General features: G+C 42.0%; 14 protein-coding genes across 20 annotated transcripts; 6 read left to right on the forward strand and 8 right to left on the reverse strand.

Moving 5' to 3' along the window:
• Window positions 1-5,849: 5,849 nt before the first annotated feature.
• LOC306922563 (uncharacterized protein) lies at window positions 5,850-15,676 on the forward strand. The gene is made up of 12 exons (XM_079500249.1): window positions 5,850-5,940; window positions 7,707-7,793; window positions 8,751-8,894; window positions 9,088-9,171; window positions 9,396-11,250; window positions 11,596-11,649; window positions 11,787-12,639; window positions 12,861-13,046; window positions 13,926-14,007; window positions 14,201-14,322; window positions 14,627-14,778; window positions 15,270-15,676. The coding sequence occupies exons 1-12, from the start codon at window positions 5,860-5,862 to the stop codon at window positions 15,368-15,370; spliced, it is 3,801 nt and encodes a 1,266-aa protein (XP_079356375.1). The 5' UTR covers window positions 5,850-5,859; the 3' UTR covers window positions 15,371-15,676.
• A 1,080-nt stretch (window positions 15,677-16,756) lies between these two features.
• Window positions 16,757-29,807, forward strand: ogal (O-GlcNAcase like). Of its 2 annotated transcripts, none has more exons than XM_079500197.1 (17): window positions 16,757-17,151; window positions 17,973-18,024; window positions 19,096-19,193; window positions 20,155-20,285; window positions 20,644-20,815; window positions 20,912-21,010; window positions 21,717-21,856; window positions 22,015-22,159; window positions 22,647-22,745; window positions 23,478-23,716; window positions 24,784-24,958; window positions 25,938-26,041; window positions 26,432-26,524; window positions 27,602-27,684; window positions 27,950-28,070; window positions 28,209-28,338; window positions 28,437-29,807. In XM_079500197.1, the coding sequence occupies exons 1-17, from the start codon at window positions 17,106-17,108 to the stop codon at window positions 28,571-28,573; spliced, it is 2,064 nt and encodes a 687-aa protein (XP_079356323.1). In that variant the 5' UTR covers window positions 16,757-17,105; the 3' UTR covers window positions 28,574-29,807. The 2 variants fall into 2 exon arrangements, with proteins under 2 accessions (XP_079356323.1, XP_079356324.1); XM_079500198.1 differs by having other exon boundaries at window positions 25,956-26,041.
• Window positions 29,276-38,584, reverse strand: cant1b (calcium activated nucleotidase 1b). Of its 4 annotated transcripts, none has more exons than XR_013789937.1 (7): window positions 38,574-38,584; window positions 37,080-37,288; window positions 34,137-34,736; window positions 33,363-33,503; window positions 32,881-33,084; window positions 31,694-32,496; window positions 29,276-31,650 (listed from the first exon to the last, which is right to left on the reverse strand). XR_013789937.1 is itself a non-coding variant. In XM_079500200.1 (6 exons), the coding sequence occupies exons 3-6, from the start codon at window positions 34,669-34,671 to the stop codon at window positions 32,126-32,128; spliced, it is 1,251 nt and encodes a 416-aa protein (XP_079356326.1). In that variant the 5' UTR covers window positions 34,672-34,726; window positions 37,080-37,288; window positions 38,574-38,584; the 3' UTR covers window positions 29,276-32,125. The 4 variants fall into 4 exon arrangements, 2 of the variants coding, with proteins under 2 accessions (XP_079356326.1, XP_079356325.1); XR_013789938.1 differs by having other exon boundaries at window positions 29,276-30,589; window positions 30,720-32,496; XM_079500200.1 differs by having other exon boundaries at window positions 29,276-32,496; window positions 34,137-34,726.
• On the reverse strand, window positions 38,482-45,678 carry afmid (arylformamidase). 2 transcript variants are annotated; one of them, XM_079500201.1, is made up of 11 exons: window positions 45,478-45,678; window positions 44,762-44,852; window positions 43,606-43,710; window positions 42,768-42,816; window positions 42,564-42,649; window positions 42,398-42,470; window positions 42,121-42,218; window positions 41,583-41,661; window positions 41,093-41,228; window positions 38,962-39,066; window positions 38,482-38,678 (listed from the first exon to the last, which is right to left on the reverse strand). In XM_079500201.1, the coding sequence occupies exons 1-11, from the start codon at window positions 45,487-45,489 to the stop codon at window positions 38,649-38,651; spliced, it is 864 nt and encodes a 287-aa protein (XP_079356327.1). In that variant the 5' UTR covers window positions 45,490-45,678; the 3' UTR covers window positions 38,482-38,648. The 2 variants fall into 2 exon arrangements, with proteins under 2 accessions (XP_079356327.1, XP_079356328.1); XM_079500202.1 differs by having other exon boundaries at window positions 44,762-44,904.
• Window positions 45,679-45,835: 157 nt separating this feature from the next.
• On the forward strand, window positions 45,836-52,008 carry tk1 (thymidine kinase 1, soluble). Its single transcript, XM_079500203.1, has 7 exons — window positions 45,836-46,040; window positions 46,203-46,234; window positions 47,468-47,581; window positions 47,740-47,833; window positions 47,936-48,025; window positions 50,199-50,318; window positions 51,210-52,008. The coding sequence occupies exons 1-7, from the start codon at window positions 45,975-45,977 to the stop codon at window positions 51,387-51,389; spliced, it is 696 nt and encodes a 231-aa protein (XP_079356329.1). The 5' UTR covers window positions 45,836-45,974; the 3' UTR covers window positions 51,390-52,008.
• A 3,094-nt stretch (window positions 52,009-55,102) lies between these two features.
• On the reverse strand, window positions 55,103-63,607 carry syngr2b (synaptogyrin 2b). The gene is made up of 5 exons (XM_079498189.1): window positions 63,304-63,607; window positions 58,407-58,644; window positions 57,434-57,570; window positions 55,883-56,751; window positions 55,103-55,836 (listed from the first exon to the last, which is right to left on the reverse strand). Exons 1-4 carry the CDS (start codon window positions 63,412-63,414, stop codon window positions 56,479-56,481), a joined length of 759 nt encoding a protein of 252 aa, XP_079354315.1. The 5' UTR covers window positions 63,415-63,607; the 3' UTR covers window positions 55,103-55,836; window positions 55,883-56,478.
• Window positions 63,608-66,694: 3,087 nt separating this feature from the next.
• On the reverse strand, window positions 66,695-72,539 carry LOC306922021 (uncharacterized protein). Its single transcript, XM_079499378.1, has 13 exons — window positions 72,399-72,539; window positions 72,274-72,297; window positions 71,910-72,033; window positions 71,022-71,197; window positions 70,666-70,849; window positions 70,416-70,522; window positions 69,882-70,154; window positions 69,020-69,325; window positions 68,180-68,281; window positions 68,040-68,067; window positions 67,824-67,869; window positions 67,168-67,233; window positions 66,695-66,829 (listed from the first exon to the last, which is right to left on the reverse strand). Exons 1-13 carry the CDS (start codon window positions 72,427-72,429, stop codon window positions 66,773-66,775), a joined length of 1,524 nt encoding a protein of 507 aa, XP_079355504.1. The 5' UTR covers window positions 72,430-72,539; the 3' UTR covers window positions 66,695-66,772.
• Window positions 72,540-73,340: 801 nt separating this feature from the next.
• Window positions 73,341-83,533, reverse strand: LOC306922339 (Fc receptor-like protein 5). Its single transcript, XM_079499868.1, has 9 exons — window positions 83,519-83,533; window positions 82,681-82,965; window positions 79,076-79,378; window positions 78,100-78,372; window positions 76,021-76,359; window positions 74,957-75,109; window positions 74,492-74,519; window positions 74,085-74,181; window positions 73,341-73,920 (listed from the first exon to the last, which is right to left on the reverse strand). The coding sequence occupies exons 2-9, from the start codon at window positions 82,919-82,921 to the stop codon at window positions 73,900-73,902; spliced, it is 1,455 nt and encodes a 484-aa protein (XP_079355994.1). The 5' UTR covers window positions 82,922-82,965; window positions 83,519-83,533; the 3' UTR covers window positions 73,341-73,899.
• LOC306922095 (uncharacterized protein) lies at window positions 79,783-81,889 on the forward strand (the record flags this gene model as incomplete). The annotated part of the gene is made up of 3 exons (XM_079499488.1): window positions 79,783-79,893; window positions 80,437-81,581; window positions 81,837-81,889. The coding sequence occupies exons 2-3, from the start codon at window positions 80,729-80,731 to the stop codon at window positions 81,887-81,889; spliced, it is 906 nt and encodes a 301-aa protein (XP_079355614.1). The 5' UTR covers window positions 79,783-79,893; window positions 80,437-80,728.
• A 656-nt stretch (window positions 83,534-84,189) lies between the features above and the next one.
• tmc8 (transmembrane channel-like 8) lies at window positions 84,190-93,288 on the reverse strand. Its single transcript, XM_079499119.1, has 14 exons — window positions 93,164-93,288; window positions 92,846-92,980; window positions 92,326-92,378; window positions 91,678-91,817; window positions 91,045-91,192; window positions 90,567-90,737; window positions 89,734-89,882; window positions 88,577-88,649; window positions 87,782-87,879; window positions 87,296-87,482; window positions 86,957-87,087; window positions 86,260-86,421; window positions 85,880-85,958; window positions 84,190-85,558 (listed from the first exon to the last, which is right to left on the reverse strand). Exons 1-14 carry the CDS (start codon window positions 93,219-93,221, stop codon window positions 85,463-85,465), a joined length of 1,680 nt encoding a protein of 559 aa, XP_079355245.1. The 5' UTR covers window positions 93,222-93,288; the 3' UTR covers window positions 84,190-85,462.
• A 4,161-nt stretch (window positions 93,289-97,449) lies between these two features.
• Window positions 97,450-126,641, forward strand: tmc6b (transmembrane channel-like 6b). Of its 2 annotated transcripts, none has more exons than XM_079499641.1 (21): window positions 97,450-97,573; window positions 108,104-108,282; window positions 109,632-109,735; window positions 109,826-110,008; window positions 112,778-112,939; window positions 113,088-113,196; window positions 113,315-113,399; window positions 114,485-114,748; window positions 115,785-115,996; window positions 116,212-116,356; window positions 117,471-117,626; window positions 118,580-118,758; window positions 119,000-119,090; window positions 119,291-119,388; window positions 119,558-119,653; window positions 120,267-120,342; window positions 120,471-120,604; window positions 121,932-122,108; window positions 122,589-122,667; window positions 122,929-123,018; window positions 124,938-126,641. In XM_079499641.1, exons 2-21 carry the CDS (start codon window positions 108,233-108,235, stop codon window positions 124,950-124,952), a joined length of 2,505 nt encoding a protein of 834 aa, XP_079355767.1. In that variant the 5' UTR covers window positions 97,450-97,573; window positions 108,104-108,232; the 3' UTR covers window positions 124,953-126,641. The 2 variants fall into 2 exon arrangements, with proteins under 2 accessions (XP_079355767.1, XP_079355766.1); XM_079499640.1 differs by lacking the exon at window positions 97,450-97,573 and adding an exon at window positions 98,078-98,203.
• On the reverse strand, window positions 123,406-124,145 carry LOC306921623 (elongation factor 1-beta-like; the record flags this gene model as incomplete). Its single annotated transcript, XM_079498841.1, has 1 exon — window positions 123,406-124,145. The coding sequence occupies exon 1, from the start codon at window positions 124,066-124,068 to the stop codon at window positions 123,406-123,408; it is 663 nt and encodes a 220-aa protein (XP_079354967.1). The 5' UTR covers window positions 124,069-124,145.
• Window positions 126,642-126,906: 265 nt separating the features above from the next.
• On the reverse strand, window positions 126,907-134,881 carry notum1b (notum, palmitoleoyl-protein carboxylesterase b). Its single transcript, XM_079499642.1, has 11 exons — window positions 134,086-134,881; window positions 132,016-132,068; window positions 131,593-131,688; window positions 131,319-131,379; window positions 131,115-131,173; window positions 130,354-130,456; window positions 129,787-129,978; window positions 129,492-129,589; window positions 129,233-129,380; window positions 128,932-128,979; window positions 126,907-128,787 (listed from the first exon to the last, which is right to left on the reverse strand). The coding sequence occupies exons 1-11, from the start codon at window positions 134,448-134,450 to the stop codon at window positions 128,424-128,426; spliced, it is 1,587 nt and encodes a 528-aa protein (XP_079355768.1). The 5' UTR covers window positions 134,451-134,881; the 3' UTR covers window positions 126,907-128,423.
• A 4,642-nt stretch (window positions 134,882-139,523) lies between these two features.
• aspscr1 (ASPSCR1 tether for SLC2A4, UBX domain containing) lies at window positions 139,524-161,290 on the forward strand. The gene is made up of 17 exons (XM_079499815.1): window positions 139,524-139,678; window positions 139,913-139,968; window positions 142,325-142,439; window positions 142,985-143,085; window positions 144,511-144,568; window positions 144,669-144,742; window positions 146,121-146,679; window positions 147,191-147,256; window positions 147,972-148,114; window positions 149,605-149,686; window positions 149,898-149,964; window positions 150,349-150,411; window positions 152,707-152,759; window positions 155,441-155,492; window positions 157,177-157,246; window positions 160,182-160,381; window positions 161,009-161,290. Exons 1-17 carry the CDS (start codon window positions 139,589-139,591, stop codon window positions 161,017-161,019), a joined length of 1,860 nt encoding a protein of 619 aa, XP_079355941.1. The 5' UTR covers window positions 139,524-139,588; the 3' UTR covers window positions 161,020-161,290.
• Window positions 161,291-202,795: the final 41,505 nt, after the last annotated feature.

Consider the following 202,795-nt stretch of genomic DNA (forward strand, 5'->3'; position numbering starts at 1 on the left):
GTGTGTGCACGTGTTAAGACTAATACTTGAAAACATGTGTCACAGCAAGTGTCTGATACTGTAGGGATAGATATTTTTATTTATGTGTCTGCTTGTACTGCTATCTTTGTAAGAACCTCGCAAGGATAGCAGAATTATAGAAAGTGAAGACATTTTGGTCCTCAATTATCAAGGGGCTTGGGGTTAGGATGTAGGATTAGAATTAGTGTTAGGTTAAGGCTATAGGGTAAAGGTTAGGCATGTAGTGGTGATGGTTAAGGTTATAGTCAAAGGTAACCAGTCAAAAGTCCAAGTATTGCAATACAAGAATGTGCATGTGCGTCTGCAGTCCTTACAGCCCAAGTGTGACATGACAGAGTGTTATAAAAAGGCCAAGAAAGCATGACCTTTAACCTGACACCTCTGAAAGAACAGTGTGTGTGCATGCTCGTGAAAGAACAGTGTGTGCACGCTGACACGCACGCACGCATGCACGTCACACGCACGCATAGACAAACAGACAGACAGACAGACAGACCATCTGTGAAGAAATGTTGCTGTGGACTTGGACTTCACCAAAAAAAGATCTAGTTCAGATGTATTGTTGTGGGTAAGGGGGGTGGAAAAAATCCCCTTGAGGGCATTGTTTTGTTGCCATTCCCGTCGTCTGTTTTCTTTTTACTTCATCTGCTTCCCTCCATTCCCTCACAGAGCAGAGAGAAGGAATGCCCTCCTGCACAGAGGAAAGAACATCTGTTACTGAGAACCTGGGGGGGCATTCATACATAACATGAGAGAGAGAAAGTGAGGAAGGAGAAGACTAGAGATGAAGGGGGACATTATAACAATGAAAGAGAAACAGAAGGGAAGGGGGTGAAGGAAGGGCTAGAAGAGATGAATGCTCAACTACAGAACCAGAGAGTGCCAAGCAATATCCTCAGTGTTCGTTAACGGCAATTTAAAGATAATTTTAAATGCTGGATATTCAAATAATGTGAAAACGCAGTAGTCGGCATTCTCAGAATTGTTCTGTGATGTCAGGAGTGGAAGAGGTCCAACTTGGTCAACTCAGCTAAACTCCCTATAAACAAATACTGTACAAGATCAATATACATTTAATCTAAAATTATATAGTAGAGAAGCTTCAAGAGCAATGCAAATATATCAGATTTGTAATGCTTGACATTTACAGGGCAGCCAATATTATACTGGAAGTACTGACAAGACAGCGTACTGTACATAGAAGCTTCCTCCACTCATGATGTCATCACTGAACAATTCCATTCTACCTATCTGTCACCTTTTCAAAACTTTCAAAAATCATTTCCCTATAATTATATGAAAAAAGTACCCACACATCAACATGACATGGCTGAGCAACAAAGAGGAGCTAGGGCAAGATACACACATACACTAGCTAGCTGCTGATGCACAGCAGCACAGGAGGCAGAGAGAGAGAGAGAGAGAGAGAGAGAGAGAGAGAGAGAGTCGATCGAGAGAGAGAGAGAGTCGATCGAGAGAGAGAGAGAGTCGATCGAGAGAGAGAGAGAGAGAGAGGAGGAAGAGAAGAGTCAGAGGAAGAAATGAACAGAATGGAGTGAAAGAGACTTCCTAACGCTCTCTTTTCCTTTCTTTTCCCAGGAACGAGAGTAAAAGCCGATCGAAACATGTCGGTTCAATAAAGTTTTCCTCCTTTTTAACTATTAAGTGTGCCCGGATCTCCGCTTTTTTCTATGGTCAGGCTAGTACTTGGCCTTATTCCCAGAACCCACCTCACCCCTACCCATTTTGATAGGTTGGAATGGCTTAGGGTTGATGACAGCAACTTGCAATGGGCCTGGTCTACAAGATTCGCTACACAAACCAAAACCAAAGGCCTGAATGGAAAAGGGGGCAGTGTGAGGAGGGAGGGAGGGGACATGTCAGTGTCTACAATATGTGCGTGTGTACGTGTGTCAATGTTGTGACGCAACACAGAGGCTGGATGCTGTAGTAAGGTGACCCATTTACACAGAACCCCTGCAACCACACACACAGTCTGGCACCAGGATGCTTTGGCCCCATTTCAGGCAGTATATGTTTCAGAGATGTGGCAGATAAGAGACAGATAGGCTACGGGAAAAAATAGAGAGAAAAAAAACATGCGCATTATAGAGATAGCATAAGAGAGTTAGAGAGATAAATTAACTAATAGAAGAAGTGGAAAGAGTGCAGGAATAAGACAGCTAGTAAGAGGATGGCAAAGCTGGTCCTGGTAAGAAGAGTGTCAAGTTAGCGGCGGGCTTGTTACCAACTGTTACATCTGTTACATACATGTGACATTAGGATTAGAGCATTATGAGCATACTGTATTATTTCAAGAATAGAATCTAAACCACATGAACAATCTGGAAATTGTAATTGTCTCATCTCTCCTGAAAGGGAAGAGAGAGGAGTATGCCTTTCCATGCCATTCTGTATGTCTTCATACTTGATATGCATGAAATAAACAAATACATGTATGAATGTAATACTGTATGTATATTACTGTACTGTATGTAACTGAAATGTATTTTTAAGTGGTGCAACCACTTCATTAAGTAGCTTTGTGTGTCCGTGGGTGGCTGGGTGGGTGGCTGGCTGGCTGGCTGGGTCTGTCCGAGCACGAAAATAGAGTTTGGTTGGTTTTCACAACCAAGTGTCACTGTTGCGCAGCCTAACACACACACACACACACACACACACACACACACACACACACACACACACACACACACATATTAACTGTATATATGATGATTTTGGGTGTGACAGTACAGTACAGTACAGTACAGTACAGTACAGTACAGTACAGTACAGTACAGTACAGTACAGTACAGTACAGTACAGTACAGTACAGAGACCATTTCTCAACCGTTTCGGACGCGGGGCGGCTCGCTGGAACCGGCCCTCTCCCCTGGGCGCGTTCCTAGGGGTCTGGATGTTCCGGGGACCCCCCGGCGACCCCCACACGGTAACTCTGTCATTTCTCGACCGTTTGGGACGCGGGACGGCTCGCTGGAACCGGCCCTCTCCCCTCCCCGTGTTCCTGTGGGTCTGGAAGTTTCGGGGAACCCCCGGGGACGCCCACACGGAGTTGCACCACTTACTTCACACAGGTGTGATTTTGATGGAGAGTTACCAAACTTCTAGTCAAAGTTATTTCTAAATCGAGGATAATTGGGTAAACTAGATAGTACCAGTAAGACGCCTGAGGGCGAGAAGAAGGTGAGGTTGTGTGCACACATCCGCCTGGGTGACAGCAGACTGCTGGGCGAGCGCTGGCCCTTTGGCATGGGGGGTCAGATCAACATATGGAATGAATTCTGTACTGGCCATATATGGACCGTGTCTTGAGTGTACAGGGTTTGATGTGGTCAGATCAACATATGGAATGTCAGAACAGGTCAGCTCCATATATGGAGATCTAAGGGTGGCAGCAGGGGCAGTGTCTTGAGTGTACAGGGTTTGATGAGGGCCCAGGTAGGGCCGGGCCTTAATTTTCGGGCCTGTAGAGAACTCTAGTTTTCACTGGCTTCCAGGCGCGGCTGCACTAATAACTTTGGGGGAGGCCCGTCTAGATATTGATGACATCAGGGATCTCCATATATGGGATCTCCATATATGGGAATTCCCAATTAATATTGATGACATCATGATGTCACGAGGCCTGGGGTGACCAACTAAACAACTGACTGACTTGACTGACTGACAGGAAATGCACAATTTCATAGTAAATGCAAACTGCAGTCGCAGTAATTACTATATGAAATCTGTTTATTTGATGCACACATCAAGTAGGCCTATGAAGAATATTATACGCCATGTTTTGCTATAATTTGTATAGTTGGTCTTAAATGGCCTGGGTGTCAAAAGACAGTGATGCTATGAAACTAGTGTGACCAGCAGCGGTGTGTGTCATAAGCAGGTTGTACCCTTCCCCTCTGACACAGTAACTGATGTTGACATTCAAGTGAAAGGTCAACTGTGTGCTGGTATGAATGGGCAAGATAACAGGGTCACAAACACAACAGAGTGATGAACACAAACTGATTCAGGATGATTTCTTTAGAGCAAAATGAAGTGATGTGTTACCGCCTTTCTTTACACAAAACTGAAAGATGAAACACCAGTAAGACGAGCTTAGACAACCTGAGGGGGGGAAGCGACCTCGCCCTCACGTGCACGCGCCTGGATGACGGCAGACTGCTGGGCGAGCGCTGGCGCTTTGGCATGGGGTCAGATCAACATATGGAATTAATTCTGTACTGGCCATATATGGAGCGTGTCTTGACAGGGTTTGATGAGGTCAGATCAACAATTCAACAAATGGAATGTCAGAACAGGTCAGCTCCATATATGGAAATATAAGGGTAGCAGCAGGGGCAGTGTCTTGAGTGTACAGGGTTTGATGAGGTCAGATGTATAGTCAATGATTGAAACACATAGCACCAGCTAGTGGTCAAAATTACTTGCAATGACTTGCTGGATGATCTTATTTGAAATATAAGAAACTTAAAATACTGTAGGCCTACTGTATGCTCAGTGCATTAGCTAGATCATAATAGTTAAGGATACAGGCACGGTTAAACCTAAGACTTGAACTATTAAACCACACCTCACACTCACAGCCAACTCACAGTTTCCTTTCTGTCAACATAATAGCTCCGTTTGGAACTCATCTACACTTAAGCTCAGAGAAGAGAATCCGAGAATCAATTCTAGGTATATGCTATAAATTACAGCAGGACCAATACTTTCACTTTAGCTTGTTAGAACATATTTAGAAGATTTATGAATAAAACATTTGAATAAAATGACATGTCACATTTTGCAGTGCCCAGAATCTCAACACTCACCACATCAACACAAAATATAACAGATTGATAGTCCATGAATATGGAATATGGTTGGATAAGATTTTGTCCACAATCCATGCTGTATTGATGGCCAACATCAATACAGCATGAGATAACAGGCAAAATAAAAAATAACAATTATTTTACATTCTCTAATTGTGTAGACTTCTTGTAAATTAAGTAATGCAGATGTTTAACAATAATGTAACTCATGAGAGTGTAAAATTAAACCAAATGTCACCCGTAAGGGTCCATTTGGTTTAATTTAACACTCGCAAGAGTTAAAGATCTATAAGGGTCCATTTGGTTACCAACCAATGGTGAAAACCACGGGGCTATTCAATAGAAAAGCCTCATATTATGTTGAAAAAATAAAAATGTGATTGAAATATACATTGAATTGTGATTGAACAGTTGTGAAATCTCAGAGCCTCAATAAAAATACATTGAAAAGAAAAAGAAAAAAGAAAAGCCTCATATTAAGGGCTTCATTCTGTGCGTTATTTGGACACTAGATGTCGCCTTTAAGCTGAAGAAAAGGGAATCAGATGCAAACAGAAACAGTAACAGAAAATGAAATGCCTGCGGTCTCCGAGGCTAACAGGCTCCGAGAACTAACTACCATACCACCCCCCCCCCCCCCCCCCCCCCCCCCCATCGCCATTAGCGGTTCGCCTCATTTCACCCTAGTGACCTACTGTACTAGTGTGATACTTATTGCTCTAACGTTTTACTTTGTCCGGTTGTCTTATTCAATACGAGTCCCATATATAACAGGTTAAGTATATTATATTCTTCTATGCAAAAATTAACCACTGATGATGAACAGATGTATCGCACACGTCACATATACACCACTGACCTTGGATCGGATTCCACCTCGCCCGGTTGCATTGATGTAGCGAAACACAGGGATGACAAACTGATCCCAGTTCTGTAGTGTGCTCTGCGTCGGCGGCCACGTGTCTCTGCCCCGCCAGCGCACCATGTGCAGAACTGCAAGATGGCGACGCAACGGAGAGGAAAAGAGAAGCATTTAAATGCCGGCAACACCGACTTTCTTGACAAAGACATCCTCAAAGAGGTACCGGTGCATTACGCATGGCAATGTTACGTTAAAATGAATGACAAGCGCTTGATTTGGACTGCGTCGGGGCCGTTATGACACGTTGTAACTGCCACAAGCCACATGTACCGCAGTTCAACACGTGGCTAGCAGGGCTAGCTAGTAGTACTAGTGTAGTAGTAGTGTAGTACGACTGTAATAGCAATGAGTTGCTTCCGTTGCTTCTACTGTGTGTGACATTTTTTCGTAATGTTTATTGTGAATACCTCTTACGAACTTAGTTGTAATGTGTTATGTGTGGATCTTTTAAAATCATAGTTAGGTCAGAAATCTGGAACATGATGTTCTGGATAGAAACCGACACGGTGATATAGACTGTGTTGCTGACAACCACCACGTTAAGTTGTTACCATTTGTAAGCAAACTAATACAACTTAATTTGTAACGCTATAATGTGTTCGTTCATTGTGAGAAGAGAACACAACAGTTCAAATCAGGTCGTAATGGTACAGTAGTCGCCTTGCTTGACGCACTGCCACTGTCACTTTATATGGGATCGACCCGTTCAGTTAGGAGAATTTTCATTGGTTCCCACAACTTCCCAGAGACGTTCATCAAAGCAAGCTAGGCCCTGCCTCCCCAGTTTGTGTCTACAATGTAGCCTTAAAAACAATATAATAATGATCTATCCTCTCATCCTAAAAATTCTCCTGCTTAATTAATTGTTTTCTTAATTCCATTTCATTTTAAACTCAGGGTTGTTAAAACAAAAGATTCCTACCTTTTTATTAGTCTTCTTGACTCTTCCCGAAACACATAATTTAAGTCCCGCTGGGACTCATTAAATCCCAATTCTTTACAGACTAAGGTTCAAATCAGTATTTATGTGGGACTCTGTGATTTTACCCCAATCCAAAGTTAACCATGCAGGATCTAACTATTTCCATAGACAACGCCTTGGTAACTTCGGATCCAAGTTCCAACAGCCAAGAACCTGGCTGGACAGTCAGCTCTCATTCAAAGCACACATTGCAGCGGTCACTCGATCCTGTAGGTTTACACTCTATAACATTTGATGAATTAGACCCTTCTACACCCAGGAGTCAGCCCAGCTCCTTATACAGACATCATCAGTCATATCAAACTTGACTATTGTAACTCTCTCCTTAGTGGGCCTACCTGCATGCACACTTAAGCCTCTCCAATTGATCCAGAATTGATGCTGAGTGCAAAGCAGGAAGGGACAGGGTCCCATTTTGACCGGGGATTGAACCCTGACCTCCCAGTCTCAGGACAGAAACTCTTAACCACAAGGCCACTGGGGTGGTAAATCATAATGTACACAATATACATACGATTTGATGTACAACAAACTAATGCATGAGTCCAAAATTAATACTTACGTAAAATCATAATGCATCTACTTAATCTTTTTTTTGTCTGTCACCATCATGACGTTTTAGACATTTTATTTTACTTGATGATTAATTGTCATACAAATAATTGCGATTATCTCAAATAATTGTGATTAGGTGATTATGTAATGATTGTGTGTAAAATTGAGCTGATATGATACTTAATATTAGACCTAAGGTCTCATTCAAGTATACCTTTCAGCTTTCAACCTTTTCAACATATTGATTTTGGGCATGTCATTATAGCCAAACCTTTTCAAAAATCTAATGAAATTTCAGGGAAAAACAAATTGTCTCATTGTGTAAATGAGATCAACATCTAAATGTGCTTTTTCACCCCCCCCCCCCCCCCCCCCCCCCCCCTCGTAGGTGGCCCTGAGTAAAAGAGAAGTGGAAGTTATGGAAGTGGACCACTCCATCCTGGCCATCTTTGAAGACTCCACAACTCCTTCAGAGGTCAGAGTGACCAATTGCTAATGTAGCATTTTAATAGTAACAGTACGTTTTAACAGCGGGCTTACAGCGGGAACACGATGGCACAGTCAGCAGTGCTGTCCTGGGTTCGATTCCCGCTCGGGACACTGTGGGCGCTGGCGGCGTATACTCTCCTCTGAATCATTGGTGCCCATACCCGAGGCGGGGTTGGCAAAAGTTTGCATGTTCTCCCTGTGTCCCCTAGGGTAGGTAGTAGGTAACCTCACAAAAACATGCAGTAATCCTGGTCTCTGAACTGCCTCCCCCTGGCCACCCGGGGCGCCTGATGGAGGGGAAAGGAACTGGTTGGAATAACGTGTTCCACTTCCTTCCACGCGCTACGTCCAACCGGGGAAACTCCCCCCTGTCAGGTGTAAAGGAGCGACTTGGACACTCATGCATGAAGGAAGCATGAGTTCAAGTCCGTTGCTCTCCCCAGGTTGGCGGAGGGTGTGTAGAGCCCAGGATCACATTAGATAATTGACACAGGGGTGTAAAATGGGTTACAAAATCGTGGGATAAAAATTAAAAAAAAAAAAAAAAAAAAACAGTGGGCGACAGCCAGACGAATTTTCCAGGAGGTGCATTATTTGTCTATGGGACCCGGCGACTAATAGCGATAGCAGGCGAACGGGCGATGGTCGAAAAGTGGGCGGGGCAACGTTGTCCGAAAAGATACAAATAATTAATATTTTCGGGCGATGACGGGCGATGTGTCGGCCGATGCTCGACAAGCGTCAGGATAAAAGGGCCCAAATATTATTCCTGGTGTTGAGAGTTTAGGGAACAGCAAAGGGATTGGTTCAGGAAAAGAAAACAGAGCCCAGACAAAACTGATAACATGGCCTTGAGTCTTTCATGCACATACACATTGAATGTGTTTTTATTACGTCAGGTAATAGGTTAGTGACAGTCGTTCTGTTGGTTATCTCTGTCCAGGAGAAGAGTAGAGTGGAGGAGGAAAACGAGTCCAGTCTGCTGACAGCCCTGACAGAGATGCTAGACAGTGTGGGAGATGAGGAAGGGTCCATGTCTCCCTTTGATACCCTGCCAGACCCTGAAAAACACAGAGACAACTCTCCAGTGAGTATAAGCATGCAATGATGCATTAGTCTGTTCTATGCTTTATTAGAATTACAAAGTGCGTTAAATATTTATATTTTAGCTTCAATATTAATAAGCCCATGATTAATTTAGAATGCTAATATTTTGATATAATGCATAACGTATTTTTGTTCACTCTCATTGATGAGGTGTCACTCCTGTGTTGTTTCAGTTAAGGAGGCTTTTGAGTCTGGCTGTTGTTCCTCCTACCAGAGAGCCTGGACATCATCCAACCAAGTCCACCTCTTCAGTCATGGTAAGAACCTCATTCTTTTCTTGTTTGGTATTTGTTATAATGAGGTCACAGAAGTAATTCATTTTAATATGAATTAATGTTATGTTGTTACAATATGAAAATTGCCAAGCCATGACACTTGCTTGAGATTGTGCAGTTATCTGTTGTCAACGTTATATATATATATATATAATATATTATATAACCAATATCTTATTGATTCTTTCTGTCCTCTATAACTGTAGGAAGAATCCATTGCTGACAGACTGAGAAAGCCGAGGTTCAGATCCCCCAATGTCATCACACAACAGAGCAATGGGGCGGAGGAAGACAGAAATAAAGAAGAAATCACCAGCCCATCACAGGGCCTCAAACAGCCGAGTCTGAATCACACAACCAGCACAGCTAAGACTTGTGATCACAAACCAGAGAGTGAAATTGAGGTCTTCACCTCCATGTCTCTGGTGAACCTGGTCAAACTCATGCACCCGTACTGTTTGAGACTGTGTGTGGAGGAAGAGGGGGAAGCTTGGGTGAGTGAGCCCAGGCAAAATGTTGTGGCATTGGGTAAACTGGACCAGTCACTGTCCCTACAGGGAGAAATCTGGAGGTACGAGAAACCATCTGGAGACAGCGATGAAGAGATCAACGTCGACATGTCTGATGATGAGACACTACCGAAAGAGACACTGAAAGAATGCAGAGGTGAGGAGAGATTACTAAAGAGTGCACTTGTAGATCGAGAGGTGTCCATATCTCAGGCACTCAAGGAGAAGAAAAGGGTGAGCTTCGGTCCTGTTAAGGTGATAGCCTTTGATGTATCTGTGGAGGAAGAGGATGATCTCAACCAGGCATTTGCAGGTAATCTGACAAGTAAAATAACTACCTCAGCTCCTCTTGCCTGTATGGAAACACCTGATACTCATGCATGTATATCAGCAGAACCGCCAACAACACCGTTGACTACAGAGGTCAACAGTGACCAGGCTGAAGTTACTCAGGCTCCATTGGCTCTACCTCCACATCTAGAGGTCAAGCCCAAACCTCTCAGTCTTCAGCAGTACAGAGAGCTGCGCCTGCAGAGACAACCCCTAGGGGAGAAACAGGGGAACTACACCACCAAGTGGCCCACCTTACCAGAGCCCCCAAAGGAGTTGTCTCCAATACTCTGTCCTTCACAGGGACACAGACATAACACCAAAGGGGAACCGATGACAAGACACAAACATGATGCGAATGGAGAAATGAAAGCATTTGGTATCAAGATTGGTTCGTCCTGTCCATCCTCAAAGCCCATTCCAGACTCAATGGAGACAAAACCCAATTATGGACGTCTTTGTAGGTTGAAGCGCCTGAGGGCTGAATCCAAAGTCATCTCACCAGCTAGTCCCTCTGCAGTGTCAATTTCTGATTGTACTTTAAAGAAGACAAGTCTAGGGAAGAAGCCAACATTTGTGAATAGTGATCCTCCTAACCCTGTGCTTCTCCCCATGCCTGTTGACCATCCATCCAAGGAAAAGACTAGCAGCCAACCAGCGTCGATGCTCTTCACCCAGTCCGCCATGAAATCCAAGCTCAAAACAGTCTTCAGCAACAGTCTCCTTGGAGAGCTGCAGAAGACATGCGCCAAGCAGTCTTCTGAAAGAGAGCCGTCCACAGTAGAGACAAATCTCGAAGTGTTGATGCCTGACCACGATCCAAACTCAGACAGCACCAAAGCCACTTACTTCATTCAGGAAACCCAGCGTACATTTTCAAGACCATCTCAGGCCGAAGAGCACCTCTCCTCTGCACATAACCATAATATGGTGCACACCAAACCTCTTTCAAAATGCAACAAACCTCAGCAAAAACAATGCATTTTAAGTCCATTCTCGGAAAGCAAAGCCTTACCAAAGACTTCACAGTTGTGCACTTCAGTTCTGATTTCACAACCCAAGTGTCCTTTGTCCTCGCCGTGCTCTACTCAGCCTCTTAGTGCAGTTCACGCTCCTGTCATGGTGAAGGAGTCGACAGGAGCAGCCCTCTGTATTTTACCTCCTGAGCAACTAGAACCCCCTGCTGAGATTAGCTGCAGTGTCCACACCCCATGTGACTCAGGTAAGCTGCTAAACCATTGCTGTATAATTGATTAGTTTGGTTTTAAAAACACATAAGTCAGTAATGTTGTCAAATTAGTCAAATGTCAAATTCAGAATAAGAGGTATTTTAGGAATACTGGAAATGACTTCTCCCTTGCCTCATTTTAACATCTTCAAAGGGTTGAAATCTCTTTGCAAAAAATAACCAATCTACAGTACAAGCTCAGTCAGTGCTGATCTGTGTCGCATCTTGAGCTTATAGATTGGCTATTTTGGCAGAATGTTTGTTCGCCTATCATGACATGCCCAGAATAAGGATGCTAGGATTCATGTGATTAATGTCTGTCTTTTTGTTAATTTTAAGGCATTGAAGCCAGTGATTTGACCAGCCTATTGGAGCAGTTCGAGGAAACACAAGGTGAATAATGAGATAGTACAAGTTTGCCAACACATGAACACATCTAATTACTTAGTCAGGTGTTAAATATTGACTCATGCACAAGACTGAGGCATTCTATTACACACATTTCATATTTATCATGTTTTTCCTTTCAGAATTACCGGGTTTACTGATTAAAGAAAACCAATTCTGTCCACCACGAACTGTTGAACCCCTCGGGGTGGTAAAGACTCAACCACAAACGTTAGAGTCTCTGGACATTCCAGAACCTCTGGGCACCGATATAGTTCTGTCAACAGCCCAATCCAAACCTTCTCCAGCCAAGACCATTCAGATCATTGACCCCCGTCCCTTACCATCCAAGAAGACACACACCATTTCCTCAATGTCTCCTGCTTCCCAAATCCAAACACCTTCTCCTCCGGTAACATCACCTGTGTCTGTGTACTTAGACCATGACTACTGTGTCATTGGGGATAGGCCAGTTACTGGTACTCCCCCTTTCAGAAAACATCAGATTCCCATCCCTTCTAAAAACTTGATTAATCTTCCGAATGGAACACAATTAACAATACTTGACCCAGGCACCAGCTCTCCATACAAAAGACACAGCACAAACTGTGAAAGTAACACTAATCCAGGACCTGGGACAAATGTGGATAGATGTGTGAAGGAGACTGCCTCCGGGCAGACGAGAATGAGTGCAGAGGCAGGGCTTCCCATAGAAGCTATGCTGCCATATTCAGACAGTGCCACCCTTAAGATGGAGTCCAGTAATGCAATCAATATGAGGGAAGACAGGGAGAAGGCCAGCTGTCTCCCCACACCTCCACCAAGCCCTCCTGGCAGAGGAAGACAGGAGACGAGGGTGACAAGGAGATATCGGAGAACGTCCCCATATTCAGACTCAAGCTCCAGTTCTACTTCCTCATCCTCCTGTTCATCCCTTTCCTCTTCCTCATCCTCCTCTCGCTCCAGATCTCGCTCTCCAAAGAGAAAGAGGTTCAGGTAGCCGTCTCTTAAACTGTCATCTTTTTCTTGTTTTCTGTGGCGTAATGTTGTCCCATAAGCATGATGCAAGCTACAAATGTAGCATTTTAAGGCAAGCTGCTTTAGATATAGCTACTGTATGTCATGTTATGGTATGTCTGTTACTGACTTGTTTCTGTACTCTAATTCTATCTCGCCCACTGTATCTCTCTCTTATTGCCTCTCTGTCCATCTCTCAGATACTGTCACAGGCGTTCAGAGAGTAGCTCAAGTTCATCCTCTCGTTCTGCTTCCCGCTCTCCGCCCCGACACTACAGTTTCTCATGCCCAAGGTCTAGTCGCTCAAAATCCAAATCTTGGTCTCGGTCAAGGTCTAGGTCGTTGTCGCCTCAAACTTGTGGCAGAGGGTGGAGGGATGTTTACAGGTAAGTGGCCAATGGAAGTGTTCTCCGGAACATTTGTGAGTGTGAGTCATTTAGCTTAAGTTAATTTACTCTAGGTTAGTTTAGTGTGAAATGTTGTATTACAGTATTGCAGTGAGAATAACAAAGTCACATAAAAACATACTAGGGGCCTTATGTGGGCCGCGACCCCTCGCCGGGTTGCCAAATTATTTCAGATTATTTTCCAAAGGGATTTTTTTTTACTTTTACTTTATACTGAATGGCTAGAAAATGGAAATTAAGAGTTTACATAGTACACATAGTACAGGCATAAACTTTCCTTAATAATTATATCTGGTTTCAGTATTTATTTATGATGTATTTTCTCTTATTAAGGTTATTGTAGTGGTCAATTTGTATTGGGAGTGGGGAGGGCGGCGGGGCAGGGGTCGTGAGGCATGGCCAAAGCATTTCCAGGGATCCCCAGCCAAAACGTTGAGAATCTCTGATTTTGACAATCTATGGCTCAAGGTAGCACATGGTTACTCATGACAAATCGAATGATGATTTGGTTTTGCATTCCCTATCACTGTTTTGTATTTTCCTTTTTAAAAGATTAACTCCTTTTGTTTGATAGACGGTGAATAATGTGTACAGTATGCTTTTGTGTTGAAATGGAAAAAGATACAGGAAAATGGGATTTAAATGTATGTTCTACCTTTTGTCTTTTCATGCCTCCACTGAGTCTTCAAATGTAAATAATATATTTAGTTAAAGCCTTTATTTCTCCCAAATGGGAAATTTGGTTGCAGTGATGCATAAAACACGTAACAAAGAGAGTGGTTCCCTGTTTCACCATAAAGGGTGAGTAGAGTAGTCTATAATGCTGTATTTATGTTATTCATTCCCCCCTATATTCAGCCCAGTGTACCATCGCAGCAGCACAGAACACAGAAGGCGTAGAAGGCAACAACAGATCAGACTTCAGAAACTGAAAGCCATAGTGAGTATGAGATTAATGCCACCACAGTGGCAATCCATTTGTTAGTGTAATTACCTTTTTGCAAAAGAAAAGAAAGCTGGTAATTTAACTTTTGTTACATGGAGAGTCACCGTGTATACCTGATTTTATTAAGCTATATTGTTATCCTTCATTTAGCACTAGTAAACATCTTTTGTAACAACTTGTCCAACAGGATGAGCGGAGGGTGGTGTATGTGGGTCGGCTTCGGCGGAACATGACCCACGATGAGCTGAGAGAACGCTTCTCTATGTTTGGAGAAGTTGAATGTGTTTCACTGCACTTCAGAGACAGAGGGTAAGTAACACAGAGAGACACTCTTAAAAGTAGCTTCATGGTTGCACAAATGCATCTTGTAGAAGTTGAACAGTATTTCAGTATTTTTATGCTGCAACTGACATAATATGAAATCAGTAGCGATAAAGCTGTATGTTATTTTTATTTAACAAAATGCACAAGTACATTTATTCATAGTGTTGTAACCTACCACCCATGTATGAGCACATACTGTAAGTCACATTCTCCAATAAAACTGATGGCAATAAAAGCAAGTATAATTAGACTGTCAATGATTACTCAAAATGTTAACTTGCTCCCATAGAGACAACTACGGGTTTGTGACATTCTACAACATGGAGTCTGCGTTTTCAGCTATCGAGAACGGCAGTAAGTTGAGAAAGCCTGACGAGCTGCCGTTTGACATTTGCTTCGGGGGGAGGAGACAGTTCTGCAAGTCCAACTACGCTGACCTGGGTACGTGTCTCAAACAGGTCAAAGTTGACTTGTTGAGATTGTTAATTCCTGCGATCAAACATTGTAATTTTCCACACGTGACAAAATGACACTTTAACCCATTTAGACCTGAGGCCGATTCTAAAAACAACAAAACAAAAGTTTTCTGAAAAACATATTTTCAGAAACATATTTTCAAAAACATAAATTCCATTTCAGAAATAGCAAACGTAGCAGATCTACAAGCTCAAAACGGGTTGCTTCACGGTGCGTTTTGAGCTGGCAGATCTGATACTTTGTATGCTATTGTGTGACCCTGTAGTTAGTGTGACCAAGCAGGCCTAGTAGGGAGTTAATTTACAGAATAAAACACACACAAAAAATTTAACTATGGAGATAAGGTTTGCCCAAAGGTTTCTGACAGAAAGGATAGTTTACATTTAGCAAAATCTAAAATGACACAGATGCTTTCCCCGATTGAACAATGAACCTGTGAATTTACTTCCCCTCAGATTCTAACAGAGATGTGGACCCTATTCCAGAGATGAGCCAGAATGAAGAGCTGGATTTTGACTCACTACTGAAACAAGCCCAGAGAGGGTTAAAGAGTTAGCAGCCCTCAGCGGAAAACAGAAGGACACTATGAACCTCAGAGCTTCATGCTCTCTCTTTTATAGCACTATACATGCAATCTTTTGTAGCACTATATTTACGTACTTACCTTTTTTCATGTTGCTATGCATGAACATTTATTTTAATTTGTTATTTTAGCATGTAGCATAATGAATTACTCATGACAAATCGAATGATGATTTGGTAAAAAAAAAAAAAAGAAAAAACTTTTTTGTTTTGCATTCCCTATCACTGTTTTGTATTTTCCTTTTTAAAAGATTAAAGTGAAGTATTGTCTTGCTATCGAGTTGATAAGATCTCATAATATGGTCCAGTAAGTGCATTTACATAATATAAATTCAAAGGAGAATATTGGGCACATCCAGTTGTCGCTGGTGCAAGACAGGATAAGCAACAGTTTAGCAGCTTAGCTTTGACACATTGTATATGCAGTCAGTACATCACAAGGGACAACAATTTGGCCTTCCTCACCTTTTGAAGTTCAGCTGTTTAATAGCTTCGATTTTTGTTTTTGCTACTGCACATTGAATGTTAAACTAAAGAACTAATAGCATTAATTCTTAGAAGAAATTGTTGGAAGCAACTTACATGAATTACATGATTGAATGTTAATTCACCTAAGGGACACAAGTTCCAATGGTCATGGGGGCTGTGTGCTGAGGGTAGTTTAATGAGAAGGAGCCTAAAGAGGAGGACATGGATACTGGTACTGGTACAATCTATACATAATATGCCAATGGACTGAGCGTGGTCCTCACTGGCAAGCTGCTACCCGCATTGGAGTTCCATCCAGCCAACAGCTGTCCATAGTGTACAGTTATCGGCCTTGATAAAGTACTCACTGAACGATTAAAAGTAGGCTATGCATGTCATGGTTTGTGACCAATATGATCTGGAAAAAACCCTGATTGCATTTTTACCAGTTGGAAAAAGTCAAGGTCCCACAACAAGAGTACAACAGTACAGTAGGCAAGCTTGTAACACAAACACACAACATATTAATATTGTGTGGTTGGTTATAATTAACATCAAACGAGCTATAACTGGGTAATAGTTTAAAGTCTTAAAAAAGCTGTAAACAACCATAGACTGTAAAAATCAGTCATTAAACAACAACATTAAAATTTGGATTGTTCTCTAAACATTTTCAGAGCATTAATTTGCAGTAATTTCCACTAGCAATTCGTTTTATCTGTTGGTTGAGTAAGCATAAAGCATTCACTTGTCCGGCCGAAAAGTGTTCTACCATTGAAGCCCTGATTTATTATAACATTATTTGTCCAACAGATGGCAATATGTCTCAAAGGAATGGTCACTGTCTCTTTAAGACGCTACCCCGGTAGGAAGACACGCAAACACAGTGGGCATGCACCTTTCACTGTAAACCAATGGTTTCTTTAATTCGTTGAATCGTTCTTTATATAGATGCACTATTGTGTTTATATGGAATAATATTGCGCATGTGCAGGCACGGGACGGTGCAACACAGTGCACTAAATGAAGACTTGTAATCAGTCTGCTGCTTGTAATGTCAAACTGTATGACTTGTCTTGACATAATTCGCCACAGCCACTGTTAACTTATTTAGGATCTGTGCTAGTGGCGCTACAGACTACAGTAGTAGTAGTATTAGTAGTAGTAGTAGTAGTACATAAAATCAAAAGAGTCGAGGCTTAGAAATAACTTATTGGAAGTGGAACCACCAATACCATACCATGCCGAACACTAGAACGAAGCGCTTCATCAGCGGAGTCGTGGAAGGTGAGTTAGTAGTTACTGTCACTGTCCAGTGTCCACTTCTCATGTCTCAGGTCAGGTGGTCACAACAGGGTATAGCCTATCTCAGTAAATCTCACTCTGACGACACATGTTTTGTTATTCCGTTTTTGTAGTTATTTTACATTAGGTAGGTACATTGAACACATTTTATAATTCAAACTGTGTATATTTCATAATGTAATGTAATTCACACTGTAACATTCTGTCACACATTATTATTCTACAACAGCGTCATCTTAACTCCATGATTGTAAAACAAAACATACCAGTACGACTTGGGATCTGAAACAGGTGCAGCAGCATGATGCTGACCGAAAAAACTATCACCTCTTTGGAGGTTTTGGGTGATATTGTAGCGACCGGTTTTGGGGTCTATTAGGTCTATTATTATTATTATTATTATTATTATTATTATTATTATCATTATTATTATTATTATTATTATTATTATTATTATTATTATTATTATTATTATTATTAATGCTATGCTATAGTGTCTGGGGAACTAGAACAAAAATAATTGTACTCTAAAAATGTAGAGATAAAGAAACCTTCCACCTTTATTATAGTCAATATTTGGGAACCTAGTATAGTTAATTTGCATTGGTCAGTGCTTCTCTGCCCTACAAAGGCATGATTATAACACATTTTGTTTGACATGACAAACAATATCTGGTTGGATATGGACCAGAGCTATGTTGGACAGAAGAACCAAACAATTACTGCTCTTTGAACTTTGAAGGTCAGCTCGGTCTATTTATTGAGACCCATTGGGTTTATAATGCAACCTTTGTTTGATGCAGGTTTTTACGGGCGGCCATGGACTATGGAGCAAAGAACAGACCTTTTCAAGAGGTAATTGACACAGTTATTAGCTTCCTAGTGTCTAGTCCATGTAATGATCATTACTGAAACTAACCCAGGCAGCAAGCTTTTAAATATCCCTCTTCTGCTCTCCATAGTGGGTATCTTCTCCTGTGCTCTTTTACAAGATCCCTTTGGGATCAAGGGACATATTGTCTGGGCTATCATTAACATAGCAAGAAAGCAAGACTAATGTAAATACATTGGTCGCAGCCATGATACCCAGAGGACAGGTTTAGGAGGATAATGCACTCTCATGAACGGATCAAATAAGACAAGATGAAAGGAAGTATCTCACTTTCAGAGCTTTTCAGCATCTCTTTTACCCTGACCCTGTTACACCTCACCACATTGTAGAATAAACAACTCAAATGACACCCTGGTTATCTTATCTGCTCAATGACTTTATTGGCAGATTGAAGAAAAAAAAAACACCCATCATTATTGGGTATGATTTATATACTCATAAATCTTATGAAACACCTGGCCAGGTATTATGTGAGTGAGGCTTGCAAATTGAAACACCTGAATCCTGGTGTAATATTATATTTATATATTAAAAATGATTATTATTTTCTTTTTAACACACGCGCACACACACACACACACACACACACACACACACACACACACACACACACACACTACAAGCTCACAACGTGTCGATGTAGATTGGCTATTTTAACTATACAAAAATGTTTTTCAAAATTGTAAAAACAAAAAGCGATAAAGGGTTTAGCATGGACGAAAATATAGCCCCTTGTGTCTACAGTCTTTAGATCTAAAAAGAACGAAGAAGGGCGACTGTGGCTCAGGAGGTAGAGCAGGTCATCCAACGATCCATGGGTCGGCGGTTCGAATCCCGGCTCCTCCTGTCTACATGTCGAAGTGTCCTTGGGCAAGACACTGAACCCCAAATTGCTCCCGATGTGCCTTGGATAAAGGCGCTATATAAATGCACCATTTACCATTTAACAAAAAAAAAACATGGTTGTTTTTTGCAAGTCATATAATAGATATTTTTTTTGTTGATCTACTCCTTGCTATTCTTAAAATTGCTAGGGAACAGAAGTGGGGTTTGAACACATACCTTTACGCTCCTAAGGATGACTACAAACACAGGATGTACTGGAGAGACTTGTACTGTGACAAGGAGGCAGGTGAGTCTCCACTCAGTCAGTGATGGATGCCCCATAAAAGAGCAGAAATACGCCCAATTACTACATAATAATAAAATTGATCAAAATTATTTGAGATAATCGCAATTATTTTTGCGTAATTGTCAGAATCATTTCCATTCATCTGTATAAATTTGCTAAATAAATAGAAAAAAGGTGATCTATCATCTCTTTTTCCTTTTTATTAAATGCATGGCCATTATTATTGTGACTGTTGGTTCGGGCATTGTCAGTTATTTCCGTTTATACTGTATTTACTTGTCATACTGTATCTGCCCTGTGCAGTTTTTCTTTACAAAGCCTAAAAGGCAAACAGAATTGTGATTCAAGTGTTCCAATGTTCAATGACAAAAACACAGCTAAATTGCTAATCACAATTATTTGTATAATTAATTGGCAACTACAATTGCATGAATGTGACAGCCATAAGCAGAATATAAACTGTATGAATGAATGTAGGATTGACTATAGAATAACCTTTGGCATATTGGCATACATGGGGATAAAAATACTTTGATCATAAAATGAATATAACCATCCTTATAGCTGTTATTTAGATAACATGTTGTTAAAAGTTAAGACAGATGCTAGCTTTTATGTTTACTTGGTATCCTAGTTACTTTGAAGAGCTAAATTGTTTTCCATTGCACTCCACTTGCACACTGATCTCACACTTTTAAGTCTCTCTGGATAAGAGTGTCTGCTAAATGCCTAGCCTGAGTTTAAACTGTGTGGATTACTGCACTAAACTACACTTTACTGTACAAGGTTCAGGTCTGTGTATTTAAACTATTTTAAACCCTGGTTAAATGTCTCTCAGATATGAATCCATCGGGGCCCTGAATAATTAACTGGATATAGTCAAGTAGAGTACTAGAGTAGTATGCATCTAGTCATTAACCTGTTTTTGTATCTGTATTGTTGTGCTTCATTGCTTTTCTAGAACAACTGAAGGCTCTGATATCAGCGGCCCAACGGCACAATGTGGAGTTTGTCTATGCCATCTCCCCTGGTCTGGACATCACCTTTTCTAATCCCAAAGAAGTTGCTGCACTCCAAAGAAAATTTGACCAGGTAAGATACGATTCTTTTAAATGATTTGGTTAAATTTGTTTTGGACATTATGGTAGTATCTACAGATATAAAAAAATAATATACAAAAACAGCCACATACGTAAGATAAGAACATGTCATAAACATAAAGATAAGAATGCATCATGAAGTCATCATGTGTATAATGTTTATAATATAGCTTGGACTATAAAGCACAAGTGGAGTTCAGGTATTAGGACAATCAAGATAAGAACTTCATCTGAACTTGATTAATCTTTATTGTTTTTCTGGGATTTGCCATGCCTACCACACCTTTACATATGATTTGACATTTCATATTACCACATCTGAATACAGACTTTCCCCTTTGCTCCTGCAGGTAAAGGGGTTTGGCTGCAGGTCTTTCTCTCTGCTGTTTGATGACATTGAGAGAGATATGTGTCCTGCTGACAAGCAGGCCTTCAGCACCTTTGCCCACGCACAGGTGACCATCACTAACCAAGTGTACCTGCACCTGGGAGAACCAGAGATCTTCCTCTTCTGTCCCACCGGTACAAAAACAACTGAAGTAGAACTAACGTATAAACATTTTTCTTTTATTTTTATTTTTGAAATCACTGAATAAACATTTGTTCTTGATCCTGCAGATTACTGTGCCGCGTTCTCTACTCCCAATGTGTCTCAGTCTTCCTACCTCCACACTGTAGGAGAGAACCTGCTACCTGGTGTAGACATCCTCTGGACTGGTAAGGATACAATGCATGTTTTAGTTATTTTTGGTGGCTTTTTTGATGGTCACAAGTGTAAAGAGACAGAAAACATGAAGAGAGTAGGGGAGTGAGCCGAGTGACATGCACCAAATGGTACGCCCGTTCGGAAATTTAACCAGACATTAGAGGCCATGTGGTATGCGCCCTAACCACTAGGCTATCGAGTTGGCCCATGATAGCCTAACTGTAACTCAACAATCTGAATCGGTTGGTAACAAAATATTGGAACTCATTCTTAGTGTGTGACAGTTGTAGTAGAGACTACATTTTAAAGAGAGAAAGTCTACATTTTAAAGAGAAAGAAAGAAATCTTTGTCCCTTGTATTATTATTTTTTAAATAATTTTTTTTTATTGTTTTTTTACTTTACTTTATGTTTTCACATAAAGATGAATCGTAAATGTATACAGATAAAGTGAGACAAACTAGAAAGGTATAAGCCAGGCAGCAGGAAAGCTGAGAGGGAGTAGTGTTGCCTCTGGTAGGTTTTTAAATTACTGTAGGCCAGTAGGAATATACATGGTTCAAAAGGGATTTATGAATGTGACTGTGAATCCAATGGGCATGTAAAACATCTCACTTCAGATAAATAGAAACTTCTCCACTGTTACTTGACTGTGTCAAGTATTACTAGTATTAGACAGTTCCATGACTGTGACTGTTGGGTCAATTGTGTTTTCCAGGTCCTAAGGTGGTGTCCCACCATATCACAGTGGAGTCTATAGAGGAGGTATCATGTGTCCTGAAGAGGGCACCAGTCATCTGGGACAACATCCATGCCAACGACTATGATCCACAGAGAGTCTACATGGGACCATTCAAGGTCGGTTATCTTTCATCATCATTTATTTTATACCTACGTCATGTATATTATGATGTTTATAGTGGAAATAAATAGTCAGCATTTAGCATTATTTAACGTTATTTATTTTATAGTATAGATTCTTTTATTAGGCTTAACTAATACATTTCCTCTGCTAGGACCGTCCCACAGAGCTGATCCCCAAACTGAGTGGTATTCTTACGAATCCAAACTGTGAATTTTACCCCAACTTTGTGGCCATTCACACCCTTGCTACCTGGTGCAAGTCTGGGGCTGATGGCGGGCAGAGGGACATAGAGATGAGTGAGTGTCATTTATGTAAAGATGTTGCCTTGCACATTTGTTATTGTAATTTTAGCAGTGTGTTTAGCCATCAAATTGTATTAGTTTCAGTTGGTTTTAGGGTTATCGGTTCTTACTTACTCTCTCATTGTGCTCTACAGACCATTTATGCATTGAACACAAAGCAACTCACCACCATAAATGAAATGAAATGAAATGATTACTATATTTACCCAGGGTATCTGGGCTAAGCTCAAGAACTTGTTTCCAGCCAGGCCCTGCTCATAGAACATTTTATCGTAGTGGTTCAATGCCTTGTTCAAGGGCACTTCAGCGGTGGTAATTTTAACGTGTCGGACCGCTGATTCGAACTGGCGACCTTCCGGTATCAAGACCGCTCCGCAATCCGTTCGGCCACCGCTGCCACATACACACAACACTCCCTATTCTGCAATTCATCTAGCTATTGCCTGCTTAAACACTGTTTGTAACCCACCACTATCTCCAGGTGAAGAGGAGCAGGACCCAAACTACAGCCCCCAGAAGGCACTGCGTATGGCCCTCACTGACTGGCTGCAGGAGTTCCTCATCACAGACCAGCCTGGAGGTACCTGTGTCCTCCTTAGCGCAAACCCTAAACCTGAGTTATAATTTAGTTAAAGCAAAAGGGAGTTCCAACCGCGCCTCAAGCCTGTGGCAGGCTAGTCTGGTGCATCTCCGAGGCAGGACAGGTAGCAGGAGGAAGGAAGGCACTGGAGCAACTCAGACAGTTCAAGCCCTTCATTTATTTGTATCGGTTCACATCCTCCTTATAATTTAGTTAGTTGAATGCAGGTGTTGTGCACTGAAAATAGCCGATCTATAAGTTCACAATGTGTTGCAGTGTGGCGCATTGTGAGCTTGTAGATCGGCTATATTCAGTGTGCGACTCCGGCGAGCAATGGAGTATGAATCAATCATAACCCTGACCTGATTTTCCTTTCCTGTTCATGCCATGTCTGCCAGGCCTTACATGATCCATTTAGAGTCAAAAGAATATATTTTAGATTAGATTAGATTCAATTTATTGTCACTGCACATAGTATACAAATACTTTGACAATTAAATTAATTAATGAATATGATCTTGTTACTCTTGATAGTCCTTGCTGTTGGTTAATGGTTACTATCTAGAAACTGATGCTTTGCCGGAGTAAGTTATGTATGTATGTAGTCTATGTTAAGGGTCAGCTAGACATATTCCAATAGTCTGTGTCACGTACAATAATTATGATTATCGCCCATGATAAAAGAATCAGATAAATATCTGAAATGTAAAAAGGTTGATTCTCTCCTTTGAGGCCCTCGTCAGACGGACGAGCCCATGCAGACGGACGGGGGAGAACTCGCTTACGTTCCGGGTCCTGGTGAGAACCCTCTGTTCACGGCCGAACCTCTGACCCTGGATGACTTGAACCTGCTGTCGGAACTGTTCTATCTGCCATATGAATACGGCCCCACCGCCAGAACCATGCTGCACGAACTGGACTGGCTCAAGAGCCACAGGGGAGTAGTGACTACAGCAACTGTGACTGACAAGGTATCACAACTTCTGTGTTTCAACATGTTCTGTTCTTTTTTTCTTTCTTTTTTTGATTGATGGATGACACAAAAAAGCTAGAGAGCTTTTTTCCATTGTTGTCTTAACAACTTTTATGTATTGAAATTCAACCCATGTTTCTCTTCACGTATTCAACTTTTTTGTTTCTCTTTACTTTTAGTTTCAGTTTTTCTATCACCTTTAATTTATCAGAGAAATGTTTTTTGTTTTACTGTGATGGTGCTGCCAACTCAGCTAAATAATAGGATACTAATACTAATACTTGGATTCCATCCAAGTACATACTGTACTAAAATGTTAAGGTGCCCTTTTTCCTTGTTATCGTGTCCCATCTTAATAACATCCCCTTCCTCTCTCAGTTCAATTCCCGGCCGGGCCGACCATTCCAAATTCCATATTCATGTCAATACTGTACCACATGGCAGTATATAAAAATTAATATTGAGCCAGAATGAAGATGCACAGAAGCAATATTCCCCAGAGAATATTTTCAACTGCAGAAGAATGGATTTATCATGATAAAAACTAAAGCTAAAAGGGGGAGCTATCACAGAATATAATTTCATTTTCTTGATTCAAACCATTTGGAATAACTCACTTAATGGTTGTCTATGTTGCCTCCCCTTCTTGGAGTCAACATGCTCTATATCTACAGTATTTACCTCAAAGAGGAGACACTGTGCGGCGCTTCTGCAAAATGCACAGCTACTACTGGCCAGGGTTGATGCTTCTTGCTTCTGTATTCTGCAATTCTGGCCTCGAGAGATCTAGTCATCTTCCCTATAGGCGAGAGACCACAGAGGCATACAATTACATAATTACATTATTTTGGTTACACGTAATAAAATCACCTATTTTTATATTCCCTGTCTGTAGGTGATTATATGATCAGGTAAAATCTGAAAAAAAACATGTTTCTTACATTATTAAATCTATGCTATGCTTTGTAAAATGGTTAGTAATGTCAGGTGTATATGACAATGTGTCAGGTGTACATTTCGCTGATATGGTCTTAAGTCATGCTTTGTCTTTTCATACCTTTCCAGACGGCTGAATGGCATTCGAGAGCCCAGCAGTTTGACAACATGTGTGAAGCAGTGGTTCAGATGTTCAACCGCCTGAGCAACGCCCCCAACCGCCGCATCCTCTATGACCTCTATGACTACATCTGTGACATTAAGAGTGGTGTGGGCCTGGCACGAGCCTATGTCAAAACCATGGGTACGAAAAACAGGACCTACAGCCATATACCATGGCTCGGTTTCACATAAGGTTGTCAGAACCTAATTTGGGCCCTGCTTAGGAGGTAGTACTAACTCTGAGTTCTCAGAACTTGTACTTTCAAATATTTTCAAAAATAGCAAAGAAAAGCTGATATACAAGGTCACAGAGCGTCACATCTTACTATTATTAAGTAACTCCCTGGTTCAGTGGTTCTGGTTATAATGGAATCATAAACGCATCAAAAACCTCACAGTGACAGAACTTCATGAGTTCAGGAAAGTTTCAGGTTATGGGAAGTTCTGTGTTATATAGGCCGGCAGCTGACAGGCTTCTTTTGTTTAAAGTGGGAAATTTGGTATATAGTCTTTTTTATTGGCCTAAAATATTGTCTATATACATACATTCATGAATCCACTTGCTGACCGGCTGTCGCCATTGAGCAATTCTTTTAATAGGGGATTATATGTGACCATACCATTAACATCCTATATATGGCAAGATTTTCAAATTTTCATTATGCTTTATGTAGCATGTGACATGTCAAACTAGGGGATTTTCATGATTCTGAATCCATTTCAAGCATTCGTTTTTCATAAAAAACACTCCTTGGGATAAAAACGGCCATAGCCACTTGCCCAAATGTGCTTATATTGTGCAAAACTAATGCTTGGAATGGATTCAGAATCATGAAACCCCCCCCCCCCCGTTCAGCAAGTGGATTCATGAATGTGTGTATATAGACAATATTTTAGGCCAATACAAAAAACTATATACCAAATTTCCCACCCCACAACCCTGGCTGCCGGACTAATAAGATATGATTGGCGGTTGAGTTAGCCCCTGTTAACTTGGGATGTAGTAGGGGCCAGGGTTAGGTTGAGAATTTGGGAGGTTATAGACGAATCCACAGAGGGGAGCCATAGCTGACACCGCAGCACTGATTAGCTAGCCTAGACCTGACCATATTAAGTTATAGTGTGTTTTCTGTCCACAGGGGGGCGTGGTGGACCCTCAGCCCAGTTGATGAACGATGATCCCGAACCATGGGGCTTCAGAGGAGGTCTGTCTGGAGAGTTCCAGGTAATGTGCACCCTGAACAGTTTATCATGAGAAAGACTGCAGCACATGTGTTGATCTACTACGAGCAATGTGTATTTTATGTGTTGTTTTTTAAGTTACTGAAACCTCTGCTGCTGCTTTGGATATTGGTGTCAACTGTACACCCTATCCACTTAAGTCATATTTAAAAAATCGTAACACGTTGTGAGCTTGTAGATCTACTATTTTCACTAGTTTTGAACAATCTTCAGAAAATGAACATCTTTGAAATCTTTTGCCAATTTAGTATTCTGTGTGTGAAGATTTTCACCTATGATGATGACATGCTCGCCTCTCACGCCATCCATCAATCAGAAAATAGGACAATACTTAAGAGTGAAAAAAGTATCCGTTTATTATTGTTTTTTGTAGAGGATGCTACCTTGCCATGGGAACAGGGACTTATTCCGACACCCTCCGATGACAACTGTGTACTCTATACGTCCATACTGCCCAGAGGACAAGGTAACATCCACAAACGTTTGATTTGTTGCTGTTCTTTGTTGAATACTCGATTCTGATTGATCAATCAAGGATTCTGTGTCTTATTTATCAATAACAGACCACTAGTCTGCTTCTGTCTAATTGCATTGGAAGCAGAAACTTGGAAGTCAAATATATATATATTTTTCAATGCAATGATGCGATGAGAGTGCGGATTAGCCAACACCAACTAGGGACTCCTGCACACCTTTCTGTCTAGAAACGAAGGAAGGAAATTTATTAAACAGGGTAATCTGAGTTCCCAGAAGTTCTGGCATAAAAACAGGAGGGGCGAATTAGCAGGGTATTGTACAGTGAACCATTATTGGAAAATGAAACACAACAGGATGAAGTAGAATCAACACTAAGCGGCTTACACACATTATTCCTTAAATGTTGTTGGTGTCAGGTGGAAACTATGAAAGTATGTCCAAAACCGTTACTTTTCAGGTGTTTCGAAGGATGTAGTTATTATTTAGTGACAAGCTCTTATTCATACTTTTCATTGGTTAAATATGTATAAACCCCACAGACACAGTTAACCATTTTAATAGCTGATCTACAAGCTCACAACACATTCATTTATAGGAAAACATACATTGAATTATGGAGATAAAACGTTTCTGCTCAACAGCGACACTGTTACTTTTGAGCGGTGCCTCAGCTCCATTACGGAGCTACTGTAGTACTGCCAGTACAGTACAGCACAGAGTAAAGTGGCACACAGAGTACACTACAGTACGAGCCCTGGGCCGTTCCTGGGGCTCTGGATGTTCCGGGGACCCCCACATGGTAACTCTGTCATTTCTCGACCGTTTTGGACGTGCGGCAGCTCACTGGACCGGCTCCCTGCGCGCGTTCATGGTGGTCTGGATGTTCCGGGGACCCCCGCACAGTACACTACAATACAATACAGAGCACAGTAACTATAACAATAAATGTATAGTTTCACCGCTCAGTTCACACAGTTGTGATTTTTTATTTTGCATGCCAATCAGAATTGGCTTTATGAGCTGTGTGAAGGACCAATACATCTTCACACTACTTTTCCTGTCCTAGGTCGACATACAGAAGATTTTCAGTGACATGCGGAGAGAGGAAGAAGGGACCATGACAACACAAGATTCACTTATTAGTTACAGGTAGGAGAGAGTGTGAGTGCTAGTACCTGTAATTTAGGAGCCTGCCATTAGTCAAGATGTCACAGATTTGACCACCAGACCATGTGTGGACTGGATTACTTCTAATCTACACTAAACATCCTTCGTTCATATTCCCCTATCCCACCCTAATAGCTCATTATTATTCATGCTTTTCCCTCCTACTGTTCAGTGCCACAACACACTCCTCCACTTATTTCCTACCTCTATCCTAATCCTAACTGTCCTTGTCCTTAAATTACTCCAGCCTTGCAGTAGGTGATCTGCCTCCGTCGCCTCAGTGCGCTCTTGTCCTGGAGGATGAGTTGGGTCTGTGTGGTTACGCCCTGGGATTTACTGAAGTCAAACTAGCTGCAGCCAAGTTTCAGGTGAGAATCTTGGTCCAGATGTTAATTAAGCCAATTTAGCTAATTTTATGCAACATTGCACAAAAATACACAGCTGGTACCATCCCTACACCAGTCATGTCATGGTGTCTGTTCTTCTCTCCATTCTTCCAAATCTAGAGGTTCCTGTGTGATTCTGTGCTGGAGGACTTCCCCTCACTGATCACCATGCAACTTCTTCCACGGGTCATTGACCCCACCCCTGCCAACCGCATGATTGCCAGCTTGCTCTCATCCATCAAGGCCACTGGTGAGTGTAGTTCTGAGATTGTGCTCTGTACAGGTCTCCAAAGGATGTCATTTCTGTCCCATTTAAAAACATAAAAACTTGCCTCTTCTCACATTCAGGTTCCAAAGGAGCTTTCTGTGAGTTGAGGCAGAATGACTGCAGGATGCTGGATTTCTACAATAAACTAGGCTCCTTCAAAGCCATCAAAATGTCCACATTGCCTCAAGAAATCATCATAATGGGAATAAGTCTGTGAACAAACATATCACCTCAAAGATTAGTAAGGCTGTTGTTAAAGTAGTTGTCTATCCATCTACAACGGCTACTTTAGTGTTTGCTGCATCCATACAGCATTGCATTTGTCCATTTCAAGTAGTGTCGAGTGTGTCTAGTCCATGCCCAGTGACAGCCTCTGTGATCCAAGCAGATCAAAGCCAGCAGCTACACCCGGCAAGACCACACCGACACAGGCAGAAGTACACAGACACTCGATTCTCATCTCTGGCAGTTTAGACATTTGAGGCATTACATATGCTATGCAGTTGATCAATCTTGATTAATTCCACACAACTTGCTATGCTTTTGTTGTTGAGTATCCCCCAAAAAAAAAAAAACGCATTGATTCAGCATTATGGAGGACATTGGTATTGGGCCTCTTTTGTTTTAAAGGTCATGCCTCATCATGACTAGGGGCCTAATGGGCCATACTTCTTCTTTGTGGTTCAGTAATTGCCTTCCACTCTCAGTGGAAAAGCAAAACATCCCCACTGTCAGATTTCTTTACATTTTATTTGTATTACATTTTTATTAGTTGATCTCAGCTAGAATTGTAGAATGTTAAAAAGATAACATCAAGATGTGTTTTCAGAAACTGAAATGAGTGACAATCTTCCAGCATTTCACTGGTGTGTGTATTATATTAATAGAATATTGAAACAAAAACTTAAGACACAAGAAAGACCAATAAAACACATTTTAATATCTTTGCGCAATGCATTTGAGTAACTTGTAGGAATACATGTTGACCGTTTAAGGTCAAGTTTTCTGACCTTAGAGGGACACAATTAGCAAAATTGTTGCTATATTGTATACTGTCATACTTTGACACACTGTCAAATACAATATAGGGACAATATTTAAAATAAAGAGTATAACGATCAACAATTAACTGAAATGCACATCAACACCATGACCCTTTAAGGATTAAAACAATCAATGAATTAATTAAGCAGTCAGAATTTGTTCATTTCACTGAAAACTTTAGATGTATATAATAATCTCACACAAACTGCAAATCTAAGCAGTTTTGCATGCATTAATTTGCCAATGACTGAATTTGACCTTCAAGTAATGTTATTAGATGGTTACCCATTCCTTATGTTCAATAAAGCGAAGTGAAAACATGAGAACTGAACATGGCTAAAGCCTCATGGACCAATACGGCTGGGAACATGTACGTTTCAAATTATGAATAAACTTGTTACAGTACATTGACAGCCTTTATGAATGAAATGTATTACAACCAAATAATCTAGTAATCTGCAGAATGTAGTGAAATGTAGTGTGTCAGAGAATCAGTTACACATACAGTAAGGCTCGGACAAGATTCACATATATTATAGGATGAAATGCGCCTTTAGCCTGGGGACCAGGCTAGAAAGCATTACTGCCACCTTCCAAAACAAACCTTACCAAACTATGACTGACATAGCTGCCACATTATTTTACATCTAGTGTAAATGAGAAGAATATTCCTGCATAATTAGTGAATGTAAAACTAAAATACCCAAGAGTATTGTCTTTGTTCGGCATATGACAGTGATACAGTAGATACAAGGTGCAGTTGTGTTCCATTGGTAAAACTGAAGTAGTCATTGTCACTGTAGAGAGCATCTTCAACTTCAACAGTATAACATTTATAGAATTGTTATCAACACATGTGTACTTTTTACCTCAATGTAGAGTACACACATGATGTTCAAGGCACATATAATAAAACCATAAAATAAGTTAAAAACAAAAAAAGATGAATGTAGTTGTAATATTACATACATATTTTCTTTTAGATCATTCCTGCTTATATACCCAAATGCTCTGGATGTTGCTGTTTTTTTTTTTTTAACTCACCGAGTCTCTGACCAGCACAATTTGAATTTAGTTTCAGGCTAGAAGATGATACGTAACCTCGTGTCACCAGGCTTTCCACCTCGGAGGTAAGCCTGGTCTGTGTTACAAAACTGCCGTGTGAACGGGTCTGGAGCGGATGATATCGCTAGGTCATGTTGTAGTATTGTTTTGTAGTCATCAGGCAGGAACCATCATCTGGAACTTCACCTGATGACTACAAAACAATACTACAACATGGCGTAGCGATATCATCCGCTTCCGACCGGATCATAAACCCCGAACAGGAATGCTGCCCAGGCTAGATGATACCTCACCTCGGTACTCAGGCTTTTATGTTTGTTCGCATTTGTCTCAAAAAGAAAAGCCTGGGGAAACCCATTGGAAAATCTGGCATAGGAAGTGAGAGTCAACTTGTATTTCGCTAACCAATAACAGTGCGCCGCTCCAAATTTGGTGACATCAGTGTTCTCCACTGTTTTCTACCGGGGAGGGGAGGAGGGGGGCGGTGCTCAGATCGGTGAACCAATAGGATCCACCGCCTGTTTTCGACCAGCACCCGCCCCTCTAAACCAGAAATCACACAGGCTGGGGCAGGGTAGATGATACCAAACATTATGCCAACTTTGCCAAGTGCAGATAGTTTGCAGACAGTTCTGCTCTTCAAAGACAAACAGCAAGTTTTTCTTTGTGTCATAAAGGTTTCACAGACCAAAATAATATAACTAAATGTTACTCAACGATAAGAAATGTACGTCTACTCTCTCTACTAATACTTTGGCAGAACAGATGCGCTTATTCTTTGGCTTTGTAGCGTAGAACTGTATGTTAAGTGTGACTGTCTCCTAATTCTCCTCTCATTCATCTAACTCTTTTCCTCTCCTCACTAAGTCTCTCTTCTTTAAAGATTGTTAATTGTTGCTGCAATGCAGCCATCGTAACATTTTACCTTAATAGAGCACACTTTCTTACTCAGGGGAGAAATTGAATCTTGACGTTCAGGCACTGGCAGTACCACTTGTCAACCAGTATTGGTCCACGTCCAAGTGACCCTTAGTAACAGTGTAGTTTTATGTTTTAATACAATATAACTTCCACAGTGGCATCCCAACTCGTCCTCTGAAAGGTTTCAACCCCAGTGTCAAATAAAGTTAGTTGCTTAGTAGAAGCAAAGGGTCATAATTCTGACATCTTGGCTGTATTCGGACACTGTTAACAATTTCCTTTCTGTTGGGAGTGGGACACAACAGACGTACAGATGATCGTAGCTTTAAGGCATTTCTGCTATGGTTTAGAGGAGAGATAACCAAGAGAGGGTAGAGAGTCTGTGTGACACGTGACAATAATGCTTGTCACTGTTATTAGATATGTGTGAAATTATGTGGAAGGGATTGCGATGTTGGCTGAAGGTACTGTATGCCCAAATAAGGTAGCCTTTAGCTAATTCCCTTTTGTTTGTTTTTTTTACAAATTAAAAGGCCGCTTTAGAAGATTTTGCATGACAATTGGATGGAAACATAACTAATATAGCTGGCTCTGCTTACAGCACTAATTTCTACATCAGGGGTAGACAACCATGTCTTTAAGATCAACTGGTCGATCCCGAGCTGCTTTTTGGTCAATTGCAGAGCAATTTGAAAACCCATATGGTCCGCTGTTCAATCAAGTTTGCTGATTCTAGAATCTAGATGAACTCCAAACCTTCATACTTGACATCTCCTATTTTAGTCTCAGGCAACAGCATGTGGCCATCCAACGTGAAGGCCAGGATGTAAGTGGCGATTTTCCCAGCATCTTCCTCTGACTTGAGCGCCACAATGATGTTGTCACCTGTGCCCGGGACGAATTTGAATGAGGAGAAGCCGTGAGTCGGGTTTAGGGGTCCGACATGCCTTACGTCGATGGGGCTGAAGTCACCGGGACAAGAGAGGAGCAGGTTGGTAGCTCGACGCTCATCGGCTGTCTCCTCATAGCGCTGGTGACTTGCACGGCGTGGCAGGAAGAACCAGCGCTGGAGATGATTGCTCCATGCTGCTGACTCATGAATGAGGTAACCTGGGGAGAGAGGAGAAAGAGACATTGGATTTTATTATGAGATTGTACTGATATAAACTGGAGAACTTGATACAGAAATGATATGTTGTGTCCAAATACTGTAATTAGGGGTATGATGGTGATAATTGGTGATATTCAGACGGCTTGGCCAAGTTGTACAAAGACACAGGTGATTGTAAAAACTACTGAGGAATTCCAGAGGAATCAAGTGTTGAGGCATACAGTCTGAAACACTTGAGTATTTCTAAGTTAGAAGTTTATTAAATGATATCATGAGAGAAGCACTCCCATGATATCGACACTTTGCACGCTTGTAGATTTGCTATTTTTTTAATGTTTGAATAGGGCTTGATGCTGTGTTCACACTAGCAGCTAAATCAGTACCTGGGGAATGTATTCCCGCCGCACTCCGCAGGGCATTGTAGCGCCACACCCAGTTCTCGTGCTCCACGTCTCCATGGGAACCGACGACCTTGACCCACTCAGGGTTGTTATTGACGACCTCTCCGGAAGTGGTGGTCCACTCCTTCCCTAGTCCACCCACATAGAGGTGTTCGTCCTTCACTGCCAACCACTCTGCCTTGAATCCTACCAGTGTCAGGTTGTGGGTCGGGGGGGGGGGGGGGGGGGGGGGGGGGTGTCAGGGGGCCAGCGTTCAGTGTTATGACATGTTGGTTATGAGACAGTTGTGATTATTTCTAGGCCACCCCACATAACCAGTATGGCTATAATACGTTAGAATACATTTCCATGGTGGCTTTCCAGCAATATCTGGTATTAGCTGTTTTTGACCTTGTACAACAATACAGCAGTAACAATTTAGAGATTACCTGAGGAAAAGCTAAGAGGTTCAAGTTCAAACTGACCTTTGGAGACTGATCCATCTCCATCAGGCAGGATAACCCAGGGAATGGCCTGCTGTCCCTCTATTCTGTACACCACTCCTGTACGGTCGTCTACACTATATAGGTGCCCATTATACACCACCAGCTCTGACAACTCCATACCTGGGACAGACAGACAGTGAGACATATAGGTTATATATTGGCCAATAAGGAATAAACACAAGACAGGGAGAGACAGAGCAAGACAGAGCAGACAGGTCCATAAGTGCATAACTTTAGCTAGAGGACAAGGAGGCAGTCTGTTATTAGTTTGGTAGAAACTGAATGGACGCTTAAAGGTCCATTGGTTCCATTTGTAAACTCTCAGAGTTATGGAGGACTGTTGGCCTAATCAGCTTTCAAGGATCAAACTGGAGGTCCGAAATTAAAATGTTTGAGGACCCAGCCTAATCTCACAGAAAATAGTATATGAACGAAATTGCAATTCCGTAGATAAACGACTAAAAGAACCAAAAGTCTGTTCATATAGTGTTTGACGGAGTGGCTTTCACAAACACGGAAGTGCAATTTTACCATGGCTGGTTCGGGTTGGGTGTGTTCGGGTTTTATATTATTTACTATTCATATAAATGACATAGGATAGATATAGGATAAGGAACTATACTACTGTATCCCTGTACTAACAATGATGAAGTAACTTATTTTCACATGAGAAGCAATAACATTTAACTTATAATGGCATTTGTAATGGCACTAGTTTACTGTGTTACTGATATGAGTACCCAAAAACTGTACCTCGTCCCTTTTCAGCCAGGTGTCCCTCCACGGTCACCATCTCAGCATCCCACTCCACATCCAGCCTGTCTGACACAGTCAGGTGACCTTTCCTCATGTAGCTGAACCAGGTGGCCTCCTTGGCAACGGAGCGCGAGGCCGTATCTAGGTCCGCGATCACGGCAATTCGGAACCGGACACCATGCTCTGTCCTCTCCGGCGGGCTGAGCGGGTATGTGCCATTATAACGTTGACGTTTCGCCACTTCGCGAAATGTTCCATCAGAAACGGCAAGACTTTGTTGACTGGTGAGGATGTCATCCTCACTAACTCCACGCTGTGATTTCCAGTCTTGGAGCCTGTTGCTATTGGAACCTGTAGTGATGATGCTGTCATCGCCATCGTCCGACGGGCCGTGCACGAGCAACAGGAGGGCGACGGCCAGCAGCGCTACCACGGTGATGGCCCGCCATCTGAGGTGGAAGCGAGGGTCGGAGGTCGCAGCAGCCAGGAGGACCTGGTGGAGGCCTCGCACCATCAGACCAAATGAGATCATAGAAGCACCGCTATCATCATCATCATCATCAGCTGGAGGGGAGAGGGACAGACAGCTGAAATGCCCTGGAAGGAAGAGAGAGAGAGAGAGAGAGAGAGAGAGAGAGCAGGAGGAGAAAGAGAGAGAGAGAGAGAGAGAGGAGGAGGAAGAGGAGGAGGAGGGGGAGAGAGAAAGATAAACCAAAGGATGTAGAGTGTGAGAGAGAGAGTGATGGAGAGAGGTAAGGAAATAGCTCAAATCAGTAATTTTGAATTAAGAAATTGCAGTACGAAATACGAAAAACTAATTTATAAAGAATGACACAAATTTAGCCAAGTGGGAAGGGAAAGAGAGATGGAGATCTTGGAAAAATAGGCCACGTTCTTATTGTTCATTGTTTATTCATTGCAGGCCATTGTGTATTGTTTGTGGGGAGTGTGTGAATAGGCATACTAACTAGCCAGTAGGCACCTCCTACATCCTCTGGCCTGAGGAAACTTCAGTGTATGATACAGTGATCTGCTCTGAAGAAAATTACATTATTTCACATCTGTGTTCCATGTGAAGTTCAAATAAAAATATCCATGTCTTTGTATATACCATGAAAATATAGTTGGCATAGTTTTGCATTCATTTACACCGTTAATCATTGGCAGTAACGGCAGTTATATAACTTCTATGCAATTATTGAAACATTAACATTCCATTTAGACAACTTGCTGGAGTTGAAAACGGTACATTATATAAGAAAGAAAGAATACCTCAGTAGTCTCCTTAACAGGGTATTGTGGTGTACAGAATTATCCCTTCCCTATCCTTAAACCATCAGTGGCAGAGAAATAATACTCAGCTACACAACAATTCATATCATAATGCCTTTTCCAGTAACAACAGGCTCTGGAAACAGCTAAAGCACATTGTAGGTGGGGGTACAACAGTAGTAACCTGCTATACCTGCTGCAGGCACACCAAGGACAAGCTGTGACCTGTCCCATAGTTCCGATTATATAATCAATCAGTGTTGTCAACGGCAACCAACAGACCCGTGGAGGACACCTGTCATCTATTCATATACCGTAGTCACCTACGGACGGCTGCAATTCGAAACTGGCCCCAGTAAAATCTGAATCCCCCCCACCCCTTTTTCCCCTGAATGTATATGCTTCTTTTCCCTTTTTACCTCCTTTATGATGAATTCCTGTTCTGTTCTTTGACTATATAGAAGTGTCTATTTGTACGTCTCTAAATGTTTTGATGAATTGAACAAGGTGGACCCTCTTGTAAACAAGTGTAATGCTTAATTGGGTCGTCCACTCACAGTTAACAGTCTTTGTATTGAGTTTGTGCTTGAAATGTACTGTAATTCTGCAAACTGTAAATAAATATTTCAATCAATCAATCGTGATTGTCCAGAATCACCTGTATACTGCAATGGAGCTGCACACAGCAGCAAACACATGCATTGCACATGCACACTGAAACGTATTCACCATTTTTGCCCCCATGAGCATTCTGACACCAGTAGTATGCTGCTTCCCTTCGCACGCAACCCATAAAAAACATGACACTGTCAATGTCCTCTGTACCTCTGGCTTATTTTTATCTGCCAATTTTACTTTCTGTCTCTCCTCACTACTAATGTGTTTGCAATAGGTTTATCTTTCTGCATATTAGCCATGTTTGCATTGTTTCATGCCTATACAGTATGTATATAACCTGAAGACAGATCCTTATAATAGTTCCTGCAACTGCACCCCCCAGATTATTGCTTTAGAAAAATGATGTGTTCGTAGTTAAAGCTCCTGTCCAGTGACATCCCCTAATACAGCAATAAACTATTCTCTAATTCTCTTATGCATTACTAGTTATAACATGGTGATGTACTAGTTATAACATGGTGATGGTGTGACTAAATACCATGCCTAATGCCCTAATGATAGTGAAGTCGTGTGTGGTCACTGTGGTGTGGTTCTCACACACACACACACACACACACACACAGTGTGCCACAGCCACAAAGACACACTGGTCAACTTCGGCTGTTCGGCAGCTACTACTACGAACCCCTCAACGGCCTCAAGTGTCCAAGTGTGTAAAAGAGAGAGTTAGTATACCTCAGGAAAGCTTATAGCCATTTGCCACGAAGCACGTCATCAACTTTAAGTGTTCCAGTAGTAAAAGCACTAGACATAAAGTAATAATACCGTTAGGTTACAACTTCTACGTTAGTTACACTAGCTATTCTGGCTAATGCCACTAGCTAACAACTTCAACCAACTGGCTTTCATTTACCTTTACCAGGGTAGGCTGTGTCAAATCGATTATTCGCTTTTCTTTCACGTTGTCGAACCAAATGTGTGTCTCAAAAGTTCTGTACGGTACCTACCCGATTATGAGTAGCCTGAGGCCCTGGGCCAGAAAGTACTTACCGGTAGTACACTGATCATCGGTCGGACCTCGTCGTTCGGAGAGGAAGGGACTTTTGTGCGGTGGTGCTCCTCCGTGGCTCCGTCCTTATCGCCGCTCCATCGCTTGTTGCACACAGCGGTCCGTCCGGGAGTCAGTCAGTCACTACAGTCAGCCAGCACTTCCTGATGCAGACGCTTCCAATCCAACAGCGGCCGAACTGTGATCATATCTAATGTTATGTTACCTAACCATACTGTACTGTAGCTCAGACAGTGAATGTTTAACATTGAGATACGATCATGTAACGCACTGCCACTGCCCCCATCTGCTCACATGATGACATAGCACTGATATATGCCCCCCCCCCCCCCCCCCCCCCACCCCCACACACACACACCTGATGAAGATCAAATTTAGGTCGAAACGTTGTCAGATTTCTCAATAAAGAAAGTATTTTTGTACCTGTGGTGTGCAGACTCCATCCATCATCAACATAATCTAATGCCATTCCATGTTTAACTCGATCATGAGCACATTTATTTAAACCAGCAAGCTACTGTAATGCAAAAACAGTGGTGGAAAGTTTTCCTCAACTTAGTAATAATACATGAATGTGTTCACTGTTCATCACTTTAATGATGCAGCTGCTAAAGGGTGGGGCTATGAATTACTTTGTGCTATCCTTTAATTAATGATTTTCTCTATTAAGTCTATGCATCTGCAAAGTAACTAGTAGGCCTAACTAAACTGTCAAATAATTGTGGGCTAAAAAAATACAATATTTGCTGCTGAGATGTAGTGGAGTTGTGGAACTATATGAAGTATCAAAAGTAGGAAATTATACTCAAGTAAAGGTAAAGTATCTAAACATTGTACTAAAGTACAGTTGAGTGAATGCACTTCCACCACTGTGCCTGACGCCACTTGGAAAATGCACTACTTGCACTGTCTAATGTCCACTTGCTCCAGGCTGAAATGAGGTGTTGTTTGTCCATCTGTTCACAATGATAACACACATTTCCTAATCTTTTCAGCAATGTCATGAGAAACCATTACCCCATATGCTTAATGTCTGTGAGATAAAGTCTTGCTTACTGATGTCACAGTTGCACAAGAGCCCATCTTTTGGGAGGGGACCAGCGATAAATTACAATGTACCATTTAATTTGTTACCCACATAAACAGGCTTATTGCGAAACTTAAATATCACCAATATACACATTATATTTGATCAAACATCATTAGACTGTCTTAAATAGACATTTATTTACATTTTATGTTTTTCATAATCCTACAGTATACAGTGAACACAACAATCATGTAACACCAGTTATTTTAAGATGATTGATTGTGGACTGCAAGTAACACCACAAAGTGCATCTTTATAATGTTTTTCCCTACAAATGAGATGTTGTATGTATATTTGTTTTTAACAGATGTTAGCCAAGTGTGGATGACAGTTTGTGTGATGTGCTGTATTGTGATATTTGCAATACAAAGCACTCTCTACATACTCAACAGGTTGACTTGACAAGTAGACATTAGGCTTCATATTATCCTAACTCCTAACAAAAGGAGAATGTATCTTCTCAGCCTTTCCCCATCATTTTCAACAGGAGCTAGGAATGAAGTTAAGAAGATGGGGAGGGATGGAAAGAAGAACATTATGGAGGAAATAGCAGAGAAAAGGTAGGAAAGCAGAAAGAAAAAAACGCAAACACTGATTAATGCCATGTGCTATAAAATTGCTGAACAGTAACAGATATTTGCACAACTTTTCTTTTAATAATAATTATAATAATACGGTAATAATATTACCGAAAAACAAACAAAAAAACATCATGATTACACTAGACTGTATTCCCTGTCTAATTAAGTGGGCTTGGTGTGTGTTGCAAATACCATTGTTAAGTGATAGTCCCCATCCACCAGTTGTTCTATGATATTGAAGTGGTCTGTGTTGGGCACATCCTCCATGGTCACATTTACTCCCGAAGCTGCCAACGCCTTTAAAGGTCAGGGAAGCGAAGATAAGAAAATGGTTGAACGGGCATAATGAAAAACATACTTCTGTGTTGTCACTGTTATCAGTCAGGCCAGTCAGGCTAGTATCAGTCATCATATTAGATGATGAACTTGCCACATTGGTGGCCTGCTAACCTACACAGAGACCCCCTTTCCACCGGTTGGTTCCCAATGGGAACCGGTTCAGTTCTTTTTGGTTCTTAGTCCATGAGCCAGAGCTCCAAAATTGGTGGGAAAAATTAGACCTATATTAAATTGTTTATAGGATCAAAATGAATAAATTAATACATGATAACCCTTCCACAGTAGTAGCTTTTTCATATTTTCTATTATTTTGCATATTTTCCTACATAAAGCCTCATTTGCATATTTATCAAATGTAAAATTTGTAATACAATAAATCGTTGTCTTCGTGTAAGTAATCAACTGGGGAAGTTTCATGGTGATAACAATCTAATATAGGTATAGTTTTGCGCACTCAATTCATAATTAACGTTCCAATTTTGGAGCTCTGGCTCATGGACTAAGAACCAAAAAGAACTGAACTGGTTCCCATTGGGAACCATGGAAAAGGGGCCACAGAGACCAATAAAAGAGTATTTCTGCCACCTGCTGGTAGGTGATCATTTAAGTAGATGGCCGGGTTTCCCAATGAGAACGTGCACATGTAGTTCTTACATGCTGTTTTCCACGATATGTCCCTTACATTGCAGGTGCTTCTGAAAGGCACGCGTAAGCGCCTCTGTCAGTCTCAATGTGAGAGAACATGGTTGAGTGACTATCAGTTTCTATTGAGAAGGAGAGCAGATGTGCCGATTATAACCTATTTAATAGGCCTATTAACCCATAATTGAATGTTATACTATTTAATTTACCTTCATAATTGGGACACTAGTGTTTTCATATAGGCCTACATATACATTTATTGCCGACATGAGACATCACGACTCTATATTTAATTCATGAATCCAAACGTTGGTCTGCTTGCATGTCATGTGCATCTGACCATAGGCTATCTATGCCACCTTCAGTCTGTCTGTGCTGTGCTCGCCTGTGTAACATGGCGAGCACAACATTGTGGGGACTTAAATCTTTAAAATATATATTTTTTAAAAATCACACTTGTGTGAAGTGAGGGGCGCTCTTATCATCGTACATCATGACCTAAAATAGACAAGACACTATGCCTATTTGCTCAGACACTATGACGTAAAATTGTCCATTCATTGTCAATGGGAATTGAATGTTTGTGTAGGACAAAAATAGACACTAGGCCGATTTGCTCAGACACTATTACGTAAAATTGTCCATTCATTGTCAATTTAATGTTGGTGTGGACAAAAATAGACACTAAGCCGATTTGCTCAGACACAATACGTAAAATTGTCCATTCATTGTCAATGGGAATTCAATGTTTGTGTAGGACGAAAATAGCTGACACATACAGTATGATGTAAATTCTCCGTTCATTGTCAATGGGAATTTAATGTTTGTGTAAGACGAGAATCTACACAAATAGCTGAATATAGGAGTTCTCTAGTCTAGACGAAGCTGAGATAAAAAAATATTAATTTAATTTTGACGTTTATATATTTAAATGAGATGAAGAAAGTCACCACTCACCACACACATATCACTGCAAAGGGTGGTACGACCGCCCCAGGTCACTCTTTCAAACTGCTGTGTAAGACATGTGTGTGTAGGCTACAAAGGCTTTCAGGAAACGGGTTTGCTTCTAAATTAATTTGTGCATAAGGCTGTGCTCTAGAGAATCTATGCATGCAGTGTTTCCCAAAGCCAGTTAGGTCGCACGTAATGCTAAATTGGCTGCACCATGCGTAGCCAACAAAGTCTTTCAGGAAACAGGTTACCTGTGGCCATCTGGGCATGTGCGCATGCGCTGCACACCTGTGCAAGCTACGAACGACCCAAAATCTTTGGGAAACCTGGCCCATGTCATTAACTGGTAGACAGACAGTTCTGGTGCTCTATTCAAGGGAACACTAACTTTGTAGTAATCTTCGGATTGCTTGCGGAACTCTGGGGAGTCGTTCTTTGCCATGGCAACCACAATGTGACAGCTGGAGGAAGAAAGTTTGAGCTGAGGGACCAGTTTACTGGGGCTATTCTGCACTGCTACTTCCCTGTAAAGAACATAGGAAACAAACACTGAGATATAGAGTATACAATGGACACACATGTTTTGAACAAGACAAGGACATAGGCATGTTCTGAGATAGTAGATTACACGAACACAAATATTTACACCAAAACAGACACACAGACAAAGACCTACACATATACTGTGCTACATTCACACAAAAAAACAAGAAAGAAAATGTAACTTTATAACGTGTTGCAGTGTGATGCGTGGTGAGCTTGTAGAAACAAAAACAAAGCCTGAGTTATACCGGTACTTAAATAATAAATCAGGCAGAAACTGAGAGTAGTGTGTACTACAAGTCTACAACATGTAGTGTACTACAACATGTACATACTCTGTCATCTTGAGAGGCTCGTTGACATAGGTGGAGAGAATAGGTAGGAGGTCGTAGATACCACTGACCAGGAAGGCACCTGAAGGGTGTAAGGGTAGACGGGAAACCTGTGGCTGTTAGGGTTGAGGCATTTGGGATGTTCATAAACCTGTGGCTGTTAGGGTTGAGGCATTTGGGATGTTCATTTAAGGGTAGACAGGAAACCTGTGGCTGTTAGGGTTGAGGCATTTGGGATGTTAGGGTTGAGGCATTTGGGATGTTAGGGTTGAGGCATTTGGGATGAGGCATTTGGGATGTTAGGGTTGAGGCATTTGGGATGTTAGGGTTGAGGCATTTGGGATGTTCATTTTTGTGAGTGAGTGAGTGAGTGACTCAGAGAGAGAACTAAAACAAGATGTGAGGGAAGGGAAGCAGTGGAATGAGAGAGAAAGGCACTACTTATACCTACCTGCCTGCTCACTCATCTATGCTGCTCTCGATAACAGTTAACAGTGTCTGTAAACACTCATTCCTGCCCTCTCCTCTCACCAGGCCTCACCTTTGATCTGAGGGGTGATGTCGTATTGTGACCAATCAGTGGACAGGACCATGGCAGCCAGGTGAGCACCAGCAGAGTGACCACACAGGTACAGGCCACTGAGGAAGAGATTTGTTGGATCTCAGAAGAAGAAAATATTTTCACCACTCATACAGCAGGTAAGAGGAAAAGAAGGGCTGATGAATCAGTTAGTAGCAGCCAAGATAAACACATCACATAAAGATTATCTTGAAAAGAGTTGCCAGTGAAGCTAGGAAGAACAAGCAATGTGCAGTACCTGATGTGACTGTACTGCTGAATGACAGACACCACACTCTTACGCACCTGGGACACCATCAGGTCCATATTGCCTGAGAAGTAAGTGATGAACAGAAAAGGTATTTCAGTATGTCAGTATTTCTACTACACTGCAGTTATTATGGCACAAAAAAGCAACCCTTTACCTTTGGGAGCGATGTCATATCCAACAGCAACAACCACCACACCTTTTTGGACCAGTGGGACTGCCATAAAGCCTGATTCCTCCTTACTGTATGTGGAGAGAGACAGTCAGTGAGATTTTCATTTCAAGTAACTCTCCGATGCATAAGCGACGCGTCAATACCTTGGTGAATACTGTGCAGCCCTTTCATAATAAAGATTATTACCTGAAGAACTGCCAGTAGCCTCCATGTATGTAGATAACCAGGGGCATGTCTAAAACAAAGGGATACCAATTAGTTAGGACATGATAGAACAGAGGACAACAACACACACAGAAAATAAGCAAAACAGAACAGAACAGAACAGAACAGTACAGGGAAATAATTCAGTATCACTGAAGGGATAAAACATCTTTCATGCATTGTTATTATACTGAACGGAATAGAGTCTACAAAGTATTGTTGGAACTAAGTGAGACGTAGTATAGACATCCATGATATATGTGGAAACAAAGTTTCATTGAGCAAGGCGCTGAACCCTAAAACTTCTCCAGGAGTAGCCTAAGATTTAGACTCTCGTAGATGTATTTATCAATTCTGACATTTTCAATCTACGACAGTCTAATCTAGATGGATGCTAGATCCATTTGGTTCACTTTTTTATTGAAAACTATGGACCAACAGGTTTTAAACGCTATGCGCAAGGTAACCAGACAAGTGGGGCAGCAGCGTAAGCACCTTAGATTTCGCATTTGTACATGTTCAGAGCCATTCAAGGGCAGGGGGTTTTGGGCGAAGGACCAAGGGGTGAGTTCGCTTAGACTCTTGTAGATTGAAAATGTCAGAAACAATAAATACTGTACATCTACAAGAGTCTAAATCTTAGGCTACTCCAGGAGCACCATATTGAAGGCAACCCCCTACTTGCCTACTACCTCTCTTTCGAAACAAAAGTATGAGTACAAGTATGTTTACAGAAACCATGTGGCAGGCAGAGTACATCTGAAGTGCGATGTGCACAAACAACCATATTTATGTACAATAAAGGGATGACTTAACTCACCCAGTGAATTGGTACTGGGTATGTAAACATCCAGTTTCTCTCCTTCTCCCTCTCCATAGGGTACATTCAACAAGGTCTGGGCCAAGCCACGAGCGCGCTCAGTACCTGAATAATGTTACAAACAAACACACAAAAACGCTCATAGCCTCATACTGACATTTAGACACTTAAAAGGTAGTACAGGTGATTGACTTTTGTTAAATAGTGAAAGCTCTATATGCTGGGTTCTCTCCCTGTCTGTATAGCTTATTCAGAGAGTATCCATTTATCATCTTCAATGTTATGTTCCAATTTTGTCTGCTCACTTCTTTGTGTCATCATCATCACTTCAAATTCCACTTGTTCATCCTGTATGAGTTATCTCCTGGTTAAATATAATTGGTGTCCCGAGGCCGACCTAAATATGCGTTCTGTAATCTGTTGATTCTGTTTACAAAAGAGCTGGACAGACAGTTACTGTCCAGCTCTGAACACCACTCTGATTGCTCATTTGCTATCAGATTATAAAGCAATTTAATTAACACTTATTTTAACTGACACTTTTATTGGTCTATTTACAACCAACACTACAACTACAATTGCAACCCAATAACAAGCACTTCATCCCTTCTATTAAAAGTGCGTCAGTAGCAGCAGAATGGGATACACGGACAACAAGTCTAACCAGTCCGTAGGCTACACCATAGATCTATGGGATACACACACAGTGGCAGCGGTGGCCGAACGGATAGCGGCGCGGTCTAGATACCGGAAGGTTCCCAGTTCGAACCAGCCGTCCGACACGTTAAAAAATTACCACCGCTGAAATGCCCTTGAACAAGGCATCAACCACTACGATGAAATGTGTTCTATGAGCAGGGCCTGGCTGGAAACAAGTTCTTGAGCTTAGCCCAGATACCCTGGGTAAATATAGATTTCATTTCATTTCACACCCTGACATATCTCAGCAGTAGGCAGTAACGCTAGACTCCTGCCGGCCACTGCCAGTTCAAATTAAATATCTGGTGACTGATCATGAATTAAATTTAGCCCAAACATTTAGACTCTCGTAGAGGTTTTTTTCGATTCTGACGAATCTCTCAACGAGAGATTCGTCGAAAAAAACCTCTACGAGAGTCTAAATGTTTGGGCTAAATTAAATTATTGTAAGACCAACCTTCTTTGAGCGCCGCGACGTGCGCTTTGATCACGTCGTCTGCAGACATTCTGTGTGACCACCGACTTGGGGAGTATTGCCTCTCGAGCTCCTGTCCGACGGGGACGAGAGGCAGAGAGTCCTTCTTTTACCCATGTATTTCACTGAAGCCAATTTCAACAGTCAAATGCCAAAGAATCCAAACAAGGCAAATAAATAACATGTGTAGGCGAGCCGCTGCAGCTGCTGTCACAGATCTGTGTCAAACAGTGCTGTGGTGAACAGCGCTCTCTGGCGTTCAAATCGTAAAATTACAGCTCAAAATTCCACAAAACAGATAGCAACTTGCAAGAGTTTCTGTTCAATATATTTTGTGTGTAATCCTTCCTTGAGTTGAGGAAGTAAATAAGTAATATAATCTTATGCTGTACTAGCACGTGACCATTTACCCTGTTGACTCTAGAGTAGAGTTCATGCCAATTATTTTGATTCTGAGTGATTTTTGATGAATTGAACAAGGTGGACCTTCTTGTAAACAAGTGTAATGCTTTATTGGGTCGTCCACTCACAGTTAACAGTCTTTGTATCGAGTTGTGCTGGAAATGTACTGTAATTCTGCAAACTGTTAATACATATTTCAATCAATCTCTTGCATAAATGCGACGCCGAAGTCGGCGTCGTTCTATATTACATACATGTGAAGATTTCTTCCAATATAAGGACACATTTGTACTTACATCCTTCTCCATGTCTTCCAAAGCTGTAATGTTTTACTTTTCCCCACTACTGTTTTAGCTGGATGAGTCCGACGTGCAGCAGAGACAAAATGTCCACAACATGGCACACACACTGACGACTGACTGAGGCTGAACTTTAGAACATTGGCATGTGTGTGAATCAGTAGCCACTAGCGGCTAGCCAATGTCAGCACATTCCATCTGCTACTTTGACCCCATTCCAGCTGCTGCCTTTTTTATGCCACTCGGGCCTCGGCCCACTTGTGTCCCGCGCCTAACTCGAGTATGTTCTGATTGGTTGTTGATCAGAGTACCACCTCATTGGTTGCGATTGTCACGTGGCTCCGTGACGATTGGACAAAGCTATTTCCTGTAAATGTCCAGTTGCGAGCTTCGGCGCGGATTTTCAGTTGTGTTAAGTACAGTTAGTTGTGTTATTATTATTAGCTTGTTTTATTTATTTTTTGATCGAGTTTTATTAAACTGTTCTATCTAATATGGACTTTTTGGGTGTCCCAAGAATTCTACCGAATTCCCCACAGAAAGCCAGAGGACAAATTCAGGTTTGTAAACTTGTTAAAGTTGATGATGTGGACAATGATTCATTGTCTCGCGGCAATTATGTGTTAATAACCATGCTATGTGATACGGTACGCTTGAATAATATGTTACAACAATGGCTAAACAAAAACATACTATTTTATTGACCGTTTCCTATTTTGCAGGTTATCTTTGGACCGATGTTTTCTGGGAAAAGGTGTGTTATTTGTTTCTTTATCTCATTACCGATGTAAGCTGCATAACTACCGTATCTGTTAAGTTTCTTAACTGTTTGTAATGTGCAACCAATATCGGACAAAGCGCAGATCTAGCTATGGTCTTTAGTTTACAGTAGCAGCAGATGTCGCGCCAAATATGATTGAAGCAGTCTGCTTCACTGTAGGCGCCGCTTCACTGAGCTCTTTTACTGGTTCAGAAACACAATGAAGCAGTACTACTCTATTCTCTAACCTATGTGGCGTTCACTTACAGAGTTCGATATTAGCCAAGTGTGTTTTTACTATCAATTTAGCTTGCTAAAACTGTCCCAGAAAACGAGACTTGCTTCCTCCTAGCCCTAGAATGTCTGTGATAGCCTACAATTCATTGGAATACATGAAATGTATGTAAGATCAGACATTCTAGGCTCTAGGGCTAGATTCCTCCCAGAGTTGAGTTTTATTATCATCACAATCTGTCTGGAGTTCATATCACACATCCTGTTATTATCAGTTAGCTTATGGTGTTGTTGATAAACTCGTGTTTTTACTGGTCAGACTCCTACTTGGCCTCACCCCCCGAACCCACCTCACCCCTGCCCACTTTGACAGGCTGGAATGGCTTAGGGTCGATGACAGAGTACAGCATCTTGCAATGGGTCTGGTCCACAAGATTCGATACACCACCAAGATACCCATGTACCTGTCTAGATACTTCCTTAATGTTAACGAAGTCCACACCCACAACACCAGAGGGAGTGCAACGAACCATGTACAACCCAGATTCGGCACAAACAAGGGACTAAATTATTTTCGCTCCTATGCCACCAAAATGTGGAACGCCCTACCAACAGTCATTAAGACATGCGAATCCCTTGACTCCTTCAAAACCGCTCTCAAAGGGCACCTACGGATGGCTGCAATTCGAAACTGGCCCCCGTAAAATCTGAATACCGCCCCCCACCCCCTTTTTCCCTCACTGTATATTTTCTTTTCCCTTTTTACCTCCATTATGATGAATTCCTGTTCTGTTCTTTGTCTATATAGAAGTGTCTATTTGTACGTCTCTAAATGTTTTGATGAATTGAACATGGTGGACCCTCTTGTAAACAAGTGTAATGCTTAATTGGGTCGTCCACTCACAGCCTTTGTATTGAGTTTGTGCTTGAAATGTACTGTAATTCTGCAAACTGTTAATAAATATTTCAATCAATCAATGTATTTTTATTTAGCACTGAACTGATGAGGAGAGTGCGTCGATTCCAAGTTGCTCAATATAACTGCCTTGTGATAAAGTATGCCAAAGACACACGCTATTCTGAGAAAGGCATGGCCACACATGACAAGTAAGTTGGGTCTGGGACTCTGGGTACTAACGGCATGTGTTCTCTTTTTTCATTTTAGGTTTAAAAGTAAAACATGTGATTTTCTTGTTTTTCTCAATTTTATTTTGATGAGTGAGTGTGTGTTACAAAATGTTTTTAAATTAGCTCTTTTGGTTCAGAAACACAATGGAAGCAGTACCTGCTAACTGCCTGGGAGATTTGCGCTCTCTGGCGTTGAAATTCTGCGTCATTGGAATTGATGAAGGCCAGTTTGTGAGTATAACTTTTAGTCATTGGTTAATCCATAGAAATACATGTACAGACCTACTAAACATTTATTCACTGAACAATATCCATCTAATGTTATATTTATAGTTCCCTGACACAGTGGAGTTCTGTGAAGAGATGGCTAACATGGGAAAGACCATCATTGTAGCTGCCTTGGATGCAACCTTCCAAAGAAAGGTAGGGGTGTGTTTTGTCAATGAGAGGCAAAAATGTGATAGTCTACTTGTTATCTATTCACTATTCAGATTCACAAACGGCTACTGTTTGAGCAGACAGAGTGCCACTGTGGGTATAGCTAAAAACAAGACGCCGCGTATGGGAAGTAAACACTGTTCGGAGAAGGATAGGTGACTGTGGGGGCAGTACGTAATGTCACTAAACAAAAACCATAGTTGGATGTAAAACAGCCAGTTCATTGTCTATTATTTTAGGACCTATTGTATGCTGTTCAGTCTCAGTAATGGGGAGTTGTGCTCTGGACTTGTGTATTGTTTAGTAACCTCGGCTCACTCCACTATACAGGAAATTAAAGACTTTAAACTAAAAGTCTCTTCACAGCATGACATGTCAGAGGTGATGGGTTTAATGGTGACTGGAGGTCCATGTACAGTACAGTACTTTTGTTGGTCAATGAACAACTTTTTATTTGGACTCCAAATAAATAAAATAAAAACACATAGGCCTACAACAGTGAAAAGAAACAAAAGAAAAACATTACAAAATGCAGCTGTGCCGATGTCTCAACTGGAATGACTGGTATCGCACAACACGATTTGTCAGCAGCATGAATATGGCATTCTGGGAATCATTCAGATACATTTGTACATCAGGTTACCCATTAGAGCCTGAAAAGTGTTTACTCCTCACTCCTGCATTACAGAACATACAGCCATTACTCCTTATTGGCAACATGAAGCTTATGAATGCTTGCCTTTTTAACTTGGCCCACAAAGGGCCAGTAAGAAGAGTGCAGATTCAATGCTATGCTTTAAAGAGTGTTATCTCAAAATGCCAACACGTCATATCAGACATCATCAGACATTTGATCTGAAAGATGGTCTCGAAAGTTGAGGGCATTCCCCTTTTGTCATGACAACACTCTTCTAGTTCTTACTTCTTAGCATTATACTAGGGTAGGGATGCCGATATGGAAATTCTTGGCCGATACTGATGTTTAAAATATAAATTTAGCCGATACTGATATGTGTTTATTTCGTTTTGGGTGTTATTTCCCCTTTTGATTTAACTCCAAATGTGGACGACAAGAAATCAAAAATGATTGCTCCAGTGATTAGAAATTGATAATTCAAAATATGCTCCTCATTGGCTTACATTGTACGCTAAAACAGCTCAAAGTCACTCTTTTAGTACGTTAAGTAACAAACACAATATGGAACATCACCAAAACTGTACTGTTTTGGCACTGAAAAAAAAAAAGGTTAACTTCCCATTGAAGAAAATCCGTACTGGATCCGGAACCATATCTTCAAATAGTAAAATCAACAGAAAGTTAACATTTTTATAAAATAAATAATAAATAAATAAATGAAAAACTGTATGAGTTTTGGTGATGTTCTATATTGTCTGAATCAACTTTGTGTTTGTGTTTGTTTACGGCACTAAAATAATGACTTTGAGAGCATTTATTAGAGCGTTTCAGCATACAATGTAAGTCAATGGCGAGCATATTTTGAATTATCAATTTCTAATCACTGGAGCAATTATTTTTGATTTCTTGTCTACATTTAGAGTTACATCATGGCAAGGTAACTACACAACCCAAACCTTTATACCAAAGTGGTCTTGCACTTTAACAAGTGTCAATGAGCGTCATTTGGACAGTGACACAAACCTCAGCTGTGCTGAACTGATTTAGTAAAAAAAAGCTCTTGAATATGATTATGTGTACTGTTATGTAAGCTACATTTCATATTATATCACAAACACCATAGTGTAAAACCTCCTGAAACTTTAACCAGGAAAAATAAATAGCCAAATCATCTGCACACATAGATGGTGTTAATAATAATCATACAACCAGTTCACAGCCTCTTAGTAGTACAAATGATACATCTTAGGCTTGTGGTTTAGTAGCCCTAACTATCATAATCCATTACCAGTGCCAAAGGATAGGGGAACTGATAGATTGAATACTTTAATTTGCAAAAAGTACAGAGGTACAGTTATACAATAATGCTGACGCAAAATGCCATGAGAGCTTGTTTCAATTTCATTTCAATTTAAATTCTTATGATGTCAGGCATGCAAAAAAACTTAAACTACTTGTGAAATGTAATTCTGGCACCTAGCTTGCATGTAGCCTAACCTTATTCTTTTTGTCCTTCCTCAGCCATTTGGCAATATCCTGAGCCTGGTTCCTCTGGCTGAGAGCGTGGTGAAGCTTAATGCTGTCTGTATGCAGTGTTTCAAAGAGGCTTCCTACACAAAGAGACTGGGAGCTGAGCAGGAGGTGAGTGGAGTGAAGCTTGAGAAGGAGTGGGGTGAATGAGATGATGGAGGAGGCAGAGAGGGCGTGATGATGAACTAAAGTTCTGTAGTACTTTAGTGTGTGTTGTTAAAATCAGGTCAATTGGAACAGGTTTCATGTAATATGAAGGACAAACTAGTCTATGGACTCAATATGAGTATTATGAGCTTTTTGTTTCGCTTTTATTTAGCTCATTTTAATATTTCATAATTTGTGTCAGTCAGCCGGCAATGTGCAGGTGAGTTTATAAACAGTCAATGGCTGGTGTCACTTTTCTGCATTCTGCAAATGGCAAACATAAAACGGTGACTGATATAGATTGTTTCTGTATGGTACAACTTAAGGTAAGGGTTTAGGGACCCAATAGGGCCATGCTAGGGAGTTTTGTGAGATGAAAAATGTACGGTGATTTCTTTATATTTACTATAGTTCTACTAGACCCCAGGAACTTACATCTGGCCACAAAAGATCACAGGATCTATTGAATGTGAAGGGGGAGGTACTAGGGGCCGTAGAAGTCCATTGAAATTCAACTGTAGTTAGCCTACTTTTAAAATAATACGAAATGAACTGAAGACTACCGATATTGATTTGAATAAAATTATGTTTCCAAATGTATGAAGTGTCTTTGTCAACATATATTGTTGTTTTCTCAATAGAGAATGTATTTCACATTTAATTTACCACTTGAATGAGTTACCCATAATGTTAACAGAGTAGAGGGGAGACGGCAGACAGAGAACCTGTCACTTTTAAGGGACGTCACTGCCTTTACGAGGCTACGAGCGCCGACTTTGAAGAGTGTGTGAGTGTGTGTGTGTGTGTGTGTGTGTGTGTGTAATTTTCAACATGGTTTTATTACTGTTGTCATAGGTAGAGGTGATCGGTGGAGCAGATAAGTACCAGGCAGTATGTCGGAAGTGTTACGGAGGGCTGATGAACAAAGAGAACTGTTCCCCCATGAAGGAGGAGACTCCACCACAAGCACTCACAACAACAAAACAGCTAGACTCTGGTGTTCCCAGGAGGCTCTTCTCCACCCTACAGCTCTGAACGGACTGATGCAGTCAAAGATTTGATTTGGGCAATTGAGGACAGTCATCTAGTGTATATACAGTAGACATTTGTGTAATGTATTGTGTGTAATGTATTGTGGTTACTTAACACAAGCTATGGAGCTATGGGGTAATTCTTACAATAGAAAATGACTGTCGGTAGAAGCCATTCTGGTATAGAAACATTCTATACCTAGACAGTTTAACCACACAAAGGAAAAGAACAAGGCAGTGTAAAGTTTACACTAAATGTAGAGAGACGTATGTGTGTTGTTTATGTCACCATTTTATTTAGGCATTTGACTTGACAGGTTTTGGCTGCAGTTGGAATTGGCAGCCATTACTACTAGACCTCTCTAAGCTATGGGTATAATTGTAATCCTGGTTTTATGAAACCTGGGCCTTTGTTATTTACCTATGCTTAAAATGTAATGACATTGGTGAAACTTGTACCACCCAATTGCAGAGACAAATACAGGCAGTGATATCCATCAGATTTAATATTTGTTTTATCGGCAACGGCAATTTTATTTTGTTCTTAAAATGTGATTCCTTTAATGTTCTGTTTACTTTAAAATTATGTAATTATGACCTGTAAATAAATAATTTTATGAGAATTGTGTGTGTGTGTGTGTGTGTGTGTGTGTGTCCAAAGCAGCATAAGAATACCATGTTTGTAATGTATGCTTCATTCATCCTTGTATGCAATGTCAGTGTTTGCGTCATGTAATTCAATGCAGCCAGTCACATTGGAGGACCAAGATGGCCTGTTTAATGACAGACCAGTTCTACAGCTAATTTTAAAGCCTGGTTTGTTCTTTTGATTGTTTACTTACTTTGGTGAGCAACATTTCAATGTGATGAAGCATAAATTGGGCCTAAACACATATAATATTATATATTTACCATATACCACTTCTGTAGCTATGTACACATGTAGCCCCAATATGTTCCCTCAGTCCCTAGCTCGGAGCTACAGAACATATAGGGAACATATTGGGGCTATGTACACATGTAGCCCTTGTGCTATGTACTGTAGGATAAGCAGCAGTGCTGAAACTTGGTTTCTATGTTTAAGCAAAAGTTTGGCAGTAGGTAATAGGTATGTTATTGGGTTTCAAGTTGGCACATTACTATCAAGAGTGCTCATGGCTTCTCCTTTTCTATTGTCTCTAGTGTGTGCATAAAGGGTATTTGTAGTTATCCCTAAGAGGAAAATACATATCTGCATTTATATTAGAAACGGCGAGCTGGTCCAAGTAAGTGCAAACAGCAATGTGGGGCTCGGGGACTTGCTCATGGACTTCAATACGAAGCCTTGTAGAGACAGGGATTGAACCGGCCTTCAGTTCAGATTCCAAGATGGCAATTCTACCTCCTGAGCAACAGCTGGTTGATCTCACTTATTGTCTCCACCAGGCCGAAGGCATGGGGAAAGAGTATGTTTTGCACTCCGTCCGTCCGTCCGTCTACAGCTAATCTCCGGCACCGTTAACCCAGTCGATGCCAAACTTTGCACACACACTCCCTAGATAGAACCTCTGCCTCAAAATTTCCAGAGCGGCCTGTTATAGCGCCACCAGGAGGCCGACTTTTGTAAAAAAACAAAAAATGATATTACGCCTCCATATTTTGTCCAAACATCCTGCAAATCGTTACACAGTATCTCTATAGTCATGTACTCAAGACAGATCTGTCCGATATTTCATATTCCATCCTGATTGGCTAACATTGGCTTTCAAAGTTTACAGGATTGGCCCAGTTTGAACAAAAAGCCTCAAATCATGAACGCGTGCAATTTACATGAAATCTTTCACAGACGTTCCTACTAGGCTGAGGAATATATCCCACCCTTTTCACATTGGCCTGTTATAGCGCCACCAACAGGTGGATTTTTGCAAAACACATTTTGGGAACAAAATGCCTCAAATCATCCAATTGCCATCCAAGGCATAAGAAATGGCACCCTTTTCACATTGGCTTATTATAGCGCCACCAGGAGGCCACAACCTGACCTGCCCTGGTGAAGAGTAGACCTGTCCCCCGACTCGAGGGGCACTTTTTCTAGTCAATAAGACTAAGACTATTCTGTGTATACTTTTATTCCATGACTCAAGGACAGGGCTGTTAAAATGGGTGTTATTGTGCTATTCACAATCAATGACATGGAATGGCAACTCACAAAATGGTATAACATCACAACTTTCCATCAAAGCACTGTAATGGTACCGTATGCACTTGATGAAACAGATTTTTGTGCATGTAGACATCAGTTACAGAACACAATAAGTGCAATTCCACTCATTTTGAGTCAAATCTATGCAGATACCACCCTTTTAAATTAAAACATTCACTGTACAAATCCTGTCTGATTCACAACGCTCAGATCTGCAGCGAGAGCCTGAATTAAATAAATGCAATTCAAGTTAAAAATTCATAAATACAACAGGCAAAATCGAGATCAAACAAAAATCGACAAGACTCAAATGTACTGATTTACTACGCAATCGTACGCAACATCAATCACAATCAGCAAATCTCATTTTCACCACTTGCTCCATTTACAGTAGTAAGCAAAAAATTACATTACGTTACATTTTAGGTATTTAGCCAATGCGCTTCACTAGATCAACTTATGGGTAAGGGCTGTGCTTTACTGATGGACAAGACAAGAGGGTAGTTGATGATGCATACTAAGGGAATTAAACCAAGCCTGTGGCCTAACAGCACACCTCAAACTATAGCACCACCCAAATCCTTAACGCAACACATTAAAGTTTTGTTGTTGTAACAAATTGATGATATTGAGGGCATATTAGATAGAATACAACATTTGGCTAAATGGAAACCATTGCTGATGGAAAAAATGGCTCAAATAATATGGCACAATAGGCAGTACATACGGTATCAAAATGTATACGAGTCAAAAAGGCAAGCTACGATTCAACCGTGACAAACATCATGACTATTGATCCTATGTCGCCAAACACCATATCTTTAAATGCCCCAAAATGTTATGCTATCTGCACCAATATTATGGGAAAAAGAGAAGTAATCTCTTTTTAACTTTATTCCTTATTAGTGCACTTTGCCCATGTACAGACCACCCCATTCGACCGTTATCTCTTCATTGAAATCCGCTGTACAGACAGTGAATACAACCTACACAGAGAACAGGTTTTTATCCTGATCATACTAAATGGCTACGGTGTTTAAGCCATCTGCCATTGGCATATATACACATTGTCTAAATTACATTTCCATTAAAGGTATTTGGCCGACATCCTTATACAGTGTATAATGGTCAGGCTACTGCATACACCTGCGATTCTAAAATGATCAGTTTTTAAACAAATATATATATATATATATATATATATATATATAGATATCTGGACCAAATTAACAAGACAGTCAGCAGAAATTGTGTGGCCCTGGGACTGAGGGCCACACAACTTGTGGCCTTTCTTATACAGGACAATCTATCCGTTATCCATGAAGTTACTGTTTAGTATGAGGGGCAAACCTGGTGGGCCACAGCATGAAGTCAATCAATTACTAACTACACTTATCTAAATAGCACTAAATACCTCTACCTCCAGTATTGTCAGGACTTTGTAGGTTCAAACATGCCATTACTTATCGTCAGTTCCCCGAGTACTGGATATTGCAATATCTGGGCAAAAAGCTTTATCAAAAGGAGAGTAGGTGGACTTTGCTGGGTTTTTATTTTATTGAGAAAAACATACCCAATAATAAAATCTGCTATGAGGGTGAACAACTTACTTTCTGTGTATTATCTTTCTTCTTACCCTATAGGTATCAGGTAATCTGAGAAATTGAGCTAAGAAATGAAATTTCTACAGATAACATGTAAGGCCACAAACACTTCCTCAAACTGAGAGTGTCTATGTGTAGGAGGGCATTAGGCTGGTTTCATAGTTTGCTGTTCCTAGTAGTCTCACAGTCAAGTGTCTCAAGGTATTGCTGCATTAAATAAAAATCATATTCACTCTAATAAGCATTGTGCTCATAAGTTCTCTTAAACACAAAGAACATAAAACAAAGAACACAAACTAAAAAAAAATAAACACAGGCACATGGAACCATTAAAAATGGTAGCTTTGCATAGTGAACATCTATGTACAGATACACATTCTTCTTCTGCAACAAAGGCACCAGAGTTCAATGTCCAGAACGGAGAATAAAGGAACACAAATTAAGTGCTGGCCACTTCCACAAGAGCACTTATTGACTGATACTTTCAGTGATCTCACATTGCGGGACCTTTGACCGCCGACATTCTGTTTATGTCTTCCCAATTAGTATGTTTGAGGTAATTTTTTTAATTTGACACACACTAATTTCAGATTTACAAATCTTCCAACACTGATCTCAACCATCAGGCTGATGTGTTCAAGATCAGAAATGATATACGTGACCCCCTTGACAGTGTTGTCAAGGGGGTCACGTATATCATTTCTGTTAAACTGTTAAACCTTAACTGTTTAACAATTTAATACCGGTTTTCCAAGTCTCACTGATCACACTCAGATCTCACAACTGAATCAAGGCTGCACCACTTTGGCTACTGATTATCATTGATAATCACTTGATTATGAGTTATCTATACTGTATATTACAATAATAGTGATAAATAATAATAATATAATAAATAATTGCAGTTACTAACTTGCTAATGAACATTTTCACCATTATTGCAAAATGAATAAACTGGATTAATTTAGTCAAATACCACATTAAGTCTTAGTCATGATTTATCATTAGACTTTAGACTAGTGAGGGAAATTATTTTGTAGGGCATTTTTGTATTTTATCTAAACATGCAATTGTCATCCTCAGTGGCCATTCTAAATTAAATAAATATATTGCAAATATGCCCAATGTTATGAATCTTTTGTCAAAACTCAGAATCATGATATACAACTAAACTCCACAAATTGTGTGGTCCTGACCTGGATGAGCATACACATCCACTCTGTCATTGTGTGCCAAGCAGTTGCAGTGACTATCAACAGGTGACTTGGAACACCTAATCAGTGACCCCTCCACCCAGTCCCACGGACTCAATAGCTGGGGGGCTGGTAGCCTCCATCTCCCAGGGGTTGAGGGTTTGAGGTGAAGGGAGGTTGTTGGTAGACATCTGGCCCACCGCTGGACGGGTAGGCTGAGTAAGTGGTGGGAGTGTAGGGGGTTGGGGGGGTGTAGGAGGTGGGGGCATAGGTTGCGGGGTATGGGGTATGGAGGTGATCTGGTTGTGGGGGCTCGGCGAAGGTTGGCACAGCAACCTCATCCATACCTCGACGATACCGTCCCAAAGCGAAGTAGGTCAGGATTCCCTGGATACAGGAGAGTAAGAAGAGGCAAATCAGCAAAAACGCAAAGATGATGGGTTTTCTGCTTTTTGAATTTTGATTTACTGAACAATTCAGTGGTGAAACGAGACAGGTACATCTGTATCTATTTATCCGTTCATTGAGGAAGTACACTAACTGGCTGCTGTACGTCTTGTTGCACTGAAAACGTCCCATTCATTACAGTTAATGGTCGAAATGGCATTAAACGTAGTAGCACAAGACCTACTTACAAGGTCAAAACCAGTTCATGACTTGCCAACTGCGCTCTCTGTAACTTCTAGTAAAAAAGTTTAAATGATACAAATAAAACAAATCACACCCGCGTGAAGTGAGGGCGCTCTTGTCATCGTACATCATCATGCATCATCTCATACTGGCCAATCAGTAGAGCTTTGATATCTTCTGGCCAAGCGCTTAAGCACCCTTATTGGCCAAGCGCTCCCACCGACATGTGATTGGTTCGCCGATTTGCTCGTCTACATATGAGATGACGTAAATGTTCCCTTCAATGGCGTTTAATGTTTTGTCTCTAATTTCTCCTTTCATTGTCAATGGCAAATATTGAGAGGTGTGAGGACAAAAGCTGTATATAGGAGGGGCTAGAACCCCTCAAAAAGGAGCTGTTGAATGGGTCAGTGTAGGGTGTAGTAGCTGTCCTCCTCACCCAGGTGGCGATAGAGAAGAATGAGAATGCCACGGTGGCCCGTGCAGCATCCTCTGGGATTCCTCTGACGTCATGCGTTCGCCCCCACATGGTGGCCAACAGACAGAAACAGACAAACCATAGGAAGGTCCACACCCCTAGAACACACACAGGTTTCATTCATAGATCAAATTACAGCCAACTGCTAGAAAAACAGGTTCAAAGCCATACTGCCACAATAATGGCACGTACAGACACATGCACGCAGTATCAACGGACATAATACAGGACGACATCTGTTTGTCCCTCCCTTCCCTACGATACCATGGCCAACACTTGAAGTGATAGTGCTAACATAGCCATCTGTTGAATAGTAGTCACATACAAGTGCCTCCCCATGCTCCACCCCTCAGACCAACTAATGTCTGAATAATGTGGAATATGAATTACACGTGTTACTGTATAGCAGTCAAATGACACATCTGTCTGCATTCAACTGCGCTAGCCTGGGAGCCTCTGTATGTAAACTCGGTCCTGTGGACTTGCGTATGAATATATAGTTATAATAAGGAAAATCGAAATCATTTTTTATCTCATTAAGCCTCCCTAAGTCGATGGGTAAAGTGATCTCTACACGGAAATGTTAGGAACAAATTTGCAGGTATACATCATGATGACGCATACCTCTAACCACATTCAATTTTGAATAGAAAAACTGATTCCCCACATTTGTTTATTGTGTTTTTATCAGACACCCTCTGCCTCTGCTTTTTACTGCTGGAGTTCCTTTGTAAAGACTGGACTGACAATACAGTGAGCTGACTGAGCTCATTTCACTCTGACGGTTAGACGATTCTATAAATACAAGAGAGACCCCATTTATGTTTTGCCACTTGGATTAACACGGACAGTTTCAATTCACTATTCTACAGCAGACATAAGTAAAAGACCTATCACTGTCATTTTGTTGGTTGAAATACCCGTTTGAGCTCACCTGAGAAGCCCAAGTCAGCCATGACTGCATACTTCCTCTCTTGTGCATTGCTCATCAGTGGGAGGTAAGCATCCAGCAGCAGGAACCCCACACAGGCCAGAAAGGCAATGACTCCAATGCCCACTGCATAGTGGCACGCAGAGTCATTCTGGTTAAAGATACACTTGGCCTGGGCACTGGTAATTGGGTTCACATAGCCCTCTGTGGTTATGGAGGCAAACACTACGATGGAAAAGATCTAAAGGAGAAAGAAGAGGGCAAGATGTAAGTTGTAAGTTGACAAGAAACAAACTTTATTAAAGAAATGTTGAGCTTTGGTAGAACCCTGGGATGTCATTGTTAATCATCTTTATAGTTGCTTCTGCGAGTAGGAAACCAGAAGTAGTGATTACATTCACTCACTGCATGGAAAAATACATCTCAAATGTACACTTTTAGCACATAAAACAACTAGCCCAATAGCAAAAAGAACACAAGTGTATGTTTTTATTCTAATTAGATAGACTGCTAGATACAGTCTTTAAAATACGGTTGGGCAATTATGGACAAAAATAAATCACCATATTTTGGACCAAATTCCTTGATATCGATATTGTAATGATCATATTGTATGAGTATTGTATTGTGGGGATTTTATTATAATTTCCAAAACATTTCTAAAATGATTGTGATTAAAACCAAGACAAGACAATACTAATTTTACGTTATCCAAAATTCCAGCAATAACTTGTCTCGTATCACGATGTTTATGTTGATGTGATATCAATATATTTCCCAGCCCTAATTTAAAGGGTATGTTGTCATTTGAAATACATGACGAGCTGGGTATTGGGTAATACTTTTTTTCTCAGTCTGATATTGAGGTGTGAAGAGCTACTGTTGGCCTGCCTGTGGTGTGTCTGTCTGCACTGCTTCCCTACTAAACCATGTGACCTAGTTCTCAGTGCAGCTGCCTGCCATGTGACAAGAGAAAGACGCCACCAGCTCTCCAAACTACATTCATTATGACACTACTGGTTAGTGAGAGAGGAGAAAAAGGGTGGGTATGCAGGGGGTGGAGGGGAAAGAAGAGGGATTAGCGGCAGGAGAGAAAGAAAGCAGTAGAAAGAGAGTGGAATTGCCAGGGAGAGGAGGGATGTGGGGCGAGAGAGGACAGAGGAACAGATAGGCCTTTTAATTCCACCTATATGAAGACAGAGGCGAGGGAGGATTGTCTGAGAGCTGAGAAATGGAGAAAAACCATGTCATTGACAATCATGAATATCTCCTTGATAGATAGAGAGGGAGGGGGGGGGGGGGGAGAGAGAGAGAGACCATTGTGGGGTCCGAATGGGGGGGATTTCTAGATTTTCTGTTGACAAGATGGAAAGTAGAGAGGGGGTAGGGGGGGAAAAAACAATTCATGGAAATACAGAGAGTGTGAGTGTGGAAAACTGCAAAAACGATAAGTGAAATTCTTCTGCCAGGAACAATGATTGTGCTATGCAAGTCGTGTGGATTTGACTGCTGTTGCCACACTAATGGCTCTAGATAAATAGATGCACGAGGGATCATGGCCCATGTATTGTTACGCTTCAGTTATTTTGCTGCTGCTCTATCAGGAGCCACTTGCAATGAGTCAGCAGGTATGGATTTTCATTATGGGACAGTTACTCCAACAACCAATTACCAAATTCCGCTTTCCAAAGCATTGACAGCTGTTTGGTTTGGTAAATGTTTATTTTTTTATTTTTCCGCGTAAGGTTTATAGTTAGTATACTGTTATTGTGCAAAGTGGTTGACACTGTGTGGTAAACTGATGAAACACTCTCCTAGATTGAAATACACAAATTTAATTGAAAGGGAAAAGTGTGTCTGCCAGCAGTGCCACAGCACATAACCAGTATTTGTATGGTCCTTATAGGGTGCTAAAATGACAATAAAGTACAATATAATCTCATCTGAGTTATTAGGTCAACAGTTGGCTACAGTACTGGGTGATTCTTAAAGGAAAAGTGTGGAAAAAATACCACATGTCACCTGTGTATTTCTCCTCAAAATGTTAATATCACAAAACTAGGTCATCCAAAACATGTAGTTTCACATTAACCAGCATACGTAATGCATATAATCTGCAAAGTTTTCCTTTAAGCACAAATTAGTTAGTTGAGGGAAGGTTAGGCTACTGTATATTTGAATAGCCATTTGATTAATTTCCAGAAACAAAAATATATAGCCGAACAAATGCCTTCTGCTATTGTGCTGGGGTTCCAATTTCAAATCAAAAAGACTTATAGAAATCACACATTTAATTTGTGTATGAAAAACTTTTCATAATGGAATAATAACACCAACAATATTGATACTTTGATATTATTCAAGCTTCACGGTGCCTCCCATTCAAAGCTATGAACAAATCCTTCTTGTTTGCCACCAGTTGAGGTAAACTGCCCCACATGGTGGGCATATATAGTGTCACACATTCACCAGCTGGGCAAAGCAGTGGGACAACAGGTATCATTTTACTTTCCCATCATCCCCTGCCCCATTTACTACTGACACTCATTCTTGTATGCGCTCACGCACACACATGCACTATGGCAACCAAGGTCAGATTATGTCCAGGGTGCTCTCCTCTCTCTCTAGTATTTACATGTTAACCCATTTTGGGCGGGAACCTCTTTTGGTGTTTTAAGTATTATGTTATACTTTAGCTATTGAAAAATAGCAGATCTACAAGCTCATAGCGCGGCACCGAGTGCCACACTTAGGTTATTCTGGCATAATGTAATTCTGTATTTACAAACTATAAGGCCAGAGATCCTGGACATATTCTTTCTTATGAAACAGATGGTGTATATTAATTGTTTAAAAATACTGCATAAATGTTAAATTCTACATTAATGTACTGAAATGTTTTTTGTTTACAAATGTGTTGATGAAAGCATGAATCAATTGAGTAGTTCATGAATGTAAGAATAAGCCCATATTGATACAAAAAGTGTGATCTGTGCCAAGTGTGATCCAGACTCTAATCACATTTGTTTTGTTTTGTCTACCACATTTTATCAAACATGTACGGAGCCACATGTGGCCATTGAGAGAGATTTTGTTTTTGTTTTTAATTATTAACTTGAGCGCTCATGTTAGTATCTGGAGTGCTTAAGTTAGTAACTTACTAACTAGCACTCATTATTATATAACTTGAGCGCTCAATATACTAATTTGAGCGCCCAAGTTAACAATTTATTTCTCTCTCAATGGCCACTCTGACGCTCTGTAAACAACATGCAGTATAGTCTACTCTGTATGAAGACATGCTCTGAAATGTCTGTCATGCACTGTCAGTAGTCCTACGTACATGTTGATCCTTTAAGGTTGGGCAATCCCTGCATCACAGGTCTTAGAAAACCTTCTCCTGCATGTACTTTATACTTGCCAATAGTGTATTCTGATATGGTCTTCTGATGTAAAGCACTTTGGAAACGCTGCTTTTAACTGTTATAACATACAGATGTATAGAGGGTATGCACATGCATAAAGTGAGTGGCAAAGTGAGTTTAATGTTGTTTAATGCAATCAGATACTGTATGACTTTTCTGTGTGGATGTATGGGCTGTCAAGGCCAGAAACTATTTTTTGCCACTCAGTAGGCTTTCCTGCATAACTTCTGGGTGTGATGATGTCACATGCATACCCTCTATTGTTACCTCTATTGTAATTGTTATTATTCACATTCTACACAGCAACATCATTTGTGTTAATTGATCTGTGAAAGTGTAAAAATTCACATGTACTTTCAGAGTTAAATACTTCCCAGATACAAATCTGTCCTATAATAAATCTGACCTGCCTAGCAACAACTGACAACACCCAAGACTTTCACTGCAATATGCAGTACCTTTTCAATCTAGATAAGAATATACTAACTAACACACACACACACACACACACACACACACACACACATACATACGTGGGTGGGTCACGGATGGTGGGTGGTTGTAATTCTTGCCTCAACTCTACTATTTGTTCAAATTGTTAATGGACACTGTCTGTAGCTCCCCGAGTCGTTAGACAAACGACAGTAGCCTAGCCTACAGAGTTTGGCGTTTTAAAGGTCATATTCATATCATCACTCATACCATGTTATCATAGCAGAACGTTTGTTAGTTTTTTGAGCCGTAGCGAACGAAAATAAAATCCTTTGTATCGAGCCTAGTCACTGTAATCAGACTGTAATCGAGCCAATTATGATTAAATCTTACGAGTCAGATAACTAAGTCTGTAGTCATTTATTTCCAGTTTCAGAGTTAATGCAGCAGTAGTTATTGGCTAAGGCTACTCATTCTCTGGTTGTGTGGCGGTGTGTGTAGTGTGTTGTGCCGTGCTGTGCTGTCACTGCAGCCTGCATGGTGACACGCCAGCTGCACGCAACACGACACCGCGGGGGTGAAATATTAGCAGCCCGTTACTCAATATAAAAACATTGCGGAACAGGACTAGTTGTTTGTGTACTGAATAAAATACTACAGAATATGACGAATTGGTTAGCAGCCTCTTAATGAATAAAAACATGATGGTTAATAAGACCCTGGCCTGCTAACTAAATAAAAACATAACAGAACAGGAATTGTTGGTAAAATACAGCCGATAAACACGAGATTCCGGAGTCTGCGTTTCACTTTCAACAAGTCTGTGCCTGTGCGCGCACCACCTGTTGATTTAAGACCAACTCGCGTGCAGCGCGTCTGTTCCCTAACATGTTTCTAAAAAGTACCGGCTATCTATCTATGTTGTGACTTTATCTTTCATGTCGACGTTTGTTAAAACAAATACGGATCAGTGCGTGGTCCCTTCAAACTTTGACCAGTATAATATTGTGTAATTGACGCTCCTTCATGACTCGTCAACTCACCCAGCTCAGCAGCCGAACGATGGTTTGCGGTTGTCGGATAAACTTATGCAGGTCAAAGCCTCCTCCTGCGAGCGACGCACCGTAAGCACTCGCACCGCCCGTCTCCTCCATGTCTCTCCGAGAAGTTTATTTATTCACTATACACCCGTCCGTTCCTCTGCGGTAGCCACGCATCCACCGGTTTTACTTTTAATATGACTTGCTTTCCCCAGCGAGCCTCCGCGACTGCGAAGGCGAGGCGAGGAGGTGCTGCTGGTGCACCCGTGAATGAAAACGCCTCTGTAAAACAGCCTACTCGAGTCGAAACGTGAAAACAACCACGATACAAAAAAAGAAAGCTTCCGGCAATGGATGTCAAAATAAAACTCATTTCCACGAAGTGTTTAATACAAATATATATCTGTATCACTCACCCAAGACAGTAAAATGTATACACAGATGTTTTTATTACACACATTATTAAACAAAAACATTAAACAGTGCCATTTTTTTTATACAATTCCTCATCTCTACCATTGACTTACCCAAAGAAACAAACTGGTAGCATGCCATGCTTATATTTTGCAGATTTTTCCGGTCTCGTTCTGATAGTCACGGTTCACCCTCTGGGTTCACGGTTCAAGGCTCTGAGTTCACCCAGGGCCGTATATGACAAAGTTGCCATTTGAAAGTTTACGAATACGGTACGTCGTACGTATGAATCTTGCAGAGCTGTGTTGTGTTCTTTCTTGCTACTGTGCTATTCGTTCGTATTAAGCGATGCGTGAGCGTGCACGATTAACATTTATTTTAAATAGAAACGGAAATAATACCGGTACTAATGCGAGGGACCACCAGGTGGAAGCACAGGGCGGAACAACATAGCCTAAATTTGTCTCTAACTCTCTCTCACTCACTCACACGCACGCGCACACACACACACACACACGCGCGCGCGCGCACGCACACGCACACACACACGCGCGCACACACACACACACAACACAGAGAGTAGAGAGAGACAGGCTGATTTCACTCCCTAGGCCAGTCAATCTAAGCTAAAAAAAAAAAGGGGGCGTTTTTTATGATCCTTCGGTCAGGGGTTCCCAAACTTTTTTGGCCCAGGTACCCCTTGGGTGGAAGAATTGTTTCCATGTACCCCCTCATCCTCGCAACAATATTTGCAGTAAGCATATCTGCAACCTTAAATTTAGATGCCATTGGAACTATTTGTATTAAAACTTTTCAAACACATTTTCACAACATTTATTTAAGATGCTATCTTAGAATAGATTTAGACCTATTTGACAATGCAGAAACATAATTGCCTTCCTTGACCTTGATGCATCAATAGCGTCAACAATTTACAATTTAGGCATTTAGCAGATGCTCTTAATCCAGAGCGATTTACATTAAGCAATAACAAAAGCATGGCATACATCACATATATAAAAAGTAGTTATCATGAATCATGCGTAAACTAAGAACGTAACAGTGGAGTATCTATGTAAACTATACATACTATACTATATAATATATTATACATGTGTACTATAAAGTGCTATGACTACATAAAGTGCAATTCTAGAGCTGTCTACGTAACACGCTATAAGTCTGTTTAAAATACTATCTAAGTCTACATAATGTGCTATCTAAGGGGCTAGGCTAGGGCAAGTGCTACGGGCCATGGTGGAGTCTGAAGAGGTGGGTTTTCAGACTACGGCGGAAGATTGGGAGTGAGGCTGCAGTTCTGACTGTGATGGGAAGTGCATTCCATAGTTTTGGAGCCAGAAGGGAGAAGAGTTTGGGACGTGTGGAGCGTTGTCCCGGCGTTTTTAGTGAAGGTACCTCCAGCTTCCCTGCGTTGGCTGATCTGAGTGCGCGGGAGGGTTTGTAGGGTACGATCATACTTGTGAGATATGGGGGGGCCATGCCTTTGGTTGCTTTGAATGCCAGCATCAGAGTTTTGTATTCTGTGCGGGCAGCGACCGGGAGCCAATGGAGGGAGCGGAGAAGGGGGGTGACGTGTGAGAATTTTGGCTGGTTGAAGACCAAGCGGGCTGCGGCATTTTGGATCAGTTGGAGGGGCTTAAGTGCACATGCCGGTAGGCCAGTAAACGACCATCAGCTGGTCACAGTCACAGACACGGTGCGTTTTAACAGCGGGCGAGCATCGGCCGACATAGCCCAATCGCCCGTTATCGCCCGAAAATATGAATTATTTTTATCTTTTCGGGCGACGTTCCTCCGCCAACTTTTCGGCGATCTCTATCCAAAGGCCCTTGAACGATGGAATATGATTAAAAGTGCCAGGGGGTGGACACCAGTTTCGGTCCTGGGTGCCACTGTCCCCATGTAAGAGTGCCGAGCGGCCTAGGCGATAAATGAGTAGCGACCAGTCCAGGGCACCTTCAATAAGGCTTTATTTCTTCCATTTTTCTCAATCACTTTGACAGTCAAATACAATGCAACCTGTCATCATCTGGGTTAGAAACAACTGACTCCCTTTTATAGGGTGGGGACCCATTACCTGGTTGGTCCATACCATTCCCCAGGTAACAATAACAATATTCCCCACTCTAGAATCACACAATGCCATTTTACATAAACCTACTACATATATATGCACCCTCAATACCTATTCACAGTTAGCATTTAGCATAGAAATATATACACAACCCATACATGATTACATTCATTATAGTCCCTCCCAGTCTCCCCTTCTATCCATCTCCCACTTGGTGTCACCCTCCCGGAACTATAAAAGGGGTGCCTGTACCCAGAGGGAACCCATTTGCCCGAACACCACCCTGAAAGGAGGATGAGAATAAACAGAGGTAAGTTTAGACATCAGAGATTTACACATTCCTTCTTCACTAGTCTTCTCATTATACTGGTCAATTAGAAAGTATGCTGTCTTATTTATTCCTAAACTAATGTGCCTCTATCTGTTCATTTGTAGGTGTATGATGAGATCGGCACGTCCGCCCCTTCAAGAATCACAGACAACTCAGTGTCCCCCCTGCATAACCCTGAGCTGCCCACACCCCCCCTTAGCTTCAATAAATGCATTTGTTACAATTTGTGTCCTTATTTACATTATACCATACATGTAGAATTGGGTTAGCATATGCATTAGGTATAGTAACGGCGTCCGCCGTTACACCCCATTATAAATAAAATAAAGAAAATGTAATTCTATTGTGCATGTCATGTGCATGTCATCACCTGCACACCAGATTAGAGGAATTTTCAAAATATGGGAAGAAAAAAAAGAAGAAATTAGGTCAAATGTCCGGCAAATATGATGAATATAAATTTGTGAAAATGCACACGAGTGTGATTTTTTTAATATAGTCATAAGTATGACTATAGTGACTCAATGCAAGATTGTCAAAAGCTCTTGTCCATCTTCAACCGCTTATCCGGAATCGGGTCGCAGGGGCAACAGTTCCTTAGGAACTATTCATCTGGTTTGAAGATCCTCTAGTCAATGCTTACTGAAGCTCTGAAATGGTTGCATGGCATCTATGGATGATATAGATCCCTACAGAGAAAACAACACAAGAAAGATTGTTTATTTGTTTATTTTAGATCCCCATTAGTCACTGCCTCAGTAGCCTGGGGTCCACCTATGTATTCTATGGCATAGGCAGCTCCCGGCAGGATCCGCCGGGAGAATCTAGACGCAGCTGCGCAACACGTCTGGGTTTCCGGGGCTACTGCCCTAGACTATTCTTCCTGGGGTCAAATTACTAGATAGTGAAACGAATTGAGTTCGACTGCTACTTTGAATAAATGAATAAGTAGTTGGATGGACAGACAGACAGACAGGCAGCTTGATTGATTGATTGATTGATTGATTGATTGATTGATCAATCTTACCTGATAATTGTCATCTATTCTTGTGGCTTCAAACAGATCTGTATCGTCTCTGTACTCATCCACATCCTAATAAAGAAATTGGCATTTCAATACACCATGTGTACAGTAGCCTAATAAATTGTAGTAGTTGTGTGTGTGTGTGTGTGTGTGTGTGTGTGTGTGTGTGTGTGTGTGTGTGTGTGTGTGTGTGTGTGTGTGTGTGTGTGTGTGTGTGTGTGTGTGTGTGTGTGTTTTTAACTTGTGCACTCAAAGTTAAAAAAAGGAAAGCCTTTATTTAATTTACTTCATCAGGGCGATGATGAAGACCAGTTAAGGTCGAAACATGTTGGCTGCCTTTTAATTAAATAAAGGCTTTCCTCTTTTTTAACTTTGAGTGCCCGGATCGTCTCTCTTTTTCTATTAAAATGTATAACACGTTTAAATTTTAGGTAGATAGACCATTCATATACCAATGAATCTACCCGTTTCTAAAGCTAATGGTAAGGTCCCAGAATGCAGCTGTGCACAAAAAGATCTCTGACTTTTGGATACATTTTGTGTAACATAAGGTTCAGGGCCATAATTATTTTTAAGCATTTAAACCTATCCACTTGCCCACAGACAAAAAAGTGCATCAGCAAAAAAAGAGGAATATTGTTATGACAATACAGACTCACCAGTTCATCCTCAGAAAAGAACATGTTCTCCATCTCCCCATCCCATCTGACAGAGAAGAACACAATTGATAACAATGTCACATATGGTAATACTGTAAATTTCTGAGTGTTAATTTAACTCTGAGAGTGTACAAATAGATAAATGAACACATGAAGGATTTTATTGTGTTGTGGCCAAGAAACACGACAGAGATGTAGCCATGGGATTTAACTTACAGCAATTTCTCTCCGTAGAAATTTCGCCCTGAAAGACAAAACAGCATTGTAAGTGGTATAAAGGTTTTGAGACATGCAATAGTAACAGGAAGAGAGTGAATGGATACATAATTTGACACATAATAAAGAAATTAACTTACTGTAGACAACGCTAACACAACAACATGTTGAGACCAAGGCCACTAGAAAGATGAAACAGCTAAAGACCACAACTACCACAGAGACAGGTAGACGGTTGAGCACTATATGGAGGGAGGAAGAAGAAGACGAGCAGAGAAGAGAAGGAGGAAGACGATAAAGAAGAGGAGAGAGAAGATAAAACCAAAGAAAAATGACATATTGTAATATTATATCTTGGTATATGAACCTTGATAAAAGTGTCATACTCTTCAACACATTTTGCACAAACTTGTCCATGAATACATGGGTACATCTCTCACTCTGCAATGTGCTCTTTCTTATCTTATCTTTGACCTTGACCTAGCATCAGTACCTACCAATTATAAAATGATTACATTGTGCTGAGTACAACTCCATGCAAAACTGTTGCTGCCCAATTTCAGTTCAAATAATAAAATACAATACAGTGAAAATACAATGAAAAGCATTGATAAACCTAACATTGAGCTGTAACAATATCTTAACTGCAGTAGTTTAAAACTTTAAACATATTAGATTATCCAGTGTTATTATATTATCCAGTGTAACAAACCTGTATTCCAGATTCTGTAATATACAATTGCATTTACCTTTAATTCCACATGACTGTTGATGGTGCTAATTTTCACTGTTGATTTGTAGTACATAAAATACCACCAGTAATATAACTATCCTGAAAATGTTACTGGATTTCAGGATAATTCTATGTTAATTGTGACTTAACTTAATATTTAGTAGTTTTACAAATTACAATTCCTTTTTATAAAATGCCACAATTCACATCCTGGGTTCAACAATACTATAAAATCTATTATTATTACCTTCTTTATCAATATACAGCTTCTCGCTCCTTATTGTGGTGGTATTATCAAAGCTGTGTGACACTTCACAGTGGTATGTTCCTGCACTACTCTTTCTCAATGCCAGGAAGAGAATGGATCGCTCTGGAGGTTGGTGGTCCACCCTGTAGAAGTTTCCTTGTCCCTCCAGGAGAGATCCATCGAGGAACCATTGGTACTGCAGGTGGGTTCCCTTGGCTACCTTGCAGTACAACCTCAGTCCGTTTATTATAAAGTTTTCTCCAACATCATAGTCATAATGCATCAGCACAGGACCACTTACTGACACTGTTAGGAGGAAATTATATTTTGATTACATTGAATATAATTGAAAATAGAGAAAATGTCAAAATAAATAAGACCTAATATTACAATACACTAAACAAACCCGTGTGAAGTGAGTATCATCGTACATTATCATACATCATCTCATTCCAGCCAATTAATGTTTGTGTTAGGGAATTTGTCATCATGACGTAAAATATTTGCTCAGACCCTATGACATAAAATTCTCCATTCATTGTCAATGGGAATTTAATGTTTGTGTTTAGGACAAAGTTTGTGGACACACACCAAAAGATAGGAGGAGGGGCTAGCTCCCCTCAATAAAAACTTAAATGCATAAAGTGAGTGGCAAATCTAGTGAAAGTGAGTTTAACGTCATTTAATGCAATCAGATAGGACTTTTCTGTTTGGATGTATGGGCTATCAAAGCCAGAAAGTAGTTTTTGCCACTCAGTAGGCGTTACCGCATAACGCCTACATAGGGTATTATATCACGCACATACCCTCTATAAAATAATGATAACAGATTTTATTAATACAGAAACAAAAGTCTACATACCGACTTCCAGGTCTAACCATTGACTTCTGGTCAGGTTTGCGCCATTATTTGCCTGGCATTCTAGAAGGCCCATGTGCCTGTCCAAAATCACAGGAACTGGGAACGTAGTGATTCGATCCATTACTGTGTCACTGCTGATGAGTTCCGTCCTGTTGTAGAGCGAAAAGGTGATGGGCGGAGTCCCTCGGGTTGACTGACAGGTGACCATGGCTGAGATGTTGAGTAATTGATGTTTGACCACAGTGAAGGAGATTTCAGGTTCTGATACTAACTCTGCAGGTAAGCAAGCAGATGATAGAGATGATGGTGAGCTGATGAAATGGCTCAAGTTTTGGTCTGGTTTATTCAAACCCCATCACCAAAGTGGGTATATTTCAACCAATGTCATCACACAAAAAAATCAGCGTAATTTACCTTAAAGTGTTCATTATACAAACCGTTACAATTTGTTGACAACATGATATAATGAACACTTTAAGCAAATGCACTTCAGGTCACAGTTTTGTAATAAAAAGAGTCAAGTTTGGATCTGACCTTTGACAGTGATGATGACTTCACTGCTGTTTGAGTTGTAGTCCTGTGTCTCACTGAACCGATTGGAAGCCATACACATGTAGGATCCACTGTCTCTAGGAGTGCTCCTGAGATGTACAGCATTACAGGAACATTACCATAATTTTTCCAGGGGGTTCCAACGGGCACCGCTCTAGTAAATCATAACAGATGGACTAATGAACAGATGGACGGATGGAAGGATTGTACCTCCCACAGAACATCCACTGACCTGTATATGTAGAGCAAGTCCAGGTGTGGTTTGTGGCGTTGAGTCTTTGGGACCGGCTGTCCATTGACCAACCAGCTGTAGGAGATGTAGTTTCCTGCGGTGATGCAGCGCAGAATCAGAGTCTTCCCCTCAAAGAACTCTGCTGAGCCTGACTGGATCACAAGCTCCGACACCTTCACTGGCTCTGTGGAGTATTTGGTATTGTATTATTATCTTTTGTGGTACCATTTTGTCTGGTTGCTTGGCTTTACTTCAACACTTTGCTACATTGTTTTCAAATTTCATATTCCATTTATGGAAAACCCATGACTTAAATCAAGTCTACAATCATAATAAACGACATGGCTGCCACTTACCGAGAACCTTAAAGTAGTGTCTGTTGCTGAACGTAGGCTCAATCAGAGAATCGTTTTGGACAGTAGCCCTACAGAACATGTACCCGTCATTGGCTGTTTTGACAACCAGGAGGAAGTTTGCGGGCTGTCCATCATTGGACGTGTATTCACCCAAAGGCTTGGATTGGTCTTCCTCCCTGGAGAATATGGACATTAATATTTATAATCTTTATTGTCCCGAAGGATATTCGTCTGTTCAAACACCCACATCAAAAACAACACATAGCACATAACACCAAGACAATACAAAAACATGAGGTCCCCACTGTATACTGAACCATCCAATCAGCGGGGCATTTTGTTTGAGGGAACGAAACTCCTACTAAAACAGACCATTGGAATATGGATTTTGATTTGATTTGCAGGTATTAAAGGAGTAGTTCACCCCAAAAATGATGAACTTTCTCTTAATTACACACGGTAACACACCCCATGAAGCCTTGAATTCATGGAGATGTTTTTGTTTGTCGCATTCCTACGGCAATAATTTGATGACCAGCGGAGTCTCCAGTAGGAAACCAGCCACCCTGTCATCAAATTGTTGGCTGAGGAATTCGACAATAACAAAAAACGAAGTAATTTTTTGGGTGAACTACTCCTTTAAATAAGCCCATATGGGAACATCTAGCAAAGGGAAAAAAAAGCAGATACGCTTTTATCTGGAGTTCCTTCATGAAACAGAACATATTATAGTACATGGCCCACAAGAAAATCCAAATCCCAACCCTGACAGTATTACCGGTAGTATATGACCATATATTTGAAAACCCTGTTCTAGCATGACTGCTGCTCACACGTTGATACATGCTTAGCTTTTTCCACTAAGATTTCAGTTGAAACTACACCTACTTGTACAGCTGCAGCAGAATGGGTTCATCCTCGTACTCCTGTACCTCACAATGGAACTCTACAATAGCACCACTCATGGCTATATCAGGACCAGATATAGTTGGAACACTCAGAGATGAGGCACCTAGAAAAAACAATGCAGACTTATTACTGGAAATCTCTCTCTTTCTTTCGCTCTCTCTCTCTCTCTCTCACACACGCACGCACGCACGCACGCACGCACGCACGCACGCACGCACGCACGCACACACACACACACACACACACACACACACACACACACAGCAGAGGACATCAACTGCACATGTATGCTACAGTATGTACAATTAACACACAAACACACAGCAGTGCACAAATAACTTACTGGTCTCCTTGCTGCAGCACAGGCCTAACATGAGGGGGAAATGTAAAATGTTTTAAAATATAACATAAAACTGTTAGCTTGTAAGTTGTAATTTACTTTAGCTATTTCCAAAGATAATATCTTACCCAGGATGACCAAAATTATACGAGAGGACATTCTCTAAGCTTATCCAAATAGTCCTGCCCAGAAGAGCATTGAAAAAATATAATCTTCCTTAATGAGACACAAACGTTTGGCATAAAAAATTGATAATTAACGATGGTAGTCTGGACTCTGTAGGCATGGCAGTAGGCATGGCAGTTTTGAATGGTATAGGACAAACTATGAGGGTAAAACGGTTGATGCTGACGCACAGAGACATGCACTTTAAAACGTGCAAATGACTGATAGTGTTGGCCTACTGTTAGACCACCCCATCATAGACCCTCCCACGTTCTTCAGCTCAATGCAGTCAATTTGACTGCAGTCAACGTTTTTATGTTTTTTAAATATATTCTAATATGGAACACATTCAATTAAAACCAATGAGAAAATTAAGATTTTAAATTTTATTTATACATAACACAAAAGCAGAATTTACAAAATTAAAAAGAAACAAAAAGATCTTAAAATAAAGGACGGTGTCAAAAGTAAGTGAGTAACAGAAAAAAAGAAAAGAAGAAGCGCTACGTGGGTCCTTTATATGTAGAGAAAACTGTAGACAGGTACTCTTTGGAGAGGGTTTCATATAACAAAGCACAAGAGTTCTTAAAAAGCTCTATACCTTGAGTCAATGTCACTGTGGAAGGAGGTATAAGGTGGCGAACTTAAAAGAGGGTCCAAGGCAGCTCTGTCCAGTTGAAGTAGAAAAAATCCTTTATTTCATTTAAATATTAAAAACAAGGGTTAAAAACACGACCAACGCGTTTCGGCCTGCATGGGCCTTCATCAGGGTCAACTGAGTAAGTGAGTAACACTTTTAAATGTAAGCATTTCTTGTCCTTTTATATCCACAGTATAATAGAGAGAGAGGAAGACATGCAAAAGTTCTCAAGTTGGAATGGAAGGGGACATCATTCAGTCAGATATCGATGCATCTCTATACTCTACTCTACTCTACTGGACTAGTAGGTATTTAAAAGGACTTGAAAGTCCTTCAATTGTCACTTAACTGTCATCTGGGGAGTGCAGGGTTCCCCCCTAAATCATGTGGGGACTGGGGGTCCCGAGTCCGACACACAGGTTGGGAGCTACTGCTCTACTCTACTCTACTACAGCACTGGTTCTCAAAGTGGGGTCTGGGAACCCCCAGGGGTCCTTGAAGGGGTTCCAGAGGGTACCCAGCAAAATTAGTTAATACAACAAGATCACCATGCTTCTTGATGTGACATGTGAGCTTGTAGTTCTGAAAACTTTGAACACATTTGATTATTATTATTACACAAATATTCTCTTATGGAGGTCACTGGCCACATTCATTTGGGGGTCCTCAACCACTGTTTTGGCTCAATTTATTTTGGATAAGCCCCTTGAGTTGCAGCCCTTGTTTTCGAGGGGGTCCTCAAAAACGAGATATTGATGGTGAGACGAGATAAGAGCAGGAGGAGGGGATGTCTGTGTTCCATGGCTCATAATGATGACATCACATCATACAGTGATGTCTATGGTCTGAAACAGGAAAATAGAGAGAGCAGAGCAGTCATTATTTGTTCTTGTACAGAGAATCAAATATTAGTTCAGATTGTACATGTTTCAGATTGAAACTGACTGTAGGTGTTAGGGTCATGAACATGAACCCTGCCCAAAGGTTGAGAACCACTGTCGTACTGTACCTGGTTGTGCACATTAGTGTCCATGCTGGAGCGGTCTCTGCATGTTTCCTGCACAGACCTGGAAGTGACGTCAGACAGAGGAGATGATGCTTCTGAGCTGCATGGGAAAGAAGAGAGACGTGGGTCGTCAAACCACTGTCACATATCATAATAATATAGCTGATATACAGTATCGTTGCAGGGTTCAGGTTCAATTTGCTAAGTAACAGGTAACAGGAAGCAGGTAACAGAACTCTTTAGAGACACCCAATGTTACTGTATGTAACGTAATGTTATGATTGAGACGGCCGGTTGAGAGGAGCGTTCGTTACTAAATAAAGAAACCAGCGCTTCTTTCACCTGACAAATATCACTATGTGATCATTTCTTGTTTTTTATGGATCGGACGACGAGAAGACAGAGCTTACTTTGTGGCTGCATTCATGGCACCATTAGCTGTGAAAAAGGTAGATGGTACAGAAATAAGAATTTCAATTTAAATGTAAATTTACTAAATCTTATCACACATTGTCACAAACTGAGGCACACAGTCACACAAAAACATGTAAAGATGTAATGTAACTAAGTACATCATTTTCTGTACTTTTACTTCTACTCCACTACAACACAGAGACAAATATTGTTTGATAACTAGAGTTACTAGTTACTTTGTAGACTTTGATTATTATAACAAAATGTGCATTAACCACTTCAGCCATATATACATTTCAGCCAAAGCTTGTAGATCTGCTATTTTCAAAAGAATTGAATTCCGTACTATTACTTGTAACAGAGTATTTCTACATTGCAGTATCGACACTTTTACTTAGCCTAAGTAAAAACAAAAGGAAAAAAAAGCGTGAGTAATTTTACCACCACTGCACAAAACATACCTTTCTTGTGGTCAAACATCCTCATCACAAAGGCAACGGCCACTGCTAGAGTCAACAGCAGGAAGCAGCAGAAGGCTATAGCGAAGACCTCTATGGGTGTCATGGTACCCACTGTATGAGACAATGCACAGCTTGGTGAACGCTGTGTGCCCACTTTGAAAGAAAAGAAAATTACAAAAATCAACCTAATCCCAGCGTCAGAAATGTAAACATTTTGTGCCTGAGTTGTAATCAATATTTCTCTGCATTAGCAGAGAAATATAATGACATAACTAATATCAGATTAGCTTGACATTTAGCTTCGCTCCGCCAGAAGCTCTAAGTGTGTTAACCATGTTGGAACTGACCTAGTAAACCTAAAAATCTACCAATCTGGCCATTCTTTCTCAACTTTCATGAAAATGGGAGACTTTTCTTTTTTAAACAGAAGACCCTATACAATAAATGGCACTTGAAATGCAGCAGGCGAACAGGGACATTTTCCATTGTTTTATTTATGTCTAGGTAGTCAACATTCATTTCAATGGAAATCTTATAAATATAATATAATATAATATAATATAATATAATATAATATAATATAATATAATATAATATAATATAATATAATATAATATAATATAATATAATATAATATAATATAATATAATATAATATAATATAATATAATATGGGCATTCGTCATTGCCCCATTGCCCCAAGCTTAGTTAGTCAAGGGTAAGTCTGCCGCCTGCCGGCCGGGTGATCATTTCTTCATCACAATTATTCACAAAGACAACGAGGAAAATAGAAAAAGAATCTACGATAGTGGGAGGGAGTTGGCTGATGATGTATAATGTATAATATATTCCCTAGGGAAGATATGGCAGCTGACCAATGAGCGCAAGCTTATCACACGTGTATGTGTGTGTGTGTGTGTGTATGTGTGTGTGTGTGTGTGTGTGTGTGTGTGTGTGTGTGTGTGTGTGTGTGTTTACATTTCAGACAGACAGTTAAAACTTTGTAGTTGAATGGAGAACCTAGCCAAAGGCTCTCATCGGAAACCAAAGCGCTGCCCATCTCACCAGTCACGTTGATGAGCACTGGTTGGCTTTCCACCCAGGGGGAGGAGTTGTCGTAGCTGTCTCTCGCCCTGCAGCGATAATACCCAGAGTTCTCTGGGCCCCACTGAAGGAGGATGAGTGTTCGGCCATGGTCATGGAAGGTGTAGTGAGGTGCGGAGGTTGGGTGGAGACGAGGGAGTGTGTTGTGGGTCTCGGTGGGAAGAAGAGAATTGTTCAAGAGCCACGAGAAGGATGGGAAGGTTCCTCTGCTCAGGTGACAGTGCAGCATGATGGTAGACCTTTCTGAATCAGCTCTGTAGAGTTGCTCCACCTCCACCTTAGCATGGCCACTCACTGGGGCTGGAGGATGGAAGGAAGAGACTGAGAGACAGAGAGAGATGACACACAGACACCCTAGTGCGCACATGTTTGTCTATTCAGTGTTTTTCTTCTATAGTGTGCAGACTTTACATGTTTTTATTCTAGTGTGCCAATTGCAGACTTCACTATATTAAGTGTTTTTATCATTGCTATTGGAGCATTTCCTAGTGTGCATATATTTTGTGAGCGTCCATAGCTGAATGGTTAGAGAGCCTGCTAGGGAAGCCAAAGATCCTAGGTTTGATTACAGACTTCAGTAATGTGTCAAAGTGTCTCTGAGCAAGACATTTAACCCCTAACTGCTCCCTGAGCACTACAACTAACGGCTGCTCACTGCTCCTACAGTAGTTATAGGATGGTTAAAATGCAGAAGACAGCATCAAATGGTTTAAAGACATGTTTATAGAGGGGAGCTTTGCATCCTTTGATCAAATTTCAAAGAAATATAGTCTACCTAGACCACACTTCTACAGATTTTTGCAGGCCCGACATTATGTGAGCTCTATACTACCTGACTTCCCTAATAAGCCTAATGCTAACCCTATTGATGAATTTCTGTCTTTTGACCCGACGATTAAGGGCGCCATTTCAATATTATATGATATCATTTCAAATTCGAGGCCAGCGCCCTTAGATAAGATAAAGGCTGACTGGGAACATGATCTGGGCCTCACACTGTCTGATGAAGTTTGGGATTCTATTTTTTCTTCTATACATAAGTCTTCTCTTTGTGCACGACATTGCTTAGTGCAGTTTAAAATAGTCCATAGAGCTCATATGTCTAAGGCTAGACTGGCTAGTATTTATCCTGACGTAACTCCTACCTGTGACAAGTGCAAGAGCGGTGATGCAACTTTGATCCATCGGTATTGGATGTGTCCTAAATTACAACCATTTTGGGGGAATGTGTTCAATACTCTATCCAACATTCTACATCAAAATCTAGACCCAGATCCCTTAGTGGCTCTCCTTGGCACTGCTGGAAGGGATGACCTTCCTCTAACACGCATAGAGTGTCGTATGGTCGACTTTGCCTTATTGCTCGCTAGGCGTGCCATTCTGCTCAAATGGAAGGATGCTGCCCCGCCCGTGCTCCGTCAGTGGCTTCGTGATATAATGTCCTGTCTCGAGTTGGAGATGTTAAGGTTTTCAATTGCCGGCTCTGAGAAAAAGTTTTACAAGACCTGGGGCCCATTTATGACATTCTACCACAACACACAAACTGCATAGTGTGCCGTGCCTATGCCTCGGCCAACGCCAAACCACAACAGAAACAAAATCTGCTCTATGAAAAATCTGCTTTTTTTATTTTATTATATTTTTATTTTTTGTAATTATGTATGCATGTATTTTGTGTATGTGTGTATATATATATATTTATTTTATTTCCTCCAGACTGTTCTGACTATCCTTGGGATTGTGGGTGGGGGGAGGGTGGGATAGGGGATTGAGTTTTATTTTTATATTTTATATGTCTGTCTAATACTTGCCCCTGGGCTACTGTTGAAAAACCTGAATAAAAAGATTTTGAAAAGAAAAGAAAATGCAGAAGACAAATTTCACTTGTGTGAAAATATACAGTGACAAAAGATAACACCCCAAGTAGTGGGAACCAAATAATGTCTATAGTGTTTTTTGGTCCAGCACCTATTATTCGTCATTTGGATAATACATGCATGTTTCTACATTATCTTTGTTAGAACACACACACATTCGTACCAACTTCCAAAGTGAGAGTTTTGCTCATTGACTGCTGCACCTCACTCTTCAACCTGCACTGGGCCGTGCCAAAGTCTCGTCCGGGTACCATAGCAACAGGGAACGAGGCAACCAGGGGCCCGGTCGCTTCAACGGAGCCCTCTTCTCTGTTGTCCAGCAAAAACTGAAAGGTCACAGGGGGGCTCCCCTTCGAAGACCAGCAGGTAACGTTACCATGGTAATCGAAACCCTCCTTGGAGATAGAGAAAGCGATCCTGGGTGTCGAGAAGTACACTAGGGAAGGGAGGAAGGGGGAGGTGAAGGAAGATGTAAAAGCAGGGATGAATGGAGGAGAGGAAGTAGAGGGGGAGAGGGAGAAAGATGGAGCGAGGGACAGATAAATAGAGAGGTAGAGATCATTAGTTCCATTCTCAGTACTATCCTATACTTCCTTACTATAAGCTTATTCTCCACATTCATTTGCTGTGTTATTTACACTGCACCAAATAGTTAGTCTCTGTTCACTGTGCTTTCTATTAATAATATAGAAGTTATTAGTACCAGTATTACCTTTTGCCATTTTCACACATACGACTATACTGCTCAAGTGTTCTTGAATTATGCTCAACTACAATTCTCACTTTAGTATTTCATGTGACCCCACCCTGCTTGCAGTAAAACAAGGTATCTTCCTGGTGTACCTGTGCCATGTCAGCACGTGCTATAAGGTCATGTGGTTCAAAATGATCCTATACAAATGTCATCAAGACAAAGGTAAACAGTAACTTTTGTGCTTTAAAGATCATACGTCATGATAAAGAAGGTACACAGTAAAGATCCTGCTCATTTAACAGAATGAATATTTGTTTAAATGTGTACACTCTCAGAGTTACAAATGTATACATTAACACTGACGATGTTACTGTGTAGATTTCACATCAACAAAAAAAGTTACTCTAATTGTTGTTACTATGTCCTAACTATTGTCATCCTTTACCTTTGACTATCACTTGGACCACATCACTACTGGAGAATCTACTGGCACCCCCCACCATAGTCAGTGTTTTTGCCATGCAAGAATAATTCCCAGCATGCTTTGGGGTCACCCTCTCCACCAGAAGCTTGTTTCCTGCTGGACGGAGCCAAAGTGGGGTTGATGATGTCAGCTCCTGCCTGTTGCAGAACCAGGTGTATGACAGGTGGGATCCCCTGGTGACATCACAGCTGAGGAGGAGCCGTGACCCCTCAAACAGGATGGGCGGTGAAGGGTCAGACGTGACTCTGGTTCCTGAGACGGGAGCTGAAAAAGGTGTGATGGGGAGTTTCTTAGACTGAATAACTATAACAACTGACTTACTGCCCAATGAATTGTTAGGATATTTGTGTAAAAACGATAGAGGATGGAGACCACTGTATAATGCAAAATAATTGTTTTAATGACTCTAGTAGTAAGAAACACGTTTTGAGTATAAGAAGTTTTGCTCAGGCTGCCTGCATGAATTGTTTGTTCTTTTGCCAAAACAAAAGTTGTAAAAACAAAACAAAAAACATGTGCTGTTTGAAAGTGTCAAAAGGCTCATGGAGAGTAACTCCCACACAATCGATCCAATCAAGCCTGAGTGAGTGGCAGCTTGTCCATTGGCCACGCACAGGTGTTGGAGGCTATATAAGTAGACCTGTCCTGCACTCATTCCCTCATGCTCATATATCCTCTCCAACATGCTACCTGCTGCCTCCTCACTTCCCACCTCCTGACACTACAACCACCATTCTCTACTTCTCCGCTTGTGTGCGTCTACAGTTGACCCTGCCAACGTAAGTCCCAAAAGACACTTTGATGTATACGCTTTGCCGCGGACCGTCAACTGTTTGTTCATTGCCATCATCACCTCATCACCCATCATGGACTCACTGCACTGCCCATGTGCTTTGTGTTGAATGTTTGCTCCTGTTTATTACAAGATGACCGGCAGTTATTTGTGTTATTTTTCCTTTGGTTTATTGGAGCTAGAATGTGGACTAATTAGTTAGCGTCTAATTTTGGACAGCTTAAAAAACTGTGCATATGTTTGAAATATGTTTATATGTACAGTATGTATATATATTTGATATATATGTGTGTATTATATTTATGCATATGTATTTGATATTATACCGGTGTGTATATATACTTGAACTTGATGCTTTAACTATATCTATTCGGCCTACATTATTATTGATTACTTATTTATATTAATTATTCCATGATATGAATATGATTTATTATTAGATTGAACAAACTGCGATTTATGATTTGTTTATTGGAAATGTTTATTATATTAATTATTATTGACACGGATGTATTTCTTTCATGTACAGCACACACACCATTAAAACGGAGAACAGAATCCTCTGCCTCTGCCTTTTCTATGGTCAGCCTGCCCGGTGGCCTTGCCTGTTCCCCACATTGTCAGTCACAAACCTGAACTATCCTATAGACATTCTTTCAATGGTCCTTTGAGCCGGATGTGATTGAACCGATGGCAGGTAGAGAGGAAGGCAGAAGGCTGGAAGAGGATGAAGAGGAGAAGCTGGATAAAGAGGTAGAAGAAAGGTCATGAAGCTGCTCCAGGGAGCCCCGGTTTCAATTTAAGGGTTGCCTCACCACCAAATGAGACGACCACCGCCCAGTGCAATATTCAAGCCACCAGAACCAGGCCAGCCCACAGAAGAACCACCTGCATCGTCCATACAGACAGGTGGTCAGTGGGAAGGCACGTCCAGCCAGTCAGGCCCTGTCCACCACTCCAGAGCGTCGACCCAGGCAGGCTCCAGCCACCACTCCAGAGTGCCCAACCAAGCAGGTTCTGCTCACCATTCCAGAGCTGCCAGCCAGGCAGTTCCTGGACAGGGCGACTCCAAAGCTTCCAGCCGGAGAAGCCAAGACAGCGGTCACTCAATAGTCCTGCATGAGACCCAAATTGCCGCCCTCACCGAGAGGAAGAGAGCCATGGCTTTACAGGAGATTGAACAGCAGATTTCAGAGGACAGAGTTGCAGACGAGCGATGTCGGATCCTGGAGGAGCGGACTCGACGGGACCTGCAGGAGAAGGAGTACATCACCAAGCACATGGTGCAACAGCGGCGGCTGAGACAGGCCAGGCAGAAATTGGAGGAGGCCAAGATAGTCTCGTCCTTCCTTGAGCAGAACGAGCAAGCAGATGTGGGCACAGAGAGCGTCCACCCACCAGAGTCCGTCCACCCACCAGAGTCCGTCCAGCCGGCAGAGTCCGTCCACCCACCAGAGGGCGTCCACCCACCAGAGGGCGCAGCCCAGCAGGTCTCCCTTGACCGCCCTGCATATGCAGCCTTCCAGGGCAGACAGAGTGCAGCACTGGGCCCTGTTGCATTCAATGCAGAGTCGTCACGGGAGGATGGGAGAGGGCTGCTGCACCAAACTTTCGGCTCTGTGATTGAAAGGACTTTGAACTTTGTGCTGCACTCTGTCTTCCCTGGAAGGCTGCGTATGCAGGGTGGTCAAGGGAGACCTGCTGGGCTGCGCCCTCTGGATCCGAGTGCTTCTTGGCTTACGAGTGCTTCTTGTACTTACCATTGGCACTTTAATCTTCAAGGATTTGTCTGCTTTAAATAATCCACTGCATGTTTCATGCTGGTCTTTGGTGCCTTCAACGAAACTACGTTTATGCTTTTCAGCAGGAATGGTGGGGGAACCAAGGATAGTAGACACGTCGGGGGCAGTTGCATGTTCATGTTTTCAGCGTGGCTCAAGTTCAACAAGGTGGAGTTGACAGGGAGACCTGTGATGAACTGAGGCACGCACGTCACTGATTCGCCATCATCCTTGTTGAGGAGGATCTCAGGGGAGGGCAAGGTGTCAGAGGAGTCCAGGCTGTCAGAGGAGGCCGGGTGGCTGGACGATGGACACACTGAAGAACTTGTGTCTTCATCAGTAACTGAAGAACTTGAGTCTTCATCAGGAACTGAAGAACTTGAGTCTTCATCAGGAACGGAAGAACTTGAGTCTTCATCAGTAACTGAGGAACTTGAGTCTTCATTGTCATTGGAGCTGGTATAAGCGCTTGGACAATATCCGGCCACCTTGGCATTTCCAGTGGTCGCTCGTGTTTTTCCAGAACCTTCATATTCTTCTTCTGTGTGGTCGTCCCTGGGGTAGCCATGGCCTGGTTGGCTGGCTCACACAGTGGGACCAGGTCTCCAGCGTTCCGGTTGGTCAGTTGGCCTGGGGTAGCCATCGCCTGGTTGGCTGGCTCACACAGTGGGACGTTCCGGTTGGTCACTTGGCCTGTTCTCCTTTGTAAAGGACTGATGAACTAGTATTGACACGGATGTATTTCTTTCAGGTACAGCACACACACCATTAAAACGGAAAACAGAATCCTCTGCCTCTGCCAGGTCAGCCTGGCCCGTGGCCTTGCCTGTTCCCCACATTGTCAGTCACAAACCGGAACTATCCTATAGACATTCTTTCAGAAGGCATTAAAACTATTCTTTTGCATTGTACTGTACATGCAGTGGTCTCTCTTTTGTTTTTGCATTGGAAACCCTAGGACTCTTGTTTTCTAGCTCCTATATATTACTCACTTACTACCATCAGTCGGATGCTGTTGCTCACTGCTGTGCCCCGCTTTGTCGTCGCCTTGCAGTGGTATGACCCATCCGTCCCCATGGCAACCTTCAAGAAGAACGTTGCATTTTGGTCACTTTGGAGACCATTCATTGTAGCGACCAGGTGATCTGTGTCCTTCACCAGCTGGTAGGTGATTGGTGTAGAGGAGTCATGTGACATACATTGGAATGCCACTTTCGAGCCCAGGTAGGCCATCTCTGGGCCAGTCAGCACTGTGTGTGGAGAAAGCGATCCACCTGCTAACAGAGAGTAGACACAGTACAGGAAGAATGACCTAAATGACCTAAGCTTAAAAAAATATATAAACCTAATGCTTAGGGAACTCAATAAGAGTGACATTTATCCTCAGTGATTGGAAAAAAGGCAGTTTATTTTATCTTTAATGATGATGACAAAGATTCCCAGGCAGCTACTCCTCCTACAGAGAACTATGTGCATGCCCCTTCATAAAGTGCTATTGTTCCTTTTATGCTCCAACCCAAGAACATAAAGTCAAATTGTTTTTTGTAGAAGATGCTGTGATAACTGGATGGATAGGACTCATTGAGTTTTGTTAAAATGTATCGTTTGTTTTCAACTGTCTGCAGGCTAGACAAAATGTTCACTTTTAGCTTCCACTGTTTGTGGAGCATAACAATATTATGGACAGACTAATGTGGTCACACAATGTATCAACCTACAGTATGCAATGCCATCACAATACATATACAGTATAGTGTAGTAAGATATAGTATTTGACTATTAGTGTAGTAACAAAAAAAGAAAGATAGATTACTGGTTTTATAAACTTACTTATCTGGGGGACAAAACTTGCCAAAACTGTAAAAGAAAAAGACAAATATAAATATTTTTTTCTTCATATATTAGTCTATTAAAATGTCTTCTTCAACAATCTTTTAACTCACCCAAAACTGGCAAGAGATAAAGTGCCTCTAGATTCGTCATTCCAGTGGTCTATCAATTTTGGCCATGTTTTTGTTAACTAGGTTGAGTGTGTGTGTGTGTGTGTGTGTGTGTGTGCGCGCGCCTGTGAGCATGTGTGTATGTATGTACGTGTGTGCCTGCATGGACACGCGCGCACACACACACACACACACACACACACACACACACACACACACACACTTGTGTGTAAAAGATAGGCGTGTTGCACATTCTGTATGCTACAGAGAGATAACATAGCATGTGCTGTACGTTTGCCGTAACTTGCATAACGATCTATGAAGTTCGGTTACATTTCAACTCCGCAAGGTACAAATACAACAAAAGCCACAAAAGTGTATTGCTTACCACCTTTGTGAAATTAAATAATTATACAAACTTTGGATCATGAAAACCCATGCAGAATAATGGGGTCATTTTTTTATTTTATTTTTTTAAACAATATATTTATTGACATTCATTTTCATTTATAAAAAACATTACAGTTATAGCTCTTTTGTTAAATAAAATGTCCAGAAAAAACAAACATAACACAATACAATACAATACAATACAATACAATACAAATACAATGACAACAAATAAATAAAAAATACAATCATAAACAACTCGACAATAAAAAACAAAAACATATATGGTCCCCATTTTCCTCCCCACATTACTGTGGATTATCTAATACCGGTCCTAATGGATTGCTGTTCATAAAATGCATGTACTGTCCCCATATTTCTTGAAAGTCATCAGATTTCCCTTTAATGGCTAAAGTCAATTTTTCTAGTGCAAGAATGGGGTCATTTTTACATTATTCAGTCATGTTTCTGTGTTTGAGCATTATACTGTACTACTGTATACTGTATATATACAGTATACAGTATACAGTATATAGTATAGAGTATACAGTAGCTTTCCGTTGAAGGATATATCCTTCAACGGAAAGCTGAGTAGCCTTTGATTTATCTCTCCCCAGACAGGATGTAGTTAGGCGAGAGTGGTGGAAAAAGTACTACATTTCTTTACTTCAATACTAACTATTAATACTGCAATGTAGAAACACTGTTACAAGTAAAGGTTTGGCAATCCAAATTTACTGGATTAAAAGTACAGAACTATTGGCATCAAAACAGTGCTTGAGTAAATGAACTTGGGCTAGTTAAAGTACTTTCCACCACTGGATGAGATGATGACGATCATGATGTTGATTTTCATATATGATTTTGATATACTGTATGAGAGATTTTCTTCACAGGAGGGCTGGGGCTTCTGGGTGCAAACTCTACTCAGAATCCTCTAGCCATCTAGCCATGGCTTATGTGTTTGACACAGGAAATTGTGTACATTCTGTTCACTCTGGTATTTCCTATAAAGCTACTTAGGTTTTCCTTAAGAATGGGTGTGAGCCAACAGACTGATAGACCAGGGACATCCATCACACATGTCCAGAGTATAATACTGAAACTGCTGTTACAGCACAAATAATTAAAATTTTGAAACTGGTAAAGTTCCCATTCAGTCCTTTATGTTATTATGGGGAATATTGTACATTTTGTGTGTTTCATGTTACTGTATTGCTTATTGCTGCTGTTGTCCTGGACAGCTAGGTCTTCTTTGTGAAAAAAGGAGTTCAACACAGCTTTAGATGGACTTAAAATCTCTTGTTTTGCCTTCCTGTATGGATGGGTGTTGTAGTAGAGTAGAATACATCTCTGTTCCTTCCTTTGGTGAAATACACATTTCCATCTTGAATCTTTTTTTCTGTATGGAGAGGGGTATTCCTCCTCGGTTGAAATGGCTGTCCTACTCAGTGTCTGCATAGATCGTTTTTGGGGTCTTCCTCGGTTGTCTGAGCAGTGTGGTGTGTTGTTTCACCAGGAAACGCTTGTCTGAACTGGCCTGTGTAGAGAATGACGTGCATGTTTAGGAAAATGATGAGCAGTTCAAACACTTCAACCCTACAGTATGTGTAATCTTGAATGGAGTCCCCCAGAGGTCTACTATATATATCTAAGCCCCCTCCCTTTTCACTCCCTGTCTTTCCTGAAAATAGCAAAATAAAATAAAATAAAATAGCTCACAGAGATTAGCAATGTAACGAGTTGTGAGCTCGTAGATAACTTTTTTGACACAATGTTTGCCCCATGTTGATGTTTGCACATCATACATACAGCTGCACTGCATGCACCATACACACAAACGGATAATGTCTTACAGTACCATTACTAACATGTCCTTCAGTCGGTCTATTGTCTTCTGATTGGCTTGTCCCCTCGAGACATAGGAAGTCAGAATCACTCTGAGAAAGGAAAATAAGGAAACAAGATAATTCATGTGGGTTTTTGTCTAATTCTAAACGAACAAAAACACTTCCCTTAAAATTGTTTAAAGTGGGGCAATAGAAACGACTTTCCATCCAGGCCTGTAGCTAGAGAGAGAAACACTGACAGAAACACTGAGAGAGACAAAGACATCAAGAGAGAGAGAGACAGAAAGAGAGAGAAGGGGGGGAGAGAGAGAGAGAGAGAGAGAGGGGAGAGAGAGACCAACCATGGGGAGAGAGAGAAAGTGAGGAACTGACAGTCACAGACAGAACTCACATCTCAGCCAGGATGAGTGTCATGGCGAAAGCCTCCGAGAACAGGTACCGCAGGACCTTCTGGGCAGGGCGAGGTAAGCTGTCCACACAAACCCCTGTCACATTATACACACTGGACCCGCCCCCAAATGGTCCACGACCACAAGTAGATGACAGAGAAAACCTCAGGGGGAAGAGATTAAAACAGGGAGAAATTAGACTTTTTATTGCACCTGCAATGACAATAAAGGAATTTAACTGAAACATGACATTTTCAGGACACAATATCAAATATCAAGGGAAGGCTATTCATTGTCTGGAGTTCTGTCAGAACATCTCACAAACCAATATTACTTCCAAACTTTTGGGCTGAGAAACACTGGCCTAGAACAAAAGGGGGACAAATGGGTAGGCATATCATCAAAAGGTTGCTGGTTTCTGTGCCTATTATAAAATCAGACCCGTCTGAAGTGAGTGTTGCTGTACTGTACTGTACTGTACTGTACTGTACTGTACTGTACTGTACTGTACTGTACTGTACTGTACTGTACTGTACTGTACTGTACTGTACTGTACTGGCTGCACCACTCAAAAACAGTGTTCCACTGGGAGTGGTGGAGTGTGTGTTGTATTTCAACTTGAACGTGAATTCACATCAAGGACATTGAATAGGGTTTCATGAGCAGACACAGTGGGTGAATGTTCCATCAGTTTCTTACTGGTGGAGGGCAAATCCCAGAGAGGCAGCAGCCAGGGTGAGGCCCAACAGTAACATGAAGTGGAACAGGACGGAGGAACTGGAGGCTCGGAACACTTTCTGCTTTGGAACACAGCACCGGAGAACACAGAACTGTGGTGGAGCAAATGAGACACAAGCACATGGAAACAGAGGTGCGGGAACAACAAGAAAGAAAAGTAGAGAGATTGAAGGAGAGAGTTAGAGAATGAGTTACAAATGTATACAGACAAAGGGGAATATCTACTGTTTATATAGAGAACATACAGAGATAGAGAGGGGGAGAGAGAGAGATGAAAACTATTAACATCAATCAACCAACCTTCTTCATGTAGAATGTAGCCGCCAGTTTGACTGTACCAAAAAATGGCAAGAGGGGGCAGTAGTACACACCAACCCATAAAAGTGTCTGATTCGACACCTGATCCAGGACATTGTGGGTGATCGGGAAGTAATTTTTTCTTGCCAGCTGTCCCAGACAGGATTCAGGGTACCTCTTCTGCAGCATCCTATGTGAAAGAGTAATGAAAAGTAGCTTGGGACAATGAATAAAAAATATAAATAATAATTAGTACAGTTAGCCTTGCCCTTTATATCGCAATCGTGTAAGTTTGGGTCCTCTCCTGTCCAATACAAAACATATATATACTTTTTTTAAATTGATTAATAATGAATTTGATCATCTTTGTGGTCACAAATATACACACAAAATGACAAACCTACACAAACATACAACAGCCTGGAGTTTGAAACGACATTCCATTCCAGATAAGATAAGGAGAGGTTGATTTGTTTTATTCAAACTTACATCCTTGGCAGATTCACAAGAAAGGTCTCGCAGAAACAGGTCAAGAAGTCAAACACCATGAATTTGTAGATCTCTTTACCAAACTGGTTCTCCGGGCACTATAGGCACACACAAAACTCCATTTATATTGCAAATTGCATACGTACAAATCTCTAAACGATTCACACCAGTGTACAGCACTGGTTCCCAAACACTGGGTCGGGACCCATTTGTGGGTCGCGGACACATTTTTATGGCTCCCCTTATTTTTTTTGTTTCCTACATTTTGTATTTAATTATTATTATTTCAAAACATTTCCAAACAAAATTAAAATGTAATTAAAAACGAATTCAATAATTCAATGGTCTCAGTAATTCCATGAAGAAATAAAAGAAAACTCCTCAAATGTTTAATTAGTAGTGAAAATAGCCTATCTACAAGTGCACAACATGGCACAAAACGGCATGTTGTGAGCTTATAGATCTTCTATTTTCACTAGTTTGGGTCACAGGCTAAAACATTTGGGAACCACTGGTGTACAGTATGCTGTATTATACAATATTCAAAAACAAAGTAAATTCCCTGCACACAAAACTTTTATATACACATTTTGGGACAAAATGTAATATGTGTGTGCATGCGCACCAGCGCCACATGTAAACAGTAAAAACACACATGGAAATCCACCAAGAGTATATAAGAAAACCAGAACACCAGGCTTTTTTAAATTTAATAATCCCTGATTATCAACACTATACAGTTTTGAGTGTTTTGTTTTGTTGTCATGTTTTGTTGTTCAATCCAGTTTAACTGACCTTATGTTGTAGACAGGTGGAGAACAGGGAGAACATATAGATGCCCAGAGAAGCCAACTTCAAGAAGATACTCCTGGAAACAAAGACATGGTGACTCGCTAACCTAATGTTTGCAATATAGCAGCATGGCCTATTGACCAGTGTTGATTTCGTCGACTAAAACTATGACGAAAAATGTTCGTCGACTACCTTTTTCCACTGACGAAAACTAAATGGAAACTAAATGAAAACTAAGCTATGATGACTAAAACTAAGACTAAATATACTGACAATCCAGTGGACAAGAGATCCAGTATAAGTCATTTTAAACTTGGTTGCATGCTGAAAATAGCCAATCTACAAGCTCACATTGAGCGTTGCATTGTGTGAAAACTAGACTAACACTAAAACATTCCAGGTGACTAAAAATGTGACTAAAACTAAATGAAAACTATTCAAGAGACTATGACTAAAACTAAAATCTTAATTTGCTGCCAAAAACAACACTGCTATATTGACCTATACCAGAAGGCCTCCTAGTATCCACCATCCACGATCCATCCTCCTATCCTCCTGTTATCCAGAGGTCACAGGTTTGATTCCTGCCACAGCTCAACTTAAACTTCAACACACAGGTTGTAAAACAGTGGGTCAAATTATTTCTTTGGTACATGCTCCCTTAATTTGTAATTTCAGAAGAGGGAACAAGAATATAATATAAGGAAAGAACAAGATTCTATTGTGGCAGAGTCTCCTGACTTGAACTACATAGAAAATCTCTGGTAGAATTTGAGGAAGACAGTTGCAAAACGCAAACCCAAGAACATCAGCGAAGGCCATATTTCCCACGAGAAACACGCTAAGAGGTACATTGCTAGAAGTTGGTGTCTGGTTTCCAGCAGGTCTAATAAGCACTAGACACTCACACTTGTCATGAAGGGTCTGAATAATTTGCAGCTATCATTGAAATTGGCCGTTTGTGGTGAATTTGGATAAACCACGTTTGGTTGTTCTGCATGAGCTATATCAATTATTCTTGTTTAATTTGTTTATTGCAAATAGCTGACATATCAAAATGTGGTATTGAGACCGCATTCTAGAGTATTAGAGCCTTAGCAAAACAATATAAAAGTCATGATTATTTTTACAATACTGTATGTTCCCCTATCCTTCCATACCTGAACAAGGTGATGTTAATCTGCATGGTGAGGGAGTAGTCTTCAGAAATTGAAATCCTTCTGAAGATGTGAGGTAAGATGAGATTGACCAGTGTGAAAACCATGGCAGGGAGGTACTCAACAATCAGTCTGACCAACCAATTATGTCGCTGAGAGAGAGATACACACGCACACACGCACGCACGCACGCACGCACACACACACACACACACACACACCAAATACATGTCAAATATTCACTATTTCTATCCATTTGCCTGTTTTCCCACAATATATATTAATACACTCTGGCATGACATGATGACCATACATGATTATGATATCATATCAAAGTATACTGAAATTAAATGAAATAAAAAAGTCAGAGAAGAGAACCACCAGTGACATGGAGAGAGTTAGAGAAATGGAAAGGGAAAGAGCTATATTAATGGAGAGAAGGATGGAGAGATCGGATACAGGTAGATGTGGAAACATTGGGGCCCTATTTTGCGAGTCTTATAATTACCAGGTCTTCTTATGTCTTAATTTAAGACCTGGAGGTGTGGCCATGCTGTTTTGCTATTTTGAGGTCATGGCACCATGGTGTGGCTAATTCCGGGCTGACCATCCTCAAAATAGCTAAATAGCATTGGCCACGACCCAAGGTCAAGACATAAGACCTGGTAATTAAGACATGTAAAATAGGACTCTCTTATTCATATTGTCTCGGTACATCATAATAAAAACAATACCACAAGTTGAAGAGACAAGCACCCCAAAACTATACCAAAAATATACTGTATAATGTAGAATGCCGATGTCGACACCATTGTGTGATGAAGTATGCTGGTCACCTGTTGCTCCTCCCTCTGTAATGTGACCATGGAATAGATCAAGTAAAATGCTCCAGCCAGCAGAGTGAGCACCAGCAGGTTTAAGACCACCCTCAGCAGGTAGAGACGCACCCACTGTCCCGTCGTCCTCCCTGCCTCACGCTGGCAGAAACTCTGCTCCTCTAGGTACAGCTGTGGAGTGTGGAGACATCAGCGTCAACTCTGTGTGTGTGTGTGTGAGTGAGTGAGTGAGTGAGTGAGTGAGTGAGTGAGTGAGTGAGTGAGTGAGTGAGTGAGCGAGCGAGCGTGCGTGCGTGCGTGGGTGCGTGCGTGCGTGCGTGCGTGCGTGCGTGCGTGCGTGCGTGCGTGCGTGCGTGCGTGCGTGGGTGCGTGCATGCGTGTGTGCGTGCGTGCGTGCAGGAACGTGTGTATGTGTATACGTGTGTGCATGCATGCACGTGCTGTGTGCACTCCACGTGCGTTTGTGTTATCTGTTCACCTTGAGGTCATTTCTGATGATGCCTTTTTTGATCCGTGCCCCATCAGGGTCATGTATGTTGAAGTCCCATCCACAAAACACCTTGTAGCTCACAATGTCATGGAAACTGTTCCCCAGCAACCGATTGTGTTTGTAACCAACTACCATTCTGTCACACAAGAGTACAGCAACAGCATCTCAGAACAGCTCGCATAGAATACTACTGTACTGAGAATTAGGTCAGCGATTCCCAACCTATGGGACCCAAAGGGTGGGTCATCAGGATATTGCAAGTGGGCCCCCAAATCTATGTAATAAAAAAAACTTGATAGGCCTACCGATTCGATCGATTGGTTATTACATTTTTAAGTGGGCACAGATCCAAAAACGTTTGGGAGCCGCTGACCAATAAGCAATTTGCCGTTTTTTACTTTTTTTATTGATAGGTTACAGTAATTAGACAAGAAAGGGGGAGAGAGATGGGGGGAAGACATGCGGCAAAGGCCGACAGGCTCAGGACTCGAACCCGCGACACACCATCAGGCTGGATTACCAGCCTATAGGTGCCTGGACCGCTCAGCCGCGGCCCCGTTTTTTTAAGTACTTTTCAATACTTCTACCAATATTGTTACTAGTATGTTGTTTGGGACTGACCTGCGGACCACCAGGATGAGACTGAGGAAGAGCAGGGTGAGGATTCCACTGAGGTACAGGAGAGCTGTGTTCAAGCATGGCAGCTTCAGGGAACCTCGTGTGTAGAAACTGTAGAAGACCGGAGAACGTTGCAGAATGCCCTGAAGAACAGAGAGAAAACGGGACAGTGATGTCTAGATCCCACTGTTTAAATGGTAAATGGTGCATCTATATAGCGCATTACATTCACCCATTCACACACACATTCATACACAGATGGCAGTGGAAACCATGCAAGGCACCAACCAGCACATCAGGAGCAATTAGGGGTTCAGTGTCTTGCTCAAGGACACTTCGACACTAACTCTGGGGGAGCCCGGGTTCGAACTCGCAACCTTGCGGTTACCATCCGGCAACTCTACCCCTGAGCCACCGCCACACCTGTAAACCTGTGATGTGACAATAAAACTGATTCTGAGTCAGGCATGCACGCATGTGCGCGTACACACACGCACACATGCACACACACACACACACACACACACACACACACACACACACACACACACACACACACACACACACACACGCACACATGCACACACACACACACACACACACACACACACACACACACACACACACACACACACACACACACACACTCACTGTTCCCAGGAAGAAGTCAAGAACTGAGTCATTGACATTGAAGTTCAGTGATTCTAGAGGTGAAACAAATCAAGAAGGAAACAGTTTACTTTAATAATATATACTGTATACAGTTCTAATAAAAAATACTTGATGTATAGATGGATATGTTCTATAAATCTGTAAATGTACTGATGTATAGATGTAATATACCTTCTACAATTCCAATTCCGACTAAATTATGCCCCCCTCTTATTTATTGTTTTGCACATCCTCATTGCTGATGTGTTTTTTTACGGTCAGAATGTGTGCCCCCAGCCTTTTTTCACCTTTTACCTTGGCTTTTATATATTGTTCTTAGCTTGTTCTTTCATTACAATTCAGTATTAGCTCTATTACGGCTAGCATATTTTATAACTGTAATCATTAGACTAAACCTGCATGTGGGTGCATGTATGAAAATGAAAGTCAGACTCATTAATAACTGTATTCTTATTCTTATAACCAAATCATTTATTTTAGTGCTGGTAGCATGACTCACCAGAGCTGTTGCCCCTGCCATAAAATGTGGTTGGTCCTAAAATGAATGCTGATATGATGACACAGTGGAGGAGGTTCAAACAAAGCAGATACCTCAGGAACACAAAGTAGGCATTGACGCCTACACCAAATCTACCTGGAAAACAACAAGAGGAGACGATTTCATGGTGGCTCGTCTTGTTGTAACATTTGTAGGCCTATACTCTCAGAGTGAAATTAGCATTTAAGATTTTACTGTGGATAAGCTCAAGGGTGCCACAACCCCTAGGTCAAATGATATTATAGAGCCCAAAGGATGATCTGGTGAAGTCTCTCTCACTTTCAATGGTGTGGAGAACATTTCTCCATGGCAACAGGTTCAGCAAAGCCTCTCCCATATTTGCCCACACTCTCTTCCTGTTGATACTCTGGCTCCGCCTCCAAGATTCCCAATAGCCAATTGTTCTTCTCTCTCGTTCATACTCCAGCTTCCTTCACTCCCTCATTGGCAGATGAACCCAAATGGAAAGAAATTAGGGGGAGTGTGTGGGGGGGTGTGCTGCGTTTAAATTGTACTATGTGTTGTGTTATATATCATAATAGGTTAGATTGGGTATATTCAGCTGAGCTGACACTCTTACAAAGAACAACTTCAACAGTAGAAAATGTTTCAATTCAGGACCAACTGTCCCAAACAACCAATCGTACTAGTAAGTATTAGCTACTAACTTGCTAAGTAGTAACTATAGTACCGTAGTCATTATTCTAACAAGACAAGAGCTAAGAAACAACATAGACAGATGTCCTTCTCTCGTGATGGCCATACTTCATCATTTTAAGCGTGACTTAAATTAGTTTTGAATCTCTCACCAGGCTTCTCTCCTCTCCTGCATAGGCACAGCCAGGTTCTTGGGAGGTTGCATGTATTTGTCCCTGGCTCCACCAGAAAAGGGACCGTGGCTGAACTTTTCCCCAGCATTGGGCCTTTCCTCTGGGCCCTTGCAGGCTCCCTGTTCCCCTGATCTTGCCTGGTGGGGCCGAGCAGCCTGGGAGCTTGGCAGCTGGTCGAAGATCTCAGTGTGATGGTAGACATAGTCATCAGACACGCTGGACATAATGCTAGAGCGAACACTCTCCTCTTTGGAAACAAAGAAGGTGCACATTAGGAAAATGGCGTGAGAGATTAGTAATAATAACTTTAACAACTTTTTATAGCAGTGCTAGCAGTGCAAGGAAATGGAGGACAGTCATATTCGACTAGAAAAGGAAGATGTAAGGTTTAACTGAACAGGAAGTAGCTCAACCACCATGACGAAACAGACAGATGTTCGTTAGAGGAAGATTATTCTTCACTTTATTTAGGAGAGATTTGAGAACCAAAAAGTGAATGGTATACTGTAATAAATGTAACAAAGTATATGCAACCTGAATATATTCCTGAATATGAATGTGAATATTTATAATTTACTCTCTTACTATGACTCTCTCTTTCTGTATCGCTCTCTCTCTCTGTCTGTCTTTCTCTCTCTCTCACACACACACACACACACACACACACACACACACACACACACACACACACACACACACACACACACTCTCTCTCTCGCTCTCTGTGTCTCTCTCTCTCTATCCCTCTCTGCACACATAAAACACAACAGAAGATATTATGCCGCCTACCTGAGAGGATCCTTGAGTTTACAGTTGTATGTGCGTCCATGTTATTGTCCCAGCATCCCCCAAACATTTAATCTACACAAACACACCTCCTGAAGTGCGTAGAAGATATGTAGACATCAACATCCACTAACCCACCGCCCACATTACAGCTGCTTACACAATTGCACAAACACTTAGGTTCTGGTGGCAATTGTATGAAACAAACAAACCCTCAGTTGGGTATGTTTCTGTGCATTACACAGCACACATTAAGGCAGTAGAATATTGATCTGGGGTCAGTGCTGTTGTACTGATCCGCCTGGTAAGATTTAAATTCTGGCAGATGGGCGCTACATCAGTCATAAAAAACAGGAAGTCATGTTACAGGATGTAGCATGCGTGGTAACTTTGGTGGCTGAAACAAAAAATCTGAAAAATCACAAGCACATAGACAGACACGACTGAAACACACACACACGCACGCACGCACGCACGCACGCACGCACGCACGCACACACACACACACACACACACACACACACACGCGCGCGCGCACACACACAAACACACACACACACACACACACACACACACACACACACACACACACACACACTCCGAGAACAACAACTGCCAGGCTCTCTAAATAGCCTGAGAGAACTAACCTTTAGAATCCAAAGGTTTTTCTCAGGTTATACTGTGTGCAATTTAACAGCGGCACACAACTTATCTTGCCTTTAGATTTCTATCATAGGCCTATTATGAGATACAGAAAAAAGAGTCAGAAAGTTAGACATAAAGACAGTGAGTGTGAGACCGACATCAATTTCAATAACCATGCCAGTGATATACTAGCATAGCATAGTAATACAATGTATTTGTACAGCATAATTTATCAAGAATAATTATACCATTCTTCAAAGTAATAAAGAGACAGAAAATAACATGGTGGCCACATCCATTGAGTTCAAGGGAGAAGTGGCGCCCTATTCGGTTCTTCAAGCCTAAAGACTAAGAGAAACCCAGGAGTGATCCAAAATGCTGCAGCTCGCTTGGTCTTCAACCAGCTAAAATTCTCACGTCTCCCCCCTTCTCCGCTCCCTCCATTGGCTCCCGGTCGCTGCCCGCACAGAATACAAAACTCTGATGCTGGCATTCAAAGCAACCAAAGGTATGGCTCCCCCATATCTTGCAAGTATGATTGAACCCTACAAACCCTCCCTCCAATCTTCTGCCGTGGCGCCGTAGTCTGAAAACCCACCTCTTCAGACTCCATCATGGCCAGTAGCACTTGCCTTAGCCTGACGACCTTACAAGCGTATGCAAAGGCTCGACTTATGTAACTTAGATAGCATTTTATGTAGACTTAGTTAGCATTTTATGTAGACTTATAGCATTTTCTATTATATATAGTATATATATTATATTATATATAGTATATATATATAGTACTATATAGTATATAGCCTATGCATAGTTTCATTACTGGTATATAGATATACCACTTTTACGTTCTTAGCTTACGTATGATTCATGATAACTACTTTTTTATGTATATGATGTATTGCCAATGCATTTTGTTCTTGCTTAATGTAAATCGCTCTGGATTAAGAGCATCTGATAAATGCCTGAATTGTAAATTGTAGAAAACACTCCAGACTACAGTTAGTTAACAAGACTAAACTATATTAATGCCTTGTTGCCTTTTCAGTGTAATGGAATCAGGTGACCACTTTTAAACTTTATTACTGCAATCCTGTTTACTCATCAGCCAACATGCCTTTCATGTGAACTGCATGGAACATATAGCAGAGTTCCAGTGAAATTTGAAGCAATACAATGTGGTCGCTAAATCTTAAAGACCAATCAGGAGCCAGGCTGTTACCACCGACTCCACCACCGAGTCAGACACATCATGGGGCATCCGTCATCTGAACATCAGCATTTACATACTGAAGTAAATTCCCGTAAGCACTGACTGTATGATTTCAACATACATTGTACAGCATTTTGTAACATACCCCCCCCCCCCCCCTCTCTGTTTACTGACAGACAGTACTGAAAGGTTTACTGACACAGGCAGTGGGAAAGCTGAAAGGGATTGATACAATATTGGTGGCCGGGTCACCTACAGTAATGAAGGTTCTGTGATAGTGGTTGGAGACAAGGAAGGGGCACATGTGGGTCCAGAGAGATTGGGTCTTATGCCACACCACCATCCCTTGAAACAGTATGGTGTCTGGACTCTGGGTTAGGAAAAAATATATATATTATAGCCACCCAGCATACTTAGCCAGAATGGCAATAACTAGTTCATGAAGGCCAAAAGTTTCATAGTAAATTATTTGAGGTTGAGAATATTACATGAATCATGATAAATATGGCTTGTCTTATATTCTGTACGTGCTGACTCCTGTCCTGATACATTACAGCTCTATAGCCTAGCCCTAGAAGCCTACTGAAGAGTGGTAAAGTGTTCTAATGATGTGATCTTAGGACATATGGTTCTTTGTTTGGCTCAGTTGGCTTGATTGACCCCCTAGGAGGGAAATAACTTACACACATAGAACTCTGCAAATTGGCCTGAAAACTCAGCTGAGACCAAATGGGGAGGTAATTAATTTTCCCTTCTCTTTTGTGCAGTCCCCATCACTTTTTGGTGTTTAAGCTGTTTTACTGTAGGCTACCACTTAGCTGTTTACTTTTTGGTATTTAAACTGTCTTACTGTACCACTGCTGTTTACATTTCTGACTAATAAAGTGTGTGCATTAGCATATGCAGCCATTTGAAAAGAGAGATTAGCCTATAATTAGGAAGTGCTTTGTGGAAACAACCATGTTTGTCAGTTCTGAAGACCAGCATCAGTCATCATAGCATAAGTATTCCATCATCCCATGCATGTTTATTCTCCATTTGAAGGTGTGGCCAGATACCCAGGTAGCTAGCTATCCGTTAAGAGTATAGACCGACAAGAGAGGGGAACCGTCCAGAACCACCACTACTGCTACTACTGGGCCTACTACTACTAGTCTACAACATACAATAATATAACTTTTCTTGATGACATGTCACCTAACTAGCCATACAAAGGTAGGCCCATTTTACTTCTTCTTTCGTAGTCCGGGTAGTCGTTTAATGTTTTTTCTTAGCGGCACATTGCGCAATAGTTGGCCTACACATGGCAGTGTGAAGGTTTATAATAATACCATGTCTACACCCAGCAATATTGCTGTTTCGTGTGGTTACTTTGACGTATACTATTAATGTAATGTAATATATATTGGTCTGAGACCCACAAACGATAGTGGGCACTGGGCAGCAACACCGACACTACAGTACTGAGTACAAATTGCGGTACCAGGTCGAGGGCAGAGATTTCAACAGTGCAACAGGACCGAACCATTTGCGGAAACATTTCTTCAAAGTTAATTTGCACGCATTCATAGGTGGGTATCACCGTATCAGGCTAACCGTAATATTATTGGAGGTAAACGAACGGGCTGATTTTGCCTAGGTTTAAGGTTTCTCTTCTCAGACAGTTTGTAAACAAACTTTAGACTAGGATTATAGTGTATCCACCCCAAGGAAAATGGTTGCGCCTGGTTACACACGCCGACGGGGTTCTATTGTGACTGACTGACTGACGGGCTGCGCTGCAGCGCAGATTAACATTGGAAACAACCGGTTGGACAAGTTTAGTTTGCAGACTTTTCACACTGGGTGAGTGAACTGAAACTAGCCGTTTGTTTACTTTATTATTGCTTGTTTACAAACACCTCGTCATAGTAATTGTATGGGTGATATGGCGTTATTGGCGTAAAGTAGGCATGTTGCTGTTTCGGGAGCATTTGACAGGTTGTAAACACAGGGAGCAATGCTAACGTATAGTTGTATACTGAATACCACAGGACGGTAGTTTTTGATTGACTGTCGATGTTTTCCAGTGGAAGGTGTCCGGCGAAATGTGTACATTTACATTTATTTTATCAGCGCCTTGCCCAGATGTGGTCACCAGTGCACCAACTTCGTTGAATACTATAGCTCTGGTCCATAGCTCAGGACCTTAGAACTATATGCCCTCAGAGCTAGTTGAATATAATTCACTGTGTGTGTGTGTGTGTGTGTGTGTGTGTGTGTGAGAGAGAGAAAAAAATGCTAGACTTTGGTTGACTATCCTTTGAGTTTAAGGAGTTTATAATAGCTAGTGAGTGCAGTGACAGACCTCTGACAGAGTTAGAGATATTTCCACGATTGTCACTTAAACGCACTTGTTTTGTAGAAAACTGCTGTGACATCATATCCTACATGTACAAATGATCATTGTGCCAATACAGTTAGGCTATTTTGATGAATTTAAAAGAGAGAAACTTTTGCATACATGAACTGAGACAACTATGTCATGCAATTTGGTAAAATAATTTGCAGTTGAACATGTACTATTATACAGGACATGTATATTTTCATAAGAAGACTTACAGTACCAATAGTATTGCATATTTTAATGCACAATACTGGGAGATTTGTTGTAATTTAATCTTGTGTTTAATTGATCGTGCTAGTTATTATTGGCACACTGTAGCCAAAAGGCAAATGTCCACATCTGTGTATAATGTTTCCTCCTCTTGCAGAGCATAGGAAAACCTCCCACATACAGTATTGCTCTGCTCCAGGGAGTACTGGCTCTGGTTAGGAGTTTCCAGTCTCTGTGATCTAGCCAGTGGAGACTCGAGAGCCTGTAACTTTGTTGTGAATGAAGTGGGAAAGGGTGTGTGTGTGTGTGCTTGCTTGCTCAACTCTAATAGCAAATTGAACATTCTAATCTATAGTATATACTTTACTGTTCTGGCCCCTATCCCCTCTGTCAGCCACACTACTATCTCTCCATTCTCTCTCCTTCCTGTGTTTTCCAGTATACTCTTTGTGAAGTCCTTTATCTGGACATGGGCTTTCTCAAAGTTCCTTCCCTCACAATCCAGTACGAAAATAGTCAACAGTAACACCACAATGCCTGTGTACCAAAATAGGTCTGAGCTCAATAAATTCCCTGTAGTTGTTTGTTGTCAAAACAGCAAATCTGAAGCTTTTTGTGATAGACAATCAATGGATTTGATCATTTATTCGCTTTGCTGCTTGACTGTTTACAAGCTGGTCATTGATGACATCATGTGGGTGTGAGTCACTGTTTCAACTTATATGACATGCTGTAAACAGCATGCAGTGCTTCATCCACATTGTTGCCCCCACCCTTTCATATGACGTACAGTAAATGGCTAATTGAAAACATCAGGGACAACCCCTGTAGCTGAGCACTTCTCCTTCCCCCTGTTGGACTTTTGTTGGAACTCTGGAAAGTTAATTGACCCTTAGTTTGTCAAGACAAAAACATAGACTTCGCCTCCCAGGCTGTGTGTGACCCATTAATGGTTTATTCATAACCATCTCTTTGCGGTCATATAATTTCTACTTAACATTCTCGTTGCCACTACATTCATGTTTTGTAGTTTACTTTCTTCCTTCCTCTAATCGACACTAAAGACACTCTGTAAACTGAGAAGCAGTACATCTGAGCTCCATCATATCCTACAGTCTTTCCCACTGTGTTTTGTTTGGCCCTAGTACAGTTTAACTGTGACCTCTGTCAGACTGAGTTCATGCAGTGACTCCCCCACCCCCCACACCAAGCCCTTCGCTTCCTTCACCCCCACAGTGTCCTAGGACATTTGTGATGGTTATTGTGCACGGAACACACACACACACACACACACACACACACACACACACACACACACACACACACACACACACACACACACACACACACACACACACACACACACACACACACACACACACACACACACACACACACACACACACACACACACACATACATACATACATACATACATACACTTCATGGCCATGCTGGTCACACATTTGGAAGAGTGACAGTGATGGGATGGAGAGAATGACTAGCTAAACCAGCAATGCTGAAGACATCTGTTTCACTCCAGCACTGTGTCTATTGTCTGTCTTTGGATTTGCTGAAGCAGAGACTGACATGAACTAATAGGGATTGTGGAAGCAGGAAAAACGGACAGAACACAATACAATGGAATGGAGACAGAATACAAACAACAATGTTCATTTTTGTTGGCACAGCACTTTTGTCTGGATACTAAGCAGTAAGCACTGCCAACAGAGCAAAACTAACAGTCATTGAATGAATAGTAAAATAGTACAAAAGATTTCTTCAAAGTGAATTGACCTCGCTCCTTATGCTACTTAAATTTCACAGTAACATCCTCAGTGATAATTTAACTCATGTAGGCTAAATACCTGCCACTTCTTTACTGTTGCATACTTTCATTTTTCTTCGCTCTCCCTCTCCCTGTCCCGCCTGAAAAACAACAAGATGATGGAGCTTGCTTAGTGCATACAGTATGCATCGCAAGGGACCACAATGTAAATATTAAGCCTTCAGGCGTTGTTTTTGATCATGCATTGTATATGCCATTATTCTACAATGAATGAATTCAATCAATCAATCAATCAATCAATCAATCAATCAATCTCAATCTTGTGTGACCAAATGTGCCTAATTGTAGGATACTCATACTTTGTAATCTATGTATTGGAGCTTTATACCGTTAGATTCTTACATTGTGGATAAGCCTGTCAGCTACAGTAAATATAATCTACAGTATAATGTCATGTAAAATTGACTGGAAAATGACTGGAATATATATATTTTTAAATCACACCCATGCGAAGTGAGGGGCGCTCTTATCATCATACATCATAATACATCAACTCATTCCGGCCAATTAGAATTTGCATCCTCACCTTCGTCTTCAAGGTTTGTGTTAATACACAAACACTAAAAACTGGCCATTCATTATCAATGGCATGTCAATCAATGTCAATTTAAGGACAAAGTTTGTGTTCACACTAAAAGCTGGACATAGGAGGGGCTAGTGCCCCTCAAAAGCTGAAATAGCCAGAAAAGTATGTTTGTAGAGCGGCGAACAGAGCTGTTCAGTCAAACGTTCTCATTGTTGCTGAGTGAATAAATGCATTGAAAGGAGATTAAATGTCTCACTTTGATGTTACAGGACAATAACTGGGAAAAAACCCTCATCCTTCAACTACTCCATCCTTCCCTTTGATTTCTCACTGGGCAACAGTGTAACTTCATAAGTCTGTCCTTGAAACAAGCGTATACTGCATGTGTTGCATTTTTGTTGTGTTGTGAACGACGTAGTCGTATGACAAAGTAGCACATAAAGTATGAATTACCTAAATTGAGAGACAGAGCTACAGATATGGACTAGAATTTGGATGATTAATGATGGCATGAGTGTGTTTGAGTATTTGTTGAAGCTATAGCTGTGAGTGGATGACTATGAATTCACTAATTTAGCTAACAGTCAGAGCTCTGCACTGCCCCCTGTCTATGCTGCTGGTAGTGATGATGTCACAAGAGACAAAGACAAATGTCTATGTCAGTTAAGGAAAGAAGCAGCAAACTGCTTTGTTCAGTTCACACATGTGTATGTGGCAGGTAGCTCCGCCCACAGAGGTTGTCGTATTTAAAAAAATATATAGAGGGGGAGGTGTGTGTGTGCGTGCAATAGTAATACGTTACACTATCAGTCGATGCCTACACCCCGGCCCGACCACTTCGGTCTGCCACCTCGGGGCGACTGATTGCCTCGTCACTCAAGGGTCCTTCTGGCCGATCCACACGGTCACGACTCTTTTCTGTTCTGGCCCCACAGTGGTGGAATGAACTCCCCACTGATGTTAGGACAGCAGAGTCACTGCCCATATTTCGCCGCAGGTTGAAAACCCACCTCTTCAGGAAACACTACCCTTCCTCTCTGCCTGACCTACTTGTTGTTAACTAGTTGTACGAGCGCTTGTTTTCTATTGTTGTATTGTTTATTGGATCTTGTTTAGTCGATACACTTAATTGTTTTAGCTCATGCTCATTTGATTTAGCTATTTTGTCTCATCTGTTTAAGGAAATAGGTAGCTGATATATTGCACTTTTACCTTAGCACTAGGTATACTCTTGGTTGCTTGTTTTTGCAGAAAATGCACTAAAGACTTCTGGTGATTAGTAGTTTTTGTTCCCTACCTATGTTGAATACACTTATTGTAAGTCGCTTTGGATAAAAGCGTCTGCTAAATGACTGTAATGTAATGTAATGTAATGTATATCATTGGCCCGTTTGACTGTCAAGGGTTCAGCCTCCAGGAAGAAACCCTAAATACAAAGTTATTACACCATTGCACATAAAAACGACTCCAGGGTGTCTAATGAAGTACTGTCCCCTCATAAACACATGAAAAACTGGAAAACTACACAAATTGTGGCACTCCATCTTTAACTATGGAATTGTGTATTTCCTATCAGTCAGTGTATCACTCAACATCCCCATACATGGGGAAAGCCCCCATATATGGTGCCCAGGTCTCGTGACATCACGTGACATCATCAGGGATGGAGATCCTTTATGTCATAGTAAATGTGACTTGCTGTCGCAATTAAGATCAGAGATCCCTGATGTCATCAATATTAGTATATGGATTATGTCTGAACCTGTTCTGACATTCCATATGTTTATCCTTCCCCATCCATCCTTACTCTTCGATTTCTCCCTTTTGACTGATACCTGTCCATTTAAACTCTAGACGGGCCTGCCCCAAAAGTTGCCCCAAAGTTATTGTCTCCACCTGGCCGAAGGCATGGGGAGAGAGTATGTTTTCCACTCCGTCCGTGTGTGAGTGTGTGTGACTGTGTGTGTGCGTACGTCCATCTGTTAACGGCTAATCTCTGGCACTGTTAACCCGGTCGATGCCAAATTTCCCTGCATGCCAACAATTAACCTGTTATAGCGCCACCAGGAGTCCGACTTTTGTAAAACACATTTTGTGATATTGCTCCTCCAGATTCTGTCCAAAAATCCTGCAAATCGTTACACAGAATCTCTATAGTTATGTGTTCAAGATGGATCTGTCTGATATTTCATATTCCATCCTAATTGGCTAACATTGGCTTTCAAAGTTTGCAGGATTGTGTGTGCGTCCGTCCGTCCGTCTGTTAACAGCTAATCTCCGGCACCGTTAACCGGTCGATGCCACATTTTGCACACACACTCCCTGGATGCCAACGATGAACCTCTGCCCCAAATTTTCCAGAACGGCCTGTTATAGCGCCACCAGGAGGCCGACTTTTGTAAAACACATTGCATGCTGCAATCTGCAGCATGCAATTTACGTGAAATCTTTCATGGACTTTACTAGGCTGAGGAATATATCCCACCTTTTTCACATTGGCTTGTTATAGCGCCACCAGGAGGCCACAACCTCACCTGCCCTGGTGGAGACCTGTGCCCCGAGGGGCACTTTATCTAGTTCTTACTGTTCTAGTGCTATATAGTCTTGCTGGACTTTTCAGTCCAAATCATTCAGCGACACTGGTGGTAAAGCTACAGTTGACAGACTGAGTCATACACTAATTAACTTCAATGTAAATACATTCTGAACACTCTACAGACAAGGCTAGCTTCTTGACATTTATATTCATGATTAAATCAATGTTTTATATATTTATTATTCTTATTCAAATTTGCCAATGGATCCTCCCCACACATTTATGTGTTTTTGTCACTGCTGTTATACTAGCTCATTGACAGCGAGGAGCCCCCACAGGGAGGAAATAGCACCACTGTCATACTCCGGCTCCCGTTCATCACCATCCGCTAACAGGCATTGCCCCAGACTGTAGATTCACTAGCAAGCACAGGGACAAAGTTCACCCTCTCTAGAGTCTAGTCCCCACATGGCTTCCTTCCCCTGAACATAGAAAATGGTGTTCCATGTGTAGACGCTTGAACCCTAGACTCCGTAAAAGATAAGATAACAGGAAATGGGTTCTCTTGGTCCTTGAAGGTTGGACATAACCAAAGACATATTGTTGGGCCCATTTGCATGGACAGTGCACAAGCATACACAACACACAGAACACAAAGTAGAATAGAATACACAATCCCAAAGCTTGTGGTCCATTATAAAACAACATACTGCAACACCCAACAGATAACCATAACCAAAGTAAAAACACAATAATAAATACTAATTTATGGTAGACAATAGACAGTTTCAGACGCATAATTTGGCACACCAAAAGAGTGAGGGTGAGAGAGTGAGTCCATCCATCCAGGGGATAAGTCAATATTCCACATTGAAAACAGACACCAATACCACATTGACAACGCATCCATGCATGCACGCACCCATGCACGAACGGACGCAACACAAGTGCTGTTGTTCAAATCCCCCAAAAACAGAATGACGCCATCCACAGAGCTGTGACAATGAATCATTCTGTTGCTCTGTTCTCATGAATATTCCCACCATCAGCCATGTGACCGTTGACTCTGACCACTCAGCCCTCAGTAGAGTGACAATAGAACGATCCTGACTGGACATTATGACATCATAATGACATAACTTCTAGTCACAAGCTCAGGTATGCGGTCAGGTGCAAGCTGGCTCAGAATGGAGGATGCCCCTGCATGGCACTTTGGGTAATAACATCATATCCTGTGTTTGCAAAACTTCCAAAAAGGTCCACCTGTGTCCTGTACGGTCCTGTAAATTACAAGTAAGACGCGCAAACGCGGGAAGCGAACGCAGCTCGTAAATTGCAATAACAATTAGAATAAATTACGTACTTTTTAAGTTTTTTTTTAAGTTAAGTTTTTTTAAATTAAATGTTTTTTCAAGTTATTTTTTTAGTGTGTGTATGTGTGCGTGCGTGCGTGTTTCTTTTTTAGTTTTTTTTTAAAAAGTTTTTTCTTTAAGTTTTTTTTAAGTTAAGTTTTTTTTTAAGTTAAGTTTTTTGTGTGTGCGTTTTTCCTTTTTAAGTTTTTTTTTTAAGTTAAGTTTTTTTTTAAGTTAAGTTTTTTTTAAGTTAAGTTTTTTGTGTGTGTGCGTTTTTCCTTTTTAAGTATTTTTTTTAAGTTAAGTTTTTTTTTAAGTTAAGTTTTTTTTTAAGTTAAGTTTTTTGTGTGTGTGCGTTTTTCCTTTTTAAGTTTTTTTTTTAAGTTAAGTTTTTTTTTAAGTTAAGTTTTTTTTAAGTTAAGTTTTTTGTGTGTGCGCGTTTTTCCTTTTTAAGTTAAGTTTTTTTAAGTTAAGTTTTTTTTTTAAGTCAAGTTTTTTGTGTGTGCGCGTTTTTCCTTTTTACGTTTTTTTTAAGTTAAGTTTTTTTTTAAGTTAAGTTTTTTTTAAGTTAAGTTTTTTTTTAAGTTAAGTTTTTTGTGTGTGTGTGTGTGCGTGCGTGCGTGTGTGTGTGTGTGTGTGCGTGCGTGCATGTGTGTGTGTGTTTTTGTGTGTGATACAGCTGCGCCCTCTGGTGGTGGGCGGGTGGTGTTACAGCGTGACACACACACACACAGACAGACACACACACAGACGTGATCTGCTGGGTCTCATAGTAAATGCTCACTGCGTTCGCAAAAAGCAAAAATAATTTTAAGTAAGTATAACATCTTTATTATATTTAAGTTGTTTGAACTTAAGTTAAGTATGTCCATCAGTAGGCATTTTTTCCTGCAAGCATCTGAATCCAGAATGACTGTATAGTCAGTGTATAACAGGTGTAAACCCTACTGGAAACTGCTATTGCAATATCAGTATGGGTATTGATCAGTTTGGCCATGCAATTAATTGGACATTGGCCAAAATAATAATAATATTACATATTGTCTAAGGAACTACCTTGTTGAACTAGCTTGAACTAGTTGGTTAGATGAAAGTATTTCTTTCACAGCTGGTCTGGGGATTTAAACCACCTTGTTGTAACAAGCCTTCTTCTCTTAACTAGGTCCAGGCTACACAAAATATTACTAAGTAATACACATTTTGTTATTACGAAGTAGTACTCAATGTAAGGCCTTTTGTGTAACCATGCATATGGATAACACAACTGTCACATAATGTGTGTTCTCTTGAGTGTACAGTTGATGCCTGAGGCCTGTTGAGAACTCTAGTTTTTGCCGGCTGCCGAGCGTGGTTGCACTAATAACTTTGGGGCAGGCCCATCTAGAGTTTGAAATTTGAGTATAAGTATAAGTCAAAAGGGAGACATCTAACACCGGGGCTCCACCGGGCGTGTCAGCGTCGCGTCTCCGTCACTGTCAGGGAATGTTCCCTTTTTAATCAATGAAGGGTGGCTCCACTGCCCGCGTTGCATGACATTAACGCGTGCATTAATATTTAACCGGTGCGTTTTTGGACGCACGCGACGGAGATGCAACACGCCCGGTGGAGCCCTGGCGTGAGAGGAAGGATGGATGGGGAAAGATCAACATATGGAATGTCAGAACAGGTTCTGACATATATCCATATATGGAGATCTAAGGGTTTGAGGTTTGAGGTCAGATATAGAGTTGCTGGCCAATATTGATGACACCAGGGATCACCAGGGATCTCCATGGCTTAACTGCGACAGCAGGTCGCATTTACTATGACATCAGGGTCTCCACATCTACATCCCTGATGATGTCACGAGACCTGGGCACCATATATGGTGCCCGACCAACACACAGGAAATGCACGATTCCATAGTTAACTGCAACCTTTGGTCGCAATAAAACCTTACTTTCAGTACTTACTAGTTACTATAGGCCAACTTTGGGAAAAGGTCGTGAACAAGGGCCCTCCAGGGCAGGCATCTTGGTCCTTTGCCAATTTCTCCAGCTGTCCCTATGTATGGTCAGATCTCTTCACATCTGCTTCCAGGTCCTGGTGCCAGGTGTTTCTTGGTCTGTCTCTTTTGCTTTTCTCTTTTGGATTCCAAAAGAGGGCATATCTTGTTGTGTTGTTAGATACAGGCTTGAGAAAGAGTGCGACCAATCCATCATCTTTGGAGGATTTATTCCTCTATAGGCTGAGGCTGTGATCTTGTTCACTGCCACATTTCCTGACATTACTGACAGTACAGACTAGGCTTTGAAGTGTTGTTGAATGTTTTGGATTCTCTTCATGGTGGGGACAGTTCTGTCGCTGTCACCACGATGAAGAGAATTATTGTAGAAAAAACATAAAATAAATCGAAAAGGAATGGGTTAGCTTGAACACTACTGACTGTTGAAAAGTGTCTGCATACACTTTGATGATACTGCCTGTTGTCACTCCATGGCTTGTCAACCAGAAGTCTGACACAGTACAGCTCACATCACCGGTGAAATTATACAAAAGGCGTATTCATGTATTCATGTGTTTAGGTGTGTATTATAGTTGAAATGTGCTGTCAGCAGACAAGTTACAACATGACCAGAGAGTCACACACCTCTAATAACTTGGTGAATGACTGCTAACATTCCTTGTGTGTGTGTGTGTGTGTGTGTGTGTGTGTGTGTGTGTGTCTCTCTCTCTCTCTCTCTCTCTCTCTCTCTCCCTCCCTCTCCCTCCATTCTGTCCCTCCACCCCTTCTGTCCTGTCTGTCTCCCTCCTCAATCTTTTCGCTCCTTCTCCGGCTTTCTCCTCTCCCTTCACTTTCCCCCCGTCTGTCTTTGCTTCTCCTCTTTCTCTCTCTCTGTCACTCAGATGGAGTCATCATCACTATGACAGGGGAGGTGAAAGCGGGTCCAAGGTCCTTGAGGGTGTGATCCCTCCCCTGTGATTGGTCAAGCACAGATTTAGACGAACCTAGACCAAAAGATAGAGAGACAAACAATGGCTCGCAATGTGAACTTCAGCCCCCACTTCCTGGAGGCTGCACTGGAGTGAGTATTACAACTTCCTCTTTCACTTTTGTCTTCCTGCTCTCCTTTATCAATGTACCAATAATAATAAAACACGGTTATGAATCACTAATATTGAATGATTTGCCGTTCACAATTCTATTACTGCACTCTTTGTAATTGCAACTACTACAGTGGTTGTCGGTTGATCTAATTGAAATTTAATGTTTAAATATTGCTGATGTCAATACAATTAACAGTGCAGCAGTACTGTACTTTTGCTCTCTATTCCTATTTAAAAGTTCTCCTTATGTATTCACAGCCTCTGAGTTCTCCGTAAGTTCTCTTTCTTCCCTGTCCTGCGCGTGTCTGTCCAGTTGTTGTGTGTCCTCCCAGAGACTTGGGAGACGATAAAGAGATGACAGGGTTAGCTTGGCTCTTTGATTTCTTGTTAAGACAGGAACGTGTGTAAACAAGGTTTCCCCAGACCTACAGTATGAGTATGGTACACTGCAATGAAGGCTATTGTAAAGCAGGCTCTACTCTAGTGTCTAAAGAAAGGTACTTGTTTTTTCTCATTTAGTGTATAGTTGAAAGGTTTGGCTAAATGGAGGTAGAGGCAGGGTACAAAAAAGACCCGTATGTTAGTATATTTGTATGTTTGCTGTGTACTTGTGTGTGCATACACTAGGACTGCACAGTAATTCACAAATACATAACACACAAATACCCTGATAGTCGCAAGACACTGCAGTTAATTAAGGTAATACGTGTTTATGGAATAAAAATGTTGAACTTTCTGATTCAACTGTGTGTTTGTGATTGTATTTCTTTTTCTGTTTATGTTTTGTTAATGATAACGGATTGCCTTCATGGTTCCCTTGAGCATATATAGGCTTGAACCATCTGAGGTCATGTCATTCCGAAATGAGATATTAGAAAATGATCATTTTAAATTGTAGTTTACTACTATTTAAGTTAGTTGTCAGACCGTAATTATGCATACATTTTCAAAAAGTCACATTATACATCTATGTTTACTTTTGAGGAGAGGTCAGTGACCAGTGGTACTTGGGCTATTGTGAGTGTGTCAATGAACTCTGAAAACCAGAATCGTCTCCTCATTTTCCCTCTCTCTTCATCTATCTTTTTTCAGTAACCTTTATTAGCATGCATGCAGTGAACATTGGTGACGTGTGTGTGTGTGTGTGTGTGTGTGTGTGTGTGTGTGTGTGTGTGTGTGTGTGTGTGTGTGTGTGTGTGTGTGTGTGTGTGTGTGTGTGTGTGTGTGTGTGTGTGTGTGTGTGTGTGTGTGTGTGTGTGTGTGTGTGTGTGTGTGTGTGTGTGTGTGTGTGTGTGTGTGTGTGTGTGTGTGTGTGTGTGTGCGTCAGGAGTCCTGTGGATGAGGAGGGTGTCCATGAATCTTTCAACGAGCTGGTTGAGCTCCAGCAACTACAACTGCTCCAGCAACTACAACTGGATGAGGAGCAACGAGGTACTGTGTGTCTGTGTGCGTGTCTGAGGTCAGAGCAAAATGCCTGCTGTGTGAATACGGCCCATTATGTGTTTTGGTTTCCTTCTTCAGACACGGTGGCCCAGCTGTCCAACCAAGGTCAAGAGCCATGGGGAGATGGTGGGAGGGGGAGACGGTGGGGTAGCAGTGAGGAAGAGGAGGAGGAGAGGGACGTTGACCTTGACCCACTGATTGCTGAACGCTGGTCTGCTGCCACCCAGTCTGTCCTGTCCTCCATGCCCAGTCGCACCATCGGTAAGTACAGATGGAAAGAGAGAAAGTGATGAAAGGAGGTCTCTGAGTGAGTGACCGAGCGAGTAAAGACAGTGAGAAAGACAGACTGGGACTCCCTCTTTCATTGCTGTGTTGCCCTGCCTAACCCTAAGACAGACTGGGACTCCCTCTTTCATTGCTGTGTTGCCCTGCCTAAGACAGACTGGGACTCCCTCTTTCATTGCTGTGTTGCCCTGCCTAAGACAGACTGGGACTCCCTCTTTCATTGCTGTGTTGCCCTGCCTAAGACAGACTGGGACTCCCTCTTTCATTGCTGTGTTGCCCTGCCTAAGACAGACTGGGACTCCCTCTTTCATTGCTGTGTTGCCCTGCCTAACCCTAAGACAGACTGGGACTCCCTCTTTCATTGCTGTGTTGCCCTGCCTAACCCTAACCTCACATTGCTGTGTTGCCCTGCCTAACCCTAACCTCACATTGCTGTGTTGCCCTGCCTAACCCTAACCTCACAGAAATGATTATGGATCTGTTTCCATGATCGCCGTCTAGACCGGTGTGAGATGCTTTGTTTTACCAATATTAAGTCTCCCTGGAGGGAGAGGGGGACAGACAGACAGACAGACAGACAGACAGACTGGAGAGTGTGGAGTGTCTCAACAGTGCCTACTTCCTATCACGCTGGTAGATGAGATGCAAAATTTTATACACATACACACTTCCCTGTATCACTGTTGACAGAGCCAGTCTGAAAACTAGAATTTATTGCAATGTGTTAACTTTGTTAACGAAAGTATTCTAGGCCCTATATCTTGCGCCACCCCTTACCCCTTATCCCTAAACTTATTTGCCATTTTTTACTATTTTAAACCATTTAAAAATAGTACAAATAGCCGATCTACAAGCTAACAACGTGTCAATGTAGATTGGCTAGTTTAACTATTTTTAAACGTTTTAAAATAGTAAAAGATGGCAAATAAGTTTAGGGATAAGGGGTGGCGCAAGATGGAGCCCTAGGAGTTGGTACTGGAATGGATGTTTTTGCTTATTTCTGAGGGGCGCTAGCCCCTCCTTAATGTTTGTTTTTAGTTCAATGTTTGTTTTAAAAACGCCATTGACAATACAGAGAATTTAATGTTTGTTTTGTCACTGTTTGTTTTACATCATCATTACATCACTGAAAGATGTTAAGAGCACCCCTCACTTCACACGGGTGTGATTTGTAACTAATGTACAGGATAATAAAACAACAGATATGTAGATAATACTTAGATGCCACCATTGACATTACCAGAAGAACAGTAGTAAAATAAAATGCATTCAAGTAAAAATAAATAAATGACAATAAAGCTGGGATCCAGCTGAGACGTTCCGTGAAGCTTATCCTTCTTTCAAAGACTATTTTTAATCCTTTTCAGAACTTGTCTATCTTTCTGCAACAGTTTTCAATGTGTCCATAATTGTGCGCCATAAAAGTTGAACAGTGATCTGCTCTTCAGATCTGAAGTAAGTAAGTAAGTAAGTACATTTTATTTATAGAGCACATTTCACAGACATCAGTCACAAAGTGCTACACAACAATAAAAGCAAAAAATATCAATAGTAACAATAGTAATATTAATAATAAAAATAAGAATAATGAAAATTAAAGCAAAGAAAGAGAAAACATAACAAACGGCACTGGTAAAAATAAATAATAATAATCAAGAGATCAATACAGCACTATGTTGCAAAGGCCTGTCTAAAGAGGTGGGTCTTTAAATGTTTTTTAAAAAGGTCCACTGAGGCCACAGATTTCAGGTGCTCCGGGAGGTCATTCCATAGCCTGGGGGCGAAACTAGCAAAGGCTCGATCTTTAGTTTTTAGCCTTGTGGGTGGAACGACCAGCAGGGCTGCTGTTGAAGCATGTTCAACCGCACCATCAGAAATGTGGCTCTCTACGGGGACCTATCATGGGTCAGGTTGGAAGGGTACTGCGTCAGGCACCCAGGCAAGCAAACTGACCTACTGACACTATGGAAACCAACACAGGGCAAGGCAAGAAGCGCACTACCTACGTGGCACAACAGCTTAGCAAACAACACTGTTGAGCTCAAGACCCTGATGAGGGGGGCACGGTGGCACAGTCTGTAGTGCTGTCGCCTCACAGCTAGAAGGTCCTGGGTTCGATTCCCGCTGGGGATGATGTGGGCGCTGGGGGCGTGTTCCCTCCCCTGCGTCATCATTGCCCATACCGAGGCGGGGTTGGCGAAAGGGCCTTTCTGTGTGGAGTTTGCATGTTCTCCTCGTGTCCCATAGGCTAGGTACCCTCACAAAAAACATGCAGTAATCCTGGTCTCTAAACTACCTCCCCCTGGCCAGCCGGGGCGCCTGATGGAGGGGAAAGGAACTGGTCGGAATAACGTGTTCCTTCCGCGTGCTACGTCCGGCCGGCGAAATTCCCCCCTGGTGAAAAGAAGCTGCTTGGACTCCTCATGCATAGAAGGAAGCATGAGGTCAGTCCGCTGCCCCCCCAGGTTGGCAGAGGAAGTGTAGCGCCCAGGATTACTTTAGATAATTGACACCTGGGGTGAAAAAAATGGGTTGCAAAATTGTGGGATAAAAAAAAAGAAAAAAAAAAAGACTGATGCTAGATAGGAGAGCATGGAGGGCAGCCATTCAGGAGTCCCGAGTTGGTGTTGGCTCTGCTAGACCACACACTCGCATCGCATGAGCAGCAATCAGCTGGGTAATGCTGGAAACTGAATTTCCCCCACAGGATCAAATAGGTCTGAATGAATATTATTTATTTCCCAGGTCGCAGCCGTGGGGCCATTATCTCTCAGTACTACAACAGGACTATGCAGCTGAGGAGACGGAGGCAGAGCCGTCCCGCCATCAAAGACTTCTCCCGCTCCGCACGGCCCTCCATACGAGGGTACATGGTGGAAATGGACTTATTGGAAACCGATGGAGAGTGTGAGTGGAGACACAGACATGGACACACACTCTCTCTGCATGTCTCTCACACGTTAACCAAAGTGGATCTTTTTACAGTTTTACAGAGTTAAATGAATACTGTGTGCAACATAACCCATACCATGTGTGACTATGCCATGTGTTCCAGGGAATAAGAGCGAGCAGCTGGTGACCAACTTGCAGAACTTGTCAGTGAGTGACAGGGTAAGGATGCTCAGGGCCATGCCACTCAGCTTGCCTGAGAAGATGGAATTCAGGTATGTTATGGTAGGACAGTGTGTTCATGTTGTTTCATGGTCTTTGTATGACTTTGTAATTGTCTTTGTGGTTGTCTTTTTCTCCGGTCTCTCTCTCCCACACTCTTTGTCTCTCCAGGAGGCAGGCATTGGATAAGCCGAGGCGTTCCTTCTCCAACAGTAAAATCCCCTGCTGCAAGCAGCTCAAGTATAACATCATCACCGTGAGTCGCCATCTCTCGCCTATTCTTTCTTTTGCCATTCTACTTCCTGTATTTCATGTCCTCCACTCATCTCGTCTGTTAACAGGATATCTTGAGCAACTATGGTACAAAAGTCGATTCCGAGGTCAAGAAAGAACTGAATAAAGTGTAACCAAGTGTAATGTCTGATCAAATTCCTATTGACGTGGATGGAATTTAAGTTTTTCTGCTGCCGTAGGATGGAAATTTGCAACACATGCTAGCCCATTACTTACGCATTGGCTTAAAAATGCGCTTAAAAACAGAGAAACGTTCGGCGCCTGGTGCATTTGTCTGTCTGTCTGTCCGCTGACTTTGAGCCACTAGTCAAGGCCAGGAGGATGTAATCAACAGGGCACAGGTGTGTGTAATTCACAAACAATGTTAAGACGTGTGGAAAACCAATACCATGTTACTTTCGGGGGTATTTTGCATCTACTTGATTTAATCGGCAAGCTGTGACAATAACCTTGGACAAAGGTGTACTAACTGTATCAGCTGTGTGAGAGAGGCTGCATGCATCATGCATTAGAAGAGGAGTCTATGGGCACTGAGACAGTTCTGAAAGTTGTGAAATGTTTTGAGTTCAAATAGGGTTTTAGAAAATAGATTAATGAGTCTTGCACTCTTGCGCACGTACACACACAAACAAGCAACAGATATGTTATATACTGTCTGTAAAGTCTGTAAAGGTAGTAGAGCCTGTTGGCCAATACTTTATATCCCTAGTGTGTGAGTCACTATTTTAAGTTATGCACACACACACACACACACGCACACGCACACACAACCATACACAAACAAACCACAAACACATGTTGACTATTTCGCCCCATAAATCTAAAGAGCAATGAAACAAAGGAAAATGTCTTAACGTTTTATTTTATCCTGCGCAAAGTATTGTTTGTTATGATAGTGTATCATTTAGTAACAGATGAAATCTGAACTTGGATGGAATTAATGTTGAGGTCAGTTGCTAGCCTTTCTTCTCATAACAAGCAACACTATCAGGAATATGAACCTTCCACCCAACCCTTCCCTTTCCTTCTCTCTCCTCTTCTCTCCAGGCAGCGAGACAGTCCTGGTACAGCTGGCTGTCTTTCATGCACTCCCTCCAGCTCTGGCATGTAGCGCTGAAGAGGGTGAGTGGCCGCTTCGGCACCGGCGTCCTCTCCTATTTCATCTTCCTCAAAACCCTCCTCTTCTTCAACGTATTCCTGTTCCTGTTGATTGGGGCCTTCCTGGTGCTGCCCCAGGCGGTGTATCCCCCGGGGCCTCAGTCCTCCCTGGGCCAGGGCCACAGCTCTGGGCTTGAGCTGTTCACTGGTGAGGTAAGAACCTGGAAGGGTATCCGTATTGTTTCTTGTGTTTCTCGTGTTTGGCACACTATGGTAATGCTCCTAAACACGAGAAACATGAGCTTTCAGTAAAAGCTTTGAGGCTTTATGTTGTTACTGTAGAAACATAACATATGTCTTTATTTTATGTGTGGAATTCAGCAGACCAGCAGCTGGTAGTAGTAAAAATGGGTTCAACCACATGTTTGATAAGTGATATAGAGCTGTACTCAATGTGCATACAGTATCTGTTGTGTTGTATGGTGCTTAGAGGGCAACAAACCAAGTTGAATTTTGTGTACAGTATGTGCAAAATGTAATTCTGACATGATGAACAGATAATGTGAACAACAACAAATAGCATGTTGTTGCTTTTGGGCAGAAACATTGTGTTTCAATATTGTAACTTTGGTAAGACTGTATATTAAGTTCGGGTCTATAATGCATTATATAAAGCATGTTTATAATCATGTTTGAATAACGTTTATGACGTATTATAAGTGCTGGTTATAATGCATTAGTTCAGTGGAACAGCACATTATAACTAACGTAGTCAGTTATAACATGTCTTTGTTATAAGTTGTTATGCATAATTATAAACATTCATAACAAGTTGAAGCCTTATACCGTAAGTGCATTATAATGCATTATCAATGCACTTATAATGCATTATAGACCTGACCTTAATATAGTCTTACCGTAACGTTTCGTTTTTTCCCTTTAAATGAATGCCCTACTACTGTGTTGTATGACAGTGTTGCACATTCTGTAAGTGGTGAAAACAGCCCATCTACAATCTCAGAATGCATTGCATCGCACTGCATTACGAGCTTGTACATCAGCTTTTTGTGCTATTTATTTTAATTAATCTATGAAACATTTGCCCAAAATAGGGACACCAGGTTGAAAGTGGTTATGTTTGTCTGTGGGTATAAATATTTAACCAATGGAAACTATATAACAATACATTATGTGATTTCACTCCATTGTGGTTCAACTCCTAAGCATTGTTTCTCCGTTGCTGTCTCAGGGCTACTTCTCAGACTCGGTGATGTACTACGGTTACTACAGTAACTTAACCCTCAATAAGAGCTGCATGGGTGGGCGACAGAACCTGACGCTGTCCAATGGCACAGGGCAGGAAGACTGTCTGTCCCCCGATCTCTCCTACAACATGCCTCTGGCTTACTTCTTCACTATAGTATTGGCCTATTTCATCACCTGCATCATACTAGTGTACAGGTACTGTGTGTGTGTGTGTGTGTGTGTGTGTGTGTGTGTGTGTGTGTGTGTGCGTGTGTGCGTGTGTGCGTGCGTGCGTGCGTGCGCGCGTGCGTGACTAACAATAGTTTTTTGTGAACACAGTATGAAAATGAACATTACATGACACATTATTATACAGAAAAGCTTGCACTTCATATGAAAAAAAGTATCTCTTCTGTGCTTCTTCCTAACAGCATGTCCCAGTCGTTTGGACGGAGTTTCCATCTATACAAGTCTCATGGCATGCTAGCTGTCAAGGTCTTCTCTTCCTGGGATTTTAAAGTCAGCAAGAAGTTTTCCATTAAACTCATGAGAGATAACATCAGCACCCAGATCAAGGTACGCACGCACGCACGCACGCACTGCACGCATGCAAAGAAACATGCACACAGAAACATACATTGAGATAAACCCACTCTCAGTCTCAGTTTCTCTCAGTCTCCCTCTCCAGGGAACATAATTAGTGGACAGGAATGTGATGATCTCACACATTCTTTCTCTGACCCTCCCTTCTTGTCATCTTTCTATCCCCCACACTCCACTCACATTATGTTCTCTCACACATTCCTTCCTCGAGACACCGTCAAATTTAAGTTATCCACTTATTTTGCATGACAATTTGGGCTTGGTGTGCAAAAGCCTTTACACAGTACATGTCATTGTACCCACATGAGAAATATGCTTTGCCGTCATGCCATAAAACAAACGCATATGATCTATGGTGCAATTTACACCAAGGATGTAAGGCTGCGCCTTGGGGGCGTGTCCAACTCCAATATTGATAGTTAAATGGCAGATAATGATCAGAAGCAGTGGAGTATAGTCTGCTGCTCCTTCCACCCACCTGGACATTGGAAGAAGTGTTGGAGCTGGAGGAAGAGCATGCAATATCCAACACTTCTGTCCATTCCCAGGTCAGCATAATCAGTAAGGGTTAATCCTAGAAGCTGTGTAGTAATAGATTATGACATACCTTATCATCCTTATACCTTACACCTATCCTTATATCTATCGGTCATGGGTCCTGTGTCATCATCATCCTTATACCTTACACCTATCCTTATATCTATCGGTCATGGGTCCTGTGTCATCATCATCAGGTCATCAACTTCCAGGGAGCAGGAATGTGCTCAGTAAAGTAATGGCAATCTGTCCATTAGATTTTGATATTTGTGTGCAAGTCAAAAGTTTGGCTTAGAGGTGGTGCTAGAGTAATTACACTTATGTTGCATTATGGGTGAAATTCCCATAATGGAATATTATATCCCAATTTTATACTGTATGTACAGTGTACAAAATGAGCACTCAGTCACACACACACACACACACACACACACACACACACACACACACACACACACACACACACACACACACACACACACACACACACACACACACACACACACACACACACACACACTGACTGTCTCTCTGTCTCCATCCTCTGCAGGAGTTGTTGTCAGATGTGAACCGTAATGATGTCCAGAAGACGTTGTGCCAGAGGCTGGTGAGGCTGATGGTCCATGCTCTAGCCTGGTCTATCTGTATCGGCAGCACCATTAGCTGTACTGTCGCCATTTACTTCTTCTCTGAGCACATGCATAAGGTGAACCGCTTGTAGGATGAAAGACATTTAATTAACACCTTAACAGATTAAAACATGCATACAATTTTGTTTTTATTCACTGTTTTGCACAACTCTCTTTAAGACCAGTCTGTCTTATTTCCTCTCTTATTTTCTCTTTCACTGATATAGTCACCTGTCAGCCAGGGTGGCTTGTCCATTTTCATTATGCCCAGCTGTACCACTTGGCACGTGCATACTGTATTATCAGCTACTTTTAGAGAATAGCCAACTTGTTGTCCTCTTCTGAAAAGACTATATCCTTCTTTCCTTTTTTTGTCTTGTTTTCTCGAGGTAAAATATTGCCCTGGCTATTTCAATTTCAGATGTAGGTCCTAGTTTCCTTGCACAGTATGACAGCTAGACTAAATTCAACTCACATAGTCTGACAAGGTGGATGCAATTTGATGTCGCACAGTGTGACATTTAATGATCATGTTAGCTGGCCAAAATCATGCATGCTGCAAGCACCATAATGACTTATATCCTCTATACATACTATTAAACTGATACCAGATTGACTCTGTCCACACTACAGTCCTCTTTTTTCCTACACCTAAGCTCAAGTGGTTTATTTGGATATGTGGCTGTTGATGGACATAGGGTGTCTATGGGCTATAGTTCCAAACATTGCTCCTATGGCTGGAACTATCCCATTGAGATAGAATGAGCACTTCCGCATTCCATTGTTACAATGGGAGTCAACGCTAGTGTCGCCACTCTCTTATTATATTACTCTGGATGAATCTACAACCTTACCGTTATGGACCAGTCTCTTCAACCACTAATTCTAAAGCCCCATTTCATACTAGCCGACCTACAAGATCACAACGTGTCACAAGCTATTTTCCATGCATGACACAGTTGTGGGACAGAGCATACACTTAAGTTTAAGCCTTCTACATGTCACTTTCCTTTCCCCACCCCACCAACAGGACCTCCAGGATAGGGCTAAGTCTGCAAACACTGACCCCCTACTGAAGGAAGCTAGCCTTTTGGCTCTCCCTGTGGTCGTGTCTCTCATCAACCTGCTGCTTCCAGGACTCTTCAATGCTGCAGGTTGGATGGAGGAATATGAGTCCCCTAGCGTACGCACCTACATCGCCATCTGCAGGTAGGGGGTTGGTGCTACGCCTCCCTGTAACCAAATGCACAACATTGATGATTTATTTAGCTGTGTGTGTGTGTGTGTGTGTGTGTGTGTGTGTGTGTGTGTGTGTGTGTGTGTGTGTGTGTGTGTGTGTGTGTGTGTGTGTGTGTGTGTGTGTGTGTGTGTGTGTGTGTGTGTGTGTGTGTGTGTGTGTGTGTGTGTGTGTGTGTGTGTGTGTGTGTGTGTGTGTGTGTGTGTGTTATAGGAACTTAATGCTCAAAGTGAGCGTACTTGGGGTGCTGTGCTACCATTGGCTGGGCAGGGTGGCGGTGGAACCTCAGACCCTCGGTCTACAGGTAGCATGAAAATTTCATTTTTTAATTCAAATCTTAGTAGTATTTTTGTAGTTTCCCAGGAGAGAATGTTCTGGTGGGATTCAATCCTACTACATGGTTCATCACTGTGCACAGTCCAATTGAAGATATCTTTCACTTTTGATATGGCCTGTTTTCTGTATATAATTGTGTGCGTGTGTGTGTGTTCATGTTGTGCTCAGTGCTGGGAGAGCTTTGTAGGGCAAGAGTTGTACCGCTTCCTTATCATGGACTTCATCTTCACTCTACTGGACACATTCTTTGGAGAGTTCCTCTGGAGGTGTGAATCTCTCTCAGAATCAGTCATAGAGATGTTTGTGTATAATCCCCCCATGGCCCCCCATCCCCCCTCTCTCTTTCTATGCTATCTCTATCTATTTCTATCTAGCTCTTTTTCTGTACCATTCTCTTGGCCTAATCTTCTGTTAACTTTGGTTTCTTGTCTGCAGATTATTTTCTCAGCGTGTACTGAAGAGAAAGAGGAGACCTGTGTTTGATATTGCCAGGCATGTGCTTGAACTCATCTATGGACAGACATTGGCATGGTAAGAATAGAATAGAATAATCTTATAAAACAGGTAGCTCATGTGATATCAGTGGTGTAATAACCACATACCATGGCTCTGAGGTATAGACACTGTGGTCTCTTGACATCTCACACTGGGCGTGTATATTTCTGAGGTCCAAGTGAGTGCAGTGTTGAGTGTGAAATCGTTTGGATCAGCATTTCTACAGAACCGAAGTGCGACAATGTTGTAATACCGTCGGACATAGCTTGAAGTATGACATGTCACCAAAAGGGGTCAGCCGTCCTAAATGTAGAGTTCCACAAAGACTGTTTTATGAACAAAGATAAAATACATTATTTTTTAGGGCTTCCAATACATGGCTTTTGAAGATTACGTCATATGACAGCCAAGTCTATGGGATTTTAAAGCGAATTCATTATTATTCAGGTAATTTGACATGTTGAGATCAGCATGGTGGTCCTTTAAGGTTAACTTCCATGGAGGCTAACATCAGGTACGGAGGAGTGGACAGAGAAGTGCCTTATCTCATTTAAAATTTTAAAAAGGATAACATGGCCTGTTGCAATACCGGCAAGGTATTGCAAATAGGGACAAAATGAAAATAAAGTGTTTCCATTTCTTTGTTCAGGTTGGGGCTTCTGTTCACACCTCTGCTGCCAGCAGTACAGATTCTGAAACTCCTGCTACTCTTCTATGTTAAGGAGGTAACCTTGCACAGATCCACCACATCACACTCCAGTAAAAAACAAGATGTCCTAAAACATGTCTTATTGTGTAAAGCTGTATCTGGAAATATTGTAATAACTGCTAATTGTGTCCCATGTCCATTCAGGGCAGTCTGATGTTGAACTGCCAGGCTCCCAGGAAGCCCTACAGAGCAAGCCAGATGACTACCATCTTCATTACGCTGCTGTGTTTCCCCTCCTTCCTGTGTTCCACTGTATGCGTCACATACACTATGTGGAGGTACACACGTTTTCACACACACACACACACACACACACACACACACACACATGCTCATGTGCATTCCTTGCGCTGTTTGAACGGCAGCTTACACCAGGGGTTCTCAACCCGTGGGTCGCGACCCCTCGGGGGGTCGCCAAATTTTTTTAGGGGGTCCCCAAATTATTTTCCAAAAAAAAAGATTAAAAAAAGACAAAAAAAAAATCACGATTTTTCAAAAATAGCAGATCTACAAGCTCATAGCGCGCCACCGAGTGGCGCGCTATGAGCTTGTAGATCTGCTATTTTTCAATAGCTAAATTATAACATAATTTATGGGTTAAGGTTATTGTAGCAGTCAATTTATATTGGGGGTTGGGAGGGGGCGGGGCGGGGGTCCCGAGACATTGCCAAAGCATTTCCGGGGGTCCCCGGCCAAAAACGTTGAGAACCCCTGGCTTACACAACCTGGCTTAGGAAGTGAGCACACTGAGACCCCCTTTCCACCGGTTGGTTCCCAATGGGAACCGCTTCACTTCTTTTTGGTTCTTAGTCCATGAGCCAGAGCTCCAAAATTGGTGGGAAAAACTAGACCTATATTAAATTGTTTATAGGATCAATACAAGTAAATGAATACATGATAACCCTTCCACAGTAGTAGCTTTTTCATATTTTCTATTATTTTGCATATTTTCCTGCATAATGCCCCATTTGCATATTTAAAAATGTAAAATGTGTAATACAATAAATCATTGTCTTCGTGTAAGTAATCAACTGGGGAAGTTTCATGGTGATAACAGTTTAATATAGGAATAGTTTTTCCCACACAATTCATAATTAACGTTCCAATTTTGGAGCTCTGGCTCATGGAACCAAAAAGAACTGAACCGGTTCCCATTGGGAACCAACCGGTGGAAAAGGGGCCTAAGACGTGTTGCTACAGGCGCAGACAGAAACTGTTTATTTATTTTTTAGCTTCTAGCTTCTAGCGCTGCTGCTGTACTTTGTGTTAACAAAGCATTGTGACTTGTGGTGAGACGTGTGAAGTTGAAAGTATTAAATAACTTTTATGCATGTTTAAAACAGCACTTAGTGGATGTGTTTTCTCAAAGCAAATTGCAAATGAGGCACATGGTTTGCGAACAAACTGCAGTTATATTTTTAATGATAATAAATGAATAAAGTAAAAATATCAAAACAAATTAATTAAATAGACATAAAGTAGACATCTTGTGCACTGCACTGAACTACACTGAACCAGTTAACTTATATATGCATTCAATAAACACAAGCACACATCTCCCAACTTCTCACCATTCCGTACTCCCACTCCACTCTACTGCCCCAGTCTCCACCCCTCCCAGTCCTGCGGTCCGTTCCGTCAGCTGAAGACCATGTTTGAATCAGGGAAGGTGTGGATGGCAGAGCTGGAGAAACACAATCCCAGCCTGTCTTGGCTGGCCCAGGCTCACTCCTACCTGGTGGAGAACCCCATGTTCCTGTTCCTGGTCGCAGGCATCTTCCTGTGAGGGCACACACACACACACACACACACACACACACACACACACACACACACACACACACACACACACACACACACACACACACACACACACACACACACACACACACACACACACACACACACACACACACACACACACACACACACACACACACACACACACACACACACACACACACACACACACACACACACACACACACACACACACACACACACACACACACACACACACACACACACACACACACACACACATTCCTTACTTCCTTATCCTTATTATGGAACTATACACACATAATGAACCTGTGTGTGTGTGTGTGTGTGTGTGTGTGTGTGTGTGTGTGTGTGTGTGTGTGTGTGTGTGTGTGTGTGTGTGTGTGTGTGTGTGTGTGTGTGTGTGTGTGTGTGTGTGTGTGTGTGTGTGTGTGTGTGTGTGTGTGTGTGTGTGTGTGTGTGTGTGTCCGCCCCCATCAGGATTGTCATCTACTTCTACAGTCAGGTTCTGGATGGACAAAGGAAAATTGTCAATTTACTACAGGAACAGATCGAGAATGTAAGAACACACACGCGCACGCATGTAGCACACATACACATGCATGTCACGCACGCACTCACACACAAATTAGGGCTATGTAGTATAAAATGTTTTACTGATATCGATTGTATATTGGTATGTATAGGCTATGTGGTCTTTTGTATATTGTGTACATGTTTACAATATTAAAAAAAACTGCAAAATAAAGTTATATTAAAAAAAACTACCCTCCCTCCTACTCAACTTGTTCCTTCCCTACCTCCCTCTCTACATGTGCAGGAGGGAGAGGATAAGAAGTTTCTGATCACCCGCCTCCAGGCGATCCATGAGCAGAAACGAATCTCTTCTCCTCGCAGACTCACCAGCCAGGTCAGTCCGTAAACGACACTTAATGGGCCACTTCACCCCTTTTGCAACCAGATCTATTTTAATGATGTTTGGGAGACAATAAACACTTTCCTGGGGTTTGTATGTGAATCCATGTGTTTTTAGATATTTTTGTCTGTGATGTCATGGACACTGGTCTTCCTTCCTTCCTGGTCTACAATTCCTATAATGCCTTGGTGCACTGCTCCTCCTTGTGGAGAGGCTGTCTTACTGAGACAACATGTAGTCCAGGATGGAAGTGAGACCATCCATGACATCACTGGCACTTTGAAATACTAAAATATCTAAAAACACATACTACCCATATAAAAACCCCAGGAAAGTGTTTGCAGTGCGTGTTGCTCCATGGTCTGAGTGTGTAGGAGGGTGTTAGATCTTGTTGAAGGAAACAACATCCACGGACTGAACATAATCCTCAAACGCTGTGATCTGTTCCTCCAATATGTCTGTTCCCACCTTGTCATCCTCCACCACACAGCCTATCTCCAGCTTCTTGATGCCGTAACCAATGGGAAGCAGCCTGGATTGTCCCCACAGTAATCCATCCATTTGAATACTTCTGACATATTCCTCCACTTTGACCATGTTTGTCTCGTCATCCCATGGCTTCACATCCAACACGATTGTCGACTTGGCAATGAGAGCTCGTTTTGTAGCCCTCTTAGCATTGTAGGCTGCTATACGCTCCTCCTTCAATCTGGCACTCTCCTCTTCGTCATCAGATTCAAACAGATCAAAGTCTTCCTCAAGCCTAGGCCCTGCATAGGCTGTGCTGTCAGCCACGCCCACTGGACCGTACTCACTCAGAGGTTTCTTTACCCCGGGTAGACTGGTCTTGTCTTTCTGGTAGGACAGGATATGGTTGTACCAACACAGAGCATGGAGCAAGTCAGCAGGTGGAGGAGACAAGATCGCATCGAACACAGCGATGTCTGCTTGGGAGGGAACATCTCCTTCAATGTATCTCTTATCCGCCAGGAAGTCGTTGAGAACCTTCAGGCCGCTGGAGGTTTTCAAGTCACCAAATCCCATGATGTTAGTGAGGTTATAATAAATGTAAAGTAATTAATCAAATATTTAATTAACGTGAAGAAGAGGAGCAGAAACGAGCTGCTTCCCACTGCAGGAAGCTGTTTATGAAAAATAGTCTACACGACTCAAGCTCGGTTTAACTAGCTGATTCTAGTACGTACGCTAGAACTTGACTTTAACACCTTTAATGGTGGAACTACAGATATCTTACAGATTTGCTCACAACATTTAATAGTCAACCAGCAAAGTAGTAAGATATTTAGTGGAGAACATTTAAACCTCAAGTTCCTATATACAAGACTAAACTACCGGTAATAAAAGTAGTTTGTTGCAGAGTTGCTTTATAGCTCTATTCTTGTGGGATGCCTTTGTCATCTCGCTGATGTCACTCCAACTCGATCCATCCGCATGTTGGAGCTTCCACAGCACCCACCACACCAAATATGGTGTTCAATGACGTCTGACCTAGCTGTGTCTGATCTTGAAGCTAATTGCACGTTGGAGTGTATGGGCATAGCGAGGACTTATAGTTCCACACACAATATTTCATAGTACAGTACATACCGACCTCTCCATCTTAATGCTGTGTATCGCCTTATCTACTTAAAGCGTGTGTGTGTGTCCTTGTGTGTGGGCATCGTCCAAACATAATTGTTTTTCCTGCTGTAGTTTAGATACACCCATCCCTTTCAGAAAATTATGTAAATAGTAAATACACATAAAAACATTCTGTATGTTGAAGGGATGTGGTCTCTTCCAGGATGTTGGCGGCTCCCATCATTTTAGTAATTTGTATAATGAGGTGGTCTCTCAATTTTACATTGCTTATCAAATAACTTCACAAACATGTCATATCTGCATTTCCCTAGGACTCTGCCTATTAAACTTCCAGCTACACTGAAGAACCTTCTCACCTGTCTTTGCACTAAGATCCTATGGATAGAATTGGAAAGGCATCAAGGGCAAAACTGGAAAGTGGGAATCTGTTGCATGGGAATTCATTCAGAGAATTATACTGCAGCTGACAGGGCCTTTTAGAGGGGGAAAACAATACATGCATAATATATTACACACTCTGCGGAGGGCATTTGTTTAATTCAGTTCCGACAAAACATTTTCAGCCCTTGGTCGATTGAAAGACGGTGCTGAGGGTGGGAGACTTAAGAAAAAACATTCTGCCTCGAGATAAATTCAACGTTGTTAATTCCCTCATTGTCTAGTGCAATAGTGCCATTCTACCTGCAGACCTGTGCTCATCCACCACTTACAACAGTACTATTAGGATAGAACCATTCTACCTGCAGACCTGTGCTCATCCACCACTTACAACAGTACTATTAGGATAGAACCACTCATCTGATTCTTACAACAGTACTATTAGGATAGAACCACTCATCTGATTCTTACAACAGTACTATTAGGATAGAACCACTCATCTGATTCTTACAACAGTACTATTAGGATAGAACCACTCATCTGATTCTTACAACAGTACTATTAGGATAGAACCACTCATCTGATTCTTACAACAGTACTATTAGGATAGAACCACTCATCTGATTCTTACAACAGTACTATTAGGATAGAACCACTCATCTGATTCTTACAACAGTACTATTAGGATAGAACCACTCATCTGATTCTTTCTCACACTTTCTTACAGTACATGCGTCATTAGTGATTTACTGATTTCAAACAAATGTTGGGAATAGAATAGTCTTTAACTTGAATCTAATTTGTAATAGCTGCATCTGTTGAATTTGTACAATGAGTAGCTGAAAAGTTGCATTGTTCTACTGTACATTAAGTTCTTATTCTGAATATGAAGATGATAGGTGCCCACACTATAAAATAGATTGATATACTGTAGGAAGATATTGTTTTATTATTAACTTAGATGTTTTCAACTAAGCAAATTTAATCTTCATTCATGTTTCATCTTGGCACTTTTTTTTACCTACTGTGAACAAATATAGGTAGCATTCTGTTTTTGATCTTTTTATGATTATACAGCATCTTTTTATTTTCAGTTATTTGGGAGTTTTTAACAGGGTATATGTTTTGTAGATACTTTTGAATGTTGTGGGTGAAATATTAAGTATATTTTACTTTACAATGGCCTTTCATTGTGTTAACCTGTCAAAAAGCATTGGTCTTTTAAACATTTGTCCAGGGAATGTTCACTGGCCATCTTTTACAGCAGCACCGTGTCTCACACAGTTAAACACATCCTCATAAGTACACTTGTGTACTGTGTGAAATTCTGTCACATACTGAATGGAATGGAAATTCAAACATTAAGTATAAAATATTAAAATTACAAGAATACTTAAATGTTATTACACCCCTGTGCCTAAGTATTGTTTCTCAGAGCTCAAAGTTCTTAGATGACATTAATGTATTTCAAATATGTTGTAGCTGGTTAATACCCAGGTTAATACACTGGAATAAGGCCATCTTAAGTAAAAAATAAATGACAAAAAACGCAATGTAATTGTATAGTCTTTTATGAATTTGCTGTACATCATATGTTTTCATGTACTTTTATAATTAAATTATGTTTTATCATTTCATTGTGTTTTTGTATTGAATACTGTTCTGTTATTTTAGTAGGGCTGTCCCGGCTGTTGTCTGTACAAATGTAGGAGCAAATACCAGACTCGACAGGAATAAACATGGACAATATACAGTATGCAGACAATAAAAGTGTCTTTTTTTTCTTGTCACAATGATACAGTATATATTTAAGATAAACATGCATTGCAAAATGGATAGAAGAAAATTGAAAGAATAAAACATGCAGTATTTTCAGTTTACACTGTCATCTGAGAAAATATGGTAAAACATGACCATGAAATGTAATAATTTGTTTCCAGTTCCTATCGGACCTACAGTATCTCAGTAAACATTAACATGTTCATTTCACACACATCCCCAAAAGCTTTGTAGTGATCATTTGTGATGTATCCCATCCCATGTAGTGTTATGTACAGATTTAGTACATTGTGCTTTTTAGGGATTTCAACAGAATTACAACCACTTGTATGAAGTGATGAACAACTTTAGTGAAAAACTGAATGAATTATGCCTAAGAACAAGACAGTTCATATGTAAAATTAGTAAAACGTTTCTTTAATAAATGTATTTTCCGAATACACAAACAGCAGCATAATGTGGAAAGTTGAAACAGCACCATAAATGTCAGTGTGATTTTATGACTTGAAAAAGAGCACCATATCTCGTTCTCTTTCTCTCACACCAGGAATACTGGCCACATGCTTTCAAATGATTGACTTTCTGGTGAAATTCAATTCATATCAAATCAAATAATATCAAATTCATTGCCACCTTATGTAGCATTTGTGGTGAAAATGTGTTGACTATCTCTTAAATACAAACTATCAACACAGTTCAGCAATTAATCAAAGTGGCAATGAAAAACAACCATTTAATATTATCAATACCCACCTCTGATCAGTTTAATTAGTCACAGTCACAGCATAAGTTTAAATCACATCTACTTATTACTGCTACTATTTAAATACACTACAGTATATAGGCCTATACTGTATATAATGTTTTCCCCCCAAACATTACCATTTTGAAGAAATCCTGATAAGTAAGCAAGTGGCTCCTTATTTTCCCACAGTATTGGAGTGCTGCTCATTTTAACAGATTAATTAGTCTGATGATTAGACTAGTCCAATGTTGTCCATTCAGCATTTTTGTCTCACTGACAATACTGCAACAGTGCCATGCCTCCGAACACTAACAGTATCAGTATGTATGTTAGGGCTCTGTCCGTAAGTACAACAGAGAGGTGGGAAAGTGGAGAAGGAAGGACCCAATATGCAGGTCAGGAGTCCGTTTTGAAATCATGACAGAGATGACATTGCCGTACACAGGCTGAACCACCTGAATGCACCTTCCCCTCATTAGTTGTCATTGTTTTTGGGCATGCACATTTTCTTCCCAAGTTGCCGGGGTTGCCAAGTTGTGTTTGCAGTCTTGCAATCTTCTGGATGTGAAACTCAATCCATTCATTCTGATAATGTCCTACTGTAATTCATTTTCTTCCTACTTGCTCTTCCTACTTTAATGAATTCTTTCCATTACGTCCTCTACCTTGCTATGAATGCGGACTGTCTCACTTGTATCTAACTAATATATAAGTTCAAACATCACGGAATTCTTTGAACTATTAGTGTTCATTAATAGGAGCTTCCATAATGTCCTGTTAGTGTTTAGTGCATTCTGTACCACCTGTAATCCCAAAGGTTTTCATCACCACTGCATTTGTTTTATCAGTAAAGCCACACAAGTCGTTTTGTTTCTGGCCCCCTGGATGTGATTGTTCAATTGCCGTTGTTATTGAGCATGCCCAGTAGTTTCCCAGGGTCCATGCCGTGTTGTTGAGCTATCTTCTGAACGTCAAAGCCCATGTGCTTCAGGAACTGGATGACGCTCATTTCCTGTCCGGTCAGCTGGTCTCTGAGTGTGGGGCAGGTTGGGTTACAGTGAGGCCAGGGACAGCTGTCGATCAGATGGAGAGGACAACCTCTGGGGGGCGAAGTGGACAGGGCCTTGTGTCCATGTTGGTGCTTGTGGTTGTGACTGCCGTGGCTACTGTTGGCGCGGGCGTTGTCTTGGAGACTACGGTCCCAGCAGTGCAGGGCGCGCGGGAGGGATGTGCCTTTTACCTGGATGTCCATCCAATAACTAGAGAGAGGAATGATGGACAGGTAAGGAAGTGTATTCTAGTTGACTTTAGTTACACAATAATAGAACATGGAGAGAGTTGCAATTCATTGTCAAGTTCTATAATGTGAAATATGAAAACTAATTATTGAATAATGTACTCACGTTCTGGTGATGAGTTCATGAGATAGGCATGCTGGAGCAAACAGGGCACTGTCAATCAATACACACAATCAAACAGTTAATAGTTTCCTCTGTGATTGTGTGCGTGTGTGTGTGTGTATGTGCATCTTGCAGTTGTCATACAGAAGTACAGTATGCTGCTTATGTTTCAGGTTATAATGTATTAGCTTATAATTATGTGTATAATATACAGTATTGTGTATGGGTGTATTCTCTATATACACAGTATTGTACATGTCTCTGCTGCTCTTTCAGTAATAATATCTCTGTCTGTCAGTCTTACGGCACGTCTTGCAGTGTGCTCCTGAGTTGTTGTCCCAGATTATGTATGTAAGTCCACTGGTTCTGCTGGACCGGCTGTCCTGTCAGTCTGACGTTGTCCACAGTCAGCTGAGCCTCATCAAACAGCCACTGTACCACAAACACTGGACCTGGTTGGCAGACAGAGTGGGCAAATTCACTGTAAATAGCATTTCATGCAAAAATACCCTGCATGAAAGAAGAGTTGAGAGATTCACTCATCATCGCACTTGCTCTCTTACTCTTCAGTGTTGGGTAGATTTTGTATCCAAAGAAGCAGTTCCACTCCTCTCCAACATGAGCCTGCCTACAGCTCTCTGGCACCAGCCCTCCCCAATATCTGGACACCAGACAAACAAAACAAACAAACCATTGTCTCATGAACTGCAGTGCAAATAGAATTAATTCATGTTGCCTCATAGATTGAAATGTATTAAATGTATGATAGTAGGCTCTCTTCATAGCAGTGATTGCTTATCGCAACAATAGCTGCCTATTGCAGACTTCCATCCACCCCTCCTTCCCTCCGTCTCTGACCTGATCCCTCTCTTGATAGCATCTGTAGGAGGGCAGGTGATGGTGTGGAGACAGTCGGTGTGTCTGTACTGTCTGTTGTCCAGGAACCAGCCAGAGTCAGCCAAGCCTCTGACCTTTATGCCTGGGAAACCCTGTGCCTCCAGCTGCTCAGCAACCTGGTCCACATTCAGCAGTACGCCTGTACCACCTGCACTGTGGGCCAGAACAACATTATGTCATGTTTCATAATGATAAAAGACAGAGGCAAACGATTTGAGACATTGAAAGTGTGGAGGAATTGTGAGTAGTGGGGTAGAGTGTCATGGTAGTACAGACATTATGGTTACTATGATTATCATTTATTAAATATTTTACCCACACGCATGAATATTTTACATGCGTGCAACACACACACACACACACACACACACACACACACACACACACACACACACACACACACACACACACACACACACACACACACACACACACACACACACACACACACACACACACACACACACACACACACACACACACACACACACACACACACACACACACACACACACACACTATACTGACCTGCTTCCTGCCAGTAACAGAACCTTGGCATTATCCAGACCTTTAGACAAAAGGTCATTAACCACCTCCTTAATGATCAGAGAGCCCATGAACGCATAGTCACCTAGTCGCGGACACAGGCGCGCACGCGCGCACACACACACACACACACACACACACACACACACACACACACACACACACACACACACACACACACACACACACACACACACAGAGAGATTTAACTGTGTTAAAGCACACCATGTAACCTTTTTAGTAAATAATATTTTGACCAGCTTTAGGCGGGTGCTGTGTCCTTTTTTTTTCTTCTTCTTTTTTGAGCTGGCAGAGCCTGTCTGCCATGCATTGGGGGGTGGGGGGGGGGGGGGGGGGGCATTTCAATGGTTGTTTTTTGGCGGAGCGCCCTGGGCGCCTCAAGCATACAATACTTCCATTTTTGGAGAGGAGCGCCGCTCATTTGATCCTCCTGATTCTGTCTGACAAACCAGTCATTTATGAAATCCATGTTTGTTTCAGCAAAGCAGTTTGCTAACAACGCAAATGACAGGACATTCAAGTACAGTTAATGGTTGATAGGTTTGTCTTTGAACATTAAGGGCCTAAATAATTTTCAAATACAACATAATTCATCCATTTAATCCAATCAAAAATATTGTTACAGAGGATAGCATAGCATTTAGTATGAATCTGGAATGTTTAACACACAGAGTATATATAGTTTCTGCTGATTGTGTTTGTACAAAGGTGTTGTATCTTACTGAGCTCTGTCTTGTTCATTGCTCCACTCCATGCATCACTGGAGCAGTACGGGATATACCTAGAGACCAGGTGTAAGCATGAGAAACTAATAATGCAGGTACGCACAGACACACGCACACAATGGTAGAGTTTGTAATCTCCTGGGTCAGGGTAACCCTGGCTGGCTTAGTGTTATGTTTAATGGTAGAAAGACGAGTTCTTACACCATGTTGGCGTTCCACCAGTGTGGGTTATCCTCTGGCAGAGGAGACAGGATTCCTGTCCCTGAAACACAGAAAGTCACCATGATGTTTATTTCACTGCATAGAAGAACAGTGGTTCTGAAAGAGGGTTCCAGGGGTCCCGCCAGCAAAATGTAGAACAGCTTTAAGCCCTATTAAAGTTTTTAGCTATTCGACTATTAAATTGTGTGTTTGTGTTGTGTTGTGTTGTGTTGTGTTGTGTTGTGTTGTGTTGTGTGCGTGTCAGTTACTGTACCTCTCCTGGTGCGTGTCCACTTGGTAGAGCTCATGAGTCTCCTCATGGTGTCATATCTGCTGTCGCAGGTCTGCTTGTTAAAGCAGTACCATCCTCCTGACAACACAGACACATACACGAAAAGCTCTGTTGAGTCACTATATTGCCACCCTATGAACTAGAATGTTATAGATTGTGGTCAGTTGATTTGCATACCTTTGACAACAATGCATTTGTAATATTGACCGTGATCTTGATTGTGACCTTGACATTTTATTTTTTTTAACAATAATAAAATCCAGCTTTCTATTTTTGCTAAGAGACAGACCCATAAACTGAATGGGCAAAATCCTTAATGATATCAGAATATCCTTAATGTCCAACTCCACGGGCAGAGGTAAATATGAATATACTAAATTATACGTTATCGGTGTTTGTCCTTACCTTCTAAATACACCAGCCACCTTTTACTGCCTTTTGATTCCTTTATGTAGTATCTACAGGAAAGATAAATAGTAGTTGAGAGAGAGAGAGAGAGTGTGTGTGTGTGTGTGTGTGTGTGTGTGTGTGTGTGTGTGTGCGTGTGTAATCTACTTCTACTCCATTACCCTTGTTGTGTGACAGTGAGCATAGATATATATATCTATGACAGTGAGTGGGACAAATCATTCATCAAACAGTAGAGGGCAGGATTGGGTCTTGCACACCGCAGTCCAACCCACAAGATGCCTCAGATAATTTCCTGTGGTGCGCTCAAAGCCAGACATGTACGCTCCCCTGCACACATTTACACTCACTATTGAGCTATTGTTGTACAGAGGAGACATTGCAATGATTGCACACTGTAGTGTACACACACACACACACACACACACACACACACACACACACACACACACACACACACACACACACACACACACACACACATTGATCATTGTGATCATGTGTGTTAAAACTTCATGAATGACTTCATTTTTTAAACGTATTAACTTTTAATACTTATACTTTTTTCATACATAAACTATGAATAGGTTCATTTCAATCACACCATAACCACATGTTGGTGACAGGTACATAGGAGGGTAAATTAGCTGTGGAATGTGAGGAACTCTGCCCTCCGCAGCCCTCGCCTCCACTGGCCCTACCTGAACCCCCCCCCCCCCCCCCCCCCTCTCTCTCTCTCTCTGTCTCACCAAAATTAATTCGACTTTTAAAACTTAATTAGACTAAATATGACCTTATCTTGAAGACAGGAAATTAAAATGCAAAAAGTGATGTTATATATAATGCAGTGTCTGTAAGTAATTAACACCTATTTTGGACCCCTTGTATTTGCATTTACATTTACATTTGGTTGATGCTTTTAACAATAGTGTGGGAACACTACCACAGTGTAAAATGATGTGATTGTATGAAATGTCACTGTCATATTGCCATTGCCATATTTGGAGGAAAAAAACGTGTATTAACTTCTTGTCTTGACCATTACAATCCATTAGAAACCCATTGCCTACATAAAAGAAACACCTGTTGCTGCAATCAACCCTCAACCAGAGCATGAAAGCTCTCATGAATGAATACAGTCAAATACACATTTACCCCCGTTGCCAACTAATTACGTAACCTCATAATATGATTTGATTTGCTAGACTGAGACAGACCTCAAAGCTATGATTGTTTTGTGATTTCCACTGTTCTTTAATATGAATTATAATGCACAAATGTAGGCTATGGATACACTATAATGATTGTCTTCTAGGTCAAGACTCATGTGCCATGCAGCAAGAGCAAGACCCTGTAAATTTGGATTAGAGGGACAGATGGTGAAAAGGTCTAGGAATCAAAGAGAACAGAATTAAGTCACCTCAATCTGTCTATATGTCTTGTGCTTTTTCATTTTGGTTGCTGTTTTTGTTTTCATGTCGTAAACTTCCCATTTGTCTGTCTGTCTGTCTGTCTGTCTGTCTGTCTGTCCCACCATGCCTGCTACAATTAAATTACAGACTTGAGACTATTGTGACGTAGCCTAACCCTTTAGTCATGACCTTTGACCATTAAAACACTCTGGGGGCTCCATCTTGCGCCACCCTTATCCAATTTACAATTTAGGCATTTAGCATCCCTTATTCCTAAACTTATTTGCCATTTTTTACTATTTTGAAAATCATTTTAAAATAGTTCAACTATAGCCGATCTTCATCTACACGTTGTGAGCTTGTAGATCAGCTAGTTTAACTATTTTAAAAGGTTTTTTAAAATAGTAAAAAATGACAAATAAGTTTAGGGATAAAGGGCGGCCCTGTGTTTACTGCGCAGTGCATGCGCACTGTGCGCAGTTGGGCATATACTGCGGTTTGCCAATTCTTGGGTAGACCGTAGACGTAGACTTATAGCATAGTAGCCTAGTAGCATTATTTTCACAATGGTATACTGAATCGTTGAAAACCCAAATATCAAAGATGTCCTTTACTAGCGTTGGAGAAATGTAATTCTGAATTTCTGAACACTCACCCAGCTGGTGACCCGTCATTGCACGTCACTGATTCATTCTTCAAAAAGTGTAACTTCATGTCCTGGTCCAGTTTCTGCGCTGAGCACGGGTAAAGCGACTGCGCTAAATTCTTAATCTGGGTCATAAAGTTGTCCACATTCCCCTCCACGGCGGTGAAATCTAACGGGAAGCTCTCGGCAGCCTCCACCCGGTCACGGTAGTGAGGGGTCAGTTGTATGCGACGACTGGCGTGCGTCCGGCCGCTCCGTGCTCTCCTCGCCTCTACCGCACGTTGAGCGCTGATCAGGATGAAGAGAAACAATAGAAAGGATCTCACCAAATACCCAAAAGTCCCCAAACGTCTGTCCAAGCGGTGGGTGCTCATTTTTCTTTTCTTGTGCGTTCGAGTTGTTTGAAGAACGGTATAATTTCGGATATCCCTAAGAATCACTACAAATCTTAATTGTTCTTCGACAAGGCGATGTCATCTCTTGGAAAGAATGTATCGTAAAATACGTGATTAATCTATTCGGTTTTAGATTTTCCATGGTGCCTTGGCCCTTGGCAGTTATATGGTCACAAATGTAACCAAAAATTACGCGCGTTGCGCACTATAAATCCTAATTCCGTACAACGTTTTCGAGCTAAATGAAATGAGCAAGTGATTCTTTGATACGCCTGGGTCCAACCCCTGTTATCTCCCTTATTTATTCGTCCATTCGAGCCATTTCTTTCCAAATGTTTTTAGGTCAAACATGGTAAAGACTTCAAGTCAGACCAAAAACAGATCGCGGCCGATTGGCACAAACTCCTCCGCTCCGGGTCTGCATGTGAACAGGGGACGAGGAATGGGGATTTTATTCTAACCCCCACCGCCACCCGACCCCCTTCCCTCAGTTCACTGCTTTCAGGCCAATCGTTATCACCACCGGCTGGGCGTCACTTACAAACGAAACATGATGAAACGGACCTGGTTGGCACTGCCTCGTTTCGTTTCAAAACTAATTTCAACTCAATGCACTTGGCGTCTTGGCCCCTTTGATCTGTTGTCACGATTATTATGACCATGACCAATTTAGGGCTTGGTTGAAATAAGAGACCTAATTAATTAAAATGTCCCACAATGTCTCACAAAGTTTTTCTGCATCATATTCGACCATTAAGATCAGGGTTTAATAGCCCCAATTTCCAAATCTTGTTTTAAGAAAAAGAATGCAAGACAATAGAAGACAATTAGAAGCTGGTCCTCGTGTTTGGATGTATGCCTACTTTTCTGTAGATTGTTATCCTCGTACCTAGGCCTTTTCGTTCGCATTCGGCTCAAAAAGATTGTAGATGCAAAATTAAAGGCAGGCATTAAGTGTTGTTTTTTGCTCTATAATAAACAGAAAATACATTTTCAAGAGAGTTGACAACTTAATTAGTCCTATATATAATTTCACTTCCTGTTGGGTATATTGTGCTTCTCAATTAAGATTAAGAATATAATACACTTACAGCAACACAGAGTCAAATTCCTATCATGCAGTGCTGACGGAAAGGAAGGAAGGAAGCTGCAGTTGTTTGTTTGTTTGTTGTTTATTCAGATGCTGGCAATTTCCCCCTGGAACTGAGACCGAGTTAACTGTATGTGTGTGTGTGTGTGTGTGTGTGTGTGTGCACCAACTTATTTCTCTCCAGGGAAATTAAGTTGCAGGACTTTTGCAGCACCATAATAATAATAATAATAACAGTGTAACAACAGCACCACTTTGACCCCTTTGACCCCTGCCTACTTTGACAGACTGGAATGGCCTAAGCCTTAGGGTCGATGACAGAGTACAGCATCTTGCAATGGGTCTGGTCCACAAGATTCGATACACCACCAAGATACCCATGTACCTGTCTAAATAATGTTAACGAAGTCCACACCCACAACACCAGAGGGAGTGCAACAAACGAATATTGGACAACTCACCCCGGTGAGTTGTCTTCACTTTCTGACATGGCGGGGTGAGTTGTCTGTACTTTCCGCTGGGGCGAGTTGGGCGAGAAAGGACGGACAGCTCACCCCGAAAGTCCGGACAACTCACCCCGGTGAGTTGTCTTCACTTTCTGACATTGCGGGGTGAGTTGTTTGTACACAAACACACACTTGCTTATGGTAGTCCATCGTATCCGATGATGACTTCTACTTCTTCTTCTGGTGAGCGCCACATGGTTTATTGCAGTGAGGGCATATGAAGTCAGTATTAGTTGTGACCTTGGCTGCAGTGGTCATCTTTCTCTTCTGGCGTTTCTTCTCCCTCGCCTCACTCCTCTCCTCTTCAAAACGCTGAAGTCCAGTATGGCAAAGCTGCCTCCATAAAGGTCGTTCTGAGGCAGAGCTTTCCAGCTGGGTGTGCTGTATTCCACACCTCTTCAGTGCGGTTTTGAGCTGGTCCTTATATCTCCGCTTTTGACCTCCTGCAGATCGTTGGCCATGATGTAGCTGGCCATAGAGCAGTTGGCGTGGAAGCCTGTCCTCTGGCATCCTGATGGTGTGGCCAACCCACCGCAGTTGGTACTGAAGGAGTGTGGCCTCCATACTCTTGGTGCCGGTTCTACTCAGGACTTCTGTGTGTGGTACACGATCACGCCAGGTCAACCCAAGGATGCGCTGGAGATATTTAATGTGGAAGTTCTCCAGCTGTTGGATGTGGCGGCGATACAAGGTCCAAGCTTCACAGCCGTAGAGAAGTGTGGAGACGCAGATGGCTTGGTAGACTGCTACCTTGGTGTGTATGCGTAGGTCTTTGTTCATATAAACTCTCTTACGCAGTCTACCAAAGGAGGCTGAGGCAGACCTTATGCGGTTTTGAACGTCATTGTCCATGCTGCAGTTCTCGGAGAGGATGCTTCCAAGATACTTGAAGTCTGGGACTACTGCTAGAGGCTTGCTGTCGATTTTAAAGACAGGTGATGGTGGTCGAGTTGGAGGAGGAGAGTTCCACTGACAGAGTACTTCAGTCTTTGCCGTGTTCACAGTGAGACCCAGTCTGCTATAGGCCTTCACAGCAGCTGTTAATGTTGCCTGCAATGCCTCTGGTGTATGTGCCACAAAGGCACAGTCATCCGCATACTGTAACTCCACTATGTTGACCGTTTTTACTTTAGTAGCAGCCTGCAGCCTCCTGATGTTAAACAGGTTCCCATCCAACCTGTAATCCACCAGCACACCACTGCTTCCCTCAACCTCTTTGTGCAGTAGCCAGGTGACGCTCATGAGGAAGATGTTAAACAGTACAGGTGCAAGTACACAGCCCTGTCTAACACCCGTGCATACCTTGAAAGGCCTGGACTCCTGTCCTCCTGTTGTCACCTGAGCCATCATGCCCTCATGAAAGCTTTGCAGTATGTTGACAAACTTCTGCGGACAGCCAACCTTGAGAAGGACCGCCCAGAGCAAGTCTCTGTTGACCGTATCAAAGGCCTTTGATAGGTCCACGAAAGCCATGTGTAGATCTTGATGTTGTTCTCTACACTTCTCTTGTAGCTGGCGAGTTGTAAAAACCATGTCCACAGTGCTGCGATTTTTCCTGAAGCCACATTGAGACTCGGGCACTGGAAGAGATTATTATTCCTGGAAAATCAGTATATGCACCTAATGGATATATATATCTTTAGCACTAAAGCTATGATGGAATTATTACCTTATATTTTGAGTGAATAGGTAAATATAGGAGAAAATGATATTTAGTCTCAAATGTTGCACATAACTCTCACACAAGTTAAGATCACGTGAATAGTAAATCAGTCATAGGTAAACACACAGGTCCGCTCCAGCGTCATCCTCTCAGCACGTGCCCACACATACACTAACAGGAACACATGCAGGTTCCCTCACAGGTCAAAGTCACCGCGACTCGACCGGACTGAGCAAACAATGGGACCGGATGGTTCACACACACACACACACACACACACACACACACACACACACACACACACACACACACACACACACACACACACACACACACACACACACACACACACACACACACACACACACAAGCTGACTTAATAAAACACGTACCCAACACTCACTCATGACAGAGGATGACCGGGAGAAGATGACCGGGAGAAGATGACCACACGGTGGATCAGACCATCTGAGGAAAACTTGTGATTGGCCGAGTGGCGGCACTAAGAGACTATAATACTATGGAGGTTGTTGGTGAACTTCACTCATTGTCACTATAGGATGATGAGTCCAGGGCTGATAATTCATTATGAGCTCTGCGGTAATCAATGTTGGTAACATCTGTCTCTGTTCGTTATAGTATGATTGTATAGGATTCATATATTATGATTAGGCTCAGAATTGTAACTAGAAGTAGGGCATAAAACGGATTGACATAATCTTAACTTCTCCTGTGTATTATTCTGCCTGGTATGAGTACATTTCTGAAATAATCATCAAACGAACGCGTGTTGATTCCATGTTGTTTTGTCTAATACCTCTTGGGAGGTTAAGGGTGAGAAACGGACTGGGATCTCCGCCAGCACACACACACACACACACACACACACACACACACACACACACACACACACACACACACACACACACACACACACACACACACACACAGCACACACACACACACAGAGAGAGAGAGAAATCAAGAATAACAGGATAACAGTGGATAACAGGAAGATAAGGTTGAATGAATCTAGATTATATTAAGGAGTATATTAAGTATTAAGTATATAAAAGAGCTCAAAGGCTACATATTCAGTCAGACAACTCATCCCGAAAGTGAAGACAACTCACCCCGAAAGTGGCCGAAAGTGAAGACATCTCACCCCCGAAAGTGAAGACATCTCACCCCTGGTGAGTTGTCCGGACGTTCGGGGTGAGATGTCCGGACAACTCACTTGGAGGGTGAGTTGTCTTGTTACCCAACAAACCATGTGCAACCCAGATTCGACACAAACAAGGGACTAAATTATTTTCGCTCCTATGCCACCAAAATGTGGAACGCCCTACCAACAGTCATTAAGACATGATGTGAATCCCTTGACTCCTTCAAAACCGCTCTCAAATGGCACCTACGGACGGCTGCAATTCGAAACTGCATGGCCCCCGTAAAAAATCTGAACCCCCCCCCCCCACCCATTTTTCCCCTCACTGTATATGTTTCTTTTCCCTTTTTTGGGGATTTTTTTGATGAATTCCTGTTCTGTTCTTTTTGGCTATATAGAAGTGTCTATTTGTACGTCTCTAAATCGTTTGATGATTTGAACAAGGACCCTCTTGTAAACAAGTGTATTGCTTTATTGGGTCTCACAGTTAACAGTCTTTGTATTGAGTTGTGCTTGAAATGTACTGTAATTCTGCAAACTGTTAATACATATTTCAATCAATCAATCAAAAACCAATCTGTCTCCACTACAGTGTGGGTTGGTGTGCAGCATGGATGCACGTTGTTGTAGTGGTTGTTGGATATTGTCTCAATAAAGTTGATTCAAATAAACACAGAGGGACGTCACACCACAATGGCAGCCAGCAGTACAGCTGTGACAGTTCTCACTCCAAATGGAAGAAGACAGACTATTAAAGTGTCGCCGAACACAGTTTTATTACAGGTAAGTTTATGTTTAAGACGGTTATATCTACTTTTCTGACCAGGATAGGATAGAGGCGTTAGAGCATTCAGTTTATTTCCGAATTTGAAAAATAACCAAGTGCCTATAGTTAGCTTAGCTGACGTTAGCTAATGACTGGTCAGTTTCTAAAGTCTGTAGTCTCCTTCTGATTAATACTATAAGGTTCCTGTGTAAGTAACGTCATAACAATTTGCATACGTGTGCTTCTCATAGGTGCTCGAGGACGTCTGCAAGAAACACGGATTTAATGCTGACGATCACGGTTTGAAGTAAGTCGTAGCCATTCGTTTTCAACAACTGTAGCTAGCTTGTCATTCACTGACACAGATTCATCATACAACACGTCTTGTATTCATTAGAATAGCTGATAATCCATACATTTCAGTAGGGCTGCAACTATCGATTAATTTCGATTGTGCACTTAAATGTTTTAATGTTTATTTGAATTCCTAATAAATGCTACAAAACCTGTGGCTAGATAGGCACAAAGAAGTTGAAGGGTAAATCTAATAATGATGTACCAGCATGTTCAAAATCAAATCATACTTTATAAATACAAACCTTTTTTTTTTTTACATTTTGGAAAAGGAATGTCAAATTAACATTGAGGTGCCCACAATGTTTAGGTGCACACTCTCTGTATACATTATTGATTACTTGTGTTTAAAATATATATATATTTAAAACTTTAGCCTATAATATCTAGGCATAGTTGGTTATTATTAATCGGTTATTTTATTAAATTATCAATTGTTTTAATAGATTAAATAGATTTAAACGAGTTATTAACTGTTATAGCTGGCTCAGGCTATGGCAAACATCGGAGGTAGGAGACAGAGTAAAATGTTGAACATGTATTTATTATAAATTAGGCCTAGGTTGACAAGAACTAAAGAATGACACCATAATATAAGGCAATAAGGATCATGAGGTGTGGAGTCAGTAATAAGTGGTTTAAGTGTGCATGTGTGGATGGAAAGAATAACATAATACATAATAAACAAAAGGCATGGAGGACAAGCAGGCAGACACAAATGTCAGTTCTGGATCTCTCATTATGAATGGCAGGGACATGGCTTTTATAGCTCTCTGGAGGCACTGGGCCCAGGTGCTCTCCAGTGAGCAATCAAGATGGAATGCCCCACCCAGGCTCACCTATTCGGCAGGCACTCCCTAACCACTACACATACTGTGTGTCTATATGTGTGGGGCATCACACTGTTGCACCCCTATTGATTGATTGATTGAAATATTTATTAACAGTTTGCAGAATTACAGTACATTTCAAGCACAACTCAATACAAAGACTGTTAACTGTGAGTGGACGACCCAATAAAGCATTACACTTGTTTACAAGAGGGTCCACCTTGTTCAATTCATCAAAACATTTAAAGACGTACAAATAGACACTTCTATATAGCCACAGAGCAAGAATTCAACATAAAGGAGGTAAAAAGGGAACAGAAACTACATTGCATTTATTCCATAACTCAGCCATATTACACTCCAAACTGAGTGTTTTATAGCTGTGTTATGGAATACATGCAATGTATAGAATATCAGCATTTTAGGTTTACTGCTAGTCTAAATTCACAATGCATAGGACCAGAGGCGTATCAACAATAAGGCGAGGACAGGCGTCCGCCTGTCCAAAATCCATTTCTGCCTGGCCAAAATCTATACAATGAGAAAAAAGAGAGGACAAAGACAAACAAGACCTGAGAACTATTAGTGGACAGCTGATTGGCCGTTGCGGTAGAGCACAACCCTCAATCACGAATTGGAATGTAAATGCATGCCTTTCAGCCTTTGTATCCTACTCGTCTGGCAGGTATATCTCTTTGAAAACCTTTAGTGCTACGATTGTGCACGGGGAGATGACAATTAACACATCTTGCCTGCCCAAAATGTAATTCCTGGAAACGCCACTGCATAGGACCTGGTGCTGATGTTTTTTGTTTGCAGCAAACATCTATGCTCCTTCCAATTTTTTTTTTTTTACACCAATCTTGTTAAAGTATAGGGTGCTGAATACATTTTTTTCCTGACCTGCACAGATTCTTGGGGAAATAGTCAGCATGGTGAAAAATACCACCATGCAGTTTTACAAACAGAATCAGTCAATACAGATACACACACACAGGCAGGTAACTCATTCGGACCAAGAGGTATAAAAGGTAGACTGGGATCACTGCTTTGCAGTTTGCTGGGTCTAGAGTGGATTTGGAAATATTGCATGACTGTATGCAATTTACTAGATACTAACTGGTATAATGTCCAGACATCTGTGTTCAAGGTTTTCTTTACTGTTTGTGTTTGTGCTTGTGTATGGGTACATAAGGGTAACATTTGTTTATGATTCCTCTGATATTATATCAGCAATAACAGGTCCACATCTGCTTTTGTCTCTATATTGTTTATTTGACCATGGCTTTTAATAAGAAATACTCACTATTATGAAATTAAACCATGTCAGAATCATCTGCGTGGGCAGTTGGCAACCATCTGTGTGGTCATTCATGTGACCATGTTTACTGCCCCATTGTCTCTGCTCTCAGTCCATTATTCCATACCCCTCCGGAACACACATTTTGTCATATACACACTTCTCTGTACCCATGGCAGATTTCAGAGGAATGTTCTGGACCTAACATTACAGTGGAGGTATGCCAGTCTGCCAAACAATGGCAATTTGGAGATGGTTGCAACTACCAGGAAACAGACTCCTGCTGATAGCCAGGTGGGTTTGATATGTTTGTGCACATTTATGTAGACACCAACCTGGTGTACCTATTTTACCTAAATAGCCTATTTTAAATTGTACTTACAAAAAAATGCTGTTTAAGTGGCTAAACCATGGGTGCTGTGAAGTCTCAGATAGACTAGTTTATATTACCGTAGTTGTTCCCACATGTTTTAAAATTCTCCAGCTAATTTGAGCCTGCTGTTATTTCTTGGACACAGTTCCAAAGTGCTGGTAAAATGGATTCCGTTTGTATTTGGCTTAGCAGGTAGTTTCATTAGAGAGGGTGTGGGTGAGCATGATGTGTCTCCTCTAATACAGGTGATGCCATTGCCTGTAAGTTGCAACACTATACCATGGTTCTGCATAGGGGTGCAATTCTTTTTTAAAGCCTACGGTACAGCCACCAAATTAGAGCTGAACATGCCAATGAATCATCCATTTATATACTTGTGTGTATCTAGTATAGAACTATGCCTACTAATCACTAAGGCTGTCCTAGGCTGTGAAAACAAGAACCCTCATGTTTGTGTGTTGTCCAGGTGCGCATTGCTCTCCAGATGGAGGACGGCTCTCGGTTGCAGGGCTCATTTTCCTGTGGACAGAATCTCTGGGACCTGCTCACACACTTTCCCCAGACCAGGTAGGTGTGCGTGCGTGCGTGCGTGCGTGCGTGTTTTCCTTTGTCTGCTTGTGTGTGCATCTGTTCGTGCACATGTGTGTCTTATTTCACGTGTATGTGATTCCCCATGTATCAAGTATCTGCAATTCTGGATACTGTTTAGGCATAAAGGCCTTGACAGATGGAAAGCATCAATGACTCGTGTCATGTGCAGACACTTGGACGCTGTAATTGCACTGTACAGGGTTCCCACGGTCATGAAATTCCTGGAAATATTTTGAAATTGGAAAATAACATTGTCCAGTTGTGGAAAAGGTTTGGAATTCATCAAGGGTCCTGGAATGTATCAAATGTCTTGGAAAAGATATTTGGATATATCCAAATATTTGTAACATAAGTCATTTTTTGTGTGATTGCAGCCTAATGTGTACAGGATCTGACAAAAAGAACAGATCAACAAGCTCACAGTGTGCTGCAGCATGATCCTATGAACTAGGATAGGTGGTTTAGCAAAGAATTTGCCACAGCATTTGGAATGGAATTATACCATTCTATATTCTATGCTTTATTTTTGCTACACTGCCTGTCTTTGGGCATTGTACATAAGCGTAAGAGAGTAATTATTGCGCTGAATGATTGTTATATTGGCCTGGAATTTGGGTTAATATATATTCTGGAAAAGATTTGGAAATGTATTGGTAAACATGTGTGGGAACCCTCAACCCTGACTGTAATTATTATTCATTTGAATCTCGCTGCGTGACCTGTTCTACAAGGGAGGCGCGCAATCACACACAGCTGGTCTCCTTTGTGGTACCGTTTGGCTGGGGTAGTATGTTTCCAGCTGTCGTTTTTGTCTGTGTGTCTCTATTTAATGACATCACTGTGCCAGGGAAGCTTCCACTTCTCCGAAACGAATATCAGCCCCTCCCATCTGGAATACTCACTCTGGGAAAAAATGTTAAACGGAGTGAGAGAAAAACAGAGACTTTGATTTCCCAGCCTGACCCAATAATAAAACATTTATGGCTTAATTTGTTTAATACCGAAACACACATGGTTTACACATGGCACCAGGCTTCCTCTGTAACATGCATGGCAATTGTTTATGGAGTACACTTTTTTTGTGAGTGGCAGTAGGGAGAGGATATTTGGAGGCGAGATCGAGTGCTCCGGTGAGATTTAATTTTGATCGTTGGCCAGCTGGAGCCAGCCATGAGTTGGTCAGGAAAAGGGTGTCTACTCTAAAGCACAAACATGATCACAAATCAGAGTTTAACCAAAAGTTACGTGACATAAAGGAAGCCTAACCGTAAGACCCGAGGCCGATTGTACATATGCCTTCTAAACCAGTAGTTCTTTCTACCATTTTCCTCTTCCTTCATCTCCTCATCCATCCTCTCCTCTTCCCTTCCTGTCTCCCTCAATCTCTCTGTCATTCCACAGTGTGTCGGAGCTGTGTGGATCAGGAACCACTCCTGTCTGTGTTTACATGAGAAACGAGGTACAAGATTCTCCTTTTTAATCTCACATTTCAAATGTTGAGAGAGAAATTCACCTGAGTCTTCGTCATTGTGCGCGTGTGTGTGTGTGTGTGTGTGTAGGTAAGTGGGGAGGAGGCGTTGAAAACGGCCACTTTGAAGTCTCTGGGACTAACAGGAGGGAGTGCCATCATCAGGTACCGTACACATGTCTGTGTTCCATCCTCCGGATAAATGTAACAATCTAATATCTTGCGTGCAATATTGTGATTTATGCAAGGAATAATGTATGGCGCGGCGATAGTTGTTGAAAAAGAATGACGGACAGGATGTTTAAACGAATACAAAGTTGAGGTGTTTAATCATTCTGAAGGCCGCCGCGTCATACATTATCCCACTTATTTCACGGCTACTTTATTAATAAATTAATACATTGACCCAAAAGTAACAACATAACGAGGCATATCCTTGCTTACGGTAATTATTTGAAAGTATTCCATAAGTGTCTTGCTGGCCGTCTGCCCAGCTGCACTCGCCTCGGAAAACAAGGAAGTGAGTTGATCAAATGGACTACATTTTTGGTTACTCCATCGTCTATTTCTTTCTTCAAATGTTTTCAGAAACATTCTTGAGAGCAATGTTTAGTTGTAAATGACATGGTGTGTTTGTGTACATGTTACAGCATTAAATCCAGCAGCGCAGCAGGTGCTCTGAGGCTTTGATTAGCAGTCTGTTATAGAGCGGAGCGGTCATTATCAAGAAATAACACACTGCTGAATTCAGCGATTGACCAATCATGACCAATCAGAAACAAGCATTCAACCAAGCTGTGTAAAAAAATTATATGTTTTTAACTTTTTCGCTGCTATCTACGTTTATAAACATAGCTAGGCTATCGGTACCTAAAGGTGCTAACTACGCGTATGTCCTTATACTCCATATATGAAAGCGGCGACCGTCAATTTACCATTGCTTCGGTTAGTATGGAGATCCTCCATCCTCACCAGCTATGGGATTTTTAAATCCAGCTCCATTGAGCCTCCATTATAACAGGATTTTCAAAGCGCTGTATCTCAAAAGGTTCGAGGTGTCCATGGTGAACCGTCGCGCATCCGACGATCGTAAATCATTTGTGAGTTTGTATCGCATCGCATCGCATCGCTGAGCACATGTAACTGGTTGTAATGATATCTAAGGGGTCTGCGCTAATGCGACTGATCACTGTGCTCACAACAAAAGCCCCCACCTCCCTGAATAACCCGGAAAGGAAACAAAGATCGTAGAGTTGTTAGAGCAGACGGGTGGCATTCCTTAGGTGTGCTTATGCTGCCACCTAGCGGCAGCAATAAAGTAAATCTGTTTTATATTATTATAACTATAACCACAGTTAACCAGCAAAAACGGTTAGGTAACAAACCAGGATATCTAATAGCACACATCCCAACTACGCTGATGGTAATACTGTGCTACTGTCATACGCTTAATCACAATAAAGTTTCTGCATCAATGCTATTTGTGTATCTTATATAATGCTTTATATGTTTTTATGTGATGCTCCCTTCCCTGCTTTTTAAGGTTTTTAGTCAAAAAGAAAAAAGGCCCTGAAGAGGAGGATGATGGGGGAGATTTCATGGAAAGTGCTCCTACATCAACCAAGCCTGTTGCTAAGGAAACTCCACCTAGCCCCTCCCTTGATCCTGCCACCTCACGCCCTCAGCCATTAGAGGTAGAGGTGCCAATCAAATGTCTCAGACCTGACAGTCCAGTGGAGACCCTGACAGATCCAAGCCCCGCCTCTAATGCCACCAACACACTTCCTGTGAAGCAGGAAGTGGGTCCTGGCCCCCAGACTGCCGTTCTGCCTAAGGCCCCGACCATACAGTTGGATGATGGAGAGCTAGCGGGTCCTTCGGGATTGAATTTCACTGGCCATCCTGTCTCTTCCTCCTCGTCTTCCTCTGTCCCTCCTCCCGCCTTTGTCCCCTTCTCTGGGGGGGGTCAGCGTCTGGGGGGTCCGGGGGGAGGGGGAGCAGCATGTCCATCATCTTCACTCTCATCTCTGCCAGCCCTGGGTGTGTCAGTTGGGCCTCCCAAAGCCAAGAAAGCCAAACCCAGCAGCTGTTCTACTGTCAAGGTGAGAGCTCTACTGCCCTGAAGATGCATACATCAGTGATCTCTGGGTCTCGGTGCTCTTTGAAGGGGCTCCCCAGCTAAATTAGTTCATATAAATTGCCGATCTGCTACACACTCGTAACGTGTTCACACCACAAGGTGTTGTGAACTTGTAGATTGACTATTTTTCTTTCTTTCTTTTATTTTTGAGAGAGAGAATTTTGAAATAAGTTACAAGCCGTGGCTAAATACACACCTGGATGGATGGATGAATGGATGGATTATTATCCAATCCGCTACTAGATGGGTGATTGATATCTGACCTAATGCTATGTGATTTATTCCCATCTGGATGAATATACTGTAGATGGATCAGTGGCTGGATTAAGTTGGACGGATGGAAGAAGGGAGGGTAGAGGTGCGGGGGGAGATGGATGATAATTGAAGTGATATATAAACAATGTTATGAATTCTCACACAAATGTATATTTGAAGGAAGAATGTGAAACTGTCTTTTGTATTTTTGTGTTCAGCATCCTGCCCTCTCCAATCAGGAAGAGGAGAAGCCAGAAAGAAGCCAGAAAGAAGAGTATCTAGAGGTAAAGTAGTCAAACATGGGCAATATAATTGTGCATCCGTCATAGGGGGGGGGGGGGGGGGGGGGCAGCACAAGTGAGACTTCAAGGCAGCAACGCATCACTCTTCCATGCCATGGGCTATAGACCGTAAGGCTATGAAGCAATATAGAACTGGGCATAACAGGCAACGGATAAGGGATCTCTTAAAGGCAATGGCATGTGGCACGGTGATTGGTTTCATTATTGTAACGTCCAAACCACACCTACAGTATGCATAATGTAACGGTAGCGGAGGTGTTTTAGGGATTTAGACAGGTGACCAAAATAGCCACTTTAGTGGGGGAACACCCCTTCCCCACTGCTAAATCCCCAAATAGTGTATTTAGAATGCTCGAACGAAAATGGTGTTTGGCAAAACCATCCCATCACAAAGTCTCCTCCAAAGATTGGTTGTACCAGAATGACTACAGCTGTGTGTCATTCGTAGCACATGATGGACAAAGACCTCTATATTTGAACAGAAGTATACATTTTTATTTGAAAGACTATGCACTGGCTGAGCCACCAGACACCCCAAGAGAAGTGTAATTACACTATTCTGTATTACTACTGACCGTAGCCAGTGGCTTATTATTGAGATTTAAATTCAATTTAAAACTTACCACTGAGACAACTAAAATTAAGACATTTCCCCCTCTTTGTCTTTCTCTCACTCTCTCTCATTCCACCTCTCTAGCCAGTGGAGAGGGAACCCCTGGTCTATCACTTGGACTCCACCGCTCATCCACATGGCAAAAACCACCAGGACCTGCCCGAAGAGTTCTTTGAAGTGACTGTGGATGATGTGCGCAAGCGCTTTGCCCAGCTGAAGAGTGAGAGGTGAGTCTGTGCCCAACTGCATAGTGATGGTATGCATTGTAAGTTTAGACCCCACACGCTAATCCTGTTAGCCTAGGATCCAGTCCCACCGGAGCCTCCACTGCTCTCTGCCAACATCAGAAATATCCAAAGAAAAATCCCCCACTGTTTTCGGTTGCAGTTGTCTTAAATATACCAGGTTAATGTATGGTCATTATATCCACTAGGCTGGAAAAAGATTATGTTTTCGCCCCTGTGTGTCTGTGTTTCTGACTGTTTGCTCCGTAGAGGGGCCTCTATCGAGTAATGTTTTAACAGCATCGATATGATATTTCTTGTGTCTTCTTCATTTTCTGTTTGTAAAAATGTGCTAATGCATATTGAAGAAACATTGTGACACTGGTGTTGGTTAATGGCTGTACTGTCTCTTTCGGACTTCATCAAGAGGCAGATTTTATGATGTAATTTCTAGGCAACACTGAGTAGATCTACAAGATGACTTGGCTTGTACCTAATATTCTTTTTGATGTGACACCTAACACATAGTAAAAAATAAATACAGACAGAAGAAACTCTTTGACCAAATTAATGTTAGCCATGGCATGTGAGGTAATTAAACCCCTCTTCCTTGTTTTAACTTTGCTAAGTACAATGCACAATTTCTTAGTATCGAATTGATTATTTGCACTGGAAAACAATTTAGATCATTATTATGTTGATTCTTACTATTGATTCTGGCTGTTTACAATTATCGATGTAATTGGATTGTTGGAATTCAAATCGATGCGTAAATTCATAAAAGTACCACAGGTTTTGTGAAATCCCTCAGTTATCCCTACTTTCTGCTTCCCGTTTCTCTTGGAGGTCCAGTTCTGTCCCATGTAGCTGAAATGTTAAACTAAATACAAAAACAAATCTTCAAACGGACCAGAATCAATACCACAGAACCATGCATTCCATACAGGGAGGGGGTAATTACCAGGTCCGTGTGTGTATACTGTATCTTTAACTTCCAACCACAGACACAAACACACTTCTCTTTCTAATCCTCTGCTCGTTTTTCTCGTCATCCTCACTGGCTGCCTCACGGCAACGTTGCTACCGTGCAAACCACTGGAATCACCAGGGGTGGAATTATAGTGACCACAGTTATCTGTCTCTGTTAGACAGATGCACCAGTTATCTCTCTCTCACATACTGTATGCACGCACATGCACACAAACCTAACAGCATATTCTCCATTTCAGTTACTTTCTCTGCCCTTCTTTCCAGCACATTCTTTTCTCACGTTCTGTCTTGCCGTTTGTCTGTCTCTGTCTCTTTCTGGAGGATCATTGTTGGTTTTCTTTTCTTTTTTTTGCCATCAGTCTAAACCACAATAAGACTGAACATCCAGCCAAATGCCAACTACAGTATCATGCAAACTCATGAATGGCAACTATAAGCGACAGTCATGCAATACATAACAATGTGATGTTATAGGTATATCGCTCTCTTTCTCTTGTGTCTAGGCGAGTGTTGGAGGAAACTCCTCTGATGACAAAAAATTTAAGAGAAGCCCAGATGAGGGAGAAGATGGAAAGATATCCTAAAGTGAGTAACAGTCATAAAGCAGCTTAATGATGATGCCATTATCTAGTTTCTTTACAGATTTCAGCTCACCAGTAACATTTGTTAATTTTGACCAAATAGTGCAAGCTTATCACCATCTCTGTCCTTTTATTACTCTCCCTCAACCAGTGCAAATAAAGCCTGGGAATGTGGTATAAAGTTTTAAACGACTTTCGGCAACGTGTATTTCCAGGTAGTTGTGAGGGTTCAGTTCCCAGACAGACATGTTCTACAGGGATTCTTCAGACCTCTGGAGACGGGTAGGTGTGTCTCTGTGTGATTGTCAATGTGTAGCATGTGTATGCATAGTGTATAATTGTATGTGTATGTGTGGAGATTTCAGGTGCGTGATGTGTCTATCTATGCATGTACTCAGTCTGATGATATTTTCATATGGCTAGCCACAGGAATGGCTACGATGATAAATCTAGCTGTGGTTCAGCCACAGAGTGTTAGACAGGGACCCAGCTCTGTAATTCAATAGATTATACTCTTACCTGCCTCAGACATTATACCGACTAAACTAGCGGGGTTAGGAACAATTAGGGAAATTCCAATTGACAAATCATCTATGGACCACAGAATGTGTTTGATGTGCTTATACAGTGGTTTGATACTGTGTGTGTGTGTGTGTTTGTGTGTAGTTTCTACCCTGAGGCATTTTGTGAAGAGTCACCTGGAGGACCCCCAGCTGTGTTTTTACCTGTGTAAGTCTTATCCTTGTTTCATTGTAAAACTTAAATTCAGGTGCCAGAGACGGCACAGCAGTTTAAGTACAGATACAGGGCATTAGAAGTACAGTGGACAAAAATATCTACTGGAAGAGTTGAAAATGATTTCCAATTTCGATGGTCTCAAAGTAAAACATTTTTTTTTTTTTTTTTAAACTCTTTATTTTTTGAATTTTTGAATATGCAAGAGACTCAAAAGACAAACAAGGCATACATTAAAACAAAAACATCAACAGAAGAAACAGAATAATAATAAAAAAACAAAACAAACAAACAAACGAGGTCACGGGATGTACAGCAACAAGCAACAACAATACATATTACAGACTTGGATTCATTGACAACCGGAAAGACACAGCCCATATTCACTCCATATCTGCCCCCCCAGCTAAATACTCTATCCATTTCTCCCATCTTCTTTCACCCAGCTCTTTTTGCAGTCTTAGAGAATAGGTCATCTGTTCTAGGAGATGTAGTTGTTTCACAATGTTGATAAATAGGTCAGCAGTAGGACAATTCTTTTGTAACCAATTTCTTGTAATAGCTTTTTTGCTTGCTACAAGTAAAATCTTAAGTAAGTAGGAGTCATCCTGATTTAGCCCATCTGGGAGTTGTCCTAGGTACAAAGATGTGAATGTATCATCTATTCCAAAACCCATAATGTTTGAGATAAGTGTACCACTGTATCTCCACATTCTCTCCAACAGTCCATATGGTTGCCAGTCTGTTTGGACTTCTGTTTTGGAGTAATAAAGAAGCGAATCTGGTTTTTCCAACAAAAGTCTCCAAATCAAGGAATTAGTGGTCGTTGATTGCGTTTTCCATGTATTCATCCATACTTCATCACTTATATCAATGCCCATCTCTTTTTCCCATCTCTCTTTCACATACATTGTAGAATCCTTTTTCAAAGTAAAACATTATTGAAGGCTATCTGTCATCATCGATGGACCATCATCCGTTGATGATGACAGCTAGCCTTCATCCAGTCCATTGGTACATTACCTTAACACTTATGATGCTAAAGATGTGTCCACACGTCCTATCAAAGAAAACTGTGGTGTGCCTCAGACGTATGGACACGTCTTAAGGTCTTTTATAATGATATAAAACGGGATCGCTAAAATCATTTTTTTGCCTTGCTCAATGCTCCCAGAGCTGTTTTGCTGCGCACGCAGCCATAAACTTCCTTATTGTCTCCACCAGGCCGAAGGCATGGGGAGAGAGTATGTTTTGCCCTCCGTCCGTGAGTGTGTGTGATGTGTCCGTCCGCCTGTTAACAGCTAATCTCCGGCACCGTTAACCCGGTCGGTGCCAAATTTTGCACGCACACTCCCTGGATGTCAACGATGAACCTCTGCCCCAAATTTTCCACAACGGCCTGTTATAGCGCCACCAGGAGGCCGACTTTTGAAAAACACATTTTTTAATATTACTCATGTGTTCAAGACGGATCTGTCCGATATTTCATATTCCATCCTAATTGGCTTTCAAAGTTTGCAGGATTGGGCCGTTTCGAACAAAAAGGCCTCAAATCATGAACGAAGTGTGCAATTTACGTGAAATATTTCACATACTTTCCTACTAGGCTGAGGAATATATCCCACCCTTTTCACATTGGCCTGTTATAGCGCCACCAACGGGTGGATTTTTGCAAAACACATTTTTGGAACAAAATGCCTCAAATGATCCAATCCAAGGTGTAAGAAGAAATGGTACCCTTTTCACATTGGCCACCAGGAGGCCACAACCTGACCTGCCCTGGTGGAGACCTGTGCCCCGAGGGGCACTTTATCTAGTTTACTCTCAATCTACGCTGCCTCTGTGCAGATTGATCATAACGGTGATGTTCTGTCCCAATTTCTGACTTCATCATGCATCTCGTTTAGAATATTAACGCTTCAGATCAGTTTTACGATGGCGATGTATAAAGGAAGATTTCACCTCGGTTTTGAGGAGAAATGAAAGGCGGTAGTGTTTTTTTTTGGCGCTAGAGGTGCCATTATTCAGAAAAACTCTGAGTGTTAATGTCTGCCATACATCCAGACACAGAGTTGGTTTTATTCAATGCATGGCACCTATAATGAAATTATTTACTATTTATACTCATACTTCAGACAAATTGCTCTGCGCTGTTAGCTTGAAGAACAGTTCTTGTTGGTGATGACACTGTTGTGCGGCGGAGTATTAATTAGGCATTACTGACTCAGCCAGTTGATGTTAGACGGTCAATTATACATTTGTAATGAGTGAAAAACATTGTCTTTACAGTTATCGTTCCTCCTAAAACTATCCTGGATGATCCATCGGCCACAATGTTCCAGGTAGGAGTCCTTTGTCTCTCATCCTTTTATCCACTCTGGCAATCACTGAGTCATCTACGGTACGCTATTGTGACAGCGGTGGCCGAACGGTTTGCGGAGCGGTCTTGTTATCGGAAGGTCGCCAGTTCGAATCCCCGGACCGGCACGTTAAAATTACCACAGCTGAAGTGCCCTTGAGCAAGGCATTGAACCCCTACCATGAAATGTTCTATGAGCAGGGTCTGGCTGTAAACGAGCATCTCGAGCTTAGTCCATTCACCCTGGGTAAACAAATAACTTTGCTTACTTTGCTTTGTACAAACATAAGGAACTGTTCCTTAATCACTGAAGCCCTATACCTTTCATCGTATGACGAATAGTGTAAATAGCCAGCTACAAGCTCACAACGCATCGCACTGCAATGCGTTGCGGTTGTAGATCTGTATTTTTGCCTTGTATGTATTTGCTCTATATATTTTTTGGGATGTTTTAGTGGTTAATGTGTGCATTTTGATAGTCAGAGATGATAGTCAGTGTGTCACCAAAATGTTGTTTTTGTTAGTTCATGATAAATGGAACGGAGCACAACGTTTTGAAGCTCATACATCTCCACAACTACACTGCAGTATTAATGCAACTCTTACGGATCAATTTTTACATAGTTACATTAAAACTTTATTGTACAGTGTACAAATGACGACACACACACACACACACGTACGCACCATGTGGCAGGGTTGATGAGTGTGTGTGTGTGTGTCCAGAGAATAAGAATATGGACCTTTTGAATAACAACACAGCTCTTTCTGTATTTTTTCCTCTCCCTCCCTTGCTGTGGTGTTGTCTCTTTGTCCGTTTCTCTCTACCCCTCTCCTTCTTTTTGTCTCTTTGTTTTCTCTTCAGTGCTTCTTGTGTGAAAGATGTACTCACTGTTGGCTATTTAATTCCCCCTCCTCTGTGCCCCAACCTCTCTCTCTCTCTCCCCCCCCTCTCTGTCTTTCTGTATTAAGGACTTAAAAGCGTCTGATCACAAACACGTCACACACACACTCACTTTCTGTTTTTCACTAAAACACACGACCACATGAACAAATTTAACTTCTCTCTCTCTCTCTCTCTCTCTCTCACACACACACACACACACACACACACACACACACACACACACACACACACACACTTTAATCAGTTTGTGTCATGACAGGAAAGGAATGTTTCCCAACCCACAATCCCTTTGATACCAGCCCCCCCCCCCTCCTCCTTCCCTTACTCCCTCATCTTTCTCTCCTCTCTCCCTCGTGTCCCCCCCCCCCCCCAACACACACACACACACACACATATACTCTTCTCCCTGTCCGTCCCTCCCTCATCCATCTTCTCCTCTCCCGCTCTCCATCAGGATCTACACTACTCTCGCTGACTGGCTTTCATACATGCATGTACACACTCACCCACCTCTACACACACACACACACACAATCTGTGATGGCTGGGTAAATAGTATGTTCCCTGTAATGCAGGGAACAACAATAATTATATAATGTATAATTGGTTGCATGCTGTGTCACACAATGAAAATATTAGATCTACAAACTCACAAGATGCAAAGCATTGAGCTTCCAGATCTCGGTGTGCAACACCGGCGTGCAACTATGTATAAATCTGAGTTAACACATATTTGCTTTGCTCCGTTTGTCTTGTATGACTGCCTGTGTGTCTTGTCAGTCTGTCTGCCTGCATGCCTGTCTGTCTCTCTCTCTGTGAATGGGTGGAATGTGTGTTGTTCCTCTGTAACGTAGCAGTTTTCTGCTCAAAGGACTGTAATAATAGCAATTAGGCCACCCTGTCCCATTTTAGCAAGCAAGTTAGAGGAGACGGCTGTGTGTGTGTGTGTGTGGGGGGGGGGGGGGGGTAGTCCACATGCGTTGCCGTCTAAGTCATACGCCTATTTATTTATACTTTGTTTTACAGCATGTTGCTCATCAAAGGTTTTCAACTGAAAATATTATTCAGTTCCAAATTGCGTTTTAAGTATGAATTAGGTGTCAGTTTACTTGTTCTGAACCGTGGACAATCAGAGGCAGACTTTTAGCCCTGCCTGTCTGTCTGTCTGTGTTTCTCTCCCTGGTAATTGTAAGGTATCCACCTTCACCGCCAATTGGAACCATTAAGGCCATTATCGTTAAGGAGTTTTGTGCTTCAGGGGGTGAAAGTGTTTTTCACTAACACAGTTTGATTGGTGCTCATTTTGTGGTTTGAGCTTCAAAGAGAAGCGGTTTGCTGGTTTAAATCCCTGAGCAATAAATCACCCTCTTGTATATGAACGTGTATCTTTTTGGTTGTGTTGTGTGACAACACTCGATGTGTTTGTGTGTGCTGCTTCCTAAGGAGACAACGAGATCTACTTTTATTTATTCATCTTTTACATATCAAAGGTCCCGTCTAAGTTTACGCCTCCATTTCTCAACATGAAAGATGCTCATACATGCCACTAAATTAACATATTGTGCACTACTGTGCAAACAGTGGTTTTGATGCGAGTGTCTAGGAACAGCTCAAACAACACCATCATGGCAGTGTTGTGGATACATATTTATTATTTATTCAATATGCATTTGCCTTTTCAAACTGTTATTTTATATCCTGATCCTGAATAATGTGTTTCATCTATTCTGGGCTCTCTCACTCTTCACTGTCTATAGGCCAACCTGTTCCCTGGAGCACTGGTGTATTTTGGCACTGATGTTCTAAGAGGTTTGTACTTTCATACATACTGGGGGGGGGGGACAAAATCTAAAATTATTTTTTTTTTTACAAAATACCTCAATATTGATATTGTGGTGATGACTATAGGTCCTTTCACAAAATATTTACACAATGATATTTTTGGTAATAAAAATCAGTCAGATAAGAATGAGAATATATTAGGCGCAGTCGGTAGCTATGTTGCCTCACATCTATAAGGTCCCGGGTTCGATTCTCCCCAGGGATGCTGGGGGCGTGTTCTCTCCTCCACGCCATCAGTGCCTAGGTGGGCATCCCCCTCCCCCGTCGGAGTGGCCTGCTCCCTCCTATGCATTGAAGGAAGCAGCTCAGTTCGGCAGAAGCAGCGAGTGCATTCTCCAGCAACGACAATGAGACGCTGCTGGGGGAGGGCTGGCATCTGCCAGGGGATTATATCACTCCACTGTCGCTCCATCTCGGTCCGTTCGGCACTGCCAGTAACAGCTGCAGCGCTGCCGGGAGCAGGGGCGGCATCGGCCGGGTGATTATGTAACTCCACTGCCGCGCCATCTTGGTCCGTTTGGCACTGCCGGTAAACTTCCGGTTAACCGTTTTCGTACATAGGACATCGCCACACGTCCTAGGTGTCCCAATCGACGCATACATCCGACGTCCTCACACGTCTTAGCACATCCTCAATGATACGGAGCGAGATACGAATTTTTTCCTTTTTTTTTTATTTGTCAGTTTGCCTTTCGGCTACCGTATGCTACACTCTAGGCAATTGTTACCATTGACTTAGCCGTTAGCGTGCCAGAAAGAATGACTCGTCTCCTAATCTAGGGCACTCTCCGTGGTGTTGAACGGATCGATATACTGGCGCTTCATTTCTGCTCCTCATCCGTCTCTCCCACAAAATATGAACGCTTTTTGGATCATATATCGTATAAATTAAAACGATCGCAATGTAAGCTAGCTATGTAAAGTAAACCTTTTTTAGTGGATTGTTTCCGGGTCGTGGGTTTCAGAGTAAAAGCGGCCATGTCTTTCTGGCACCCCAGAGCTCCTATTTTGAAGGACTTCCGGCACTGATTGTTAACAGCCGCGGCGCTGCCGGGAGAAGGGGCGGCATCTGCTGGGGAAACTGGGGGGATTGACACTCGACTGCCACTCGCTTCCGCGTTGGTGCGACATGTGTTGCGTCGTGCTTGCGGTTAGGGTTAAGGTAAGGGTTTGGGATAGAGTGTCGGACTGATGCCCGCTGAGAAACACTACCCCCTGCCGCGGGTGTACCGCCGCTGATGCCGTTGCTGGAAAATTCACGCACTCTCTCTCCAGTTCGGGGCTCTCCCCAGGTTTGCAGAGGGAGAGTAGTGCCCAGGATTACAGTTTAGGCAATATGCACCGGGTGAAAATGGGTTACTACATCACTTTACTGCACACATTACTGTAATGCAGCCTTTAAAACCAACAATACTTATGCCATATTATACGATATTACCATATCCAAAATTCTAGACGGTATCTGGTCTCGTATCACAATATCGATATAATATCAGTATATTGCCTAGCCCCACATATTGGACTATAAATTATACACAAATGTGCACATACTCTTTGGTATGTATCATATAATAAAATATGAATTGATTTGTGTGTGTGTGTGTGAAATTGTTATGTGCTTGTGTGTGTTGTGTGCATCTGTTCTCCACAGATCGTTACTTACAGAGTGCTGTTGTAGAATCCCAGGTCTCTGCTCTGCAAGCCAATGAGTCCATTGCCAGGTACAGTACATGTACTATATACACACACACACACACACGGTGACACACCTTTATTTTCAAAATACGCTACTTAATACAGTCAGATCCTTTACCTGAGCCACGGACACATACGTTGACACTAGTTGACGGTTTGGCCAGATTAATATCACTGCATATATATTGGTCTGGAATCTCTGTGTGGAACCTGCATTTCCATGGGGCGGATAAAAAAAGAATGCCTCTGGTGATAAACCCGCCCCATATTTGCATACTGGGCCCTGGTTGGTCCCTCACTACTCCGGAGTGAGTGGTTGGTCAATCACAACTGATTGTTTGGTTTCCAGGCTAGTCACTTACAGCCTCGTCCTGCAGTTATTGAGCAAGGCAGGCCGTAGCCTACTAAATAACATGAAATAAAATAAAAACAAACACAGTGACTAGAGGCCCGCTGTCTCAAGCAAACTTGAGCTACGTGAGGCACCACTGAGCGAGCTAAAGTGAGCGGGTTGCCGTGCCGAACGTTGTGCAATTTGATTGAGCCGACTCGGGGCCGTTCGAGTTGTGACCCGATACGCAGAGAATAGTAAATCATGTTCTGGCGATAGCATTTGTCCCGACTGACACTCGTAAGTGGCTACTGGCCAATTACAGCGCGTCCCTGCACAAGCGCACTGGCCAATCAAATCAATCCTTGCACAACCTGTGTAGGCTTTCAAATGACGTTGCATAAATGCAATTTCTTCCCTCAATTTTCAATCTGACACTACTGTATGTTATGTTATCAAGCAAATGTCCAATATTTAACGATGTGAATATGCACTAGCTGTTAATTTCCTACGTGCATGTAGAGGGGTTTCTACAATGGATACCACTGTATGCTGTACTAATGTAGCTCTCATGCATGGAGTATTGTGCATGCTTGTATTCCACAGTAGCCAGGGCTTATTTTCTTTCCATGTCGATGCTGTTCTCAGTGGAATCTCTTTTGAGGTTCAGCTTAAACAGCAGGTGCCCCATGCACCCTTGTTTGGTCTGACACACACACACACACACACACACGCACGCACGCGCGCGCACGCGCGCATGCATGCATGCATACAGTACATGCACATACTTTTCCAGACAATCTAAAGATACGTCTGTAATCCACGTAACTCGAGAACCGTTTGTCTCACCGAATTCAAATTCGACACACACGTTCCACACCATCACAGGGAGTGCAGTGCCCGTTGTCGAGTCCGTCTCTGGGCCAGATCACCCCTATATCTCCATATATGGAGCTGGCCTGTTCTGACATCACAACACTTCATATTTGTATTTTTATAAAACATTAATCTGTGCTCGCACTAAGAAAATGAATCCACCGCATGTTGATACACAGCCTAGAGTGAGGCTAGACTACAGCTATGGAGGACAATCACTTCCGGTCCTGGCGGATGAGGCTCTTCTTCTTTGCTTATTTTGCGCATTACACTGGCCTCAAGATCCCGCCTATGGTAACAAGAGAAAATGTGTTAGTATACGATGCTCACATTAGCTATAGCTGATTTTCACTACCTGAAGGGAAGCGGAGGGGTTTTTTCAAATAATATAGAGCACCTAAGTTTGACGTCAATATTGGTAGAGGGTGCTAAGTCCACAGGTTCATGTACTTTTTATTTGCATTGGAATCCCCATAGGGGGGGTTTTAGATCGCCTTATACAAGAACTGTGATTGGAGAAACAAAAGCAAATCATCCTGGCCGTTGGCCGCCACAACTTATAAAGTTGGTTTCACTTTTTCTGTGACGCTCCTAGAAGCCAACAATATTGTCTGAAATTATTGGCTGGCTTTCCTAATAATCCAATATTCCAATCCAATATTGTCCGCCATTCCGTTTAGGAAAACCGATCCTTGTGTTATTCTGTGGCTTGTTTCTTTCTTTCTTTTAAACGGGAACTGGCCATCATCACGTCTTTCTTTGTGCTAAACGAGCGATCAATCTTATGGCTCGAAACAGTTCAAATCAAATCAATAATATGAATAAAAAAACTATACCCTATTCAGCAAATAAATCTGTCCTATCCGCACACGGTTAGCAGACTGACCACGTCGGCATTTCAACTTCAGCACTGCGTGTGCACTCAATCATTCATTCCTAAGACTTGGAGTGGTTTTGGGGTTAAGGTTTTATATCCATTTGAAAGTTCTGACAGAAAACGTGTATTTAGTAAATTATCTCCACTTTTCCACGAGCTGCCATGAAACGACATTCTTTCCGGCGAGGGTCCCGGAATGAGTGCAGAACTGAAAGTCTGAAAATATCAAAACTTCCTTTAGGAAGCACAAATGTATGGGGCACACAATTGGCAAGTGGTGATCAATTTCCCCACACCAATCACAACGCGAAACCTGTTCGTGCTTCTTAAACATCAACTGTTTCCAAAGGAAGTTTTCATATTTTCAGTGCAGCTTTTTCTCGTGAAAATGTGATGATATTTTACTTAACACAGTAAACACATGTTTTCTGCCAGAACTTTCAAACAGATATGAGACTAGAGGACAATATCTGACTCAAAGTCTTAGGAATTAATTTTTGGGTAGTGCATATGCAGTAGTACAAGTTTAAATACTAACAAGGTCAGTCTGCTAACGTGTGCGTGGATAGGACCCATCTATGGCTGACTGTATTTGGAATACATGAAATGTATGTAAGATCAGACATTCTATGGCTATTAACTTGTAAACTGAGAATATTCATCTAATATTCAAACATGTATTCACCAAAACCAACTTACAGTTAGTTGATTTAAAATGCATTTGTGTGTGACTTTTGTGCCCGGACAAGTGAATGGGAAATGTACTTGTCCGAAGGACAAGTGCCTCAAAAAGTTAATTTCAAGCTCTGACAAGCAACCTGGATCATGTAACATTTAATCTTCATATTTGTATTTGAATCATCTCCCTCGTTCTCAGCTGTATACCCAGGTCCTCAGTGCCCACCCACCCCTCCAGACTGGTCCATGAAAAGCCCAGCCTCCCTCCTACAGATGTCGTGGTGGCGAATAGTGGTTCCAGACACGATGAAGATGAGGACCCCCCCTCCGCACACAACCAGGAGCCCAAACCCAGCAGAAATGACACTGGCAAAGTACCGAAATGGCTGAAACTACCAGGTGAGAATGAATACTGGTGATAATATCTTTATCCCCATAAATACACATTCCTTCATACACAAGCATACACAGACCCTCCATCTGCGGCCCAGCTAGAGAGCCTCTCTGGGCCACATCATAGAACATCTAGCCATGTGGTCAGAGAGACTTGGTGATTTGATTTAGAATATCACTACAATATCACATTCTTTCTCTGCCTTTTTGCCTCCGTCTATTCCTGTCTCGCTGTGGCTGTGTCTTTCTCTGTCGCTGCTGCCAGGGACAGGCTCTGTGTCAGAGTCCTGTGTCTCTTGAAAGACTTTGTTTTCTCTTTCATGAGGGAAGTTAAAGAAAGAGCCTGATGCTTATGTTATAGACTCCATGTGTGGAGATCATAGCGGAAAACACACACTCACATTACACACACTCGGACAGCGCTGAGTCGGCTCAAGCGAACACGACAACTCGCTCGTTTTAGTTCGCTCTGTGGTGTCTCGTGGCTCAAGTTCGCTTGAGACGGCGCACCTCCGCCGCGGTCTAGTAACCCACTGACGTCACCCACTTGTGAAGGTATTGGGAGGAAAAGACCAAGGACCCCTTCTAAATCCCTACATGTTGTAAACTGCTGTCTCATGTCCTCCTCAACAGGTAAGAAGTAAGGACACCACCGCCCGTCACTGGGAAGACCGACTTCTACCGCTACCCGTGAGGGACATGGTGTGCTTTCGAGACTGTAGTGCTGCACTTAACCTGGCTTCTGCTTCAATCCCACATACTGCACTATAATTCCAGGCTCAACTTTATGATTGCAGAGAACTTAGTCCATTACGGAACAAGCCTGCACTCATTGATTTGACAAGAATCCGCAAAACAAAGTCATAATTGGATTTAATAAATTAATAAATGCATTTCCATTACCATTACCATGAAGGTTGTTTTGTGGATTTATTCCCAGAAGTTGAGAGTTCACAGGAGGCGCCGGTGGTAAAAAGATACCATTTTATTTGTGTATTGTCATGAAGTTTATACAGCTGTTAAAAAAGTGTCTAAAAATACATAATGCAAGTTTGCTTTATGCCGTGGTGGAAAGTAACTAAGTACAAGTACTGTACTAAATTTAAATGTTGAGGTAAGGTGGTGCGGAATCTCCCCCTGTTAGGTGAAAAGAAGCGGCTTAGACTCATGCATTTAAGGAAACATGAGGTCAGTCGGTTGCTCTCCTCAGGTTGGCAGAGGGAGTGTAGCGCCAAGGATTACACTAGACGATTGACACTGGGTGGAAATAAATGGGTTACACAAATCGTGCGATAAAACTTTTAAATCAAAATAAAATGTTGAACTAAATGGCAGATAGCAGCTCACAGATCTAATGGCAGCTCACGATGCAACACATTGTGTGCTTATACAGTAGATGAGCTATTTTCGAGAAAAAAAACGTTTGAATAAAGAATGTTTGAATATGGGCTTTTTCCTTTTACTAATCCGAGTACTTTTTCCCACCACTGGCTTTACGTTTGAGCTTTAAGATGCATACAGTATTTGATAAGTAAGTTATTTCCAACAACTGAAGTAGTATTTCAAATCCTAAATACAATTCAATGACTGCCTTCTGGCCTTCCCAAGCAAAGCTGTCATTATACTGTACATCACATGGGTTTGGGGGGGCTTTTGGGGCAGGGGGTATTAGTGTTTTGTAAGCCTTAAATTAGTTAATAAAAAGTAAAGCTTGAGTAACCTTAAACCCCATCAAGTTCCCACTCCCCTCTGCCATAGTCTGGTGACGCAAGGTTACCTCTGCCCCAAGCGTGTTTGATGAACAAAGCCAAAGAGGGTAACTTTTACAGCATTTTGCATGCTGACAAAAATGATTATAGTTATGTGTGGCGTCAAGTTGCCCTCTACTGGCTGCTATTGTGTATATGGACGGACATTTTCTTCTTTTTCCTATTATTGTCTTTATCATGGTTACTGTTACTACATGCCAGAGAAGCCGAACAAAGATAATCCATACTCCAGCTCAAGATGTAACATACAATAAATTACTTTGAACCACAAAAGAGACAATACGTTTACACTGAAACAGAATTATTTTAAAGTGCCGTGTCTGGCTAGACATGGGATTAATCTAGGGCCTAGGAGTAGCACACTTCTGTCAGGCTTCCAGCAGAGCCTGTGTGTGTGTGTGTGTGTGAGAGCGAAAGAGAGGCTCAACATTTTTTAGGTGCCTTCCTGCACCCATGGTGACTACCACTTTGATCTAACATAACACACATTCCCACAACACACACATTTGTGCAGTCTCTCTTGCACGCATGCATGCATGCGTGTGCGTGCGTGCGTGCGTGCGCGCGCACACACACACACACAGAGATTATGTACACCCTCTAGATATCTGACAGTCCAGTCATAATAGTAGTAGCTGCATGTAGACATTTTAATATCCTACACGCATCCTCTCGGGGCTGCCCTCAGCTGAAGAAAACTTCAAAGAGTGTGGACTAATCATGACAGATACTGATATGATACTGGTGATTTTACTGACCATGATACAGGACACATCCCCCCTCCATTAACATACGGTTGAAGAAATACAGAAATAAGCAAACAAGGAAATAAATAAATATATGGGGGGAGGGCAGCTGTGGTTTATCTCTGCCTGACTGCCTCAGTTGGTAAGGACTATATGTCACTATGATTATGTCAAAAGTTTGTTTGATTAGAAAGGACTTGAAGGAAGAGACTGACGACAAACTTATCACTACAACAAGAGTGAGTTCATTGACCAGAAAACGCAAATCTACAATGTGTTTATGTATTGTATTGATTAATTTATTTTTGATTTTTAATTGACACTGATGCCTTAATTACTTTGTCCTCCCCACCCCCTTTTCAGTTTTCACGCTGATTTAATAAAGAGCCAAATCATCAGTTGGAGTTGGACTTCACCATTATTCCAGCTGGGTCTGCTACAAGCTCTGGTCCTAACATTTTGTTTATCTGTTTTAAATATGCTATTGGCCATTATATTAGATCTATTCTGAGTAGGTCCTGGAAAAAAGTCGAATGCCTACTAGACTGGACCGATAGCGCCCTCTACTGGCTACACCGGGATCCAAGGTAGTGAAATTCGACTGCACACTTGTTTTAAAGGTAGTTAAAGTGATATTATTTGGTTAAAACAAAACGTCAAATCACTATATGCTGATAGTAATCATTGCTATAGAGTGTTCAATAACAGGAATCTCCCCTAGCTGTCTCTCCAGCTCTAAACAGAAAATACATTTTCAGGTAGGTGACAATTTCAGCCAATCAGCTAGAAAGTAGCCATTTATAGTGTTCCAGGTCCAATTTTGCCTGTTCTTTTCATTGTCATCACTTACAATTACACTTGTTTAATCTGTATCCTGGCTAGACTTGAGTTCTCTATCCCGATTGGAGAAAATTGATGCATTTTCTGTTTAATAAAAAGCGGAAGAGACCTGGAGACTCCTGTTACTAAACAAACACTATAGCAATATACTATCACAATATAGAGCCTTTGAACACTTATTTTAACCAAAGAAAATCATTTAGCCTACATTTTAATTTTATATTGGGTCTACTAATATTTTGTAAATATTTATATGAAATGATAAATATTTGGTTATTTTATTTAATATAAAACAGACACTGAGTTTCATCTTTCATGTTACACAAATCACTAATTTATATTGGGTCTACTAATATTTTGTAAATATTTATATGAAATGATAATTATTAGGTTATTTTATTTAATACAAAACAGACTGAGTTTGATTTTCATGTTACACAAATCAAGTCTGTTTGCAGTGGAGAGCACAATACATCTATACACCTAGAAGATGCAGTACATTATTTATAGATGGGCTGCAGTTATCTTTTCTCCACAAACACCTGGTTTTATAATCTTGACTGTGGCAGTGCACAGTAGTCTCAACAGAAGTGATTGTTCTGCTAATTATGTGTGCACAAGATAAAAGAGAACTAAGTATACATGTAGTAATTTCCCACGGTGCTGGTATCATTGTGTAACTGAGTATTCAGCATTCAAATGAAAGCATGTGACAAGGGGTTGCGACCAATTGGCTTTATCCTAACGGTTTTAATCTTAGTCACACACACACACATGCACAGTTTCATTTTTTTAATCATGTATCAATTTTGACCTTTTCTTTTAATTAATAATCAAAAGTGGAATAGCTTTGCATTACCAACATTGCAACAATGACATCAAAGGTATAAACAAAAAAGAACTCTTCATATACCAGTTTGGTATTTTTCCTTGGCTCGAGCTCAGCATCAAAATACCACACAATAATGCCATACCTGGACACAGTGACACATGCATTGCCAGGATCAACATCAAAGAATACAGATGTGGATATCATCAAATGAAAGCAGTTGAGAAGACAGCAAAAATTAAAATGATAATTCCACTCTAAAAAAAATCTTAGCCTAGAGCAGTGGATCCCAAACTGTTCTGGATCAATTCAGGACCCACTTGAAAATCTTAAAAGCAGCACGCCACCTGACCACTTAACATGACAGAAAATATACAGTGCACGTTCTTTGATCATGTTCCGGCTTGGATGAACAGAATCAATGCAGTATAAAAGTTCCTATCTATCGCTATCACACATTTTTACTAAGTCTTAATGAACAAATGTCATGAATTCTTTTTTTTTCCTCTCTTTTTTTTATTAATAACAATTACGTTATATTAATGTTATCATTTATTACATACCGGTATTCATATTTTGCCATTGATTTGGCGGCTCACTTGCAATACCCTTGGGGTCCACAAGTGGGCGCCAAGCCCACAATTTTGTAATTGCAAAATAGTAGATTTGAGGTTCTACGTTCTCATAAATGCTGATCTCTGTGGTACAAGATTCCTTTACAGGATCTCCTCACTGGTCAAGGAGCCATCGTACAAGGTTTCTTCGACTATGCATGCACCTCTTGGTACCACAGCACCTCAAAGGCCCTTAAAACAAGGCTCCAGACTTCCCAAAACAAATTGGTCAGGCTCATACTTGACCTCACCCCCAGAACCACTTCACCCCTGCCCACTTTGACAGGCTGGAATGGCTTAGGGTCGACGACAGAGTACAGCATCTTGCAATGGGTCTGGTCCACAAGATTCGATACACCACCAAGATACCCATGTACCCATAGACAGGTACCCCCCCCCCCCCCACACACACACAAACACACACACACATGCCAGGCTACAGAGCAGTGCGAGCACAGTGCAATACAGCAGGTACAGAACAGTATGGTTCAGTACAGTATGGTACAATACAATTACAATTTAGGCATTTAGCAGACGCTCTTAATCCAGAGCGACTTACATTAAGCAAGAACAAAAAGCATGGCAATACATCACATACATAAAAAGTAGTTATCATGAAACATGCGTAAGCTAAGAACGTAACCGTGGAATATCTATATAATGAAACTATACATATAAACTATACATACTATACTATACTATACTATACTATGCTATGACTACATAAAATGCAATTCTAGTGCTGTCTACGTAACATGCTATAAATCTGTATAAAATGCTATCTAAGTCTACATAAAGTGCTTATCTAAGGGTCTAGGGCAAGTGCTACGGGCCATGATGGAGTCTGAAAAGGTGGATTTTCAGACTATTGGGAGTGAGGCTGCAGTTCTGATTGTAATGCGAAGTGCATTCCATAGGTTTGGAGCCAGAAGGGAGAAGAGTTTGGGACGTGTGGAGTGTTGTCCCAGCATTTTTAGTGAAGGTACCTCCAGCATCCCTGCATTGGCTGATCTGAGTGCGCGGGAGGGTTTGTAGGGTTCTATTATACTTGCAAGATATGGGGGAGCCATACCTTTGGTTGCTTTGAATGCCAGCATCAGAGTTTTGTATTCTGTGTGGGCAGCGACCGGGAGCCAGTGGAGGGAGCGGAGAAGGGGGGAGACGAGTGAGAATCCGACCTATGCTCCAGGCCAGGACAGACAAGAAGAAAGTCTCTTGTTCCAGTTTCATTTAAATAAGTTAAGAAGTTTGCCACACTTTTTGTGTTGAACCTAAAGTTCCTTTCAAGGGAATACTCTTACAGCAAATAACAATATCGGCATTCGGTATCGGCTAACACAGAAATTGTGGTATCGGGATCGGGATCGGATCGGGAACGAAAGAAAGTGTATCGGGACATCCCTAGTTCCACCTTTACCAAAAGGATGTGTACCATTTTGGAACAAAATAGAATGTATAGATAAGATTGAATATCGATCTTGTTGAAATAATATCCTTGCACAAGACTGACTTAAACCCCACTCAGACAATAAGTCAGTCTGGATGAGCTGAGGAAGGAACAGCTAAATCTCAATAAATCTCTGTGATAACATGCAGAGCTTGGGTCTGTCCTCCTGGTCACAGCTCAGACTAGCTCAATGAGTTCTGACTGTTTCCCAAGAAGCTAAATGGTTTTCTGTCACATCTCCCAGTGTGTTGGCCTGGTGATGGTTGATGGCTGCATGGTCCCACTTAACTGTGCTCCATTGCAACCCAATGTGCTGTGTGAGTCCAGTGAACCTTACACAGCACGGCATGTTACGGCTATTTCTATTGCTTCCTTTTCCATATGTTTTCATGTATGCACACACATAAACAAATATGGACAAAGATTTCTACACAAACATATACAGGACAGACGCGTACAGTCACATCATCCCCAGAGACCTTCCCTCTCTCAGTCCTCTGGATCTATCCTGCGGGATTGTACAGTTGGGTGCCACCGATATTGTCCCTTATCATTTGACCCATTTAGGCCTGACCTCAAAATTTAAAAAAATCCTTCTAAATCCTCCAGTTTTCTGAAATAAATATTTTCACGATTTTTCAAAAATAGCAGACCTACAAGCTCGTAGCGCGCCTGAGCTTGTAGATCTGCTATTTTTCAATAGCTAAATTATAACATAATGTTTAAAACACCAAAAGGGGTTCCCGCCCCAAAATGGGTTAACTGTCCTTTTGCGCAGATCACGCAAACCTCAGCAAAAAGAAAAGGACAATATCGATGGCCTCCAACTGTAGGTGGAATGTGTTAAAGCATGCAACCACATTCATCAGATCTACAAGCCTACACCAGTCAGACACCCCCAGTGTCTTAGCTGACTGGGTTGGTTTTTATTGAGCATTCCGGGGTGGCAGTGGCTCTAAAGGTAGAGCAGATGTCTTGGAATCTGAAGTTTCCAGGTTCGATTCCCTGCTGCTACTGGCAAAAGTGTAGAAATGTCCTTGAGCAAGACACTGAACCCCTAACTGCTCCTGATGAGCAGGTTGAACGTTATAGGTTTCTTCCGCTATCGGTGTGTGAATGGGTGAATGTGAAATACATTGTAAAGCGCTTTGGAGAAAAGCACTATATAAATGCAGTCATTCAGTAAGTTTGGGCGAGAATCTTTTTTCCACCAGATGTTTAATTCAGCTGTATGTCCCCTGCTGTGCAAAGAAGCACTTCACTGAAAAGCAGATTTATTGCCTGCACACTGTCACACGTACCACAAAATTGCCAGCATCACAACCAAATATTTTGATCTGGCCCCAAAGACCATGGCTACAGTCTTTCTTGGAGAATGAATTACATTGAGGGCTGGAACCAGTGGTGGTGGAAGTTGTTTTACTTAAGTAAAAGTATCAATACTGCAATGTAGATATACTCGGTTACAGTAGAAGTCCCATATTCAAAATGTACTTGAGTAAAAGTACAAAAGTATTGTCATAAAAATATACCAATATACTAATCTACTGTACAGGTAAAAGTTCTCATGCAGAATGTCCCATTTCAAAAGTTCAAAATGTGTAAAAGAAAACTTTTGAAAATAGACAATCACAATGCTTGGCATTGTGAGCTTGTATATCTTCTATCTTCAAATGGCCAAAATCTAGGACTAAAGTGGTTAGTGTGTTTTGTAATAATAATCAACATCGTAATTCATAACCATTCGTAACGTACAATATTGGCCTCTGAGATGTATGGAGTAGAATAGTAGATCGAAGTAAAAGTATTGAAAATTGGAAAAAAAATCTAAAATAATACTTGAGTTAAGTACAGTACTTGAGTACATGGTTATTTTACACCACTGGCTGGAACCAATTAGGTTTGGGATGTGTCATTGGTGGAATTACCCTGCATGGTACACCCAACTCTGAACTCATTGGTGGAATTACCCTGCATGGTACACCCAACTCTGAACTCATTGGTGGAATTACCCTGCATGGTACACTACACCCAACTCTGAATCACAGTGTACAGACTTGTAGATCTACTGATTGTGTCTGATCAGTGTTCCCATCTGTTTTCTCTTCTACAAGAAGGTTACTGAATAATTCACTAAAACTCTTGTTTTTAGTGAATTACGCACGCACGCACGCACGCACGCACACACGCACGCACGCACGCACACACACACACACACACACACACACACACACACACACACACACACACACACACACACACACACACACACACACACACACACACACACACACACACACACACACACACACACACACACACGCCTAGTTATGGGGGTTTGCCTGACTATAATATCTACTGATGAGACACACCAGAGGAATGTTTAAAAGGAATTGCGGTTTATTAGTTCCTCAGTGGAGAAGTGGAGGAAAGGCAGGAAAGAGACTTCCAGCATAAGTATGTTTATGATGATGATATGTGCATGTGCATACTAGCAGGTTGCTAGAGTTTGGCCAGAGTTAGGCTATCTGGTGTATAGTGGTTCCCAAACAGTGGTGCGTTTATGTGTTGCAACTCAGAAATTAAAAAAATGTAAATTGTTTTCAAAAGAATTTCATTAATCAAAAAAAATAAAGTTAAAAAAATCTATATATTCACGTTCTGAGCTTGTAGATATTTTCACTAGTTTGGGTCCCAGAGAGACACATCACATTTCTCTTTTGGGTCTACTCTTGAGCCAAAAGGTTTGGGGACCTCTGATCTAGAGCAGTGCTTCTCAACGTGGGGCCTTGAGGGGATCCCAGGGGTCCACAGCTAAATTAGTTAATAGCATCAACATTGAACCTCTTTAACCCATACAGATATTTAAAAATAGCTCTACAAGCTCACAACGTGTCGCGATGTGAGCTTGTAGTTCAGCTACAAATTTGAATCACACTTTGAGAGGCCTCTAATCATTTACACAAATGCATCCAATGTCACTGCAGAAAAAATTCTCAAGTGACAATGACCATCGAACTGGGTTTTGATATTTCCACAAATATGGAAAGTGTCCCTTGCGAACGTTATTTCACCAATTCGAGGAAGATGCGGAGCTTCCTCGCTTCTTGCAGGCTGCAACCCATGACTGACACAGCCCTGGGTACTTTTAGGGCTTAGGCAACCCAGCCTGGAAAAGACCTTTGTAGTTTATCCAATGACAATAACTGACTGATATGTTTGCAATGCGTAAGCATTGAGGGCTTGTAGATCGACTATTTTTGGTGTGAAACACCTGCATGCAACTACTGTAAGTAAGTACTCAGGCTTTATGTAGCCCCAGTTCTCAGGGAGACTGGTAGTGAACTATGGTAATGTGATATCTTACACCTCACGTCCACACTAAGTGAGATAACACATCCGGCTGCTCTTCCACACATGCACACTGCACTGACAACAGGAGACATGGTTACCATGGTGATGCGATGCTAATTCACTCTATACAATAACAGGTGTTAGTGCCGCTCATGTGTTGATATGGGCATAGTTTACTATCATTTAATTGAGGAATGGTTAAAAAAAAACGTGTTTCTTTCTGAAATCTCACCTCTTCTTCAGACTCCACTTCAACTCGTCATAATATTTCTTTGCATTCAACTCATTTAGATAGTTTCGATAGATGCTGTTTTTCCACATATGCTATACAGTTACAGTATGTTAGATGTACAGTATGGTGTTTTCCTGCCCAGAGATGCAAAATGTGTTATATAAACAGATGCTAAGTTTGAGTTTTACTCACTGTAATTGCTTTGTAGCACTTCATCAATTTCTTGGCACTCTGTTCACTTACCCTGCTGTTGGCTGACTAGAATTCATGCCTTTTCTTCGATCTTGTAGTTTGCAATCACTCTGGGTAAGAGCATTTGCTGAATTCCAAAATGAAGAAACATGGCTTGGATGTTGGAGGAGGTGGGTAAAATGAGAATAGATGACATACCGGTATGTAATTGGTAAATATAACAAGTGTTCATATATTTTCATATCAACAGTCAACATGACAAAACACAAATAAAGAAAAGAAAGAAAATCCATCACCTCCATTATGAAAGAGATCCATTTGAAAATATGACTGTCTCTTTGAATCAAATCTCTAGCTTTCAAATCATTATAACAATTACCACTCACAACCGTATGTTACAATTCCCTTAACTACACAGTTAACACATGAATGACTATCTGTCTTTATGTAACCCAGCATCCCCAAAGGGCTTAATATACTACTCATTCATTCAACTCAACCTAATTCACTACAGCCTACAGTGAAATGGAATGACATGCCATATAGTGTACAGTAGATGCACTTTAACATTTATCACAACATACTGTAGCCGCGTATACCATTTGGTGGAAGCATTTTACTGTAAGTGCCTTGCAGTATCTTGAGTGCATGCATTTTTGGCATTAGTGGCCCCAACGGGAATGGAACCCATAACCCTGTTTGCTAGTGCCATGCTCTATTCATCTTACTACCGTCACCATACTCGATATATCAGCTGATGTTTTGCACCAGATATAGAACATACCATTTCTGTCACTGATTGCAAACCTGAAGCATTTTCACCTTCTCTGAGCACACATTACCAGGCCAATATTTCCACCTCAGTGAGCAACACTGACAGCCTGCATGGAAAAATGAACAATGGCTGAAACCAGAGCATTTGTTTAGAAAAGCATGCACTTTCTTGCTCAATAATAGTCAATGTCTCACTGTTATAATATTTGTTTTCCAAACTGTTCTACTTTTGTGACTGAACACTGCAGTCACAGTGCAGTCAAAAATCATGTTCATTAAGTGAAAAGATTTTAACATCAGCTTATTGTCTCCGCCAGGCCGAAGGCATGGCCAAGACTATTTTTTGCACCATGTCCGACTGAGCGTCCATCTGTTCGTGTATGTCTGTCCGTCAGTGTACAATACATGTATGCATGTGTGTCCGTGCAGTGGCGTGCACAGACATTTAGAGGGGCAGGTGCTCAAGTGAAAAAAGGGCACCTTGTGCAGCGCGTGGAACCGGCTGGTTGCCTTAATAGTGTGACATTTATAGATTTTGGGGCCTAAATAATATATTAGAAGCTTTTTATCAAGAATTGATCAATGTCAACATGGTCCACATACTGTACAGTGTACACTGTACAAAAAAAAGGCCTGTTATAGCGCCACCAGGAGGCTGATTTTAGCAAAACACATTTGTTTTAGAGTACTCCTAAAGATTTTGTCCAAACATTACACAAATTCTGTACACATCTCTATAGTCATGTGATCAAGATGGATCTGTCCAATTCATATTCCATCAACATTACTGGCCCTGTGGCCCACAATAACCTACCTGACCTGGCGGAGACCTGTGCTCTGAGGAGCACTTTTTCTAGTTTAACTCTGACAATGTACAAAATCAACCCCATTTCTACACTCTCAGAGTTAAATTAACATTGTTACTGTGTTTATTGTACATTGTCCATGTCTGAATCATTGTCAGATAGTGACTTAAGCAATGGATGCTCTCTGCACAACAAATGGAAGCTCAATTATGTTGTGTGAGTGTGTGTATGCACGTGCGTGCGTGCATGTGATTATGTGTGTGTGTGTGTGTGTGTGTGTGTGTGTGTGTGTGTGTGTGTGTGTGTGTGTGTGTGTGCGTGTGCGTGCGCGTGCGCGTGCGTGTGTGTATGTCAGTGTATTCGCTCAGCACAGCCGCAGGCGGAACATCAGCCAAAACTAATCTCCAGTTCCAATCATCTCTCACTCTGTCCCTCCATCACCTCTCTGGGTCATCAAGGTTACAGTTTGTCTGCTGAGTCACAACTAGATGGGAACTCTATATGACAGCCAGGACTCGATTACAGGGCACAGCTATATCTGTACATTTATAACTGCTGTTTATGAATAAAATAAATCAATAAATAACACTTCAGGTTTTGCTGAACTTTGAGTTTTTGGGAGTAGTAAAGGTTCCTGTCATTGCCAAGGCTAAGAATCTGAAAATGTGGACCTGCATAATAATGATAATACACTCAGTAAAGTTGTAGTGGCATTATTTAGTACGGTAATAGTAATGTAGTAGTAGTAGAGTATAGTAACCACATAGTAATGATTTGATTGGCTGAGCACAGAATGTGATGTATCATGATGTATGACAATAAGAGTGCCCCTCACTTCACACGTGGGTGATTTTTCTTTTTCTTTCGGAAAGGGAGGTGTAAACATTTTGAACTTCCGATGGGCTCTCTCGCACGCACGCACGCACGCACGCACGCACGCACGCACGCACGCACGCACGCACGCACGCACGCACGCACGCACACACACACACACACACACACACACACACACACACACACACACACACACACACACACACACACACACACACAAAGGTTTTAATGATTAAGCATATGAGATGCTACCCCCAGGCATTGTGGTCTTCACATGGTTTAACTGGGGTTAACTGGGGTCTCTCTGCATTATTTACCATCCCAAGTTCATATCAAGGGCAATGTTAGGTTATTTCAGAGATTCAAATTATGCAGTTCAGAGAGTAAGAAAAAATAAACAAAGGTTTTAAAGGACCTATAACATAGAATTCAACTTTTGTTTTTGGGGCTCCCATGTGTTTTCTATCCCCACAAATAACCAATTTTGAACAATCAGGCATTCATATCATATAGGTGCTTTAATGAAAATTGCTCTCAGGAACAGCTCAACTGATTTTGTCCTCATCGTGATGTCATCAATGTCACCCTACTTTGTATAATTCCTCCTCTTCTTCAGTCTTCAGTTCCAAATTTGCATTTCCACTTTGTTTACAATGTCCGCCATTGTTGATTTTCCAAGATGGCATGGAATGGAAACACGCCTGGTTTTTATCTAGCATCAGTATTATAATGACTCAAATATTAAATAATCTGCATATCAGCACACCTCAGGACATTGTGGTATTGCAGCTAAAACTGCTTTCAAAGTCCAGAAAGAAATGACAAGGACTGGTTATATCAGAGTGGTGATTGAGGCTCAAACCATTACAAATAAGTTTGAGGGACATAGACAAGATGATATTATATATTAAAAACAGTTTTAAAATGCATGTTATTTCTGCTTTAATCAACCAGTCAAACTGAAATCTTGTCCCTATACTAAAACCACATAAGGGAAATTGGCTAAAACAGTGGTTCTCAAACAATTCAATATCAAGGACCCCCAAATTGATATTATGTAATTGGCCACAACATGGACTCCAATAGAAGAATCAAGATTCTCCAAAAACAGATTATTTTTATTTTCAAATTAACCAAAGTATAAAGGGTTTAAGAGATTAAACTTATTTTGATGCTAGATTAACTCATTTTGTTGGGGAGCTCCTGGAACCCCCTCAAGGCCCCATGGGGGTCCCTGGACCCCTCTTTGAGAACCACTGGGCTAAAAGAGTTGAACAAAATGACTCACTGCAGCTCCTCCTCGGAAACTTTGTTTCCTTCAGGAAGTGCAGCATCAGGTTAAGGATACTCTCTTTTTATCTTTTACCGGTTCTCATCAACTCATCAAAAGCAGAGTACAAGAGGTTTTTATCTCACTATTTTGTCCTGAAATCCTGTGCTCAAAATCCTCATGTTCAAAGTAAAACTCTTTGCTTTGAAGTGCGTTAGAGTCTGGCGGAGGGCCACACAGTGAATTTAACACAGAGAAACGTGGTCTATTTAGGATGCCGATAGCTTCACTCCCTTCCATGGATGAACGGTTAACAGAGTACTCCAGTCTACATCTCTCACAGCTGCTGAATCAAATCCACACCCACTGTACTCGCAGAGTCCATTTAATTCCTCATCCAGGGGATTATAGAGAGAACAAGAATAGAGAGAGACTGAGAGACAAAGAGACAGAGACAGATGGACATCCCATATTGCATGACATCAACAGTGGAAAAATATGGCGGAAGGGGTAAAGCAATTGAGACAAAAGATAGAACATGGTTGAAGAAGGAAGACAACAATGAGAGGGGGACTGAGAAAAAGCATCACATGATATTCCACAGTAACAGTAACAGTAAGGGTTGGGCAGATAGATATGATGATGATATAGAACATGGGTTCTCAACCTCTCAGGGGGGTCCCGACATTATTTTGGGGGGTTCCCAAATTGTTAAAAAAAATGAATATTTCTTGCACCAGAATGGCTGGAAAATGGAAATTTAGAGTTTACATAGTACACAGTGCATGCCTAAAATGTCTGGTTTCGGTATTTATGATGTATTTTCTCTATTATTAAGGTTATTGTAGCGGTCAATTTGTATTGGTATGGGGAGGGGGACAGGGCAGAGGTCGTGAGACATGGCCAAAGCATTTTCCCCACAGCCAAAAATGTTGAGAACCCCTGATATAGGATAAAGTAGGGGGAGATATCCCAAGGGCCACAATACTCAATCAGTATTACTATTTCCCAATAGAGGAGAGAATGAGATGAGGTCCAAATCCAAATGAAATTCACAAACCACTCAGATTCCCAGGCCCTCTATTATTGCAGTCAACACAAACCTATATACAGTAGCAATCAAACCAGTCAGACTGGCCAGGCTGACTGAGATGGTGACATCTCTGTTAAAGGAGAATTTCAGACTAGAAGGCTTTCTTACCTTTATTTGTAGTTGTTACGTCCCCACCAAAGAGGTCCAGGTGTTATTTTGTGCAAAAGCGCATTATTGGCTATTTCCCCTACCATAAGCCCTCCATGAATTGAATTGAATTGCATTGAATTGAATTGGGCATTGGGTTTTGGTGCTAATTCGCTTATTTCCAATGCTCAAAAATCAATTATTTTTGTATATATATCCTCTCTTCATAATGTAAATAGTATCCCAAGCGGCACACTTTACTACTTATTTCGATGGAAATAAGCGAATTAGCACAAAAACCCAACCCCCATTGAGGGCTTATGGTAGGGGAAATAGCCAATAATGTACTTTTGCACAAAATAACACCTGGACCTCTTTGGTGGGGACGTAACAACTACAAATAAAGGTAAGAAAGCCTTCTAGTCTGAAATGCTCCTTTAAGACCTGTCTGTCTGTCTGTCTCTCTCTCTCTTGATATGTCATGGATCGAATATGAATGCTGTATGAAAAGAACATAGATCTTTACTACTGACTTGACTGGCATCGCATCATCGCATGAGAGGGAGTGGCTACAATAAAGGACATACAGTATCAATCATAGACATATATACGTAGACACCCTTTCCGGCTCTGAGGCGCGTGTCACCATTGAAGGCACAATTTTCCCGACATTCCTTGCAAAGCATTAAGTCCCGGAAAAGACGCGCTGTGATTGGCCAGTAGTCACTTGAGTGATAGCGAGAGACATGGAGGAGTCGCATGCGTGACGTCACTTGGGCAGCGACGCAGTCGCCTTCAGCAAATGCCTTCAGCACTTCTAAATAAGAAAGCTGCGGAGAACTGTTGCTTTGTGTTCACTCTTTAATGTTTTCTGTTAGTAATCTAATCCCCCCTGACTCCGATGTTGTATTGTTAATAACTTTGTTGTTTGTGTTTGTTTGTTTGTCTTGTCTTGTATTGTAATGTATATTGTCATGACTGTTATAAAGATTTGTTTTAAAAAAAAAAGCCTTCAGCACTGCACTTCCACCTTCATTGGGATACACGTCGCTCCAATGAACTGCAACGGCCAGTGAGTCATCTATTTTTTATAATATCTATGGTATCAGTGATCAGGCTGTCAATCAAACCCAAGAGGGTACCGTTACCATAACTAGCCAGGCAGAAAAAGAGCATCACTAGAAAATAGAGTCAATGAGACGGGAACATCCATCCTACTTACTGATTCACTTTAACATTTCCCTCCTTAGACACTTTATCTTCTAACGTGTATGGCAGCTACCCAGCGTTTAAATATTTAGCTAATGTTCTTATCCATGCACACTGAATAACCAGGGGGATTGAGTTTCTCACTTCAGTGCCCTTTTACAAGACATACTGTATGATTATATGGATGGTGTTAGGTAGGGATAGGTCGAGCCTGGCTCATGGACTATTCACATCACCATGGTGCATCGGCAAGAATGTGTAGACAAGGAGATTTCCGTTTAAGCCTTTATTTCCGTTGCACAGACACGCATTTAGATTTGAGCAAGGAGGTGGTGAGGCATCACGGTTATGGTTTTTACTATGAAAGATAGAAACACAATTATTATACAATCCAACAACATTTAATAAACAATACACCAAGTGAATATTTCTCTAAGGTTTGTGATTATTGCATTTCCCTGAAGTTCACAATAGGCCCCTTGGGCTTTTTTGCCTCAGCCTAGCACTTTACCCTTCTTATATTTATATGTTCACTGTTGTTTTTTATATTGTGCTGAATAAATAAATACAAAAAAAAAATACAAGCACATGTGCATTTGCATTACACAAACATATCTATACTATAAGCTTCAAGGCAAGCAAGTAGCTGTAATAGTCATTATCTCCCTCACAAACCCAATAAAGTACAACATATGCATTTAACTGAACTCACTTCAGTGACGCATAACCATGGCCTGCTGAGACTCCAGAGCAGAGGGCTCTCAGCTGGTTGCTACTGCTGCTGCTGCCTAACCGGGAATGAGGGAACAGGCAGCATTATATACCAGGCCACCAATTAGTTGAGTGAGGACAGCAGTGATTGGTAATGAGTACGAGCAGGTGAGGGGGGTGGATCCCATCCATGAGAAAAGGGGGAGGGTTGCTGACTAGATGACTCTTTTCTACAGATGGACACATTGGGGATTGAACCTGTACCCTCAAGATAAAGACCAACACATTCTAATACAAAAGACAAGGTGCATATAAGCAGCATCTGGAATGATCTACCACACAGCCTATGTATTTTAAAGTGTCTTCGTTGCTGAAGTTTTGGGTTATATCAAGTGTATTGATTTCCTCCACATTTTCTAAATGTAGTGTACTTAGTTGTTTACTTGCAACCACTGACTGAGCACTTCAACTGGACAGTTGTTAAGCGTGAGTGTTCCTCATTTACATGAATCTACACTGATGTTCTCAGCTTGTTCGGTCATTTAAACTGTTCCTTTGTCAGCCATAAGTGCACCTCAGGTAGGATAGGTGGGAACTTTGCTCACCCCCAGAGTGTGGCCAACAGCATTAACAAAAACACGACATAGTAAAAAACATAGAGAAACTAGAAAAAGTGCCCTTCTGGGCACAGGTCTCCACCAGGAGGATAGGAGTAATGTGTGTGATGTTTGGCAAAATGTTTAGGAGTAATATTGTGTGTGTGTGTGTGTGTGTGTGTGTGTGTGTGTGTGTGTGTGTGTGTGTGTGTGTGTGTGTGTGTGTGTGTGTGTGTGTGTGTGTGTGTGTGTGTGTGTGTGTGTGTGTGTGTGAGAGACAAGGCTTGGCCTGTTGTAGCGCCACCATGAGGCTGATTTGAAATCTGTCAAGTGGCATTTCTTCCTCAGCCTAGTGGGAATATGCATGCACAGTTTCACCGCAATCGGACGCTGCGTTGAGTGGCAATTTGTACAAAACGGGTACAAAGCAGGGGCTATTCCTGAAAGGTTTAGAAGCCAATCGTAGGCAATGAAGGTGGATTATGATAAATCAAACAAACGCGTCTTGATGACATGACTATGGAGAGCATGTGTACCGATTTGCGTGTAATATTACACGCAAGTAATATTAGAAAATGTGTTTTACATATGTCGGCCTCCTGGTGGCACTATAAAGAGCAGATGTGAAAAATTCCAGGCAAAGGTTTTTCCTTGGCCTCTAGGGAGTTGGCATACAAAGTTATCCACAGATCCGTGCAGTTAGAGGTAAAAACACTTTTCGGCGAGTTATAGCGCCACCATGAGGCTGAGTTTAAAATGTTCACGTGGCATTTCTTCCTCGGCCTAGTGGGAATGTGCGTGCACAATTTCACGGAAATCACACGATGTGTTCATGATTTGCAGCATTTTGTTTTAAACTGAGCACTCCTGCGAACTTTGGAAGCCAATCTTAGCCAATCAGGATGGAGTCTGAGAAATCTGAAAGACCCGTTTCGTTAAATCGTTCTAGAGAGACTGTGTACCAATTTGCGTGATGTTTGGACAAAATCTGTAGGTGTACTGTCCAAAAACTTGTTTTGCACAAATCGGCCTCCTGGTGGCGCTATAACAGGCCCTTCTGGAAATTCTGGGGCAGAGGTTCATCGTTGGCATCCAGGGAGTGTGTGTGCAAAATTTGATATCGACCGGGTTAACGGTGTCGGAGATTAGCTGTTCACAGACGGACGGACGGACACACACACACACACGGACACACACGGACACACGGACGGACGGACGGAGTGCAAAACATACTCTCTCCCCATGCCTTCGGCCTGGTGGAGACAAAGATGCAGTTTATAAAACAATTATATTTCACAATATTAATAAATATATAGAGAAAGAACATATTATCTTTCTTTCACTTAACTTAGTGCAGAATTACTGTAACAGCGTTTACTACTTACTGGAGCTGACACACAGAGGGTCTCAATCATGTACACTGACTATAGGATGTCATGTCCCTGAGGAATGCTTGGACTCCCCTGGCTCTCTCAGCACTCATGAAGGGAGATGGACATGGAGATGGACATGAGCTAAATGCTGGAGAAAGTATGTAGGGGAGCCTGGCTGCCTGCCTGACAACCAGGAAAGAACCCCCCCCCACACACACACACACACACACACACACACACACACACACACACACACACACACACAACCACCACCACCCCTACTCCGACTGACCTACATACTCGGAGACATGGACAATATCCCTGAGACAGCACACGGTCGGCCGAGCGCAAGACAGGCCATTACGCAAGAAGGAGAGATAGAGAATGGGGGAAGAGATAGGGAAGTATGGCATCAAGTGACAAGGAGGGAGAGAGAGAGAGAGAGAGAGAGAGGAGAGAGAGAGAGAGGGGGGGGGGGGGGAGAGGGTGTGGCTGGTGGTGAGTCCAAATGCCATAAACAAAATCATTCATCCAGTGAGAAAGAAGAGGACAGCAACCGCAGACGAACAATAATAGGTAAGGTAAGGTTTTATTTATCAGTCATTTATCAGTCAGAAATAGATCACAGATAATATTGTCTTTATGATCAGCCACACTTATTTAATAGAACCACATAAAAAAGAAGAAATTATTTGACTTCCATCATGGGAAAATTTGTCCTCTGCATTTGACCCATTCTAAGTGTTAGGAGCAGTGGGCACTGGGCAGCCACTGAATGGCACCTGGGGACCAGCTCTAGCTCAAAGGCCACTATGTCTCCATGCATGTATTTTTGGTGTAAGGAGGAAACCAGAGCAAACCCTGGTGAAGGACATATACACGCCACACAGAAAAGCCCCAATCACGTTAAAACCAATATTATTGCTGTGAGGCAACACTGCTAACCACTGACCTACTGTGTGTGACCACTGACATGAAGATACATACAGTATATCATCAGTCTTCAGGCCTTAAAGGCTGTTCACACCAAGCACTATAACTACTGTACCAGGGCGAGAAGCGACCTCGCCCTTTAGGGGGCACCCAGGCGTGCACGCATCCGCCTGGATGACAGCAGAATGCTGGGCAAGCCCCGGCGCTTTGGAATGGGGGGTAAGATCTTAATTTTCGGGCCTGTTGAGAACTCTAGTTTTCGCCGGCCGCCGGGCGCGGCTGCACTAATGATTTTGGGGCAGGCCCGTCTGGAGTTTGAATGGACAGGTATCAGTCAAAAGGGAGACATCGAAGAGGAAGGATGGATGGGGAAGGATCAACATATGGAATGTCCGAACAGGTCAGCTCCATATATGGAGATCTAATGGTTTGAGGTCAGATGTAGAGTTTCTGGCCAATATTGATGACATCAGGGATCTCCATGGGCTTAATATTGATGACTATGATGTCACGTGCTCCATCCCTGATGATGTCACGTGATGTTGCGTGCTCCATCCCTGATGATGTCACGTGATGTTGCGTGCTCCATCCCTGATGATGTCACGTGATGTCACGCACCCGATACACAAACTGACGGGAAATGCACGATTCCATAGTTAACTGCAACCTTCGGTCGCAGTCATCCACTGGAGTTTGAACGATTTTTAAAACTATCTTTAGTTATAGTGCTTGATGTGAACAACTCAAACGGTTTGCCCTGTCTTCTTCTTTTGTGTATCGTCGTTATATGTCCAGCTCAGTGTTGCAAAGCCATGCTCTTGTCTGTGGTCCCACTTGGAAGAGGCCAGCCTCTGAACTTAAGGATGGCTGTACAGAGGACAGGTGATGATTACCTGTATGTGGTCGGCAGTCTGTTCAGGCTCGCCAGTCGCCACACCCACATACTGCACTGTCTGCCAGGCCCCACTCCTTCATGGACGATTTGAAGCGTCCAACCCCAGTACGGAGGTGGTTCAGCAGGGTTCAACGCCAGCGTGGTAGATGTCCTCCTTCGACTCCAACTTCCGGGTCTTGGATGTAGTGGTGCAGATGTGTGGACTCAGCCGACTCTCATTCCCGCTTCCAGGAAGTTGCCAGCCATGCCCTTGTCAATCTGAGAACCCATCGACAAACAAAGGGAAAACATCACCCTCTTTTCTTGAGAGACTATGCCCTTGTAGACACTAGACAGGTCCTCAGGGATGGAACCAATCCTGTTGTAGGGGTGGCAGGACTTGAGAGAGAGATCGCATCATCCACAGATCCATTTGAACAGTAAGCAAACTGTAATGGATCAATGCTAGCAGGAATGATGCTCTTGATATTAGAAATAACCAATTTCTCCAGACATTTCATGAAAACAGAAGTCAAAGCTCAGGTCGATAATCGTTAAGACAGGTGACAGGTTTTTTCTTGGCAATGGGCACAATGATTGTTTTTTTTAAAAACATAATGGATGTCAATGTCAGGAGTGATTTCTCTCTGTCTGACTTCCTCATTAACACCTGACTTGTAAAGCATGGTGTGTGAAGCCACAGTGCCATTTAGTTTATATTGTTTGCATAACACACCTCAACCGAATGGTAGAAATGGCTCAATCAGGTTGAGTTCAGTTTCAGCATTGTTTTCAATGAGAGATAGTGACTTCAAATGTGCTCTACCATTGATTAAACTGTTAAAGGGTTAAATACATCAAGGCCAACTCACTGTAAAAAATTCAATGGTAAACCATTCACTCACACATCACGCTCACTGCCTCCATGTGAACAGTTAAGAAATTAATGTAATATAATGATTATAATGAAATTGGGCATAATTTGGGGGTCCTTGACATGAAAACGTTTGAGAACCACTGTGCTATGGACACATGAGGCTATAGTAGTGGCGTTGATGTTCTTGTTGGCACATTGATGAGTCATAAATGTCATAGTGCTCCCTCCAACAATTTCATGACTCGACCTTCATGAGGAGAACTAGCTGTTCCTCTGAGTCAGCCTCTGCCTGAAACAGAATACATCCGTCTGGCTGACCAATGCACCTTCATTGACCTGCAAATTAAAGAGAGCGTTAGGAAGTTAATCTCCTCCTCTCACTCGCACTCTCACTCTCACTCTTACTCTTCCCTTCTCTCTCTCTCTCTCTCTCTCTCTCTCTCTCTCTCTCTCTCTCTCTCTGTCACACGTATGTCAGAGTAAGTGAAAGCCTGGCTACCGAGGCTAGACTAAGTGTAATTCTAGAGAGTCAAGAATTTGGCACTGTTTTAACATTTTATATATTATGTTTTAAGGAAGTATTTTTTTTGTAAGTCTTAAAAGTAGTATTTGTATATAGTAACTACGTGTATGTATTGTGTCTTTTACCACTTTTTACCACTGCACAAAATAAGTTTCTGAAAGAAAAATAAAGTTCTTTGTGCCTTCAGTTAATAAAGTTGAAACACTCCAGCATCAAACTTTAGGCAGACTGAGATTACGGATCTGTAGGATATTTCATATTCCATCCTAATTAGCTAACATTGATTTAAAGGTTCGTAGGATTGGTCCGTTTTGAACAAAATGCCTCAAATCATGAATGCAGTGTGCGATTTACATGACATTTAGCATGCACACTTATAGGCCAGGGAAGAAATCCCACCTTTTCCACATTGGCCTGTTATAGTGCCACCAGCAAGTTGATTTTTGCAAAACACATTATTGGAACAAAATGCCTTAAATCATGAATGCAGCAGTGTCCAATTGCTGTGAAAGGCATAACACGAAATGCCACGCTATTGGGCTATAGCACCACCAGGAGGCCACAATAACCTACCTGCCCTGGCAGCGACCTGTGCTCCGAGGAATGAAGCAGATGGGCCCAGTAAACTGAGCAGGGAGCTGTGGGGTGAGAATATCTTCTGGACAACCAATGATCCAACAGACTTCCTAATCATCACAACACACCCTCAGGTCCTCACTCCTCAGTCACTGTAACTTGAGATAGGTGACAGTTGAGTAAGGTAGGAATATCAATAATACAGCATAAGGCATGTAGGTATATAAACATCAATGTCCAAGAAAAGGGTTTAAACTATAACATATTATGCATTTTGGTGAGGTTAGCTGTTGTGAGTATAGGCAACAGTAGCCTACAGTTGGGTAGGGGTGCATTGTCTTAGCCTGGATCCAGCCCATAGACCCCGCCCACTCTCTGAGTGGACTGTGGAAGCTTCAGTCTGATAATCAGGCTAGCATTGTCTTGCTCAGGGGCTGCAATGGCCTTGCAACCACTCAGCCATACTGTGTATGAAGTATTTTAAATGTAATCATTAGTCTATCTGCAGCACATACAGTCTATGTGTGAATTGTGAATCCAACAACTCTGTGAAGGTGTAAATGAATGCCAGACATTTCAGTCTCAGCCACACAACATACATACAGTATAATGAGTATATCACCCCCCATGTGCTACAACTTGAAATGGGGAGCCAGGGGAGGGTGTCACTTTTGTATTTCAGTTATGTGAGCCATATGCTTTATGCTTGCTTTAACTTGTTACTAGGACTTACCTACTAGTAAAAATGTAACTCATGTGTTATTGTCTCCTCCAGGCCAAAAGTATGTCCGTGTGTACATCCATCTGTCCGTCATTCTGTCTCTGTTGGACCGATCAACATAAAACTGTGCACGCACGCACACTCCATGAAGGCTAGAGCAGTACCTCTGTCCCAAATATTTCATATCGGCCTGTTATAGCACTACCAAGAGATCTTTTTATATTACTTCTACAGATGTTGTCCAAACACCTCACATATCGGTACACATATCATCTATAGTGACGGTGACCAGACGTCGGTTTGGCCCGGGATTGTACCGATTACAAGCTGCATATCCCGAGCCCTGACAAATGTCTCTTTTTTAATTTTTTGCACAAAAAATCAGATAGGATCCACATATAATAATATTTGAAAATATGTTTTTTCATTTTATCTTACTAGAGAGCTGGTGCCCGTGGGGCCTCTACGGTGGTGCCCGTTGGGCACTGGCCTACTTGGAACGATGCACGTTGGAAATGCATGCCCCTCCCCGTTATTATGTCTGTGTCCCTTTATATGGCCGACGTCAGAATGATGTCAGATTTCCGTATACGTATGTGTCTCTCTGTGTCCCTTTATTCCTAGATATGGAGTTCTGTGTCAGCCATGCCCAAATATGAAGTGTTGGGATGTCAGAACAGGCCAGCTTGTGGAGTCAGAATGATGTCAGATTTCTGTATGTGTCTCTCTGTGTCCCTTTATTCCTATGGAGTTCTGTGTCAGCCATGCCCAAATATGGAGTGTTGTGATGTCAGAACAGGCCAGCTTATGAAGTTCTGTATCAGGCATGTCAAAATATGGAGTGTTGTGAGGTCAGAAGAGGCCAGCTCCATATATGGACCCTGGGCAGGGGCCCGGTCCAGAGCCCGGGCAGAGGCCTTTTTGGGGCGGTTCTAGACAACTGTTGGTCCGACCGACTTGACACCGGGCACTGCACTCCCTGTGGTGTTGTGGAACGCGTGTGTCGAATTTGAAGTGACTTGGTGCATTTATAGTTAGATGTGCCAGAGGAACAAGGCCTTCCGTTTAATTGAAATTTAGGAAGATCACAGTAAAGAATTGAATTGAAATTAATGTGGTGTGAATGTGTGATTGACAGATTGCTATAGTGATTGACAACTTCCCTGCATTAATTGTCATGCATAACTTCCGGCCTTGGTACAGTATGAAGATGATGTCACACACTGCTACAGATAGACTACTACTACTACTACACTACTACTAACTAGCTAGCTCTGCCAAATGGCTCAGGGGTAGGTGCCTCCGGTTTCCTCTGGCATCGGTGTGTGTGTGTGTGTGTGTGTGTGTGTGTGTGTGTGTGTGTGTGTGTGTGTGTGTGTGTGTGTGTGTGTGTGTGTGTGTGTGTGTGTGTGAATGGGTTAATGCACAATATATGTAAAGCACCTTGCTTATAAAGCACCTTGCTTATAAAGGTGCTATATAAATTCACCATTTACCATTTATTTGTCCATTTACCCAACTTGTACCTTTTTCGAAAGCCAGGTTAATTTGCTGCAGCAAAAACCCCTTGAGCAAGACACTGAACACCTGGTCAGTGGTCACGTATAACACTGTAAGTCACTTCGGATAGAGCAGTGATTCTGAACCTTTTTCCATTTCAAGGACCCCCAGTTTGATATGCATGCATTTTAGATTGACCTCAATCTAAAGTGTAAAATCAAAGTTACAGACCAGTAAGGGTCCATTTGGACCCCTGGTCTGATCTGTACACTGTGAGCTGCTCTGGTTAACGGACTTAGGAATTATGCATTTTCCACAATCTTGAACAGAGCCAATTTGATAAAGGCTGCAGACTTGCCAGAGGTAAGAAATTAATTTCAGTAAATCCATCAGAATTGTAGCCAAATGGAAATTCTGACTGACAGAATAAGACCCGAATAAGATACCATCCTCCCTCCTGACTTCTGCCCAGTCAAACAGTACAGTATGTTTGCTTATGCAAAACAGCCCATACTAATGAGCTGCAATTTCAACAAGTGGGCTACAAAACAAATATGTCCTCAAATGCAAAATGGAATTGAAAGTTAAAAGAGGTCAAAAGAAAAGGGGGGAAAAATCATGATCACTGTCACATGCAGGCCAACTGGGCTACTGTGAGACCATCCACAAGCTAAACCAACAAATAGACTTTCTCTAAGATTTGTTCTCATTAGCTTATCCAGACAGAGACAAGCGCCAAGCGGACAAAGAGCAAGGGGATCTTCTTAAAATGAAAACCATTAGGGGGTCTGACTAGGCTGTTGGAATGCCATTCTCGGAGGAAGGAGGAAGACACATTAAATATCGATGTCATGGTAACTGCATGAGGAAGCCTTGCTATGTTCCATCACAGGGCCTTTTCCCCATATGGGGCAGACAAGACAAGAGCTCTGCCCTGTAAAGCCAAAGTGCAGTAACTGTATGAACGGTGAAAAAATGCCTTTCCACACGCTATAGTTAGTGCAGATAATGTGGATAGTGTAGGAATTTATATGGAGTGACATATAAATGCTAAACAGAACCTTTGATGTTTATAATGTGCAAAATAGGAAGGCTACTGCATGGTTCTGCCTCTGCTTATGATCATCATTAGTGGGCATAAACTCTTATGCAAGTATGTTTTTAGATAGGAGGGTTCAAAGAAAGGGGATTTTTATCCTTTGATGCCCATGAACAGACATGAACAGGCATTTCAATTGCATTTTTCAAAACACGAGAAAGAAATACAATAAAATGTTTAAATACCATTTAATTAGTAAGTAAGTGAGTTTGCAGCTTTTTTCCCTGCAAGTTCTTCAATCATTTCAGAGTTCAGTGGATAAGAGCTAGTGTATAGGGCAATGAATATCAAGGGTGGTGCATCAATCAAAAGAATGTCACTTCACAGTTTTACAACAGCTTTCAAACATCCAGCGGTCTCTCACACACACACACACACACACACACACACACACACACACACACACACACACACACACACAATACAACGATAATATCACAAGATATCAGGTGATCAACAAGTCAAATGATTTCATTCAGGATATTTGCTGTGAATAATAGTTGGGAGTTTCCCATGAAGCAATCTTCTTAACCACCATACAGTAGGTCATTGTCATTCAAAATCCTGTTAGCAATCCAACATTTATTATAACTCTAACACATTCAGGACAAGAATGGATCGAGAGAGCAAGAGAGAGGGCAAGAAATGAATAAAGGAAATGAATAGAGCAAGGGAAAGATAATAATAATAAATAACTTTATAGAGGCTTTTTTTTAATGTTTCTTTTGTGGCTTTCACCTTTATTTTATATTTTTATGGAGGGACAGACAGTAGGCTGACAGGAAATGGGGAGAGAGATGGGGGGGTGACATGCAGTAAAGGCCATCGGGATCGGGAGTCGAACCCGCGGCACACTGCCAGACTGGATTACCAGCCAAGGTGCCTGGACCACTGAGCCACGGCCCAGGCCTTATAGAGGCTTTTTAAAAAGAGTTGCAAAAGATTCACAACAAAATGCAAGAAAAAAATACAAGGGCATAAAATGAAGTGTGCAAGAGACAATAACAGGGATAACACAAAACAGAACCAGTAAGACGCCTGAGGGGAAGCGACCGCTGACATGAAGATACATACAGTATATCATCTGTTCACACCAAGCACTAGATATAACTACCAGTAAGATGCGACCTCGCCCTTTAGCACGTGTCCGCCTGGGTGACAGCAGACTGCTGGGCGAGCGCTGGCGCTTTGTAATGGGGGGGTCAGATCAACATATCCGCCTGGGTGACAGCAGTCTGCTGGGCGAGCGCTGGTACTTTGGCATGGGGGGTAAGATCTTAATTTTCAGGCCGGTTGACGTGATATCACAATGCGTGACCATATATGGTAATTTCCATATATGGGACATTCCCACATATGGGCTTAATATCCCTGATGATGTCATAGTGATGTCACAAGACCTCGGCACAATATATGGGGGCTTTCCCCATGTATGGGGATGTTGATGTCATAGTGATGTCACGAGACCTGGGCATAATATATGGGGGCTTTCCCCATGTATGGGGTTTTTGATTGACAAAAATGTATGGGCACACTGTGAATGCATTGCACGCGCACAAAAAACCGCAAGATTTCATCCCTGATGGTGATGTCATAGTGATGTCACGAGACCTGGGCACCAGGATTGTGAGTAACGATTGTGAGTGACAGATTGAGTGACGATTGTGAGTGACGGGGATTGTGAGTGACATGATTTGACAGAAAACGCAATTCGGTCGCAATTAACTGCAACCGTTGGTCGCATTAAGAACTTAAGAAGTGAAAGCAAGTCTATAAAATTGTCTTTTAAGAAGTGATTTGAAACCGAGTGAGGGACAATTGATAGAATGATGAAACAGAGAGATGACAGAGAGACGGGCTGTGATGTATTGGTCCATGTTGGTTTCCAGCCCAACAGAGCTGTGAGTGTGTGCACTCATCAGACGCTTCTCTGAGCATCTGCCTCAACTGGGGTCTGTGGCTGTGCTCCAAACTTCTCCGCTCTTGGCTACTGTCTACTGACCTTTTGAGTGTTTATTTGAAGAGGTTATGTGAATTCGATGTGACAAATAGTTCTATTTTTTCACGAGCAAAAGGATAGAGGAAGGAGAGGAGCATAGAGAAACAAAGCCACAGTATTGTTTTTTGTTTTTTTGGGGGGGAGGGGGAGGGGGGGGGGTGGAGTTGCATGTTTCAAAAAAAGAAATTAAGAAATAACTAAATCATAAAAGACAGTCCAATTAAATTCTAATGGAAATGCAGTGCAGGGAAGTTATTCATCTTAGACACTGTGGCAGCAGCAGAACCCAGGAGATACAAACAACAGACGGGTAAAAGAGAAAACAAAGCAACAGCACTAATTTGCCATCTACTGTTCAATCCCACTGCTTGTTCATCATGCAGAGAAAGAGTATGACAGGGATCTATAGCCCTCCAGTGTTTATACGTTTCAACTTCTGACTCAATACTCAAAAGGCAGAGGTGACGTAGACAATAGACATGCAGTCACAAGATGTCAAAACACATTGGATCATTTCATGAACAGGCATGCATGCTGTTATGTTATTTGTACAGCTGAAGAAAGGGACTGGACTGGCCCCTGTTCCCTTGGAAATGATTACAATCAACTTCTGTTTCAATTCTTTAGGATCACTAGATTATTTCACTGTAGAGGAGGGGATGATGGGCGATGCTCAGTCAATGGCATGTCATTCATATTCACTCCCACAAACACTGATTCTTCACTTCACCCTTTAAAATCACCTAGGCCAATATGCCCATTGGGCACCGACCTACTCGGGAGTCTGGAATGATGCAATGAAGAATGATGCATGCCTGCCTCACCCTGTTGTATACCTATTGTACCCATCTGTCTGTCTGTGTCCCTTTTATGCCCATATAGTAGCCTATATGGAGTTCCGTGTCAGGTATGCCCAATTAATTATGGAGTCTACTCTAGGCCCATATATTATGGGGATTTGCGGTTCCAGCTATAGGAAATCTGCTGAGCCGACTAACATCCCACTTGGCGCATCACGCCATCAGGTCCTCACGTGTTTGGGAGTAGTTCACCAAAGAAATTACTTATCAATTACACACAACATGAAGCCTTGAATTCATAGAGATTCTCTTAATTTGTCGCATTCCGAAGCCAGTACCGAGACTGGCAGAGTCTGTTGCTGACTGAGTCACCTAGTGACTCGGTCATCATATTATTGTCTTAGGAATGCGAAAAAACAAAAACATCTCCATGAATTCAAGGATTCATGGGGTGTCCATAGAAAAGAAGTAATTTTATATATATATTGGCCCATATACTGTGTATTGTGTACAGACACACACATACACACTCCCACAGGGACCGTGACAGACTTTCTCCCATTTATAATTTAGTAGGATGACAAACATAATGAACAGCAAAAACAAGCATTAATTCCTTTAATTTAACTATAGTAAGTATAGTAGTAAACAATAATCAAGACTGACATTAAAGCCAGACCCTTCTGTTATGAGACCTCTTGCTTATCTTATTTTTAATCTGACCTACATCTGTATCCTTCTCTTGTTTGCAGTGCTTTCAGCCATAATGTGTTGGATAAAAAGCTAAATGGATTCCATGAATAAGTTAAGACACACATACCTCAAATTAAATGTATGGCAAAAGCCTACAGGCAGGGATCCTATACACCATGTGAGCAACCTCCATTCATAAAACGTTCACTAGAGCAATGATGGTACCGTACCGTAAAATAGAAGAACCTCAGTGCAGTTGAAATCTGACTGAAATAGGCTTTTGTTTAATCTTTCATGATTTCTGTGTTGTACAGTTAAAAGGTTTTTTAACCACTTCTTATTCTCTATTTTATACTTTCAAAACATTGTGCAACATATGTGGCATTGTGATGTGTTTTGAGCTTGTAGTACTGGTATTTGGGGATTTTATTTTTAAATGACATGCCCAGATGCCTGAAGAAGGTCTTTGACCGAAACGTTGCCTAAATAAAGTGTTCGTGCAGACGGTGTGCGGATCTTTGTGCACTTGTGCATTTTTTTCTGAATACATCGAGCCCTGCCTACGCATAATACTTTGTTGCCTAAATGACAAGACCAAAATAGGTTGATAGTGGTTAAAGGGGACTGTTGAAAACAGGCTACACTAAAAAAAATGTCAGTGATGTTACCCATGTTTTAAATGGAGAGTTTGTACTTCTGCCCTCTGGGAGAAGGTACAAAGAACCAAAGTGGAAGTACATTAGGTTTAAAAGATCGTTTGTACCAGCATCAAATAAGATGTTGAACGAGGCTCTGAAACAGCTGTGAAAGGTTAGATTAACCATACTATGTGGGCCCAGGCGGTGGCGTAACCGTCTGGGCACCCGACTGGTAATCCAGTCGCAGTGTGCCGCGGGTTCGACTCCCGAGCCCGACACGGCCTTTACTGCATGTCTTCCCCCATCTCTCTCCCGTTTCCTGTCAGCCTACTGTCTGTCCCTTCAAAAACCAATAAAAGGCGTAAGCCACAAAAAGATATCTTAAAAAAAAAAAAAAAAAACATACTATGTGTGCACTTGTGTAATGTTGTGTCCCCCTCTGTTATGAATTTTATGTTTTGTTTGTCACTGGTGCTATGTGTGGGGTGAAAGCCCAAGACAAATTTCCCTTGTGGACAATAAAGTTTACCTTGACCTTGACCTATCAAAAAGAATGAATAGAGCAGGTGCATTAACCATCTACCAGCTATTTGGGGAATTTGAGGGAAAAGTCTGTGTTTTTATCAAATACATCAGTTCTTCAATAATAAAAGTAGAAGAAGTACATAAAAAGACTGAACCAACAGAGAACCAATCTCATACACAAATATTTCTTAGAGATGCCATAGTGGCTGTAACATCCTGACCTGAGAACTGTTTTGCATGTTATCCCTTATCCCCCATCTCTGTCTCCCTACATTGTCCTATTGTTGCTGACAACAGAAAACAGAACTAAAATATCTCTGCAAAACAAAACCATGAATAGGAAAATAGACACTCATCAGTCATCATGTGAAGAGTAGTACACCCACCACGCCCAGTTCTTAACACTCAAATGGGAAAATTGCATGACAATATAGAACCCAAAACGTGCACATAATAAATATAATCATTCGTCATTGCCTGAGCATATCGAACCAAAGACAGGTATATCAACTCAAGCAAGAGCCATGTGGCAGCCAGCCTCTCCAAGAGCTATTCTGTCAGAGGACACTGTTTGTCTCCACCAGGCCGAAGGCATGGGGAGAGAGTATGTTTTGCACTCCGTCCGTCCGTGTGTCCGTGTGTGTGTGTGTGTGTGTCCGTCCGTCCATCCGTCCGTCCTTCCGTCTGTGAACAGCTAATCTCCGGCACCGTTAACCCGGTTGATGCCACATTCTGCACACACACTCCCTGGATGCCAACGATGAACCTCTGCTCCAAAATTTCCAGAACGGCCTGTTATAGCACCACCAGGAGGCCGCTTTGTGCAAAACAAGTTTTTGGACAGTACACCTACAGATTTGGTCCAAACATCACGCAAATTGGTACACAGTCTCTCTAGAGCCATTCAACGAAACGGGTGTTTCAGATTTCTCAGACTCCATCCTGATTGGCTAAGATTGGCTTCCAAAGTTCGCAGGAGTGCTCAGTTTCAAACAAAATGCTGCAAATCATGAACACATCGTGTGATATCCGTGAAATTGTGCACGCACATTCCCACTAGGCCGAGGAAGAAATGCCACATGAACATTTTCAACTCAGCCTCATGGTGGCGCTATAACTGGCCAAAAAGTGTTTTTACCTCTAACTGCACGGATCTGTGGATAACTTTGTATGCCAACTCCCTAGAAGCCAAGGAAAAACCTTTGCCTGGAATTTGTCACATCTGCTCTTTATAGCGCCACCAGGAGGCCGACATATGTTAAACACATTTTCTAATATTACTCCTTCAGATTTTATCCAAATTTCACGCAAATCGGTACACATGCTCTCCATAGTCATGTGATCAAGACGGGTTTGTTTGATTTCTCATAATCCACCCTCAATGGCTACAATTGGCTTCTAAACTTTTCAGGAGTAGCCCGCCTTGTACCTGTTTTGTACAAATCGCCACAACTACTAAACGCAGCGTCCGATTGTGGTGAAACTGTGCATGCATATTCCCACTAGGCTTTGGAAGAAATGCCACTTGACAGTGCCCTCCGACACCATGGACTATAGCCTTTCGCTTTTCCCTGATTTTCACCTTTTTTCAAATCCTCCGAAATCGTGAAAAACAACATACTATAGTATGCCCTAAATGACCTTGACCAGTATAAATGACCTTAACCAGTATGTGGTCCGTGACCATGGACTATAGCCTTTTGCTTTTCCATGATTTTCACCTTTTTTCAAATCCTCCGAAATAGTAAAAAACGACATACTATAGTATGCCCTCCGACACCATGGACTATAGCCTTTTGCTTTTCCACGATTTTCACCTTTTTTCAAATCCTCCGGAATCGTGAAAAATGGCACCCTAGAGTATGCCCTCCGACACCATGGACTATAGCCTGTCGCTTTTCTGTGATTTTCACCTTTTTTCACCTTTTTTCAAATCCTCCGAAATCGTGAAAAACAACATACTATAGTATGCCCTCCGACACCATGGACTATAGCCTGTCGCTTTTCCGTGATTTTCACCTTTTTTCAAATCCTCCGAAATCGTAAAAAACGACATACTAGTATGCCCTCCGACACTAATGACCTTCATAAGACTAGTAAATGACCTTGACCAGTATAAATGACCTTGACAAGTATAAATGACCGTGACCAGTATAAATGACCTTGACCAGTATAAATGACCTTCATAAGACTAGTAAATGACCTTGACCAGTAGAAATGACCTTGACCAGTAGAAATGACCTTCATAAGACTCGTACATGAGCTTCACCAGTATAAATGACCATGACCAGTATAAATGACCTTCACCAGTATAAATTACCTTGACCAGTATAAATTACCTTGACCAGTATAAATTACCTTGACCAGAATAGATGACCTTCATGAGACTAGTAAATGACCTTCACCAGTATCAGTGGATTTTTATGAAACAAACACTTTGCAGATAGTAAGATGATAATTCAAGCTTTTCGTACATGTTGGTGAATTAAATAGGACTTCTGTTTGGATGAATGGGCTATCTATGGGAAGTTGCACCTAGGTAGCACCTTGCTGGCAAGATGGCAGTGAACATAAATAATACATAAATAGACTTGGTAACCTAAGTGTAGGGAGTACAAACACATTAAAGAACCTGGGGGCTATCTATGAAAATGCAACACAATGAGCAGAAAATAAAAATGAACCATGTAAATACAACAAATTGAGCAGAGCACTGCAGGGAGTTGAACCCCAGTCCGGTAAACCAGAAGTACCACACCAGTGCCTTAGTTTTTGTTTTGTTGTACAGGTCCATTCGTTGAAATGTAATTTTTTACATTTCAACGGTAAAGTAATTTCACAATTTACATTGTAGGCAATAATTAATAACGGTATATAAAGAAGAAAAATATATTTCTTATTCTATCCTAATTGGCTAACATTGGCTTTCAAAGTTTGCAGGATTTGCCCATTTTGAACAAAAAGCCTCAAATCATGAACGCAGAGTGCAATTTACGTGAAATCTTTCACAGACTTTCCTACAAGGCTGAGGAATATATCCCACCCTTTTCACATTGGCCTGTTATAGCGCCACCAACAGGTGTATTTTTGCAAAACACATTTTTGGAAGAAAATGCCTCAAATCATCCAATTGCCATCCAAGGCGTAAGAAGAAATGGCACCCTTTTCACATTGGCCTATAATAGCCCCGAGTGGCACTTTTTCAAGTTTTGCTATGATTTTTTAAACTTTCTCTTGCCGACCTCCCACATTTCATTCGATGATTAACAAAAAACAGTGTTGGATTGATGACATACTGGCAGAAATGATACAGATCCTGGGACCTAATGCAAAGACCTGGCTTGTGGGGATGCTGAACACATGCATGGCACAGAAAACCATCCCTTCTGTCTGGAGAAAGGCCAAAGTGGTTGCAATCCCCAAACCTGGCAAAGGGAGGGAAAACAAATAACTGGAGCAGCATTCAGAGATCTCTCTAAAATGGTAAATGGTAAATGGTGCATTTATATAGCGCCTTTATCCAAGGCGCTTTACATAGATTGTGCATTACATTCACCCATTCACACATACATTCATACACCGATTGCAGCGGAAGCCATGCAAGGTACCAACCAGCACATCGGGAGCAATTTGGGGTTCAGTGTCTTGCCCAAGGACACTTCGACATGTAGACAGGAGGAGCCGGGATTCGAACCACCGACCCATGGATCATTGGACGACCTGCTCTACCTCCTGAGCCACAGCCGCCCCTACGACACTGTCTACGACACTGCCTACGACACTGTCCAACACCGCACAATGGTCAGGAAAAGCCTCGTCAACAACAGGCGCTTCTATGTCCAGTTAAAGGTTCAGAGGAGTAAACGGAAAGCCCACACGAACGGCCTCCCACAAGGTAGCGTGCTCGCCCCCCTCCTTTTCAATATCTACACAAACGACCAGCCACTACCCACAGAATGCCAGCGTTTCATCTACGCCGGCGACCTCTGCATTACCACCCAACAAGCAGACTTCCAGAAGATTGAGTCTGTCCTTGAAAGTGCCCTCCAAGAAATGTCAAGTTACTACAATACAACCACCTGAAACCCAACCCATCAAAAACCCAACTATGCAGCTTCCACCTGAGGAACCGAGACGCGAAAAAAGAACTGAGCGTCACTTGGGATGGTCACAAACTCTCCAACCATACACACACCATGTAACTTGGAGTTACACTGGACAGGACACTCTCCTTCAAAAAACCTGGAGAACACAAAAGCCAAGGTCAACACCCATACCCGTGAAATAAATGTTTACACACCTCATTCAAGTTCATTCAAGGCAGGCAGGCAGGCAGGCAGATCCATCCCAAAGCTTCCCTCAGGGAGCCTAGCTAGCCAGCAAGCCCGCCCAGTCATCCAACGCAGCCAGCCAGCCCCGCCAGTCAGCCAGTGTAGAAAGTCAGGCTGCCAAGCCAGCGCACATCAGCCCTTGCAACCAGCCATTGCAGCCAGCCTTGCTCAGTCAGCTCAGCCAGGCCTCTCTCGCGGCCTGGCTCTCTGTCTGCCTGGCCCGTTCTGCCCCGCCTTGCCTTGCAGCAACAGAACCAGCCGGCCTGGCAAGCCAGCCAGCTCAGAATGCGGGCCCAGAGAACGCAGGCAGGCAAGCACGCAGTCAGGCGAGCCAGTTTCAGACAGGCAGGCCAGGACAGACAGTTTGTGGCAGACCGAGGCAAGCAGGCAAGGCACAGTTAAGCAACAAAGTGCAGGCAGGGGGACTATCCGGCCTAAGGCTGCGCTGCAAGGGTTGGATCCTGGCTTGCTGCAAATGCTGGTCTGGGCTGGCTGGCTGTTGGCTGCACAGGCTGTCTGGGCACCCCGAGTCTGGGCTTGTAAAATATTTCGCTGCGCTGGCTTGCTGGGCTCGCATTCTGAGCTGGTTGGCTTGCCAGGCCGGCTGGTTCTGTTGCTGCAAGGCAAGGCGGGGCAGACCGGGCCGGGCAGACAGAGAGCTAGGCCGCGAGAGAGGCCTGGCTGAGCTGACTGAGCAAGGCTGGCTGCAATGGCTGGTTGCAAGGGCTGATGTGCGCTGACTTGGCAGCCTGACTTTCTACACTGGCTGACTGGCGGGGCTGGCTGGCTGCGTTGGCTGACTGGGCGGGCTTGCTGGCTAGCTGGGCTCCCTGAGGGAAGCTTTGGGATGGATCTCTAGGGGCCTCGGCTTGTGTTGAGCCTTCCAACGGCGTCTACCTTGATCTCCGTCCTAAGAAAGAAAGACAGAAAAAGAAAGACACACACAAACCCAACTATGCAGCTTCCACCTGAGGAACCGTGACGCGAAAAAAGAACTGAGCGTCACTTGGGATGGTCACAAACTCTGCAACCATACCCACCCCATGTATCTTGGAGTTACACTGGACAGGACACTCTCCTTCAAAAAACACCTCGAGAACACAAAAGCCATGGTCAACACCCGCAATAACATCCTGCGAAAACTAGTGAACTCCAAGTGGGGCGCAGACCCACAAACAATCCGTGCAACTGCCATGGCCCTGTCTTTCTCTACAGCAGAGTATGCCTGCTCAAGCTGGAGCCGATCACGTCACACCAAATTGGTCGACACAGCCCTAAATGACACCTGTCGCATCATCACGGGTCAAGACAACACCTGTCCCGTGCCTTTATGCGCTAGCCGGCACCTCCCCCCCGCACATCAGACGACTGTGTATCGCTCAAGATGAATGGAGAACACAGGAGATAGACAGTGAAGTTGGGGATGAACGAAGGAAAGTCTGGAATGAAATGATAGAGAACACCTCACACACAAGTAGTTTCCTTTCGTGGCTGTTTACATTCGAGGGTCGCCGGTCCTCTCGAACGGAACAGTTTAACGTCATGCCCAGGACGAAAAGATATAGAGAACACCAACATGACAAATAACAGCAGGAAGGCATGGGCCACAATCCGCCGTCTTGGCGAAGACCACACCACCCATAATTCACAACGGTCACAGCAAACCTCTGTTGCATCACAACTGGTGGCCAACAGTCGTAACCAACACCGCCGCCAACCCACAGGAGAATACCATCGCACAGTGGTATCAGACAAACCACAATCAGCCAGCCCTCAAACCAAACCCTTCGACCTAGAAGAACTCGAAACTGCAATGGGAAAGTTGAAACCTGGAAAAGCAGCAGGGATTGATGACATACTGGCAGAAATGATACAGCACCTGGGACCTAACGCAAAGACCTGGCTTGTGGGGATGCTGAACACATGCATGGCACAGAAAACCATCCCTTCTGTCTGGAAAAAGGCCAAAGTGGTTGCAATCCCCAAACCTGGCAAAGACCCATTATCCCCAAAGAGCTACCGACCCATTTCCCTCCTCTGCATCACCTACAAGCTCTATGAGAGGCTGCTACTCCAACGCCTCATGCCACTCATAGACACCAAGCTGACTAAAGACCAAGCTGGTTTCCGTCCCGGCCGCTCCTGTGCTGGACAGAGCTCAACCTCACCCAACACATTGAGGATGGGTTTGAGGGAAAACAAATAACTGGAGCAGCATTCAGAGATCTCTCTGCTGCCTACGACACTGTCCAACACCGCACAATGGTCAGGAAAAGCCTCCTCAACAACATGCGCTTCTATGTCCAGTTAAATGACCAGAGGAGTAAATGGAAAGCCCAAAAGAACGGCCTCCCACAAGGTAGCGTGCTCGCCCCCCTCCTTTTAAATATCTACACAAACGACCAGCCACTACCCACAGAATGCCAGCGTTTCATCTACGCTGACGACCTCTGCATTACCACCCAACAAGCAGACTTCCAGAAGATTGCATCTGTCCTTGAAAGTGCCCTCCAAGAAATGTCAAGCTACTACAATACAACCACCTGAAACCCAACCCATCAACAACCCAACTATGCAGCTTCCACCTGAGGAACCGAGACATGAAAAAAGAACTGAGCGTCACTTGGGATGGTCATAAACTCTCCAACCATACCCACCCCATGAAACTTGGAGTTACACTGGACGGGACACTCTCCTTCAAAAAAACACATGGAGAACACAAAAGCCACGGTCAACACCCACACCCGTGAAATAAATGTTTACACACCTCATTCAAGTTGCAGGCAGGCAGGCAGGCAGACAGGCAGGCAGGCAGGCAGACAGGCAGGCAGGGGCAGTCATGCAGGTAGGCCGGCCGAGGCAGCCAAGGGTTAGGGTTAGTCAGCTCAGCCAGGCCTCTCTCTCTCGAGGCCTGGCTCTCTGTCTGCCTGGCCCGGTCTGCCCCGCCCTGCAGCAACAGAATCAGCCGGCCTGGCAAGCCAGCCAGCTCAGAATGCGAGCTCAGCAAGCCAGCGCAGCGAAATTTTTTACAAGCCCAGACTCAGAAATAACCAGTTTCAGGCCAGGACAGGACAGAAAGTTTGTGGCAGACCTTGGCAAGCAGGAAGGGTCGCAGGAAAGCATTGGCAGTTGGCAGGCGGCCCGGGCAGTCAAACCCTACCCTTTGGCTTGGATGACTAATCAAGGGCACTGCACTGGGCCCGGGCAGTCAAACCCTACCCTTTGGCTTGGATGACTAATCAAGGGCACTACAGGCCTGGGCAGTCAAACCCTACCCTTTGGCTTGGATGACTAATCAAAGGCACTGCACTGTTAGGGCTGAGAGCCTGGCTTGCTGCAAATGCGGGTCTGGTCTGGCTGACTGTTGGCTGTCAGGTAGGAGACCCTGGCTGTCTGCTGGACATCCTGAGTCTGGGCTTGTAAAGATTTTCGCTGCGCTGGCTTGCTGAGCTCGCATTCTGAGCTGGCTGGCTTGCCAGGCCGGCTGATTCTGTTGCTGCAAGGCAGGGCGGGGCAGACCGGGCCAGGCAGACAGAGAGCCAGGCCTCGAGAGAGGCCTGGCTGAGCTGACTAACCCTAACCCTTGGCTGCAATGGCTTTAGTGCGCTGGCTTGGCAGCCTGACTTTCTACACTGGCTGACTGGCGGGGCTGGCTGGCTAGAGCCTTCCAACGGTGTCTACCTTGATCTCCGTCCTAAGAAAGAAAGACATCAAATAGCCGATGTGTATAGGGTTTATAGTGGCTACAGCTGATGTTGATGCTATATTAAAAAACAAAACACGAAATCTGACCCCTGGGGGACTCACTGTGCTATTATATATTGTGATTATAGGTCAGCTAGGTCAGTCAGTAAACACTGAAGTGGGTGCATTTGATTCACAATACCAGAATGCACTGGTACTGTAGGGGAGCTTAAATCTAGTAAGCATCCATCATTTACACCTGGCTGTGAAGTTGGGAAGCACATGGGGAAAGTAGAAAACATTATTTTACACAAAAAACTGTTTTTGTAGGTCAAAGTAAAATTTCGACACATCATGTTAAACAAAGCAAAATGTACCTAGGTCTAAAATGTAATATCATACACGTTGATGATTTGCCAATGGATAGAACAATGTGAATCATTTAGCAATTAAATTGTCTGAAGTAGCTTATTCTAGTCATTGTCTCCACCAGGCCGAAGGCATGGGGAGAGAGTATGTTTTGCACTCCGTCCGTCCGTCCGTGTGTCCGTCCGTCCGTGTGTCCGTGTGTCCGTCCGTCCATGTGTCCGTCCGTCTGTGAACAGCTAATCTCCGGCACCGCTAACCCGGTCGATGCCACATTTTGCACACACACTCCCTGGATGCCAACGATGAACCTCTGCCCCAAAATTTCCAGAACAGCCTGTTATAGCGCCACCAGGAGGCCACTTTGTGCAAAACAAGCTTTTGGACAGTACACCTACAGATTTTGTCCAAACATCACGCAAATTGGTACACAGTCTCTCTAGAGCCATTCAACGAAACGGGTCTTTCAGTTTTCACAGACTCCATCCTGATTGGCTAAGATTGGCTTCCAAAGTTCGCAGGAGTGCTCAGTTTCAAACAAAATGCTGCAAATCATGAACACATCGTGTGATTTCCGTGAAATTGCGCATGCACAATCCCACTAGGCCGAGGAAGAAATGCCACGTGAATATTTTCAACTCAGCCTCATGGTGGCGCCGAAAAGTGTTTTTACCTCCAACTGCACGGATTTGTGGATAACTTTGTATGCACACTCCCTAGAGGCCAAGGAAAAACCTTTGCCTGGAATTTTTCACATCTGCTCTTTATAGCGCCACCAGGAGGCCGACATATATAAAACACATTTTCTAATATTACTCCTTCAGATGTTATCCAAATTTCACGCAAATCGGTACACATGCTCTCCATAGTCATGTGATCAAGACGGGTTTGTTTGATTTCTCATAATCCACCTTCATTGCCTACGATTGGCTTCTACACTTTTCAGGAGTAGCCTGCTTTGTAGGCCTACCCGTTTTGTACAAATCGCCACAACTACTCAACGCAGCGTCCGATTGCGGTGAAACTGTGTATGCATATTCCCACTAGGCTGAGGAAGAAATGCCACTTGACAGTTTTCAAATCAGCCTCATGGTGGCGCTACAACAGGCCAAGCCGTGTCACACACACACGCACGCACGCACGCATGCACGCACGCACACACACACACACACACACACACACACACACACACACACACACACAAACATGATTATATTACTCCTAAACATTTTGCCAAACATCACACACAGTCCTATCCTCCTGGTGGAGACCTGTGCCCAGAAGGGCACTTTTTCTAGTTGTCTCCACCAGGCCGATGGCATGGGGAGAGAGTATGTTTTGCACTCCGTCCGTCCGTCCGTGTGTCCGTGTGTGTGTGTGTGTCCGTCCGTCCATCCGTCCTTCCGTCTGTGAACAGCTAATCTCCGGCACCGTTAACCCGGTCGATGCCACATTTTGCACACACACTCCCTGGATGCCAACGATGAACCTCTGCCCCAAAATTTCCAGAACGGCCTGTTATAGCACCACCAGGAGGCCGCTTTGTGCAAAACAACTTTTTGGACAGTACACCTACAGATTTGGTCCAAACATCACGCAAATTGGTACACAGTCTCTCTAGAGCCATTCAACGAAACGTGTGTTTCAGATTTCTCAGACTCCATCCTGATTGGCTAAGATTGGCTTCCAAAGTTCGCAGGAGTGCTCAGTTTCAAACAAAATGCTGCAAATCATGAACACATCGTGTGATATCCGTGAAATTGTGCACGCACATTCCCACTAGGCCGAGGAAGAAATGCCACATGAACATTTTCAACTCAGCCTCATGGTGGCGCTATAACTGGCCAAAAAGGGTTTTTACCTCTAACTGCACGGATCTGTGGATAACTTTGTATGCCAACTCCCTAGAAGCCAAGGAAAAACCTTTGCCTTGAATTTTTCACATCTGCTCTTTATAGCGCCACCAGGAGGCCGACATATGTTTAACACATTTTCTAATATTACTCCTTCAGATTTTATCCAAATTTCACGCAAATCGGTACACATGCTCTCCATAGTCATGTGATCAAGACGGGTTTGTTTGATTTCTCATAATCCACCCTCATTGGCTACAATTGGCTTCTAAACTTTTCAGGAGTAGCCCGCCTTGTACCTGTTTTGTACAAATCGCCACAACTACTAAACGCAGCGTCCGATTGTGGTGAAACTAGGCTTTGGAAGAAGAAATGCCACTTGACAGTTTTCAAATGAGCCTCATGGTGGCGCTACAACAGGCCAAGCCGCGTCACACACACACACACACACACACACACACACACACACACACACACACACACACACACACACACACACACACACACACACACACACGCACGTTTATATTGCTCCTAAACATTTTGCCAAGCATCACACACACACTCCTATCCTCCTGGTGGAGACCTGTGCCCAGAAGGGCACTTTTTCTAGTTTCATCTGTTGTGGTTACTTTGTCGAATCTCTGGTATTCCCTTAGCTGAGAATTCTACCACTGTATGGAAAGCAGCTGTGTTAGGTGACTGAGTTCCATCCATGTTTGACATGGTGAGTTCCTAAAACGAATCTTGCTAAGTTCTCTGCCTCAGAGTTCAGCAGAGGTCGCTCACAGTGCCATTTCAACCAGCCTTGCCACCTTGCTCAATCTCTTTCTTTTTATTACTACAAGATAAAATAAACACTGGATATGTGATAGAAAAGGCAGAAACATTTAGGCCACATTAAATGAACCATGGAAAATGCCTTTACCCAGAAGTCCCATTAGTTAAACTCCTTGACAGCACAGATGTTCCACATTCTGATTCTACTTAACATGGCATGGTTTGGTGCAGAAGCAGTGGTTGTGGGAATACCTTCTCCAGTTCACAGGATTTAAACCTCACACATTCTTTTAAATGAAAATTATTCATTTTATAACATTTTGGTCAAATGCCTTTTTAAGGCAGGCAGGCAGGCAGGCAGGCAGGCAGGCAGACAGACAGACAGACAGACAGACAGACAGACAGACAGACAGACAGACAGACAGACAGACAGACAGACAGACAGACAAAAATACAATACAAGTCAATTCTATAGATAAAGTGAGCATGTCTCTCCTGTGCATAGTGCATGTGAGCAAGTTCTCCTGCTGTTGGTCAGCCAGTGATATTAGTAACACAGCCTGTGTGCCAAGTTATTCTCAGATGACATGCTTCAGACACACAATAACCAGGTCATCTGCTGGCTAATGTCAACCACTCTCAGTGTCTCAGCAACAGGCTTTATTTGGAACCTAGACAATGTCAGCAGGGGTGAAGGTGAGTATGTGCATGCACAGACACACAACAACAGCAACATAACAACAACAACAACAACAACAGTATAATGATAATACGGTAATAATAAACTTGTGCACGCACGCACACACACACGCACGCAGCACGCACGCACGCACGCACGCGCGCGCACGCGCGCGCACACACACACACACACA

The sequence above is a fragment of the Electrona antarctica genome, assembly GCF_951216825.1.
Source record: "Electrona antarctica genome assembly, chromosome: 4".
NCBI classification, from domain to species: Eukaryota; Metazoa; Chordata; class Actinopteri; order Myctophiformes; family Myctophidae; genus Electrona; species Electrona antarctica.

Bases quoted from the DNA above. Each gene is read 5' to 3' on its own strand.
- LOC306922563 (XM_079500249.1), top strand. From the start codon at position 5,860: ATGGCGACGCAACGGAGAGGAAAAGAGAAGCATTTAAATGCCGGCAAC. The intron at 7,794-8,750 runs GTCAGAGTGACC...ATCTCTGTCCAG, and splicing joins ACTCCACAACTCCTTCAGAG to GAGAAGAGTAGAGTGGAGGA. The intron at 9,172-9,395 runs GTAAGAACCTCA...CTATAACTGTAG, and splicing joins AGTCCACCTCTTCAGTCATG to GAAGAATCCATTGCTGACAG.
- ogal (XM_079500197.1), top strand. From the start codon at position 17,106: ATGCCGAACACTAGAACGAAGCGCTTCATCAGCGGAGTCGTGGAAG. The intron at 24,959-25,937 runs GTACGAAAAACA...ATTAAGTTATAG, and splicing joins AGCCTATGTCAAAACCATGG to TGTGTTTTCTGTCCACAGGG. The intron at 26,525-27,601 runs GTAACATCCACA...TTCCTGTCCTAG, and splicing joins CATACTGCCCAGAGGACAAG to GTCGACATACAGAAGATTTT.
- cant1b (XM_079500200.1), bottom strand. From the start codon at position 34,671: ATGATCTCATTTGGTCTGATGGTGCGAGGCCTCCACCAGGTCCTCCTG. The intron at 33,085-33,362 runs GTCAGTTTGAAC...TGACACTGGTAG, and splicing joins AGATGGATCAGTCTCCAAAG to GATTCAAGGCAGAGTGGTTG. The intron at 32,497-32,880 runs GTACTGATTTAG...CTCTCTCCCCAG, and splicing joins GGCGGGAATACATTCCCCAG to GTTACCTCATTCATGAGTCA.
- afmid (XM_079500201.1), bottom strand. The intron at 43,711-44,761 runs GTTGGTCTTACA...AACATTATTCAG, and splicing joins CGTCGCGGCGCTCAAAGAAG to GTACTGAGCGCGCTCGTGGC. The intron at 39,067-41,092 runs GTTAGTGTTCCC...TGACCTTTAAAG, and splicing joins AATCCGAAGATTACTACAAA to GCGTTGGCAGCTTCGGGAGT.
- tk1 (XM_079500203.1), top strand. From the start codon at position 45,975: ATGGACTTTTTGGGTGTCCCAAGAATTCTACCGAATTCCCCACAGAAA. The intron at 46,235-47,467 runs GTGTGTTATTTG...ATTTTTATTTAG, and splicing joins CCGATGTTTTCTGGGAAAAG to CACTGAACTGATGAGGAGAG. The intron at 50,319-51,209 runs GTGAGTGGAGTG...CTGTTGTCATAG, and splicing joins GACTGGGAGCTGAGCAGGAG to GTAGAGGTGATCGGTGGAGC.
- syngr2b (XM_079498189.1), bottom strand. From the start codon at position 63,414: ATGGAGGAGACGGGCGGTGCGAGTGCTTACGGTGCGTCGCTCGCAGGA. The intron at 58,645-63,303 runs GTGAGTTGACGA...TTTCTCCTTTAG, and splicing joins TCGTTCGGCTGCTGAGCTGG to ATCTTTTCCATCGTAGTGTT. The intron at 57,571-58,406 runs GTGAGCTCAAAC...TGTGTGTTCTAG, and splicing joins GGCTGACTTGGGCTTCTCAG to GGGTGTGGACCTTCCTATGG.
- LOC306922021 (XM_079499378.1), bottom strand. From the start codon at position 72,429: ATGTCCTCTCGTATAATTTTGGTCATCCTGG. The intron at 71,198-71,909 runs GTAGGTGTAGTT...CATATTCTCCAG, and splicing joins ATTCTGCTGCAGCTGTACAA to GGAGGAAGACCAATCCAAGC. The intron at 70,155-70,415 runs GTCAGATCCAAA...GCTTACCTGCAG, and splicing joins AGTCATCATCACTGTCAAAG to AGTTAGTATCAGAACCTGAA.
- LOC306922339 (XM_079499868.1), bottom strand. From the start codon at position 82,921: ATGGCCTACCTGGGCTCGAAAGTGGCATTCCAATGTATGTCACATGAC. The intron at 79,379-82,680 runs GTGAGTAATATA...CACCTTTTTCAG, and splicing joins CATCCGACTGATGGTAGTAA to CTCCCGTCTCAGGAACCAGA. The intron at 76,360-78,099 runs GTACGAATGTGT...TCCATCCTCCAG, and splicing joins AACTCTCACTTTGGAAGTTG to CCCCAGTGAGTGGCCATGCT.
- tmc8 (XM_079499119.1), bottom strand. From the start codon at position 93,221: ATGGGAGAGGCTTTGCTGAACCTGTTGCCATGGAGAAATGTTCTCCAC. The intron at 92,379-92,845 runs GTGAGTCATGCT...TTTCACCTCTAG, and splicing joins TGGCAGGGGCAACAGCTCTG to AATCACTGAACTTCAATGTC. The intron at 87,088-87,295 runs GTTGGTTGATTG...GCTCCACCACAG, and splicing joins CTACATTCTACATGAAGAAG to TTCTGTGTTCTCCGGTGCTG.
- tmc6b (XM_079499641.1), top strand. From the start codon at position 108,233: ATGGCTCGCAATGTGAACTTCAGCCCCCACTTCCTGGAGGCTGCACTG. The intron at 110,009-112,777 runs GTAAGTACAGAT...TTTATTTCCCAG, and splicing joins CATGCCCAGTCGCACCATCG to GTCGCAGCCGTGGGGCCATT. The intron at 122,668-122,928 runs GTAAGAACACAC...CTACATGTGCAG, and splicing joins TACAGGAACAGATCGAGAAT to GAGGGAGAGGATAAGAAGTT.
- notum1b (XM_079499642.1), bottom strand. From the start codon at position 134,450: ATGAGCACCCACCGCTTGGACAGACGTTTGGGGACTTTTGGGTATTTG. The intron at 131,380-131,592 runs GTACAGTAACTG...TCTGTGTTTCAG, and splicing joins GTGGACACGCACCAGGAGAG to GGACAGGAATCCTGTCTCCT. The intron at 128,788-128,931 runs GTGAGTACATTA...TCCTCTCTCTAG, and splicing joins CATGAACTCATCACCAGAAC to TTATTGGATGGACATCCAGG.
- aspscr1 (XM_079499815.1), top strand. From the start codon at position 139,589: ATGGCAGCCAGCAGTACAGCTGTGACAGTTCTCACTCCAAATGGAAGA. The intron at 144,743-146,120 runs GTACCGTACACA...CTGCTTTTTAAG, and splicing joins GGAGGGAGTGCCATCATCAG to GTTTTTAGTCAAAAAGAAAA. The intron at 149,965-150,348 runs GTAGGTGTGTCT...GTTTGTGTGTAG, and splicing joins CTTCAGACCTCTGGAGACGG to TTTCTACCCTGAGGCATTTT.